Source organism: Vipera berus (assembly GCF_964194415.1).
Source record: "Vipera berus genome assembly, chromosome: 1".
Classification (NCBI taxonomy): domain Eukaryota; kingdom Metazoa; phylum Chordata; class Lepidosauria; order Squamata; family Viperidae; genus Vipera; species Vipera berus.
The window spans coordinates 183,468,456-183,756,813 of NC_138202.1; the positions used below are offsets into that span (position 1 = coordinate 183,468,456).

Sequence of the window (288,358 nt, forward strand, 5' to 3'; positions counted from 1 at the left end):
ATGTGACATCAATCTCATGGAGAGCACAATGGAGGTCTTGCTAAGAAAAAGCCAGCATGAACCAGTTCTAAGGACAGATTACAATAGACAGTGTAAAAATTCTGCAATCTTCAATGATTAATTTTCCTAGTAACTTAAATATAATTTGATTGTAAAGTTCTTTAAAATGAAAAGGCTGTTTTAATTTTATTTTTCATGAAAACACATATTTTGAATGGACTCTTGAACTGGGTTGGAAGCAATATCTTAGTCCCATCCTTAAAAGAATCATTTACAGCAAATTAGCAAAAACAAAAACAACTATATATATAAGCAACAAATGTGCAAGCCATTCAATAAAATAAGTTTGATTTACAATTGTTTACAATATAAATATTCAACATGGTAATTAGATAAGAACTTGACTAATGTAAAGATGCAGCAGTTGATCTTATTTGGGTAACAGGGAAAAAGGCAAATGTGAATAACATTTTCTCATACTTTTCTAGTTACAACAATGTGTAATATGAAGAAAAGCTTGAATCAAAAATATGGCAAGGAATTTTTTGCACTATTGCTTTAATTTGATGAAAATATCACTCTATTTACTTTTAAACTACAATATTGAAATGCACAAGGCTCATGTCATTGAAATGAAGATGAATCAACAGTTCCTCACAACAGAAAAGAGCCTGTGCAACTTGAAGATTATTCAAGTTATGTGCATGTTTTCCTGTTTGTTATTACTGCAGACAGGATGGAAATATGGACTGGTTTACTTTGTTCTCTTAGGAATTGATAGAAGACAGAATTTTCTAATGAGCTAAAGCCTGGCAGGTGGAAGTGTCACAAAGGAGTAGGGAAAAATGCATTTTTTAAAAAAAAAATGTTTCAATTTCTTTTTTATATATATGTTTTCAGTGCATCACACTGGCCTCTCCATGGAAGCATCTATACATATCTGATATAAGCAACATATTCAGAAGCTCAGGAGGGGGAATGGCTCTTCATATTCATGAAGCCTACATATTTCTGTTGCTAATTCCTTCTTTGGTCACTCCAGCTGCTTTCAATCATGAAGACTACCCTGCTGATGAAGGTGATCAGATTTCAAATAATGATAATAATCTGATTTTTGATGACTATCGTGGGAAAGGATGTGTAGATGACAGTGGTTTTGTATACAAACTTGGGGAGCGTTTTTTCCCTGGTCATTCCAACTGTCCATGTGTTTGTACCGAGGATGGGCCTGTTTGTGACCAACCAGAATGCCCCAAAATCCACCCAAAATGTACTAAAGTAGAACACAATGGATGCTGTCCAGAATGCAAAGAAGTGAAGAACTTTTGTGAATACCATGGGAAAAGTTACAAAATCCTAGAGGAGTTTAAGGTAAGTCCAAAAAATACATACTGATAAAATCACTTGGTTGATTTTGCACAGACAGTGTCAAATGCTAAATTAATCAGGTTTTTCATATTTTTTTCCAAACTCATTAGAACATTAATTGTAATTTCTGCCATACTAATTAATGGATATCATACAGGCCAACGAAATATAGAATAGGAAAAGGAAACACAATTACCAAATTTACTTCCTAGGTATCCAGTTGTAGGGTTTCCATTTAAGCCAATGTTTTAATTATATACTTTTCTGTTCAAAATCGTTGGATGAAATAAAGTCCAGAGCTATGAAATAACTCAAAGGAGCATGTCAGTCCAAATATTTCTTCTAAAAAATATGTTAGATTTCTTGTTTCTTGCATCACAGAAATATAATACAGACACCACTTTATTTATTATTATTTATTTTTTTATTTATTAAATTTTTATACCGCCCTTCTCCCAAAGGACTCAGGGCGGTGTACAGGGCAATAAATATCGAAATATAAATACAAAAGTTAAAAAAAGATTAAATAATTATGCCCAATATAATACAATAATTAAAACTATGTTAAAACCGAATCCAAACCCCAAACCCATCAGACCAGGCCAGATTGTTCAAATAGATAGGTTTTTAAATCGCGTCAGAAGGAGCGAATCTCAGGGGCCATCCGGAGCTCAACCGGCAAGCGGTTCCATAGGTCTGGCGCGCCCACAGAGAACGCCCTCCCCCTGGGGGCCACCAATCAAAATTCTCTGATCGGAGACACCCTGAGGAGGCCTACTCTGTGGGAGCACACTGGACGGAGGTGCTGCCATAGGTAATCCGGACCCATGCCATGTAGGGCTTTATAGGTCATTACCAGCACCTTGAATCTCACCCGGAGGGCAACCGGCAGCCAATGCAGCTCGCGGAGCAGAGGTGTAACATGGGAGTATCGGGAGACCCCCAACACCACTCACGCGGCTGCATTCTGCACCAGTTGAAGCCTCTGAGTGGTCCTCAAGGGCAGCCCCATGTAGGGAGCGTTGCAGTAGTCCAAACGAGAGGTCACGAGCGCATGAGTGACTGTACGCAAGGCATCCCGGTCTAGATAGGGCCGCAACTGGCGCACCAGGCGAACCTGGGCGAAGGCTGTTTGACTGACTGAAACTTCATATGAGAAATACAAAGTTTTTTACTGAAGCAACCAAAATGTATAGTGCGCAACAATGGATGTCTGGCCTAGTAATAATACATCTGAAAAATATTTAATTAAAACAAACCAAATGTCTGCAATGTGACATTGCTTCAAAAAAAAAGACAATTGCAATGTTAGACTACATATTGTAACAGAAGTATAGTTTTAAAATTATGAAAGAAAGTTGCCCCATTTTATTTTTATTGACCAGATCCCAGATACTGTATTAAGTCTGAAGAATTCAGGCAGCATGGAACATGCTTAGAAATGGCCAAGGAATATGATCAGGGAACTAGATGTTAAGTCCCATGAAAAGAGATTGAAGGAATTAGAATGTTTAGTCTTGAGAAGACTCAGGGAGGAAATGACAGTATTCTTCAAATATCTGAATGGATGACACACGAGGAAAATGAAACGATTCTCTATCATGCCCAAATAGCAATAAGGGAATTATTTATAGGAAAACAAATTTTCCTTCACTGAAGTATTCAAACAAAATGGATAGTCATCTGTCATGCATGCTTTCATATGGATTCCTGCCCAAAATGATTCTTGTTCAAGCGTTCTTTAAGCATAGTTCTCCAAGACTTCCTTTCCAAAGCTTGAATTATTATTTTTAGAGAAGCTGCCAATACAGCCCTAACATTTCTCACCTTGTTCTCTATCTAAAGACATATTTTAGATTTAATGATACCTGGTGTTTGCTATCATTTATGTATTATTTTAAAGATCATTTGTTATGATCTTTGCTCCTTGCTCCTTTAATAAGGATAATACGTGGGAAACTGCTATTTTAGTCATAAGAGTCATTGCATAAAAATATTTGTGATCAGTAAGCTCGCATATTGTGGGCACAATCCAGCCAAGATTAGTTAAGAGGCTAGAAAGCTTGTAAGAGACTTATAATTCCATGCCCTATCTTATTCCAGATTGCTTTGTTGCCCTGCTGTTCCTTATCAGTGAAATCATTGGGAAGGAGTGATTTTCTCTTCTCCATTTATTAAGCAAGCTTACTCCGTTGCTATAGCTCTTACTAATATGGTTCTGTCATTGAGAAATGTGAATGGTATTTCTAAAGCACAGGGTGTTTTCAAACCATGTACTACTGTTAAAGGAAAAGTCTTCATCATGGTTCAGTCCAAGCCAGAGATAAACAACATGGTGACTGCTTTAGAAAGAAGGTTGCAGTTTATTGAAGAGGAGAGCCAGAGAGAGAGAGAGAGAGAGAGAGAGAGAGAGAGAGAGAGAGAGAGAGAGAGAGAGAGAGAGAGAGAGAGAGAGAGAGAGAGAGAGAGAGAGAGAGAGAGAGAGAGAGAGCGCACATGTAGGGAGTGGGTTTTTATACCCTCTGGAGCCTTTTGTTTGGAGTTGCCCTTTGGCATCTGTGAGTTAATCCTATTATGTCCTGTCTTAGACTTTGGGTGGGGTATGTAGATTTTAGGTGTCTTTGTCTTCTTAATCTTCTAGCTTTAACTTTCCTGGTTTACATCTGCATTTCTATAGAGCTGGTTTCTGCTTGGGGGAGGGAGACTTGGGGCTATTAAGAAAACTGGGCATGCTTTTCTGCCTCTTTAAGATCCTTTGAGGAAATATATTTTCTTGCCCTTTTAATATTTCCTTCTCTGGGACACCGACTTCCCACAAATGCCCCCTTTGTGCCATAATTGTGCGAGTGACACACTTTTACTGGCACAAGATTAAAATTGATCTGGTCAGGGAGACTTGGTAAACAAGCTTTAAACTGTTAAGCCAAAAAAAGGGGGGGAGACACTAATGGAGGCAAGCAGAAAAAGATAGAAAAGAAATTTACACTGTCCAATATTCTGTGCCAATCATTTTCAAATGTTGGATGTCACTTTGAGCTTCCAGTCAGGTTTGCACATTCCTCCCAAAATTCTTCACAGCCATGCTTTGCCTCAGTACATAACCTCTGGCTACCCATTTTCAAGGGTTGTTTCCTGCCTTAGCTCTTAGTGCAGTTCATCCAGGTTAGTGTTGTCCAATTGAGGTAGGCAAGTATGCAAGCCAGGCTATTAAATTTTCTTAAATTGCACATAATGATCCCTAGGACTCCCAATCTGAGTCCACCTGTGCAAGATATTCAGGACTTAGGTTTGGAGATCTCTTTCCTGCTATTTCCTCAGTCAGGGCATATGAATTGCAAATCACCTGAGGGGGCCTGGTTCCCTCCCCCTTGGAATTTGCTGGAAATGGTTCCTACAAAGTTTTAATGACACAGGACAAGAATCAGGCTGGAGCTTTACTGAAGGTAAGTGGAGGGGATATACTCAGTGTGATTATATGAATGGTGTGTGCACGTGTGTGGTGTGTGCAGCTACTAATACAAACAGGCAATACAAACATTCTGGATAAATTTTCCCTCCCACCAGACAAAAGACTGAGCGTATTTCCTTTTGGTGGCTTATTTTAAACAGAATTTCTAACAAAATTTTAAAATTCTTTAAAACAGTCACATTTACCTCACACACAAAGACTTTGACACATATATATACACAAAGACAAGGAAAAGAGAACAGAAAATGGAAACAGAAGTCTTAGTTTTACACATCCTAGTCATTCCCACCATCTCAGTTAACTCAAATTATGGAAGGCAAAAATCGTAAACATACCATGTGGTTGGAGACAGAGAGAGACACAGAGAGAGAGAGAGAATCACTATTTCTTATTTACCCTGTAAGTACCTTTATTTAGCCAAATTGGTTTCCCACCAAAAGCCCTAACAAAGCCCATTCTTCACAAATTTCTCTTGCTCACTTCTTTTTCCACACCATCCAGGATGGGCACTTGCCTCTTGTCCCACACCTCAAGCAAATCTCCTAGGGGAGTCCTAATTGTCACCTTTGAACTGCCGCTTCCCATGTTCCCTCTCAGATGGGCTCACTTTGGCTCAGTCAGGTACAAAAAGGGAAAACAAACTTCTGCCTCACAGTTTTTGGACAAAAAAATGTCTGGGAAGACTTCAGTTCCCTGACAAAGTACAAGAACCTCCTTTCCTGGGAACTACCTGCCACTGGTTTTCAGACCCCTCATGAGTCCAGGAGGACCTGCCACTTTCCTGAAAAGTGGTGAGTACTGGCACCTCTTTTCCTGCCACTAGTTTTCAGACCCCTTGTGGATCTGGAAGGACCTGCTGCCCACTACTTAGTGAGTACTGGCACCTTCTGAACTAGGCTTTGCTTTGCTTACAGGGCCTAACCAGTTAGTTGCCCAAATCCAATTCTCTCATTCACTCATTCCATTCCATTTGCACACAGCCTCTCCCTTTTTCCTGACAAAAGGTCCTGCACTCTGGCCAAATCCCCATGCTTTCCAGGGTATGCCACTTGAACAGATCCTTTCTGCGGTTAGGACAGGCCAGAGGAAGCAAAATCCAACTGTGATTGGGAAAAAGGGTTTCTCACTCTCACACACAGACATAAACACATTTCCTTTGTTTCCCTGGACTTTAAAGTTAAGGTTTAGAGGTACTCATCTTCGCCTTCTTTCCAAAGCAGCCCTTGAGCTCAAACTCAAAACTCCCTTTACTATCCTGGCTGCACATGGGCAGGGCCTGGGAAACCCATCCACAGACACAAGGGGTCTGCTGTCAGCAAGATGGTGCTTACCAGTCTCAGTCTATTGGAGAAGTTAGCTTGGAGTCCCATCTGGGTCACCAAATTGTTGAAGGGAAAGTCTTCATCATGGTTCAGTCCAAGCCAGGGATAAACAACATGGCAACTGCTTTAGAAAGAAGGTTGCAGTTTATTGAAGAGGAGAGCCAGACAGGAAGATGGCTCTGAAGGAGAGAGAGAGAGAGAGAGAGAGAGAGAGAGAGAGAGAGAGAGAGAGAGAGAGAGAGAGAGAGAGAGAGAGAGAGAGAGAGAGAGAGAGAGAGAGAGAGAGAGAGAGAGAGAGAGAGAGAGAGAGAGAGCACATGTAGGGAGTGGGTTTTTATACCCTCTGGAGCCTTTTATTTGGAGTTGTTTCCTGTTCCTGTTTGAGGCTTTGTATTTCCTGTGTCATGTATTCTGACCTGAGTCTGGGTATGCCCTTTGGCATCTGTGAGTTAATCCTATTATGTCCTGTCTTAGACTTTGGGTGGGGTATGTAGATTTTAGGTGTCTTTGTCTTCTTAATCTTCTAGCTTTAACTTTCCTGGTTTACATCTGCATTTCTATAGAGCTGGTTTCTGCTTGGGGGAGGGAGACTTGGGGCTATTAAGAAAACTGGGCATGCTTTTCTGCCTCTTTAAGATCCTTTGAGGAAATATATTTTCTTGCCCTTTTAATATTTCCTTCTCTGGGGGACTGACTTCTCACACTACTCCCATATGAAATCCAGAAAAGACTTCAGGGAGATGAAAATAATAATTTAATAATTAAAAATATTTTGATAAAATAACATTTCAGTAAGCTAAGCATATTTTATTAGAATAAATGAAAATTAGAAAGAATCATATCTTCTCTTTCCCCACCACAAGTCATAATATGAAATAATCAGGAATTCTTATGTGTATAAAAAAAGTATCTGCTTTAGGATATCTCAAATATCTTCTTCAAATTTGCAGTCAGCTCTGAAGGTTTGTTCTAGTGGAAATTGTTCACCCCTTCCCATTATTATTAGAGAATTATTAAACAGAGAATTGTTGTGAACATTGCTGTGAAGATCTTGTCATGAAAGTTTGAATGTGTGAATTCATATATGCTATTTGCAGTAGCTCCATAAAAGCATAGCTGAATGCTGTTGTTTTTATGTGACAATTTGTTCACATGAAATGGTTCTCCATATAGGATAAGTAATCACCTTTTTAAATAAAAAATCCATTTCAGTTTGCAACTTGAGATACTATAGCACAAATTGCCAGAGCTATACAAAGGATCCTTCCAGTAATGATATGTAGGAATGGCCTTGGGAGACAGGGCAACAGAGACACAACTAAAGGAGCAACTGAGAAATTCTTGCAGTGCAAGAGACTCAGAAGAAACCTTCCCCAATTTGGGGGCTGTAAAGTGGGTGGGGGTCGCAGGTATCCTCAGATCTGCAAGATTCTATAATGCAACCTTGTGATAAAGTAGAATTAGCTCTCTGGTCATGTTTTCTGTCTACTTTGTAAGACTGACAATTTCTTGCAAAGAAACTTGCATATGAATTAAGCTAAAATATCAATGGACAAAAATTCATCAAGCTAAGTAATTGGTTGCTGAGTTACGAGACTTACAGCATTTTAAAAAAGTTTTAGCTAAGCCTTTGTTTCAAGATCATTGCCTTTAGTGGAAATTGACATTCTTCATCTGGAAGAAATGAACTGAGTTGTTGATAAGTAAAATTATTTATACACTAAATAACCAAATAACATTTCCAAATAAATCTTTCCACATATGACAGCCTCTGACTTTGCATGCCTATTAAGAATATTTCAGTAAAAATATTCCAATTATGGACAAGAATCTACTTATAAATAGATTACAAAATAAACTAATTCGAAGAAAAGTATCTCATAGTCTTACATTAGCTTATCATTTGCACAAGTTTGAGGGCTGCTTTGTGCTAGCTATTCCTCTGGATTTTCACAGAGATGTCAACCTCTGCACCCTCTGGTAATTTAAGTTGGAGGAGTGGGGGAGGAGAAAGTATATGTCAGGCAGAGGGACATTGCATAATTGGTTCCAGGAGGTGCAATGAGTATCAAAAACAATGAGTACCAAACTCATTTATCCTATAAAGAATAATGTAGTGAGGCACAAGTTCTAGTTTGTGCATTGAGTACCAAACATATGATGAGTACTGGGACAAGATGTTTACAAAAAGCATTGAGTACCAAATTCAATGAATTTCAAAGCAGTTGAATACCAAGGTACCACTGTACTGGAATTCCTTCAGCTAAAACATAGGCAATTTGGCACATTTGAAATTTTGACAGCTTGTTGGGGTTTACTCACAAAAGAGCCTCCAGCATCGATGTGTTTGAAACAGTCAAACAGTAGCAGCATGGAGAGGTAGACTCTCAATATTAGTATCCAATCTCACTCCTGTGTTTCTGGTCCTCAGAAGCATTTATAAATGAAGTTGATGGCACAGTGTCAGAACCCACTTCAGCCCACATCTTAAGAAAGTAGGACTCATGAAGACAAGATTTTCCAAGCAGGAACCTTTACTAAGAAATAGGAGATAGCAGGCATAATAGACAGGATCTGAGGAATTCCCTCACAGATCAATATTTTTAAAGTGTCCCCAAGCAAACCTCACTCCACAGTTCATTCGATCAGTTTCAGATCAGGCAAGCTCCAGGTGGTAAGCCCATCGTGGGAAAGGAGAGATAACAGTCCGTTTGCAGCAGGATCATTTCCACCCTCCTCACACTTCATTTGGAGAAACAAACCAGATTCTGGAGGGTTGCATTTCTCCCTTTCCCACCCCCTTTCCTACTTGCCCATAAGTTGAGAGGGAATGCCTAGTGAGAAAGCAATTGATTATATTGTGATAAATAGCAGGCAGGTGAATAAACAAAGGTTACATTTAAGGGAGGAAGTGAAAGCCATAATGTATGATGCCTGTTCCCTCTCCCCCTTGGGAATGGCAGAATCCAGGGGAAGATGAGATTTGGGTTTGCTCAGAGGAGATAGTTAGAAATGAAATATAAATGGATTCTGACATCCTGCCCCCTTTAAAAATAGAAGAGCTCCATCTGTAGAGGAATCAAAAATATAGATGTAAGCCTGGTTTGTTGGGATATTCTGTATGAAACCTCTTAGCAACTTAGGTGCTCTGATGTGACATTTATGGACCCACTCATTTTCTGAGGAGGAAAGGTGTTTCCAAGCTATTAGGTATTGAATTGCTCTGTGGTACTTTCTAGAATCTAGGATTTCTTTTACCTTGAAGTGTTGTTTTCCTTCAACCATGATGTCAATGCTGCTAACATCGAATGTTATTGCTTGACATGAGATGAAGAAGTAGCTATTTCATATGTTAAACTTGTATATTGCTTTAAGACGTGTATTATTTTAGTTTAAAATTGGTGGGAGGGAAGAGTAGGAATGCACTTTGAAGGCCATTTGTCTCTCTAAAGAAGATAAGACTTTGGCAGTTCTTCTAACGGAAGGGAAGCTGATTCTTTAAATTAATTGGAGAATATGATTAATGACAAATTAGAAAGGTGGAGAATTGTGTTTAATTATATTGTGCAAGGGGGCGGAGATTTCAGATTCCAGCTTCCTTCGAACAAGCATTTGCCTGTGTATTAGGCTAATAAAGGACTTTTAAGGTAAACAATGCCTCAGAGTCACTTGAAAAGCCCATACATCGGACACCTGACATCAAGCTGGAATCCACACTACTTTTTAAACTAATTAGGGAGTCCCGACCTCCCGTTGCTGTCTCCAAGCTTTGGAGGCATGCTGACAAAGAGTTGGGGAAGATCCCATAATGGAAGGAGTAAAATTGCCTGGCACCAGCAGCCACCCCAGTGAGGGAAGGGCCAGCTAAGAAGCCGGCAAGGAAAGAGTTTCAGCAATCCTCCCAGGTTGGGAGCCAGACCTAAATAACCAGGAGAGTGGATTAAGCCCAGCAAAGACTCCAGGAGCCTCGGAGCAGCCAGGCCAGTTGAGATTGAATACTCGGGTGAGTGGAAAATCCTGTCTGCAGATCAGACTGCTTGCCAGATCCAGGAGTCCCCTGCCAAGCCCTCCATATCCATTGAGACAGAATTTAATTTTAATTTAATTTATTAATATTTCTATACCGCCCTTCTCCCGAAGGACTCAGGGCGGTGTACAGGGCAAGAATAAAACACAGAATTACAAAAGTTAAAAAGTAATTAAATACATGCCCATTAAAAACAGTTAATACATAATAAAAACCCCAATAAAATGACAGTAAAAACCCCACCAATCCCCCCTCAGGCCAGGCCGGCTTGTTCGAACAAGTATGTTTTTAGATCGCGGCGAAAGGAGCGAAGATCGGGCGCCGTCCGGAGCTCAACTGGTAACTGGTTCCATGGTTCCGGGGCGCCCACAGAGAAAGATCTCCCCCTGGGGGCCACCAATCTACAGAAGACCCCAGCATGTGGCCTCTGCAGCAATGGGAATTTGGGGAGCCACCACAAGTGGAAGGCCAACAACCTCTGAGCTTGCCCCAGCTAATAGAAGCCTTGCAACAGCTGGGGGTGGTGCAGAAGCCTGAAGATCAGGAGCTGGTGGGAGGACAACAGCAGCAAGGGGGGCCCTGGCAGCCATTAAATCAGCAACCAGAGTGGGGCCAGCAGCCACTGGAGACACAACAACAGCAGTGGGGCCATGGCAGCCAGTGAATCAACAGCCAGGAGGGGGCCAGCAGCAGTAGGACTCCCAGCAACAGTTGATCCAACAGCCAAGGGGGAGACAGCACCAATGGGGGCCCCAGCAGCCGTTGAACCAACAACTAGGGTGGGGCCAGCAGCAATGGGGGCCCCAGCAAGCAATGATGAGCCCACGCTTCAGACCAACCTTCGATGGGGACCCAGAGAAACTGACTTTTTTCCTCAACCAAGTTCGCTCTCACTTGAATCGCTGGGGTCACTCTTACCCGGACCCGGGTGCGATGGTCGATGTGATTGCATCCAACCTAGAGGGAGAAGCATCTGAATGGTTGAACAATTAATATAATGAGCAGGCCCCTGAATTGGAGGACCCCCACCTTTTCCTCCTGGGGCTGAGGGAGAGGTTTGAGGACACATCCATTGCCCTCAAAGCAGAAGAACAAATCCATAAGATAAAGCAAGCTGCCCTAGAGTATGTGCGGGAGTTTCAAAAGATGGCAGGAAGGATAGAGAGATGGCCTAAACAATCAATGATTCATCTTTTTAGAGAAGGTTTAGATGACCACCTCTCTCAGGCATGTATCTATCGAGCTGTACCCAACCAGCTGCATGAATGGTACCAGGCAGCGGTGAAATTAGATGTCCAGCTCGCCCACTATAAAAAGCCTCCCCCACCTGAAACTGCACCAAAACCAGGATCCAGATGGCTACCACCACCCCGAAAACCCCCAACATCTGCTACTGCTGAAAGACCTAGACCACCTACAGGTCTGCCAATCAAGTGCTTTCGATGTGGACAGCAGGGACATCGAGCAGTGAACTGCCCAGTTCCTTACCCGCAACAGCAGAGTAGACCAGATCCAACAACGAGGAAGAAACCCGCACAGCAGCCATTGAGAGAAAAGTCCAACTGGGCCACCCAGGAGCCTGTTACCCAGGTTACATCCCCCACCCAGGAGAACACTGACCCACCGACCAGGCCCACCCCCACTTTACCCAGTTTTGACAGCAACGATGAAGGGGAGAATGACCCAATGGTGAGTCGACCCATCCTACCTTTTTTATTGCCTGCTAAACTCATAATCCCTAAGTCAGGGGCACAAGTAGACCTGAAAGTGCTACTTTATACCGGCTGCTCTCGATGCATCATTAGCCTGTCATGTGCCTTGAGACTGGGCATACGGGCCAAGCCACTCTCCAAACCTGTGAGGTTTGAGCAAGCTGATGGCTCTCTAATGGGAGGGACTTTAGTCACACAATTAACAGAGCCCTTACACCTGGAGATAGGCAAACTGAGAGTTCATTCGCTTCCTAGTAGCTCCAAAGATGTCTGAGACTGTGATCCTAGGACTAGCCTGGCTAGACACATGGAAGCCACTTATCTGGTGGGAAAAAGGAATGAGAACTGTGAGATAGGACCCGAACCCACCATTGATTCAACAGATGTTACAGGGGATTTTAGCCCACCCAATGAGCAAGCGCACATGGCTGCCTTACGGCCTCCTGGCAAGCCACTCATCCCTGGCGAGTACCAGGACCTAACGGAGGTGTTTAGTGAGAAAGAATGCGATACCTTGCCTCCTCACCATCCCATTGATTGTTCCATTGAACTGCTACCAGGGGCTAAACTCCCCCAACCAAAAATGTATGCTATGTCCCCCCTTGAAATGGAGGAGATGCAGCGATATGTGGATACAAACCTAGCGAGGGGATTCATCGAACAGGCCAAGTCTACTGTGGGAGCCCCTGTGTTGTTCAAAGAGAAAAAAGATGGGTCTTTACATCTCTGCATGGACTATAAAGGCCTAAACACTGTGAGTGTGGAAAATAAATACCCTCTCCCCCTCCTGAAAGACTTGCTAACCCATCTAGCGAAGGGGAGCGTCTTCACCAGTTAGACCTGAGAGAAACATATTACCGGGTAAGAATAAAGGAGGGGGATGAGTGGAAGACAGCCTTCAACTGCCCCTTGGGGAGCTACCAGTTCAAAGTCATGCCATTTGGACTGCAGGGGGTCCCATTCGTATTTATGCAATTGATCAATGAGGTCCTACATGAACAGCTATACAAAGGGTTCCTAGTATACCTTGATGACATCTTGATATACAGCACGAATATGACCGACCACATAAAACTGGTCAGAGAAGTGTTAAAGAAACTACTGAATGCCAAACTTTATGTCAAACTGTCGAAATGTGAATTTCACCAAACCCGATTAGATTATCTTGGCTATAGAATCTCCAATGGGGGTATCGAAATGGACCCAGCCAAAGTAAAAACTATAAATGAATGGCAGCCCCCCAAAACCCGCAAACAGCTTCAGAACTTCCTAGGGTTTGCCAACTTCTATTGTCAATTTATTCCCTCTTTTGCTGAGATTGCTCTACCTCTTACAGAACTACTCAGAATGGGCAAGGGAGGGGGAAAACCATGACTTGGACAGCCGCTAGCATGGACTATGAGTTGTCAGAAAGCTTTTGAGAATTTAAAAAGACTATTTGTGGCTGAACCAGTCCTAAAGCACCCTTGCCCAGGGGAGCCCTTCGTAATTCAGGCAGATGCCAGCAATGTGGCATTCGGAGCGGTGTTATTGCAAAAGAATAAAAGTGAGGTCCTATAACCTTGTGCTTACACCTCTAAGAAATTTACTGAAAGTGAGAAGAGATGGACAGTCTGGGAAAAGGAGGCCTTTGCAATTAGTTGGGGGCTATTAAACTGGCAGCACTACTTAGAAGGGAGCAAGGTGCCTTTTGAAGTATGGACAGATCACAAAAATTTAGAGGCACTAGAAACTCCCCCAAAATTGTCCCCAAAACAAGTATGATTGGCACAGTACTTCAACCGTTTCAACTTTACTCTAAAGTACATACCAGGAAGAAAAAACGTCTTAGCTGATGCGCTCTCCCGATTGCCACAATACGAAAGTGAACGCGAAGAGGTTCATGAGGCAATTATCCCCAGTCCACCAATTGTGGCCCAACTCACACCTCACAGGACCCCTAATCCTGATGACCCCGGGGTAAAGAAAATAAAGCGAGAACTGCTCACTGATCAATGGTTTAAAGACAATCAGACATCCCTAACATGCAGGGATGGTCTGGCTTACAAGGGGGGGGGGAATTGTACTTGCCTGAAGCTCTTCGCCTTAAGGCCCTCAACCACAGCCATGATGTCAAACAGGTTGGACATTTTGGATATCTAAAAACTCTACATATCATTCGCCGGCAATTTTGGTGGCCGGGACTAAAACGAGACGTAGAAAACTATGTCAAGAGCTGTATTGTATGTGCCACCATGAAAAGAATCCCAGGAAAGACCCCTGGGTTATTGCAACCGGTGGCCAAACCTTCTCAACCATGGGAAGAAATAGCTATGGACTTTATAGTAGACCTACCCAATAGTAGAGGAAATACTGCCATTTGGACTGTGATAGAACTATTTTCAAAACAGGCTCACTTTATCGCCTGCAAAGGTCTTCCATCAGCTCTATGCCTGACTAAGTTGTTCCTAAAATATATCTATTGACTACATGGCGCCCCTAAGTGAACAATTTTGGACAGAGGGGGTGCAGTTCACAGCGAAATTTTGGAGAAACTTTCTTAAATTAATTGGATCATCTCAAGGCCTATCAACTGCTTTTTACCCGGCTACTAATGGAGCTGTAGAGTCCGCCAACAAAATGGTCGAACAATACCTTAGATGCTACATCTCTTACCAACAAACAAACTGGACCGACCTCCTCCCTTTTGCAGAAGTGGCTTACAATAATTCAGTACATAGCAGCACTGGTTACACTCCTTTCCGTGTAGCCACAGGGAAAGAATTAAACCCCATACCGGAATACCCTCAGTTACCCTCTGCTTCCCAGACTCTTGATCAGTGGGTGAGGGGTTGGGAAGAAGTTTGGAAAAATACAAAGGTGGCCTTAAAAAACCTTTTGAGACCTACAAAAAGCAAGCTGACAAAAAGAGAGCTCCCCAAAGAACATTCCAAGTTGGGGAAAAGGTCTATTTGTTGACCAAATACCTATGCCTGAAACTACCAAACAAGAAATTGGGACCAAAATGCTTGGGGCCTTTCCCCATTGTGAAAATCATCAACCCGGTCACAGTGAAATTGAAACTACCCAGACGTTTGTGGAAAATTCACCCAGTGAATTGTAGCTTGCTGAAACCTTTTCGAACCTCCACTTTAAGACCTCCCCCTAAGAAAGCACCTGGACCCCTCATGGTAGCAGGTCAAACACATTATGAAGTAAAACGTATTCTTGACTCTAGAATCTTTAAGGGAAAATTGCAATACCTAGTACAATGGAAGGGATACCCATTGTCTGAAGCCACTTGGGTGAAATCTACTGATGTGAAACCTGACAGACTTATCAAAAGGTTTTATGAGAAACACCCCAACAAACCAAAAGCCAATTCCTAACTTTTGTTTTGTTTACATTACAGGATCTGTCCTTTTTCTAAGGGGGGGGCGGATGTCAATGCTGCTAACATCGAATGTTATTGCTTGACATGAGATGAAGAAGTAGCTATTTCATATGTTAAACTTGTGTATTGCTTTAAGATTTGTGTATTGTTTTAGTTTAAAATTGGAGGGAGGGAAGAGTAGGAATGCACTTTGAAGGCCATTTGTCTCTCTATAGAAGATAAGACTTTGGCGGTTCTTCTAATGGAAGGGAAGTTGATTCTTTAAATTAATTGGAGAATATGATTAATGACAAAATTAGAAAGGTGGAGAATTGTGTTTAATTATATTGTGCAAGGGGTGGAGATTTCAGATTCCAGCTTCCTTCGAACAAGCATTTGCCTGTGTATTAGGCTAATAAAGGACTTTTAAGGTAAACAATGCCTCAGAGTCACTTGAAAAGCCCATACGTCAGAAACTTGACAGTTACATTTAAGGGAGGAAGTGAAAGCCATAAAACTCCATGCCTGTTCCCTTTCCCCCTTGGGAATGGCAGAATCCAGGGGAAGACGAGATTTGGGTTTACTCAGAGGAGATAGTTAGAAATGAAATATAAATGGATTCTGACACACAGATTGCTTCTTGATTTTGAAGTACGATATAGGCCCATTTAGCTATTTTTCAAACATCTTGAAGGAAAAAAAAGTTTGGTAGGTTGGAGAACCAAATAAATCCTCATAGAAGTATTTGCTACAGCATTAATGGTCATGAGCATATATACTTCAGATATGCCATTAGAATGTTGTGGGTGCTTCATCACTCCAGATTTTTAAGAAAAGACTGGACAATCACTTGTCTGAAATGGTATAGGGTCTCCTGCTTGAGCAGGGGGTTGGACTAGAAGACCTCCAAGGTCCCTTCCAGCTCTATTCTGATTTTCTTTTCTTATTCAGTGAGTTGTTTTATTAATATGATATCCCCCATTCGGGTTCATTTCTCCAACAATAGAGGGGGAAAATGAAACAGGCAATCCATAAAGGGGTGTCGTCTCCAATGCTCTCAGGTATAGTTTCAATTGTTTTTGGAAGATGGCTAAAGTTGGACTAATATAACTTTCAGTGGGAAGCTATTCCAGAGGACCAGGACTTGCCACAGGAAAGCAAGCACCTACCAGGCTCAGTGCCCACCACACCTCCCATAAGTGGGGAACTGGCACTGCTTTTCCAAGCAAGATTAAGCATTTTTGCAAAATTAGTCAGCAGGATGAATAGGGTTGTTTGATCTCAGCTTTTGTTTTAAAACAGGACTCTTTTAACAGCATATTTTTCCCCAGTCCCAAAGTTTGAGTTGTCAATAATGATATTAAAGTTAAACTAATTAGAATGAGTTTGTAATTAGCCACATCATTATTCCATTGGTAATAATAATGGTGGAAATTGTATTCAAATCACTTGTTAGCATTCTTTCTTATTCATACCCACTTGCTGATCAACTCAGAAAGATAAACTCTAGTTCTATATTCTAACCAGAACTGTAGTGGTGAGGCTTATCAGAAAAATGACTTCTGTCATCATATACAGACATCTGGCATAAGGCAAGCATTTCAGTGCTCAGGTTGAGGAATTTTAACTGAACGTTCTGCCATAAAGTTACCCAAATATGAATGTGCAATATTAAACAGGATCTGATGCATGACAACCTACTTGAGATAGAATTTCTCAAGGGATGCAGTTTATTTTCAAATGCAGCTAAGAATGATAGACACATTCTGATTTGTATGCTTACACAAACATACTTGTTTTTTTTCATATTGACTTTGAAAGCAGAAAGAAAAATAACAAGCTCCAGATTTTTCCCCAAATGTAGTTGTAAGCTGCATATATCTTTTTTTGCTAGCTATTTGCATGTAGCAGTCTAAGACACATCCCATGGTACTGGTCACCATATTCCCATTTCATGTGGTTTAGTATCATTCATATAATTTATATCCCCTGCTGAAACATCATTTACTTATTTTACAAATAGTACATAAACAAAACATTTATTATTATTAAATGAAATAGAAAAATAGCTAGTATGAACCACACAAACAGTTTGAGTCAAAATCAAAAATAAATTTACAAAATATGTATCATATGTTTTGATATAGAATGAAAAAAATGCAGATTAGCTTTCAGTATGAAAATGCCTATCCTATCTGTAATCAGTAGTGGGATTCAGCCAGTTCGTACAGGCCAAAGAAATGCATATATATTCCTGTATATGTGATTCTGGTGAGAATTTGGGGCGGGGGACACTATGCACAGCATTATTTTTTTTAATCTCCTGATTTTGTGTTAAGTATAGTTTGACCTTCAGTCACTTTGAGAAACTGCAGACATAAATCAAGTGTCCAGCAAAGAGCATGGGTTGTCCTTTGCTTTCAGTGGAATGTACTGAATTATTAAACCTATCCTGGCTTGTAATATTTATTTTTCCTTGATGGGAAGTAAATCCAAATAGGGCTTATATGGAGAAGGCTCCATATAATTGTGTGCTTCAGAAAAACTGTGTCATTAATATTTTTTTAAGTGAGAGTACTATAGAAGATGGTTGCAAGCATACTCTCTGCCATCCTCATAATAGCTGCTTAGAAAAGATAAATTGTTACTATATATCTTGATGTAATCTATGGTAACTAAATAAGTCCACCCATAGGTAAACCTTTAGTAAGATGAAACTGGAGGATTCCCACTTTGGATTTTCTAATCTATAGGCCTGATCAAACTCTCTCAGCAACTCATATGCAACCATCTTCCAAAACCAGAAATTTCATCAATATGTTTAACAAAGACAAGAATTAAATACAATAAAAACAATCACTGCCTTCTGCAGAATTTCAGGTGTGTTTTATCTGAATAACTTACATCACAGCAATACTTATATACCAAGATCTTTTTCAACACAAACACATTGTCAGGACTCTTAGAAACAATTTCTTCCAACAGGAACTTTTATTAAGAGTAATTGATAGCAGGCATAATAGACAGGATCTGAGATTTCCCATGCAGAGCGATAGATTAAAGTATCCCCAAGCAAGACCCCACCCCATAGTCCGCTCAGCCGGTATGGGATGGCCAATCTCCAGGTGTTAGGTCCATCATAGAAAAAGGGGAGATAACATCGGTCTTTCTCCAGTTCATGCAGCGATGATCGGCAGCTTCTTCACACCTTCCTCTGAGAGCGTAGAAATAAACCAGGCACTATGGTTACATTCCTTATTTCCTCCCTTGTTCTAGCTGACAGTTTACGGAGATAAAGTTCAGAGAGAGAGAGATAATGCAGGAAGCAAATTTTTACATTATAGCAGATAGAGGACACAGAGGCAATAAACGAAAGCAAAAGGTTACATTGTACTGGATAGAGAAAGCAGAGGCAATAAACCCACAGGCACATCTCCCCTCCCCCTTGGGAGTATGGCAGAACCCAGGGAAAGGTAAGATTTGATTTTGGGTCAGAGGGGATAGATAGAAATGAAATAGGAATGGGTTCTGACATCCTGTCCCCCTTAAAAATATAAGAGATCCACCTGTAGAGAAAACAAAACAGGTATAGAGGTTGGTCTGGTTTGGTGGGATATTCTGTATGAAACTTCTTTAGCAGTTTGGGTGCTCTGACGTGACGTTTGTGGACCCAGTCGTTCTGTGAGGAGGGAAGGTGTTTCCATGCTACTAGGTATTGGGTTGCCCCATGATACTTCCTAGCATCTAGGATTTCTTTTATCTTGAAGTGTTGTTCTCCTTCAACCATGATTGGAGGTGGTGGTGGTGGATTTTGGGCCGTAAGGGTGACTGTTGTTCTCATTTCAGTAAGCTGCAGTAAAGAATTGGGTGTGTTTGCCTGAGGTTCTTAGGTAGTTCTAATTCTAGTGTTACTGGGTTTATGATTCTTTGAATTGGAAAAGGTCCTATATATTTTGGACCAAGTTTTTTACAGGGCTGTAGGTATTTTAAGTATTTTGTAGACAAATATACCATTTCTTCTACAATGAATGGTTTAGGTTCAACTCTTTTTTTATCTGCTTGTGCTTTGTGTGCTTGTCTAGCTTCGTCTAAGGTTTTCCTAACCACTGGCCAGGTGTTTTGTAATTGGGATATCCATTCTTTCAGTGATAGGATTTCCAGTTCGTTTGGGGTTATTTCTGGCATAGGGTTGAAACTTTGGCCGGTGGCGTTTGCTGAAAATTAATAAAGCACCTTAAATATTGCTCAAGTACTGAGTTTGAACATTCCATTGATCCATTGGACTGAGGATGATGATTAGATGACAGTCCCTGAGTGGTTCCTAGGAGGGATAAAAATGCTTTCTAAAACTGATGTGAATTGCACTCCCCTATCTGATATGATGCATTGGGGTGCCCCACACAGTCTGTAGATGTGCTGCACAAATAGTTCCGCTAAGATTTTTGTGGCGGGAATCTTTTGGCAAGGGGTAAAGTGCACTTGTTTTGAAAACAGGTCCATAACCACCCAGATGATAGTGTTTCCATTGCTTTCTGGTAACTCCACTATAAAATCCATGGATATTTCTCTCCAGGGGGCTGAGGGATTCTCCACTGGTTGTAGCAGTCCAGGCAATTTCTTTTGCAACCTCTTAGTAGCTGCACAAGTTGCGCAGCTGGGCCTGTAGCTTTCTATGTCCTTTTTCATGGATGGCCACTAAAATTGCCTTTTAATTAAATGTAGTGTTTTTTACAAATCCAAAATGCCCTGCTGATTTTGTACCATGGCACATCTGCATGAAAGTGACCCTCTGGGTGGTTGGTATATATAACTTTTCCCCTACCATGGCAGTCTGTCCTTGATTATGCACACATGTTTATTTTTCTGGAACCCTGGGCCAGAAAAGCTTGGGCCCTGGTTGTTACTGGTGATGCCAGTTGTGGTTTGGGCATGAGTGGTTTAGAACTGGTGCCTCCCGTGCTGTTATATTGGGGCATGTGAGACAGTGTATCTGCCAGGAAGTTCTTCCCCCCTGGCAAGTGTTTGAGTGTAAAACGGAATTGGTGAAAGTGCTGGGACCAGCAGGCTAGCTTAGGGGTGAGCTTTCTGGGTGTTTTTAGTGCTTCCAGGTTTTTGTGGTCTGTCTAGACCTGAAAAGGGATTTTATTCCCTTCAAGGAAATGGCGCCACATAAGTAATGACCATCTCACAGCGTACACTTCCTTTTCCCACACAGCCCAGTGGTGTTCCATCTCAGTGAGATTCCTGGATATGTACATGCATGGTTGCAGTGGCCCTTCATCATTTTCTTGTAATAGTACAGCCCCCACTGCCACATCACCTGTATTACAAAAGGTTTATCCGGGTCCAGGTGCCTCAGTATGGGTTCAGCAGAAAAGAATCTCTTTAACCTTTTGAATGCCGCTTGGCATACCATTGTCCATTTCAGTGGCTGGCTGGGTTTCATTGAGGTTTCCCCCCTCGTTTTTAACAAGTTTTTGAGGGCAAGGCTATTTGGGTGAATGAAGGGATGAACTGGTGGTAAAAGTTTTCAAAACCCAGGAAACTTTGTAATTGCTTCCTTGTACGAGGTGGTGTTCACTCTAGCACTGCCCTGACCTTCTTGGGATCCATTTCAATGCCCTGTGGGGATATGCGATAACCCAGGTACTCTATTTTTTCCTGGTGGAATTCGCATTTTGATAGTTTGGCATATAGGGGACAGCTCGCAGTTTCTTTAAAACCGCTCTGACTAGGTTGACATGCTCCTCTTTGGACTCGGTGAAAATAAGGATGTCATCTAAATAAAACAGGCCCCCTTGAATAGCTGCTCCCTTAGCACCTTGTTGATTAATTGCATAAATACTGGGGGGGGGGGGCTTGTAGTCCAAATGGCAAAACTTTATTTGTAGCATCCCACTGGGCAATTAAATGCAGTTTTCCATTTGTCCCCTTCCTTAATCCTAACACAGTAGTATGCTTCCCTTAGGTCTAGTTTGGTGAAAATTCTTCCTTTTGATAGGTGGGATAACATGTCCTTCATGAGGGGTAGGGGGTACAGGTTACTTTCACTGATCTTTTTCAACACAAACACATTGTCAGGACTCTTGGAAACAATTTATTCCAACAGGAACTTTTATTGAGAGTAGTTGATAGCAGGCATAATAGAGAGGATCTGAGATTTTCCACACAGAGTGGTAGATTAAAGTATCCCCAAGCAAGACCCCACCCCATAGTCCGCCCAGCCAGTATGGGATGGCCAATCCCCAGGTGTTAGGTCCATCATGGGAAAAGGGGAGATAACATTGGTCCATCTCCAGTTCATGCAGCGATGATTGGCAGCTTCTTCACACCTTCCTCTGAGAGCGTAGAAATAAACCAGGCACTATGGTTACATTCCTTATTTCCTCCCTTATTCTAGCTAACAGTTTATGGAGATAAAGTTCAGAGAGAGAGAGATAATGCAGGAAGCAAATTGTTACATTGTAGCAGATAGAGGACACAGAGGCAATAAACGAAAGCAAAATGTTACATTGTACTGGATAGAGGAAGCAGAGGCAACAAACCTGTGGGCATATCCCCCTCCCCCTTGGGAGTATGGCAGAACCCAGGGAAAGGTGAGATTTGATTTTGGGTCAGAGGGGATAGATAGAAATGAAATAGGAATGGGTTCTGACACACATGCATACAGATCTGTATACAGTATATATTGCCTCCATCTTCTATATAAGGAAACTATTTAATGGTTTCATGCATGGTTGCAATACTACACCAAATTTTAAAAAGTTGTCACCCATAATATATGTAGTTCATCTGAAATCTAAATCTAAATTATATAATTTTTAAATCTATTGAATTATATGCTGTAAGACAAAGGGAAAATATGTTCAATAAATCTCAATACTTTGATCCTATATTTCTGCTTTCTTGTGCAGGTCATGTGTTTTCTAGAAATGACACCACAGATATATCATAATAACAGAATCGGAAGGGCTCTTGGAGGTCTTCTAGTTCAACCTGCTGTTCAACCAGGAGGCCCTATACAATTCTGGACATATGACTGTCCAATATCTTCTTGAAAACCTCCAATCATGGAGCATCCACAACTTCTGGAGGCAAATCACTTCACTGATTAGTTGTTCTCACTGTCAGAATTTTTTTCCTTAATTCTCAGTTGGATCTCTCTTTGATATTCTTCCATCTGTTACTTCTTCTCCTTCATTCACGTGCTTGGGAGAAGCCCCTCTTCTGTATAATAGCCTCTCAAATATTGGAAGACTACTGTCATGTCACCCAGTACTTCTTTTTATTAGACTAGACATACCTAGTTCCTGCAACTGTTCATCTTACAATTTAGCTTCCAGTCCCCAAAATCCTCTTTGTTGCTCTTCTCTACACTCTTTCTAGAAGTCTCAACATCTTTTTTTTGTATTGTTGCAACCAGAACTGGACACAGTATTCCAGGTGTGGTCTTACTAGTGCAGTACTAAAGCAGTACTAATACATCATTTATTTATTTATTTATTTATTTATTTATTTATTTATTTATTTAATTAAATTTTTATACCGCCCTATTCCTGAAGGACTCAGGGCAGTTTACAGGGCAACATAAAATATGATATAAAAATAGTATAAATTAAAATAGATTAAATTACATAAGCACAACAATTAAAACAATATTAAAAGCTAAAACCCCTTCAGTCCAGGCCTGATAGATCAAAAAACCAAGTTTTCAGATCCCGGCGAAATGTACGCAGATCGGGGGCGGTCCGAAGTTCCACCGGTAAATCATTCCAAAGGGCAGGCGCGCCCACAGAGAATGCCCTCCCCCTGGGGATCACCCGCCGGCACTCCTTAACCGTCGGCACCCTGAGAAGGCCCTCCCTGTGGGAGCGCACAGGACGATGGGAAGTTGATGCCGGCAGCAGGTGTTCCCTTAGATAATCCGGACCCAAGCCATTCAGAGCTTTATAGGTCATTACCAGCACCTTGAATTTCACCCGGAGGGCAACCGGAAGCCAATGCAGCTCACGGAGAAGAGGTGTTACACGGGAGTATCGGGAAACATCATGTAATCTTGATACTATCCTTCTGTTGATGCAACCTAGGACGGTATTGGTTTTTTGGATTTTTTTGCAGCTGCTGCACACTACTACCTCAATAGGAATCCTAGATCCCTCTCATAGCTATTGCTTTTGAGCCTAGTACTGTCTAGTACTCCCTAGTCTATTCCTGTGCATTTGATTTTTCTTGCTTAAGTATAAGATCCTACTTTTCTCACCATTAAATTGTATATTGTTGGATAGGACTCAGTGTTCAAATCTGTCAAGACCCTTCTGTATCTTGAATCTTCTTGTATCTTCTAAAGTGTTGGCTATTTCTCCAGCTTAACGTCATCTGCAAATATGAGTTCCCCTTCTATTCCCCTCACCTAAATCATTTATGAAGATGTTGAAGAGTACTGGACCTAAGACAGAACCTTGGGGTATCCTACTGAATGGATGTAATTCCATTGAGGAGTACATGTTAACTAAGTTGGTCAGCCAGCTATGAATCCATCTAGTGGTTATGCTGTCTATTTCACGTTGTTCTATCTTACCAAGAAATATGATGTGGCCTATTTTATCAAATACCTTACTGAAATATGTAAGCTATGTTCACAATATTTCCCTGATCCACTAATTTAGTCACCTGACAAATACTTGTTGGCATCTTGTAATAATTTTGTTTGTTTCTAGGTGTTCACAGATCCATTGCTTGATTATCTTCTCCAGGATCTTCCCAGGCTGATTTGTCCATAAGTTCCTGGGTCCTTTTTTTCTCTTTTTGAATATTGGAGTCATATCAGTTCTTTTTCTAGTCCTCTGGTAGTTGCCTGGTGCTCCAGGATCTTTAAAATATGTGGTTCAGTGGTTCCAAGTTCATGTCTGCCAGCTCCTTCAGAAGTCTGGGATCTGATACATTTGGTCCTGGTGATTTGAACTTCTCTAGAATGGATAGATGTTCTCATTTTCTTGCCTATTTTGACTTAAATTACTATTTTGTCTTTTACAGTATTGCTGTTGATTTGTTGTTTTTTTAACGAATTAGTTGTTTCAGTCTCCTAGTGATTTTGTAGGTAAGTGAACTCCATGCTACCCTGTCAAGCACAGCTTCTTTCAGATGTTGGATGTTCATCTTTGTATTAGATTTGAGGTTATCAAGATAGATAGATAGATAGATAGATAGATAGATAGATAGATAGATAGATAGATAGATAGATAGATAGATACTGTAGATAGATAGATAGATAGATACTGTAGATAGATAGATAGATAGATAGATAGATAGATAGATAGATAGATAGATAGATAGACAGACAGATAGATATAATCTTTATGTGTCACTTTTCTATGTATACAGGGGCATACATTAAAATGAAATTCCAATGCCCGCTCTCAAAAGAAGAAAATATATATATTAATCACAGTTCATTTTGAATACATAGCAGAAAAAAAGTCTTGAGAGTTAACAAGGTTGATACTATTTTGTAGAAAGCAATTACAGAATCTAGTTGTTCTACTTCAGATACTGCAAAGCTTCCTCCCAGAAGGTAACAAAAAATGGTCATTGAGAGGATGTCTGACAATATTGCACACCCTGGTCAAGCATCATTTACATGCTATGTCCTAGAAAGAAGAAAGTGAACTTCCAAATAATCTTTTCCACCATCCTCACCACTCTCTGTACAGCCCTCTATCCAAAACAATACTTCCAAACCAAACAGTAATACAATACAACAGGATGCTTTCAATCGTCCCTCTGTAAAAAGTGATAAGGACAGGGGAAAGAAGATGTGCTCTTCTCATACGATGCAAAAAAAATGCAGGTACTACTGTGCCTGTTTCACCAGTGTCTCATTGTTGAATGACAAAGGTAACCTACCCAGAAACTTACCTATCCAGAAACTTAGTAATATTAACCACCTCTATAGTTGAATCATTAATACACAGGTCTATCACTGTGCCTTCCTTTTTTGAAATCGACAATGATCTATTTTGCTTTTCATACAGTTAGAACCAAGCTGTTCTTATTAACAAGTCCACCAAACTCTCTATCTCCTCCCTGTAAGAACTATCATTATCATCCTGAATAAGGTCCACTACTGTTGTATTATCCACATACTTCACAATATGGTTGGTAGCAAATCTTGCACAACAGTCCTGGGTCAACAGGGTGAACAATAGTGGACTTAGAACACAGCCCCGAGAATATCCTGTGTTTAAGAAAATGGTGTTAGAAATATTAATCCCAACTCACACATACTGGGGCCAGCATATTCTCTCTTTTTTGTAATATTTTATTGATTTTCTAATTTTACATTTAAGTATTTAAAAAGCAACATGGTGGCTGGTTTAATCAATAATTCAATAACGTACAGAAATCTTTAGTACAAATCTCAAATTACCACATCAAATATTTCCTCTCATTTTCCTTTAATATCTACTGTCTCATATTTAAACTAATACAGTTATTATTATATCAATTAAGTAAAGATAGCATTGTTACATTTATCAATAAATTTTTAGCTTATACATATCCTAGTTAGTTTAACATTCAATCTTTATAAACAATCAATATCCTGTAGTTAGTTTTTCCCAATTTTTGGTTTCCCATCAATATTTAAATTTAACATTCTATATTTATAATTTCCAAATATTAGGTACAAAAGTTTTCTTTATCACAATTCATAACAAAGTCTAAAATTTAAGATACACATCTTATCTATTTGAGTATATTCTATTTCCCACCATCTTATATCATCTAATTAATAATACAATATAACATTTCTTATTTTCAACTAGTTTCCAAATGTCTTAAATTTAATGACCAAAATTTCCCCTATTTCAACATCAAATATTTCCTCTTTTTCTCTTGATATCTAGTATCTCATATTTAAGCTAATACAGTTCTTATTATCTCAATTAAATAAAAAAACATATTTATTACATTTATCAGCAAATTTTTAGCTTATTATGTATCTTGTTTACTTTTACATTTCAATATCCTATTTATTTGTTTTCCCCAATTTTTAATTTCTCATCAATATTCAAATTTAACTTTTATTATTTATACTTCCAAGTTTTAAATGTCCAAATTTTTCTATCTCAATTCATAACAAAATCTGATATTCAAAGTACACATCTTGTCTATTTAAGTATATTCTATTTTAATTGGTAATATAAAATCCTCGCTAATAAATCAAAACCCCATTTTTCTTCAGCCTTATTCTAGCTTTCTTCCTTTGGCAGCTCACCCTCCATGTCAGTGCTTTTAAGTCATCAAATAGATCTCCCTCTGTTACTATATATATTATTTGAAATAAAAGAGACCACCCAGTCACCATTTTTTTGGAAGGGCTAGCAAATCATCTCTCTATTATTCCAGATCCCCATAGTTGTCCTGATATGTTTATCTTTCCTTCGGTTTGTTCTTCTTCTTGCTCCTCAAGTTTCTTCTGGTTTATTTAGAAAGTCTTTTCCATTTTCAGTGTTGTCAGTCCCTTTTCTGGATTTTCCACTGACTGTATTTGTTTGTCATTTGAATCCTCTATCATGGTATTTAATTGTTCCACTTCGTCTGTTATGTTCTGTGTAGTTTATTCTTTAGTTGTAGTCAAAATTTGGGTTTGTATATCTAGGCTGACATCTTGTTCTTTTTTGTAGCATCTTATTTCATCACAAGCTGAAAGAATAGTTTCATGTATTGCTTTTAACATAAAAAGAATCTGTTCCTGGTCTTCATCCATCTTCTTTTAGTGGTGTGTTAAATTAAGAGCTTTAAAGTCAGAGAATGAAAATAATTTTATGGCTCAGTATAGAACACAGCTGAGCTTCTCACAGCTGATAATTGTCAAGGTTGAAAAAGTCTTATCTGTAGTCTGGGCTTCCAGCCAAGTCTCCTTTAGACAATAACAAGTTGTAATATCAAACTTGGCCACAAGATGTCATTGATGCCATTTAAGGTTTTTTTTAAGTCCAAAATTTTTATAATCCTTTTTCCAATTTTATTTCTTTTTTGTAAATAAAAACCAAGGTCTTCAATAAAGATAAGAAATCTTTTGGTCCTCAAATTTTAGAAGCATATAAATCCAGTTACATTAAGGATATTTTTTCAGTGTTTTAACTCCCCTAGATAGTCAGTCGCCACTGTTCTTAGAGGGTGGGATAGAAGTTTCCTTCCCTCTCTCCTCACAGGGGGAAAAATACTTTGGGCAGCTTTTGCAGGAGAAAAAAAACTTGGGATTAAAGAGAGGTTCAGATCTCACCCAGTCTCATCCACGCTGCTTTGGAGTGCCTGGTAGTAAGTTTGACTTTGGCTGTCTGCAGCCTAGTGACGAGCCATGTTTTTATGGCCAGTCTTTCATCCACCGGTTTGGAGGGCTGCCCTGGATTGAGCAGAAGGACTACCACCTTCCTATAATCAAGTGGGGATCCCCTCCTTGTTGGTCACTCCCACAGGGTGACTTTTGACCCTTTCCAGGGTCCCCCGGCAGTGTGAAACCAAACACAGAAGACAGAGCTTGCCTTCCAGTGGCCATGGCAGCTGCAATGGCAAACCAGAAGTCCGATATTCTTTGCTTGTCCCTTCTTTTTGTTCCATTCCTAGCATCTTTGACTTTTCCAATGAATTTGTATGCATGACATGGCCAAAGTAAATCAGACATAGTCTTACGATTTTAGCTTCTACTGATGTATCTGGTTTTATATGATTTAGCCCCTATCTGTTTCTTATTCTGGCCATCCATGGTATACAAAATAATTTACACCAGCACCACAGTTCAAAGGCTCAATTCTTCTTTGATCAGCCATTCTTATAGTGTCCAACTCTCACATCGTTATAGGGAAGACTATTGCTGTAATTATCATGCTTTTAGTATTTATCTAAATAACTCTGTTTTTCCAGATCTTATTCAGGTAATCTATTCCAATGCGGCCTAATGTTATCCTGTATTTGATTTCAGAAGTGAACTGCCATCATGAACAATATTTGACCCAAGGAAGATAAATTCTCAAACTAATTCAGTTTCCTCCTTATTGATTTTAAACATCTCATGTCCATCTACAGCGGTTGTCATTATCTTTATTTTCCTGATGTTAAGATTCAATCCTACTTTTTCACTTTCATCCTTGATTTTCCAGTTCATTTTTTTCTTCCTTATTTTCAGGTAATAGTGTTATACCATCTGCGGTACCTTTGTTTACTAATGGGATAAAAGAGATCTTTTCCAATACTGAGGCCATTGACTTGCAGTCCATGGCTCTTGACACAGGGCAATGATGATGTTAATTGGTACTGGTCTTAGTAATTCTGCAGGTATTCCATCAATACCTTGGGCTTTCCAGTTAACATTGTTGTGCTGTCTTTAACAGTTCCTTGCTGTGTTGAAAAGCTGGACCACATCATTTTCACTATGGAAACATGACCTTAGTATGCCTCTTCCTATTAGCTTCTTCCAGATATTGACACTACTCCTCCCATTGCCTGTTTTTGTCTTTCTTGGATAAATTATATTCAGGTTTTTATCTTCATCCTTATTAATTTTGGATTTGATCACCCTTCACTGATTAGCTATTTTGATCCTGTCATCAGATAGCCACTTGTTGTTCTTTTTGGTTTATGGCATGATACATATTTCTCAGCAATTTCCATAATGTTACTTGGATCTCTCACTGCTGTTCATTTGGATCTTTCCCTTCTAAATTCAGTGGTTCAAACCTATTCTTAACTTCTGTGGCATAGAAGGTGAGATGTTGTTCATATTGAGTTTTGGGGGATAGTACCTTTTTTCACTCTATAGTACCTTTTTTCACTTTGAGCTTCAGTTTAGCCATTAATAGCTGATGGTTTGAGCTACAATTGGCACCAGGAAGTGTGTTATCAGATGCAACTGAACCTTTCCAGCATTGTTGGCATAAAATGAAATCTTTCTGATTTCGATGTCCATTTGTGCTGTCCTCTGTATAAAAATTGCTTATGTTGAATAAACCATGTGTTCATTATGCTGAGATGATTTTCCTGGCAAAATTACATTTAGGGGATCACCAACTTCATTCTGTTTACCTAGCCCAAACTTGCCTACTATTCTTGCCACTTCTCCTTGACCTAGTTTTGCATTCAAATTGCCCATAATATACAAAACATCCTTTTTGATATTTGTTTGAGAGCACATTGAAGCTCCCTATAAAAAAGTTGAGTTTCACCATCATTTGAGTCTACAGTTGGAGTATTGATTTGTAGTATGGTGATATTGAGTGGCTTGCCTTGAATTTGATAGATATTATGCAATCTCTGTATGCTTTGTGATTCTCAACACATTTAGTCACTTGTTTGCATACACAGAATGCAGTTTATTTTCATCTGACCATATCATTTCCAGAAAAATAAACCATAAACATCTGATTTCAACTGACCACTTCCTGTCCAGTGTAACTCACTGATGCCAAGGATGCCTATGTTATCTCTAATCATTTCTTTTTTTACGATTTCGAGTTTCCCAAGGGACATTCCTCTAACATTCCATGTTCCAATTTAATATAACTTTGTACAACAAACCTCTTTTGTCATGGGCACCATCAATTGTTGGGCTTCCCGAAGGCTTTCCTCTAACAATATCATAAAATCCCTGACTGCTAAATCCCTTGCTCTTCTCCAGTAGCTCACAGGCTACCATCCAGCCTGGACGCTCTGCTGTTGGTATTTATATCTGAGTCATGTTTAGTTATTGCCATAAAGTGTTCTGGTGAGATTTTTTTACAGGGTAGTTCACCAGTGCTTTCCTTAACCCTCCCCATTTATCCAGGCTTGGGATTGGAATATGGATGATAAATCAACCATGGGGCTGGGTTATTGCTTTTTGATAAGTTGGACTACCGTAGTTTCCGGCGTATAAGACGACTTTTTAACCCATGAAAATCTTCTCAAAAGTCAGGGGTCATCTTATACGCCGGGTGCTGAAACTTTAGGGACAGGGCTGGCTGGAAAACCTGGAGCAGATCTCCCATTTAGTCTGCACAGAGAAAGTGGGACCAATTGGAGTAGAAGCTGCAGTCTGTGATTTTTTACAGGCTGGGGTCTGGTCGTCTTTCCTTCTAAGGTTGAAGAGCAGCTGTAGTCTATCCCAACTTGAAAGGCAGGTGGGGAATGCCGCAGCCAGAGCAGCTGCTTAGCTCTAAGAAACTGGGCTAGCTGGCTGGAAAACCTGGAGCAGATCTCCCATTTGGTCTTTTTTTTAAAATCCCATTTATATCCCGCCCTTCTCTGAAGACTCAGGGCGGCTTACAATTTAAAGCACAAATCAATGTGCTTAGCAATAGCCTTTGTTTTATGTATATGCCTGCTTATTAGAGCTTTCACACCCCCCAAGCAGCATTATTACAAAGTAAGCTTATTGCTCCCAACAATCTGGGTCCTCATTTTACCTACCTCGGAAGGATGGAAGGCTGAGTCAACCTTGAGCCTGGTGGGATGTGAACCTGCACTAATTGCAGGCAGCTGGTGTTACTTAAGGCTCTGCGCAGGGAAAGCTTTAGAGTGAATTAGGAAAAGTGAAAAAGTGAATTAGGAAAATAGGGAATGGTTGCTGGAATTGGGTATGTGTAGTTTAATGAGGAGAAGGGTGAGGGGTGACATGATAGCAGTGTTCCAATATCTCAGGGGCTGCCACAAAGCAGAGGGAGCCAAGCTATTCTCCAAAGCACCTGAAAGCAGGACAAGAAGCAATGGATGGAAACTAGTCAAGGAGAGAAGCAACCTAGAACTAAGGAGAAACTTCCTGACAGTTAGAACAATTAACCAGTGGAACAACCTGCCTCCAGAAGTGGTGAATGCTCCAACACTGGAAGTTTTTAGGAAGAGACTGGACAGCCATTTGTCTGAAATGGTATAGGGTTTCCTGCCTTAGCAGGGGTTGGACTAGATGACCTCCAAGGTCCCTTCCAACTTATTATTATTATTATTATTGTTATTGTTGTTATTGTTATTATTATTATTATTATTATTATTAAGTTTAATCCACTTGCACTGTTTTATGTTTACATGTTTGATGACAAACAGCCTTATGTTTATAAGTGACAGTTTTCCTACTAAGTACCTGCATGTCATAAGCATTTGAATTAAAATTACCATATTAAAATCAAATCTGATGTTTTTTAATTTTTATTTGGTGTGCGTTGGAAGAGGGGTAGTCTTATGCGGTGAGTATATCCCAAACCCTATAATTTAACAGGAAATGTAGGGGGTCGTCTTATACGCCCAGTCGTCTTATACGCCGGAAAATATGGTATTTTTTCTTTTTGTGTAAAGATAGATGCAAAGAATGAAATAAGCAGATCCATTTTCTTCCTGCTATCTTTCATCTCCTTGCCATCTTCTCCCATTAGCATATGTATCTTTCCTTGATGTTTTTTGTTTTTGACATGTTGAAACGTTATTATTATTTTTGATGTTTGTTGCATACCTCAGTTCATTCTGAATCTTAGCTTTCCTGACTTTGTCTTTGCAGATTTGAGCTATTTGCTTAGTTAACTATTTGTTTTAGTTATGTTCCCCTCTTTCCATTTTTTATATTTCTTCTTTTTGTCTCTTAGTTTATCAGAGAGCTCCTAGTGTAACCATGCTGTTTTTTGTCTGGAGTCTCTTATTTTTCTTTCTCAGTAGTATTATTTTTAGACTGTTGAATTCCAATTCCCTCTTTGGATGTTTACCTTCTGTTGGAAGTACAGATGAAAACACCATTTGTGTTCTCATTTCTTTGGCTTTCATGCCTACCTGCTCATAGTCTCCTGATGTTGTTTTCAGGATCTTTGTTGTATAATTCACCCCCAAATGAAATAGGAGAAGGTGATATTAATATGTGGATTTAGTTATTTTAGTAAGCTTCTCATCCCATACCTTTGATTTTTGCTCCTGGGAGAAAACATACATCCCTAGAAAGATTGTCTGGTCTAAATTGCTGATTCTGTTCTTCTGAGTAGTGAGTCTCCTATCCCCATCACACCCCTTACTTTTCCTGGGGAAGTCTGGTCTGCTTTTCTTCCTATCACTGGCACACTTGATAATGTTTCTTCTCCAGATGTTTGCATGCTTTCTTCCAAAGGGGAGCTATGAAATTGATTGCTTAGCTCCGGTGGGGCTGGACTGGACCGGGTTGGACTGCATGGACAATGTTCTTGCTTTTTTCTTCTTCTATGAGTGGCATGTTGCCATTGGTCTACCTTAAAGATTCATTTTCTCTGGTAGTTAATTGTTCCTTATTGTGTTCAGTTTGTTTACAGTTTTTTCCCTTAATTTGGAGTTTCTCATTTTGTTGTTTGAGTCTCAGAGTGGCTAGACTTTTCTTTAGACCCTTTGCTTCTTCCTCTATACCCTTAACCTTTTTCTCAAGTCTTTCAATTGGTTTACATTTGGTACAGATATACATTGTATTTTCAATGTATTTTCTGATGAAGACTAAAGAGTCAGAAATGCATCTTAGATGGATCTTTGGTTATTCGGGTTTTTCCCCGCGTAGAACTAAAGGTGTAGGGGCGACGTTTCGACGGAATCCCATCCGTCATCATCAGGCTGGTGGCTTCTGCTTCCTTCTTCTGGGAGAAGCATGTGGCTGTTTGTTCCTCTTTTTTAAACTGCCAGAGGGGGTGTGTTCTGTGGGTGGAGGTGTGCTCTGATTGGGTGGGGGAGTAAGTGTGTTCCGATTGGGTGGGAGTGTGTTTTGAATGGTGGGTGTGTTCTGATTGGGTGGGGGTGTGTTTTGAGTGGATGGGCTGGTCTCAGCTGCCAGCCTTAGACCTGAGCTGGTGAGTTGTGCTGCTTTTGTTCGGCTTTGTGTTTGTGGTGGTGCCATGTTTTTATAGTGGGTGTCAGTTTGCTTATTGTGTGGTTTGGAGGGGTTTAAAGTGGCTGATGTTGCAGCTGTAGTTAGGTTTCTGTTTTGTGGTTGTGCCTCGTTATCATTGTGGGTTCGGATTTGCTTTTTGAATGGTTGTGTGGTGGTGATGTCATGTGGTGTTATCATGACTTTGGGTCTATCATTCTTGGTGGTTGGGACTCGTCTGTCAATCAAGGCGGGTTTCCAAATGGTTGGTAGGCGAGAGGTATCATCTCGTTTGTTTATGCTGTGGGGGCGTTTTTCTATCTCAATGGCTTCTCTGATTATTCTGTTGTTAAAATGTTCAATTTTGGCGATAGTTTTGGTTTTTTTAAAATCAATTTCATGTCCCGTGGCTTCAAAGTGTTGGACCAGGGATGAAGTTTGTTCTCCTTTTCTGAGTGAGATTTTGTGCTCTTCAATGCGTGCACTTATTCTTCTGTTGGTCTGTCCGATGTATGTGGTGGGGCAGGTGGTGCATGGGATTTCGTATACTCCTTGGTTTTCTAAGCCAATTATGTCCTTGGGGTTTCTTAGGATGGTGGATATTTTTCTGTCTGTGTAGAATGCTGTTTTGATGTTGTGTTTTGGAGGACCTTGCTGATTCTGTCTGTGGTCCCTTTTAAGTATGGGAGGAGGGCTTTGCCATTTTCTTGTTCTCTGTCTTGGGTTTTTGTGGGTGTCTCTCTTCGGATTAAGTTGGTAATCGTGTTTCTTTGGAATCCATTGGCTGTTAGTACATAAGCCACCAGCCTGATGATGACGGATGGGATTCCATCGAAACGTCGCCCCTACACCTTTAGTTCTACGCGGGGAAAAACTCGAATAACCAAAGATCCATATATATATATATATACAGTCATGCTCGAAATTGTTGGCACCCCATAAATTTTTCCAGAAAATCAAGTATTTCTCACAGAAAAGTATTGCAGGAACACATGTTTTGCTATACACAGGTTTATTCCCTTTGTGTGTATTGGAACACAACAAAAAAGGGAGAAAAAAAAGCAAATTGGACATAATGTCAAACAAAACTCCAAAAATGGGCCGGACAAAATTATTGGCACCCTTTCAAAATTGTGGGTAAATAAAATTGTTTCAAGCATGTGATGCTCCTTTAAACTCACCTGGGGCAAGTAACAGGTGTGGGCAATATAAAAATCACACCTGAAAGCAGATAAAAAGGAGAGAAGTTCACTTAGGCTTTGCATTGTGTGTCTGTGTGTGGCACACTAAGCATGGACAACAGAAAGAGGAGAAGAGAACTGTCTGAGGACTTGAGAACCAAAATTGTGGACAAATATCAACAATCTCAAGGTTACAAGTCCATCTCCAGAGATCTAGATTTGCCTTTGTCCACAGTGCGCAACATTATCAAGAAGTTTGCAACCCATGGCACTGTAGCGAATCTCCCTGGTCGTGGACAGAAGAGAAAAAATGATGAAAGGTTACAATGCAGGATAGTCCGGATGGTGGATAAGCAGCCCCAAACAAGTTCCAAAGGAATGCAAGCTGTCCTGCAGGCTCAGGGAGCACCAGTGTCAGCACGAACTATCCGTCGACATTTAAATGAAATGAAACGCTATGGCAGGAGACCCAGGAGGACCCCACTGCTGACACAGAGACATAAAAAAGCAAGATTAGAGTTTGCTAAAATGTACTTGAGTAAGCCAAAATCCTTCTGGGAAAACGTCTTGTGGACAGATGAGACCAAGATAGAGCTTTTTGGTAAAGCACATCATTCTACTGTTTACCGAAAATGAAATGAGGCCTACAAAGAAAAGAACACAGTACCTACAGTGAAATATGGTGGAGGTTCAATGATGTTTTGGGGTTGTTTTGCTGCCTCTGGCACTGGGTGCCTTGAATGTGTGCAAGGGATCATGAAATCTGAGGATTACCAAAGGATTTTGGGTCACACTGTAGAGCCCAGTGTCAGAAAGCTGGGTTTGCATCTGAGATCTTGGGTCTTCCAGCAGGACAATGACCCCAAACATACATCAAAAAGCACCCAGAAATGGATGGCAAGAAAGCGCTGGAGAGTTCTGAAGTGGCCAGCAATGAGTCCAGATCTGAATCCCATTGAACACCTGTGGAGAGATCTTAACATTGCTGTTGGGAAAAGGCGCCCTTCCAATAAGAGAGACCTGGAGCAGTTTGCAAAGGAAGAGTGGTCCAAAATTCCGGGTGAGAGGTGTAAGAACCTTATTGATGGTTATAGGAAGCGACTGATTTCAGTTATTTTTTCCAAAGGGTGTGCAACCAAATATTAAGTTAAGGGTGCCAATAATTTTGTCCAGCCCATTTTTGGAGTTTTGTTTGACATTATGTCCAATTTGCTTTTTTTCCTCCCTTTTTTGTTGTGTTCCAATACATACAAACCTGTGTATAGCAAAACATGTGTTCCTGCATATATATATGTGTGTGTGTGTGTGTGTGTGTGTGTGTGTGTGTGTGTGTGTGTGTAAATTACTAACAAAGAATTAAAGGGAAACTGAGATGCATTTCTGACTCCTTAGTCGTCATCAGTCAGCTATACCCTTCTGAGATTCGAACCTGGGCTGATTGCATACAAGGCAGTGTTATTTGCCTCTAAGCCACAAGGTCCCTCTCGCTCTGTTAGCTTTTTTCTGCAAGGGAAGATATGTTTCAAATGTTAACTATTTAGATTACCTTGCTAGGCCCCAAACATGGGGCAAATCTTTATTTCCTGTTTTCAACCTATCTTGAAGGCTATCAAACAGGCAGTAGTCACACCGGACAATTCATATATTTGTGTAAATTACTAACAAAGAATTAAAGGGAAACTGAGATGCATTTCTGACTCCTTAGTCGTCATCAGTCAGCTATACCCTTCTGAGATTCGAACCTGGGCTGATTGCATACAAGGCAGTGTTATTTGCCTCTAAGCCACAAGGTCCCTCTCGCTCTGTTAGCTTTTTTCTGCAAGGGAAGATATGTTTCAAATGTTAACTATTTAGATTACCTTGCTAGGCCCCAAACATGGGGCAAATCTTTATTTCCTGTTTTCAGCCTATCTTGAAGGCTATCAAACAGGCAGTAGTCACACCGGACAATTCATATATTTGTGTAAATTACTAACAAAGAATTAAAGGGAAACTGAGATGCATTTCTGACTCCTTAGTCGTCATCAGTCAGCTATACCCTTCTGAGATTCGAACCTGGGCTGATTGCATACAAGGCAGTGTTATTTGCCTCTAAGCCACAAGGTCCCTCTCGCTCTGTTAGCTTTTTTCTGCAAGGGAAGATATGTTTCAAATGTTAACTATTTAGATTACCTTGCTAGGCCCCAAACATGGGGCAAATCTTTATTTCCTGTTTTCAGCCTATCTTGAAGGCTATCAAACAGGCAGTAGTCACACCGGACAATTCATATATTTGTGTAAATTACTAACAAAGAATTAAAGGGAAACTGAGATGCATTTCTGACTCCTTAGTCGTCATCAGTCAGCTATACCCTTCTGAGATTCTTCCCTTGCAGAAAAAAGCTAACAGAGCGAGAGGGACCTTGTGGCTTAGAGGCAAATAACACTGCCTTGTATGCAATCAGCATCTCAGTTTCCCTTTAATTCTTTGTTAGTAATTTACACAAATATATGAATTGTCCGGTGTGACTACTGCCTGTTTGATAGCCTTCAAGATAGGCTGAAAACAGGAAATAAAGATTTGCCCCATGTTTGGGGCCTAGCAAGGTAATCTAAATAGTTAACATTTGAAACATATATATATATATATATATATATATATATATATATATATATATATATATATATATATATATATATATATATATATATATATATATATATATATATATATATATATATATATATATATATATATATATATATATATATATATATATATATATATATATATATATATATATATATATATATATATATATATATATATATATATATATACATATACATATATATATATACATATATATATATACATATATATATATATATACATATATATAAATATATACATATATATATATATATATATATACATATATATATATATATATACATATATATATATATATATATATATATATATATATATATATATATATATATATATATATATACATATATACATATATATATATATTGTTTTCTGAGGTTTTCGCGGGTGTTTGTATGTGGATCTTTGGTCATTCGGGTTTTTTCCCGCGCAGAGTTGAAGGTGTAGGAGCAACGTTTCGACGGAATCCCATCCGTCATCCTCAGGCTGGTGGCTTCAGCTTCCTTCTTCTTCCTTCTTCCTTCTTCTGGGAGAAGCATGTGGTAGAGAACACACCTAATCCCCCACCCAATCAGAGCACACCTCCACCCACAGAACACACCTCCTCTGGCAGTTTAAAAAAGAGGAACAAACAGCCACTACCACATGCTTCTCCCAGAAGAAGGAAGAAGAAGGAAGAAAAAGCGCGCGGGGAAAAAACCCGAATGACCAAAGATCCATATATATATATCTATATATATCTATATATATCTATATATATCTATATATATCTATATATATATCTATATATATATCTATATATATATCTATATATATTGGTTTAAGGAAGGGTTTTATTTTTATATGATATGATTCTATATTATAGAATGCCTTCTGGTAGAAACCAAAGATAAAACTGCATTGAGTTGGCATATGCACTGGGCTTATTCCCATAATGCTTCTTCTTATTGAGATATAATTTCACTTCTTGGTGCCCAGTTTTCTAGAGCTTTCATTCATTAAATATGTAGGGTTTTGTTTGTTTTGTGCTTTTACACGAGACTAGACTCCTGGCAACTGCCTAGATTAGTCCTGTTGCAGTTTTCTTGGCAAGATTTTTGGAAATGGTTTCCCTTGCTTTTTTCTAGAGCTAATAGAGAGTGGCTGGCCCAAAGTCACTTAGCTGGTTTCTAGCTTGGTGCCTTAAACAGGTTATTCATCGGTTACTACAATACAATCAAATCAATCAAATCTAATTCACATCTCAAATCAGTCTTCAATAAGCAATTTGATCTGAAGAATCACAATCATTCGAGCTGGTAGTATGAATTAGAATTCATCTGTTAGAGGGTTACTATGAAGTCACATCACCTTTTGAGCCACAGATAAAAATACTCTATGCTTAGACTCCATAATTAATTACTATTGGGTTACACATTATTCAGTGCTCAATGAGAAATGAATTTTGATGGCCCTTTCAGTCAACTGGCATGTGCTCTGCAGCCAATGATGGAGAAGGTCTACACAGTCAGTAAAAACAAGACCAGGAGCTGACTATGGTGCTGGAGAAGACTCCTGCAAGTCCCTTGGACTGCAAGGCGATCAAACCGGTCAGTCCTAGAGGAGATCAACCCTAACTGCTCTTTAGAAGGCCAGATCCTGAAGCTAAAACTCAAATACTTTGGCCACCAAATGAGAAGGAAGGACTCACTGGAGAAGAGCCTAATGCTGGGAAAGATTGAGGGCAATAGAAGAAGGGGACAACAGAGAATGAGGTGGCTGGATGGAGTCACTGAAGCGGTAGGCGTGAGCTTAAATGGACTCCAGAAGATGGTAGAGGACAGGAAGGCCTGGAGGAACGTTGTCCATAGGGTCGCGATGGGTCGGACAACAACAAATGTCAAAATAAAGCAAAGTAATTATGTTGGCTGCTATATTATGAAATACAAAGATGTCTACCCAGTTAAAACATTTTTTTAGAAAAATCCTTAATGTTCCTGAGGCAAATCTGCCATACATAATTTCCTGTCAGGACCTACATCAAGCACACATCTTAAGAAAGCAGAACTTTTGGAAACAGTTTCTTCCAAGCAGAAAGTTTTATGAAGAATAGGAGATAGCAGGCATAATAGACAGGATCTGAGGGATTCCCTTACAGATCGATATTTTAAAGTGTCCCTAAGCAAACCCCACACCACTGTTCATCCAGGCAGTTCAGACTGCCAATCCCCGGGTGGTAAGTCCATCATGGGAAAGGGAAGATAACTTCAATCTGGTTCCGTTTGCAGCATGATCATTCCACAGCTCTTCACACCTCCTTTTGAGGATGGAGAAATAAACCAGATCCCAGAGGTTTGTATCTCTTCCCCAACTCCTTTTCCTAGCTTCCCAGTAAGGGAGAAAAAGTATAGGAGGCAATTTGTTACATTATAATGTAATTTGTTATTATAATGGATAGCAGACATGAAGGCGAATAAACAAAAGGTTACATTGTGGTTAATAGAGGAAGTGAAAGCGATAAAACCCAAATGCATATCCCCTCTCCCCCTTGGGAGTATGGCAGAATCCAGGGAAAGGTGGGATTTGGTTTTCGATCAGAGGAGATAGTTAGAAATAAAATATAAATGAATTCTGCCCCCCTTAAAAATAGGAGAGATCCACCTGTAGAGGGAAAAAATAGAGGGTTAGTCTGACTTCTTGGGATATTCTGTATGAAACTTCTTTAGCACTTTTGGTGCTCTGATGTGATGTTTATGGACCCACTCATTTTCTGAGGAGGGAAGGTGTGCAAAAAAAAGAAAAGATTCAAACAATCAATTTCAACTTCTCATGGGGAAAAAAAGATCTCACAAAGTTGGAATTGATTGATTGAACTTTTTAGTCCCACTCAGTCTGCCATCACCACCACAGCCACGCCCACCCAATGGGCCACACCCACCCAATTGGCTACACTCACCTGGCACTCGAGGATACATAAGTGGGTTTTGGGTTGCAGTTTGGGCACTCGGTTTCTAAAAGGTTCGCCATCACTGATATAGGATTTCTTTTATCTCGAAGTGTTGTTCTCCTTTAACCATGATTGGAGGTGGTGGTGGTGATTTTTGGCCATAAGGGTGACTGTTCTCTTTTCAGCAAACTGCAGTGAAAAATTGGGTGTATTTGCCTAAGATTTTTGGGTAGTTCTAATTCTACTGTTACTGCGTTTATGATTCTTTTAATTGGAAAAGGTCCTGTTTATTTTGGTCCAAGTTTTTTACAGGGCTGTAGGGATTTTAGGTATTTTGTAGATAAATATACCATTTTTCCTACACTGAATGGTATGGGTTCGACTTTCTTTTTGTCTGCTTGTGCTTTGTATGCTTGCCTAGCTTCATCTAAGGTTTTCCTAACGATTGGCCAGGTGTTTGTAATTGTGCAATTCATTCTTTCAGCAATGGAATTTCCAGTTCATTTGGGATTAGTTCTGGCATAGGGTTGAAACTTTGACTGGTGGCTATATGAAAGGGAGTGTAGCCTGTGCTTGAGTGGACTGCATTATTGTAAGCAACTTCTGCAAAAGAGAGTAGGTCCATCCAATTTGTCTGCTGGAAATTAATAAAGCATCTTATGTATTGCTCAAGTACTGAGTTAGAACATTTTGATTGGCCGTTACATTGAGGATGATGAGTAGATGACAGTCCCTGAGTGGTTCCTAAAAGGGATAAAAATTCCTTCCAAACTTTTGATGTAAATTGCACTCCCCTATCAGATACAATGCATTGGGGTGCCCCATGCAGTCTATAGGTGTGCTGAACAAATAGTTTCACTAAGGTTTTTGCAGTGGGAATCTTTTGCCAAGGGATAAAGTGCTCTTGTTTTGAAAACAAGTCTGTAACTCCCCAGATCACATTGCTTCCATTGCTTTCTGGTAATTGCACTATAAAATCCATGGATATTTCTTTCCAAGGGGTTGAGGGGTTTGCCACTGGTTGTAACAGTCTGGGTGACTTCCCTTGCAACCGTTGCACATGTTGGACAGCTGGCCACTTAACTTTCTATGTCCTTTTTCATGGATGGCCACCAAAATTGCCTTTTAATTAAATGTAATGTTTTTACAAATCCAAAATGCCCTGCGGATTTTGTATCATGGCATAGTTGCATGAAAATGACCCTTTGGGTAGTTGGTATGTATAACTTCTCTCCCACCCATGGCAGTCCATCCTTGATGGTGTGCATGTGTCTATTCTTTTGGAACCACCCATCTGTTTCCAAAGTTTTTCGGAATTCAATTCTGGTTTGGCTACCCAGCCAGTTGTGTTTCAGTCATGAGTGGTTTAGTTTTTTTTAGTTTTTTAGTTTTTTATTTGATTTGTATACCGCCCTTCTCCCTAGGGACTCAGGGCGGTTCACAGGGCATATATAAATAACGATACAAAAGTTAAAAAGAAATTAAACCAATGCCCAGTTAAAAAACAATAATACAATACTAAGAACACCAATTTAAAAAACCCATAATCCCCCATCAGGCCAGACCAGCTAATTCAAACAAATGGGTCTTCAGGCCGCGACGGAAGGTTCGGAGGTCTGATGTCATCCGGAGCTCCACCGGCAGTTGGTTCCATAATGCCGGAGCGCCCACAGAGAAGGCCCTCCCCCTGGGGGCCACCAGTCGGCATTCTCTGATCGGTGGCACCCTGAGGAGGCCCTCTCTGTGGGCACGTACTGGGCGGAGGGAAGTTGACGCCGGCAGCAGGTGGTCCCTGAGGTAACCCGGACCCATGCCATGTAAGGACTTAAAGATCATAACCAAGACCTTGAACCTCACCCGGAAGACAACTGGTAGCCAATGCAGCTCGCGGAGCAAGGGTGTAACATGGGAGCACCGGGAAACTCCCAAGACAACTCTCGCGGCCGCATTCTGTACCAGTTGGAGCCTCCGAGTGGTCTTCAAGGGAAGCCCCATGTAGAGAGCATTACAGTAGTCCAGGCGAGAGGTCACGAGCGCATGAGTGACCGTACACAGGGCGTCCCGGTCCAGATAGGGCCGCAACTGGCGCACCAGGCGAACCTGGGCGAAAGCCCCCCTAGTCACGGCCACTATATGATCTTCCAGGGTAAGCCGTGAATCTAGGAGGACTCCCAAGTTGCGAGCCCTATCCACGGGGGGTAAGAGCTCACCCCCCATAGAAAGAGATGGAACATTTTGAATGTCCCGGGATGCCGGGATGTACAGCCACTCAGTCTTGTCAGGGTTGAGTTGAAGTCTGTTCCTCCCCATCCAGACCCGAACCGCCTCCAGGCAACGGGACATCACAGCGAGGGCATCACTGGGGTGGTTTGGGGTCGAAAGGAAAAGTTGGGTATCATCAGCATATTGATGATACCCAACTCCAAAACCACGAATGATCTCACCCAGCGGTTTCATGTAGATGTTCAACAGGAGAGGCGAGAGAACCGACCCCTGAGGAACTCCACAAACGAGAGACCCAGGGGCCGATCTCTGCCCCCCTGCCAACACCGACTGCGAGCGTCCCAGGAGATAGGAGGAGAACCACTGAAGAACTGTGCCTCCCACTCCCAATCCCCTGAGACGCCGCAGCAAGATACCATGGTCGATGGTATCGAAAGCCGCCGAGAGGTCTAATAGGACTAGGACAGAGGAATATCCCCTATCCCGAGCCCTCCAGAGATCATTCACCAGAGCGACCAATGCCGTCTCCGTGCTGTACCCGGGCCTGAAACCCGATTGGTAGGGGTCCAAATAATCCGCTTCATCCAGGACCAAAGGGAGCTGATGCGCCACCACACTCTCGACAACCTTCGCAAGAAAGCGAAGGTTGGAGACTGGACGAAAGTTGTTCAATACAGCTGGGTCCAGGGCAGGCTTCTTGAGGAGCGGTCTCACCACCGCCTCCTTCAAGACGGTGGGGAAATAACCCTCACTCAAGGAAGCAGATATAACCGCCTGGAGCCAGCCTCGTGTCCTCTCCCTAGCTGCATAAACCAGCCAGGAAGGGCACGGGTCCAACAAACATGTGGAGGAGCTCAGCCTCCCCATAATCCTGTCCACTTCATCAGGGGTCACAGAATCAAACTCTTCCCAGGTAACATTGACAAGACCGCCCGTGTCCTGATCGCCAGACTCTGCCCAGTTGGAGTCCAAACCGGTCCGAATCCGAGCGATTTTATCCGACAGATGTTGACTAAATTCCTCGGCACGACCCTGCAAGGGATCCTCCCTCACCTCCTAATTAAGAAGTGAGCGAGTCACCCTAAACAGGGCGGCCGGGCGATTATCTGCGGACGCGATGAGGGTGGAGAAGTAATTACACCTCGCCACCCTCATCGCTGCGAGATAAGACCTAATATAGGTTCTTAACCGCAACCGGTCGGGTTCGGATCGGCTAGACCTCCAACAGCTCTCTAGGCCCCGTTTCCGGCGCTTCATCTCCCGGAGCTCCGCGGAGAACCATGGAGCTCGCTGGGATCTGCGCCGGGTCAGGGGCCGCAAGGGTACAACCCGGTCAAGTGCCTCAGTGGCTGCCCTTTCCCAGGCTTCCACTAAGGCATCCGCCGAGCTGTGAGCAATGGAGGCAGGTGGGGACCCCAGCGCCTCTTGGAATCTATCAGGATCCATTAAGCGTCTGGGGCGGTACCATCTAATTGGCTCCGTACCCCCACGGCGGGGGGTGGCAAAATGGAAGACCAGCCGCAGGAGATGATGATCGGTCCATGACAGGGGCATAATAAATGGAGAGCCCCCACCAAGATCATCCAACCACCGTCTAGATAAAAAAATCAGGTCAAGGGTGTGGCCTCCCTCATGAGTTGGTTCAGAAATTACTTGCGTCAGGTCCATGGCCGTCATGGAAGCCATGAACTCCCGAGCTAGCTCAGATGAACCTCCCAGGGATGGTAGATTGAAGTCTCCCAAAACTATAAGTTTGGGAAACTCAACCACCAACCCCGAGAGGATATCGAGCAGCTCGGGCAGGGCTGCCGCTGTGCGACTAGGCGAAATGTACACCAGCAGCAAGCCCAACTGCGCCCCAGAACCAAATCTCACAAAGAGAGACTCACACCCGACTATCTGAGAAACGGTAGCCTCCCGCGGACATAAGGTCTCCCTAATAGTAACCGCCACTCCCCCACCCCTACCATGAGCTCGTGGCCGGTGTAGCACCCGGAAGCCTGGTGGGCAGAGGTCAACCAAAGGGACCCCACCCTCTGGGCCCAACCAAGTCTCCGTGATGCAAGCCAGGTCCGCATGCTCACCCTCAACTAAATCCCTGACGAGGGGAGCTTTGTTAACCACGGACCTGGCATTCAGGTACACCAGCCGGAGCTCAGGAGGCTGCACATCCTCGCTCCCGGGACCTCGAGGAAGAAGCAGAGGGTCGGAGCGCCTCACCGCTTGCAAGTAGTGGAGACGGCCCTCCTGATAGCGATACGGCCCCCTGTCTATCCGCCTGCTGCCATTCCCCGTCGTGGGAATTGGTAATCCCACGACCCGCTCATGAGCCCCAGAGACAACGACACCCCGTTCTCCCCCCGTGCGGTCAGACCCGAGTCTGGCCTGAGCCATGGTTGATTGGCCACCCCCCACAGCCAGACAACCCCTATCTCCCACCCCTCTCCCTAACCCTATAAAAAATTTTGATAAAAAAATAATCAGAGGCCTTCTATTAGATTTGCGTTGACAGCCGCTGCCCCTGCCCAGCCATCTCTCAGGGACCCGAAACTCGGGCCCGTCATCGAGGTAAAAAATGTTTAAGGAGGCGGGTCGCACCCAGGAGAGGGGGGCACCCCTGAGGGCGTATAAGTCCGTGCTGGTATATTGCCGCATGAGTCTAAAAAGTCCAGGAAGTCCAGGATAGGCATCCCTTTAATTGTCCATGGGAGGATCGAACATGAAGACAGATGTCTGAGTCCCCACCCAACTTCACTGCCACTCAGTTGGGTGCCCCCAGAGACAGGCCGCTCCCCGCCCTCTCACGACGGGTTGAGACTCCGTTCCTGGGGGTGGACCAGGTATCCTCTGGGTAGGCAAACCCCATAGAGCTCCCACCTCTATGAGGTTGCAAATGGAAAAGTCCAGCCACTCTCCCACCGTGGCCGATACCCAGGTATGTCGAAAATCCAAGGGGAGAGGGGGGAGGGTAGGCAGGCAGATGATAAAAAATATGTCCAAGGCAAAAAGGATAGGCAGGCTAGAATAAAAGAGATAGTCTAAATCGCCGGCGTCACTGCAGAAGCAGTCCAAAGGCAATGCAGGAGCCCCATGTCGTCCTTGCTCCGGTAAGATGATCCCCAGTCATCTTCTTCGCCACCAAAGCGGTCCGAAGACGCCGTTGCCATAGAAGGCAGCCTGAAGCAAGGATAAGGACCAACCATCGCCGCCAAAATGAATAATAGTCGCCCTCTCCGCCGCCAAGACGGCCCAAGGGCGACACCACCACCGAAGCGGGCCAGGGCGGCCTGAGGCAACATGGGAGTCCCGCCGCCGGCAAAAGGGGTCAAAAGCCCAAAAAAGGTACCAAAGCCAGCAGCCGGCCCCCGCAGACGGGGCAACAGTCCCAGAAACGCCGGTATAGGTAGAAACGGCCCAAAAGCAAGCTGGTGAATTCCCAAAGCGTCCAGAGCATGCCTCCGTCACCGTCGCCGCCAGACTCGGGCCGCCGCCACCGTCGCCACCACCGCCAAGCGCGGCCCAAAAGATCATCGCGCGGGCTACAACCCGCGCCGAGGCCAACGCCCACGCCGTCGCCGCCATCATTGCCGCCACCCGGACGGCCTCATGGGCATACTCCTCGCCGACGGGCGTCCTCCTCGTCAACCCGAGCCAGCCCGAGAACACCAAAGTGGCCCGGACGGCCCGAAAACAGCAGGGAACGCCACGCCAGATACGAGTAGCCCCAGACGATCCGGAAAAGTAAAACGGCGAGAAGAAGCAGCCGGAGGGCAGCAGGGCGAACAGCTGGTAGCCGGCAGCCGGTAGCTCGAAAACAAAAGTCCCGGTAGACCACTGCCGGCTTCGTCAGCTTCCACGTTGCCTCTCTGCCTCTCTGTCACGTTGCCTCTCTGCCTCTCTGCCACTCACCACGACCTCAATCCCCGTCTCAACAAGCCCCGGGGCTTGTGAGGGGCTCCCCAGGGACGCCTATCTGCTGGAGCTCGCGGAGCTCGCGGAGCTCGCGGAGCTCAGCCGAGCACGTCCGCCATCTTGGGCATGCGTGTTGAGTATGTTTAGAATCGATGGCTCACATGCTGTTATATTTGGGCATGCGAGACAGTGCATCTGCCTAAAATTCTTCCCCCCTGGCAAGTGCTTGAGCGTAAAACGGAATTGGTGAAAATGTTGGGACCAGCGGGCTTGCTTGGGAGTGAGCTTCCTGGGTGTTTTTAAGGCTTCAAGGTTTTTGTGGTCTGTCCATACCTGAAAAGGGATTTTATTTCCTTCAAAGAAATGGTGCCATATAAGTAATGACCAGCACACCTTGTATGCCTCTTTTTCCCAAACGGCCCAGCACTGATCCATTTTGGTGAGTTTCTTGGACTGTATGCAATGCCCCTTCATCATTTTCTTGTAATAGTAGCCCCCACTGCCACATCGCTTGCATCTGCCTGTATTATGAAAGGTTTATCCATGTCTGGGTGCCTCAGTACTGGTTTGGCAGGAAAAAGTCTTTTTAACCTCTCAAATGCCGCTTGGCAATCCATTGTCCATTTTAGTGGCTGGCTAGGTTTCACTGAGGATTCACCCTTCATTTTTAGTAAGTTCATGAGGGGCAGGGCTATTTGGGCAAATGAGGGGATGAATTCACGGTAAAGGTTTGCAAAACCCAGGAAACTTTGCAACTGCTTCCTTGTGCAAGGTGGTGCCCATTCTAGTACTGCCCTGACTTTCTCGGGGTCCATTTCTGTGCCCTGTGGGATGTGCGATACTCCAGGTAGTCTATTATTTCCTGGTGGAAATCACATTTCGATAACTTGGCATATAGGTGGGCAGCCCACAATTTTTTAAAGAGCACTTTGACTAGGTTGACATGCTCCTCTTTGGACTCAGTGAAGATAAGGATATCATCTAAATAAACCAGGACCCCCTTAAATACGTGCTCCCTTAGTACTTCATTGATTAATTGCATAAATACAGCAGGGGCCCCTTGTAGTCCAAATGACAAAACTTTGAATTGGTAGCATCCCATTGGACAATTAAATGTGGTCTTCCATTCATCCCCTTCCTTGATCCTAACACGGTAGTATGCTTGTTTGGTAAAAAAAATCCTTCCTTTCGATAGGTGGGATAGCATGTCCTTCATGAGGGGTAGGGGATATAGGTTACTTTCACTGGTTGAATTCAGGGTGCGGTAATTCATGTAGAAACGCAAAGTGCCACTTTGGCTTTGGCAGGTTCAATAAATCCCGTTTCTAGGTTTTTATTTATGAATCTTTCCATCTCCTCCTTCTCTTTAGGGGTCATGGAGTACAGTCTGGGCTTCGGGAGTTTTGCCCCAGGTTTGATTTCTATAGCACAGTCCGTGGGTAGGTGAGGGGGGAGCTCATCCGCCCATTCCTTGCTGAAGATTTCAGCAAGGTCCCGATATTCTTCCGGTATTTCTGGTAACCCTTCTCTTCTCTCATTGATGCTTTCTCCACTTCTAGGGTTGATGGGGGCCTTTGGGGTATTAGGTTTGCACAATCCCCCTCCAGGTTGGTGGCTTGTTAACTTTGCCCACTCACTTTTTTTTCCAACACCCATCGACCACCAAGGTTTGTGGTCATGCATCTCTACCACTTCTTCTCCTGAGGAGTATAACGTTTCAGATCCCGACAGCTGGCGGGATCTCGGTTGGGGGGAAGGCTCCTTTTCCATGGGGTTTTCTTCCTTCCCTGCCTCATCGTCTGACATTGTATTTCTTGCAAAGTCCCCCGGTAAGTTTGACTATTAATGCAGATCTTGTCTAGTGTTAGGACCTATTTCAAGCACACATCTTAAGAAAGCAGAACTCTTGGGAACAGTTTCTTCTAAGCAGGAACTTTTATTAAGAATAGGAGATAGCAGGCATAATAGACAGGATCTGAGGGATTCCCTTACAGATTGATATTTTAAAGTGTCCCTAAGCAAACCCCACCCCACAGTTCATCCAGGCGGTTCAGACTGGCCAATCCCCAGGTGGTAAGGCCATCATGGGAAAGGGAAGATAACATCAATCTGGTTCCATTTGCAGCACGATCATTCCACAGCTCTTCACACTTCCTTTTGAGGATGGAGAAATAAACCAGATCCTGGAGGTTTGTATCTGTTCCCCCCACACACACACTTTTCCTAGCTGCCCAGCAAGGAAGAAGAAGTTCAGAGAGATGCATAATATACGGGGCAATTTGTTACATTATAATGGATAGGGGACATGAAGGTGAACAAACAAAAGGTTACATCGTAGTTAATAGAGGAAGTGAAAGCAATAAAACCCGCATGCATATCTCCTTGGGAGTATGGCAGAATCCAGGGAAAGGTGGGATTTGGTTTTAGATCAGAGGAGATAGTTAGAAATGAAATATAAATGGATTTTGACATTTCCTCTATTTTTTTAAGGAAGACATTACATTACATTACATTACATTACATTACATTACATTACATTACATTACATTACATTACATTACATTACATTACATACAATGGTGTATCTTGCAGACAGGTGTCATCAAGTTTCCATAAAACAAAGTGGGATTTACCTGTGAGGGAAAAGAAAAACATTTGAAGCTCATATCCCTGAGCTTTGGATGCAGCAGTCATCATTTCCCCCCCAAAAGGATTGTGTAACAATGTTTTCTTCCAATAGCTATAACAATCCATTGCAAAAATAACTGGTATTAACTGCCTTGTGGTTGACTCTAAAACCTGTACAAACAAACATATACTGCAAAGTGATTCCAAATCCATGTTAGCAGAAGCCTGTACAAATGTACAAACAAAAGATACAGTGTAAGCTGTCATTTCCCAAAAAAGGAAAGAGAATAGAATTTGAATTCTAACATAAGGAAGACAAGACATTCTTATTCCTTTGCTGTCAACCCATTGTCTTTATTTCTTCTTTCCTTTTTACTTCTTTGTTAATATTCATGAGCAGAAATACCATTATCCCTTCAAAATTTAGACTTAACAACATATGAAGAAATATAGATTTACACTTCAGTGAGTATAGCTTTCTTTAATGTCACGTTTTTAAAATGTGGAATAATGAAATGTGTTTCCTTTACCTAGTGTAGCTTGTATCACACCCACATGGAGAAAAATCTAATATTTTCCATCAGACCATGGTTTAATCTGATGTTTATTTTTTTACATATAATGCTATGGTTTTTGCTTTCGTTTTTTATACCGTATATACTTGAGTATAAGCCGACTCGAATATAAGCCGAGACCCCTAATTTTACCCCCCAAAAGTGGGAAAAGTTGGTGACTCGAGTATAAGCCGAGGCTGGGAAATGCAGCAGCTCACCTTATGCTCCTCTCCAGAGATCTTCCCTCAGCAGCGGCCGGCAAAGTAGCTCGCACGCGAAACAAGCCCAGCAGAGGAGCCGGAGCGGCGAGCAGAGGCGCCCGGCCCAGATCCTGCAAGGCCCGGCCGAGACACGCCCCCAGCAGCGGAGCTGCTCCGGCTCCTCTGCCGAGCTTGTTTTGCATGTGAGCTACTTTGCCTGACGCTGAGAAGACCCGCTTGGGCACTCAGGTTGGTGTCAGTCTCCGCAGGCCCTTCTCGTTTCCAGGAACGTCAAGCGCGCTTGGCTCCCCACCCCCACGGCAGGGCAGGGCAGGGCAGAGACTTGCTCGCCCTTCTGACGGCCCTGAAGAGAAACGAAGGGCTTGCAAACTCCCCGCGAGAAGCTGGGCAAAGCGCGCGGCTGGGCGAGTGTGTGCCTGCGCATGTATTTACGAAAGAAACGCTCCGAGAGTTCTTTCTCCGCCCCCTTGGGGGGAACTCTAGCGACTGCTGTAGCCGCGCTTCTCTTCTCGGCTCCGAAAATAGGGATTTCTACTCTCTCTCTCTCTCTCCCCTCCCCACCCCGCATTCTCCTGCCTCTTCGATTGCGACAATAAAAGGGCGAAGGGTGCGCTGGTTTCTTCCTCCTTCCTCCCCCCCTCCCCTCCCCTCCCCGATTGTCAGGTGAGGCAGCTGGAGGTCTGGCCGGGAGATTGTAGCCGTTTTGAAACGCCGCGTCTTGAAACGCCCGATCAGCTGATTTTCGGGTGGAAGAGCCGCGGCTTGAATCTGTTTGCATCTGCCTGAATTAGACCGAAACGGCCTGAATTTGACCAGAGTTGCTTTGTAATGGCTGGAGGAACTGCAGAGGAGGTCTTGCCGGGAGATTGTGGCCGTTTTGAAACGCCGCGTCTTGAAACGCCCGATCAGCTGATTTTCGGGTGGAAGTGGATTTTTTCAGCCCAAAAAGTGGGCTGAAAAATTCGGCTTATACTCAAGTATATACGGTACTTCTTTCCATTATAGTTCATTTTTTCCCTTTTTTTCCTATATGATAGAGCAATGAATTTATAAAGAATTTATCCCCTTATGATCTTATATTCCTGCAATGTTAAACTGATTGATTTCACAATCATAACAAAAGAAATCAAACACATTGGGATTCTCTAAAGCAGGCATGTCAAACTCGTGACATCACATGACATTACGCGATGTATCATGACTTTTTCCCCATTGCCGGCAATGGGGTGGGTGCAGTTTCGGCGTGATGCATCCATCCTACAGGCCAGCAGTTTGATATGCCTGCTCTAAAGGATACCCCCTTTACAGCATTCAGATTCATGAATGCTAAATTAAACCTACTTTTCAAAAGAAAGAAAGTAATTAGAATTGTGTTCTGGAAGTCATCAAAGTTATGGGGACTTTAAAAACCTAAGTTTTTAAAAAATATATATTTGGATAACTGCAACACAAGTTTCTAAGAAATGTTTTATGCTACTTCCTTGAAAATTTTTAATTAATAAATAATAAACAATACACAGCTTAAAACCTTTGTTCTTTTTTACTGAAAAGTTTGAAATTTCCATTTTTTAAAACCTGTTCTTTGAAAGCCTTTGCACTGATTTTGGTGAAAGCAGCATTCTCTCTGCACTTATAAAAGCATAGTTCCAATGAAAAATAAAAGATTACGGTATATGCCTTTCTGTGTTGTAGGATGAGAGCTTCGAGTCTGCAGTTCATTGTGCCCTTGGAATGATCAGAGTTGGGGAGTTATTTACAGAATTACAGAGCTCCTTGAAGTAGATCCAGTGGAATCAGTATATCATCTTAGACTAACTGTAGGGACATGATCAAAGGGTATGGTGTGAAGAAAGTGTATTCCTCTCTCAGAATGCTAGGTCCAAAACTTTTCCTTCAAATATTTCGTGCAGACCAAAGTACTTCTTCATACAGTACACAATTAGCCAGTGAAATTAATTCCTGAAAGATGTGCTGATGGCCACAAACATAGAAGGATTTGATAAATTCATAGATCTATCTGGGAGTATTAGTTTTGAAACTCAATGTCACCTCTAGCTGGGGGCAGCAGGACATTCCTGCCAGTTGCAGGGGAATGCTGGTAGGAGAGTAATGTAGCTCTCAGATGTTAAAACACACACAATAAAAGCAAGTTTGGTCCCACAGAATGTGAGCTGTTAGGCCTTTAACTAGTCCATGACCACAAAAAGCAGCAGGAACAAAGAATGTGCTATGGAACCTTATGAGAATCTTTAATAAGTGTTAAATCCCCAAACAATTATGTATAAACGGAAGGCCATGTTATAACATTATACAGTATACATACACTGTATTATCCAAATATGTGTGATGAATAAGTAAAATGAAATGTATAACTCAAGATTAGAATATCTTTATTTACTGAACTACCAGAAGGGTTGAAATGGGCTAATTTGAGCTTTGTTCCCAGCCCTCGCCATGTGAATGGTGCCGTTGTGAGCCCAGCAATGAAGTTCACTGTGTTGTAGCAGATTGTGCCGTCCCTGAATGTGTCAACCCAGTCTATGAGCCAGAACAGTGTTGTCCAGTCTGCAAAAATGGTAAGCTTTCAATACATACAAAGAAATATGTCATTCATTTTTTTAAGGTTTTGACAACACTTAGAAACATAGCTTCATTAGGAAAGACTATTGTCTGTAAACTCACAAAGAATATGTGAATGATGGGCAAACTTCTTTATTGGAATATGCACCAAGGTCTGGTACCTATAAATTTTATGGATTTTGGGATTGGAAAACTGGACTAGTAACTGTAATAGAAACAAATCACAATTCATGACACAGACATGCAGTTTCTTAAACTTTAGCTGAGACAGCCTAAACACTATGAGAATATGATTTTTAAATTATTATTTTCCATAGCTAAATAACTATTTTCAGTTAGCAGAATTATAATCTGAAAAGACTAAATGGGTGGTAAGCACTCACAGGTTTATATAATAACTGGATTAATCAAAAAATAATATTTCATGTCATTCCAATAATATATATTCCAAATATTGCAGTGACACCAGTTGACCTCAGCTATAATCAATAATATTCCCAGAAACCTGAAGGAGCACAACTCCTTCCTTTTACTCCTCCTTGACATCTATCAAACATATTGCGAAAATTGCTTTCCCAAGTGTTCTTAATCCTTTAATTACCTTACCATCACAGCAGGATAAAAGTCTGTATATTAGCAGAAGGGGAAACAAAGCCAAACCGTATTCCATAGGGCTGCTTATGAAAACCAGTGATGCGATCACTATTGCAGCTTGAAGCTATACCCTAAATAGGACTTCATTATAAGAATTATATCACATTTTGGCTTTGTTAAATGTCATATCACATAAGCTTAGAGCAAAGCTGCCCTGACACAGGAAGCAGTCTGTTGCTCTACAGAACTTCAGGGATTTGGGGCTTTCCTAGCTATTACAACTCCAGTTGAATAGTCAGGTTACTAAAAATCCTGACCCTAAAGATATTTTAAACACATACTTGTATGCTCTTCAATTATAGGGATTTAAATGATGATGATGTATTAATTAAAGATTTTTAAATTGGAACTGCTGTTTGAATGCATCTCTAGTTTATTGATATTTTTTTTCTATTCCAAACAATCTCCATGACCCAAAGACTTTGCAAAAAAAAAAAAAAAATAGAATCAGTCAAAGACAATATTCCGCTTCCATAAGTACTTTACCTTAAATATTTCTCTTAAAATTATAGACTGTATATAATGTCAGAAACATTATTTTATCAAATTTTGAAACCACCCATCTCCCTCATAGATGGGTTGTATAAATGAAATCACACAAGTGTGACTTTTAAGAGGGAAACAACTGGCTTACATTAATACAAATTAAAATGTAAATAAAGTACTTGGAGGTCTCTATAGGAAAACTGCCTCTTTTTTCTCCAGTGTGTTTATATTATGATATTATATCCTCTGCCTATGTGAATCCATTATTATATGAAGTAATATTTATAATGGATATTACATGAATAAAACATTTTCACTTGGAATCACAATTACACAGAAAATAGCTCCCATAGAGTGAAATAATCTGGACAAAGACCATCTAACCCTTAATTCTATCAGATTCCAAAGAGAAAATTAGATAGTCCTTACTTCCACTTCTCTCAGTCTATTTTCTAGGGATCTCACTTTCTTTAGTGCAGTGCTTCCCAACCTTAGTAACTTCCCAGGTTTGTGGACTTCAACTCTCAGAATTCTCATCAATGACCATATTGGCAGTGGAATTCTGGGATTTGAAGCTTACAAACCTGGGAAGCAGCCCCTGAGAATTCCCACTGATAAGAAACATTGCAAGTCTAGTGAATTGTTTGGAAGGTTTATTTCATACAACCCAGTGCTCTGCAAAGGGTCCTTTGAACTAAAAGTTGAAATAAAAAGTTTTCATGATGCTACTTTGACTTTGTCTCCATGAGAAAGTTTATTGACTCAATGAGAAAAAAAACCATTCCCCTCCAGGGTGAGCTTTTCTTAGACATGGCTGGCAACATAAGAATTAAATATTATTCTGGCAAAAAAATCCTTAAAAGGATACAAGTTCCAACATCACATGTTGCTGTATTCTGGATTAATGTAGCAGAAGAAAACAAAAGAGCATCCACCAAACGCATGAGACTGTGGATAGCTTTCTCTGATGGGGTTACAAGTTTAGGAAAATTCATTTTCAGTAGGTCCTTACCCTTGAGATTTTTTTTATTGAAAAGTTTTAAAATACATTTTATCTTTAACAATCCCCCCTCCCTCCACCCACCCCTACCTAACCCTCCCTATCCCTCCCCCCCATTCCCCCCTCCCCCCCGACTTCCCAGAGCTAAGTACAAGGTATAAAAACAAAGAACAATCAACCTAAATGTTGGAGATGTGGTGGCGAAGATGCAACGTATTTTCATATATGGTGGACCTGCAAAAAGGTTAAGGCTTTTTGGATAAAAATTTGGTGGAATATGCAGAAGATCTTCAAGCAAAGGATAAAGTTTTGTCCGCAATTGTTTTTGTTGGGTATAATTACAGATGCTACTGTTGTGGACACTAAGTTGATGTTGAATTTAATTACAGCAGCAAGACTTTTAATAGGTCAATATTGGAAGAAGGAGGAACTGCCGACTATAGAAGAATGGACTTTAAAGGTTTCTGACCTGGCGGAAATGGCAAAGATCTCGGCTTATTTGAAAGATCATTCGCAAGAACGTTATATTATGGAGTGGAAAAAATGGATTGAATATATCCAGAACAAATATGGGACTAAAAAGTTTCATTTAGCATTTGAATAAGTCTTCCTTTCTATTTTCTTTTCTTTTTATATGTAATATTAGTATTGCTTGTAGTCATTTCATATGAGCTAGAGTGCGATAGAATTAATAGTTTATTGGTGTTAGCATACGGATGTTTATGATTGTTCTTTGTTTTTATACCTTGTACTTAGCTCTGGGAAGTCGGGGGGGGGAGGGGGAAGGGGGGGAGGGGTAGGGAGGGACAGGTAGGGGTGGGGGGAGGGGGGGATTGTCAAAGATAAAATGTATTTTAAAACTTTTCAATTAAAAAAAAACAAAGAACAATCATAAACATCCATATGCTAATAACAATAAACTATTAAGTCTATCGCACTCTAGCTCATATGAAGTAACTACAAACAATACTAATATTACATAAAAAGGGGGAAAAAAGAGGGAAAAAAAACCTTATTCAAATGCTAAGTGAAACTTTTTAGTCCCATATTTGTTCTGGATATAATCAATCCACTTTTTCCACTCCATAATATAACGTTCTTGCGAATGATCTTTCAAATAAGCCGAAATCTTTGCCATTTCCGCCAGGTCAGAAACCTTTAGAGTCCATTCTTCTATAGTCGGCAGTTCCTCCTTCTTCCAATATTGACCTATTAAAAGTCTTGCTGCTGTAATTAAATTCAACATCAATTTAATGTCCACAACAGTAGCATCTGTAATTATGCCCAATAAAAACAATTGCGGACAAAACTTTATCCTTTGCTTGAAGATCTTCTGCATATTCCACCAAATTTTTATCCAAAAGGCCTTAACCTTTTTGCAGGTCCACCATATATGAAAATACGTTGCATCTTCGCCACCACATCTCCAACATTTAGGTTGATAGTTCGGATACATACTTGCAAGCTTTTTAGGATCTAAATGCCACCTATAAAACATTTTATAAAAGTTCTCCCTTAAATTTTGGGCTTGTGTAAATTTTACGTTCCTCACCCAGATCTTTTCCCAAGTGTCCATTGTAATAACTTCTTGAATATTCTGAGCCCATTTTATCATGCAGTCTTTAACAAGTTCTGTTTCTGAATCAATGTCTTACCCTTGAGATTTAGTTGCTGTGAGTAATCAGCAATCCAGATTAATACCCTTATTCAGAGAGAATTTATCATTTTATTTGCAATCTGATTAAAGAAATCTTTAAAACAATATATTAAAAAGCATCATAGTTCCTGGAACTTAGTCATTACTCTGCAAGCTTGCAATGCTCTAGTCCTTTCCAATATTAAAATGGAGTTTGCTATGTCTTAATCTAGAGTTTCAAACATTATGTCATAATACATGTACAAGAAAACAGGCAAGTAGGGTCTTATTTGCAACTCTAAACTAAATTTTCTAATAAATAAAAAATCTTAAGAATAGAGGGCAGGATCTAGACTGGATCCTCTTTCTTGTATTGACATATGGTTCAGCATTATACCAAAGGCTAGTACAAAATCCACTGTGTTTAGAACATGACCATGATAAATACACACTGAAACTATTGAACTAAGGAGAAATTTCCTGACATCAAGAACAATAAACCAATGGAATGGAGCACGCATGCATGCATTTGACTGCTGTTCGGGCAAGTGGGGATGAACGTATGGATTCGCCTGCCACTCCCAAGGCCCAGTAGTGGGCCGTAGCCAGGGGTCTTGGGGACCCCTGGACTAGAGGATTCCTCAACTCTGTTATTCTGTATTCTGAAGTCAGCTTTTGTAGACAGCCCTTTTGTCTTTGGTGGCCAGAAAAGTTCAAATTGCAAGTTAGAATTGCAGTTGTATTTGCATTTAATTCACTGTTCTGTTTGCTAAAGTACCTGAGTTTGAACAGCTGCTCCTTTGTTCCAGAATATTTAATGTAATCTTGTTTTTAAATGAAAAGAAACATTTATTTTCTATTCTCCAAGTTTATAACAGGAATTCCTAAATATTTTGCCATCACAACTCTCTTTAGTGTAATATACAGAAACAGGTACAGAAACCTTCCTTAAAAATCCAGCATCAAAATATACATAAATGAACAATGAAAGCAATACAATGAAACTTTAGGGGGGAAATGTATTTATTGTTAAAATGTAACTAAAAAGTTTTCATACCTCCCCTGGATTCTGCCTGCACGTGCTCAAAGGAGGTGCATCTCACAGACTCCTCACCAGCTTTTGGTCCATAGAGATCAGGATATTCATGGTTTTTCTATTATGCTCTTAGTATTTTGCCAATTCTTTAGTGAATTTTCAAGTTGAAGAATATGATTTAGTCCTAGTCAATTTTTCCTAATTCAAAAAAGGAAAGGAAAGGAAAGGAAAGGAACCTCACTTTCCCATCTGATTTAAATTTATAAAGGGAGCCTGGGATTTTTCTGAATAGCATCCCTGAGTAAACTAACAAACATTTACAACAAAATTGGAAGATAACATATTCAGCAGTGCACAGATGGTATAATTTCCCAAAAGATTCATTACAAAAACTATCAGGAAACAAATCTGACTTTTTAGGAGATAACAGTGAGGAGAATGGACTGGAGCATGTGTTACATGATTCATGAGTAATGCAGTCATCATACTGACAGGATATAGATATCCTTGAAGATCTGTCCCAGATGAACTAAAATGCTATTTAAGATTTATCTGCTCACTTGCATAAGAAACTTTCCTGAATTTTTTATTTTAATTGTTTTAAAGGCTCTGGGACCCTAGTGCAATCCCACCACCTTCTCCCAAACCATCCATCATCTTCCTCCTGCAGGCTGAAATGAGTATAGAAACACACAGGAATCCAGAAACCCATGATAAGCAATTTGCTAATGAAAAACTAAGAAAGCATCACAAAACAATCTCAGCAACTCATGGATAGTAAATGCAAATTCTATTGATCAATGTTCAAATTTCTACAGTAATGTCCTTTCTGCACCCAATCTAGGTAAACATCAAAGACATAATATTTGGAGTAGACAGTAAAGATATCATGTGTTATTAGGTTGCTTCTTTGGACCATGTGAGAACTACTTTTCATGCCTTTCACAAAAGGAGAGTTGGATACCAGCTAGAAGAAATCAAGCATGACCAGATAAGACATGGCTTGTTCAGGAGGAGGCATACTACTCTTCCTTCAAGGTAGAAAGCTATCAAAAATACATTGATTTCAAGGCTAACATCATATCTGGATGTTCTGTCATTTTCATTTCTATTTTAGAAAGTATAAAAATATATTAATTAATTAATAACATCTTATTTAAAGTATATAGATGTTATTACTATCACAGTATAATGTCTCAAAGTTATGATATTTTTTTAATTTAACATAGTTATTTACAACTAAGACTCTTTCAGTCATTTGCTGTACTATGCAGTTTGGTAAATCTGCTTGCAAAAATATTGTAGCCAATTAACTGGCCAATAATTTATTTTGAGTACAGCAGGGTTGATTTTATGACTTCCTTAGTTATAAATTGCCAAGCACAGAAAGCTATACAAATGTCAGGTTATTGTGGAACCTACCATCTTGCTTTGAAGATTCTTAAGAGAGGCACCTTTTCCTAACAGCATGCACCCTTTATTTTTGCCACATGATCAATTCAGCTATCATGTGAAGAGGCCCCATTGCCCAGTCAAACCAGATATTATCTTAAGAAAGGTGGCTATTTTAATTTTTTTTATACAAAACAAACACAAAAGCTAGCATATTCCAAGTTTCATTTCATTTCATTTCTTTCCTAAATCTCCATTCAATCTGTAACTGTTTACTTTCAAGCATGTCAGGGCAACATTATGTACTGACCCTAAAGGCAAATTGCTCATTCTGCTGCACTTGTGGTTATGCACAGCTATGAGCTTAGAGTACATCCATGCAGGGTTTGTGCATCAACTATATGCATCTCAAGTGTAGTAGTGCTGACAAGCAGGGACAATACACAATTAATTAGCATGTGGAGTATTAAGCATTTTAAAGGTCTCAATGGAGTGCCCTCACAGTAGGAATTTCTCCTAGTTTATGTTTATAAATTAGTTGATGCAGTGCAAGGATTCAGACTGGGATTCAAATTGGGAGAGACTTAGTCCTTTGTTCTGGCATAATCCCAGTTCAAATTCCCTTCCCCCAGATTTTAATTTCCTCTGATAGGAAAGCTTCATTGGCATTAATGACAATTTTCTTCATGAGTAAATGATAAAAGTAAAAGCTGGGTGAATCCACATTTAGAAAGAGATGTAGAAGAAAGAAGTTTAAATCAGATTTGGATTATCCCTCCTTCCTAGATGCTTGGTAATAAACATTACCAAACATGCATTGACCAATAGTGCATTTCATTTTTCTTTTAGTTTAGTTTGGCCTTATTTTTACACTTAAGAGTTCTCTGCAATTAAAAAAAATCACTAATATATTAATATATTCAGGCTGAGGAAGAGGGTAATTGAAATGGTGATAGTGACAACTGCCTGAGTTTCCTGATTAAGCAGAGACTGTAAAATAAATGTAAGGCAGCCAACAAGGGAACAGTCAGGGAGATCTAGCATGAGCTGATGGAGTTTGTTGGAAAAGTTCAATAAGAAGGTCATACAGGAAAATCTTCTACATATAAGTAGCTGACCTGAGAGCTTGAAAAGAAAACAAAAGGAAATATGAGCCTATATTGTAGCTACACTTCACAAGGAAAAATGTTTTTGCTAAAGCATGGAGAGTTTAATTAGGGTGACTTTACCCTGTTCTTTAAGAGTGACCGAGTAAAAGTAAGCTAAGGATCTTAGATAAACACTTGTGAACTGCACAATGAGTCAGAAAGAAAGAATATGAGATTATGAAGTTCATGACCTTAATTTTCTATTCACTGATGCTCAAGTTATAGAAAATAAGATGATCTTGAATTCTTATCACAAGAAGGCAAGTATAGTTTATTAGGTACTACGAATATTTGATGTGATCAGTCTCAAGAGCAGTAAAAAAAGGGAATAGCAATTGCACTGTTCAATAAAGTTGAAAATAACATCTGGGTTACAATAAGTGGAAGAAGATATAAAAGCAATATGGGTGGCAGTAAATGTTAAAACACAACCAACCAGGAGGACTGAACAATTAATTCCAAAAGCAACTTGCAGAAGCATGAACTTTGGCATACTTAAATTTGCTTGATAATTATTAGGATATTAATTCTGCTAATCATGGTCTTTCCAGGAAATATCTGGCTAGTCTTGTAGGTAACATTTTCTTTAGGTGGGAAGAGAAAGGGGGAAATGATAAGTTATATTTGACCGGAAGCTAACTAACAGGGAAGACTTAGTCAAATAAATCCCAGAATTTTTTTTTCAGCATTTGGAGAAAGAGATCGCAACAATGTGGAATATTGGAGCTTTTAATTTTAAAGAAGACAAAGTTTCTTTTGTCAAAAATATATTTTGGGTATCAAAAAAGAGATTTTTTTATATAAATTCAGAACAATGATAAGTAGGATTCCATAGCAAGAAAGGTTAATTGGAAAAGCAACTGACATTAAGATGGAATCCCCAAAAATAATTATATTAAATATCAATAATAATAAAAAGCAATACAATGAGAGAAAAATGGGGGCTAGCAGAAGAAGCCATTGTGGTGACAGTTTAGTGAAAAAGCAAAAGCAAAACAGTGCATATCTGATGAAAAGAGAGCCAGGCTCTCAAGGAAGAGCATATACAGTAGCCTAAAGCTGTAAAGGCAGGGGTAAGAAAGCTAAGGCCAGAACTGGACAAGGAAAGTTGCTAAGAACAAGAAAAGCAACTTATTTCTATATGGTAAAATAAAAGACTAGATAGATTGACAGAATCAGAATTTAGCTGTTCAAGGCAGAGCTACCTGCTCCACCAAGACACTTTGAAGAACAAAATGAAGTAATAGAGTTGAAGCCTGTGACAGAAGCATAATCAGGAAATATCTTCAGATCACCCTGAGTGTAAAACTGAAATGAAAGGATCTTAGGATTTTGTAGAAAGTAGTGTAACTGAAATTTCCATTTCTTTAAGAAATGATAAATAACTGGGGGAGAAATAGATAAATGGTGGGAGAAAATAAAAATGTGGAGAACTGTAGACAACCTTTCTGTCATCTGTATCTTGGAAGATTCTAAAACCAGTTATAAACAGATTGAGCAATAAGCACTTAGAGAATAAGGCAGACGTTAGCCTGGATTTCTTAAAATGGCTTGCCCGAACTAACCTCAATCTAACCTAAAGTCTTAATTATGAAAGTGCTATACCTCTTTATTTCAGCAAAACGTCTGTTGCATGGAATAAGATTAGAAAGTTGGGTGTGAAGTATTTGGGATAATAATAAAGTGAATTCATAGCTGGTTCATAAAATTTATTTATTGATGTATTTGTTTTAGCACCACCCAACTCCAGAGCAAGTCTGGGCCACTCACAACATAGAACAGAATACAAATATAATATAAATCATAACAAATAGCATACTTATTATTGATTCCATATTAAAGTTCAGCTGGGTCACCTACTCTTCCCCACTTTTGTTTATGATTTGAATTAAGAGCTGAATGGAATCTAAATCTATGGTATTCTTTATTACTGACAATTTAAAAAGTGGTAAAATGGATATCAGTTACTTGTAACGACTCTGCCATAAAACATTGGAATATTCCATATTAATAAATCAATAGCTAAAGTTCTTGAAGAATGTTTCTTATGATCTTATGATGAGTCTTATTTAATGAAAGATGTTTAATATTTACCAAAGTATAAAGACAATGTTTTAAAGAACTTGGCTAACTTAATTGTGTTGGGGGTATAAATGGGTAAAGAGAAAGTTGAATTTACTATTTTATTGGATTGTTGTATGCTGCCCAGAATCACTTCGCACGAGATGGATGGCCAGATAAATGTTATTAATAAAATAGATAAGTAAAATTTGTAATATGGACTTCTCCCACTATTGTGTGAGGTAGGTTGAATATCCATGAATGTATTAACATTATATGACAGTGATCACTGTAGTTTAAAAATGTGAATGGACTCTTGATTTGCATTCCTGTAAATTGAAATGAGTGATTGTATGAAGAATGATGGATTTGGAGTGGGTGGGGATGGCAAAACCTTCCACATTGGAAGGACACACAACATATAATGATGATTTTCTATTTTTGTGTTCATGTTCTGTTTTCTTTCTTCCTCTGGGATGTCCAGGAACTCTGGAAGGGGCTTCCTCTTGTGCCCTAGTCATGGAAGCTACTTCCTGTAGTCACTGGAAGAACCACAGGTTTAGAATAACAGGAAGTGAAGCAATATGAGATTCTCACTTCCCTCTTTAGAAGAAGGAGGCTGGGCAATACTGCTCTGCAAAGCACCTTTAAAGGGCAGCTTTGTTGGAAGCTTTGGATAGTCCTAGTAAAAAGCCATTTCTCTCTCCTCTCCTCTCCAGCTTTCTTTTAGAAATGGCTGCAGGGCATTTACAGGTAGGTACGTTTACATTCTGGGTTTTCTAAAACAAAGAAAAGGACATTATATTTTATGTTTTTTTAGATAGTTTTAGATGGACATGTGAAGAAACAGTCAGTCCTTCTGGGGAACAAAGCATTTTAACTGCCTGACAAATCTAAGGGCTTTCTTTACAAATCTGGGGTTAATACTCTCACATACCTGCCTCCAACAGCTAATACAAGCTGCAGACATGTTAGTGGTATTATTTGGGAAGAAACTTGACAGAACGATACTTTGGGGGGGGGGTTTAATTTTCATTGTATTTAATGGTATATGTTGGGAGGACTATTGTTTCAACCAACATTTCTTTGTGAGGATGGTTCCTAAAAAGTGGTACATTATGTTTAATCCATGTTGATCTGGAGATGATCTATAAAAGAGGGCCCTTGAAACTGCAGTACAGTGCAATGAACCTTTATAATTGTTTTCAGTATATCTCCCTTCACATCCTTCCTCTTTGAAGAGTCCCTGGACCATGCTCCCTATTGTTTCAGAACAGACACTTCGTTGTTTGGTCAAGACATAGAATAGCCTGCTTTAGCTGTTGGATAGCACAAATCTCAGGATTTATTAAAATAGTTCAGTCTTATTGTTTGATGAAAGTGGATAGGTCCTGAATGGGTCCGGAGATCTTACCAACATATGATGATATTGTTAAACTTTGACTAATCTGAAGCAACAGTCTGGGTGACTGACTTTGTAACTCCACAAATAAATAAATGTCCTTTTTCTCTAACAGAACCAAATCAATTATTTGGTTTAAAAGGGAGTTGAAATTGGCGAAACATTTAAGCCAGCAGCTCCATTCAAGCTCCTCAAGTGAAGTGGATCTTGGACTGAATCAGAGAGAACATGTTGAATCTTGTTCTGTAGTACCTTATGCTCTGCTTTCAAAATGAAAATTGCAGATGATTCACTTTATCCACTTTTATTTGTGCAGAAAGTCAGCTGGATCTGCTCATTTGGACTCCATTTTTGAGGCATGTAACAATGATATATCATCAGCAATTGTTCTATTATTCTGAATTCTTTTTAGGATATAGATCTAATGGACTAAGAACCATTGTGTTGGTAGTTTACTGTCTTTTTCTAGAGTGCCCTAAACAAAATGTGTTTTAACTCCTTGTGTATCAAAGAGAAATTAGCCATGAAACAATGCTTTATCCTCTTTATTGATTTCTGCCATTAACCCACTATACCAGACCTATCTCTGCTGATCTAACATACACATGTCTACCCTTTTTCCATCAATGAAAGAACTCCACAGTATAGACAAGATCTGATGATTATATAAAACAATTGTCATGGAAAATTAATACCTGGATGGAAGTGTATATAAACCTTAATTTTTATCATGGAAGAATCCAGGAAATAACTATGTTTGATAAATACACATTTTCTGTAAGTGCTAATGATTTCAAGTGAATTATAGGTTACATTTTACAGATTAGGAAAATCAGTAGATATCATTTTTAGCAACTCAAAAAGTTATGATTTGATAAGAAATATTCTTGTGAATTTGGATCCTTTTGCAGAACTCTGCTGTAACTAAATGAATACAATTATACATAGAAAAAAGGAAATTTATGGCTGGGACAATCATCCAATATCATGTTTGGTGCAACTATGCATTTAATTAAAAATGCATATAATTAAATATTTCAAAGAGGCATTTTGCAACATGGAAGATTATGTACAATGTATATCTCTTCAAATCAATAAAGCAGTTATAACTTCTTTCAGGAAGGTTCAGCTGCTTTGTAAATTGCCCCAGTGGTCTCCACATGTGGTACTTTACTTTAGTATAGACCTTTTCCTGGGGGGGGACGACACAGACATTCTTTTCTTCTTTCCAATCTTTCAGTTAGATTTGTGAGAAGTAAGAATAGATTAGGTGGATGATGATTTAGGGGCTTGTTATATAGACAGTCATAGAGGATGATGGGCATATGAGAGAGAGATAAAGTGGTGTACCCTACGTAGATTGTAATATTTCCCTGGACATTGTTGGTGATGATTGCAAGCTACAAGTAGTTCTTACTTATGACTACCTCATGTAGCAACTGTTCACAATTCAAATGCTATGAAAAAGTAACTTTGTGACCACTCTTCACATTTATGACCTTCACAAATCTATAAAGGAAAGGAAAGCTGAAGAAAGTTCATAAGCACAGTTGGAGTTTCACTTAGCACCATTTTGTTTAACAACTAAGTTGCTGTTCCTAAGGACTACAACGACTACCTAGAGTTGCTAAACAAAGACTATCATATTGTAATTAAATATGGAAAACAGACATTTCAGAGATTACATACTTCCAGGGAAGAAATGTTAACTGAAGACAGCTCTACAAAAGCAGCCTTAACCATAGTGGAATGAAGAGCAGGTAGACAGTGTCAACTGTCCAGTTGGTGAATCTGTAAAAATAAACTCCTGGGACATTATTTTACCAAGAGTATAAACTTTACTGAATAAATCCACATAGGCATAGAAGAAGGAAAACCAGCTTTGGGCTTTCCACATGAAAGCATGCATAATTCATCCCCCCTTTCCCCACAGGCCACCCACAGTCCATTATGTCTACCAATCACTTCTGTTCATTTTGTTAAGGGAACCAGCTGGCCACGCTACGACATCTGCTCTGGGTGTCCTTGAGGGCCTCAGCAATGTCTCATGGGAACTGAAAATGTTTGGATACCATTCCCCCCACCTTTGCCTTCCAATCCACCCCCCCTTTTTTTCTTTGTCAAACTGCAAGTGAAGCGGAATATAGGTGAAAGGTTTGAGTCACTTTTGACATGCCGACGCTCCGGAAGAAGGGTAGACCTGAAACAACAATAAACATACCTACACGCTATTACTTACAACCTAACTACTGCTATCTGCTTTATTGGGGCTGTTGAGGACACTAGTGTGAAACATTTTAACTAACCTCACTGCCCTAACATCTGGAGCAGCCACCCATTCAGCATCTGCTAACAGGTAGCCTTTCTACAGCACTAGGTACTATAATTTTCCCTTGTGATATCTAGAGTCGAGAATCTTTTTGATCTCATAGTGTTCCTGTCCCTTAACTAGGATGGGAAGAGGAAGTGGTTCTTTGACTGGCCTCAAGCCAAACCCCAAAATGGATTTTTTTAAAAAAATCCCATTTATATCCTGCCCTTCTCCGAAGACTCAGGGCGGCTTACAATCTAAGGCACAAATCAATGTGCTTAGCAATAGCCTTCATCCTATGTATATGCCTGCTTATTAGGGTTTCTCCCCCCCCCCAGCAGCTTTTAAAAGATTGCAATGAAATAGACAAACTCGCCTAAGGTTTTTGGCAATCTCAGCTCTATCATTACCATATTCATGATCTAGAAAGGCCCTATGTATTTAGGTCCCAACTTTTTACAAGGCGGTCTCAGGTTTAGATACTTGGTGGACAAATACACTTTATCCCTTACTCTAAATTCCCTTTGGGGGGCCCTTTTCCAATCTGCTTGCCTTTTTTTGGCTTTCCCTATCTTTATTTAGTGCTTCATGCATGGCAGCCCATGTGGCTTTAAGAGTATCCATCCAGTTGGCTAATGAGGATGGAGCTTCCTGTGGACATTCAGGCATGGGCATGAACTTAGTCCCTGTGGCCACTTTGAAAGAGGTAAAACCTGTGCTGCTGTGTACCAAGTTGCTATATGCCACTTCTGCAGAAAGCAGGAGCTCAGCCCAGTTAGTCTGCTGATAATTTCTATAATAGCAGAGATATTGCTCTACTAATGAGTTGGCTTGTTCAGCATCCCCATTGGTACTCAGATGGTAGGCAAAGCTAAGTCCTTGGGAGGAGCCTATCAATTTTAAAAATTCCCACCAAAATTTTGCAGTGAATTGTACCCCCCTGTCCAAGATAATGCACTTCAGGATCCCTTGTAATCTGTAGATGTATTGCACAACATCTTGGTTAGAGCCTGGGTGAAATGAATCTTTGGACATGCCACAAAGTGTGCTTGCTTTGAGAACAGTCAATGACTGTCCAAATTACTGTGTTCCCAGCACTCTCAGGCAACTCCACAATAAAGTCCATGGATATCTCCTCCCATGGGCTAGCTGGGTTGGCTACCAACTGTAAACCTGTAGACTTCCCAGGTAGATGTTTCATGGAGGCACACACAGGACAGCTAGCCACATAGGCTTCTATGTCCTTTTTCATCTTTGGCCACCAGAACTGTCTCTTTACTAGGTGAAGGGTTTTCACAATCCCAAAATGCCTGGCAGATTTTGCATTGTTGCTCTTCTGCATGACCAAGGTTCTCTGGCTGGCTGGTATGTACACTTTATTCCCTTTCCATGCCAAGCTCTCTTTCATCAACAGGTCATCTTTATCTCTCTGGAACCATTCATCCATCCCCAAGGCATCTTTTAGTGGTTGCATCACCAAGTCTCCAGCTGGCTGCGGGGAGACTGTTCTCTGCTGCCTTGTGAGTGCTGGCACTGCGAGGTACCTGAACGGGATAATGGAGTTAACTACTTCTTCTTGGGTACTCCTGTATTGGGACATGCAAGAGAAGGCATCTGCTAAGCAATTCTTCCCACCTGGCATGTTGCTAAGAGTGAAATTGAAGCAGTTAAAATACTGAACCCATTGGACTTTCTTAGGAGATAGCTTCCTTAGGGCCTTTAATGCCTCCAGGTAAGGAGAGCCCATAGGACCATGAGACGTGTAGGCACAGGGTTGCAGCTCCTCCCTTTTTTCCTCTGGAGTAAGACCACCCACACTGCCACATCGCTTGATCACAAAAGTCTCATCTCGGTTTGGGTGCTTTAAGACCAGCTCAGCAGCAGAGAGCCACTTCAGCTTTTCAAAGACTGCTTGGCATTTGATGGACCAATTTTGTGGCTGACTCAGTTTGGGCTTCAGTCCCCCTCCCACTTTAAGCAAGCTGGTGATAGACAAGGGTATCGGGCAAATGTGGGAATGAACTGCTAGTAAAAGTTGATGAATCCCAGGAAGCTCTGTAACTGCCTCCTGGTTCAAGGGGCCTCTCATTCCAGGATCACTCTCACCTTGCCCAGGTCACATTTAGATAGTTTTACCTATAACAGGGCTTTGTGCAACTTCACAAGTACTGCTCTCACTAGCCCTACATGCTCTTTCATGGTCTTGATATAAATTAGAATGTCACCAGGTATACTACCACCTCTTTATACAGGTGTTCATGCAGGACCTCATTTATTAATTGCATGAATATTGCTGGTGCCCCTTGCAGCCCAAATGGCATCACCCAAAATTGGTAGCAATCCAGAGGGCAGTTGAATACTCACTCAGTAATAGGTTTCTTTCAAGTCCAGTTTAATAAAGATCCTCCCTTGGCTAGGTAGCCCAGCATGTTCCTCATGAGGAACGTATGAGGGATACGTATTCTCCATGCAGATGCAATTTAATCTGCTGTAATCTATGCATAATCTGTCTTCTCTTTGAAAAGTACAGGGGCAGCCATTCTTGATTTCGCTGGCTGGATAAATCCCCTGCCCAAGTTCTTGTCTATAAACCTCTGAAGCTCTTCCATCTCCCTCGGCATCATGGAATACATCTTCAGCTTGGGCAATTTAGCCCCTGGGAAGATTTCAGTAGCACAATCTGTGGGGTTATGGGGTGGGAGTACATCTGATTCCTTTTTGCTGACTGCCTCTCCTAGGTCGTGGTACTCAAAGGGAACATAATGTAACTCCTCACTCCCTTTTAGCATATTAGCTGATTCTGCTTTCACTTTCCTAACTGCAGGCTTATGCCTGGAGTTTGGTGCTTCTGCTGGCTCCCACTGGCTAGCTACTTTCTTCCTCATTTGCCACTTCTTGCTGTCTCAATCCACTGATGGATTCCATTTCTTCAACTAGGATCATGGACTTGGTCATTACAGGAGCCATAGTAAAATGAATACTCTCCATGTGGGTCCCAGACCTGAGGCTCACTGGCTCCATTAGGCAAGCTGTTGGTGCTTCCCTCCTGTATGTTAGCCATCTACCTGGGAGAACCACATGGGCTGCCTTAACTTCTTCAGTCTCAATCCTAATTTCTCAAATGTTTGAAGGCTAATTAGGAACTGAGTACACCCCAAGTCCAACAAGGCCATGAGAGCCCCCCTTACTCCCAAGAAAGGCACCAAAATCTCCACCTGGGTCTTATAAGGATGATGGTGCCACTTACCATTGGGTCGTCTTCACTGTCACTTTCAAAGAAGATCAAGCTGGATTTTCCAAGGGTTGGAGTTCCCTACCCTTTGCTGGATTGGGGAGAGACCTCTATGACCTGTTGAGTTGCCCACGTTTTCTCCTTTGGCTTCAGGGGTGATTTCTTCAGCTTCAATTGGGCCAGATGCCATCCATGGCATGAAGCAATTGGCTACCCGGTAGCCTTCCTTCCCACAGAGGAAGCATGTTCCTGGGCTCCAGCAGGGCTTCTCCCCTTTGGTAGGGGTTGCACCCCCTTTCCTTCCATGGAGCTCTGGGCATCTCTTGGGCATTCAGTGGGGCTGGTTCTCATACACAACATGCTCCTGGTTCTCCATCAGGTCAAACTTCACATTTGTGGCTAACTGGTACCATGCTTGAAGATGCGGCAGGCAGTTGTGATACAGCTCCTTGTTCAGCCCCTTATGAAATTAGTAGACCAGCATATGCTTGGGCCAATCTCTCAGGTGAGCCATCAAGCTAAAAAAAACTTGGATGTACTCTTCCACCAGCCACTTGCCCTGCTGCAGGGAGTGGATACAATTTTCTGCATGCCAGGTTGCTGTGAGGTCTTCGAATCTGCCTCACAATATCTGCATAAAAGCACCCAAGTCTTTTTTTTACAAGACTTTTTATTAAATTTTATAGGGTTAGGAAGAGGATATAACCAGGGTAAGAATCAGGATTTGGGATGGGGTTAGGATTGGGATTGGGGTAAGAACAGGGTTGGGAACAACATTGGGGTTGCCCACCAATAACATTTTCAAGCTTTAGCAAACGAACTATTGTCCAGATACCTATGTTCAATTAACACTAATTAATATACAGTAAATAGCTATAATATATATGCAAAATGATAATCATAAATGGTATCAATTAGTCAATACATATCATTCTCCTTAGTAATATATATTCAAAATAACATATCACATTCATTTCTCGCTAGTTCATTTTCCTAAGCATTGGTAAAATTTATCCCATGTTTTAAAATAAATTGAATCCTCTTTCTCTTTAATCTCTAGGGTTAAGGTGTCCATTTCTGCACACTCTAAAATTTTCTTGATTAAAATCTCCTCAGTTGGTAGGTTTTCATTTTTCTAGTATTGGGCAAATGCTATTCTTGCTGCTGTCAATACATGCAATATTAGATACCCATTCTCCTTCTCATACTTAGCTCCTAATATTCCTAACAGAAACAGTTCTGGTTTAAATTCAACCTGTATTTTAGTCATCTTTTCCAACCATTTCCAGCAATTATTCGAAGTATTTTTAAACATTTTAGCTAATCTTACTGGTGTCATATGCCATCTATAAAACATTTTACACAAATTTTATTTATATGAAACTGCTTTAGTCAATTAAATATTTCTGTCCCATAATTTTTGCCAGTCTTCGAAATCTATAAAATATCCAAAGTTTTTTGCCCATGTTATCACTGTATCTTTTACTTGTTCTTTTTCATCAAGTTTAGCAAAAATCTATAAAGTTTCTTAATCAGGTTTTTGTCTGTTTTTAATAATATTTGATCAAATTCTGTCTGTTCATTATAAAATCCCATTGCCTTTGCATCTTTTCTATATCTTGTTTGAATTTGCAAATATGGCCACCATGCTAAGTCAATACCTTGTCGATGAAAGTCTTGTCTGTCTTTCAATTTTACTTCCTTATCTAGAATATCTTTGTAGGTAATGACTTTGTCATACTTAATTAAATTTGGGTAAGCAAAAGATTCCATTGTTGAAAGCCACTCAGGTAGTTTAATATAGATTTTCTGCTTTATTTTTTCCCATTCTAAAAAGAAGTACATTCTTTATAAAGTGATTTTGGAAGTATCTATGTATTTTACTTTTCTCATACCATAGAAAGGCATGCCAACCAATTTGTAGGTCATGCTCCTCTAGGTACAATAGTCTTTTATTTCTCAGCGTAATCCAATCTTTAAGCCATGGTAAAATGGCTGCTTGATAATATAGTTTCCAGTCCAGGAGTCCAAATCCTCCACTGTTTTTAGCTTCTTGTAACATTTTCACTTTAATTCATGCTTTCTTCCCTTGCCAGATAAAACTCAATATTGTTGCATTTAGGTCATCAAAGAAAACCTTTTTCCAATTTTACAGGGATCATTTGAAATAGGAAGAGTACTTTCAGTAAAATATTAATTTTAACTGTAGCTATTCTTCCTAACAGGGACGCGGTGGCTCAGTGGGTTAGGATGCTGAACTTGTCGATCAGAAGGTCGGCAGTTTGGCGGGTTGAATCCCGAGTGCCGTGTAACAGAGTGAGCACCTGTTACTTGTCCCAGCTTCTGCCAACCTAGCAGTTCGAAAGCACGTAAAAATGCAAGTAGAAAAATAGGGACCACTACGGTGGGAAGGTAACAGCGTTCCGTGCGTCTTTGGCATCTAGTCATGATGGCCACATGACCACGGAAACGTCCTCGGACAAGCGCTGGCTCTTCGGCTTTGAAACGGAGATGAGCACCAGCCCCTAGAGTTGGAAACGACTAGCACGCATATGCGGGGGAACCTTTACCTTTTTTATTCTTCCTAACAGCGACAGTTGAAGATTTTTCCACTTTTCCAAGTCCAGTTTTATTTGTTTCAACTTTCATAGTTATCTTCTTTTAATGTTATACATCTTCCTGTTAGGTGGATTCCTAGATAGTCTTGAAACTCCAGAGCCCCTTTGTCATAGAGAGACACCAGGCATCCTGCTGCACCACCCTCAAGGTTTAATGTAATGGCATTGACCTGGGTACATCACTCCATGGTGCTCCATGTAGTTCCAGATTTCGGTCAGGAAGTAAGCCAAGTTGTTGGGTTGTCCATCGAGCTGGACTGCTAGGGGAGGTGGCAGTCAATTCGCTTCCACTAGGATGTATCTGTTCTGTACCAGCCTGCTACCGGCCCTGCAGAAAAGGCAGGGACAACCCCTTTACAAACGGCAAGAGGCTGGAATTAAGCCTGCCAAATTTATTAAGATAAAACAGAGCAAAACAAGACACCAACCATGAAACAGGAGCTATGAAACAGGAACTAATCAAGCGGTTGCCTTCAGCAAACCAGCCCTCCCACGCATTCCCCTTTTATACAGTTCAGGGCGTGGCTTCTCTCTGCCTCCTTCCGAGGTGCCCCATTGCCTTCCTCTGTTTACTCCTGATTGACTGCCTCCTGCGTCGAGCGTCCTTGAACAGGGCCAGCTGTGGGTCATCTTCATCCACGCTGTCAGGCTCACACAGCTGGGTCTCTGTGGTGACCAGGTGGGAGGGGCCTGGCTGAGGGCTCTCATCAGCAAGATCTTCAACCCCCTCAGCAAGCTCTTCAACACCCCCCTCCTCCTCTGAGTCATCCGACCCAACTGCCGAACCCACAGGCTGACCCTGAATCACAACACTATCCCGCACCGCAGGGCCCTTCCCCCGGGTCTACCGATCCGGATGCGGTCGGGATGGAAATTGTTCATGAAAAGCGGTCACCAAAGAAGGGGCATGAACGGCAGTCGCGTCTTCCCAGGTGAACTCCTCTGGTCCGTAGCCTTTCCATTCAATCAGGTACTGGAAACGACCTTTCAGCCAACGGGAGTCCCTGATGCTGGCGACCTCGTACTCAGGGGTGCTGTCTCCATCACGAGGTCCTGATGGGGGAGGTTCTGCTCGGCGGAGTGGACAGGCTGGTTGCTCGGGGACCAACAGAGACCGATGAAAAACTGGGTGCACGCGCAGGGAACGTGGCAGAGTTAAGCGATAGACGACCGGATTGATGACAGCCTCGATTGGGAACGGTCCTAAATATCGGTGATCTAACTTTCTCACCGGACGTGTTGACGGTAGGTTCCTAGTGGATAACCAGACCCGATCTCCCACCGACAGTGGAGGCGTATCCCACCTTGACCGATCAGCAAACCTTTTGTAATTGGCCTTGGCCTTCTCTAACTGACGTCGTACCAATCGATGGATCGCTGTAACTCTGCCATGAAGTCGTTCGCTGCCGGCTCCGGTGAGTCCACGGGATAAAGGGGGAAAAGCCGGGGGTGATATCCCACATTGGCCAAGAACGGTGTCATCTGTGTGGAGGTGTGCTACGAATTGTTAAATGCAAACTCAGCTATGGCCAGATAGTCCACCCAATTTTTTGCTGCAGATTGACGTAGCAGCGCAGATATTGTTCCAGGATACCGATGACCTTCTTGGTTCCCCTGTCAGTTTGAGGATGATGCGCGGACGAGAGACAAATCTTGATATCCAACGCATGCATCAACTCCTGCCAGAAGCGGGCTGTAAACTGGGCCCCCCTATCAGAGATGACTCTATCAGGGAGGCCGTGCAGCCGAAACACCTGCTGAATGAACATACGACTAGTGGCGCGGGCTGACGGTAAGCCGCGACAGGGGATGAAGTGCGCCATCTTGGTCAGCATGTCCACCACCACATACACTGTTGTAAAACCAGACGATGGGGGTAAATCCATCAAGAGGTCCATGGACACAGCCCCCCAGGGTCTTTTGGGTGTCGGCAAGGGCTGCAGTAATCCAGGCGGGGCCCCTGTCGTTGACTTGGCCTGCCTGCATGGGATGCAGGAAGTGACATAGGACTGGACATCGTGTCGGACTCAGGGCCACCAGAAGGTATGGGAGACCAGGTTCAGGGTCTTGAACAGACCAAAATGCCCCGCCGCCGGGTTATCGTGACACTGGCTGAGGATCAGTCCCCTGAGTGGCCCTCCCGGAACGTATAATACAAGAGTCCATCCGTGACCGTCCAAGGAGAATCTGGCCCCACCTCCTCCTTCCGCTGAGCCACCCACACCTCCTGCTGCTGTGCTTCCCGGATCCGAGCCCGTATATCAACCGGCTCCCGCACCACAGCAAAAGACTCGATGGGGATCACTGTCCTGGGCAGAAGCTTGTCTTCCACTCGGGAATATTCGGGCTTCCTGGACAAAGCATCCGCTCTTTGATTGTGCCTGCTAGGTATGTACCAAACTCGGAAGTCGAACCTTGCAAAGAAAAGAGACCACCGGATCTGGCGTTGGTTCAAATTCTGAGTGGTCTGCAGGCTTTCCAAATTCTTATGGTCTGTCCGGACCTCGATTTGATGCCACGCTCCCTCCAGATGATGCCTCCAGGCCTCCAACGCCACTTTGATGGCCAGCAGCTCCTTCTCCCAGATTGTATAATTGCGCTCCGAAGGGTTCAGTTTACGTGAATGGTACACGCAAGGGAAGAGGGTACCGCTCTCTCTCTCTCTCTCTCTCTCTCTCTCTCTCTCTCTCTCTCTCTCTCTCTCTCTCTCTCTCTCTCTCTCACACACACACACACACACACACACACACACACACATTTATGACCATTACAACATCCCCATGGTCATGTGATCAAAATTCAGACAATTGGCAACTGACTCATATTTATGACAGTTGCAGTGTCTCTGGATCATACGATCACATTTTGTGACCTGACAAGCAAAGTCAATGAGGAAGCCAGATTCACTTAACAACCATGTGACTAACTTAATGCTTGTGTGATTCACTTAACAACTCTGGCAAGAAAGGTCATAAATGGGGCAAAACCCATTTAACAAATGTCTCAGCAGCAGAAATTTTGGGCTCAATTGTCAAGGACTACCTGTAAAAACAATTTTATAACTTATCACTTTCTCTTAAAATATGAGAAATGATCTCTTCCTCCCCTATCTCACATTTTATCTATCACTAAATCCTTAAAACCTTGTCACTTCCCTCCTTAGGGTTACCAAAAATAACTCATCTATTTTAATATTATCAAATAAACCAATTTTATGTTCCTTCCTTTTATTTTTAACAATCCTGATCTTAGGTCACTTCAAATAATGTTCTAGAACATTATTTCTTTTCATGTTTTCTTTGTTCCTTCTCACAAAATTCTTAAAAGCTTTAACAATTGAATTTGTAAATTCAATATAAGTAAATTACCCAGATCACTCTCTTGGTTTGTGTTTGTATACTCCTTTTAATTTTTAAGACATCAGTCAGTTTCTTTCCTATGTCCAGTGTAGCATGTTTTTCCATATCATTCTTATAGCCTTTCATTTTTAAATCCACTTTCAGATCAGTCTCAGTCTTGTTCGATAAACTTGTTTCTATTTTATTTGTAATCTTTAGTACCTTCTAGTTCCCTCTAATGCCCAACTTTCAAAGTCCCATCCTATCATGTTTTTTCTAAAAGAATTAAAAGCAAAAGCCCACCCACCTCAATGTTTTAAGTCCTTAAACTTGTGTTTAAAACTTGTTTTTTTTAAGGACTGAAGAAACTCCCCCAGTGTTTTCAGACTTGTCAATGCAAAGGCTCTTAATAGCTGAAAAGCAGTTAACAATTTTTGAAACTGATTAGAAAAAGTATCAAACTTAGTGTCCTTCTGAAGGTGCTGAACATGGTTGAGCAAGATGGCTATTCTCTTATCTCCCAGAGTTCTAAAACCACCCAAACACCTATCTCCTTTCAAATAACAACTGTGTGGAGCACTTATGGTTTATCTCAAGTCCTCTCCTTGTATGGGGAAGAATTACAAAGAGCCTGTCTGTCAAGACTGACTTGAACCTTTCACCTATATTTCACCATATGCTTCAATCACAGCTTGACAAACAAAAGGGTGGATTAGAAGGCAAAGGTGGGGGGAATGGTTGTTGCCTACCCTGTCTCCTACTCTCCTGCAGTCAATAGTGCCAACTACACCCAGGTCAGTGGGAGCCCCCCCACCAAGGGAAAGTGGCTCCCACCGATTGCTGCACAGCACATGCAGCCCCAGTGGCAGCCAGTATCCCCACTCAGACACCCCTGGCAGCAGTGGGGTTGCTACCTGGATACTGTTGTGATTCAGGGTCAGCCTGTGGGTTCGGCAGTTGGGTCAGATGACTCAGAGGAGGAGGGGGGTGTTGAAGAGCTTGCTGAGGGGGTTGAAGATCTTGCTGATGAGAGCCCTCAGCCAGGCCCCTCCCACCTGGTCACCATGGAGAGCCAGCTGTGTGAGCTTGACAGCATGGATGAAGATGACCCACAGCTGGCCCTGTTCAAGGACGCTCGACGCAGGAGGCAGTCAATCAGGAGTAAACAGAGGAAGGCAATGGGGCACCTCAGAAGGAGGCAGAGAGAAGCCACGCCCTGAACTGTATAAAAGGGGAATGCGTGGGAGGGCTGGTTTGCTGAAGGCAACCGCTTGATTAGTTCCTGTTTCATAGTTCCTGTTTCATGGTTGGTTTCTCCTTATTTCTAGGTTGAATCTTTCCTTGGTCAGTTTCCACCCATTGTTCCTTGGCTGGCCTTCAGTACTTTGAAAAATAGGTTGATCCCCTCCTCTCTGTGTCAGCTCCTCAAACATTGGAACCCTGCTATCATGTCTCCCCTGGTCATTCTTTTCACTAGACTAGCCATACCCAGTTCCTGTAACCGTTCTTCATATGTTTTAGCCCCCAGTCCCGTAATCATCTTTGCTCTTCTCTGCACTTTTTCTAGAGTCTCAACATCTTTTTTATAGTGTAGGGAGACCAAAAGTGGTTGCAGTATTCTAGGTGTGGTCTTACTAAGGCTTTATAGAGTGGTATTAGTACCTCACGTGATCTTGATTGAATCCCTCTGTTAATGCAATTTAGGATTGCATTGGCTTTTTTGGGCTGCCGCCTCACACTTTTGACTCATATATGATTGATTGTCTACTAAGACACCAAGATCCCTCTAACAGTTAATGTTATTAAGCCTGGTTTCACCCAATCTATATGTGTACTTTTGGTTTTTCTTATGTAAGTGTTAGACTTTACTTTTGTATGGCAGTGAAAGTTGGACCATAAAAAAGGCTGAGCGCCAAAGAATTGAGGCCTTTGAACTATGGTGCTCGAGAAGACTCCTACGAGTCCCTTGGACAGCAAGGTGATCAAACCGGTCAGTCCTAGAGGAGATCAACCCTGACTGCTCTTTAGAAGGCCAGATCCTGAAGCTAAAACTCAAATACTTTGGCCACCTAATGAGGAGGAAGGACTCACTGGAGAAGAGCCTAATGCTGGGAAAGATTGAGGGCAAGAGAAGAAGGGGACGACAGAGAATGAGGTGGCTGGATTGAGTCACTGAAGCAGTAGGCGTGAGCTTAAATGGACTCCAGAAGATGGTAGAGGACAGGAAAGCCTGGAGGAACGTTGTCCATAGGGTCGCAATGGGTTGGACACGACTTCGCAACTAACAACAACAACAAAGTCCATCTAACCCTGGTACTTTACCTATTTTCAATTTATTAATAACTTGCAGTATCTCCTCCTCTTTTATATGTGATTCCATTATTTCTTTATCATATTCTCAAATTTTACAGTTTAAATTCTTTTCTATATATGCCTGACTTTCCTTCACATTTATTTCTTTCCCCTTATATAACTTTTCAAAAAAACTTCTGAAATATCAACAATTTTTCTCTCATCATGTTACATATTTCTCCCTTTTTGTTCTTTATTACTCCAGTCAGGCTTTTCACCTTTTTAACTTGTGTGGCTCTAGCCAACATTCTATTTTTTATTACTATTTTCATAAAATTCCCTATTAAAAATTAGATTTCTTTGAACTTGTTCTAACTCAATATTTTGCAAATCTTTTCTTTTAGCTGATAATTCTAACATAATCCTATTCTCTCTACTTTCTATATATTCACTCTCTAGTTCTTTAATTTCCACCTCCAACCTTTTTATATGTTTCTCTTTTTGTTTTTTATATTATAAGAATATTTTATCCCTAAAGCTCTTACCACTGCTTTCATTGCATCCCATATTACACCTATATTACTACCTCCTTCTTCATTTATAGTCCATATATCTTTTAATTCTCTTTCCATTTTCTCTAAAATCTCTTTATTTTTAAAAATCCTTGAATCCATTCTCCATCTACTTGCCTGTTTATAATCACAATCTATTTCCATTTCCATAGTTACCATTGCATGATCTGATGTTTTAATTATTTTTATCTGTGCTTTCATTATTTTAGATAATATTTCCGATGTTACAAATATATAATCTATTCTTGTAAAAATTTTATATCTACTAGAAAAATATGTATAACTCTTTTGATTGCCATATAATTCTCTCCAAACACCTTTAAAACTATTTCTATTAATAAATTTTCTTAAATTTGTATTATTATTATACTTTATTTCCACTTTTGATGGATTAATCAATTCCTGTATCCATAACCATATTATATGTTAGATGCTTTGTGCCAGCCATGACAGTTCCCCAAAAAGGTCATCAGATGGGAGCAAAGAGGCTTCTTTGCTCCCACTGGTGGGTCAGGGGTCCCCGGCCCCTGCAGCCCCATTGGCGAGAGAGTTTTATGGTTAAGGAGGGGCTGAGACCCCCCATAAATACCTCTGCTCAAGGGGCTGCTCTTTCTCTAGCCTATGCTATGCTTGCTTGCTCTCTCTTTGTTCTCTCTTCTGCTAGCTTACAATCCAGGCATGGAGGCCTCCATGCCAGGAAACTCTTTCTATTTACTTTATTGTTAAATAAAGCTTTGAATGATTGCATCCCTGCGTGATGCCTTTTACTTGGAAGCACCTTAACGATCCATTGACCTCGTGAGACCATTTCACAAGTTGGTAGCAGAGGATGGTTTAAGGCAACGCTTCCAAGCCACGCAAGATGTCTAAAGGTTCCAGCAAGAACCCATTTAAAATGGATGGCAGGAGGTCTCCGATTGTGACAAGGAGTCTTCAATCAAAGACGGCAGCCCTGCCTCCAGCCCCTGACGCAAGCTCCGCTCCAGGTGAGAGCACAGATGACCTCTATTCCCCCAGAGGACCCAGCAGAGCGCCAGGGACCCCTTCGCATGCCTCCCTACAGCTGCAAGCCACAGAGGGAAGGATGGAAGGCTTGCAGTCCACCCAAGACTGCCCAGACGCAACGGAAACAGCCCGGGCCCAAGACAGGTGGCGCCTGGACCAAATGACTGACCAGGAACGCAAGGAGCTGCTTCTAAAGTTCCTTGCAACACAAAGGACGCCACAAGCCTCTCCAAGGGGGATGCCAGCGCAGGAGGCCTCTGGACACCGGGTGAGTCCTTCCCCAATGCCCACGAGGCCCCCTAACATGGCACCGGCCACCCTGAGTGACCCCGGGACCCCAGAGCTTTTGGCGCAAAATTTCCCGCCAAACTGTGACCTACAGCTTCCTGGGGCAACTGGAAACAAGATGGCGGCCCCCAGGACACCCACATGGTCTGATAAAGATAGGCCAAGCCTGGAGGCCCAGCAATCGGGAGCATCCAGCCAAAGCGGCATGGAAACCCCCTGGTCCTCCCCACCAGAAAGCCTCAAGGCCTATGATGGCAGTGAAGCCTGCCTAGCCGAGCCTACTGCAGCAGAGATTGGAGCAACTATCCGGACCCTGGTTGCAGCTCTGGAGGCTAAAACAACTGCAGCCTCAACATCGGGGGTAGCCAGCCTCCCTCGCCAACCCCAGGGGGCTCCCGGAAGAGTTCCAAGGCCTCCAACCCTCTCCCCGGGGCCTAACTGCCAGGAGGCGTCCAGACTGGAGCCTCCCAACTATGTCCTGCAACCCCAGAGGACCCCCAGTGAACCCCCAGGGTCCCCAGCCTACCAGCGATGGGCTTCTCAGGGCAATCCAGACAATCCAAGCAATCCATGTGCCATCCAGCCTCCATCCTGCGATCTTCGCCCCCGGTGAGTATTCCAGTGCCGGGGGGGCTTCAGGAGGAATCTTCGGAGCTTTTGCGGCCCCCCCAAATTCCGGCCTACAGACCCAGGGCTGGGCCTAGTACAGAAGCAGGAAGCGCTCCCTCTGCCTCATGGGCCCCCAACTCCAAGCATGCTCAGTCAGAGCCATCCAAAAATCAGAGAAAAATACCACCACCTACCAGCAGAGGGATCCCTCTTCCATTCACATCAATGGAAAGTTCACAGATCTATAACAATGCATATAGAGCTATGAAAGATTCCCCTCTATCTGCCCCTGCTTTCTCAAATAATTTTGAAAAACTGCAACTTGGGGGGGGGGGAATTTCAGCAGATGGAATAAAGAAGTGCAGGTATATCTATTAGAGCAAGGGACTCTAGAGATGGTTCTGGACCCCCCACCTCTTCCCTGGGGACCCCAAGAAGAGTGGTATCATAGGAAAGCATATACCACTCTACTGAGTTCACTGGATACTAACTTGTACTCCAGCATTCCAGATGGACTCACAGCTGGTGAACTTTGGTGGTTATTATACAATTTATTCAACAGCGACACCATTGGTTCGATCACCAGACTCACAACTGAGTTTTACACCACCAGACTGAAGTTTGGGGCTAGCATGCCTGAACACCTGGGAAAATTGAAGACGCTCAGGGCAGAACTGATGTCCAGAGACTACCATGTAACTGATGCGAACATGGTCGCTGTCATTCTGGCTTCCCTGGACAGAAGTTGGAGCAGCTTCATTGTTTCACTGGAGGGGACAACGGAGGAAGCCATGACTCTGTCCTACCTCACAGGGAGACTCATTGAGGAAGATAAGAGATGAAGAGATGCAGGAGAATACGCCAAAGTTACCACCCAGCGAGCCAGCAGGAGGCACCACAGCTCAGAGCAGGTTAATGCTCTACTTAAGTGTTTTATCTGTGGCTCTGAGGGGCACCTCAAGAAGGACTGCCCCCATCAACAACAAGGCCCCAAACGTGGTCCCAATCAAGTAAGGGGCAAGGGGCAAAGAAGGGGGATTGTTAGATGTTTTGTGCCAGCCATGGCAGTTCCCCAAAAAGGTCATCAGATGGGAGCAAAGAGGCTTCTTTGCTCCCACTGGTGGGTCAGGGGTCCCTGGCCCCTGCAGCCCCATTGGCGAGAGAGTTTTATGGTAAGGGAGGGGCTGAGATCCCCCATAAATACCTCTGCTCAAGGGGCTGCTCTTTGTCTAGTCTGGCCTTGCTATGCTTGCTTGTTCTCTGTTCTCTCTTCTGCTAGCTTACAATCCAGGCATGGAGGCCTCCATGCCAGGAAACTCTTTCTATTTACTTTATTGTTAAATAAAGCTTCATATGATTGCATCTCTGCGTTATGCCTTTCACTTGGAAGCACCTTAACGATCCATCGACCTCGTGAGACCATCTCACAAGTGGGAGACTCATTGAGGAAGATAAGAGACGAAGAGATGCAGGAGAATACGCCAAAGTTACCACCCAGCGAGCCAGCAGGAGGCACCACAGCTCAGAGCAGGTTAATGCTCTACTTAAGTGTTTTATCTGTGGCTCTGAGGGGCACCTCAAGAAGGACTGCCCCCATCAACAACAAGGCCCCAAACGTGGTCCCAATCAAGTAAGGGGCAAGGGGCAAAGAAGGGGGATTGTTAGATGTTTTGTGCCAGCCATGGCAGTTCCCCAAAAAGGTCATCAGATGGGAGCAAAGAGGCTTCTTTGCTCCCACTGGTGGGTCAGGGGTCCCTGGCCCCAATCAAGGAAGGGGCAAGGGGCAAGGAAGGGGGCGTGGTGGGGGCAAAGGTAGTGCCAAGGGCAATTTTGTGTGTCCTTGTGCTCTCACCCCCACCACAAAAGCTGATAGCCCCACTGACTTATGGTTACTAGACTCTGGAGCTTCATCTCACATTACCAATATGAAACAAGGGTTTAAAAGGTTAAAGAAAATTAACTCATCTGTCAAGGTGGCCAATGGTGATAAGGCTTTGGTTGTTGGGGAGGGCACTGTTTCTGTACCCGGGCTGGGAAAAGTTGAAGGGGTATTGCATGCTCCCTCCATTGCCAACAACCTATTAAGCATTATCAAATTATGTGACGATGACAAGGTGGAAGTTTTATTTCGCAAAGGGGGAGGTCATGTCACCCGGAACCAGAGGGTCATTGGAAGTATTGCCATCATAAATGGTTTGCCATACTTCTCCCCTGAGAACCCAGCCACCTCAGAAGGGGCCCCAGAGCCAGCACCAAGGCTGTTTAAGGAGCGCAAGGCCGAAGCGGTTGCACCCAAGCCACCTCAGCCAGCCCCACGGCTTTCCAAGGGCAGTGTGGACAAGAAAGCCGAACCTCAGCAAACACCTACAGCACTGCTCAAGGCAACCAGAGCCAAGAGGGTGTCAGTGGGGAAGCCGCTCCACGATAAGTGTGCCCATCTCTTACACCGAAGATTAGGTCATGCGAGCTTCCCTGTGGTTAAAAAGATGGGAGAGTTTGCTGAGGGTGTCCAGCTCAAGGATTGTGAGGTGTTCCTGGACTGTGCTATCTGTAAGAGGGCAAAGAAGAAAGCTGCCCCCATCCCTAAGGTGTCACTGCGTAAGACCCAATACCCGTACCAACTAGTACATGTTGATTTGGTTGGGCCTTTCACACCATCCCTAGGGAAAAGTCAGTATTTTCTCACTGCCGTTGATGATTTTTCACGGTACGGCCACGTGTATACCCTCACAGAAAAATCCGAAGCCTTTGACGCTATAAAATCACTGTACAACTTTGTAGAGACCCAGTATAAGACCAAGATCACACAACTGCAGAGCGACCACGGGGCTGAGTTCATGTCCCGAAAATTCCAAGACTGGGTAAGGTGTAAGGGCATCCGCCATTTTCTTAGTGCGCCATTCACCACTGCTCAAAATGGCATAGCAGAGAAAAGAAATGGAATCCTGCAAACTATGGTGCGTAGTCTGATTGCGGACGCTGGGGTTGCAGAATCATACTGGGCAGAGGCGGTGAAATACGCCAATTACACCTTAAACCGCACCTGGAGCAGTGTTGTGAACCAGACCCCATATTTCCTGGTCCACGGTAGGAAACCAAGTCTGGGACACTTGTGTGTGTTTGGCTCCTACGCTTGGGTGCACATCCCCAAGCAGCTGCGAAAGAAGGGGAGATCTGTCTCCCAGAGACTGAGGCTCTTGGGCTACGCTCCTGGCTCCAAGACCTACCATTTCCTGGGGGAAGGGGGCAGGATTGTGACTTCCCAATCTGCCTCCTTCGAAGAGGACTCCAATTGGACCCAGATTCACTCCAATGATCTGAGCCCATATATCAACCGACCCAGCAAGGACACACCGACCACGACATCACCTGAGACGACCACATACCCTGCCACCGACGAGAGTGAGGAACAAGACGAAGATGTCATCCTACCTGGATCAGATGGGGAGGATGAGCCGTCCAGTCCCCCAGTGACGCCTCAGAGACCCGCGGAAGAAAAAGGCGGTGAGTGGCAGAAGGTAAGGAGGTCAAAGCGGTCCAACAAAGGGATCCCGCCAAAGAGAATCGACATTGGGCACATCACGTCTGTCAACAGCGTTGTGGTCACCCCAAAATCCTTCTCAGACATCCAGGAGCTGCCCATCGAAGAACAGGAGAAATGGCAGCTCGCGATGGAGAAGGAGATGCAGAGCCTAGGAAAACTCAAGGTCTTCACCCTCCCAGCAACCACCAAAGGAGAGGAAAGTCATTGGCACAAGGTGGGTTTACAAGGCCAAACCACTTGCCAATGGCCTCTACCTGTATAAGGCCCGTTTGGTAGCTCAGGGGTTCGCTCAGCGCTACATGGAGGACTACGGGGAGACCTACTCTCCAACTGTCCAGGCAGAGAGCGTCAAGGCTGCCCTCGTAACTGCAGCCGCTCTGGGGGAGGAAGTCTTTCAATTCGACATCCAGACGGCTTACCTCCACACCAACGTGGACCGGCAGATCTACATGAGGGCCCCTCCTGGCTACCAGCAGGAAGGGGAAAATACATGGTTGCTCCACAAAGGGTTATATGGCCTCAAGCAGTCGGGGAAACTATGGTATGACTGCCTTAGAAAAAGTTTAGAACGAGTTGGTTTCACTGCATCCCATGCAGATGAATGTGTTTTCACACGCAACTCCAAGGGTACCACAGAACGGGTGTTAGTTTATGTGGACGACCTACTATATGTAGGGCCTGACAAGGAAGGGTGTGATGAATTTGCCAAGGCCCTGGAGGAAAGGTTTACCCTGAAGTCTTTGGGGCGGGTTGACAAGTACTTGGGTGTGCACATCTTGGCCACTAAGGGGGGGTTCGCCCTATCTCAGAAAGAAAAGATAGAGGAGTTATTGGCCAAATGCAAAATGGCAGAATCTAACCCAATGCGTAGCCCGATACAAAGTGACTATTACAATCACACTCACAAGGACGGTCCTGAGTTCACAGATAATACGCTTTACAGATCTGTGATCGGCTCCTTGCTATATATCAGCAATTGGAATGGCCTGACATAGCTTTAGCTATAAATCTACTTTAGCTGTGAATCCAGGCACGTGGAACACCCAAAGGAATTCCACTGGACTGCTGTTAAAAGGGTACTTAGGTACCTCAGGGGCACGACCGATGCTCTCCTTGTGCTGGAACCAGAGAAGGGGAAGATGGCCCAGCTCTCCGCTTACTCAGACGCAGACTGGGCTGGCGACACCAAGAGTAGACGGAGCACCTCTGGTTTCCTCATATTGCTAAATGGCTGTCCTATCCATTGGCATGTTAGGCAGCAAAAATTTGTTTCTTGCTCCACGGCCGAGGCTGAATATGCCAGCCTGTCAGACACAGCCAATGATTTGATTTGGTTCAATGCTCTGATAACGAGCATCTGGGCATCTCCCCCTCTGCCCATCCAAATTCAAGAGGATAATACGGCCGCGATTGCAATCTCGGGGGCATATGCAGTGGGCTCTAGGTCCCGCCACATAGACATACGCTATAAAAATGTCAGGCAGCTTGCCAAAGAGGGGTTTATACATGTTGAGCATTGTAACACAACTGACCAGATAGCTGATCTGTTCACCAAACCTGTTCCCATTGACCGGCACAACCTTCTGTGTAAGCGTTTGTGTTTGGTCTTCTGAATGTTTTTATGCATGTCTATGATACCTGTTCGCCCCTCACATACATTCACTGGTCCCTGTCATTGGCTGGCAAGAAGGGGAATTGTTAGATGTTTTGTGCCAGCCATGGCAGTTCCCCAAAAAGGTCATCAGATGGGAGCAAAGAGGCTTCTTTGCTCCCACTGGTGGGTCAGGGGTCCCCGGCCCCTGCAGCCCCATTGGCGAGAGAGTTTTATGGTTAGGGAGGGGCTGAGACCCCCCATAAATACCTCTGCTCAAGGGGCTGCTCTTTGTCTAGCCTATGCTATGCTTGCTTGCTCTCTCTTTGTTCTCTCTTCTGCTAGCTTACAATCCAGGCATGGAGGCCTCCATGCCAGGAAACTCTTTCTATTTACTTTATCGTTAAATAAAGCTTTGAATGATTGCATCCCTGCGTGATGCCTTTACTTGGAAGCACCTTAACGATCCATCGACTTCATGAGACCATTTCACATTATAACTACCTGCCATTATCACATAACCTTTTTTATTTCTTTATATACTCTATTACAAAACTCTTTGATTTGTATTAGTTGCATACAAATTTGCTAAAGTGACCTCTTGTCCATAAATCAAGCCTTGAATTATAAGAAATATTCCCATATCATCCCTTTTTATGGCTTTTATCTTAAATTCACATCTTTTAGCTACCATGATTGCTACCCCTCTTGCTTTTGATGTATCAAATGCCTTTTCATATACATCAGCCCAATATAACCTGAGTTCATTCACCCCTTCTTTCTTTTGATGTGTTTCTTGTAAAAAATACAATATCTATTTTCTCTTTGTTAATTGATTTTTCAATTCCTGCTCATTTATATTTTTCCCCAAAACCATGTACATTCCATGTAGCTACCTTCAATGATTTCCCCATCTATTCCTTATATTACATATTCCCTTTGGTCTCCATATGTGCTCTAACATAAAACTTACAAAACTAAAACTACAAAGTAAGCATATTGTTCCAAAACATAAATAACCTCTTACCCACCCATATACATACTGTATATATTGTCCCCCTTACCTTCTTCAGGAGATCTTCCTCCTCTCCATCACTTCGGGCCACTTCGGGCCTCCAGGGGTGGGGGGAGAAGAGGAGCCATCCCTGCATGGACATTGGTCACCCACTCCACCTCCCTTGACCATCTTTACCCTTAATTTCTACACCCAAACATATATTACAAAATTACAAATACTTATATACTATCTGTACAACAAAATTGTAACTCCTGTTGCTTCATCCAGCTTCCCTTTCTCCTGTAGATCTTCTTTATTGATTTCGTATTCCTTTAATTTCTCCATCACCTCCTCCTTTGTTTCAACTCTTTAAAACCTTCCACCAGAAGAAAATCTCAAAAAAACCAGATATCCCCAGCTGTAGTTAATGTTATTTTTCTTCAATATTTGACAAACCTGATGCATCTCTCTCCTCCATTGTAAAGTCTCATTACATAAATCTGGAAAAATTTGTATCTGATGCCCCCCAAACATTATAGATGACATGTTTTGCAATTTGCGCATCAATTGCTCTTTTTTTGTGTATGACCAGAGTTGCACCACAATATCTCTCTGCAATTTTCTTCCCAACCTTTTTGGGCTGACTCTATGTATTGCATCAATATCATATCTTGTAAAGGGGACATCTGGGAGGATCGAAGTAGCCCAATCCAGTATTGCTTGACTCAATTTTGCTTCATTTTCTTCACTTTTCTCCGGATATCCACATGTATGTAAATTTGATCAGCGCTGACAATCACATATCTCAATCAAATCCTTTTTTACCTGATGCATCATAGTTGTCTGCAGTGCTTTTTTTGTAAAAGAAAAAGGTGCTGGAACTCACACATGTCATACAACCCACATTGCCTACCCTACAAGGTTCCATCCAAAAAAGGTGCCGGAACTCTGTTCTGAGCGTTCTATGAGAAGGAAATGGCAACCCACTCCAGTATCTTTGCCATGAAAACCCTATGGACAGTACCAAAAGGCGAAACGATATGACGCTGGAAGATGAGCCCCTCAGGTCGGAAGGCGTCCAATATGCTACTGGGGAAGAGCAGAGGGCTAGTATTAGTAGCGCCAGAAAGAATGAAGCGACTGGGCCAAAGCCGAAAGGACGCTCAGCTGTGGATGTGTCTGGTGGTGAAAGGAAAGTCCGATGCTGTAAAGACTTTTTCTCCATAGGAACCTGGAATGTAAGATCCATGAATCAAGGCAAGCTGGACGTGGTCAAACAAGAGATGACAAGACTGAACATCGACATCTTAAGAATCAGCGAACTAAAATGGACAGGAATGGGTGAATTTAATTCAGATGACCATCATGTATACTACTGTGGGCAAGAATCCCTCAGAAGAAATGGAGTAGCCTTCATAGTCAATAAAAGAGTAGGAAAAGCAATACTGGGGTACAATCCTCAAAATGACAGAATGATCTCAGTTCGAATCCAAGGCAAACCATTCAATATCACAGTAGTCCAAGTCTATGCCCCAACCACCAGTGCTGAAGAGGATGAAATTGACCGGTTCTATGAAGCCCTACAGCACCTTATAGAACTAACACCCAAAAATGATGTCCTTATCATCATGGGGGATTGGAATGCTAAAGTAGGAAGCCAAAAGATAACTGGAATAACAGGCAAGTTTGGCCTTGGAGTACAAAATGAATCAGGGCACAGGCTGATAGAATTTTGTCAAGAGAATACGATGGTCATAGCAAACACTCTTTTCCAGCAACCCAAGAGACGGCTCCACACATGGACATCACGAGACGGTCAACACAGAAATCAGATTGACTATATGCTCTGCAGCCAAAGATGGAGAAGCTCTATACAGTCAGTAAAAACAAGACCAGGAGCTGACTGTGGCTCAGACCATGAGCTTCTCCTTGCAAAGTTTAAGCTTAAACTGAAGAAAGTAGGGAAAAGCGCAAGGCCACTCAGGTATGAATTAAATCATATCCCTGTTGAATATACAGTAGAGGTGACAAATAGATTTAAGGAATTAGATCTGATAGACAGAGTGCCTGAAGAACTATGGACAGAGGTTCGCGACATTGTACAACAGGTAGCAACCAAAACCATCCCAAAGAAAAAGAAATGCAAGAAAGCAAAATGGCTGTCTGAGGAAGCTTTGCAAATAGCTGAGGAAAGGAGGGAAGCAAAAGGCATAGATATGCCCAATTGAATGCAGAATTCCAGAGAATAGCTAGAAGAGATAAGAATGCCTTCTTAAATGAACAGTGCAAAGAAATAGAAGAAAACAATAGAATAGGGAGGACCAGAGATCTTTTCAAGAAAATTGGAGAGATGAAGGGAACGTTTAATGCAAAAATGGGCATGATAAAGGACCAAAATGGCAGGGACCTAACAGAGGCAGAAGAGATTAAGAAGAGGTGGCAAAATTACACAGAACTATACAAGAATGAGCTTAATGTCCCTGATAATCACAATGAGGTGGTCACTGACCTCGAGCCAGACATCCTAGAATGTGAAGTGAAGTGGGCCTTAGAAAAGCTGAGCAACAACAAAGCTAGTGGAGGTGACAGTATTCCAGCTGAGCTATTCAAAATCTTAAAAGACAGTGCAGTAAAAGTGCTACACTCAATTTGCCAGCAAATTTGGAAAACTCAACAGTGGCCACAGGATTGGAAAAGATCAGTTTACATTCCAATTCCAAAGAAAGGCAGTGCCAAAGAATGTTCAAACTATCGCACCATTGCACTCATTTCTCATGCTAGTAAAGTCATGCTTAAAATCCTACAAGCTAGACTTCAGCAGTATGTTGATCGAGAACTACCAGAAGTACAAGCAGGATTTTGAAGACGCAGAGGAACTAGAGATCAAATTGCCAACATACGCTGGATCATGGAGAAAGCTAGGGAGTTCCAGAAAAACATCTACTTCTGCTTCATTGACTATGCTAAAGCCTTTGATTGTGTGGATCATAACAAACTGTGGCAAGTTCTTAAAGAGATGGGAGTACCAGAACATCTTATTTGTCTCTTGAGAAACCTATATGTGGGTCAAGAAGCAACAGTGAGAACTGGACATGGAACCACTGATTGGTTCAAAATTGGGAAAGGAGTCCGGCAAGGCTGTATACTGACGCCCTACTTATATGCAGAGCACATCATGAGAAAGGCAGGGCTAGATGAATCAAAAGTTGGAATTAAGATTGCCGGAAGAAATATCAACAACCTAAGATACGCAGATGATACCACTCTAATGGCAGAAAGTGAAGAAGAACTAAAGAGCCTATTGTTGCGGGTGAAGAAGGAGAGTGCAAAAGTTGGGTTGAAACTTAACATTAAGAAAACCAAGATCATGGCATCTGGCCCTCTCAATTCCTGGCAAATAGATGGGGAAGAAATGGAGGTAGTGACAGATTTTATTTTCCTGGGCTCCAAGATCACTGCAGATGGGGACTGTAGCCAAGAAATTAAAAGACGCTTGCTCCTGGGGAGGAAAGCCATGGCAAATCTAGACAGCACAGTCAAGGCTATGGTCTTCCCAGTTGCAATGTATGGCAGTGAAAGTTGGACCATAAGAAAGGCTGAGCGCCAAAGAATTGAGGCCTTTGAACTATGGTGCTGGAGAAGACTCCTGCGAGTCCCTTAGACTGCAAGGCGATCAAACCGGTCAGTCCTAGAGGAGATTAATCCTGACTGCTCTTTAGAAGGCCAGATCCTGAAGCTAAAACTCAAATACTTTGGCCACCTAATGAGAAGGAAGGACTCACTGGAGAAGATTTAATTTAATTTAATTTAATTTAATTTAATAATATTTCTATACCGCCCTTCTCCCGAAGGACTCAGGGCGGTGAACAGGGCAAGAATAAAAATACAGAAGTACAAAAGTTAAAAAATGATTAAATAAATGCCCACTAAAAACAATTAATACATAATAAACCCCCAATAAAGTGACAATAAAAACCCCACCAATCCCCCATCAGGCCAGGCCGGCTTGTTCGAAGAAGTATGTTTTTAGATCGCGGCGAAAGGAGCGAAGATCGGGCACCGTCCGGAGCTCGACCGGTAGTTGATTCCATAGCTCTGGGGCGCCCACAGAGAAGGATCTCCCCCTGGGGGCCACCAATCGACATTCTCTGACCGGTGGCACCCTGAGGAGGCCCTCTCTGTGGGAACGCACAGGGCGGAGGGAAGTTGTGTTAGGTGTTCCCTAAGGTACTCCGGACCCCTGCCATGTAGGGCTTTGAACACCATTACTAGTACCTTGAATCTCACCCGGAAGACAACTGGCAACCAATGCAGCTCACGGAGCAGAGGTGTAACATGGGAGTATCGGGAGACTCCCAACACAACTCTCGCGGCTGCATTCTGTACCAGTTGGAGCCTCCGGGTGGTCCTCAAGGGCAGCCCCATGTAGAGAGCGTTGCAGTAGTCTAGACGAGAGGTCACGAGCGTGTGAGTGACCGTGCATAAATCATCCCGGCTTAAATAGGGCCGCAACTGGCGCACCAGGCGAACCTGGGCGAAAGCCCCCCTAGTCACAGCCCCTATGTGATCTTCCAAGGTGAGCCGTGAATCTAGGAGGACTCCCAAGTTGCGAGCCCTATCTATGGGGGGTAGTAGTTCACCCCCCATAGAGAGAGATGGAATATCCGAATAGACCCGGGATGAAGGTATGCAAAGCCACTCAGTCTTGTCGGGGTTGAGCTGAAGTCTGTTCCTCCCCATCCAGACCTGAACCGCCTCCAGGCAATGGGACATCACGTTGAGGGCATCACTGGGGTGGTTTGGGGTCGAAAGAAAAAGCTGGGTATCATCAGCGTACTGATGATACCCAACTCCAAAACCACGAATGATCTCACCCAGCGGTTTCATATAGATGTTGAACAGGAGAGGTGAGAGGACCGACCCCTGAGGAACTCCACAAATGAGAGACCTCGCGGTCGACCTCTGCCCTCCTGTCAACACCGACTGCGAACGTCCCTGGAGATAGGAGGAGAACCACTGCAAAACCGTGCCTCCCACTCCCAATCCCCTGAGACGCCGCAGCAAGATACCATGGTCGATGGTATCGAAAGCCGCTGAGAGGTCTAATAGGACTAGGACAGAGGAATATCCCCTGTCCTGAGCCCTCCAGAGATCATTCACCAGCGCGACCAATGCCGTCTCCGTGCTGTACCCGGGCCTGAAACCCGATTGGTACGGGTCTAGATAATCCGCTTCATCCAGGACCAGAGGGAGCTGATGCGCCACCACACTCTCAACAACCTTCGCAAGAAAGCGAAGGTTGGAGACCGGACGAAAGTTATTTAGTACAGCCGGGTCCAAGGCAAGCTTCTTGAGGAGAGGCCTCACCACCGCCTCTTTCAAGATGGCGGGGAAGCTACCCTCACTCAGAGAAGCCGATATAACTGCCTGGAACCAGCTGCGTGTCCTCTCCCGGGCTGCATAAACCAGCCAGGAAGGGCATGGGTCCAATAAACATGTGGTGGAGCTCAGCCTCCCCATGATCCTGTCCACTTCCTCCGGAGTCACAGAATCAAACTCCTCCCAGGTAATATCGACAAGACCGCCCGTGTCCTGATCGTCAGACTCTGCTCAGTCAGAGTCCAGACCGGTCCGAATCCGAGCGATTTTGTCCGACAGATGTTGGTTAAACTCCTCGGCACAACCCTGCAAGGGTTCCTCCCTCACCTCTTGATTAAGGAGGGAGCGAGTCACCCTAAACAGGGCGGCCAGGCGATTATCTGCGGACGCGATAAGGGTAGCAAAGTGATTAGACCTCACCACCCTTATCGCAGCGAGATAAGACCTAATATAGGCTCTTAGTCGCAATCGGTCGGATTCGGATCGGCTGGATCTCCAACCGCTCTCTAGGCCCCGTGTCCGACGCTTCATCTCCCGGAGCTCCGCGGAAAACCATGGAGCTCGATGGGATCTGCACCGGGTCAGGGGCCGCAAGGGTACAACTCGGTCAAGAGCCTCAGTGGCTGCCCTTTCCCAGGCTTCCACTAAGGCATCTGTCGAGCTGTGAGCGAAGGAGGCAGGTGGGGACCCCAGCGCTGCCTGGAACCTCTCGGGATCCATTAAGCGTCTGGGGCGGTACCATCTAATTGGTTCCACGCACTCACGGTGGGGAGTGGCAAAATGGAAGACCAGCCGCAGGAGATGATGATCGGTCCATGACAGGGGCATAACAATTGGGGAGCCCCCACCAAGATCATCTAACCACCGTCCAGATAAGAAAACTAGGTCAAGGGTGTGGCCTCCCTCATGAGTCGGTCCCGAAATTACTTGCATCAGGTCCATGGCCGTCATGGAAGCCATGAACTCCCGAGCTAACTCAGATGATCCTCCCAGAGATGGTAGATTGAAGTCCCCCAAAACTATAAGTTTCGGGAACTCAATCACCAGCCCAGAGAGGATATCGAGAAGCTCAGGCAGGGCTGCTGCTGCGTGACTAGGCGAAAGGTACACCAGCAGCAAGCCCAACTGTGCACCAGGGCCGCATCTCAGGAAGAGAGACTCACACCCGACTATCTGGGGAACGGTGGCCTCCCGCGGACACAAGGTCTCCCTCATAACAACAGCCACTCCCCCACCCCTACCCTGAGCCCGAGGCCGATGTAGCACCCGGAAACCTGGTGGGCAAAGATCAACCAGAGGAATACCGCCCTCTGGGCCCAACCAAGTCTCCTTGATGCAAGCCAGGTCCGCCTGCTCACCCTCGACCAAGTCACGGACGAGAGGAGCTTTTTTAGCAACAGACCTGGCATTCAAGTACACCAGCCGGAGCTCAGGGGGCTGCAGATCCTCGCTCCCGGGACCTCGGGGCGGAAACAGAGGGTCGGAGTGCCTCACCGCTTGCAAGCAGCGGAGAGGCCTTCCCTGAGATCGATACGGCCCTCTGTTCCTACACCTGCTGCCATTCCCTAATGTCGTGGGAATAGGTAGTCCCACGACCTGCCCTGGAGCCCCGGAGGCCACCGCCCCCGCTTCTCCCCCCACGATCAATCCTGGACCTGGCCTGAACAGCGGTTGTTGGACTGCCCCCCATGTCCAAACGACCAAAATAAATTCCCTCCCCCCTCCCTAACCGAACAAAAAATTTTACTAAGAAACTAACCAGGGGTCTCTTATTAAATTTATATCGGAGGCCCCTACCCCTGCCCGGCCGTCTCTCAGGGTCCCAGCAATCGGGCCCTTCATCGAGATTATAGTTGGCTAAAAAGGCGGGTCGCACCCAGGAGGGGGGTCACCCCTGAGGGCGAACAAGTCCGTGCTAGTATAGCGAATATAAGGCATGTCCAGATAGGTCCAGCAAGGCAATCCCATAGTCAGTCAAGAGGATCTAAAACGGAAGGTCAGCAATATCCAGTCCACCAGCTCCTCTGCCACTTGAGCTGGGTACCTTCTTGGTAACTGCCGAAACAGATCGGGTACCGCCCTCTCACAGCGGGCCCAGGCCAATCCGGCAGCGGAACAGGATACAAACCCGGGGGAAGCATACCTCCCTAGATCTCTCACCTCTAGGGAGGCAGCAGATGGTATAACTGAGCCACCCTCACACAGTGACTCAACTCCGGGACCTTCTGAGTCCAGTGGGGTCGTGGGGGAGAGAGGGGTTTCAGCAGCAATTGCCAGGCATAAGAAACCTGGAGATAACAAATGTTCCGGTTGCAGAGGTTCTTCTCCAAAGCGAGGAAGGTTGGATAATAAACGGGACCAAAACCAGCTGGCATTAGTTAGGCAGCATTAGAAGAGCCTAATGCTGGGAAAGATCGAGGGCAATAGAAGAAGGGGACGACAGAGAATGAGGTGGCTGGATGGAGTCACTGAAGCAGTAGGCGTGAGCTTAAATGGACTCCAGAAGATGGTAGAGGACAGGAAGGCCTGGAGGAATGTTGTCCATAGGGTCACGATGGGTCGGACACAACTTCGCAGCTAACAACAACAACAATGAGAAAAAAGCCCTGGTTGTCTGACTTTTTAACACCTTATCATGTTCTCCCATCTGAGTCTTCACTTCTGTAATATTTCGTGTCATATCCTGACTTTGTTTCACCAGATCTGTCATTCTTACATCTATATTATCCATTTTATCTTTTATTTGCTTCAATTCCTCCTTTATATTTGTCTTCATTTCTTTTATATTTATCTTGATTTCTCTCAATTCTTGTAAGAGATTATCAAGTTTATCTGGTTGAGTCAGGCAATTTTTTCCTCACATTCATTTCTAAGGCTTTTTCCACTTGAATCAGATGTAAATCTGAAGATCTAAGGCCTGCTTTGGGTCTTTGCCAAACACTTTCTGCACTTTGGCTGTGTTTTGACATCCAGCCACCAAAAAGAGCTCTTAATATTCTATTCTATTCTATTCTATTCTATTCTATTCTATTCTATTCTATTCTATTCTATTCTATTCTATTCTATTCTATTCTATTCTATTCTATTCTATTCTATTCTATTCTATTCTATTCTATTCTATTCTATTCCAAAAATAAGAAAATCCAGGTGCCTTGGGAAAAAACCATTACCTGGATGACTGAGAACTCCATAGACTCTATTTGTGGCCTTGTTGGAGTCAGTCCCATCCTCCCTCCCTTTTTCCACAATAGATCTACTTCACTACCATTTTTAATATTTAAAGTTTTAAAAGGGTTATATTTAAACTTTCTTCCTAGAATACCATTAAATACTGTAATTATCTTTTATGAGATTGATCTATCTCCAACAGGAGAGCTAAACCCTCTAGCTACACACTTCTACTGTATAGGACACTTATGGAGCACTATTGAAGTTATTTCATGTTGTATTTTGCACCTCTTCGTTGCTAGAAAGATAACATAGGTCATGGGATCTCTATAACTTACATACCAAGATGAGAGGGAAGATGTCAGATGAAAACAGGTGAGGCTAGCAGAAGTTAAACAGCAGGGGCTGGGTCAAAGTGTGGAGAAGTTTGATATATACAGCCTTTCTCCTTTCAGGTGCGGCCATTCTGCCATAAAGAATACCATATGACTTACCTCTAAAACGATATGTAATGGGGTCACCTTCATACCTGCTTCTGAGTTTCAAGAGGTATCATACCAGTGCTTTTTATGCAAGATAATCATTCTGAAATATGCCTTTGGGTTGATTTAGCTAAGCAGTTTTTGTGTTCCTATGCTTGGTTTGGAAATCTGCTTTGCAATATTATGCTAAATGTCAGAGATTTACCATTTTTAGAATGATATATCATTATTGTTTAAAGTCACTTTTTGAAATGTGCATCTCTTATGCTAAACAAAGCCATTGTTTAGCATAAGAGATGCACATTTCAAAAAGTGACTTTAAACAATAATGATATAATTGTTCATGGTTACTTTTCCATTCTTGAATAGATTATATCCATACCTTTCTGCAATATTTCAATCGCAAAGGTTGATGGAAAACAGTTTTTTAATTATATATTGCTCCCAGCTTTCTACTTGCAACTCACAATTGGGTGATGGGAAGCTGTTGGAAAGACCTCAGTAAGCAACAGATTTAAAATTAGTGTTGTGAGATAATAATATTAAAGTATTTCTGCTATTATTTTCTTAAAATACTGTGCACTGCCTATATTTTTATACTTTTTCATATTGTTCTGAAGTTATCAATACAAATACAAATAATGGTAGCAAAGTAACAGAAATAGAAGAAAGTCCTTTTCTTCCAGTAACCACATCAAAAACTGCATAAGAGTCAGATCATATTAATACTCCAAAAAAATTTACAGTGTTCTATTCACAGGCTTTAATCTATTACTATACTCAGTACTAAGGATATTTTCCTGCTTTCCCTTAGTGCTTACTCTGGGATTTGCTTTATTGTTCTGAATTCTTGATGGAGGTGTCTGACTAGCAGAGTGATTCCTTAGATAACAAAATCATGTTTAATCTCTGCTGGTTTTTGGAACTGCTATGGCATCTGATGTGCAACTCTTTAAATGTGCAAAATACTAGCAATCTGCCATATGCTTTAAAAACAATTAAGCCACATACTTTTTGCTTCCAATTTGCTTTCACACATATTTTTCCAAGATGCCACAGCAATCTGGTGTTTTACTCTGAAAAAGAATGGCTGTTTATCATAATTGTTCTCAGCTGTGGAACTTATCCCAATGTTAATTTAGCAACTGCAGAGCATCTCCTCCCCAGCGGTCCTTGGTGGAACTGGGCTCTTAACTGTGTTAACCAAAAGAGGTGCCAGCATCAGGAAGCATTGTCTTCACTCGCTCTATTCGTTTGCATTTTTATACTGGCTGGCATATCGGCATTTGACTGTTCAAAAAAGAGCAGGATAAGCAAGCTTAAATTACAGTCTAGGATGAAGCATGATTAGTGTCATGCAAGCAGAGAGTAAAATTACGGTTGCCAAATCATTCCAATGATGTTGTATTTGAAATAAAAAGCACAACAATTTTGATTTCATATAGTTAGTGATTTGCTCCAAATATCTTCCTGAGGTTAGATGTTACTGCAGCACAGAATTAAATATTTTAATTGCAAGAGTATTTTTGCTTACTCTAGCACATTCCATTTTATACTGAGGAAAGGGTTGGACAAAAGTGTGTAGAAATTTACATAGCAGTAGTTTGTGAGTGTGTGTACAAATCAATCCATTAAAGAAGGAATCCTCTCCCTTAAAGGTTATGGATCACAATTTACCACCCAGATCTAGCGTGGGTTGTTTGATGGATGTTGCTTGAATTCTCAGTCCACAGCTTAGAAAGGATTGGGTCTAAAAGCATAAATTATAAGAGAATCACCTTATGGAGAGATGGGTGGCATAAACATTTAATTAATAAATAATTTAAATAACAGATTAATGCATGATCCTCCAGTCACTTCATATCCTTTCCAGATGTAATGCCAATGCAATTCATTAATTAACTAAATAATAACTAAAATGCTGTAAGGTCCCTGTCAGGACCCACTTCAATCCCACATCTTAAGAAAGCAGAACTCTTGGAAGTGAATTCTTCCAACAGGAACTTTTATTAAGAGTAGTTGATAGCAGGCATAATAGACAGGATCTGAGATTTCCCATGCAGAACAATACGTTAAGGTATCCCCAAGCAAGACCCCACACTATAGTCCATCTGGCCAGTGTGGGATGACCAATCCCCAGGTGTTAGGTCCATCGTGGAAAAGGGGAGATAACATCGGTCCATCTCCAGATCACACAGTGATGGTTGACGGCTCTTCACACCTTCCTCTGGGATCGTAGAAATAAGCCAGGCACGGAGGTTACATTCCTTATTCCTTCCCTTGTTCTTACTGACAGTGATAAGTTCAGAGAGAGATATAATGCAGGGGAGCAAGATGTTGCACTGTAGCGAATAAAGGAAGCAAAGGCAATAAACCCAATGGGCACATCCCCTTGGGAGTACGGCAGAACCCAGGGAAAGGTAATATTTGCTTTTGGGTTAGAGAGAATAGATAGAAATGAAATAGGAATGTGTTCTGACAGTCCCAGTCCCTTACTTAAACTTGGGATACCATATCAATCTAATCAGATAACCCAAGTGGAGACTTCTTGATCAAACAGCACTTTATTTGATCAAATTATGCATCTGGGTGGCCAACAATCTGGAACATTGGCAGTTACCTCCAGAAGTGCCACACCTTAGAAGGTTGGTAGCATTGCTTTATAAACTTTGTTAGCCAATGAAAATCAGACAACAGAGCCATTACATCATAACAAAGACATCAATCATTCCTGTACACCCCCTTATTCCCTCCTTCAGTATATCCCATCCATGTACATGTTTCCCACACTTCCATGAAATTTCTCTGGTGCAAAAGCTGATTACAAAAAGCAAGAAAGCAACAGTTAGACTAAACAATTTCCCTTTGTTCCAGAACCCTTCAATGCCAAGAAGGATCATTCTCTTCTATGATAATCCCATGTAGTGAGCCTAAATAGGACACTGGCCCTCCTTTCCCCCCCTCACTCCCCATTGCTCCCCAGCTACAGGTTTCTTGAGGTCCTGCATGTGAAATCCCCCTTCATGGATTACTGCCTTGTCGTGGCGAAGGGGCTTGCGTAATTCAATGAAGCTATGAGCTATGCCGTGCAGGGCCACCCAAGACGGACAGGTCATAGCAGAGAGTTCTGACAAAACGTGATCCGCTGGAGAAGGAAATGGCAACCCACTCCAGTATCTTTGCCATGAAAACCCTATGGACAGTACCAAAAGGCAAAACGATATGACGCTGGAAGATGAGCCCCTCAGGTCGGAAGGCGTCCAATATGCTACTGGGGAAGAGCAGAGGGCTAGTACTAGTAGCGCCAGAAAGAATGAAGCGACTGGGCCAAAGCCGAAAGGACGCTCAGCTGTGGATATGTCTGGTTGTGAAAGGAAAGTCCTATGCTGTAAAGATTTTTTCTCCATAGGAACCTGGAATGTAAGATCCATGAATCAAGGCAAGCTGGACATGGTCAAACAAGAGATGACAAGACTGAACATCGACATCTTAGGTATCAGCTAACTAAAATGGACAGGAATGGGTGAATTTAATTCAGATGACCATCATGTATACTACTGCGGGCAAGAATCCCTCAGAAGAAATGGAGTAGCCTTCATAGTCAATAAAAGAGTAGGAAAAGCAATACTGGGATACAATCCTCAAAATGACAGAATGATCTCAGTTCAAATCCAAGGCAAACCATTCAATATCACAGTAGTCCAGGTCTATGCCCCAACCACCGGTGCTGAAGAGGATGAAATTGACCGGTTCTATGAAGCCCTACAGCACCTTATAGAACTAACACCAAAAAATGATGTCCTTATCATCATGGGGGATTGGAATGCTAAAGTAGGAAGCCAAAAGATAACCGGAATAACAGGCAAGTTTGGCCTTGGAGTACAAAATGAAGCAGGGCACAGGCTGATAGAATTTTGTCAAGAGAATACGATGGTCATAGCAAACACTCTTTTCCAACAACCCAAGAGACGGCTCTACACATGGACATCACCAGACGGTCAACACAAATCAGATTGACTATATACTCTGCAGCCAAAGATGGAGAAGCTCTATACAGTCAGTAAAAGCAAGACCAGGAGCTGACTGTGGCTCAGACCATGAGCTTCTTGTTGCAAAGTTTAGGCTTAAACTGAAGAAAGTAGGGAAAAGCACCAGGCCAGTCAGGTATGAATTAAATCACATCCCCGTTGAATATACAGTAGAGGTGACAAATAGAATTAAGGAATTAGATCTGATAGACAGGGTGCCTGAAGAACTATGGACAGAGGTTCGCAACATTGTACAAGAGATAGCAACCAAAACCATCCCAAAGAAAAAGAAATGCAAGAAAGGAAAATGGCTGTCTGAGGAAGCTTTGCAAATAGCTGAGGAAAGGAGGGAAGCAAAAGGCAAGGGAGAAAAAGAAAGATACGCCCAATTGAATGCAGAATCCCAGAGAATAGCTAGAAGAGATAAGAATGCCTTCTTAAATGAACAGTGCAAAGAAATAGAAGAAAACAATAGAATAGGGAGGACCAGAGATCTTTTCAAGAAAATTGGAGAGATGAAGGGAACGTTTCATGCAAAAATGGGCATGATAAGGACCAAAATGGCAGGGACCTAATAGAGGCAGAAGAGATTAAGAAGAGATGGCAAAATTACACAGAAGAACTATACAAGAATGAGCTTAACGTCCCTGATAATCACAATGAGGTGGTCACTGACCTCGAGCCAGACATCCTAGAATGTGAAGTGAAGTGGGCCTTAGAAAAGCTGAGCAACAACAAAGCTAGTGGAGGTGACAGTATTCCAGCTGAGCTATTCAAAATCTTAAAAGACGATGCAGTAAAAGTGCTACACTCAATTTGCCAGCAAATTTGGAAAACTCAACAGTGGCCACAGGATTGGAAAAGATCAGTTTACATTCCAATTCCAAAGAAAGGCAGTGCCAAAGAATGTTCAAACTATCGCACCATTGCACTCATTTCTCATGCTAGTAAAGTTATGCTTAAAATCCTACAAGCTAGACTCCAGCAGTATGTGGATCGAGAACTACCAGAAGTACAGGCAGGATTTCGAAGAGGCAGAGGAACTAGAGATCAAATTGCCAACATATGCTGGATCATGGAGAAAGCTAGAGAGTTCCAGAAAAACATCTACATTGACTATGCTAAAGCCTTTGATTGTGTGGATCATAACAAACTGTGGCAAGTTCTTAAAGAGATGGGAGTACCAGAACATCTTATTTGTCTCTTGAGAAACCTATATGCGGGCCAAGAAGCAACAGTGAGAACTGGACACGGAACCACTGATTGGTTCAAAATTGGGAAAGGTGTCCGGCAAGGCTGTATTTATCTTATATGCAGAGCACATCATGAGAAAGGCAGGGCTAGAGGAGTCAAAAGTTGGAACTAAGATTGCTGGAAGAAATATCAACAACCTAAGATATGCAGATGATACCACTCTAATGGCAGAAAGTGAAGAGGAACTGAAGAGTCTCTTGTTGCGAGTGAAGAAGGAGAGTGCAAAAGTTGGGTTGAAACTAAACATTAAGAAAACCAAGATCATGGCATCCGGCCCTCTCAATTCCTGGCAAATAGATGGGGAAGAAATGGAGGTAGTGACAGATTTTATTTTCCTGGGCTCCAAGATCACTGCAGATGGGCACTGTAGTCAAGAAATTAAAAGACGCGGACTTCCGGTGGCGGCGCGGGGACTTCCGGTGGCGGCGCGGCGCCGGAGACAGCCGTTTCAGGCTGCCCGCTGCTCAGCTGTGTTGTTTTCACCCGAAACAGCGCCGATCAGCTGTTTGGGTGAATTTGAAGCCCCCTCCCCGGGAGAAGAGGAGGGGAGAGGCCCCAGGTAGGGGTTGAGTTCTCCGGGGCCGCCTGAGCTTAAAGCTTGGGCGGCTGAAGGATTGAACTCCCCCGTAGCCTGGGTTGCTCCCAGCTGTTCAGCGTCTCTGCTCCGGAATTCTTGGAGCAGAGCCAGGCGTTTGCGACCACCCCTGCCAGAAGGAAAGACCCTGGAATAAAAGGAGCAGGCAGAGCGGTACAGGAGGATAAGGTGAAGAGGACTTTTATTTTTACTCTCTAGCTTAATGGACTTTTTAAACTTAAAGTGAAAGTGCGCAATAAGTAAAAGTGAAAAGATGGCGGCTAAACCTCCCTCAAAAACTCTTCGGAGTGCTGGAACTTCCCCGGTGCAACAGACATCGTTGCAAGCCTTGCTTCCTCCTGCTGCATTGACATCGAAGGATTTACAAGATGCTCTTGAAAAGCATGCCCAGCTAATTTTAGAAACACTGGGTGATAAATTGGCAAAGGTGGAGGAGAAACTGGAGAAACTAGAGGAGAGGATAGAAGAGAGGATGGAAGAGAAATTCAGTGCGATGAGGGTAGACATTTTGTCTACAGTGGAAAGTGTGGCTGAATGTGTGCAAGGTTTGGATGCAAAAGTGGAAGATTTGACTCAAAAGAATGCTATATTAGAAGTAAAGGTATTGGAGAATGAAAATTTAAGAGATAAAATGGACAGAGAATTGAGTCTTGTTCAGTTTCATCAGATGCAGTATGCTGTTAGAATCAGAGGCTTAAAAGAAAATATTAAAGAAGACCTAAAGCAGCTGATTTCTGAAGCTCTGGAAGCAGTATTGGGTCAGCCAGCATCTGAAATAAAGGCAAGTATGGATAAAGTTTTTCGTGTAAATTCATGGATTGCTAGACAGAGAAAGCTACCTAGAGATGTGGTGGTTTATTTTGCAAAGAGAGAAACTAGAGATGAAGTTATTCAAGCCGCCTATGATACCAAAGTAGTGGTTGCTGACCAAGAAGTTTTGGTTTTAAAGGAAATTCCTCCAAAGATTTTAAGGAGAAGAAAGGACTTTGCATTTCTTGTGCAGGAACTTAAGCAACGTGATATAAGGTTCAGATGGGAGATCCCAGTTGGATTGGTGGCGATGCATGAAGGTAAAAGATACCGTCTGGTTACGGTGACACAGGCGCGTGATTTCTACAATAATGTTTTAAAAGCAACCCCACTATCACTTCTGGAAGCGGCAAAGGGATCTGGAGAAGGAAAACTTCAAGAGGCCGAAGATGGACAGACAGAGGAGAATGGTGCTGGAGGGGATCAAACTATAACTTCGTTGGCTGATGTTGGAGAGTTGAGGGTGACGCGTGCTGCTTTAAAAAGAGCAAAACAAATAAAAGAACAAGACCAGCAGAAGTTTATGGAATTTTCAAAGCGTACTTACAGCGAGGCAGTGGGAGGAGCACGGCCCAAAGGCGACGGAGGGGCTATTAAAGATGTGCTCCAACAGCTTCGGGATGACAAGCATGGCGACTAAATTTCTAACCTGGAACGTTAATGGACTAAACTCGCCTCAGAAGAGAAAGAAAGTTTTTCAATATTTAAAACAATTTAAGATTGATGTTATATGCTTGCAAGAAACGCATATTAGGGCTATGGACCAAAAGTTTTTATTGAACTCAAGGTTGGGTACGCAATTTGTCGCCTCTGCAATGAATAAGAAAAACGGAGTGGTTGTCTATGTTAAAAGTGCTTTAACAGCGGACTTAATTGAAGCAGATAAGCATGGAAGATACGTAATGATAGATTTGTTGCTAGAAGGCAAAAAAACGCTTTTAGTTGGACTGTATGCTCCTAATCAACAACAACAACAAGCTGACTTTTTTAGCTTACTTCATACAAAGCTTACTCAGTTGGATTACAAATCGTTTATTTTTATGGGGGATTGGAATGGTGTTTTGGATGTACAGTTGGATAAGGCTGGTTTTTTTAAGCGTGTTCCGTGTCATGCCAGATTGCCTAAATCTTTTTTTGAAATGAAGGATGATTTGGAATTGCGAGACATTTGGCGTGACACACACCCGCATGAAAAGGATTATACCTTTTTTTCTGATAGACATCAATCTTTCTCCAGGATTGACTTTATTTTGTTGACTAACAATTTTTTTTCTAGGATTAAGAAGGTAAAGATCTGTGCAAGAGCTATTTCTGACCATAGTCCAGTATGGTTAGAGATCAATAAGGACAATAGAGATAGGCGCTCGTGGCGCGTAAATGAGAACTTGTTTAGAAATCAGAAAAATGTGGAAGAGTGTAAACAGCGGATGAAGGACTTTTTTGAAATTAATATGAATAAGGATACTTCTATGGACATGGTTTGGGATGCTAGCAAGGCCTATATGAGAGGGGTGTTGATATATATGAATAATAAACACAGACGTACTTTGGAAGCCAGAAGGAAAGAATTGGAGAATGAAATTAAGGAAAAAGAGAATGCCTTGATTTTGAATCCATTGGATGTGAAGACTAAGGAGGTTATTAAGCTATTAAGAGGACAATTTGATAAACTAATGGCTGACCAGGTGGCAACCAATTTGCGGTTTGCCAGGCATAATACTTTTTGCAATGCTAATAAGCCAGGTAGATGGCTAGCTTATAGACTAAGGAAAAAGCAGAGGGCTTCTAATATAGACAAAATTGAACATAAGGGAAAGGTAGTGTTTCAACAGGATCTTATTAAGGAAGCCTTTGTGGATTTTTATTCTAAATTATATGCTAAGGAGAAGATTAATGAAAAAGACATTGATGAATATTTGGAGAATGCTAGCATTCCGGTTCTTACGCAAGTACAAAAAGAGGAGATTAATCAATTGATCACAGAGGAAGAAATACTTATAGCAATTAAGGAGCTGAAGGTGGATAAAGCGCCAGGTACAGATGGTCTGACTGCGGCCTACTACAAAAATTTGCAATTAGAGTTGATAAAACCGTTAAAGGAATTGTTCCAGATAATCCAGAGAGGGGGAAAGGTGCCTCCGTCTTGGAGAACTGCTTTTATTTCTTTGATTCCGAAGGAAGACCAAGATGTTACTCAAGTAAAAAACTACAGACCGATATCACTATTAAATACAGATTACAAGATATTTGCTAAGGTGTTGGCTAATAGATTGATGAGGGTTCTGCAACAGGTGATTCATGGGGATCAAACTGGGTTTATTAGTGGTAGGCAAATGAAAAATAATGTGAGGCATATAGTTGATGTGTTGGAATTTTTGGAAAGGAACAACCAGATCCCTGCGGCGCTAATTTTTTTAGATGCTGAAAAAGCCTTTGATCAATTGAATTGGCAATTTTTGATGAAAGTTTTAGATAAAATGAATTTTGGGGATAAATTTCTGCAACCAATTAGGGCACTATATCAAAAACAAACAGCCCGAATAATAGTTAATAATAGCTTGTCAGAAGCATGTAATATTGAGAAGGGTACAAGGCAAGGATGCCCGTTATCGCCTTTGTTATTTGTGTTAACATTGGAGATATTATTGGTAAAAATACGGAACTCGGAAAGAATTAAGGGTATACAAATTAGAGATCAGGATTATAGATTGAGAGCGTTCGCAGACGATCTGGTTGTTACAGTGACCCAGCCGGAGAGCTCTGTTGTGGACCTGATGGAGATAATAATGCAATATGGGAAGGTTTCTGGATTTAAAGTTAACGTACAAAAAACTAAAATTTTGGCTAAAAACATGACAGCATCGCAAAAGGCCCTTTTAGAAGGGTTAACTGGATTTGAGATTGTTAAAAGGGTCAAATATTTGGGGGTGCTTCTGTCGCCCTCTAATACAAAATTATATAAAAATAACTATGAAAAATTATGGGGAAAAATCCAAAAAGAAATGGAGAGTTGGGAAAAACTGCAATTGTCTTTGTTGGGGCGAATCGCAGCAGTGAAAATGAATGTCCTGCCTAAATTTTTATTTTTATTTCAAATGATACCGGTTCTTAAGAAAGATTCTAATCTGGAGGAATGGCAGAGAGGTATCAATAAATTTGTTTGGGCAGGGAAAAGGCCACGAGTTAAACTTAAGATTATGCAGGATACTCGTGAAAGAGGTGGTCTTAAAATGCCTAATCTTAAATTATATTATGAAGCTGCTGCGTTAGCAGGTATAAGTGATTGGACTAATTTGACACAAGAGAGATTATTAAATCTTGAGGGCCATGATTTGCTGTTTGGCTGGCATGCATATTTGTTGTATGATAAGAAGGTAGATAATGTGTTCAGAGTGCATATTTTAAGACAGGCATTGCTGAGAGTTTGGAAGAAGTATAGACATAAGTTAGACTGTAAGATACCATTGTGGGCAATTCCAAAACACGCAATAGAAAATATAAATGTTGGTTTTAAACATGATGTGACTACGTATAAAGAGATTTTAAGCTTGGAAAGAAATGTCTGGTGTCTGAAACCATATAGTCTCTTGCGAGATGAGAAGATTGTTCAAACTTGGTTTCATTATATTCAGCTACGGGCCAGGTGGAAAGAAGACCAGAAAATTGGTTTTACAATGACTGATGAAAATCTGATAAAGCAAATTAGAAATCAGGGACCAGCACATATTAAACGGATATATCTTGCATTGATAGAGATTGACTCAGAAACAGAACTTGTTAAGGATTGTATGATAAAATGGGCCCAAAATATCCAAGAAGTTATTACAATGGACACGTGGGAAAAGATTTGGGTGAGGAACGTAAAATTTACACAAGCTCAAAATTTAAGAGAGAACGTTTATAAAATGTTTTATAGATGGCATCTAGATCCTAAAAAGCTTGCAAGTATGTATCCGAATTATCAGCCAAAATGCTGGAGGTGTGGTGATGAAGATGCAACATATTTTCACATATGGTGGACTTGCAAAAAGGTTAAGGCCTTTTGGATAAAAATTTGGTGGAATATGCAGAAGATTTTCAAGCAAAGGATAAAGTTTTGTCCGCAACTTTTTTTGTTGGGAATAATTATAGATGCTACGGTTGTGGACACTAAGTTGATGTTGAATTTAATTACGGCAGCAAGACTCTTGATAGGTCAGTACTGGAAGAAAGAGGAACTGCCGACTATAGAAGAGTGGACTTTAAAGGTTTCCGACCTGGCTGAGATGGCAAAGATTTTGGCTTATTTGAAAGATCACTCGCAAGAACGTTACATTATGGAATGGAGAAAATGGATTGAGTATATCCAGAACAAATATAGGACTAAAAAGTTTCATGTAGCATTTGAATAAGTCTTCCTTTTCTTTTTCTTTTTTTTCTTTTCTTTTTTTTCTCTATATATATTTAATATTAATAGTGTTTGTATTATCCTATATGAGCCAGAGAGTGATAGATTTTAGAGTTCATGGTTGTTAGCATATGGATGTTTATGATTGTCTTTTTTTGTTTTTATACCTTGTACTTAGCTCTAGGAAGTCGGGGGGGGGGAGGGGGAGAGGGGTAGGGAGGGAGGGAGAGGGGAGGGGGAGGGGGGACTGTTAAAGATAAAATGTATGTTAAAACTTTTCAATTAAAAAAAAGAAATTAAAAGACGCTTGCTCCTGGGGAGGAAAGCCATGGCAAATCTAGACAGCACACTAAAAAGCAGAGACATCACCCTGTCAACAAAAGTGCGTATAGTCAAGGCTATGGTCTTCCCAGTTGCAATGTATGGCAGTGAAAGTTGGACCATAAGAAAGGCTGAGCGCCAAAGAATTGAGGCCTTTGAACTCTGGTGCTGGAGAAGACTCCTGCGAGTCCCTTGGACTGCAAGGCGATCAAACCGGTCAGTCCTAGAGGAGATCAACCCTGACTGCTCTTTAGAAGGCCAGATCCTGAAGCTAAAACTCAAATACTTTGGCCACCTAATGAGGAGGAAGGACTCACTGGAGAAGAGCCTAATGCTGGGAAAGATTGAGGGCAATAGAAGAAGGGGACGACAGAGAATGAGGTGGCTGGATGGAGTCACTGAAGCAGTAGGCGTGAGCTTAAATGGACTCCAGAAGATGGTAGAGGACAGGAAAGTCTGGAGGAACATTGTCCATAGGGTCACGATGGGTCAGACACGACTTCGCAACTAACAACAACAACAATGTGAAATCAGTTTTGTTGAAGCAAAGTGGGCTCAGGACCCCAGAAGAGATCCTTTCCTTTCCTTAGCTATTTGTACAACTCCTCAAAGTTAAGTCATCTGAAACTTTGAACACCATTGCAGTGAAAGACTGCTGGAGAAAAAAAAGAGGATGCATTTTAAATGTATTACCCAAAGATGTAATAATCCTTCTTCATATACTGAGTGTCAACAATCCAACTAGCAAACCCAACAAAAGAATTCCTAAAGGAAATTGAGTCTCATAAGGTAAAATTTTATTGGATATACCATCTCAGAACTGAAGAAGCAAAAACAGCTCTGAGATTTCCTGTGCGAAAGCTTGCTTAGTAAAACAAAAGATTCTAATCGCCTCCACCCACCGGGTGTCCACATTGTTCAACAGTAATACTTCTTTTTGTTATGGGAACAGTTCACTTCTCCACCGAATACCTGTGGTAGTGACCTTGACGTGCTGCAGGCTCTCATGGTCTGTGAATGGCTTCTTGGCATTCCATTTTCTCCCTTCGCTTTCTACCCCTCCCCCATTTTCTATGGCAAGTTGATTTGGGATAGAAACTAGCAGGCATCATAATGATTCAGTCTTGACACTGAGATGACTAGACAGTTTAGTTTAGTGTATACATCAAAATACTATAAGAATAAATAAATGTGCTGCTATTAAATGTCATCCAGCTTTTGAACTTTTATTTCTTCAGGCATTAAATATTTTAGTACTGTTTGCATCTGTCTGTATTATGTGGTGATACTTTACTGATTATTCTACTACTTTAGATCTTATTCTCAGATTTATATTTCTGCAGTTTATTCTTTTAATAAAACAATGGAGAATACAAAGTATGAGCAAACATCAAGTAAAGCTTGTTATTAATTTTCATTCATTTGTATATTTATTGTCTATTGGTAGTTTCCCAAGTGTCCCAACTGAACATTGCAGAAACAAAACAAAACTCTGGAATTTAATGTTTGATAGGTCTTCTCTGAAATGGAGATGCTTTGAGTAATGTCAAAGACTTCCTGTTCCCTACTGTGCTCTTGTGTTGTGAGCAAAATGATTCTTTTTTTTCAGAAGCTCAAGGCAGCATTCATAGCATTTTCTCCTGAGAAAATGATTGGCTCAAAAGTCACCCAGGGATCTTCTATATTGATAGAAGATATAGATATCTTCAGATGTCCCTTTTGCATAGACAAAAGGAGCTGCATGGGGCTCTTTCAGCCTTCTCCTGCGGCTCCCAGTCATCCTCCGTCATTTGCAGAGACAGAGACAGAGACAGAGAGAGGCACTTGTGCTTCCTCCCTCTCCCTCTCTTTCTCTCTCTCCCCCCCCTCTCTCTCACACACAAACTGAGTGGGGAAAGAGGACTGGCAGACCAAGGGCAGGAGAGAGCCAGCCCAATAAGAATGTGTGTCAGCTTGTCAGAAAACAGTGTCAAGCCAGCTTGCCAGGTGAGCAGAAGATCGGAAAGAGGGAGAGAGAGAGGGGGGAGCGAGAGAAAGAGAGGGAGAGGGAGGGAGAGAGGGAGGGAAGAGAGAGAGAGAAAAAAACACTCATGCACAGCAGCCTCTATTTCTTTTTAATTAAACTCTTCAATCAAGCTCCCCCCCTTGAGCGCGAGTTTTGTGGCTCCCAGTATTTTCTTTTCTCTGGGAAACAGGTCCAAGTGGCTCTTTGAGTGTTTAAGGTTGCCGACCCCTGGCATAGACCATGCCCTTCTGTCTCTGAGAAAGCAGAAACCTTAGAACAGGTCAGAATTTTTTTTCTGTAAAGGGCCAAATTGGAAACATTTCAGGCTTAACGGGCTAAACAATTTAAATCAATCATATTTTGTAGGTAACATCTATATCTTTTTATTAACAAAATTTCCTTTCTCTACTTCCCTGGTGCCATGGTGCAGCAGTTCACATTTTCTACATTAAAACTAATGGTTATTTAGATTTTTAGAGTTCTGTTTTGATAGACAATTTAATTTCTCTGTAGTTGCAATGAGCAACAAGAATGAAGTTGTTGCTCCTGCTGTTGCTGGTGAACTTGCTTCTGGATGGTTTAGGAAGGTGTATGTGGAATTTTGGAGGCTTCCCCCAAGACCAGGATATTATTTTCCTAATTACCCATTTCCAGAATATTAGGACAGAGCCCAAGCTTGGGTCTAGTTGAGACAGACTTTACTCATAGAATGGGTTGTTTCAATGATGATATCTCCATGAAGCACTAGCTACAATTTATTAATTCAAGAGGTGCCACTACAATTGCATGCTGGGGTGGGGAGGGAAGTGGGAAGTGTAGCAGTGCAAAAGAGAAAACAAGCTCATTCCATCACAGGCTTTGCATAAATGGTAAAATCATATGATCATAAAATCAGAAGAGAGATGAAGAAAAGGCAGGAAAGCTATACTCTCACCAAGTGCTAACAGAAGCTTTCACAATATTTTGGCAAATGAAAGCAAAGCATGACCAAGATACCTTTCTTGAATTAGGTAATGGGTTACAATCTCATCTCAAGGTACTGGAATTACTCTTGTCTGAAGAGGTGACCAGAAAGATTTCAGGGTGAGTCTTAAAAAGAAGATATCTCTTGCTTTCCTTTATGGAAACCACAAGTCTTCACATGCTGTGGAGACCTGGAACTAGTACCCTGACTGTTGTGGGGATAGGTTGGATTCTTTGGCCAAGGTTGCCTATACAGAATCCCTCTGGAGTTATTCTGAGTTGACTGATCAGAGGGACAGGGATAAAATGGGATCTGACCTCAACTCAGTAATTAGGCAATGGACACTTTCTCAAATATCACATGGAAACACATTCCCCCAACTATATATGGTGATCAACATTTAGGAGAAATCTTCTTTCTTTCTAAGGATGAAACCATATGGCCTGAAGGTTGCAGATTCTATCCCAAGATCCTATTTAGAGCTCCACAAAGCAGCTGGACTTTAGCAGTGTTCTCCTGTCAACCCTTCAAGTTAAGGATGACCATGGTAGTGGGAAACCATTCAGTTTTCAACATCACCCAACCCCACCAAAAGGCCCGAAACCTCAGCCCCATCTTTACCTGTGATAGCACCACATCTGCAGATCATAAGAGTCCTAGAAACCTATCCTCTGCTTACTGCTCAATCCCAATTTAGCACCCAATTTATTGCAAATTACTGCATCATTCAGTTTCTAATCAATTGCTATTCTGATTTTTGAATGTCATCAACAAACCACATATCCCCAATCTATACCTACCAGGATGCATGTCAGGACTCACTCCAATCCACATTTTAGGAAAGAAGAACTCTTGGAGACAGGATTGTCCAAACAGGAACTTTTACTAAAACATGATTGACAGTGGATAATCTAGACAGGATCTGGAAACTGTGTCACAGATTGATAATTTTAAAGTGTCCCCGAGTAAAAACCCCTCCCTCAGTCCATTTGGTCAGTCCCGGATCAATTAAGTTTCGTGTGTCAAAACCTTTCATGGGAAAACGAATCTTCCATGCATTTACAACATTTGCTCTTCCCCTTCAAATTCCAATCAGAGATACAAACCAGAATCTCCCCCCCACACACACACACTCTTTCTTTGATCTTCTCAGTTCAAAGTTTCTTTCCCTGGTCTTTGATGATGGCCTCCAGGCAGGCTGAATAAACAACCTTGCATCTAATGGATAGAGATGGCCAATTAACATCTTCTCTTCCCCTCCTTGGGAATGGCAGAATCCAGTAAGGGGTGAGATTTAGGTTTGCACAGATAGTTGTTTAGGAATGAAATATAAATGGATTCTGACAATCTGCCCTCCTTAAAAAAAGATAGGTCCACCTGTAGAGGAAATAAAATATAAATGTTAGCCCGGTTTTTTAGGATATTCAGTATGAAACTTCTTAAACAATTTTGGTGCTCTAATGTGGTGTTTATTGACCCACTCATTTTCTGAGGAGGGGAGGTGTTTCCAGGCTACTAGATATTGAATTGCTCCATGGTGTTTCCTGGAATCTAGGATTTCCTTCAACTCAAAGTGTTGTTCTCCTTCCACCATGATGGGAGGTGGTGGTGGGAGTTTTGTTTGTAGGGGTGACTGTTGTTCTCTTTTTTGTAAACTGCAGTGAAAAATTGGGTGTATCTGCCTAAGGTTTTTGGGTAGTCCTAATTCAACTGTTACTGGGTTTATGATTCTTTTAATTGGAAAAGGTCCAATATATTTTGGTCCGAGTTTTATACAGGGTTGTAGTGATTTAAGGTATTTTGTGCATAAATATACCATCTCTCCCACCCTGAATGGTTTGGAATTGACTCTTTTTTTGTCCACCTGTGTCTTGTATGGTTGTCTAGCTTTGTCTAAAGCTTTCCTAATGATTGGCCAGGTGTTTTGTAATTCTGCAATCCATTCCTTAAGTGCTGGGATTACTGGTTCATTTGGGGTAGTTCCGGCATGGGGTTGAAACTTTGACCAGTAGCTATTTGAAAAGGAGTGTAACCTGTGCTGGAGTTAACTGCATCATTATATGCCACTTCTGCAAAAGGCAGTAGGTCCATCCAGTTTGTTTGCTGGAAATTAATAAAGCATCTTAAATATTGCTAAGTACTGAGTTAGATTTTTCACATTGACCATTCGATTGAGGATGTTGACTAGATGTCAGTCCTTTGTGGTTCCTAAAAGGGATAAAAATTCTTTCCAAAATGCTGACGTAAATTGCACCCCCCTATCAGATATGATGCATTGTTGTGCCCCATGCAATCTGTAAATATGCTGTACAAAAAGTTTTGCTAAGGCTTTTGTGGTGGTGATCTTTTGGCAAGGGATGAAATGCACTTGTTTGGAAAACAAGTCCGTGACTGTCCAGACTACAGTGTTCCTGTTGCTTTCTGATAATTCCACTATAAAATCCATGGCTATTTCTTTCCATGGGGCTGAGGGGTTCGCCACCGGTTGTAACAGTCCTGGCGATTTCCCTTGCAGCCTCTTAACTGTCGCACAAATTTGGCAGCTGCCCACGTAGCTTTCTATGTCCTTTTTCATGGATGGCCACCAAAATTGCCTTTTAGTTAAGTGTAAGGTTTTTACAAACCCGAAATGTCCTGCTGATTTTGTATCATGTCACAGCTGCATGAAATTGATCCTCTGGGTGGCTGGTATGTATAAATTCTCACCCACCCAGGTAGTCCATCTTTAATTGTGCACACATGTCTATTTTTCTGGAACCATTCATCACTTTCCAAAGACTTTCCGAATTCTATTCCAGTTTGGCTATCCACCTTCAGCTTCATTTTAGCTTGGGAACTGGTGGTGACTGGTGCTGCCAGTTGTTGTTCAGGCATAAGTGGTTTAGAGTCAGTGACTCTTGTGCTGTTATATTGGGGCATGCGAGATAATGCAACCGCCAGGAAATACTTCCCCCCCAGTTTGAGAGTGAAATTGAATTGGTGAAAATGTTGGGACCAGCAGGCTTGCTTAGGAGTGAGTTTCCTGGGCACTTTTAGTGCTTTCAAATTTTTGTGGTCTGTCCAGACCTGGGAGGGGATTTTATTTCTTTCAAGGAACTGGCGCCATGTAAGTAATGACCACCTCACAGAATACTCCTCCTTTTCCCACACGGGCTAACGTTGCTCTGTCTCCATGAGTTTCCTGGATGTATATGCACATGGTTGCAATGCCCCCTTGTCATTTTCCTGTAGTATTATGGCTCCCACCACCACATCGCTAGCATCTGCCTGTATTACAAAAGGTTTATCGGGATCTGGGTGTCTCAGGACAGGTTCAGCAGAAAAAAGTCTCTTTAGCCTCTCAAATGCTGTTTGACATTTCATTGTCCACTTCAGAGGCTGGCTGGGTTTCACTAGGGACCCCCCCATTTTCAACAAGTTTGTGAGTGACAGGGCTATTTGGGCAAACGAAGGGATGAATTGGCGGTAGAAGTTTGCAAACCCCAGGAAACTTTGCAATTGCTTCTCTGTGTGTGGGGGTGCCCATTCTAATACTGCCCTGACTTTCTCAGGGTCCATTTCAATGTCCTCTGGGGATATGCGATACCCCAGGTAGTCTATTCTTTCCTGGTGGAATTCACATTTTGATAGTTTAGCATATAGGTGGGCGGCCCGCAACTTTTCCAGAACTGCTCTGACTAGGTTAACATGTTCCTCTTTGGTTTCAGTGAAGATAAGGATGTCATCTAGGTAAATCAGGACCCCCTTATATAGGTGCTCTTTTAGCACTTCACTAATTAATTGCATAAAAACTGTGGGGGCCCCTTGCAGTCCAAATGGCAGGACTTTGAACTAGCAGCAACCCATTGGGCAATTGAACACAGTCTTCCATTCATCTCCTTCCTTAATCCTAATGCGGTAGTATGCTTCTCTCAGGTCTAGTTTGGTAAAAATCCTTCCTTTCGATAGGTGGGATAGCATATCCTTCATTAGGGGTAGGGGATACAGATTACATTCACTAATTGTGTTCAAACTGTGTTAATCCATGCACAAACGAAGAGAGCCATCTTTCTTCTCCCTGAACAGGACCAGGGAGGCCACTTCCGGTTTGGCAGGCTCAATAAATCCCCTTTCTAAGTTTTTTTTTATTGAAAAGTTTTACAATACATTTTTTAAATAGAAAAAACTCCCTCCCCCCTCCCCTCCCCCAACCCTCCCCTACCCTCCCTCTCCCCCTCCCCGACTTCCCAGAGCTGAATACAGGGTATAAACTCACAAACTTAAGCTAAAATATGCTAACAACAAAAATAAAACATTAAATTCTATCGCACTTTAACTTTCCATAGTCATAACTATATTACTAACAAATAACAAATAACTAATAATACATCATATAAAACCACTACTTATTCAAATGGTAAATGAAACTTTTTAGTCTCATATTTATTCTGAATATATTCAATCCATCTTCCCCATTCCACAATATATCTCTGTTGCGATTGTTCTTTCAAATATGCTGAAATCTTTGCCATTTCCGCCAAATTAGAAACTTTCAAAGTCCACTCTTCTATAGTCAGCAGTTCCTCCTTCTTCCAATATTGCGCTACTAAAAGTCTTTCTGCCGTAATTAAATTCAACATCAATTTAGTATCTATAACAGTAAAGTCTGTAATAATACCCAACAAAAACAACTGCGGAGAAAACCTTATTTTTTCTTAAATATCTTTTGCATATTCCACCAAATTTTAATCCAAAAAGCTTTGACTTTTTTACAAGTCCACCATATGTGAAAATACGTTGCATCCTCACAACCACACCTCCAACATTTGGGCTGGCAGTTTGGATACATACTTGCTAGTTTTTTAGGGTCTAAGTGCCACCTATAAAACATTTTATAAAAATTTTCTCTTAAATTTTGGGCCTGTGTAAATTTTATGTTTCTAACCCAGATCTTTTCCCAAGTATCCATTGTTATAACCTCCTGAAAATTCTGGGCCCACTTTATCATACAATCTTTAACAAGTTCCGTTTCTGAATCAATTTCTATCAATGCATTATATATCCTTCTTATATGTGCTTGACCTTGATCTCTAATTTGTTTTACCAAATTTCCATCAGTTATCGAAAAGCCAACTTTCTGATCTTCTTTCCATCTTGCTTGTAACTGCCCATACTGAAACCAGGTTTGCACAATCTTTTCTTCTTTTAAAATATTATATGGCTTTAATTGCCATACATTCCTTTCTATCCTTAAAATTTCTTTATATGTGCTCTCATCATGTTTAAATCCAACATTTATATTTTCTATTGCATGTTTAGGTATTACCCAAATTGGTATCTTATAATTTAACTTATGTCTATATTTTTTCCATACTCGCAACAGAGCATACCTTAATATTTGTATCTTAAACACATTATCCACCTTCTTATCATACAATAAATATGCATGCCAACCAAATAACAAATCATAACCCTCAAGATTTAATAATCTCCCTTAAACCAATCACTTATTGATGATAAAGCAGCAGCCTCATAATATAATTTAAAATTGGGCATTTTAAGACCACCTCTTTCACGTGTATCTTGCATTATCTTAAATTTGATTCGTGGCTTTTTCCCTGCCCAAACAAATTTATTAATACCTTTCTGCCATTCCTCCAAATTTAAATCCTTTTTAAGTATAGGTATCATTTGAAACAAAAATAAAAATTTTGGCAAGACATTCATTTTTACTGCTGCAATTCTTCCCAATAAGGATAGTTGTAATTTTTTCCAACCATCTAACTCTTTTTGTGTTTTTGACCATAACAATTCATAATTATTCTTATATAACTTCACATTTGAAGCTGAAAGGTAAACCCCCAAATATTTAGTCTTTTTAACTATTTCAAATCCCGTTAACTCTTCTAAAACAACCTTTTGTTCTATAGTCATATTTTTAGACAATATTTTAGTTTTTTGTATATTTATCTTAAATCCAGAAACTTTCCCATATGACGTTATTATCTCCATCAACTCTACAACTGAGTAAGTCGGTTGACTTACTGTAATAACCAGGTCATCCGCAAACGCTCTCAGTCTATAATCCTGATCTCTTATTTTAATTCCCTTAATTTTATTTGAGTCTCGTATTTTAATCAATAATATTTCCAGTGTTAAAACAGCAAAGGTGACAACGGACACCCGTGTCTTGTACCCTTTTCAATATTACATGTTTCTGTCAAACTACTATTAACTATTATTCGAGCTGTTTGCTTCTGATATATTGCTCTAATAGGTTGTAAAAAATTTTCCCCAAATTCCATTTTCTCCAATGCTTTAACTAAAAATTGCCAATCCAATTGATCAAAGGCTTTTTCAGCATCCAAAAAGATCAGCGCTGCAGAGACCTGGTTATTTCTATCCAAAAATTCCAATAAATCTACAATATGTCTCACATTATTCTTCATTTGTCTACCACTTATGAATCCAGTTTGATCACTATGAATCACTTGCTGCATTACCTTCATTAATCTATTTGCTAAAATTTTTGCAAATATCTTATAATCAGTATTTAAAAGCGATATTGGTCTATAATTTTTGGCTTGGGTAGCATCTTGATCTTCCTTCGGAATCAACGAAATAAAAGCTGTTTTCCATGATGGAGGCACTTCTCTTCCCAATTGAATTGTCCTAAACAATTCTCTTAAAGGTTCCACCATTTCTGACTGTAAATTTTTATACTAGACAGCAGTCAAACTGTCTGTTCCTGGTGCTTTACCCACCTTTAATTGCTTAATTGCTAAAATAATTTCTTCATCATTTATCAATTGATTCATCCCTTCCCTTTGTTCTTGTGTAAGAACAGGAATATTAAGTTCCTGCAGATATCTATCTATATCTATATCTTGAATCTTATCTCTAACATACAACTTAGAATAAAAATCAACAAAAGCTTTTTTAATAAGATTCTGCTGATGCACCACTTTACCTTTGTACTCTATTCTATCTATATTACGTGCCCTTTGTTTCTTCCTTAACAAGTAGGCTAACTACCTACCCGGCTTATTGGCATTACAAAAGGTGTTATGTTTAGCATACCGTAAATTAGTTGCCACTTGATCTGCCATCAACATGTCAAACTGGCCTCTTAGTAAAGTAATTACCTCTTTGATCTTCCCATCAGATGGATTCAAGATTAAAGCCTTTTCTTTTCTCTTAATTTCCTCCTCTACTTCTTTTCACCTAAATTCCAATTTATGCCTGTATTTATTATTCAAATATATTAACACTCCTCTCATATAAGCTTTACTTGCATCCCAAACCATCTCAATAGAAGTACCCTTATACATATTCATTTAAAAAAATTCTTTCATCTGTTTTTTACACTCTTCCACATTTTCTTGATATCTAAACAAATTTTCATTTAGTCGCCAAGACCGTCTGTCTCCATTGTCTTTTTCTATTTCCAACCATATTGGATTATGATCTGATATAGTTCTTGGACATATCTTAATCTTCTTAATCCTAGAAAAAAATCATTAGTAGTTAATACAAAATCAATCCTGGATAGGGATTGATGCCTATCAGAGAAAAAAGTAAAGTCTTTTTCTTGCAAGTTTCTTTCTCTCCAAACATCTCTCAATTCCAAGTCATCCTTCATCTCAAAAAATGATTTAGGCAATCTAGCATGACTTGGTGTACTTCGAAAAAACCTCTTTTGTCCAATTGTACGTCCAAAACGCCATTCCAGTCTCCCATAAAAATACAAGATTTGTAATCCCACTGAATAATCTTGCTATGTAATAGTTTATAAAATTCTCCTTGCTGTTGATTAGGAGCATATAATCCAACCAAAAGTATTTTCTTGCCTTCTATTAATAGTTCAATTATAACATATCTTCCTTGTTTATCTGTTTCAATTAAACTAGCTGTTAAAGTATTCTTGACATAAATAACAACTCCATTTTTCTTGTCAGGAGCAGAGGCAATAAACTGTGTACCCAGCCTAGAGTTTATCAAATACTTTTGATCAACTGCTCGAATATGCATTTCCTGTAAGCAAATAACATCATTTTTAAATTGTTTTAGATAGTGAAATACTTTCTTTCTCTTCTGCGGGGAATTTAATCCATTAACATTCCAAGTTAGAAGCTTTGTCGCCATCTTTTGTGACCTGAAGCTTTTGGAGCCTCTTCCAGAATCACCTGCACTCTCTTCAGTTTCGCTCCTCCCACTGCTTCACTATAAGTAGGTTTTTGAGATGTAATTACGGCTTTCTGTTGTTCTTGCTCTTGTCTCATTCGTCTAGTTGCAGCCCGTGTCACTCTTTGATCTCTAACCTCTTCCATTGGTACTGAAATCTGATCCACCCCTGTAGTTTGCTCGGAATCTCTATCCTTCAGCTGAATAACCCCTTCAGCTCCTTGTATACTCCCCCTTCATGGCTGACGCTCTCCTTCATCATTCCTCATTTTAAGTTCCGAAGATGGTGGGGAGCCTGCCTTCAAAATATTAGCATAGAAATCTCGTGCCTGCAAAACTGTGTTAAGACGATATCTTGTGCCTGCATGCATCACCACCATGCCTACTGGAATCTCCCATCTAAACTGAATATCCCGTTTCCTTAATTCTTCTGCCAAAAAAGCAAATTCTTTTCTTTTCCTTAAAATTCTTGGAGGAATCTCTTTCAGAATTAAAACTTCTTGCTCTGCAACTGTAAATTTATTATTATAGAAGGCTTGAATAACCTCATTTCTAATTGCTCTCTTCGTAAAATAAACCACCACATTTCTAGGTAGCTTTCTTTGTCTTGCAATCCAAGAGTTAACACGAAATATTTTATCTATATCCACCATAATATCTTCTGCTGAATGCCCCAAAACCTGTTCAAGAGCTTGTGACAATATTTCTTTCAAATTTTCCTTAGAATCTTCTTTCAAACCTCTGATTCTCACAGCAAACTCCATTTCGCGATACTGTATCATTATCACATCATCATCAATCTTTTCCATCACAGTTTCAGCATCCAGCATTTTAGCATCTAGTCTCATGTTATTTTGACTAAGTTCTTCCACTCGGTCATCCAGACGTTCAATACACACTGCTAATCCTTGAAATGCAGCCAAAATGTCTGCTCTTATCTCAGTATTCTTCTCCTCAATAAGTTCAGCTATTTCTTGGGATTGTATTTTTAAAGCATCCTGCAAATCTTTTATTGTTAAAGCTGGTGCAGGTGCGGATGCCGCAGGAGGAGGCATCAAAGCCTGTAATGAAGACTGCTGAACTGGCAAAGCACCAGCACTTCTAGGAACTTTAGTTGGTTTGGAAGCCATTTTAACACCGCTTAATTCTATTGCGCACTTTCACTTTCCGCACCGCTTGCAACTTTTTCCACAAAATACTCTGAGTTAAAGTTCAAATACTTGCTACTACAGCATTCTCCTGCACAGCTCTGCCTGCATCCAAGTAATCCACAATTCACTATTGATGGCAGGGATGGTTGCAGCGTCCTGCTCTGCTCCAAAGCCTTGGAGCAGAGGCATCCCGGAGTCCGGAACAAACTCAGGCTTCGGGGGGGCTCACACCCTTCAACCACCAGAGTTTAAACTCTGGTGATCTAGGACAGCTCTACCCCTGCCTAAGCGCTCACCCCCTCCTCTTCTCCCGAGGAGCGGGTTCCAAGCCACCAAACAGCTGATCATCACTGTTTTTGGCGGCTCTATGGAAAACAGCGGGGCTGACAGCTGAAACGGCTGCCATCAACGGAGCCTTGCCACCCGGACGCCCCCCCTTTCTAAGTTTTATTTATAAATCTTTCCATGTCCACCATTTCTTTTGGGCTCATGTCATACATCCTGGGCTTTGGAAGTTTTGCCCCAGGTTTGAATTCTATAGCACAGTTTGTGGGCCGGTGGGGTGGGAGCTCATCTGCCCATACCTCACTGAAAACTTCAGCAAGGTCCCTGTATTCTTCCAGTATTCCTGGTAACCCCTTCTCTTCCCCCACTGCTGCTGTCTCCACACTTCGGTTTGGGGGGTGCTTTGGGGTTTTAAGTTCCTATGCTCCCCCACTGGGAAGTTGAGTTCTGCTATCCTCCAATTTATCCCAGGGTTCCATTTCTTCAGCCATTCCAGTCCTAAAATCATTGGGCATTCCATGCTTGGAGCCACTACAAATGTTGTGTCTTCCTCATGAGTCCCCAGGGACAGATGAAGTGGCTAGGGTAGCTGGGACCCCCCCTACTATGGACCCATCTAACTGGCCAAAGGAGATTGGTTGTTTTAGTCTCCTCACTGGAATGCCCAAATTCCCCACCATCTACTAGGGCTTTTATTTTGATGGCTTCGGGCATGGAGGAAGCTAATATAGTCACTGTCTGAGGTGTCCTCTGCCCCTGTGGTGTAGGCCAGAATCCCCTCCCAGTCCTTGGCAGGGGTTGGAGACTCTGCAGCCTCTGTCCCCCTCATGGAAGGTTCTTTTGGGTTGCCTTGGGACTTCCCTGGTCTCCTGGATGGTGATGCCTCTGATTTGCACTGAGGGGCTTTTGAGTGGCATTCTGTGGTGGACGGTGGTTCTTAGCCGTGGACGGTGGTTTCACTGCTTCGTGTGTTTGCTCGGGCAGCAGGCGGCCCCAAGGTTTTCCCCAGCAGTGCCTCTTTAGTAGGTCTATCTCCACCTACACTGCCAGGACATACCAGTCATCGAGGTGGTGTGGGTCTCCTCAGGGCAGGCAAGTGTCATACAGGTCGTAGTTTAGCCCGTCTTTGAAATGGCTAAGGAGGATGTCTTCCGGCCAGTTCAGCTTGCTGGCAATGGCTCAGAATTCTTGGGTATATTCAGCCACCAGCCATCTGCCCTGCCTCACCATTTTGATTCTCTCCTGGGCCTTACGATCAGCCAAAGGGTCCTCAAACCACCTCCTCAAGGATGACATGAATCGGTTGAAGTTGTTGAGTTCTGGGGCATTGGAGTCATGCAGGTTCATCACCCAGTCTGCAGCCGGTCTGTCCAGGGCAGCTACCCATATAGCTGAGGACTTGGGGTAGGAAAAACCCCAAGCGTGGTGGCTCTCCCCTGAATTTCGCTTCCAGGGGCGGTAGTCTTTGAATGGATCGTTGTCTGTGCAGTGGGCGGTGTTGCCCCTCATCCTGATCCCCGTCTGTGGTTCGGTGTGTGGGGGGTGCTGCTGAGGTGGCAGCCCCTGATCCAGCGGACAGCCCTGGTGTTGCAGGTTCCAGATCCCCCCCCCACTGTCTCTCCAATTGCGGCCCCAGGCGCTGCTGCGGCTGCAATATTCAGGTTTCTTCTCTCTTGGTGAGCTAAGGGTTTTCTTCATCAGGTCAATATCTTTCTCTAGGATCCACTCCTCTTCACTGACGTGCATCTCTTGCCTCCATTCAGTTTGGTGGCTGCCCTGCCTCAGGGTCACTTTTCTCAACGCCTTTTCCCACTCGCTTTTCCTTCCAACGCCCATCGACCACCGCGGTTTGCGGTCATGCATCTCCACCGCCTCTTCCCTGGAGGAATATGACACCTCAGCTTCTGACCATTGGTGGAGTTTTGTTCAGGGGGAAAGTTCCCTTTCCATGGGGATTTCCTTCTCCCTTTCCTCATCGTTAGACACTGTATTTTTTGCAAAGTCCCCCAGTAAGGTTTTTCCTTGCAGGTTGACTCTTACTTCAGATCGTGTCTAATGTCAGGACGCACCCCAATCCACATTTTAGGAAAGAATAACTCTTGGAGACAGGATTGTCCGAACAGGAACTTTTACTAAAACATGATTGACAGTGGATAATCTAGACAGGATCTGTAAACTGTGTCGCAGATTGATACTTTTAAAATGTCCCTGAGTAAAAACCCCTCCCCTCAGTCCATTTGGTCAGTCCCGGATCAATTAAGTTTCATGTGTCAAAACCCTTCGTGGGAAAAGAGAACTTCCATGCATTTACAACATTTGCTTCCTCCCCTTCAAATTCCAATCGGAGATACAAAGCAGAATCTCCCCCCCACACACACACACACTCTTTCTTTGTTCTTCTCAGTTCAAAGTTTCATTCCCTGGTCTTTGATGATGGCCCCCAGCCAGGCTGAATAAACAACCTTGTATCTAATGGATAGGGATGGCCAATTAACATCTTCTCTTCCCCTCCTTGGGAATGGCAGAATCCAGTAAGGAGGTGAGAGTTAGGTTTGCACAGAGAATTTCATATTTTGTCTTCACTAAAATGTATGCAGCCTTGAACTCTTATATAGCCAGGCAGCATTTGTTAAGAAAACAAAATGAGCAGTAGAATTTCTTGTAGGTATCTTTGTAGAATTGTATAGAGTAGATACTTCCTTGTGTTTTTAACATATTTAGCTTTTTTTTAATAAGGTGATTTTGTATTTTTTTTAATCCCATTTATATCCCGCCCTTCTCCGAAGACTCAGGGTGGCTTACAATCTAAGCACAAATCAATGTGCTTAGCAAAAGCCTTCATTCTATGTATATGCCTGCTTATTAGGGCTTTCGCCCCCCCCCCCCCGCAAGCGGCATTATGACAAAGTCAGCTTATTGCCCCCAACAATCTGGGTCCTCATTTGACTAGAGTTGCTACATTTTATTCTAGATTTTATTAAGTACAGCAAGAAAACTCAAAGATGTTAGGAAATCACATGAAGAATTCTGAATAAATTAACAGTATATTAATGAAGCAGATATTTTTCTGCATCAAAGGTTTAGGACTGAACAGCTTTCACCTGGACACACATATTACAACTTAAACTTTATTATATTTTTTAATGAACCTGGCCAGCAATCAGGACAGAGTCCATTCAAATGGCATAGGACAGGTAATTAACCTGGCTTCTCCCAAAGCAAATCCAGATAGTTCTCACCTAGTTCTCATCAGAAAAATAAGACCAAGGCCTATGTTATTAGTTACCCAGAGCACCTTGGTAATTGGAGAGCCATATAAATTGAATAAAATAAAATGAATACAAACATTTTTTTGAAGTAGCAAACCTACAATTGAGCTGCTCCATTTTGGACAGGAGTTGCATATACAGAACCTGTATATCATAGTGAAGAGTCTGTCCTTAGCATTCTAGTTTGCAGAACACAGAGAAATTTGTGTACAGAGATGTTCAGCTTTACAATCACCTGGAGTGCACTGTGATTGAGGACAGAAAAAAATATAGCAACTTACTGAGAAATAGGTAGGATCTTGGACCATTAATGAGATCTGTTGTCAGTGAGAAATGAAATCTAGGCAGTGGCACATCACAATTTTGGACTGCTGTTGTTCCTCTGGCCTCTGCTGCTTGCTTTTTACAGATATGATTATTAGCTAGGATACAAAGTCTAAGCTGAATTTCATCATCTTGGCTGCAAAATCAAGCAGAACACAGAAAATAGTTTGTGACAAAGAGTCTACTTACACACATACAAAAATGTCATGCATGCAAAATTAATCACTTTTCTGGTTAGCACTGCAAGGACAAAACTCAAATACTGACAATTTTTAAAATGATCTTAAAGTCAGATGTGTAAGCTCCCTCATAATGCATTCATTTTGCAGGACAGAAATAAACAATGTGCAGCAATCCAAGGTTTGTTGAATGTCAACTCTATTAAATTTAGGGGGTGTTGCTGATATTGAGGGATCACAGCAACTGTAATCCAATACAGGTTGGAGAACCCCACAATCACCATCCAGTATGAGAGGGTTATACGGGCGGTGGCTGAGAGTTTCTACCTAAAAATGAATAGAATTGATATACAATATAAAATGAGTTTTATTTAGAAAGAAGCCAAACATGCATTTTATTCTAGTGGATTGTAGTATTTGAGCATTGTATTCCTGCCATTTATTTTATCCCACAAAATTTAGTAAGAGTTATCAAGAATTCAGCAGTCACTGTCTGCTCAGCCTTACCTTGTTGTTGTTGTTGTTGTTGTTAGCTGTTGTTGTTAGTTGAAGTCGTGTCCAACCCATCGCGACCCTATGGACAATGTTCCTCCAGGGCTTCCTGTCCTCTACCAACTTCTGGAGTCCATTTAAACTCATGCCTACTGCTTCAGTGACTCCATCCAGCCACCTCATTTTCTGTCGTCCCCTTCTTCTATTGCCCTCAATTTTTCCCAGCATTGGGCTCTTCTCCAGTGAGTCCTTCATTCTCATTAGGTGGCCAAAGTATTTGAGTTTCAACTTCAGGATCTGGCCTTCTAAAGAGCAGTCAGGGTTGATCTCCTCTAGGACTGGCTGGTTTGATCGCCTTGCAGTCCAAGGGACTTGCAGGAGTCTTCTCCAGCACCATAGTTCAAAGGCCTCAATTCTTTGGTGCTCAGCCTTTTTTATGGTCCAACTTTCACTGCCATACATTGCAACTGGGAAAACCGTAGCCTTGACTATACAGACTTTTGTTGACAGGGTGATGTCTCTGCTTTTTAGTGTGCTGTCTAGATTTGCCTTGGCTTTCCTCCCCAGAAGCAAGCGTCTTTTAATTTCTTGGCTGCAGTGATCTTGGAGCCTCAATTCTTTGGTGCTCAGCCTTTTTTATGGTCCAACTTTCACTGCCATACATTGCAACTGGGAAAACCATAGCCTTGACTATACAGACTTTTGTTGACAGGGTGATGTCTCTGCTTTTTAGTGTGCTGTCTAGATTTGCCTTGGCTTTCCTCCCCAGAAGCAAGCGTCTTTTAATTTCTTGGCTGCAGTGATCTTGGAGCCCAGGAAAATAAAATTTGTCACTACCTCCATTTCTTCCCCATCTATTTGCCAGGAATTGAGAGGGCCGGATGCCATGATCTTGGTTTTCTTAATGTTAAGTTTCAACCCAACTTTTGCACTCTCCTTCTTCACCCGCAACAAGAGGCTCTTTAGTTCTTCTTCACTTTCTGCCATTAAAGTGGTATCATCTGCATATCTTAGGTTGTTGATATTTCTCCCGGCAATCTTAATTCCAACTTTTGATTCATTTAGCCCTGCCTTTCTCATGATGTGCTCTGCATATAACTTAAATAGGCAGGGCAACAGTATACAGCCTTGCCAGACTCCTTTCCCAATTTTGAAACAATCAGTAGTTTCGTGTCCAGTTCTCACTGTTGCTTCTTGACCCGCATATAGGTTTCTCAAGAGACAAATAAGATGGTCTGGTACTCCCATCTCTTTAAGAACTTGCCACAGTTTGTTGTGATCCACACAATCAAAGACTTTAGCATAGTCAATGAAGCAGAAGTAGATGTTTTTCTGGAACTCCCTAGCTTTCTCCATGATCCAGCGTATGTTGGCAATTTGATCTCTAGTTCCTCTGCCTCTTCGAAATCCTACCTGTACTTCTGGTAGTTCTCGATCCACATACTGCTGGAGTCTACCTTGTAGGATTTTAAGCATAACTTTACTAGCATGTGAAATGAGTGCAATGGTGTGATAGTTTGAACATTCTTTGGCACTGCCTTTCTTTGGAATTGGAATGTAAATTTATTATTTGGATTTATATACCACCCCTCTCCCGAAGGACTCGGGGCGGCGTACAGGGCAATTAAAACACTATATACAACACATAATATACAAAAATTAAAATAAATTAAACAAAGTAGCCCTAAAGAATAAAACACGTTCTAAAATTAAAATTTAAAATTTAAAATCTAAAACCCCAGTCCCTCAGTCCAGGCCAGCAAGTTCAAATAGCCAAGTCTTCAGGTCGCAGCAAAAAGAGCGAAGGTCGGGAGCCATCCGGAGCTCAACAGGAAGCTGGTTCCAGAGGGAAGGCGCGCCCACAGAGAATGCTCTCCCCCTGGGGGCCGCCAGTCGACATTCCGTGACTGACAGCACCCTGAGGAGGCCCTCTCTGTGGGAGCGCACAGGATGATGGGAAGTTAACGCCGGCAAAAGGTACTCCCATAAATAATCTGGGCCCATGCCATTTAGGGCTTTATAGGTCATCACCAGCACCTTGAATCTCACCCAGAAGACAACTGGAAGCCAATGCAGCTCGCGGAGCAGAGGTGTTACATGGGAGTATCGGGAGACCCCCATCACAACTCACGCAGCCGCATTCTGCACCAGATGGAGCCTCCGAGTGGTATTCAAGGGCAGCCCCATGTAGAGAGCATTGCAGTAGTCTATCCGAGATGTCACGAGCGCATGAGTGACTGTGCGTAGGGCATCTCAGTCCAAATAGAGCCGCAACTGGTGCACCAGGTGAACCTGGGCAAAAGCCCCCCGGTCACAGCTCCTATATGATCTTCTAAACTGAGCTGTGAGTCAAGGAGGACACCCAAGTTGTGAGCCCTACCTATGGGGGTAACACATCACCCCCTATAGATAAAGATGGAATAGAGTGGACAACCTGAGATGCCGGTATGCACAGCCACTCGGTCGTGTCGGGATTTAGTCGAAGCCTGTTCCTCCCCATCTAGACCCTCACCGCCTCCAGGCAATGGGACATCACGGTGAGGGCATCACCGGGTTAATCTGGGGTGGAAATAAAAAGCTGGGTATTATCAGCATACTGATGATACCCCATCCCAAAACTACGAATGATCTCACCCAGCGGCTTCATATAGATGTTGAACAGAAGGGGCGAGAGGACCGACCCCTGAGGGACTCCACAAACGAGAGGCCTCGAGGCCGACCTCTGCTCCCCTGCCAACACCGACTACGAATGACCCAGGAGGTAGGAGGAGAACCACTGTAAAACAGTGCCACCCACTCCCTACTGAGGCACCGCAGTAGGATACCATGGTCGATGGTATCAAAAGCTGCTGAGAGGTCTAATAGGACTAGGACAGAGGAGCAACCTCTGTCCCGAGCCCACCATAGATCGTTCACCAGTGCGACCAATGCCATCTCTGTGCTGTACCCAGGCCTAAAGCCTGATTGGTAGGGGTCCAGATAATCCATTTCCTCCAGGAACAGAGGAAGCTGATGTGCCACCACACTCTCAACAACCTTCGCTAAAAAGCGAAGGTTGGAGACCGGATGATAGTTGTTCAAAATGGCCAGGTCCAGGGCAGGCTTCTTGAGGAGGGGCCTCACCACTGCCTCCTTCAAGGCAGCAGGGAAGCTACCCGCTCTCAGAGAAGCAGTTATTACCGCCTGGAGCCAGCCTCGTGTCCCCTCCCGAGCTGCATAAACCAGCCAGGAGGGGCACGGGTCCAATAAACACGTGGTGGAACTCAGCCTCCCCATGATCCTGTCCACTTTTTCTGGAGTCACAGGATCAAATTCTTCCCAAGTAATGTTCCCAAGACCGCTCGATTCCCCATCGTCAGACTCTGCCCAGTCAGAGTCCAGACCGGCCTGAATCTGAGCAATTTTATCTGCCAGATATTGACTAAACTCCTCGGCACGACCCTGCAGGGGCTCCTCCTTCACCTCCTGATTCAGGAGGGAGTGAGTCACCCCAAACAGGGCAGCCGGGCGATTATCTGCGGACACGATGAGGGCAGCGAAGTAATTAGACTTCGCTGCCTCCATCGCTGCGAGTTAAGACCTCATGAAGGTTCTTAACTGCAATTGATCAGACTCAGACCGGCTGGACCTCCAACAGCTCTCTAGGCTCCATCTCCGACACTTGATCTCCCGGAGCTCCACGGAGAACCATGGTGCCCACCAGGATCTGTGCTGGGTCAGGGGCTGCATGGGAACAACGCGGTTGAGTGCCTCCATGGCCGCCCTTTCCCAGGCTTCCACTAAGGCATCGACCGGGCTGTGAGCGAAGATGGCAGGCACAGATTCAACTGCCTCCTGGAACCATTCAGGGTCCATTAGGTGCCTGGGATGGAACCACCTGGTCGGTTCCGTAACCCCACGACGGGGGGGTGAAACGGAAGGCCAGCCACAGGAGGTGATAATTGGTCCATGACAGGGGTGTAATAGCTGGAGATCCCCCTCCCAGTTCATCAAGCCACTGTCCAGATAGAAAAATAAGATCGAAGTGTGACCCCCCCCATGAGTCGGGCCCTGAATTACTTGGGTCAGGTCCATGGCCGTCATGGAGGCCATAAACTCCCAAGCCAACCCCGACGAACCTCCTAGGGATGGCAGGTTAAAGTCCCCCAGAACCATAAGTCTGGGGAGCTCAACCGCCAACCCAGAGAGGGTGTCAAGGAGCTTGGGCAGGGCTGCTGCTACACAGGTAGGCGAAAGATACGCCAGCAACAAACCCAACTGAGCCCCAGGGCCAAATCTTAGGAGGAGCGACTCACACCCGAATATCTGAGTAACAGTAGCCTCCCGCGGACACAAGGTCTCCCTTACAACCACCGCAACAACCCTACCACTTCCCTGAGCCCAAGGCTGGTGAAGCACACAGAAACCTGGTGGGCAAAGTTCAGTCAGAGGGACACCTCCCTCTGGACCCAACCAGGTCTCAGTAATGCAAGCCAGATCTGCACACTCCTCCTCAACCAACTCTCAGATAAGGGGAGCCTTATTAACTACTGATCTGGCATTCAAGTACACCAGCCTGAGCTCAGGGCCCTGCTCATCCCCGCTCCTGGGAATACGGGGTAAATCCGGGGGGTCGGAGTGCGCCACCTCTTGAAGATAGCAGGGGCGCGCTCCCGAATATTGATGCGGCCCCTCGTGCAACCACCTGTTGCCATTCCCAATCGTCGTGGGGATCCGCAAATTGATCTTTTCCAATCCTGTGGCCACTGTTGAGTTTTCCAAATTTGCTGGCAAATTGAGTGTAGCACTTTTATTGCATCGTCTTTTGAGATTTTGAATAGCTCAGCTGGAATACTGTCACCACCACTAGCTTTGTTGTTGCTCAGCTTTTCTAAGGCCCACTTCACTTCACATTCTAGGATGTCTGGCTTGAGGTCAGTGACCACCTCAACGTGGTTATCAGGGACGTTAAGGTCATTCTTGTATAGTTCTTCTGTGTAATTTTTCCACCTCTTCTTAATCTCTTCTGCCTCTGTTAGGTCCCTGCCATTTTGGTCCTTAATCATGCCCATTTTTGCATGAAACGTTCCCTCTTTCCAATTTTCTTGAAGAGATCTCTAGTTCTCCCTATTCTATTGTTTTCTTCTATTTCTTTGCACTGTTCATTTAACAAGGCATTCTTATCTCTTCTAGCTATTCTCTGGAGTTTTGCATTCAATTGGGCGTATCTTTCTTTTTCCCCCTTGCCTTTTGCTTCCCTCCTTTCCTCAGCTATTTGCAAAGCTTCCTCAGACAGCCATTTTGCTTTCTTGCATTTCTTTTTCTTTGGGATTGTTTTAGTTGCTACCTCTTGTACAATGTTGCAAACCTCTGTCCATAGTTCTTCAGGCACTCTGTCTATCAGATCTAATTCCTTAAATCTATTTGTCACCTCTACTGTATATTCAACAGGGATATGATTTAATTCATACCTGAGTGGCCTAGTGCTTTTCGCTACTTTCTTCAGTTTAAGCCTAAACTTTGCAATGAGAAGCTCATGGTCTGAGCCACAGTCAGCTCCTGGTCTTGTTTTTACTGACTGTATAGAGCTTTTCCATCTTTGGCTGCAGAGCACATAGTCAATCTGGTTTCTGTGTTGACTGTCTGGTGATGTCCATGTGTAGAGCCGTCTCTTGGGTTGTTGGAAAAGAGTGTTTGCTATGGCCATCGTATTCTCTTGACAAAATTCTATCAGCCTGTGCCCTGCTTCATTTTGTACTCCAAGACCAAACTTTCCTGTTATTCTGGTTATCTTTTGGCTTCTTACTTTAGCATTCCAATCCCCCATGATGATAAGGACATCATTTTTTGGTGTTAGTTCTATAAGGTGCTGTAGGGCTTTGTAGAACCAGTCAATTTCATCCTCTTCAGCACTGGTGGTTGGGGCATAGACATGGACTATTGTGATATTGAATGGTTTGCCTTGGATTCGAACTGAGATCATTCTTTGATTTTGGGGATTGTATCCCAGTATTGTTTTTCCTACTCTTTTATTGACTATGAAGGCTACTCCATTTCTTCTGAGGGATTCTTGCCCACAGTAGTATACATGATGGTCATATGAATTAAATTCTCCCATTCCTGTCCATTTTAGTTCGCTGATTCTTAAGATGTCGATGTTCAGTCTTGTCATCTCTTGTTTGACCACGTCCAGCTTGCCTTGATTCATGGATCTTACATTCCAGGTTCCTGTGGAGAAAAAGTCTTTACAGCATCAGACTTTCCTTACACCACCAGATACATCCACAGCTGAGCGTCCTTTTGGCTTTGGCCCTGTTGCTTCATTCTTTCTGGTGCTACTAGTACTAGCCCTCTGCTCTTCCCCAGTAGCATATTGGACGCCTTCCGACCTGAGGGGCTCATCTTCCAGCGTCATATCGTTTTGCCTTTTGGTACTGTCCATAGGGTTTTCATGGCAAAGATACTGGAGTGGTTTGCCATTTCCTTCTCCAGTGGATCACGTTTTGTCAGAACTCTCTGCTATGACCTGTCCATTTTGGGTGGTCCTGCACAGCATAGCTCATAGCTTCATTGAATTATGCAAGCCCCTTCGCCACGACAAGGCAGTAATCCATGAAGGGGCCTATATCTATATCTGTATCTGTATCTGTATCTGTATCTGTATCTGTATCTGTATCTGTATCTGTATCTATCTATATCTATATCTGAGTATTGCTCATGCCTTAAATGAGTAGATACACACTGTAATACAAGGAAAGCCAAGGATAAAGAACGGGTCCACCTATACCAAATATGCAGGTGCAACAGCTACCTGGCTAACTTCATTTGGCGATACAATAAGCACCAGGAGCCCCGCAGGATGCAAAAAAGACTGACAGCCACAACCTGGACAACGATACCATACGTTAATGGGGTGTCAGAAGTAACAGCATGAATATTACCAATATTCAGCCAAATCAGACTCTCTGTGCTAAGGTGATGTGCCCCAAGGAGCCACTACCTGAGGAAGAAAAGTCATCGGTGGTTTACAGAGTAAAAGGCAAAGACTGCCAGTGTAATTATATCAGAGAGACTGCCAAATGGCTCAAGACTAGAGTCCATGAGCACATGTTTGCTGTCATACTCACAGATATGGACACATATGGTCAACAACAACCACTCTTTTGACTTTACAGGACTGGAGGCCATTGCCCAGGACACCTCTAAGGGAGTCCGTTTACTTAAGGAAGCCTGGTGGTCAGATACACATTCAATTAATTGCCATATAGAGCTGTTACCAGCTTACCAAGCATTAAAGGCACATGAACAACAACGAAAAGTATTGCCCACAGTCAAAAAAATGGGGACAAAAAGATCAAAGCTGTTTACTCATGAATGAAAAGAGGGAAATGCCGATACAACCTACTTGGGAGCCGGAAGAAAGGCAATGGGTTGATGAAGACGGTACGACTCATGCGATGGAGACAATGTCAGACACACAGCAGTTTACCGAGGTTGGGGGACAGGAGAAAGTGAGGAGTGATCCAGCAGCAACTCCCAATGATCAGACGTGGATGGGGTGAGGAGAGAGAGAGCTGTGTGTGTGTGTGTGTGTGTGTGTGTGTGTAGATATGTAGATATAGATACAGAGATAGATAGAGAGATAGATAGAGATATATAGATATATAGAGATAGAGATAGCTATAGATAGCTATAGATAGATAGATATAGATGATAGCTAGCTAGCTAGCTAGCTAGAGATACAGAGATAGAGATAAATTTAGATAGATAGCTATTGATAGATATAGATAGATAGATATAGATGATAGCAAGATAGATAGATAGATAGATAGATAGATAGATAGATAGATAGATAGATAGATAGATAGATAGATAGATAGATAGAGATAGAGATAGATAGATAGATAGATAGATAGATAGATAGATAGATAGATAGATAGATAGATAGATAGATAGATAGATAGATAGATAGATAGATAGATAGATAGATAGATAGATAGAGATAGAGATAGAGATAGAGATAGAGATAGAGATAGAGATAGAGATAGAGATAGAGATAGAGATAGAGATAGAGACAGATATAGAGACAGATATAGAGACAGATATAGAGACAGATATAGAGAGATAGAGATAGACAGTGCTTTTTTTGTAAAGGAAAAAGGTGCCGGAACTCACACATGTGATACAACCTGCCTTGCCTAACCTACAAGGTTCCATCCAAAAAAGGTGCCGGAACTCCATTCTGAGCGTTCTATGAGAAAAAAAGCCCTAGAGATAGAGATCAAAGAGAAAGAATACAGATAATCAACTCAACCTCAACTATTCATTTAGTGACCTTCAAAGTTACAACAGCACCAAAAATACAAGCTATTCTCACACTTATAACCATTGCAGCATGGTCATATGATCAAAATTCAGGCATTTGGCAACTGGTATGTATTAATGAGGGTTGCAGTGTCCTGGGATTATGTGATCATCATCTGCAATCTTCCCAGCCAGTTTCTGGCAAGCAAAGTCAGTGGGGGAAGCTGGATACCTTCACTACAGTGATTTGTTTAACAACTGTGGTAAAAAAAAGATTGTAAAATCAGGCACAACATACTTGAGCAGTACAGAGCTCCATTCTTAACTGCAACAAAGTGAATTCTCTTGAAATCTTTGTTTACCTGCAAAGACCACCACAGCCAAATACTAGTTGGAAGCATCTCCAGCTTTTTATTTTTGAAATCCCAAGCTGGTGATTTAGGAATCTATGGCAAAAAAATATTTATTTGTAAACATTTATTACTGGTATTCCTTAAACATTGCATTTCTTATGAGTTTACCTTTCTCTTCCCTTCAGTTATTCATGAGAAAAAATTAAAGCCATCATCATGTCTAAATCTGCAGGAATTTTGCTTCCATGCTAATGAAAGTCATGCTAAAAACAATGATCCACATCATGTTTCTTTACATACAGAAAGTGTCTCTCTGAAATGGCATAGGGTCTCCTGTTTGATCAGGGAGTTGTGAGAGGGAGAGGGAGGGAGGGAGGGAGGGAGGAAGGGAGGAAAGAAAGAAAGAAAGAAAGAAAGAAAGAAAGAAAGAAAGAAAGAAAGAGAAAGAAAGAGAAAGAAAGAAAGAAAGAAAGAAAGAAAGAAAGAAAGAAAGAAAGAAAGAAAGAAAGAAAGAAAGAAAGAGAAAAAAAGAGAGAGAATAACAGAATAATAAAGTTGGAAGGGATCTTAGAGAGCTTCTAGTCAACCTCCCTGCTCAAGCAAAAGACCCCATAGTACTTCAGACAAATGACTATCCAATCTCTTCTTTAAAAACTCCTGTGATAGAGCACCAACAACTTCTGAAGGCAAGCCATTCCATTGGTTAATTGTTCTCACTGTCAGGAAATTTCTCCTTAATTCTATATTTATTTTCTCCTTGATTAGTTTACATCCATTTCTTCTTGTCTATCAGAACCCACTTCAGCCCACATCTTAGGAAAGAAGGACTCTTGGAGACAAGGTTTTCCAGGTAGGAACTTTTACTAAGAAATAGGAGATGGCAGATATAATAGACAGGATCTGAAGAATCCCCTCACAGATCAATATTTTTAAAGTGTCCCCAAGCAAACTCCACCCCTCAGTTCATTCGGTCAGATCCGCATCAGCCAAGCTCTAGGTGGCAAGCCCCTCATGGGACAAAAAGGATCATTCCCACCCCCTCACATTTCATCCAGAGAAACAATCCAGATTCCAGAGGCTTTCCTTCCTCACTTTCCACCCCCTTTCCTAGCTGTCGCAAGAGGGGAATGCCTGGTAATTGGTTATATTGTGATGGATAGCAGGCAGGCGGAATACACAAAAATTACAATTAAGGAAGAAAGTGAAAGTAATAAAATCCCATTCTTGTTCCCTCTTCTCCTTGGGAATGGCAGAATCCAGGGAGGTGAGATTTGGGTTTTGCACAGAAGAGATTGTTAGAAATGAAATATAAATGAATTCTGACATTGTCCTCCTTTCTGGTGCTTCAGAGAATAGGTTGACCCCCTCTTCTTTGTGGCAGCCCTACAAATAGTGGAACACTGCTATCATGTCACCCCTAGTCCATCTTTTCACTACTTTAGCTTCCAATCCCCTAATCATTTTTGTTGCTCTTCTCTGCACGCTTTCCAGAGTCTCAACATCTTTTTTATGTTGTGGTGACCAAAACCGGATGCAGTATTCCAAGCGTGGTCTTACCAAGCCATTATAAAGTGGTATCTTTTTGTTTCTGGAGAAGGACTCTTCACATCATATGTGACAACCCTTCAAGACTGCTATCATGTCTCCCTTTAGCCTTTTCTTCTTTAGGCTAGAGTTTCCTTTAATCATAGGATTTAGCTTCCAAGCCTCTTATCATCCTTATCATTCTTCTCGGATGACCTTACAATTCCTAAACATCCTTCTTGAGACCAATAAAATCATTTCCATGATCTTGACAAGATACCTCTGTTGATGTAGCCCCAAACTGCATTGGTTCTTTTGGCAGCTGCCATTTGATATTTTCTCTGGAAAATTCAGCATCTCAGTTTGTAGAAAGCTCTGAGTTTTACTTCCTGGGAGGTAGACTAAGAGATCACTCCTGATGTCTTTCCCATGAAGGAGATATTTCTGATTTGTTTATAACCATTACAATTTTAAATCCTAAATAAACCCCCAACCATCGGGTGATTGTCACAACAGCTTCTTAGATTCATGGCAGTCATAGTTATGCCTCTTACATTGAATAAAATCTATTTCTGACTGTGTCTCAAGCAGTATTCAATGGCTCAGATTTTTCTGACATATTAGTACATGAATTCATAAAAATATCATTCAAAATCCAGGTTTCAAAGTGCCAAATATTTTTGTCAGAAAAACGCCAAAGGTTTTGTTGCTTTCTAATTATAAAATTCAGTTCAATCATTGTCTGTTACTATGACAAACAACTAATACAAAGGATGCATTTTCAAAGCTTTTAAATAACCCTTTTCATCATCTTACTGATTCATGTGCTTTTGTCCCTTCTAGATTAATTATTAAGTAAAGGTTAAAGTAAGGCTCCCCTTCCTGACAAATAGATGGAGAAGAAATGGAGGTAGTGATAGATTTTATTTTCCTGGGCTCCAAGATCACTGCAGCCAAGAAATTAAAAGATGTTTGCTCCTGGGGAGGAAAGCCATGGCAAATCTAGACAGCACACTAAAAAGCAGAGACATCACCCTGTCAACAAAATTGCGTATAGTCAAGGCTATGGTCTTCCCAGTTGCAATGTATGGCAGTGAAAGTTGGACCATAAGAAAGGCTGAGCGCCAAAGAATTGAGGCCTTTGAACTGTGGTGCTGGAGAAGACCTCTGCGAGTCCCTTGGACTGCAAGGTGATCAAACCGGTCAGTCCTAGAGGAGATCAATCCTGACTGCTCTTTAGAAGGCCAGATCCTGAAGTTGAAACTCAAATACTTTGGCCACCAAATGAGAAGGAAGATATAGATAGAAAAATAGGGACCACTACGGTGGGAAGGTAACAGCGTTCCGTGTGCCTTTGGCATCTAGTCATGCCGGCCACATGACCACGGAGACGTCCTCGGACAAGCGCTGGCTCTTCGGCTTTGAAACGGAGATGAGCACCGCCCCCTAGAGTCGGAAACGACTAGCACGCATGTGCGGGGGGAACCTTTACCTTTTTATAGATATAGATATAGATATAGATATAGATATAGATATAGATATAGATATAGATATAGATATAGATATAGATATAGATATAGATATAGATATAGATATAGATATAGATATAGATATAGATATAGATATAGATATAGATATAGATATAGATATAGATATAGATATAGATATAGATATATAGAGAGGTAGAGATAGAGTTATATATACAGATAGATAGATAGATAGATAGATAGATAGATAGATAGATAGATAGATAGATAGATTTCTAACTGTAAGCCATCTAGAGATCTGTGGAGACAGTGTCTTGAAATAGAAATAATTAAATACTCACCTAAGATTATAATGATAGTTATCTGCCAGTATATGACATATGTATTGAGAATCAGATCAATTTAGTGCAGACATGGCAAGCTCGTGATGTCACGTGACGTCGCACAATGTATCAGGACGGTTTTGCCATTGCTGGTGGCCCAGCTTCTGTATGACGCATCCGGCCCATGGGCCGGGAGTTTGACACCCCTGATTTAGTGGCTCAGGTGCTAGCCTAGAAGCTAGGAAATGGTGAGTTCTAGTTCCATCTTAGACATGACTGGGTGACTCTGAGCCTTAGCGTTAGCCTCTTAGCTCAACCCACTTCACAGGGTTAAGGAAGAAGAAGGAATATTAGGTATGTTCTCTGCCTATAAAGAAATAAAGGCATTATAAAATTCTAATAAATAATAAATTGTAATATGGATTAGTAGACATTATCTTAACATTACAGAAATATAATTCAAAGCAGAATCAAACATGGGAATTCCATGTTGTGAATTAGAATTCTGCCAACAGAGTCAACATTCTACCATCAGAATAAATGGGCAAGTAGAAAAGTACTACCTATGTTCCCTTTACCTGCAATCATTGGTGAGAAATTTGTGAAATAGTTCCTTATTTAAGCAATGTCTAAGTGTGTAGGGTAAGATGTCTGGTGGCTCAACTTTGGCATGTCCAGAAAGTGGACCACATGCTGAATTCATGCATGGGCTGAATACAGCTACTGAAATATGTAAACCATGGTTTAATTGGCATAGCATATATAGAGCCATTTGTTTTCCACACTGTGCCTAAATAAACTATGGGTTATCATTATCCTCATTTGGATGAGTTGGGTTTTTTCAAAGCCAATCTGCCTCAGATTCCTTATTTAGGAATAAAATTAAGGGAGAACATTATCAGAAAACAGGCAAGATAAATATGCAGTATAGTAGTTAATTCATTTATTAGTCTTGCAACCCCATCAATAAAAAATAAAAATACAGTACATAGTCTAATTCTGAAAAAGATAGGAAAAGAGTGATAATGTCAGAACCCACTTCAGCCCACATCTTAAGAAAGAAGGACTCTTGGAGACAAGGTTGTCCAAGTAGGAACTTTTACTAAGAAATAGGAGATAGCAGGCATAATAGACAGGATATGAGGAATCCCCTCACAGATCGATATTTTTAAAGTCTCCCCAAGCAAACCCCACCCCACAGTTCATTTGGTCAGTTCCGATAAGCCAAGCCCCAGGTGGTAAGCACCTCATGGGAAAAGAGAGAGAAAGTCCATTCATAGCAGGATTATTTCCACCCACTCACATTCCATCTGGAGAAACAAACCAGATTCCAGAGGCTTTCATTCCTCCCTTTCCTAGCTGCCTGCAAGATAACAGGGAATGCCTAGTGAGAGAGTAATTGATTATATTGTGATGGATAGTAGGCAGGCAGAATAAACAAAAGGTTACATTTAAGGAAGGTTACATTTAAGTGACAGCAATACAACCCCCTGCTTGTTCCCTCTTCTCCTTTGGAATGGCAGAATCCAGGGGAGTGTGAGATTTGGGTTTTTTTAAATTCCATTTATATCCCGCCCTTCTCCGAAGACTCAGGGCGGCTTACAAGCTTAGCAGTAGCTTTCATTCTATGTATATGCCTGCTTATTAGGGCTTTCACACACCCCCCCCAAGCGGCATTATTACAAAGTCAGCTTAATTGCCCCCAACAATCTGGGTCCTCATTTTACCTACCTCGGAAGGATGGAAGGCTGAGTCAACCTTGAGCCTGGTAGGATGCGAACCTGCACTAATTGCAGGCAGCTGGTGTTATTTAAGGAGGCATTAGCCCACTGCTCCACCAGTGCACAGAAGATATAGTTAGAAATGAAATATAAATGGATTTTGACAGATAAAATACATGTGTGGTAATACAAGGAGTCAATAATCAGATAAATGAATCTCCTTTACAAGGTACTACAATTTATTCAGTGTATCAGATTTTTAGGACCACAGTCCTAGTAGTTCTGCATATAATACATACACTTAAGTCCAAGAAGAAATATGACAAACTGTAGTTTGGATCCCAAACTATTCTTTCCAATAGGGATGATAAGTATTAAAGCATAATGGGGGCATACAATTGACAGTCGAATAAAATGTAAGAAATATTTTCATTGGCTGGGATACCACATATGCAGGTTCTCTCATAATATGGGAAATGGTGGAAATGCCCATATTTTATCATGGAGTCCAATAATTCAAATCTTGCTTTAGAATAAGCTGTTCTTAAAATTTGTGTCTGACTCAGTGACATGCATTTTTCAAATTGAAAACTAGTTTTATTTTTAGCCAACTATTGTAGGGATCTATTTTTAGCCCATAATCCCATATTAGTTTTAACATTAATAACTTGGATTTTTTTGTTTAAAAATTTCCCTTGCCTGGGAGGCTATTGAGAATAGATGCTGGAGGGACTTCCAGTAGTGCTGCCGTGCCGAATGGCGGCGTTTTGAAGCCGCCCGATCCTGGAAAGCGTCAAAGCGCTCGGAGGCAGTGAAAATCAGCTGTCCCGTGGCGCTGGAGCTTCTCCCTCGGGAGAAGAGGGAGAGACGAGCTTGCCTGGGTAGAGGTAGAGCTCCCCTGCGATTCTCTCAAGTAGGGTGAGCCCCCTCGGAGCCCAGGCTCTCTCCGCTCTCAGGACGTTTTCGCTCCAAAAGGAGTGGAACCAGACGCGACAACTGCACCTGCTGCTTAGATGGGACTGTGAGTATTTTGTTTCTTTGAGAAGCAGGCAGAGCAAAGCAGGAAGATCTGAATTTTCAAGTTGGATTTTAACTTTAACTCAGATTCATTATCTTCTTCAAGTTTTAAGTTTGAAATGGAGTAAAAATGGCGCTGGAATGTTTCTTTCCTGTGTGAAGTGACTGCATTGGAAAACTTATATTTTGCTACATAGCAAGAGATACAATTTGCAACTGACTTTACCCAGTACCGGATTTTGTTTATTTGGAAGCTTGTTCCCTTTTTTCTTATTGAAGGTTAAGGAACTTTGGGAGAACTTTTATTTTTTCCTTCCTTTCCCTTCCCCCCCTTTTTTTCTGAACTTTGATTCTGCTGGGTGAAAGAGGAAATCTAAACCTAAGAGATGGCTGCGAGATGTGGGGGAGGGCCTCCAATTTCTAAGAATGTTATTTCTTCACCTTTACCAAAAGCTGTAGGGCAGACTTCGATGAAACCTACAGTACAACCACCCTGCCCCCCACCTCCTGCATTTACACTGACAGACATTCAGCGAGTTGTGATGCAGTCAACACAAGTTTTGCAGCAAGAAATAAAGGAAACAAGGAAAGAATTTGTTAACCAAAACAACCAGATGAGGGAAGATATAGTGCTTGCACTCCAGGGTTTGGCTGCACATATAGAACGCCTGGATGTTCGTGTGGACTCAGTTATGGAGTATGTGGAGAATTTGGAAAATAAAATCATTGATGCTGAACAGAAGATTGATAGAGCAGAAGCTAAGATTGACAGAACAGAGGACGAAGTTATTATATCACAATATAAGAACATGGAGTTTGCATTGTGTATTAGAGGCCTTAAAGAGAATCCTAAAGAAGATTTGGAATGGGAAGTATCACAAGCAGTGGCTCCTGTTTTGAAATGTGAACCTGAAGAACTACTTAAAGAAATGGATAAGACATTTAGGGTTAACTCCTGGATTGCTAGGCAAAAAAATTGCCTACAGATGTAGTGATTTATTTTTCCAGGAGATCAACCAGAAATTCTATTATCCAGGCCTTTTATCGGGAAAGATTTCAAATTGCAGGTCAAGACATTATGATTTTAAAGGAGATACCTCCAAAAATTCTTAGAAAAAGGAAAGATTTTGCCTTTCTTTCCGATGAGCTTAAGAAGCGACAAATCCAGTTCAGATGGGAAATACCTAATGGAATTGTGGTAAATTACGCAGGGACCAGATACAGATTGGATACAATTTTAAAAGCAAAAGATTTCTACACTAAGGTCCTGAAAGCAGGCTCACCACCGTCTCCTCGAATCAAAAGAACAGAAGCAAGACAAGAAGATAAACAATTGAGTGAAGGGGCAATGTCATTGCCTCTTGAGGAGATACGGCAGGCGGAGGTTATGGAGCAGAGTTTGGCATTAAAGGAAGACCCAAAAGAACAGAGGATGACAAGGGCTGCATATAAGCGTATGGAAAAAGAGCAAAAACAGAAGTCTGTATCTGGTCCAACTACGCAAGACGCGGCTGTCTCAGAGCCTGTGGGAGGAGCACGTCCGAAGAGAGCAACAGCTGATCTTCAGGTTATGTTCCAAAGGCTCATGGTCACCAGAGATGGTGAAGTTCCTGACATGGAATGTTAATGGCTTAAATTCACCACAGAAAAGAAAGAAAGTATTTTTTTATCTGAAACAACATAAAAATGACATTGTTTGCTTACAAGAGACACATATTGCATTAAAAGACCAAAAGTATCTGATTAATTCCCGATTGGAACACATTTTGCATCTTTTGCTCCGGACAAGAAGGCTGGAGTGGTCATTTATTTAAGAAAAGATTTTTCGGCAAGATTGATTGAATCGGATAAACAAGGGAGATATGTTAGTATTGAATTAATATTACAAGGAAAGAAAGTTCTTCTTATTGGATTATATGCTCCAAATCAACAACAGCAAAAATTCTTCAAATTTTTACATCAGAGACTAATCGAATTGGATTATAAATCTGTTATCATGATGGGGGGCTGGAATGGAGTTTTGGTCCCATCTGAAGACAAGAAGGGATCCTCCAAAAACTTTTTTAATTTGAAATTGCCTAAAGCTTTTTTTGATTTGAAGGAGGATCTGGAATTAAGAGATATATGGCGGGAAAGGAATATGAGAGACAGAGATTTTACCTTTTTTTCGGATAGACATAAATCTTTCTCTAGGATTGACTTTATTTTGATTACTACTGATCTTTCTTCTTCGGTTAAGAACGTTAAGATTTTCCCTAGGACAATGTCTGATCATAGTCCTGTTTCGTTGGAGTTTTTTTTGCTGAAGATGGTAGTAGAAGATCCTGGAGGCTGAATGAGAATTTATTTACAAATGACTTGTTCTTGCAGAAATGTAGAGAACACATGAAAGAATTTTTTGTTACAAATATGCATAAAGGTACATCGATGGAAATGGTTTGGGATGCTAGTAAAGCTTATATGAGAGGGGTTTTGATTTATATGAACAACGCTTACAGGCGTAAGCAAATGCAAAAACGTTTAGATCTTGAGGAAGAGATTAAATCTAAGGAGAAAAGGCTTATTTTGAATCCATTGGATAATAATTTAAGGATTTCAATACATTTACTGAAAGAACAATTTAACATGCTACTGGCTGATCAAGTAGCAACTAATTTGCGCTATGCTAAACATAATACTTTTTGTAACGCTAATAAGCCTGGTAGATGGTTGGCTTACCAATTAAGGAAGAAACAGAAATCACGTACTATAGATAAAATAGAATATAAAGGAAAAGAAGTCTACCAACAAAATTTGATTAAGAGGAGTTTTTTAGATTTTTATTCGAAATTATATTCTAAAGAAAATATACAAGCTTTAGATATAGACAAGTATTTATAGGGAGCTCATTTTCCGAGACTCTCAAAAGAACAACAACTTGAGATGAATTGCCCAATTACATCAGAAGAAATTTCTTTAGCTATTAACAACAACTTTATTGATTAGCCCTTGGGCCATATCAAAGTACAAAGTTCCAGCAACAAACCGTCACCAAAACTAGATAAAAGCAATCCGAAATGGAATTTGATAAAATACAATTTAAAATGGAATTAAAATACAATTTAAGTTAAAATAGTAATAAAATGCAAATTTAAGATATAGATAAAATATGGAAACATTATATTTCGGAGTCGCCCTTACAATCTACCCCAATCAGTCCCACATATGCAGATCTTATCTGGATCATTTTGTTCAAATACTGTGCTATGTTGGATGTTATTTTCAAGTTCTGGCCGGACATAAGGTAAGTTATTTTGATATGGGGATCCCAATGGGTCATTCGTTTGGTATATAGACCAAGATACCTGTCTCTCACCCTCTTATACAAACAACAGTCAAATAGGATCTGAGCCAGGTCCTCTACCTCTGCCGCTCCGCAAATGCAGAGACGCTCATTGTACGGTATAGCATGAAATCTCCCATATCTGACCATTGTATCAAGCTGTTCGAATCTCGCTCTCGTAAATATCTCCCTAAGATGTTTTGGGAGTTGTAACTTCAAATAACTGTCCACTTGAAAAGTACATTTGTATTTACTCAGCCATTTCAAGTTACCCACCTTACTAAGGATAGCTATATCAGTTTGTGCTTCTATATCCTTAATTCTTTGGGCAACTCTTTTTTTAGATTGTTCTCCTGTTACGCAAGAAACAGGAAGGCCACAGCTTCTTACAAAATTTGTTAGTTTGGTGATCCAGGAGATTTGTGATTGCAGTTTTATTTGCTCTAGTAGGCATAATTTGGGGAGTCTATCAGTCTCCATTTCATTAACTTTGCACCAGTAGTTATAAGCTCTAATTTTAGATAATGCCTGAATTGTATGAATTCCCAATTCAGCTCTAACTGCTGCAGCAGATGTTCTTGGATCTACACCCAAAATGCATCTCAGATGCTGGGACTGTGTTCGTTCTAAAGCTGTGGTTGAATAAAGACCCCAAATTTCTGCTCCATACAAGAGCATTGTCGTAACCTTAGCCTTATAAACTTTGAGTAGTGGAGCTAGGGACCCTGGGTAACTATGGTTCTTTAGTTTGAGCAATAAATTCAAACGGGCTTTTGCTCTAAATGTACTTCGTTGATGATGGCAGGCCCAAGATCCAGTCTTCGAAAAAGTTACTCCCAAATATACAAAGGTATTAACCTGTTCAATTGGTTCACCGTCTAATTGCCACTTATGTCTCTGATGGTTTCTTCCAAACACCATTATTTTCGATTTGGATTTGCTAATAATTAGGGAGTTATCCTGGCAATAAGAGCTGAATCTTCTTAATAGCCTACGTAATCCTACTTGTGAGTATGATAATAAAATCATATCATCAGCATAAAGCAAGCTGTTACAGTAAGTATTTAGGATCATCGGCATGTGTACCATGGTATCCTTCATTAACCCTGGCAAATCATTGATGTATAAATTAAATAATAATGGGGCCAGTATACACCCTTGCCTTATCCCTTTATTTGTGTGAATCCTGTTAGTCAGGGCCCCATTAACCCCATACCGCACCCTCAAACAGGTACTTGTGTAAAGGGCTTTAATCAAAGCCAGAAGTCTGGGTTCTATTTTAAGAGATGTCAATTTACTCCATAGTACGTCTCTATTTACCATATCAAATGCTGCTGTAAGATCTATAAAAGCAGCAAACAGGGGTCTCCTCTTATAGGCATATTTGGCAATTAGATGGTTCAAAACAAAGCAGTTATCAATAGTAGATCTGTTCTGTCTAAAACCTGCTTGTTCTTCTGTGAGGATGTTGTTTTCCTCTACCCAGATTTCAATTCTGTTCAAAAGGTACCTAGCATATATTTTTGCTACAATGTCAATCAGGCTGATGGGCCTATAATTACTAGGATCCTTTTTATTCCCTTTTTTATATATAGGGACAACTATTGCCATCTTCCACCCGTCTGGTATATGGCAGGTGTTATTTATGTGTGTAAAAAGACCTGCTAATACAGGGCCCCACCAGTTGGGAAATTTCTTAAATAATTCTGCTGGTAAAAAATCCTTGCCTGGGGCTTTATTGCTCTTTAAGCTTTTAATGATGGACTGTATCTCCTTTTCTGAGACTGGTGGCCAAGGGGGGAGAGTTCTAGGATTTACCAAATCACTGTTTAAAAATAATTTCTTTACCGGTTCGGTGGGGGCAAACAAGCACTGATAATAATTCTCCCAGTCCGCAGCAGAGATTGGTATGTCAAATGCAAATCTCCGTTCCTTCAGAATACCTGCTACTGAGTGCCAAAATAATACTGAATTATGACTTCTGGCAGCCAACTCAAGTTCTGACCAGATTGAAATGGCAAAACGTTTTTTCTTTAATGTTATAGTCTTTTTATATTTGTTCTGTACCAGCCTGCTACCGGCCTTGCAGAAAGGCAACCCCTGTACAAACGGCAGAGGCTGGAAAACGACTGCCAAATTTATTAAACAAACAAACAAAACATGAAACAAGATACCGGAACTTGATCCTCTATCGGAGCGGTTGCTTTCAGCAAACCAGTCCTCCCCCAAACACTCCCTTTATAAGAGTTCAGGGCGTGGCCTCTCTTTGCCTCCTTCCGAGAAGTCCCACAGCCTTTCTCTGCTTGCTCCTACTTGACTGCCTCCTGCGTCGGGCGTCCTTGAACAGGGCCAGCTGTGGGTCATCTTCATCCGCACTGTCGGGCTCGCGCAGCTGAGTCTCCACCAAGTAAGAGGGGCCTGGCTGGGGGCTCTGCGAAGCCTCCAAGCCATCATCAGCAAGTTCGTCTTCAACACCCCCCTCCTCCCCCTCGTCTGAGTCATCCGAGTCATCCGACCCAGCTGCCGAACCCACAGGCTGACCCTGAATCACAACAATATTCCCTTCTTGTGTGCAGCATCTTAGCTTGTATATGGGCAGTAGGATTCCTCTGGGCAAGCCTCATGGCTGCCTTCAATTTCTTTTTCTGTCGCTGGCAATCAGGATCAAACCAGCGAGGTCTACCCACTTGGGCTCTTTTTGTAGTAGGTTTAGCTGTTAGGTGTTTCTTCAGTATGTTACACAGATTGGAGAATGCATTGAAGGCTGACATCCAGTCAGTAGTAGATGACTGTATTGTTCTAGCCCACTTAGTAGCATTCTCTGTTTTAAGGCATTCTAATATTGCCTTAGTATCAACTTTGGCCCAAATTAACCTTTTATTTTGGGTCACCTCTACCTTTTTGGTGAGCCATCTGTCAGCCATGTTATATGGTCTTAAATCTGAGCGGCCTCGCAATGTCACACTTACAGGCTGATGGTTGCTATTGTCACTAAGGTGTACTGTGACCTCTGAGAAGAGGTCAGCCTTATCTCTAGACACACAAAAGAGATCCAGTACACTACTTGAATTGGCTGAGTGGTATGTATAAGGGTATGTATAATTCTTGTCCTTACCTCCCAAAATTTGGAGATTACCCTTAAAAATTAAGGAGACTAGGAGCAGGCCAGCGGCATTACTTTTACAGTCTCTTGAGAGCCACTGAGGATGGTTATCAAAGAACTCCCCTGGGATTCCCTTCTTCTGGGCAAGCTCATACAGAGAGGGACCCAGTCTAGCGTTCAGATCTCCTAATAATACCACTATGGACTGAGGGTACAGTATAGATATATCTTCTAAGATAACTTCCAAGCCCATCCAATATTCAAAATTATAGTGCTGGGATGTGCTTGGAGGAATGTACACATTTACCAATATTAACTCAAACTGGTCATATTCAAATTTGACAGCTAGAAAGTACGGATACTTATCTTCGTTATATAATTTCTCTCCCTGCCATTGCAACTCTTCCTTTATAAGAATGCATAGCCCACCAGAGGGTCTCCCTTTGTTCTTTGTTTTTAGGGCTGGGGAGGCCCATCCCTGAAAGCCTGGCAATTGTACTGGTTCATCCACTTCGGTTAGCCAGGTTTCTTGAAAGGCTATTACGTCAAATCTAGAAAGAAAGCTCATTAGTCCACTATCAACCATCCTTTTCCAGCCAGCTATGTTCCAGGTCATCAACTGTATGGGGTTCTCAGAAGCAACGTGGTCTGACTTGGTTGATTGGCTAGATGGTGGAAATGCCAGATGTCAACTTGACAATGGAGCTGGGTCAATATCATCTAAGCTTCCCATATAAACACAGTTGTTGTGAGGTTCGATATATCTCCTTGTGGGTTGCAGAACTTGTTGTTGCTCCTCTATATCTCGATTGCCAGTGTGCCTCTGCTCTTGCTCCAAGAATGATTTTTTTTTTCCAAAGAGCAGGTACTCTGGCTTAAGCCTATAAATGTAGATTTATGTCCATTTTTGGAGGGGCATGGCTGAGGGTTCATCTTGTGGAGAGATGTTGTGGGAACTTCTAAATCAGGTGAGGATGGAAGATGGATTGTGTCCTTAGTGTTTGTCAGCTTAGGGGGCACTGTGTGATGAAGCCCTTTGTCTTTCAGTTGTTTCTCAGAGGCTGGGTCAGTCAGTGCAGTTACTCCACTCTCAGCCTGTGTGACAACACCTTTTTTACTGTTGAGGTAAAGGCAGATTGTTGATTAAATATCTTGTCACAAGGTTGCATGTTTAGTGGAGCCAAATTAAATAGAGGCTTTGCTGTAGATTGGGTCAGTGCCTCTTTTAGGTCGTCCAATCTTTGAATGATGTTAACTTGCTCAGGTTCTGGCAATGCACTGAATAGGTCAATCAACATTTCCTCTGGCACATCCTCAGCAGTTCCTGCAGCTGTGGGTAACACAGTTCGTATATTGCTTCTTTGCTTTCTCAGGGTCAGTTCAGTTGCAGCAGCCTCAGGCTTAGTAGTGTGAGGGCTGTTGCAGCCTAGATTTAAAGCGACAGTTCCCTCTTGGTGACGCTGTTTCAGGAGTGGGCACACTTTTTCTGAGCAAAAGACCATTATTGGAAATATAGAGAAAAAGCTCAGAAAGGGCTTCATTCTGAAGAGCATGGAGGGAATTGTGGGCTGCTTGAATGATAGGAGAATTCTCATACATTGTGTTCTTGCTGGCAGCCACTCTACATGTAGTAGATCTATCAGAGTGAATTCACAGCGGAGCAGCTGGCTCAGGGACAGCCTAATAGCTTTTCTATTGCTCCAACGACTTCTATTTACTCTCTTGTCATAAATTTGCAAAGTAACCTGGTTAGTTTGCAGACTGTAGTTATATTGGTCATCTCTTAGACCTTTGCCTGATAGAGTGTTTTCTCTGTAGGTGTTCAAATTTTTGGGAGGAGAACAAGGTCCTTCTCTACTTTCACCTTCTGAGTTAGCCATCCCATGTCTGTCCATGGTTATCCTCCCAAGTCCTTCCACAGTATTTGGGTGGCTCCTAACAAACTCTGCAAAAGACTCTTTCAGACAATCAACCTTATCCATGACGATTGACAAGAGATTATATATTGAGTTTACAGTTTGAGCTGTAAGCAAACATTGTCTAGAGAGGAAGTCTGTCACATTTTCCCCCTTCAAATTTGCTACATCTCCCTCCTGTGTAAAAGAGGCTGTTGCCAGATTCCAAGGAGGGGAGCCATTCTCCAAGAGGGAGGAGGACAACTCCACACGCTGTCTGCTCTCCAGTTCAGTTTGTAAGTCCCCTTCCAATGAGTCACATAAATTAAATTTATCTGATAAGGTGCCTGCGAATGAGTTACTTACTGGAGCAGACTGTCTGTTTGCAATATAATCCTCCATTTTCTGCTGCTTCAAAGGCTTGGATATACTTTCTGCTGCAGAGTGCTGTCTCTTCCTTCTTTTCCCCATTCAGGTTTGTTAAAACAGGTTTAAAAATAAGTTTAAAACTATGGTTTAAAAGGTTGAAATGGGTTAAAAATGGGTTTAAAAAGTTTAAAAGAGGTAGGTTAAAATACAATATTAAAAGAGGTTAAAAAGTTAAAATAAAAATAAAGTAAAATAAAATAAAACCTTTACTTTTGGAGGAGCTCTTTACAGCCTTTGCTGCCTCTCCACCATCTTGGCTCCGCCCCTGGTTCTTTGTAGGTTTTATTCCTCTATGGTTTTGTACTATCTTTAGCTATTAAACAGTTGAAATTGGGCAAGGCTCCGGGAACAGATGGATTAACAGCAATTTACTATAAAATGTTGTTGGTCGAAATGATTGAACCCTTAAAGATTTTGTTTAATGAAATTCAGACTGGAGGTGTAGTTCCTCAATCATGGAGGACAGCTTTTGTATCATTGATTCCAAAGGAGGATCAAGACCTTACTCAACCTAAAAATTATAGACCTATATCGCTTTTGAATACAGATTATAAGATTTTTGCTAAAGTATTGGCTAATAGATTAATGCAAGTTTTGAAACAAATGATTCATAGTGATCAATCGTGATTTATATCTGGGAGGTATATGAAATATAATGTAAGACAAATTGTAAACTTGCTTGAATATTTGGATAAGAACAACCAAGTCTCCGCAGCATTGATATTTTTGGATGCAGAGAAAGCCTTTGACCAATTGAATTGGCAATTTTTATTGAGAGTTGCTGAGGAGATGAATTTTGGAGAAGGTTTTTTACATGCTATTAAAGCTATATATCAACAACAAACTGCACAAATTATAGTTAGTGGGGGGCTAACAGAGACCTTTATAGTTGAAAAAGGTACAAGACAGGGATGCCCCCTATCACCATTATTGTTTGTTTTAACATTAGAGATTTTATTAATTAAAATTCGAGAGTCCTCTATGATAAAGGGAATTAAAATAAAACAGAATGATTATAGATTGAGAGCTTTTGCTGATGACTTGGTTGTGGCAGTATCTCAACCGTTACAGTCGGTTATAGATTTGATGGAAATTATAACTCAGTATGGTAAGGTTTCTGGGTTCAAGGTGAATAGTAATAAGGTTAAGATATTATCTAAGAATTTATCTATGAGTGAAAGGGATATGTTATCTAAATTAACAGGTTTTGAAATAGTGAAAAAGGTTAAATATTTAGGAGTATATATTGCAGCTTCAAATTTAAAATTGTATAAGAATAATTATGAAACACTATGGTTGAAGGTACAAAGGGATTTAAATAATTGGAAAAAATTACAATTATCTTTATTGGGAAGAATTGCAGTTGTTAAAATGAATGTTCTGCCAAAGTTTCTCTTTTTGTTTCAAATGATACCTATATTGAAAAAGGATGCCAACCTTGATCAATGGCAGAAGGGTATTAATAAATTTATTTGGGCGGGGAAAAAACCAAGAGTTAAATTTAAGATTTTACAAGATGCTAGGGAAAGAGGGGGACTTAAGGCGCCGAATTTGAAATTGTATTATGATGCGGTTGCCTTGACGTGGGTTAGTGATTGGCTTAATTTAACTAATAAGAGAATACTTCATCTTGAGGGTTGGGATTTGGTATATGGATGGCATGCATATTTGCTTTACGATAAGAAGGTGGATAGGGCTTTTAAATCCCATATTCTTAGAAGTGCTTTATTGCGTGTCTGGAAAAAGTATTATTATAAGTTAAATTATAAAATACCGATTTGGGGAATTCCTGGACACGCGATAGAGGGCGTATCTATGGGAGTGAGTTTGGATATGGTTTCTTATAAGGAATTACTTAGATTGCAAGGGAATGATTGGCAACTTAAATCATTAGATGAGTTAAGACAAGAAAACATAAGTTACTCTTGGTTTCAATATACCCAATTGAAAGCTAGGTGGAAGTTAGATCAAAAGGTTGGCATCACAATTACAGATCAAAATTTAGTAAAACAAATTAGAGACTTAAATTGTGCACATATAAAGAGGATATATAATTCTTTAATTGATTTGGATTCGGAAACGGAATTAGTTAAAGATTGTATGATAAAGTGGGCACAAAATATTCAGGAACCAATTTCGCTGGACACTTAGGAGATAATTTGGGTCAGAAATGTTAAATTTACTCAGGCTGCTATCCCAAGGGGGTGTCTGTCAGGGTCCATTAAATGGATTCTCCGCCAGTATGTGAAAACCTTAATTATTAAATGGCCATTTAAGGAATGGATAGCTACAGTTGCAAGAAAAATAATAATAATAATAAACCTTTATTGTCAAAGTACAACATGTGTACATTGAGATTAGCTGAGCCTCCCCCCATGCTCTCTCCCCCCAACACACAGTGACAACAAACCCTCCATCCTACCACACCATGTGAACCAACTACACCACACACTGGCCTCCCAAGTGAATTCTGCATAGGTTCACAGAGATTATATCCCATTTAAAAGCCTAACAGCCCACGGATAAAAGCTATTTTTCAGCCTGTTGGTATGGTAGGAGAGTAAAGAGATACCGTCCAGGGTGTGAGTCATCCCTGAGAATCTTCCTCACTCTTCCAAGGCAACGAGCCCTGGCGATGTCATCCAGTGGTGTCAGTGGACAGCCCACAATGTTTTGTGCTGTGCTCACTACCCTCTGTAATACTTTCCTGTCCGCGGCTGTCAGACCAGCATACCAAACCACAATACCATACGAGAGGATGCTCTCTATCGTAGACCGGTAAAAGAGGGTCATTAGCCATTGTTCTACCCTGTTCTTCCGCAAGACCCTAAGAAAGTGAAGCCTCTGTTGGGCCTTTTTAGCCAGCTGGGTTGTGTTAACTTTCCAGGTCAGATCTTCACAGAGGTAGACTCCCAGAAATTTAAAGGAGGAAACTCTCTCCACACAGTCCTCTCCGATGTAAAGTGGGGCAGGTTCCTCCTTTTTTCTCCAGAAGTCTAACACCATCTCTTTCATCTTGCCAATGTTTAGGTGCAAGTTGTTGTTACTACACCATATGGATAGTTTTTGTACCTCTGCCCTATGCTGTCTCATCCCCACCTGTAATAAGACCCACCACAGTTGTATCATCTGCGAACTTGATTATCACAGTGGATGGGTCAGATGATACACAATCATAAGTGTATAAAGAGTACAGGTAGGGGCTAAGCACACAGCCCTGTGGCATGCCGGTGCAAAGCTTCGGGGGGTGGACAAAGCAGACCCGACCCTCACTGTTTTTAACCGATCCCTAAGAAAGTATGTGAACCCTTTGGGATTACGTGAAGTTTTGCATGAATTGGCCATAAAATGCGCTCTAAATGTCTTGTAAGTCACAACAATAGAAAAACACAGTCTGCTTAAAATAATACTACAAAAACATTAGCTGTTGTCATGTTTTAATTGAACATAAGATGGAAACATTCACAGTGCAGGGTGGAAAAAGTATGTGAACCTTTGGACTTAACTGGTTGACCCTCCTTTGGCAGCAATAACCTCAACCAAACGTTTCCTGTAGTTGCAGATCAGACCTGCACAATGATCTGGAGTAATTTTGGACCACTCCTCTGCACAAAACTGTTTCAGTGTAGCAATATTCTTGGGATGTCTGGTGTGAATCGCTCTCTTAAGGTCATGCCACAGCATTTCAATCGGGTTGAAGTCAGGACTCTGACTGGGCCACTCCAGAAAACGTATTCTGTTCTGTTGAAGCCATTGTTTTGTTGAATTACTTGTATGCTTTGGGTCATTGTCCTGTTGCATCACCCATCCTCTGCGGAGCTTCAGTTGGTGGACAGATGGTCGTACTTTTTCCTGCAAAATGTCCTGATAAACTCTGGAATTCATTTTCCCATCAATGACAACAATCTGTCCAGGCCCTGAGGCAGCAAAGCAGCCCCAAACCATGATGCTCCCTCTGCCATGTTTTACAGTGGGGATGAGGTTTTGATGTTGGTGTGCTGTGCCTTTTTTTCTCCACACATAGTGTTGTGTGTTTTTCCCAAACAACTCAATTTTGGTTTCATCTGTCCACAGTATATTTTGCCAGTAGTGCTGTGGAACATCCAGGTGCTCTTTTGTAAACTTCAAACATGCTGCAATATTTTTTTTGGACAGCAATGTCTTCCTCTGTGTTGTCCTCCCATGTACTCCATTCTTGTTTAATGTTTTCCTTATTGTAGATGTGTCAACAAAAATGTTAGCATGTGCCAGAGATTTCTGTAGGTCTTTAGCTGACACTCTAGGATTGTTCTTTACCTCATTAAGCATTATGTGCTGTGGTCTTGCAGTCATTTACAGGACGACCACGCCTAGGGAGAGTAGCAACAGTGCTAAACTTTCTCCATTTGTAGACAGTCTGTCTTACCGTGGACACATGAACATCAAGGCTTTTGAAGATACTTTTGTAACCCTTTCTAGCTTCATGCAAGTCAACAATTCTTGATCGTAGGTCTTCTGAGAGCTCTTTTCTGCGAGGCATGGTTCACATCAGACAGTGCTTCTTGAGACCAGTAAACCCAAAACAGGGTTTACTGTTTTTAAAGGGCAGGACAGCTGTCAGCAACACATCCAATATCATCACACTGGTTGGAGTCAAGGTTGGCTCACTCCTGGCTCCAATTAGCTCTTGGAGAAGTCATTAGGCTAGGGCACAGGTCTGCAACCCGCGGCTCCGGAGCCGCATGCGACTCTTTCAGCCATCTCCTGCGGCTCCCAGTCCTCTGCCATGTGCAGTCCCCCCCAAAAAAGTGGGACTAAAAAAGTTCAACCAATCAATTCAAATATGCAGGGTAGGTGCATATCTCGCCTTGGCTCCACTCTTCAGTCAAACCCTGTTCTGCGCATGCGTGCATGTACGCACATGTGCACACATTTTTTGCGGCTCTCAGTTTTTCCTTTTCTGAGGGAACTGGTTCCGAGTGGCTCTTTCACTGTTTCAGGTTGCTGACCCCTGGGCTAGGGCATAGGTGAGCAACCCGTGGCTCCAGAGCCGCATGCGGCTCTTTAAGCTGTCTCCTGTGGCTCCCAGTCACCTCTCCATGAAAGGTGAAAGTATGAAAGATAAATACCTTCATATACCCTCAAACATTCTGAGTCTGTCAATTCATTCTTGTGAAAGAAAACAAACAATCAGACAAACAAGCAAGCAGACAAGAATGTTACAAACTCCATTTTGCATCTAAGTATTTCAAAAATTCTCTTTAGAAGGCCAGATCCTGAAGCTAAAACTCAAATACTTTGGCCACCTAATGAGAAGGAAGGACTCACTGGAGAAGAGCCTAATGCTGGGAAAGATTGAGGGCAATAGAAGAAGGGGACAACAGAGAATGAGGTGGCTGGATGGAGTCACTGAAGCAGTAGGTGTGAACTTAAATGGACTCCAGAAGATGGTAGAGGACAGGAAGGCCTGGAGGAATGTTGTCCATAGGGTCACGATGGGTTGGACATGACTTTGCAACTAACAACAACAACAATTTCAAAAATTACGCATAAACTACTTACATTAGTAGCTTCCATTCTGAAAAGGTTCAACAGCATTCGTGCTGTGTAGCTTGTGGAAGGTTTTTGGCTCATGTCATCCTTGGCTCCTTGGTGCACTGTGGGAATTGTGAAATCCTCAAATGGTTGGTCATCCTCCCATTCTGAAGGAAAAGAAAAACCCCAACATTCAGAATTGCTGCAGAAATGTTTATAAGAATCTAAATGTATGAAAGTATGAAAGACAAATACCTTCATATATCTTCAAACATTCTGAGTCTGTCAATTCATTCTAGTGAAAGAAAACAAATAATCAGACAAACAAGCAAGCAGACAAGAATGCTACAAACTCCATTTTGCATCTAAGTGTTTCAAAAATTAGGCATAAAACTACTTACATTAGTAACTTCCATTCTGAAAAGGTTCTTCTTAGCAGATCAAATGGCTCTGGAGGTATGGATATGACAGAAACCAACAAATGTGACTGTCCCAGTAAGGGCCATGCTTTTATACAGGCTGTTGATGTCACAAATTAATCCCATCAGAGTTAGTGAGTTCTTCTCACCTTTTGCAAAACTGCCCCCCTGCCTCATCAGGAAAACCTGATTGGATAATATCACATGAGCTTTGATTAAATTGTATCTCTATGTTTAAAACCTAACAAGGTTAAACAGAGGGCCAGCAAAAGAAAAAAACATAATACATCTTTCATGTGATTTGTAAAATACATTTTATTATAAATTTCATAGCATTAACAGTTTCTTGTAATCAATTTCTGTTATATTCTGACATATGAACCTCTTCAGAGACAATGGCAATTTGGCTTCAATCTTTGACATTAATGACAGTGGTTTACTGTTCTTCTCAATACGATGTATGAATCTCTTGAGTTCACCAAGGGAATCCTGGTTGAAATATAAGTTATTCACTTTGTCAGAAATACTGATGATGACCCAGAGAACATGAGGCATAGAAAGTCTAAAGCATAAGCTGTTAATAAGCTCTGTTTCACTGGTACCATCCACATGGTCTTCCTCTGATTGTAGACACCCCATTAAACAATGGTGTAATATTTTAATGATACACACTTTCAGAATCTGAGGCATGCTGACATTTTGAGATTCCACCATTTCTAAAACAAGAAATAAGGTAGAATTAGTCTAGCTGTTTCAACTAATCAAAATACTGTTTTCTTAATTTTTATATTTACTTACCATTTGATGTTTTGCAGAACCTGCAACAACAAGGCTTTATAAGTTTGCTGTCTTCAATGAAGCCATATAGCTCAGGTCCTTTTCTTATTCTACGCCCACGCTTGGGAGGTTTGGGGGTCAAATTTACATCAAACAAATCTCCATCAGTATTTGCCATCTTCAAAAGACTGCTGGAATTAAATCACTAGCTATTCAGACCTGCCTGTACAATCTCTCCCACGCATGCTATGACACGTCCTTGAGCCTAGCGCCTGCCCAGAAACACGGGGTATGACATGCCCGGGCATGTCCCGAACAAGGCCTAACCCCCTTTTTTACTAGCAGACACAAACACGCATGCCCCAGATTCACAGCCCTGACATGCCTGAACAAGTCTACTTGCCACCTGGCTGGTTGCCTCTTGTGAGCATTTTTAATTCCTGTTAATATTCCTTGTCTTTTTGCTGTAGGGGGGGCAGAATAAATTTTATTAAATACCTTTTAGGAAAAAAAGGGGGTTAAATGCAAGCCCTGGCTGCCTTTTAGGGGGCTCCTTTTTTCCCAGCTTTTGAAGTGCTGATTTTTAAAACTCCACAAAAATTAAAAGAATCATTAGGCTAGAATGATTAGAAATAAAAAGCATTTTTTATTTCACAGCTCCCCAAATAGGGCTTGTTTCCCAAAAACACAGGCCTCTGTTAATTATTTACTTTATTTAGCTTATTTTGTTTGTTTTGAATGTCCATAGAATTAGTCTAGGGTTAAGCTAATCATGTTCCCAGAGGCTTGACTGCCTTGACTTATTGATGGGGGCTAGGTTCAACATGCCTTATCTGAAAATAGGGCTGCTAGGATTACTCTTGCTTATCTTGATGGGCTTAGGCCAACACATCACTTCCGCTCACCTTATCTGAAACTAGGGCAGTTACTTCCGCATAGGGCCATGATCTGCTGACGTAATCATCACCACGTGGGTTTGTTTACTTTGATGACGTTACTGATCAAAAGTGCTGATAATTTTCATTAAAAAAGGTATACACTATTACTATTTATATAGCACAGTCCAGGAAGGCTAGACTATTTTCCTTAACATCTTCACATGTGAATTTGATGTATCTGTCCACTGAGTTGATATGTTTGGTAAATGCTTCCAATTCCTGTGTTTTGATCTTGACCCAAGTATCGTCCACATACCTATACCAGTGAGTGGGTGGAATTCCTGTGAAGGAGTTTAGGCTTTGGTTTCTACCTCTTCCATGCAGACATTGGCCACAATGGGGATGCAGATGAGCCCATGGCACAGCTGTGTTTTTGTCTGTAGAAACCTTCACTGTATTGAAAATAGGTAGTGGTCAGGCAGAGGTCCAACATGGCACATATGTAGTTTTTGCTGCAGTTGGTTCTGTCACCTAGGGTGCTGTCCTGTAGCAGACGTTTTTCACTACTGTGACAGCTTCAGTTATTGGAATGCAAGTGAAGAGGGAAGTCACATCATAGCAAACCATGGTCTCATCCGCATCCAGATTTATTTTCGAAACCTTGCTGGCAAAGTAATGTGAATTATTGATGTGATGAGTAGTGTTACCAACTAGAGGAGCTAGTATGTAGTTAGATATTTTGCAATGTTGTAGGTGACCGAGTTGATGCTCTTGGATGAGAAGCGAAACATCTTCAAAGAAAAACAAGAAAGTCCAGTTGCCTCATGAAAAAGCATCTTTGGGATAACTATGACCTGGATGACTGAGAATCTCCATAAACATTTAGAATTACAGTGGTTTTAGAGTGATTTGAGTTTATCAGTGTCTTTTTTAGATTTGCCCAAATATTAGGAGAAAAATGAGGAGATGTATATAGTGAAAGATAAATCTTTTTTTTATTAAAGAGTTTTACAAAAACAAAGTTTTACAATATATCCCCAAATCCCCCCACCCCAAACCCGCCCACTTCCCCCCCCACTTCCCAGAGCTAAATACAGGATTATAGTTATAATAGTCATATTCTAAATAAAAATTATGCATAATATACAATTAACCAAATTCATAATGTGCTTTAACTTCCCTTTAACATAACTACAAACAAAGTACCAATAACAATATCCCACTAAAATCTACTCATAAGCTAAATGGAACTTTTTAGTCCCATATTTGTTCTGAATATAATCTATCCATCTCCTCCAAACTGAAATATATCTTTCCTGTGAATGATCTTTCAAATAAGCAGAAATCTTAGACATTTCTGCAAGATTCGAAACATTAAACACCCATTCTTCTATAGTACGCAAACTATCCTTCTTCCAATATTGTCCCACCAGTAACCGTGCTGCTGTTATCATATTCAACATCAAATTAGTTTCTTTAACATCACAATCTACAACAATACCCAATAAAAACGATTGCGGAGAAAACTTTATCTTTCTCTTAAAAATCTTTTGAATGTTCCACCAAATTTTGATCCAAAAAGCTTTTATATTTCTACAAGTCCACCACATGTGAAAATAGGTAGCTTCTAAACTACCACATCTCCAACATTTAGACTGTAAATTAGGATACATGTTAGACAACTTCTTGGGATCCAGATGCCATCTATAAAACATTTTATAAAAATTTTCTCTTAAGTTTTGAGCCTGAGTAAATTTAACATTTCTGACCCAAATTATCTCCTAAGTGTCCAGCGAAATTGGTTCCTGAATATTTTGTGCCCACTTTATCATACAGTCTTCAACCAATTCCGTTTCTGAATCCAATTCAATTAAAGCATTATATATCCTCTTTATATGTGCACAATTTAAATCTCTAATTTGTTTTACTAAATTTTGATCTATAATTGTGATGCCAACCTTTTGATCTGACTTCCACCTAGCTTTCAATTGGGTATATTGAAACCAAGAGTAACTTATGTTTTCTTGTCTTAACTCATCTAATGATTTAAGTTGCCAATCATTCCCTTGCAATCTAAGTAATTCCTTATAAGAAACCATATCCATACTCACTCCCATAGATACGCCCTCTATCGCGTGTCCAGGAATTCCCCAAATCAGTATTTTATAATTTAACTTATAATAATACTTTTTCCAGACACGCAATAAGGCACTTCTAAGAATATGGGATTTAAAAGCCCTGTCCACCTTCTTATCGTAAAGCAAATATGCATGCCATCCATATACCAAATCCCATCCCTCAAGATGAAGTATTCTCTTATTAGTTAAATTAAGCCAATCACTAACCCACGTCAAGGCAACCGCATCATAATACAATTTCAAATTCGGCGCCTTAAGTCCCCCTCTTTCCCTAGCATCTTGTAAAATCTTAAATTTAACTCTTGGTTTTTTCCCCGCCCAAATAAATTTATTAATACCCTTCTGCCATTGATCAAGGTTGGCATCCTTTTTCAATATAGGTATCATTTGAAACAAAAAGAGAAACTTTGGCAGAACATTCATTTTAACAACTGCAATTCTTCCCAGTAATGATAATTGTAATTTTTTCCAATTATTTAAATCCCTTTGTACCTTCAACCATAGTGTTTCATAATTATTCTTATACAATTTTACATTTGAGGCTGCAATATATACTCCTAAATATTTAACCTTTTTCACTATTTCAAAACCTGTTAATTTAGATAACATATCCCTTTCACTCATAGATAAGTTCTTGGATAATATATTAGTCTTATTACTATTCACCTTGAACCCAGAAACCTTACCATACTGAGTTATAATTTCCATCAAATCTATAACCGACTGTAACGGTTGAGATACTGTCACAACCAAGTCATCAGCAAAAGCTCTCAATCTATAATCATTCTGTTTTATTTTAATTCCCTTTATCATAGAGGACTCTCAGATTTTAATTAATAAAATCTCTAATGTTAAAACAAACAATAATGGTGATAGGGGGCATCCCTGTCTTGTACCTTTTTCAATTTTAAAGGTCTCTGTTAGTCCCCCATTAACTATAATTTGTGCAGTTTGTTGTTGATATATAACTTTAATAGCATGTAAAAAACCTTCTCCAAAATTCATCTCCTCAACAACTCTCAATAAAAATTGCCAATTCAATTGGTCAAAGGCTTTCTCTGCATCCAAAAATATCAATGCTGCGGAGACTTGGTTGTTCTTATCCAAATATTCAAGCAAATTTACAATTTGTCTTATGTTATATTTCATATACCTCCCAGATATAAATCCCGATTGGTCACTATGAATCATTTGTTTCAAAACTTTCATTAATCTATTAGCCAATACTTTAGCAAAAATCTTATAATCTGTATTCAAAAGCGATATAGGTCTATAATTTTTAGGTTGAGTAAGGTCTTGATCCTCCTTTGGAATCAATGATACAAAAGCTGTCCTCCATGATTGAGGAACTACACCTCCAGTCTGAATTTCATTAAACAAAATCTTTAAGGGTTCAATCATTTCAGGCAACAACTTTTTATAGTAAATTGCTGTTAATCCATCTGTTCCCGGAGCCTTGCCCAATTTCAACTGTTTAATAGCTAAAGAAATTTCTTCTGATGTAATTGGGCAATTCATCTCAAGTTGTTGTTCTTTTGAGAGTCTCGAAAAATGAGCTCCCTGTAAATACTTGTCTATATCTAAAGCTTGTATATTTTCTTTAGAATATAATTTCGAATAAAAATCTAAAAAACTCCTCTTAATCAAATTTTGTTGGTAGACTTCTTTTCCTTTGTATTCTATTTTATCTATAGTACGTGATTTCTGTTTCTTCCGTAATTGATAAGCCAACCATCTACCAGGCTTATTAGCGTTACAAAAAGTATTATGTTTAGCATAGCGCAAATTAATTGCTACTTGATCAGCCAGTAGCATATTAAATTGTTCTTTCAATAAATGTATTGAGATCCTTAAATTATTATCCAATGGATTCAAAATAAGCTTTTTCTCCTTAGCTTTAATCTCTTCCTCAATATCTAAACGTTTTTGCATTTGCTTACGCCTGTAAGCGTTGTTCATATAAATCAAAACCCCTCTCATATAAGCTTTACTAGTGAAATGATCCCTCCTGGTTTACTAGTTATTGGAATGCAAGTGAAGAGGGAAGTCACATCATAGCAAACCATGGTCTCATCCGCATCCAGATTTATTTTTGAAACCTTGCTGGCAAAGTCATGTGAATTATTGATGTGATGAGTAGTGTTACCAACTAGAGGGGCTAGTATGTAGTTAGATATTTTGCAATGTTGTAGGTGACCGAGTTGATGCTCTTGGATGAGAAGCGAAACATCTTCAAAGAAAAACAAGAAAGTCCAGTTGCCTCATGAAAAAGCATCTTTGGGATAACTATGACCTGGATGACTGAGAATCTCCATAAACATTTAGAATTACAGTGGTTTTAGAGTGATTTGAGTTTATCAGTGTCTTTTTTAGATTTGCCCAAATACTAGGAGAAAAATGAGGAGACGTATATAGTGAAAGATAAATCTTGATTAAAATCATTTCAGAGAATTTATAAGAAAATTTGACAGCTAAATGGGAAAGTTTGAGGACCAATTCCTGTCCTTGCCAGCCCTTGGCAAGAGTCCTCCTGATGCCTCCCTTCAGTCTTAAATTTCTTTGTAGGGACAGTACAGGAACTGAAGCCTGGTAATTGAATCTTCTCTCCATTTTTAGTCAACCAAGTCTCTTGGAGTGCTATAAAGTCAAAATTGGAGAGAATCTCCATCAGGTCCCTATCTGTTCTATTCTTCCAGCCAACCATGTTCCAAGTCAGCAGCTGGTTGGAACCTTTGCACTTAAAGTTAATGGTAATGGGTGGAAGGAATTGGAATTTTGGATTGAAGCCCAGGAGTTTTTAGTCATTCCACTGAAGTGATATTCTCCAAAATTCTTTCAGTGTCAAAAAAAGATATTGGTTTGACACTTCACCTTCACTACAGCCTTGCTGTTGCATAAGCTCCAGAGAATTTTGAGTGGTGTGTGTGTGTGTGACAATTTGGATGAGGTACTTTGCTGGTTGGCATTGAGCTAAGGCTGGCCTTCTCATAAGTCAGTTCAGCTCCAAGACTGTCCTCAATTTGTAATTCAGCAGGATTTGGGCTTGTCTGGGAGAAGAACAATAAAATCACTTTCATTTCTGTAACTTGAACAAGCCGCCCTGGTCTGATGGGTTTGGGGTTTTAACATTGATTTTAACTAATTTATTGCATTGGGCACAATTATTTAATGTTTTTTTAACTTTTGTATCTTGTATTTTTGATATTTATTTCCCTGTACACCGCCCTGAGTCCTTCGGGAGAAGGGCGGTATAAAAATCAAATAAATCTAAATTAAAAAAACCACCAACTTGTATTTTCTATGTGGATTGATGTTTTATCAAGCAGTAAAGGAGTAAGGTGGAGACTATTCCTGCTCCCTCTTCTTCCGTTTTCCCATGACAGAGATGATAAAAATTCAGTCTCCAGTAAAAACAATAAAATTGCCAGTCTCCAGCAGGAGAGTAAAGGAGATGAAAGTATAGAGTAAAATGGGATAAAATAAAAGAGCTTGTTAAAAAAAATAAAACAAGAAAGGCTTTAGAAGGAGCTCCTTACAACAGATGCTACCTTATATGCCATTTTTCCTTCTCCTTATGTGCAATAAATATATTTGGGGTTTCCTCTGCAAACATAAAAATAGACAGGGAAAACAATATTCAAAGAATTACATGAGGCTAAAAGCTCACCAGAGCTCATCAATATTCTGGACATTAAGGTACTTAGGGGCAGCATCTATTAGGTACTGAGAATACCAAAACAGAGGTTGAAAAAAGGATTACCATTTGAATCATCTATAGGTATGAAACAGCTTTGAAAATATTTCAAAATGTCATATGTTGATTTTTCTGTTTTTCCCATTTTTATTAAGATATTGGTCTTTGTACATGGAATGAAATTATTTTTTCTCTTTATGTTACATTATGAATACAGTATTTACTGAGAGTATTTCTACTCTCAGTAAAAGCACACAAAGTTCATGGACAATAACATTATATGTAAAGCAGTTTTAAACCTGGGTTTCAGTCTGTCTGATGGCTGCAGTGGAATTAAAAGTGTTAATTTTGGATGGACTATGCTCAATGTAATCAAGCCCATGTTCTCCATACTGCTTAACCATTCAATCTACTTATGTATATACATTTACAGGTCCAAACTGCTTTGCAGGAACCACCATCATTCCGGCTGGCATCGAAGTCAAAGTGGATGAGTGTAACATCTGTCACTGCCATCACGGGGACTGGTGGAAGCCTGCCCAGTGCTCCAAACGTGAATGCCAAGGAAAGCTGACTGCATAGGGCAAAGCTCCCAGCAATGATGTTTGCACACCCATTGTGATAGTTTCCCGAGCTGAATCTGCCACCTGCAGTTGGGTCACCAGCAAAATCTTTTAGGGTTAAATAAGACAATTTTACCTGTGAGCTTGTTCTCTTCCTCTCTTTTACTCTCTGAAAAAAATCTATGTAGATGTTTGACATTATAGCAAACAACACAGGTTGGTAAACTAGCTTAGGAGAGGAATGTTCTACAGAGCTTCTTCTGGTGATGGTTTATATTTTCTCCACCACGTGGGGATAATTGAAAAGAAAAATGTATGCTGTAATTTTGATAGAAAACAAGCTAAAGCCAACCAGTGTAAGCAGTCAATATTCACAAAAGAGATTATACAACCTAAGAAAATCAACTCTCAAGATCATCACTCAGCAACATATACCAGTGTCACTCTATTGCATTATCATTTTTCCCACCTCTTCAGTTCTAGCCAAGGAAGAAAGAAACTGCATCTTCCTGGAGATTTGACTTTTACTTATCCATCAGGCTAACATGGTTATTCAGGTTAATTTTGTGACAATTACTGCCCTCTTTGCTCTCTCTCCATCTTGGAATAATGTCAGTGTCAATGTTTGCAGCACTCGGCATGAATGTAGAAATCAACTGGTCTTAAGGGATAATATGTACATCTCGACTGGAAGAAATCATCTCACATGGAGCTGCAATTCATGACTATCCAAGTGTTAATCATCAGCACAAATATATCTTAAAACATTTAATGCTGAATAACATTCCAATACATTGAATGGGGTGGAGGTATCACACAACAGATTTATTTGACCAGGATATCTGGAAATCAAGATACACTGTAATCCCCCCCTTTTTTGGCTCAAGAGCCCAAAGAAAATTAACTCTGCAAGTTTCCTTGAATTAAATTTGTTTTTCATTTTTATTTTCAGTGTTCATTTCGAACTCCGAAGATGTCCTCCTTGCTTGAGTTTACAAGTGCATATATTTGAGGCTAAATTAACAGGGTCAAGAGTTTGTCCATTCCTCCATTTCTTCTTAGGTAAAATATTTCATGAAAGAAACATCATGTTCCAAATCCATTTTAAATTTTGCAATTTCTTTGAAGAGTTTGAGACCATTTCCTATACAATAGTATCCCTTTAGACATTAATATAGATAACAAACTGTTCCATGGAGAAAAAAGTGTGTTAAATGGAAAGCGACTGAAACCCCAAAGTCCTAGAAATATGTATTGTGTATTATGTAATGAAATTTTGCACCTACCATCAACCATTTTACTGGGTAGGCAAAATGAGTCACAACCCTTGTTTCTGAAACCTAGAAAACATGTTAACAAGGATGTTAACCATGGAACAGCAATATGTTTTTGTATATTGTTTCACCAGAAATGCAAACATTTACTTACACCTAAGATACCAAACTCCTAACATAACATAACACCCCAGTCTCTTTGGCCTCCTCCTTTTAAATCGAGGTTCCATCCATATATGACTTAAAATAAGTGAAATATTGCTTACTTTTGTGTTAAGAGGTTATTTTGCAAACATAAAGTGCAGATAATCATATATTATTAGTAGAATCGGGCAATAAAGCAAGAAAATATACCTATGAACAAAAGTATAAAATGTGAAATTAGTAGCTACTTAATTATAGGAAGCAGTGGCTCAGTGGGTTAGGACGCTGAGCTTGTCGATCAGAAGGTTGGCAGTTTGGCAGGTCGAATCCCGAGTGCTGCGTAACAGAGTGAACGCCTGTTACTCATCCCAGCTTCTGCCAACCTAGCAGTTTGAAAGCATGTAAAAATGCAAATAGAAAAATAGGGACCACTACGGTGGGAAGGTAACAGCGTTCCGTGCGCCTTTGGCATCTAGTCATGCCGGCCACATGACCATGGAGACATCCTTGGACAAGCGCTGGCTCTTCGGCTTTCAAACGGAGATGAGCACCGGCCCCTAGAGTCGGAAATGACTAGCACGCATGTGCGGGGGAACCTTTACCTTTTTAAATTATGGGACCAGTAATAGGTGAAAATTCAGCTTGTGGCAATGACAATTTTAAATTGAGATCTCCTTTGGTTTTGATTTATTCTCATCCTTATAGTTACCATTTGTTTTTAGTAATGTGCAAAGTCCAGTTGTGGTTCCCTCACCTTTTATATAATTTGACCATAAGACTGTAAGAAATAAAAGTAAACACCAAATGCCATGTAAGTTTTGGGTAGCACGTTACCTTAAGCATTGTGGATTCTCATCCATAAGCTTTTTTCTGTTTTAGTGCTCTTCATATAGAAGCACTGAGATAGAGCAGTGTCCTATGATATGAACAAGGTGATGTGGCTTCTTCTCAAACTAATAGAAGGCCCCAAAGCAACAATACTTTGATGCAAGAGGGATCTGCGCCTGCTCTGTTCATCTAACATCATACCAGGCAACTCTTCTTTAATAAACTAATTTGAACAATGGTTAGCAGCTGTGTTCAAGAATTTATGAATGCAGATTAGTAATTTCAGGTATCATTTTTCAGAGATATCCTCACTTTCCCATTTCATGAGAGATTCATTTTCTGTTTTTGCTTCCTCTTAAATACAAATAATCTAAAGCAGATCTGGGGTTTTGAAAACCATGAAAAAGCTAAGTAGAACTAGAAAGTATTGCAGCCTATCTTTTATTGACAAACTCCAGAATCTTTCGGAGAAAAGAGAAAAAAATGATTTGCTAATAATTTGCTAAGATCCATCAAAAGACAAGCATACTGGAAGTAGTTCAGAGAATTTATTGGGGCTAAGAAGTCTGAATTCATGCAAAGTAAACTTTATACAAAAGGACATGCTGGAAGCTATCACCTGCAGATAAGAGCTTTGTTAACAAAAAGTCTTTGTCTGGGACGTAATTACCATGAGCTGCTTTATGGGGCACTTTATAATACCATAATTTCTTACAAATAGATTTAAAGTTGCAACCTTATAATTTGGAAACACATTTGCTTTTTATTTATTTGCCTTTCTTCATGGGAAGAATCATGTCAAAAGCTTTTTGTAGAGCTTCATGGAGTCTTCAGCCAGAGTTACAATATCTGTTTTGGAGCTTTTCTAGAACCCCAATTTAAGAGACATTATACTCTTTTGTAAGGAGACATTTAAAGAGTCCTCACTTATGCAGGGGGCACTATTTTACAATAATGTAAATGTAGTCATTAAGGCATCAGGCTAGAAAGCAGGAGACTATACATTCTAGTCCCACCATAGGCACAAAGTCAGCAGGGTGATTTGGGCCAGTCAGTTTCTTTCAGCCCTAAGAGGCAATGGCAAAACACTTTTGAAAAATCTTGTCTAGTCTCTGAGAATTGGACACCACTGAACAAAAGGAAAAAAATCCAAATGATTCTTGCTTCACAAGATTTGGGATCTATCTATTTGTATCAGTCAGAAATTATTAAGGAACTTAAATTAATTAGCACTGTCTTTGGCCTTTCTCTTCAGTCTATGCTTTCCTGGCCTTCATTCAGTTTGGCCCTCCTAATATTGATAAATTAACTCTGCTTTTGCCCTCAGCTCTCTCTCTGGGTGGAATGGAGGTCATGCAGTTTTGACCCATTTCTCTTATTGGAGGAAAAAACAGCTTTTGGCTTTGGATGGCTCATCAGCTGCACCTCTTTCCCAAATTCTTCTATTTTTCCTCCAAGAAGCATTCCCCCCCCCTTCACATCTGAAGCCCTGCATAGGCCTGGGTTGTTGTTTTTTTCCTGTTACTCTGCAAACTAATCTGAACAATTTAAAAAACTACCAGTCTTATTTTTAAAAAAAGGTCCTGTGGTAAGTGCACCAGGTCTGAATGCTAGTGTAAACAGCACTGATTAAATGCTTTATGAAGTAAACAAAAAAATCCCATGTCAACAGCATGTCAGTCAGATTGACTTCTATCCTTTTTATTGTATTTTTTATATTGCAAGTTTTGCTTAACATGGGGAAAGCCTTTTACCATTCTAATCCCATCTGTATGGATTTCTCTAGAGAAGTTGTGCTGATTACTTATTTATTTATTTTGTATGTATGTATGTATGTATGTATGTATGTATGGATGGATGGATGGATGGATTGAATTTTAAGGTGATCATTCATTGCATTTGGAAAACATGGATAATCTTACTTGCTTTTATGTCCTATACCATTTTTGTGGCACATAAAAGCCAAAGATGCTAATATTTCCCCTACATTTAGAGTTAAGGGTTAGGGTTATTCTCTTTTTTCTATATTCCCTGGAACAGATTGGCAGGTGTAGTGAGCTAGTAAGAAAGCTCTTTATTACTTCTCATTTCCAGTTCTTTTACACTACAAATAAAGACTAGACTGTGTTGTTCAAACTGCTATGAATAATAACTATGTCATATGTCTGTACATAAATGTCTTGCTTGATTGAAAAAATTACTCATGACTAACTCTCAAGCATAGAGAGAATAGTTTCAACTAATCAAAAAAGTATGTTGCAATTTACAATGTTGTTTAAGTATAACTGATCATTCTGATGTAATTTATGTTTTTCTTCCACATTATGCTTCCCTGGCATGGAAATGAAGGTGGCCTCAAGTGTTCTCCCATTCAGTTACTGACCAGACACACTATCCGCTTAGTCCCAGCACAGACACTCTAGCATGAGCCTTCAGATCATATCCTGGATGAGCAGGCATGAGGGAAATTCAGCAATTATCCTGTTAGAATGGATGGAGAAGCTGATTGTCATTTTGCACTGCTTCTTCTAGCTACAGTCCTTTGGATATTCTGGACTACAAATTCCTATTCTCCTGAACCATTGGTCACTGATTGGAGCTTGCTAGAATCCTAGAAGGATTGAATAAATATTGCTTACCACAAGCTCTAAAGCTCAAAAAGTTCCCCAAGCATGTGCATCTGAAAAATTGTACTTACCATTATATAGAGGTTGATCCTGTGCAGAAAGAGGCTCCAGAAATTTGTACATACATATACATGACATAGCATAGGGCCAAATCATTATGTTGATATAATTTGATCTACCAGTTTTAAATAAAGCTGTGGTGTATCTACTTGCTTGGAGATCACATTAAATACTTCAACTGCTAATGAAATAGAGGGAACTGTGTTCTTCATAAAGAGAATACCTGTCAGATTTTTTACACTTTTAAACAATAGTGTGCCTGAAAACTAGTGAAAACAAAACACGCTACTGTAAAAAAGGACTCTAGAAAACAATATTTGAAAAAATATATTATTAAAAATATTTTGTTAAATATAAAATATTATCCAGCAAATGTCTCCTGTGTTCTTCTTTGCACTACACCTGTAGGCTTCTCTTTTTAATTTCACATATGTTCTGTGGGGAAACCCCCCACTTAGGTAAAGACCAAAACATTTGGAGATAGCAGCAATACAATTAGTATGCACAACTAAAGTGATCCCTGGACCTTCATCAAAAGAAGGTAAAGAGCCATAAGACACCCAAAGTTACAGATTATACCCCCTCTAGCAAAGATATAAGGGGTTTAAAAGATCAGCATAAGTTATATAACAACATTTGTTGTAGGAAAGTAGGATCTGATGAACAACATGGAAAGCAGAATTAAATGGCAAACTGTCCACAGTGGAGAAAACATTTCTTTGGCCAGACAGAAAATTCACCTGCCATAACTTTGCTATGTTTAGTAGTATTCACAGTACGCTTTCTGAAAATGTCAGAAATAATTTCACTGGATGGTGGGGGACTCCAGGGGAAATACTGTAGGTCAGTGTTGGCGAACCTATGGCACATGTGCCAGAGGCGGCACTCAGAGCCCTCTCTGTGGGCATGCATGCCATGTCCCGGAGATGGTGAGGGACTGGCCCCTGCTGTCCTGGCCCCACCCACCCAGTCTGCCATGACTGCCGTGGCCATACCCACCTGGCACCCGGTGATAAATAAGTGGGTTTGGGGTTGCAGTTTGGGCACTGGGTCTCTAAAAGTTTTGCCATCACTGCTGTAGGTAATCAGTCACTGTACATCTTCTACAAACCCCAGTGTATTATACTGGAAGTATTCTTTGTGTGGACAGAAATGGCCAAATATTTATTCCCAGACTTTATTAGAGTAATCATACTCTATGCTTTATGTCAGACTGCTTATGAGTATAAAACCTGCTACAGGTGGGACCATGAAGCAGGATTATATAAGTGATACCAGTGCCTGATTTCTGCAAAGATTTTATGGCTGTTAAGTTTTCATTTTAATTAGAAAATGGTAAGCTGAAATGTTGCAAGACATTTCTAGAACAGTATTTATTTACAAAACATGCCTCTATGTGCCCCCCCACCCCAGCAAGATTTTTGAAAATAAAAATAGGTGGTTGCAGTGAAGTGCTTTCCTGGTAAATGTGACCAACCATCTGTTCATAAAAACAAACATGAGAATGAGCTGGAGTGGCAGGGCATAGTAAGGGGCAGAAGGCAAGTTTCTGGAATTGGTTGTAGACCTCTTAACTCCTTGATGGCCATTCTGTGAAAGTAGTTGTGGTATGCTCTCAAAATTCTAACTATACCATCTTTCGTTATTCAGGTGAGTGAAGGGCTCCATCCAAAATATTTCATTATTTGAAATATATTCCAGCTGGTCCTTTTTATTTAAGCTAGAATGAATGATTTTGGATTCCTCCACACATTATTTTTGCAGAAGAGAATCCTACTCTATGAACCACAAATCACATATTACTCATAGTCATCACTTCCATCTAGTTGGAAGGGAGACTTTTGAAATGAGACTTTTGAATCAGTTTTCCATTCAGCTAAATTTCTAGACAGTCTTTCAAAATCTCATAAACTTGGTCCCAAAGCTATGGGGAGTAGATCAGGATGGGGTGCTGGCTGGCTGAGGAGGGGAGATCATGGCTGCTCAGATGGCCACCACCGCTGCTAGCAGCTTGGGTACCCCAGCTCCATCCGAACTGAAGAAAGTGGAGGCACAGCAGTAGAATTGCTCTCAAACAGTACAGCCCAGGTCTGCTGCTTGGTTGCATGCGCCAGCCTAATTGAGGGCAATCCCGCTGCTGCACCTCCACTTTCTTCAGCTGGGATGGAGCCGGGGCTGCTGGTGGCAGTGGAGGCCACCTGAGCAGCCATGATCCCCCTTCCCCAGTCAGCCAGCCTCATCTGGCCAGCTGCCCAGCATAAGGCCTCACTGGTCTCCTCCTCCTCCTCCTCCTCCTCCTCAAGCAACAGTGGACTCCACAGGATAATGGGGTCTCATTCCTCACCAGCATGGTTAGTTCTGGCAGGCTGGATGCGGGTGCAAGGGGCCTGGCCCACAATGCCTCCCTGCTCAATTCAAGGCTATATTGTTAAGGCTGGTGCATGTGAGTGAGCAGTGCACCCATACCTTACTGTTTGAGAGCAATCCTGCTGCTGTGCCTCTGCTTCTTGAGCTTGGACAGAGCCAGGGATTTAACCTGCTGGTGGTGATGGCAAAGGCCACCCCCAGCCATCCAGCACCTGCACCCTTCTGGCAGGTCAGCACAAGGCCTCCCCACTCTTATCATCATCATCTTCCCTGCTTAAATGGTGGCAGGTTCTGCAGGACAATGGGGTCTCATTCCTCCCCTGGCCCAGTGAGTTCTGGTGGGCTGGATGTGCCTCCCTGCTCAGTTGAAGCCTTCATGTCAATGCTGCAAACATTGACATGTTTTTGTACTGACAATATAAGAGACAGCCTTTTGTTTAAACTGCTTTGCTTTGAATCTTGAAAGGAGGGAAATGTAACGAGTATATTGAGAAGATAAGAAAGCCTGCATACATAATGGGAAGTGAAACTTCATATGTAAAACTAATTAGATAATGTGATTTATGACGTGTAGATAAGGGCAGGGATTGTGTGTGTTACAATGGGTTTGCGGGGAGAAGATTTCAGATTCTGGCATCCCTTCATGAGTGCCGATGTTTTGTTTCATTATTAAGAATTTTTAGATAAATAATGCCTGCATTTTGTTTGAACTGTCTCATTTATCGGAACCATAACACTTCATTCCTGCCCTCAAACTAAGACTGGTACATGCAAGTGAGCAGCATACCCACGCCACGGATGGTATTGGTTCCTGTGCCAGCTGACTCCATTTCCACGCTTTGCCCCATAGGCATACAAATGAAGCAAACACTTTTCCCCCAGAGAATGGAAGCTTATGGGGGCCATGATCTTTTTTGCAGAGAATGGGTGTTTGCAGTTGCATGAGATCACAGACCCCAGAAACTTCCATTGTTGGCACAAAAAGCATTTCCAAACTGACTCTCCTCTCCCTCAAAGAGAAAGAAACTGCGGCAGAGAGGAGACAGGTCTTTGCAAGGTAAGTGAGTCTGGCATGGCAGAAAGGGAGGGGGAATTATGAGGGGCCTGTTCCATCATTAGGCCCCCCGTGCCCTTCCCCACCCTGAGATACCTCATGTGCACTTAATGAGCAGCGCTAAGAGCAGCATATTCAATTAGCGAATGTGTGGGCAAAAGGAGGGAATGATTGCATCCAAGGTATGATATTCACTCCTATGAGTCCTCGAGTTACAAATGGAATGGCCAGGCTCCATTACATTCATAAACTTGAGGACTACCTGCATGTTTGGGATATGGAAATGAAAGCCTTTTCAGGGTCCTGGGAAAATAATGAAGGTGTACTTTTGTTTTGCCTTATTTTAAACAGGGAAGGAAAAATAGGAAGCTCAAGGAACAAAAAGCAACATTAATGAAAATCATACCTTGCAAAAATGATTTTTCCCAGGGGACAAAACAGCCACAGGCTTTAGATTCATATTTGTCTGTAGGACCTTTCTTCAGTCTAATCAACATATGTATTTATTTTTCTCCCTCTTCACAACTAAAATTACAAATTTAATTTGCATTCTTTGGAATTGTCTCAAAATGAATGCTTCCAAAGTTATCCAGTCAAATTACAATCTCTTTTATTAATGTTCTCATCACTTTTTGATTAATTATAGTACTGGGTTAATCAGAACCATTAATTTCTTTTCTCATTTAGACCTTTCAAAGATGCGGTTGCTGATGGAATTTAATTTTTTTTAACCTACAATCAATAGCAGTTAAGAACTCTTTTAAAATCTCGTTGAAAGGATTGTCTTTGGCTGTCCCCCTGATCTCAAGAGACCAGTCGAGGATCACAAACATCTCTGGAGTTGGCATTTTCTTTATTGATAAGAATTAAATTAAAAGTCATGCCCCAAAAGAGAAGCGCACCTCACAGAGTGTTGTGTCTGTAAATAGTTGCAAACAAGGGGAATAGCAGATTGCAATATAGCTGGGTTTAGAGCGGGAGATTCCGGTGCAATCATTGGTTACAACAAACAAGAAGCGGGAAAATAGACTCTGCTGATTGGTTACAGTTCAAACAGTTCTACTATAAAAGCTTGCAACATTTGACAGTTGACAGTTGACTTATGTGTATTCAATAAACTCGTTCATTGCAAAACCACTCTGAGTCCTCGTCTATCAGAACCAAACAATTGGCGACGAAGGTGGGATAGACAGAAGACCAGAGAATCGGCGGAATTGCTGCGCAAAGGCGGCAAATTCGAAAGCGTGTCACAGTCAACCGAGCGGCCGCGGCGGAATAAGAAAAATTCTCCGAATGGCGCAAATAGGGTCATTGAAAGAATTCGACCCAAACTTTCCAGAGGATTGGGAAGAATACATCGGACAAGTCGAAGGGTTCCTGCTAGTGAATGGAATCACAGACGACCGGAAAAAGGCGGCAGCATTATTGACAATTTGTGGCACACCGGTTTACCGAATCGCTGTCGGACTGTGTCAACCGCAGCCGGTCTCAAGCGTGCCATATGCTGACCTCCTAGCCAAACTAAAGGTCCACTTCACACCCAGGAGATCCGAACTCTTCTGGCGGCGCATTTTTGAGAAAAGGAACCAGAGACCGGGAGAATCCATACAAAAATTCGTTGCTGCCGTCAGGGAAGCCGCAGTACGTTGTAAATACGACAATTTAGAAATTAGAATTCGGGACTGAGTTGTACTGGGCTTGAGAGACGAGCAGCTGCAAAACAGAATAATCGCCAAACCCACCGGCGATTTGCAAGAAGTGCTGGACGAACTTTTAACATACGAGTCCACCGGGTATCGCGACCCCCCCCGCAGTAGCATGGCCGTGTCTGCCGAGATCAACCAAGAAGGCTATGTGGACTGCGGGGAGGTGGACCAGCAGTGGGAAGAAGATATTGCTGAAGTCTCCAGACGATTCGGAAAAATGGCGCCAAACTCATCCCGAAGTGAGGGGCCTGAACCGAACCGCCGTCACCAAACCGCAACGCCGCAACGACCAACGATAGGGGCCCAACGACCTTGGAGAGATGCCACAACGAGACCGCGCGACAATGACAACCGGTGCGGCAGCTGCGGAGGCAACCATCCCCGCGCCTCTTGCCGTTTCCGTACCGCAAAAGGCAGAGCGTGTGGGAAGACCGGCCACATCCAGGCCATCTGTAGAAACCGTGCTCGCGACAACCGCATTCACGAAGTCGATGTGTGGGCCGAAGGTAAGGTAACCCCTTACTTTAGTGGCAAAGAGACCCCTAGACCCAGGGTTGAAATTTCAAATCTAGGGGAGGTGGCGCGTGTCAATCGCAGTAGGAAAGGGAAAAATAGCAATTTTCCAGATGGAAAATTAAAAATCATAGTCCACCTGCAAGGGGTTCCTTGCAGAATGGAAATAGACTCAGGGGCTTCAGTGTCAATAATATCCAGTGAAACCCTTGAAAGGATTGAACAAATAAGTGGAAGGAAACTTCCACTTAGTTCAACAAACATTCAATTAACCGATTTCCAAAAAACCCCAATAAAAATAAAAGGAAAGATTAGCCTTAGCGTTAAATTTAAGGGGTTTCAGGGGGTTTTAGATTTAATAGTCACTGAGGGACAAAGGACTAGTTTAATTGGCCTTAACTGGTTCCCAGCCCTGGGCATTTGGATTGGGGGAATAAATTCAGTAATTAAAAATAAGACCCTCGAATCAGTCTGCAATGATTTTGCAGACGTATTCGATGGATCTCTTGGTAAATACAAAGGTCCCCCAATTAAATTTAATCTAGACCCCTCAGTAAAACCTATCAGGCTTAAGGCCCGAAGGGTACCTTTCGCCCTGAAGGAAAAAATCGAGGCCGAGCTCGACCGGCTTGTAGGCCAGGGCGTCCTGGAACCTGTTGAGGGTGGTTTGTGGGAAACGCCGATTGTCACACCCCTCAAACCCAATGGGGATGTGAGAATCTGCGCTGACTACAAGGCCACCCTGAACATTGGAATGAAAAAACATGCTTACCCGGTTCCGACGGTGAAGCAGGTCCTCGCCACGATCCAGGACGGCGCCATGTTTGCCAAGCTAGACTTGGCGCATGCGTACTTACAATTGACTGTTTCTGAAGAGGCTGCAGAAGCACAGACGATTGTTACCCACAAGGGGGCGTTCCGAGTCCACAGACTGCAATTTGGTATTGCAGCAGCTCCAGGCATCTTTCAAGAAGTGATGGAGAGGACCTTAAAGGGCATACCTGGTGTATGCCCTTACTTTGATGATGTCTTGATAGCTGGAAAAAATGAGGAAATGTTAGTGGAGCGGCTTCAACAGGTATTGGAAAGATTTAGGAGGGCTGGTTTGAAACTAAAAAAGGAAAAATGTTGCATTGGGGTTAAGTCCACTGATTTCTTGGGGTTCAGGATAGACAAAAATGGAATACATCCTACCCCTGACAAAATTAAAGCAATTAAATGGGCTCCTGAACCAAAGAACAAGGCTGAATTACAAGCCTTCCTTGGCTTAGTGAACTTTTACCATACATTTGTGCCACACAAGGCTGCCATTGCAGAACCCCTCCATAGACTCTTAGATAAAAAGACTCCTTGGCAGTGGCTGAATAAACATAGAGTTAGTTTCCAAACTTTAAAGGACATTCTTTCCAGCCAATCAACAGTAACCCATTTTATCGAAAATAAACCAATTTATCTAGCGTGTGATGCTTCACCTTATGGGGTGGGGGCTGTTATCAGCCACTTAGACAACCAAGGTATACAAAGACCAATCGCTTATTATTCCCGGACGCTAACCAAAGCTGAGCGGAATTATGCTCAGATAGACAGAGAAGCCTTAGCAATCGTGGCAGGAGTAAAAAAGTTCCATGACTACCTTTATGGTAGGAACTTTACCATACTGACTGACCACAAACCCCTATTGGGACTGTTTACCATGGATAAACAGACTCCCCAAATCATGTCACCCAGAATGCTGAGGTGGTCCATTTTCCTCTCGGCATATTCATTTTCTCTCCAATACAGACCGGGCAAGGACATGGGACATGCTGACGCCCTTAGCAGACTGCCATTAAACATTACTGAGGAAGACCCTGCCCCGGTGGGACAAATAATGTCCCTACAGGACATTCCTGACTGGCCTTTAACTGTTAAAGATATAGCTGTGGCAACAAATAATGACCAAACTTTAAAGAGAATAATGGCCTGGGTCCTGAGCGGGTGGCCTAATGCCAACCCTGATGCCAAGTACATTCCCTATTTTAGAAGGAAAGGTGAACTGTCAGTTCATTTGGGATGCTTACTGTGGGGAAACCGTGTGGTCATTCCCGAAATCCACAGACCAGCTATTCTATTAGAGTTACATGAAGGGCACCCAGGAATAGTTCGTATGAAGGCGTTGGCTAGGAGCCACTTGTGGTGGCCAGGACTGGACAATGACATTGGGGAATGTGTTGCCAATTGCCATTTGTGCCAACGTTCTAGGCCAGAACAACAACACACTCGTACGCATAAGTGGGAGTTAGCTAGGAATCCTTGGTCCAGGATTCATATTGACTTCGCTGGACCTTTCCAAGGGTTAACATTCCTGGTAGTAGTGGACAGCTTCTCTAGATGGCTAGAGGTAGTACCAGTCAGTTCATTAACTTCAGGTAGAACAATACAGGTATTAAGGGGCCTCTTTGCCACTCATGGGTTACCGGATGTAATTGTGTCTGATAATGGGCCCCAATTCACCTCTGTTGAATTCCAGGATTTCCTCAAGGCCAACTCGATTAAACACAAGACATCAGCACCCTTCCACCCATCCACCAACGGCTTGGCTGAACGAAATGTGAGGACCACGAAAGACGCCTTAAAAAGAATCATTCGGGGCGACTGGCATCAAAGACTGGCCGAATTTTTGCTGACCCAACATACGACCCCATGTACAGCTACCAGCAAAAGTCCAGCTGAAATGAGGTGGGGAAGGAGACTAACCACCAAATTGGACAGATTACACCCTGACAGACTTCTACCAAGTGCTGAACTGGACATTCCAAATAGAACATTTAAAGTGGGGGATTTAATCTGGGCCAGGAACTATGCACAAGGGGACAAATGGATCCCGGGGGTGGTTACTGAAATATTGGGGCCCCTGTCTTACACTATTGAGGGGGAAGGGAATTGGATCAGCAAAAGACACATAGATCAGCTGAGGAAGAGAACTAGTGGGTGTGTGCCAGTAGATGGGGATCAAAGTATATTTGGGGGGAACTTTACATCCAGGTTCAGTGATAACAACACGCCAGATAGTGGGGTAGCAGAAACGCAAAATAACTCATCCCCTGGTAACCAACAACAACAATTTAGTCAAATTGACTGGGAAATACCCCTGCGGAGTAGGCCAGCGATAGCTGATCTTCAAACGCAAACAAATCCACAAAACAGCAACAGGGAAGCGTCAGAGTCAGGTAGCCAAGAGTCCAGGTCCAACAGAGGCAATCAGCCAAGCAGACAATCAGGAAGAAGTGACCCTAGCAGCCAGAGAAATAGATACCCTTCAAGAGTCCATAGGCCACCAAAATATTTAAAGGATTTTGTACAATAATAACAACAACTGGGGGGTAAGGGGTGTTGTGTCTGTAAATAGTTGCAAACAAGGGGAATAGCAGATTGCAATATAGCTGGGTTTAGAGCGGGAGATTCCGGTGCAATCATTGGTTACAACAAACAAGAAGCGGGAAAATAGACTCTGCTGATTGGTTACAGTTCAAACAGTTCCACTATAAAAGCTTGCAACATTTGACAGTTGACAGTTGACTTATGTGTATTCAATAAACTCGTTCATTGCAAAACCACTCTGAGTCCTCGTCTATCAGAACCAAACACAGAGGGTAAACAATATGGTTGAAATCTACATGGAGAATCTTTGTAGCAAGAAAACAGTTTTTCTCCAAATTGTATTTTGGAAACTAAACTGAATCAGATCAAATAGTTTCTGGAATGAGCTGTCTGTTTCCAGAGCCCCAGTTCCCATCCTTGAAGCATCTCAGGAAGCCTCTGGACATCCTTAATTTCCATCTGTTAGAAGACAAAGCAATACCTTGAAGGTCTTCTAGTCCAACCCCCTGCTCAAGCAGCAGACCCCATAACATTTCAAACAAATGGCTGTCCAGCCTCTTCTTAAAAGCTTCCAGTGATGGTGTATCAACAGCTTCTGAAGGCAAGCCATTCCATTGGTTGATTATTCTCCATTCTGGTGCTTTAGAAAATAAGTTGACCTCCACTTCTTTGTGGCAGCATCTCAAATATTGGAACACTGCTATCATGTCCCCCTAGTCCTTCTTTTCTCTAGAAAAATCTTGCAACCATTCTTCATCTGTTTTTGTCTCCAGGCCTTTAGTCATCTTAGTTTCTCTTCTTTGCACTTTTTCCCAAAGTTTCAACATCTTTTTGTAATGTGGTGATCAAAATTGGATGCAGTATTCCAGGGGGACGCGGTGGCTCAGTGGGTTAGGACGCTGAGCTTGTCAATCAGAAGGTCGGCAGTTTGGCGGGTCGAATCCCGAGTGCCGCGTAACAGAGTGAGCGCCTGTTACTCGTGCCAGCTTCTGCCAACCTAGCAGTTTGAAAGCACGTAAAAATGCAAGTAGAAAAATAGGGACCACTCCGGTGGGAAGGTAACAGCGTTCCGTGCGCCTTTGGTGTCTAGTCATGCCGGCCACATGACCACGGAGATGCCCTTGGACAAGCGCTGGCTCTTCGGCTTTGAAACGGAGATGAGCACCAGCCCCTAGAGTCGGAAACGACTAGCACGCATGTGCGGGGGAACCTTTACCTTTACCTTTTTATTCCAGGGGTGGCCTTACTAAGGTTTTATAAAGCGGTACTAATACTTCACCCTGATTTTGATTCTATGCCTCTGTTTATAAAACCAAGGATTGTATTAGCTTTTTTGGTGGCTGCTGCACACTGCTGGTTTATAAAACCAAGGATTGTATTAGCTTTTTTGGTGGCTGCTGCACACTGCTGGCTTATGTTTAAGTGATTGTCCGCTAGGACTCCAAGGCCCTTCTTGCAGTTACTGATTTTGAGCCAGGTTCTGCCTAATCTAGTTTTAACAACTTTTTTATATTATGGTGCCCAAAACTGAATGCAGTATTCCAAGTGTGATCTTACCAAGGTCTTACAAAGCAGTAATAACACTTCATGTCAGGTCCCCCAAACCCTCAGTGTTTTCCCCTGCATATATATTCTACTTTTGTGGCCTGCTGTTCTGATGGGAGGAGGGGGAGCTTACTTTTGCTTTAGATAAATTTTGCTTTCTACTTTTCCTCTCCTGTCTCTATCCCCTTGAAATAGGAATGTGTCTCCCTTATCAGGAAGATGGTTACACAGAAACAAAACTGGAGAAGACCTTGAGATGCCTGCCAACTGTGCCAGTCACTCACACATCGTACCACCTGTGGATTGGCTGGATTTCAAATGGATATTATGACTTTGGTGGGAGGAGGAATATTGCTTGCTTAACTATACCATTTGTGTGGGATTTTCCCCAGATCTCGCCTTGACTTCCCTACTGTCACTGACACCTAATAAAAGTATCCTTTTGAGATAATGCCTCTTTCAAGAGTTCTGCTTTCTTGGGTGGTTAGCTGAGGTGGGTCCTTACATAAGGTGAGATCTGCATAGTACTCAACCTGGAGAAGCTGCTGCCCTACTGTGGGAGTCGCAACTGATTCCTACATGGAGGAGTTCCAGGCAGAGAAATGGTCTGAAGATCTCCTCTGTATGAAAGGTGATGAAAGCCTCTCCAGGGACCTGGAAGAAGCCGGACCTCCGCAGGTGTTTCGAAGACTGACTGGCCAATAGGAAAGCCCTGGAGCAAATAAAGACAGTGAAGCAAGGAAGAAGAAAGACTATACTGAGATGTTCAGAGGGTTGGCCAGTCATCTATTGAAGTTACTTAGCTCAAGGACCACATGGAGACAGCAGGCTGAAGTTAACTGTTTATTGAGGTACCAGACAATCATCTGCTCCGCTTTTGCACTTTTATAGCCAGCGGCCGGCAGGCTGGACCAATCAGCGGTTCGTCCTTCTCCCGCCGGAACTGTTGCTCCAATCGGCGGCGTCGGTTCTTTGACAGTCTGGAATCCTCGTGGCAGCTGCGCTTGCGTAGTCAGTGGCCGTGCTGACAGCTGAGAGCTGTCAGCTGTCACGCCTGCGCAATTGCCGGCGGCAGTTTTGACAGCTGTCAAAATGGTTACATGAATATATAACTTTTAACTGTTTAACTTAACATTAATACATTACATCTATGCTGGCCAGAGGTCATGCTGATCAGCTGTTTCCAGGATGGACTCAACAAAGATCTGTATAATGCGTGCATGGCTGGTGGAGCCCGGGGGCAGCTGTACGAATGGTGCCTGCTAGCTGAGGAAGTGGAGATTGATCAATGCAAGCACCTACACCACCCGGTGAGACCAAGCTTCAAGCTGCAGGCAGAGAAGGGAGGGGAGACTGCACAAGGTTCACCTGCCCCACCTTGCAGCACCGCCTGCTTCAAATATGGTAACGAGGGACTGAGCCATGGATTGCCACAGCAAGACACCTACCAAGAGAGGGGATTGTCTACCAGCCAGGAGACGCCCGAGAACCTCACTGCATCCCAGTGAGAATGCAATGCGATCCAAGGAAGTCATAGAGCTCCCCTAAGATTGCAACCAAGAGGGTCGAGATGCGACTCCATGCTATAATGACCCAGGAGCAGTGGAAGATGACTATGAGGATGACCCATTGGTGAGTGGGCCAATTGACCCCATAACAGTGCCCCTAGAACTCTTCATACCTGGCACTGGGAGGACAGTGAAATTAACAGCTTTGCTGGACTCAGGGTATACCTGGTGCATGATTAGCCCAGAACTAGTGGGGAAAATGGGGATACCCCTCAGGAGATTAAAGACTCCAATTACTTTTTGCCAACTGGACGGTTTGGTTGCAGGGGTGGTGCCTGCCAGCTTTGCCACTAGGCCCTTATACATCAACCTGGGAGGCCACACAAAGGCTTTAACATTTACTGTGGCCCCAGGAATGGAATAGCCACTAGTTTTAGGACTGGCATGGCTAAAGAAATGGAACCTCATGATCAACTGGAGGGAAGGGCAACTAGATTCCCACAAGGGGAAGCCCCACCCGTTGCTAAAGAAAATGGTGGGAGATGTGGATTACATTATGATTTTGCCTCCACCCTCAGTAAGTCAGACTTGCAAAGCCTCCCAGTGGAATACCAAGATTTGGCTGAAGTGTTCAGTGAACAGAGAGCAGACAAACTCCCTCCTCACCAGCCCACAGATTATGCAATTGAAATCATTCCAGTGATAAAACCACCAAAATAAAAAAAATGTACTCTATAACTCCTAGGGAGATGAATGAACTGTAAAAATTTATCAAAAAGAACTTAGAGCAGGGATTTATCAAGCCAGCTAGACCCCAGGCAGCAGGCCCTGTGTTATTCAGAGAGAAGATGGCTCTCTTTGTCTCTGTGTAGATTATAGAAGTCTGAATGCTGTGTGAGTGGAAAACATATATTCATTACCTTTAATGAAAGACATGTTAGTGCACCTATCACAAGTAAAGATTTTTTCAAAGTTGGTCTTGAGAGAAGCTTATAAGAATAAAGAAAGGAAATAAGTGGAAAACTGCCTTCAATTGCCCACTGGATTGCTTCCAATTTAAAGTTTTCCCATTTGGGTTACAGGGGCACCTGCAGTATTCATGCAGCTGATCAACAAAGTCCTACGTGATCATCTTATAAGGAGGTCCTAGTTTACCTGGATGATAACCTTATTTACACCAAAACAAAAGATGAACAAATTAAGCTAGTCAGAGTGGTACTGAAAAACTGCGCTCTGCAAAGCTATATGCCAAATTATCAAAATGTGAATTTCACAAAGACCGTATTGATTACATGGGTTATTGCATATCAAATAAGGGAATAGAGCTGGAACCAGAGAAAGTGAGAGGAGTCTTGGATTGGGCTCCCCCCCAAACCAGGAAACAACTCCAAAATTTCTTAAATTTTGCAAATTTCTACAGACAATTCATCTCATCCTTTTCAAAGATTGTCCTCCCAATTACAAACCTGTTAAAAACCAGAAGGAGAGATAAGGGAAAGCCCAGTCAACCATTAAAATGGACAGGAGAATGTCAAACAGGTGTTGAAAAACTTAAGAGACTTTTTTCTATGGAGTCAGCTTTGAAACATCCAGACCCAGAACAACCATTTATAATTCAAGCTGATGCCAGCGATGTGGCTGTGGGAGCAGTTTTGCTACAAATAAATAAAGAAGGACAACCCTGTGCTTACACCTCGAGGAAATTGTCAGAGACTGAACAGAGGTGGGCAGCTTGGGAGAAAGAGGCCTATGCTGTACCATGGGCTTTACTAACTTGGAGACATTTCCTTGAAGGAAATAAAATACCATTTCAAGTATGGACTGATCATATGAATCTTGAAGCCATGAAAACACCCAGAAAACTCTCCCCTAAACAGACAAGGTGGTTCCCAACATTTCCATCATTTTAATTTTACAATTCATTACCTCCCTGGAGGGAAGAATTTTCTAGCTGATGCATTGTGCAGGTTACCACAATATAACAGTAAGAAAGCATAAGTGTCCAAACTGTTTCTGCATCCTCATCAAATAGCAGCCCCTGTCACCACCAGGGCCCAATCTAAACCAGTGGGTCCTGTTGGAAAGACTTTATTACAGGATTTTAAAACTGCCTTAGAAACAGATGAATGGTTTTGTAACCATAATAACCTGTGTGTGTTAAAAGATGGATTAGCATGGATTGGAGATAAACTTTATGTCCCAGCAGCCTTGAGACTTAAAGTGATGCAAGCAGAACATGATTCGAAAACTGCTGGACACTTTGGGTTTGTAAAATCTTTACATCTTATTAAGAGACAATTTTGGTGGCCTACACTGAAAAAGGACATAGAAATCTATGTGGCCAGCTGCCCCACATGCGAAGCAGCCAAAAGGTGACAAGGGAAATCCCCAGGACTGTTGTGGCCAGTAGCAAGTCCATCAGCACCCTGGAGAGTGATCTCTATGGATTTCATTGTAGAACTGCCTGAAAGTGCTGGAAACATTGTGATTTGGGTCATAACAGATTTGTTCTCCAGACAAGTTCATTTCATTCCATGCCCCAAGATTCCAACTGCAAAGACTTTAGTTAAACTTTTTGTGCAAAACATATATTGATTTCATGGGGCTCCACAACATATAATTTCAGACTGAGGGGTTCAATTCACTTCTAAGTTCTGGAAGGCTTTTCTGGACTTGATGATTTCTAGTCAAGGGTTATCATCTTCCCATCATCCTCAAAGGACTGGGGGGACAGAGAGACTTAACTCAGTTCTAGAACAATACCTGAGATGTTTTATTAATTACCAACAGGACAATTGGTCTGATCTGCTACTGTTTGCTGAGGTTGCCTATAATAATGCTGTACACTCCAGTACTGGTTTCACTCCATTTGAAGTAGCAATTGGTCAAACCTTTGTGGCCATGGCTGAATTCCCCACCAAAAAAATCTGAGATCCCCTCCTTGTAAGAGTGGATTAAACAATTGCAAAACACTTGGCCAGTGGTCAGGAAGTCCCTGGATGAAGCCAGGGAGGACTATAAAGCTCAGGCTGATAAATGGAGGGTAGAGCAAAAACCATATAAAGTTGGAGACCGAGTGTTCCTTTCTACGAAGTATTTGCAATCTTTTCAAAATTCAAAGAAATTGGATCCTAAATTTATAGGACCCTTCCCAGTTAAATGTATCATCAATCCTGTGACCATTGAATTAGACTTGCCAAAGAATCTACAGGAAATCCACCCTGTTTTCCACTGCAGTTTGCTCACACCAGAGGTTACCTCCAATCTTAGGCTTCCTGCACTCCCGGTGCCTACACCTATCATGGTTGAGGGAGAATAACATTTTGAAATCAAAGATATTTTAGGATAAAACACATAACATCTATTTCAACTATAATGTTTTTTTTTTAAAAAAAAACTATAATGCTTCAAAACCCAATACAAGAAAAATGGCGAGATCCTGCAACTAGGAATTTTTTTATAATCCCATACTACTTAAACCATTAAAGGTTTGTTTTATTCTGTATATAAGTCATGCACAAATATTGTCTTTTTCATTTGAGCCTCAGGGATTTCATGCAACTAGACATTCAACAGAAATTCTTCCCTAATCATTTGATATAGGTATCTTCCCCAAATTCAGCTCTATAGTAATTTTACAGACAGAAAGTCCTCCTCCCCCACTCTAGTCCATCAAAATACAGAAAACTAAACAAACTCTTTATAATTTACATGATTGGATCTAGTGGTTAAGGCAGCAGGATGGAAACCAGGAGACTGTATATTCCAATCCCATTTTAGGCATGAAAATTGGCTCACTCTCTCAGCCCAACCTACCTTACAGGGTTGTTGTCATGGGGAAAATTGCAGAAAGGAGTATTAGGTATGTTTGCCACCTTGTTACTGGAGAACAATATAGTATGAAAAGGATTACTTGCATTAAAAAAAACCCTTGCTTTTAAACCTGAATCAAAACTGCCAAACCATTTTTCAAAAAAATCACTATTGAACGCATGCATGTTTTCCTAACAGCATAGTATATCACTAGAGAATTCAGCACATTTTTCTGACTGCTTAAATACAGAAAGATATTTAAAACACATTCCAATATATAATAAGGGATGCCTTCATGCTTATGATTTTCTTTATGGAGAAATTGTGCAAAGGTATGGAAGTTAATTCATATAGTATATTGAAATATATGAGTTTGCATACAGTGCATTCAGAAAGTATTTAGACCCCCTTCACTTTTGTCAAATTTATTATGCTACAACCTGATTCTATAGTTGTTGAAATTCATTTTTTCTCATTAATCTATACTTAGTACCCCCATAATGACAAAGTGAAAAGACAATTTTAGAAATGTCTATAATTTTATTTAAAAAACCTAAAATATTACATCGCAATAAGTATTCAGACCCTTCGCTCTTTACTTTCTTAAAGCAACTTTGGCAGCAATTACAGCCACAAGTCCTTTTGGGTATGGCACAACAAGCTTTGCATACCTGGATTGGGGGATTTTCTGCCATTCTTCCTTGCAAATCCTATCAAGCTCAGCCAGGTTGGATGGTGATCATCGGTGGACAGTCATTTTTAGGTCCCTCCAAAGATGTCCAATAGGGCTCAAGTCAGGGCCCTCTGGCTGGGCCACTCTAGGACATTCACAGAGTTGTCCCTAAGCTACTTCTGTGTTGTGTTGACTGTGTGCTTAGGATAGTTGTCAGGTTGGAAAGTGAACATTCAGCCCAGTCTGAGGTCCTGGGCACTGTGGAATAGTTTTTATTGAGGATATCCCTGTACTTTGCTCCATTCAGTTTTCCCTCAACCCTGGCCAGTCACCCAGTCCCTGCTGCTGAAAAACACCCCTACAGCATGATGCTGCCACCACCATGCTTCACTGTTGGGATGATATTGGCCAGGTGGTGAGTGGTGCCTGGTTTCTTCCAGACATAATATTTAGAACACTTAGGTGACTTCCGCCAGAACCATGGTGAGCTGCCGGCAGCATTCTTTTTAACTTTTTTATATAAAAGTTTTATTAATTTTTTAAAATTACAGTCTTTAGTGCTTAGTAAACAACATGTTGTTTGGGTTCGAATATTTAACATTAACTTTTTTCAATATAAATCTGTTCAATACTACACAATCTAGTATTTTTTCCCTGATCCTCCTTTCTTCTCCATGTTTTTTCCATTTTCCCTTCATTATGCCATTACAATTTTTGATACTATTAATGTATACAAAGTTAGATATAAGCATCTTCATCATATTTTACTAATATCATACAAATAAAAATAATATCAATTCATAAATCAATGTCAATTCATTAACCTATATCCTGTTTTTCATGCTCTTGTTAAATTTTGATTTCCCATCAGTATTTGAAATATCTTTATCAGTTATGATTTTATCAACATTAATGACATTTATAGAGCTAAAAGTTTTATTCAAATCAATCCTCTTCTTATCTTCATATTTCCCCTATCAAAAAAGAGAAAACAATGCTATCTTAATTTTAAATCATATCTTTTATTATAAAAGTCTAACTACATCTAAAAATCTTCCGTTCTTTTACCCTTGTTCAAAAACGTATTTAAACATATAATGCCCCCTGTAAAAGGTCAAATTTTCTGTTTTTTAAATCTGACTCTTGCTTTCTTTCCTTGCCAAGTCACTTTCCAAGCCAGGGCGATTAGATCACCCAGGAATCTTTTTTCTATTTTTGTAAAAAGTGTTTGGCAAGAGGAAAACAATTTAGGTAGGGTATTTTTTTTTGGGGGGGGGGGGAATTCTGCCCATTTATATTCCTTAAACAACTCCCAGTTCCTTTCTCCCTCCATTTCTCTTTTCATTTCCTGTCTCTCAAGTTGTGTCATTTCCCTTAACAGCTCTATATTCCCTTTTTAAAAATATTTTTTCTTTACCATCAGATATATTTGGGAGAATATGTGTATGTAGTGTGGTGGATTCAAATATGTGAACAACCAGTTCTCTGTGTGAATGCCACTTCCAGAAGTCCATTCTGGGCCTGGCCAATGGTTCTGCCAAACTGGTGCGAATTGGCTGAATCCCACCACTGCTCTGCTTGCTTGGAGGCACTTCCTAGAAGGGGCAAAAATCCCATTCAAAGTATGGACTGACCACAAGAATCTGGATGCTCTGAAAACCCCAGACAGCTTATCCTCTCAAAAGGGCTTTTCAACCTTTCCATTGATTGTACCACTTTTAGAATATGGCAATATTCAAGTACCACCAGTTGCCTAGCAAGGTATCAAAAACTTGATGACCAAAACAAAAAGAGGAAAAAAGTGATAAAGTACAGGTAGTCCTCACTCCCCTTTATATCCTCTCTTTTCTCACCCCCTTTTATATCCTCTCTTCTCTCCCACCTTTATATCTTCTCTTCTCTCCCCCTCAGCAGGACCCAGGCAATGCCTTGCGCAGTTCCAGCTGAATCTCTGCCTGAAGACTGCCTGAGGCTGCCTGCCACCCCCAGTAAGCTGGAGCTGCGCGCACTGATCCTGGGCTCTCCGCAGAACCCAGGCAGGCAATGCCTTGCGCAGCTCCAGCTGAATCTCTGCCTGAAGACTGAATGAGGCTGCCTGCCACTCCCAATCAGCTGGAGCTGCGCGTGCCAATCCTGGGCTCTCAGCAGGTGCCAGGCAATGTGTTGTGCAGTTCCAGCTGAATCTCCATCTGAAGACTGCATGAGGCTGCCTGCTAACCCCAAGGCCACCACCAATCATCTGGAGCTGCACACTTTGATCCTGGGCTCTCAGTAGGACCCAGGCAACACCTTGTGCAGTTCCAGCTGACTTTCCCATAAGCCTGTGCGGCACTGCTGACGCTTCACCTCACCCACTTGTACACTTTTTTTTACACTTTTATTTACAGTGCTGTTCAAGCCATTGTATGCATACCATCTGCCAGGTGCCAATGTACCACTAGTGGTATGCATACCACTGGTTGAAAAGCCCTGCCCTAAACAATTCATTGGGCTCAATACTTTAATTGGTTCAATTTTAATCTGTGCTATATTCTGGGGGGGGGGGATTTTTATGACAGACGCTCTGTCCAGATTGCTCCAATACAATAGTGTTGAGGCTGAGGTGGTTTGACCGATCATTCCCTGAAAGCAGCTAGCAGCTCCAGTAACCACTAGGACTCAAGCAAAGAGGGAACATGAAATTCCAAATGAACTGTGTGAGAAACTTAAAGAAGCACTTAAGCTTGACAAATGGCTGGCTACCCATAAGAACGATTGCACCATGTGCGATGGATTGGCTTGGGTTGGAAACAAATTATATGTTCCCTCAATCTTGAGGAACACTGTTTTAAATGTGCTCATGACTCTAAGTTGGCAGGACATTTGGATTTGTAAAAACTGCATTTGATTAAGAGGCAGTTTTGGTGGCCCTCTTTGAAAAAAGACATCGAAAGATATGTGGCCAGTTGTCTAGTTTGTACAGTAGCAAAGAGACTATTGGGGAAGCCTACAGGATTTTGTAGCCAGTCCCCAGGTACCTATGGAATTTATTGTAGAATTGCCTGAAAGTGGGGGGAATACTGTTATTTGGGTTGTTACTAATTGTTGTGATTCAGCGTCAGCCTGTGCTCCCAGCAGCTGAGTCTGATGAATCTGAGGAGGAGGAGGGGTTTGGACAGCCTTTGGTGTCAGAGGGAGGTTCTGATGCTCTGTAGGACTCTCAGCCTGGCCCCTCTAGTCATGTTCCTCATGAGGCCCAGCTGTGTGAGCACGAGGTGTCGGATTAGGTGAGTCACAGCTGAATCTGTTCAGAGACACTAGAAGCAGAAGGCAATCCAGCAGAGCAGAGCAGAGAAAATCAATGAGGCAACTCAGTGAGAGGAGGAGAAGGCAGTGAGAAGCCATGCCTTGGGACTGATAATAAAAGGGGAAGGTGTGGGTGGGGCTGGTTGCTGAAGGCAACTGTTTGAAGACATTCTGAGAGAGTCCTGGTCTGTTCTTGTTACTTCTGTTTAACTCTTGTATGATATTTTGATTCATTTATTCTATTGCTTTTTTGTTTGAACTGTAAATAAATTTGGGTTGGGTTTTTCCAGCCTATTGATTGTAAAAAGAAAAAAGGGGTTGTCCCTGATACACAAACAGGGCCGGTCGTAAGCTGGAACAGAACACTAATCTTTTTTTGAAGCAAATACACTTTGTCCCTTGCCCCAAGATTCCCTCTGCAAAAATGCTAGCTAAACTTTTTGTACATCACATGTATAGGCTGCATGGGGCTCCTGAGTGCATTATTTCAGATAGAGTGCAGTTTACATCACACTTTTGGTGAGAATTTTTGAAACTGTTGGGAACTGCCCAGGGTTTAAGCTCCTTCCATCATCTCCAAACTAAAAGGGCATGTGAGAGAGCCAACTCCATCCTGGAACAGTACCTCAGGTGTTAAGTTAATTACCAATAGGACAATTGTGATTACCTTTTGCCTTTGCAGAAGTAGCAAATAACAATTCTGTGCATAGTAGCACAGGGTTCACCCCGCTTTAAGGTGGCCTCTGGTCAGGACTTTGTAGTTATGCCAGAGCTGCCTCAAGAGAAGCCTCAAATTGTCTCATTAGCAGAATTGATAATGCAACTGCAGTTGGCCAGTAGCCCATAAGGCACTGGAGGAGGCACATCAGGCACATAAGAAACAAGCTGATAAGAAATGGGTGAAGCCAAAAGATTTTAAAGTGGGTGATAGAATTTACCTCTCTACGAAGTACTTACAGTCCTCCAACAGTTGAAGGAACTGAGTCTTAAATATGTGGGCCAATTCCCCATTGTTAAAGTGATTAACCCAATCACTGTATAACTGGAGTTGCCTAAGAATCTTAAACATATTGACCTTGTGTTTCACTGCAGTTTATTGAAACCCTGAAAATGTGTCACCTCTTCACTCTGCACTGTAATAACAGAGAATAATCTCTGCACTCCTCCTATGCCCATTTTAATTGAAGGAGAGCAGCACTTTGAAATTAAAGTAATTCTGGATTCAAGGAAACATAGACAGAGGTTCCAATACCTAGTGGTGTAGAAACATTTTTCACCCTGCACAGTCCAAATGGGTGGATGCTAAGCATGTCTGAGCTCCTAAACTCTTCCAAATCTTTCACAGAAAATACCCCGACAAGCCATGAACAAATCAACGTTCTTCTGTAGTTTTGCATTGTTTTGTTCTGCCTGTGTGCTTTTTGTTTTTCTTGTCAGGACATAAACCTTTGTGACAGGAGGGGGGTGGCAGAAGATGGATGTCAGCCTCCATCTTTGCTTGCTTACTATCAGCTGCCATGGACAGAGGGAGGGAGACTTTGCAACAGCCAGCGTGGATTTTGCTTATCTCTCCAAGGTAATTTCTTCAGGCTTGGGTATGCAGCAGCCAGAGATGATGCACCTGAATCAAAGACTTTGCCAAAACATCTTCTGACTTCAGAATTAACTCTGGTTGCCTAGTTACAAGGGGGGTGGACTCTAAGGTTTGTTTCAATTTGAATGCTTTGCATGGTTTTGCCTCAGATCTTCCCAGAATTAAGCTGCAGTCACTTTTTCCTAGTAAAAGTACATGTTCTCTAAATCTATGGAGTGAAGGGTTTTTCTTTTCTAGGATTTTAATAGAGGCAGCCCCAACAATCCTTTTCAAGAATTAACATGATAGGGACTTCTAAAATTTTGCAAATAATATTTTAAAAGTTGATAGTTTACCTAAATCTTTTTCTCATCATAATCCAGTTCTCCTGGTACTTAGAAAAGTGTTTGAGTTATAGATGGAGACTAAAAGAATCTATTCTATAAAAAGGAGATGATTGTAAAGGATTGTAAAAACAAACTAAATGAATATTTTCATAATCTAGGTAAAGAGATAAATTTAATCTGTCTGGGATGCTAGTAAAGCAGTTATGAGGGGTTATTTTATAAAACATAATCAACTAGAAAAGAAAAAATATCCCAGGAAAAGATACAGGAGATATTAGACAAAATCAGACAGAAAGAAATTCTAAAATTTTACACCAAATTAAATTGTTACATCAACAACTGTCCAGGTTAACAGTTCAACAAATAAAAACAAACTTGAACTATGTAAGGCAGACACTTTGAGTTGACAAAAAAACAACAACCAGGAAGATGGGTGGCATACAAATTAAGAAAGGGAAAATAGAATGATTGAGAAAATGTGTGAAGGTAACAATGTAATAACAGAGAATAATCTTATTAAAAAGTTATTTCATAATTTTTACCCCAATTTTTATAAAGAGCAGGAGTTGAATATGTCTAAAATAGATGAATACCTATTAAGACAATGTTTACCTAAACTTTCACAAACCCAGACAATTTATGAATGATGCAGTATCTACTTTTGAAATATCAGAAGCTATTAAAAAAATGAAATCAGATAAAGCAATAGAATACAATAGAATAGAGCTGGAAGGGATCTTGGAGGTCTTCTAGTCCACTCCCCTGCTCAAGCAGAAGATCCTATAGCATCTCAGACAGGTGATTGTCTATGTTATGTATTGGTGTAAAATACTTGGAAACCGTTATTGTTAGTTAACTACTGTGTCTGCTTAAACTCATAGACTGCTTGTCTCCAGAGTTGTTACTTGTGTTTTGAGCAGGAAAGACTGCTTTAATCCCATTGGCCGCCGCCTAGCAGTGGTCCGTATAAATAGCTTAGTGGCAGTTTGTGCTGCTTCTATGTTAACTTAATAAACGTGTTGCTGTTTTCACCAAACGCCTCGTCAATGTCTCACCGATCCTGAACTATAACAGTGGTGACGAGGGTAGGATGTACTGCTAAGGAAGAGAGAGCCAGAAGTCATTAGAGAGAAGACCAGGCATCAGCGCCCTGGTAGGAACCACATTCCCCCCTCTGCCACGCTGGAGGCACCCACATCCTAAGGATCCGTCCCTAGGATCAACATAGAAGCCCTTAGCAGCACAAGGCATTGAGAGGTCAGTGATAACTTACCATGGCGAAGGTCGGCAAGCTGTCAGAGTTCGATGTGTCACATCTCAAGAGGTGGAGCTCGTATGTTTCATGAGTCGAGAACTATCTGTGGGCTAACCAAGTTAGCGAAGATAGCTTGAAGGCCGCAATGCTACTGTGCATGTGTGGCCAGGCCATGTTCAATATAGCCGAAAACCTAGTCACTCCAGCTACACTAGAGTTGGTCGCCTACTCCGAGCTCAAGAAAAAGCTCAAGGAACATTTTGAGCCGAAGCTCTCTGTCATTGCATGGAGACATGCGTTCGGGCAAAGGGAGCAGCAACCAGGAGAGTCTGCTGCCAAATTTATAGCCGCACTATGACAGGCGTCCCAGCTCTGCAATTTCACAGACCTTGAAGAGAGACTGAGAGAGTTTGGTATACGGGTTGAGGAACAGGGACCTTCAGCAGAAGCTGTTTGTGAAGGAAACCTTGATGTTCCAAGATGCCCTGAAAGAGGTAATGGCCGAAGAAGCTGCCGGGGGAGCTGTCAAAGCCTTACAGCCCTCCAAGAACACTCCCAGCCCAGAAACTGTCCACCATGAGGACGCCGAAAGTGTCGATGGTGACATGGACACTGAGATTGACTGGCTGCAGAAGCTGCCAGAAAGAGGGCAGCGGCCATCTGAGAAGGCAGTTCCCTTCACTTGATGTGCGGGCTGTGGAGGCAGACACAGGAGTGCAGGTTCCATACAGCAATGTGCTGGGCACGTGGCATGTGCTGGGCATGTGGCAAACAAGGCCACATCACCACCGCCCCAGGAAAAGTACAGGGGCCCCAGGGCAGAACAGAGTTGGCTATTGCTCCAGTAGAAGGAGCGTTTTTAGAACAGGTGCTCATCACCCCCTTAAAGAAAAGCTTAGACTTAAAGTCAAGCTTCAAAGAATTCCCTGCCACACAGAACTGGACACAGGGTCAGCCCTGTCCATAATTTCTCAAAGGACTTTTAACAACATTTGCAACTGCACTGGCAAAAGAGTTAAACTCAAGCTATAGAATCTGCTGTTACCGGACTTCCAAAATTCCCATGTAGCGGTTAAAGAAGCTACGTTCAAGGTTCAATTCAAAGAGTTTGAGGGTCCCCTTGATGTTGTGGTAGTCGAAGGCCACCGCACAAGCCTCATTGGCTTGGATTGGTTTGATGCCCTGGGCATCCATGTGACTGGCATTAACAGAACGCAAGCAGTGGACCTGTCGGCAGTTTGCCATAATTTGCTGTTTTCAGCTCTAGCTTAGGCGAGTACAAGGGACCTTCAATTGCCCTCCACCTTGATCCAACCATAACCCCAATCAGGATCAAGCCTCGCAGAATGCCTTTTGCCCTCAAACCAAAAATAGATGCAGAGCTGGACAAGTTAGTGCAACAAGGCATGTTTCAACCAGTAGATAGCAGCGTGTTGGGAGACTCCCATAGTTACACCACTGAAAGCCAGCGATAAGGTGCGCATATGTGCGGATTACAAGTGCACTATAAATAGGGCACTTCAACAACATGCATATCTGGTGCCTGTAATCAGCCATATTCTGGCATCTCTACAGGGAGGTCGCATATTCGCCAAATTAGATTTGGCCCAAGCTTACCAGCAACTGCCCATGGATGATGCCATAGTGGAAGCTCAGACCATAGTCACATACAGGGGAGCTTTCAGGGTAAGACACCTACAATTTGGGGTCAGTGTAGCCCCAGGGCTTTTCCAGAGTGTGATGGAGCGCATGCTAAAAATGTGTGTGTGCCCTTATTTCAATGATGACCTCATAGCTGGGGAGTCAGTAGAAATCTTGGCAGAATGGCTCAAAGCTGTCCTTCAGTGTTTCCGCGAAACGGGGCTGAAACTGAAGAGGGGAAAATGCAAAATTGGGGTAGATTCAATCAAGTTCCTCGGTTTCCACATAGAATGCCACAGGCATTCATCCGGCTGAATCCAAGCTTAAAGCAATTTAGTAGGCTCCCAGTCCTAAGTCAAAGGGGGAGCTTCAGGCTTTCTTAGGGCTGCTCAACTTTTATCATGCCTTTCTTCCACACAAGGCCGCAGTGGCAGAGCCCTTACACAGGCTCTTGGACAAAAAAGCACAGTGGCAGTGGACGAGTGTCCACGAGAAAAGTTTCTTGACAGTCAAATCACTGCTGTCATCACCCTCAGTACTGACACATTTTAAGGAACAGTTACTTATCAGCATTGCATGTGATGCATCCCCGTACGGAATAGAGGCCGTGTTGAGCCATTTAATGGTTGACGGGAGGCAAGCTCCCATAGTTTATTATTCAAGGACTCTTGTCTTTGGCAAAACACAACTATGCCCAAATAGATAAGGAGGCACTGGCCATAGTGGCCAGTATCAAAAAATTTCATGACTACTTGTATGGCCACCCTTTCATGGTCTTCACGGACCATAAGCCACTTCTGGGTTTGTTCACCACAGACAAACAAACACCTCAGATCGTTTCCCCACAGATGCTGAGGTGGTCCATCTTTCTTTCAGCCTATAGTTACAAGCTAATTCACAAACCGGGCAGGGAAATGGGCCATGCAGATGGCCACAGCAGGCTGCCCCTGCCTCACTTAGAGCCAGACCCCACTCCAGCTGCATGCATCCTGGCTATCCAGGATTTGCTGGAGTCTCCCCTTCATGCTGGGGATGTGGCTGCTGAGACAGCCTCCGACAATACACTAAGTCATGTTTTGAACTGGATGTACAGACATCAGTCCGGGGCCAAACTTCCAGAGGTTTATAGGAGGAAAGATGAGCTGTCAGCTCACAAAGGCTGCATTCTTTGGGGTAGTAGGGTTATAGTTCCCAACTCTTTGAGGACTAGGGTCTTAGAATCTCTGCACGAGGGACATCCTGGAATAGTCAGGATGAAGGCACTCGTGAGAAGCTACCTGTGGTGGCCAGGGTTGGATAAAGACATTGAGGACTAAGTTCACAGTTGCTACATTTGCCAGCAATCCAGGCCCAAAATGCCTCAAGCCCCGTGATCAAGAATCCACATTGATTTTGCGGGACCATTTCAGGGACAACTGTTCCTCATTGTGGTGAACAGTCACTCTAAGTGGTTAGAGGTCGCACCTGTCACAACTATGACTACTGCCAGGGACCATCCAGGAACTGCGCAGGATCGTTGCCATGCACAGGTTACCGGACATGCTAGTTTCAGACAATGAGGCTCAATTTACCGCTTCAGAATTCCAGTCCTTTCTGAGGGCTAACATGATTAGGCACGCCACTTCAGTCCCCTTTCACCCGACCTATAATTGAAAGGACTCTACTGATTGTGAGGATTGATTATATTACAAGCTCTTTACTGATTGTAAGGATTTTTTATATTGAGTGCTTTCTTTCCCTCTTTCTCACACACAAATGAAGCTCAGATTTAAATAAAAGTCTTGCATGGTAATGTTTCAGAATGTGATTTATTTGTGATACAAAAAACATTAAAGAAGAACGAATCTTTCAACAGAAGCACAGAATTCGTGATTATACATCTAAGTAATCTCTTTAAATAAATTCAGTGACAATGTTAATTTCACCATGTAGAAAATGAGAAAAAAAAATAATTAATATGAGCTGAGGCTCATATTAAGATCACAGTAACCAGAATGGTACTGATCAAGCTTTCTGAGATTTTGTAAGATTTCAATACAGAATGATAATTTCAATATATCCAATAATAATTAATATAGTTTACAGAACACAAATAAAAAGGAGAACTCCCCTAACATCAACATGCAATAGATTTTGGGAATCTGAATCTCCAATTATTATTATTATTTTTAAAAATATACATTTTAAGATTTAAGATTTAAGATCTCCAATTATTATTATTATTTTAAAAAATATACATTTTAAGATTTGAGGAGTAACTCAATTTTATAAAACCTTCCTCTCCAGAAGTGTATCTATTTGTTTCAGTACATAATTTCAGTATCCTTTAATAAAATTTCAGTAAATTTTAAATCTCAACATTTATGTTATCACAATGCTAGGAAAAACATTTTTAACAGGCAACAGTTGAAATGACATCACACAGTCAATAAGCCAGCTGGAGGGCACTTCCCAAACCTTTCCTTGATGAACTTTTTGTGGTTTGTAGTTAGAAGAGGCGTCATAGATTATATATTGTGTACAGAAACTCTGGTCAGAAGTAATCTCAGCATGATAGGCTACTGTATTGATTGTCTGAGTCACATCATTATCTGATTTAGGCTTCCTTAGGAGAATCTGTCCCCCTCCAGCTTTCACCAGTTCTTTGAGGTCATCTTTCTTGTGCTCTTTAAATATTCCCAGGAAATAGAAGTAGCAGCCATCAAAAAGTTTAGGCAACTGAAATAAAGAATAGATTGTTCTCATCTATGCAGCTGACAACTCTGAGATAAAGCCACAATTTCTTATTTAATAAACCTCTACAATCAATTATGTTCTCATGCCCCAGTCTAAGTATTAGTTTAACTAGCTTCTGTTGATCTATGAGCTATAATTTTTGTATGGCATGTAAAATACCAAATCAACCAGTAACAAATTAAGGACTAGAAGCTGCTGGGGAAAAATGGGTGAAGATAGAAACAAGAACCCAGAATTGGAAAAAATGGGACAAAACAGAACAACAAACAAGGAGCCAAGAGGAATAGTTCCAAAGGAGGAAATCAGACATGTAGCCTATTTTTAGGGATTAAAAAAAGAGGAAACAGTCCTTTGGATGAAAGAAATGGAATGTGAGGAAAAAAGAAACAAAAAGATTGTAAAAAAAAATTCACATCAGTTATATTGTAGAAATAGATCAAATAGACAAAAAATATGTGGAGCTTTGCAACAGAAAAAGTTGGCAGAAACAGGTAAAGAGATGAAAGGGGCTAAACTTCATATATGGATTAAAAATAATCTGAACTTAGTGTGCATGTGTTTAAACTTAATGAACAAATGATTGCAAAATATTACTAATGTGGGAGGAGAAACAAGCTGAAGATTCAGTAGGACATGTTAACTATAATTTACATGTTTGCACAACAACATACACAAACAGGACAAGGCTACCAAACAGTTTTGCTAACCTAAATTACTGATTCGTTAAAACTTATCAAAGATGAATCTATTCTACTTCAGGTAATAGCTGTAAACACTTTTCCAAAACTTACCAAAAAACCAAATATTTTGAAACATTTATTGACAATAAAAATCCGTTTACAGTTCAAAATTACATTTCTAATTAAATTTAGCTATCATTTCTCAAAACCAAATGCTGAAACAAAGCACTATTTTTCTCTTGTCTGGAAAAACAAAGATAAAATGACAAAATTCCAAGCTATCACAACAATATAACTGAAACACTGAAAAAAAAGTCCTCACAAGCTGTTCTGTGTTCAGGCGGCCTTGTCGAGGACCACCATCTATTTCATATTTCTCTTCTTGTTCAAAAGTGCCACTCCTCAAGCTGGCTTCTACCCCTAAAAGTAGGAAAATGAAGTTTAAAAAAAGAAAATGTAGTTATTTTCTGCAAATCCAGAAGTTGGTTTGGGAAGGGGGAATTGAAGGATTAGGAAAAAAATCATGAAAACAATAGATGGACAGAAGATGACTGGCTAGAACATGTGCCAGGCTAAGAGAAAGGCTCAATACTAGATGAGACTTGAGAAATCAAAGTAGTCAATCCATCAGAATAGATCTGGAAGGGAGCTTGGTGGTCTTCTAGTCCAACATTTTTAAAAAACCTCCAGTGATGAAGCACCCACAACGTCTGAAGGCAAGCTGTTCCACTGGTTAATTGTCTTCACTGTTAGGAAGTTTCTCCTTAATTCCAGGTTGCTTCTTTCCTTGATTAGTTTCCATCCATTGTTGCCTTCTGGTGCTTTGGAAAATAAGTTGACTCCTTCCTCTTTGTGGCAGCCTCTCAAATGCTAGAATACTGCTATCATGTCACCCCTAATCCTTCTGTTTTTTTAGACTGGCCATACCCAGTTCCTGCAACCATTCTTCATATGTTTTTGTCACCAGGCCCTTAATCATCTTAGTTGTTCATTTTCACTTTTTCCAAAGTCTCAACATCTTTTCTGTAATGTGGTGACCAAAACTGGATGCAGTATTCAGATGTGGCCTTATTAAGGCTTTATAAAGCGGCAGTAATACTTCATGTGATTTTAATTCTATACCTCTGTTTATATAACTAAGGATTATATTAGCTTTTTTGACTGCAGCCACACACTGCTGGCTCATGTTTAAGTGATTGTCCATTCGGACTCCAAGGTCCCTCTGACAGTGACTGTTTTTGAGCCAGGTTTTGCCTAATCTGTAGTTGTACCTTTGGTTTTTCCTGCCTAAATGTAAAACCTTGCTTTTCTCCACATTAAATTTCACGTTGTTGGATAGAGCCCATTGTTCAAGTCTGTCAAGAACTTTTTGCATCCTGAGCTTGTCTTCTGGGCTGTTGGCTATTCCTGCCAGCTTACTGTCATCTGTAAATTTGATGAGTTCCCCTTCTATTCCTTCATCTAAGTCATATTTATGAAGATATTGAAGAGTACTAAGCCTAAGACAGAACCTAGTGGTACCTCACTGCTTACTTCCCTCTATGTGGATGTAGTACCATTAAGGACTACTTGTTGAGTATGGTTTGTCAGCCAGCTACAAATCCATCTGGTGGTGATGTTGTCTGTTCCACATTTTTCTAGCTTAACAAGCAGTAGATTGTGGTCTACTTTGTTGAATGCCTTGCTGAAGTCTAAGTATATTATGTGCACAGCATTTCACTGATCTACTAGTTTAGTCACTTTATCAAAGAATGAAATAAGATTGTTTTGTATAACTTTATTTGTTTCTAGATGTTCACAGATTTGTTTTTTGATTATCTTTTCCAGTATCTTCCCAGGTATTGATGATGTTAGGCTGATTGGGCTGTAGTTTCTTTAGTCTATTTTTCTTTCCTTCTTTGAAGATGGGAACCACATCAGCTCTTTCCAATCCTCTAGTAGTTCCCCAGTGCTCCAGGATTTCTTTTAAAGATATAGTATAATGGTTCTGAGGTAACCTCTGCCAGCACTTTCAAAACTCTGGGAGGTAACCATCAGGTCCCAGTGATTTATATTCATCAATGTCTGACAGGTGTTCTCTTACCATTTTATTGCTTATTTTAATTTTTATTTCTAGTCTGTCTTTTACAGTTATGTTTTTGGTTGGGCTATAGTTTCTTTTTGCGTGAAAATTGATGCAAACAATGAATTAAGCAGCTCTGCCTTCTCTCTACAGCCTGTTACTTCCTTGCCATCTTCTCTCTTTAGTGGGCTGAATTTTTCCTTGACTCTTTTATTGTTATTTATATGTTGAAAGAAACTTTTTTCCATTATCTTTGACTTCTGTTGCAAGCCTTTGTTCATTCTGAGCCTTTGCTTTTCTGACTTCATCTTGGGTAGATTCGGACTATCTGCTGATATTCTGGCTTAGTTATGTGTCCCTCTTTCCGTACTTATCCTTTTTGTCTTTCAATACAAATTTAAATAAAAATACAAATATAAATTTGCCTTTTAGTCATCAGGGCTATTTTTCATAAATCTAAAAAGAACATATTACTGTACAAATAGAATGCAATTGGCAGAAGATGCTATAATGAAAGGAATACTATGTGCGATATATATGGCAAAAGTACCAAACAACGTGATCCTAATTTCAACTTTTGAAGTGTGTTCCTGGAGCAGCCTTTACCTATTCCTGGGTGAAGAGCCAGGTCTTCACAGCTCTTCTAAACAACAGCAGAGTGGGGTTATAATAATTCTCTAAGATAAATTTGTATTATCCAAATGTGAATAGGTATTTACTCTTTCAAATTGCTCACCCATTTAATTTTCATAATACTGTTAATCTACCATGGGAAATCAGCATATTATGATTCTTGTTTATTGCTATCTTGTAAGCAATTACAATAAGTACACATATGTTTTATACTGCTCTCAAAACAAAACTGCTCAGTACATATTACACTGCCTTGAACTTGGAATAACTGTTGTAAGCTTGCAAATATTCAAAACATTTTGCATAATTTTAGGATTATTGCTTCTGAGAAATGTTGAAATGCTACTACATTCCTTTTATCTTTGTACCATCATCTCAAACATATGTTTTTCTTAAATACCCCCCCAAATTTAATTACTTACACATAAATGTCAAAATCCAACATCCAGATAAAAGTGCCAGCATGCACTTCATAGTAGTTCGCACAGGATATGCAGGAATAACAACATGTGTCACTAAAATGAGAGTTTGTTAAAATGTATAAACTGCAGGAGGAATTCTTCCTTGTGTAAACAAACCATAACTGATTTGATCCTTCACATTCAAAGAATAATTCAATTTTAGTCACTAGCCTACAACACAGGCAGAATAGTTCCCACAAAAGGAAAAGAAGCATTACATTCTTCAAAAAGCTTCTTACACCCCATAGATTCAAGTATTCCCTGAATGGGAGAGAATGGATTTAGGAAGACAGGGAAATGAGAAACTGCCAGATATCAGCATCTATCACTATTATGTTAAAGTTTTCAACCTCTGAGAAATAGTTACCAGAACAAAAATCCTTATGATAAAAAATTATCTACTGCGATAATTAAGTTCGCAGATGATACCACAGTAGTGGGTCTTATTACAGGTGGAGATGAGACAGCATACAGTGGGGAGGTACAAAAACTATCCTTATGGTGTTTCAACAATAACTTGCACCTGAACATTGGCAAGATGAAAGAGATGTTGCTAGACTTCTGGAGGAAGAAAGAGGAACCTGCCCCACTTTACATCGGGGGGGGGGCTGTGTGGAGAGAGCTTCCTCCTTTAAATTTCTGGGAGTCTACCTCTGTGAAAATCTTACCTGGAAAGTTAATACAACCCAGGTGGCCAGAAAGGCCCAACAGAGACTCCTCTTCCTCAGGGTCTTGCGAAAGAACAGGGTAGAACAATGGCTAATGACCCTCTTTTACAGGTCTACTATAGAGAGCGTCCTCTCATACTGTATTGTGGTTTGGTATGCTGGTCTGACAGCCACGGATAGGAAAGTATTACAGAGGGTGGTGAGCACAGCACAAGACATTGTGGGCTGTCCTCTGACACCACTGGATGACATCGCCAGGGCTTGCTACCTTGGAAGAGTGAGGAAAATTCTCAGGGATGACTCACACCCTGGAGGGTACCTCTTTACTCTCCTACCATCGGGTAGGATATATAGGAGTATAGCCAGCCGTACCAATAAGCTGAAGAGCAGCTTTTATCCATGGGCTGTTAGGCTCTTGAACGGGAAATAATTTTATAAATTTTATGTATGATTGACTTGCAAGGCTGCTGTTTTGTGCAATTAGCTCACATGGTGTAATAAGATGGAGGTCTTGTTGTCACTGTGAGTTGTCGGGGGGGGAACATGAAGGGAGGTTCAGCCAATCTCAATGTATACATGGTTGTACTTTGACGATAAAGGTTCATTCATTCAAAAAGTAATGATATATGGTTTTTTAGGTATCCTTCTTACCATTATCTTATAGTTACCATTATGATCATAATCTACTCTGTAATTTAATAGGTAAAATTCTGTGGTCAAAAAGTTCCAAAATATTAGAAATTAGTGTGCTTAAATTATAGGAAAGTAGAATTAAATTGGACATTAGGCAAAAATTCTGAACATGAAGAGCTTTTCAGTATAAAAGAACTGCCTCTGGAGATTTGCTAGAGTTGTTTACACAAAAACTGAATGGTCTTCTATTCGAGATGCTATAATAGTAGATTCCTATATTGGAATACATACCCCTCAAGTTTGTGATAATAAAAGAAACTAAAATAATAAATATACTAGTAACAAATGGCACAGGAAATTTAAATCTATCCTTCCACTTAAGAGGAGGCACTTGAGATCAAATTAAAAACAATGTTTATGGAAATCCTGAGGGGGAAATCCTGGAGCTGAAAACACATTAGCATTTTCCTCTATTTCTTGCTTCATACATTGCTCCATTTGACAATTTTAACAATTGTTAAATATGGAAGGTTTAACCAAGTTCCTTATGACAAACGTACATGTATTGGTGGAACTCCAGATACAAAGGACATAGCTCATACATTATTTGAATGCCAATTGTATAAAAAAGATAGAGATCAATATCTTAGGTCACATTTTAAACAAATGGACTATTGAGATCTATGTTACTACAACATATTTCATGTGCATCCAGAACCCAAATATGTGGCCCTTTATTTGAACAAAACAGTACAGTACCGCATTCCCCAAATTATGGAAGGTGACACAGAAATACAATTTGTATTTCCTTTTAATTTTGCCTTTTACTGTATCTTGTTACCCTTGTCTTATCATATAATTCTGTATTTTGTATAGCCTTATCGCCAAACAATAAAGTATTATTATATTAAATAAAGCTGACAACTTACCAGAACTGTTAAATTCTGTACATATTCTAACCTTCAAAACTGTGGCCAATTTGCTTAACAGCAGCTGTTGACCTGGATCAAGACCACTCCCAAGGAGAACAACAGGCCCTTTTTTACAGTAATTTAGGTTTATGCACTAAAGACAAAAGAGAAAACTATTAAATTCCCAACAGCCTATATTTCTTCCTTCTAAAAAAATAACAAACCAAAATTTACTCAACATTTCTATTACATAATAAAGAACTATTTCAAAATTAGTATAGGTTTTAAATAATTTGTGGACATAGATGAAATGTATTTGACTTTGTCAGCTAAAGAGCTGACAGTCTGGGTTCGAGACCCAACCTCCACACAATGGGGTGAACTCCCATTACTTGCCCCAGTACTAATAAAGGAGAATAGAAAGAAGGAGATCAACCTATTTTCCAAAGCACCTGACAGCCAGACAAGGAATAAGGAGAAATTTTCTGACAGTGAGAACAATATTTTTTAGCTCAGAGTTAATATGAGGGGTCCTTGGTACTCTCCGAGCTTGCTTGTCTTTTTGCAGACATTTCATTACCCAAACTAGGTAACATCATCATTATTTTATTTATTTATTTTTTATTTTTATTTTTATTATTTTTTTCCGGCTCCAAAGATGGCGGACGTGCTGGGGAGAGCTCCGTGAGCCCCAACGGTAAGGCGTCCCCCAGGAGCCCCTCAGGGATGTCTCTGAACCCCTGTGGTGGGGTCAGAGGGTTAGGCAATTGAGTCAGGCAATGTGCCGTCCGCTGCCTCCCCGGACCGGCCGCAGGGGCGCCATCGCATCTCCGGCCCGCTCCCTGAGCCGTTTGCGGCCGTTGTAATCAGTGCCGTCGTCTCCTCTCTGCCTCAACCGCCTCGATCTATTCTTGGGCAGCGGCGGCGTGTCTGAGCGGATTTTCATCAGAGGAGACGCCGCGGATCAGCTGAGCAGAGGAAACAGCAGCGGCGATAACGGCGACAACGGCGACATCTCCGAGCCTCCCACGGACCGTTTTTTCCGGGAGCCTTCAATGGCGGCGGCGACAGCGGTGGCATGAAATCTCCAGCCAGCGCCCAGGCCGTTCGCGGCCGTTTAAAACCCATTCCGTCTTCTTGCTGCTCGGAGCCTCCCGGGTCCACTCTTGTCAGCGACGGCCCTCTGAGCCGGAGGAGACGCCCGCGGATCAGCTGGGCAGAGAAGATGGCGGCGGCAGCCACCGCAGCGACGTACCCGGGCCGCCCCTGGGCCGCGGCGAGGACCGTTTTCGAGGCACTTTCAACGGCGGCGGCGACGGCGGCGGCAGGGCATCTCCAGGCAGCTCCCGGGCCGTTCGCGGCCGTTCACAATCCTATACCGACGCCTCCTCGCTGCTCTGAGCCTCCTCGGACCACTCCTGGCGGCGACGGCGTCTCTGAGCTGCTTGTATCGAAGGAGACGCCCATGGTTCATCTGACCAGAGGAGACGGCGACGACAGCTATGGCGGCGTAGTACTTGGGCCACGCTCGGGCCGTTTTTCAGGCCGCTTCGGCGGCATCGGTGATGACGTCTGGGGCCTTGCTCGGCCAGCTTTGGTGAACAGTGATGCCGTTTCCCAACCCCTCACCCCCTTTTTGAAGACCTGGGACTCCCGTACCTCTGGGAGGCCGCGCTCTGGATGGTCCCCAACCAGTAGGGGCCTATGGAGCTGCGGCCGGGAACAACGCCCAGAGTATCAGTACGGCGAGGGAACTGTAGGGGCGACTGAACCACCGAATCCGACGCCAGATGAGAATCTCACCACCTTGCCTTCTGCCTGCACTTAACCTTCGTTGCCTGCCCTCTCCCCATAGGACATGATGGGCCTGGGTGCAAGCCACGGTGGCAGAGTGGCTTGGCCTTATACCTGCAGCCCCATAGAGGTGGGAGCTCTATGGGGTATGCTTCACCCAGAGTGCGTTCTGGACTATCCCCGGAAACAGAGTCACAACCCATCGTGAGAGGATGGGGAGTGGCCTGCTTCTGGGGCTCACCCGGCTAAGTGGCAGTGGCTGGGTGACGGTCCAGATACCCACCTACCCTGACTCAACCCTCCTGCTAATCACCATCTATGGGACTGCCTTCCCAGAATCCTTCTTGACTCTATGCACCTTTGCTACTCCAGCACGGACCTGCACGCCCTCAGGGGTTCCCCCCTCTCCTGGGTGCGACCCGCCTTCGCTACCACCTCCAATCTCGATGAAGGGCCCGACTATTGGGCCTCTGAGAGATGGCCGGGCAGGGTCAGGGGCCTCCAGCATAAATCCAACAAGAGACCCCTGGTCAACTTCTTAGTAAAAATTTTTGTGGGGTTAGGGAGGGGAGTGGAAGTGGGCTGTGGTTGTTCGACGAAGGGGGGCCGTCCAACAACCATTGCGCAGGCCAGGCCTACGATCGTTCGCGAAGGGGAGAAGCGGGGTTCGGTCGCCGACGAAGCCCGGAGGCGAGCCGACGGACTACCAATTCCCAGGATGGTGGGGAACGGCAGAAGGTGCACAAGCAGAGGGCCGTATCGACACCGGGAGGGTCATCTCCGCTTTTTACAAGCGGTGAGACGCTCCGACCCTCTGTCTCTTCCCCGAGGACCCGGGAGCAAAGATGTGCAGCCTCCTGAGCTCAGGCTGGTCTACTTGAATGCCAGGTCCGTTGCTAATAAGGCTCCCCTTGTTCGAGATCTAGTTGAGGGTGAGCACGCGGACCTGGCTTGCATCACGGAGACTTGGCTGGGCCCAGAGGGCGGTGTTCCTCTGGTTGACATTTGCCCGCCTGGTTTCCGGGTGCTACACCAGCCCCGGCCTCATGGTAGGGGCGGAGGAGTGGCAGTAATTATCAGGGAGACCCTAAGCCCGCGGGAGACCACCGTTCCTCAGATAGTTGGGTGTGAGTCTCTCTTTTTGAGATATGGTCCTGGGGCGCAGTTGGGCCTGCTGCTGACGTACCTTCCTCCTAATTGTGCAGCGGCAGCCCTGCCTAAGCTACTCGATGTCCTCTCGGGGTTGGTGGTTGAATTCCCCAAACTCATAGTTTTGGGCGACTTCAATCTACCGTCCCTTGGAGGATCGTCTGAGCTAGCTCGGGAGTTCATGGCTTCCATGACGGCCATGGACCTGACGCAAGTAATTTCAGGACCGACTCATGAGGGAGGCCACACCCCTGACTTGGTTTTCTTATCTGGACGGTGGTGGGATGATCTTGGTGGGGGCTCTCCAACCGTTATGCCCCTGTCATGGACCGATCATCACCTCCTATGGCTGGACTTCCGCTTTGCCACCCCCCCGCCGTGGGTGTGCGGAGCCAACCAGATGGTACCGCCCCAGGCGCCTAATGGACCCTGACAGGTTCCAGGCAGCGCTTGGGAACCCACCTGCACTCCCTGCTCACAACTCGGCGGATGCCTTAGTGGAAGCCTGGGAAAGGGCAGCCACGGAGGCACTTGACCGAGTTGTACCCTTGCGGCCCTTGACCCGGCGCAGATCCCAGCGAGCCCCATGGTTCACCGTGGAGCTCCGGGAGATGAAGCATCGGAGACGGGGCCTAGAGAGCCGTTGGAGGTCCAGTCGATCCGAATCCAACCGGTTGCGACTAAGAATCCACACTAGGTCTTATCTCGCAGTGATAAGGGCGGCGAGAGCCAATTACTTCTCCGCCCTCATCGCGTCCGCAGATAATCGCCTGGCTGCCCTGTTTAGAGTGACCCGCTGCCTTCTGAATCAAGAGGTGAGGGAGGAGCCCTTACAGGGTCGAGCTGAGGAATTTGGTCAATATCTGTTGGATAAAATCGCTCGGATTCGAACCGGCCTGGACTCCAACTGGGCAGAGTCTGACGAACAGGACACGGGCAGTCTTGTCGACGTTATCTGGGAGGAGTTTGATCCTGTGACTCCAAAGGAAGTGGACAGGATTATGAGGAGGTTGAGCTCCTCCACATGCTTATTGGACCCGTGCCCTTCCTGGCTGGCTTATGCAGCTCGGGAGGGGACACGAGGCTGGTTCCAGGCGGTCATATCTGCTTCTCTGAGTGAGGGTCGCTTCCCCGCCTCCTTGAAGGAGGCGGTGGTGAGACCTCTCCTCAATAAGCCCACCTTGGACCCAGCTACATTGAATAACTTTCGTCCGGTCTCCAACCTTCGCTTTCTTGTGAAGGTTGTTGAGAGTGTGGTGGCGCATCAGCTTCCTCAGGTCCTGGATGAAGCGGATTATCTAGACCCGTGCCAATCGGGTTTCAGGCCGGGCTACAGCACGGAGACGGCATTGGTCGCTCTGATGAATGATCTCTGGAGGGCCCGGGACAGGGGACATTCCTCTGTCCTAGTCTTATTAGACCTCTCGGCGGCTTTCGATACCATCGACCATGGTATCTTGCTGCGGCGCCTCAGGGGACTGGGAGTGGGAGGCACGGTTCTTCGGTGGTTCTCCTCCTTTCTCCTGAGACGCTCGCAGTCGGTGTTGGCAGGGGGACAGAGGTCGACTCCGAGGCCTCTCGTTTGTGGAGTTCCTCAGGGGTCGGTCCTCTCGCCTCTCCTGTTCAACATCTACATGAAACCGCTGGGCGAGATCATTCGTGGTTTTGGAGTAGGATACCATCAGTATGCTGATGACACCCAGCTTTTCATCTCGACTCCAAACCACATCAGTGATGCCCTCGATGTCCCGTTGCCTGGAAGCGGTCCGGGAATGGATGGGGAGGAACAGGCTTCAACTCAACCCGGACAAGACTGAATGGCTGTACATACCGGCATGCCAGTATACTCAGAGTATTCCATCCCTTAATATTGGGGGTGAGTTATTGCCCCCCGTTGATAGGGCCCGCAACCTGGGTGTCCTCCTAGATTCACAGCTCTCCTTAGAAGATCACATAGGAGCTGTGACCACGACCCTATCTGGATCTGGATGCCTTGCATACAGTCACCCATGCACTTGTGACCTCTTGCCTTGACTACTGCAACGCTCTTTACATGGGGCTGCCCTTGAGAGCCACTCGGAAGCTTCAGCTGGTACAGAGTGCAACTGCACGAACACTTTTGGGGGCTTCCCAGTACTCCCATATTACACCTCTCCTCCGTGAGCTGCACTGGCTTCCAGTTGCCTTCTGAGTGAAATTCAAGGTGCTAGTGATGACATACAAAGCCCTACATGGCATGGGTCCGGATTACCTACGGGAGCACCTACTGCCAGCGTCAACACCCCTCCGTCCTGTGCGCTCCCACAGAGAGGGCCTCCTCAGGGTGCCGGATGGTGGCCCCCAGGGGGAGAGCATTCTCAGTGGGTGCGCCAACCCTCTGGAACTGCTTGCCTGCCGAAATCCGGATGGCCCCCGACCTTCGCACCTTCCGGCGTGACTTAAAAACCTACCTATTCCAGCAAGCCGGCCTGGCCTGATAGATTTTGGGGCTTCATTTGTTTTACTATTGTTTTACTGTATACTTACCTTGCTCTGTACACCGCCCCGAGTCCTTCGGGAGAAGGGCGGTATATAAAAACAAATAAATAAATAAATAAATAAATAAATAAATAAATAAATATTTATTATTGGGACTTATATGCCGCCCTATCTCCCGAAGGACTCAGGGCGGCTAACAACAATAAAATACAATAATACAAAAGTTAAAAAGAAATTAAATTAATAGCCCCAGTAGAATAAATTAAAATTAAAATTAAGTTAAAAATTAAAAACATAATTAAAATCCCTCAGTCCAGGTCAGCCTGATGGAAACGGAGTGTTTTGAGGCCGTGGCGAAAGGACCGGAGATCATTGCTAGGTGGGCAGGAACTTGCCCCAGTTCCTGCCCACCTAGTAGTTCAAAAGCATGCAAATGCCAGTAGATTAATAGGTACCACTTTGGTGGGAAGGTAACAGTGTTCCGTGTGCCCTTGGCATACAGCCATGCTGGCCACATGACCATGGAAATTGTCTTTGGACAATGCTAGCTCCCTCAGCCAAGAAACAGAGATGAGCACTGTGCCCTAGTGTCGCACATGACTGACAGGGAAACCTTTATCTTTTATTAGGGCCAGAAGCACTTTCTGATTATCAAAGCCATTTATGTGTATATGTATATGTGTATATCAGGGGTGTCAAACTCAATTTCATTGACGGCCGCATCAGCATTGCAGTTGCCCTCAGGAGGCCGGGTGGGTATGGCCTGGGTGGGCGTGGTCTACTGGGTGGGCGTGGCTAGAGTGCGTATGGCCTACTGGGTGGGCATGGCCAGCTCTACATCGTTTGCATCAAGGGTGCCTATGGGGGCCTGGGCAGGAGTGGGACAGATCTGAGGGTCTCTGGCAGAAGGAGGGTCTCTGGGCCAGGGCCAAGGCAGTGGGGGCCGTTCCCTCACTGTTTCCATGATGGCTTCATGGGCCACATGATACCACTTCGCGGGCCAGATCTGGCCCCCGGGCCTTGTGTTTGACATGTCTGTTATATATGATATGATATATGATATGATACATGCATATACACACACACACACACACACACACACAATTTCTTTATTAAGGATTTTAAATAATAAAATACAAATTGAGATTAGAGAGAAAAAATAGAAAAAAGAAAAGCGCAAAGAAAAAAGAAAGTATTAAAAGAGCAATATTTAAAGAAATGAATTCCAGTCTTCATCATAAGTATAACAAATGCAGCATTTCTCCACTTTCCACAAAGGTTACATACATGGATCACCTCTTCCCATAATCATCCCTTGCCCATTCATAAATTCATGAACAATATTTCAATTCAGATGTCCGCAAAAAGTTTGTAAAATATTCTCAGAATCAACTTTGTATTGTTTCCTTAAGATTCTGTATATTAGTCCTTAATTCATTCAGAAGCTGTTGCAGGATTTGATCTCCCTTCAATTTTTCTTTCTTTCTTTTATCTCAAAGGTTTCTTCAAATTTTTATCAACCCTCATTTGTAAATCCAGTAATAAAGTCATCTAGGCTCTTGCGTTATCATTTATGTTTCCATTATGTCTGCCATCTCTGTCTTATAATTCAGAATTTATTTTTTTACTATATCTGCATCAGGTACTATTTGTTTATCCCTTTTATCCTGTCAGTCTTCCAAAATATTCTTTTTCATATCTTTCACTTCTTTAAAATCTTTTGCAAATAATAAATCCATTAAAGCAAAATTGTTGCTGACATTGTAGTTTCCCGATCCCTTAAAAATGTGGGAGGTTTCCGGCTACGTTGCTGAAGAATACACCCAGGGAAGAGACTCTCCTCCCCCAGGTCCGATTTTCACTTGCCGGTGGGTCTGTTTGGACTGAAAGCCACCCCGAAGAGGTGGCCACCAAGGGGTGAAGCTTTGGGGACCACAGGCTGGCGGTAGCCGGCTCATTGGAGCCAAAGGAGCCCCTTGAATCGGCAGAAGAAAGGCAGACCGCATTCATGTGATCCACCATTACCAGCTCAGAGCCGGCCAGGCACCGAAGCCCAGCTGAAAAAACCGAAGTCTCTTTGCGAGCCTGCCTAGCCCACATCAGCCTTGCTCTCCACAGCGTGCTGCAGTTGATCCGAGGCATGGAGAGCACCGCTGATGGGTGAGCACATAACAGATGCACACATAGTCTCCACTGTTTTCAGTGGTGCTTCTGATCAGCTGCAGAACACCATGGAGAGCCTGGCTGATACAGGCAAGGCAAGAGTGCACACAGACTCCATTTTTTTTCCTTCGACAGCGATGGGGTTAGGGCTGCTGCAGCTGATCAGAAGTGCCGCCAAAAACAGCAGAGTCTGTGTGCTGCAGGAGGCAGTAGTCAACTCCATGCAGAAAGAAAGGAGCTCCTCTCCCAAGCTGGAGGACAAATTTGGCTGCCCCTGACTCAGAGGATCCCCTTCCAACGTGCGCTTAATTCAGCCCCCTGAGAGAAGCCGGGCCTCCCCTTCCCCAGTTGCCCATGCCAAAGTGCCCCTTAGCTAAGGGGAGAAGGGAAGGCGGAGGGGAGCAGCCATTCTTGTGAAGGCACCACAAACATGCACGAAGAGAACTCAGCACTTTGTTGAGTTTCCCCCCGTTGCCATACTAAAACCTGGAGAGTGCCGAAACTCACTTGCAAGTCCAGGGCGCTGGAGTTTCCCACTGTAGCCGTGCCAAGCCGTGCCACCAGGCTTCCCAGAGGCCAGCAGAAGGGAGATCATGGCAAGAGCGATCTTTTTCCCCATTCTCTCCCTGGCCCTTGAGTTCATCTCGACACCTCTTTCTATGCACTGCTTCTGGCTTCTCACCTCTTCCCACCCAGCTCTTGCAGCTGCTCCCTGACTCCCGTTGCAGAGAAAGAAAGCGAAAGCGCTGGCACATGTGGGGAGGGGAGCAGCCCAGCCCTGCCTCCCTCTGGGGCGATAGCGCGTGTGCCCACAGGAATGGCTCTGCGTGCCACCTGTAGCACGCGTGCCATAGGTTTGCCACCATGGAACTAAGCTAACTATTCAAAGTTGTGTTTCCAACTGTTAGTAGTTAGATTGCTACTTTTGCTCTTAGAAAAATACTTCTTAGTTGTAACCCTAGCTTTATCTTGCTTTAACTTTCTTATGCCTAATACTATTTTTATTATTTCATTTTATAATCTAATTGTATTTTTTGCTACATTATTTTGTTATGATCTGCTTGTTGCAGGGACTTAGTTTAATCTTTTTTAAATTGGTCTTAATTTTTGTATTAATGTTTTAAAAATTATACCCTGTAAACCGCCCTGAGTCCTTCGGGAAAGGGCGGTATATAAATTCAATAAAATTAAATTAAATTAAATTAATTTAATAGCATGGGAGACCCAAAATTAATTAGTTCCACCAGGCAGTGGTTCTCTATGATTTAATGATTACATAAGATCACATAAAAGAAAAGTTGAGAACCTCAGTTTTATAACTTTGTCTTAAATTGTAATTTATTTCTTATGACTTAGGTGCTTTGATAAAATACAGTAGTGAGAAGTATTACAAATACAGGTGAAACTCGAAAAATTAGAATATCGTGCAAAAGTTCATTTATTTCAATAATGCAACTTAAAAGGGGAAACTAATATATGAGATAGACTCATTACATGCAAAGCAAGATAGTTCAAGCCATGATTTGTCATATTTGTGATGATTATGGCGTACAGCTCATGAAAAGTCCAAATCCACAATCTCAGAAAATTAGAATATTACATGTAATCAATAAAACAAGGAGTGTACATAGAACAATATCGGACCTCTGAAAAGTATAAGCATGCATATGTACTCAGTACTTGGTTTGGGCCCCTTTTGCAACAATTACTGCCTCAATGCGGCGTGGCATGGAAGCTATCAGCCTGTGGAACTGCTGAGGTGTTATGGAAGACCAGGATGCTTCAATAGCGAACTTCAGCTCTTCTGCATTGTTTGGTCTCATGTATCTCATCTTTCCCTTGGCAATGCCCCATAGATTCTCTATGGGGTTCAGGTCAGGTGAGTTTGCTGGCCAATCAAGCACAGTAATCCCACGGTCATTGAACCAGGTTTTGGTGCTTTTGGCAGTGTGGGCAGGTGCCAGGTCCTGCCGGAAAATGAAGTCAGCATCCCCATAAAGCTCATCTGCGGAAGGAAGCATGAAGTGCTCCAAAATCTCCTGGTAGATGGCTGCGTTGACCCTGGACTTAATGAAGCACAGTGGACCAACACCAGCAGATGACATGGCTCCCCAAATCAACACAGACTGTGGAAACTTCACACTGGACTTCAAACATCTTGCAGTGTGTGCCTCTCCATTCTTCCTCCAGACTCTGGGTCCTTGGTTTCCAAATGAGATGCAAATGTTGCTCTCATCAGAAAAGAGGACTTTGGACCACTGAGCAACAGACCAGGTCTGTTTTTCTTTAGCCCAGGTAAGACGCTTCTGACGTTGTTTGTTGTTCAGGAGCGGCTTGACAAGAGGAATACGACATTTGAAGCCCATGTCCAGGATCCGTCTGTGTGTGGTGGCTCTTGATGCCTTGACTTCAGCCTCAGTCCACTCCTTGTGAAAGTCCCCAACACTTTTGAATGGCCTTTTCCTGACAATCCTCTCCAAGCTGCGGTCATCCCTGCTGCTTGTGCACCTTTTTCTTCCACACTTTTCCCTTCCACATAACTTTCTATTAATGTGCTTTGATACAGCACTTTGGGAACATCCAAATTCTTTTGCAATTACCTTTTGAGGCTTTCCCTCCTTATGGAGGGTGTCAATGATGGTTTTCTGCACAACTGTCAGGTCAGCAGTCTTCCCCATGATTGTGATTCCTACTGAAGCAGACTGAGAGACCATTTAAACGCTCAGGAACCCTTTGCAGGTGTTATGGCTTAATTAGCTGATTAGAGTGGGACACTTTGAGCCTAGAATATTGCACCTTTTCACAATATTCTAATTTACTGAGATTGTGGATTTGGACTTTTCATGAGCTGTAATCCATAATCATCACAAGTATGACAAATCACGGCTTGAACTATCTTGCTTTGCATGTAATGAGTCTATGTCATATATTAGTTTCCCCTTTTAAGTTGCATTACTGAAATAAATGAACTTTTGCACGATATTCTAATTTTTCGAGTTTCACCTGTAATATTGTTGAGATTTATACATTGCCCTCACTTAACAAGGCTAGCTTTATATCATTCTGAACTATAGTTAAACGAAGAAAAAATACGTACTTCTGCATACTGAATAATTGAAGAATCATTCTTTCCTGGTTGCATTAGAAGCAATTTCATCTCTTCTGTTTCAGCATAATCCACAGGTTTATGACCAAATATATTACTAATAAAAGAAGGAAAAGTAAATTTTAAGTAAACAAGAGATAAGATTAGATTACCGTATATACTTGAGTATAAGCCGACTCTAATATAAGCCGAGACCCCTAATTTTACCCCCCAAAATTGGAAAAAGTTAGTGACTCGAGTATAAGCCGAGGCTGGGAAATGCAGCAGCTCACCTTATGCTCCTCTCCAGAGATCTTCCCTCAGCAGCGGCCGGCAAAGTAGCTCGCACGCGAAACAAGCCTGGCAGAGGAGCCGGAGCGGCGAGCAGAGGCGCCCGGCCCAGATCCTGCAAGGCCCGGCCGAGATGCGCCCCCAGCAGCGGAGCTGCTCCGGCTCCTCTGCCGGGCTTGTTTTGCATGTGAGCTACTTTGCCTGACGCTGAGAAGACCCGCTTGGGCACTCGGGTTGGTGTCAGTCTCCGCAGGCCCTTCTCGTTTCCAGGAACGTCAAGCGCGCTTGGCTCCCCACCCCCACGGCAGGGCAGGGCAGGGCAGAGACTTGCTCGCCCTTCTGACGGCCCTGAAGAGAAACGAAGGGCTTGCAAACTCCCCGCGAGAAGCTGGGCGAAGCGCGCGGCTGGGCGAGTGTGTGCCTGCGCGCGTATTTACGAAAGAAACGCTCCGAGAGTTCTTCTTTCTCCGCCCCCTTGGGGGGAACTCTAGCGACTGCTGTAGCCGCGCTTCTCTTCTCGGCTCCGAAAATAGGGATTTCTACTCTCTCTCTCTCTCTCTCTCTCTCCCCCCTCCCCACCCCGCATTCTCCTGCCTCTTCGATTGCGACAATAAAAGGGCGAAGGGTGCGCTGGTTTCTTCCTCCTTCCTCCCCCCCTCCCCTCCCCTCCCCGATTGTCAGGTGTGGCTTCGACTTTAGTTTTTGCCTATGGTGCTAGGGAGTTGCCAGTGGTGGGATCGTTTTCGGAGTTGCGTGCTTGGCCCAGAGGTGCAAACAAAATGTTTGGAAAAAGGGGGGTGAGGTGGGGTGGGGTGGGGTGGAGGAAGCAGTTTGCGAAGCAGCCGAAATGGGGGTATATAGAGGATGGGAGGTTCCCACCGAGAGAGCCAGCAGAGTTGTTGTCGAAGCGCGTCACACGCCTTTCCAACCACCAGAGAAGGGAGGAATAAGAAAGAAACACACACACACACACACACACACACACCAGGAAATCGAGGAAGCTTGCGTAAGATCTGAAGGAGACACAATCGTGGGAAAGGCACCGAGCGTGCCGTGGGAAAAAAAAGAAAGGGTGGACTTGGGCTCGGCTGGTTTCGCAACGGGAAATGGGAAATCCCCGCAAAAGATGCCGGGGTCGACAGCGTTTTTTCTACCCGGAACAAGCAAACGCTGCCCCAAAACTGGGGCGTTTCAAGCCATGGCTCCTCCGGCAACAGTCGCTTAAGCTGCAGTTCATCCGGTTCCCCCAGCCTTTCCAAATATTCCAGGCTGGAGCATTCACTCCCTCCGCAGTTCCTCCAGCCATTACGAGCCGTTTCTGGTTAAGTTCAAACAAATACAAGCAGATTCAAGCCGTGGCTCTTTCCGCCCCGAAAATCAGCTGATCGGGCGTTTCAAGCCGCGGCGTTTCAAAACGGCCACAATCTCCCGGCAAGACCTCCTCTGCAGTTCCTCCAGCCATTACAAAGCAACTCTGGTCAAATTCAGGCCGTTTCGGTCTAATTCAGGCAGATACAAACAGATTCAAGCCGCGGCTCTTCCACCCAAAAATCAGCTGATCGGGCGTTTCAAGACGCGGTGTTTCAAAACGGCTACAATCTCCCGGCCAGACCTCCAGCTGCCTCTCGCCGATATGGAGGGCACCAACGCCCCCCAAAACAGGGACGACAAAGCAGTCTAGTCATCCAGCCCTAACGTGGAGGCATTATGCACTCCAAGGGCACCCCCAAGACCACCAAACCACACCAAACTCACGGAGCTCACGGAGCTCAGCTCGACACGTCCGCCATCTTAGTTGAGCCTGTTAACAGACTTCATCAGTTCCAAAATCAAGATCACACCGGCAAGCTTTGTCAGTTGTCACTCGCAGCAGTACAAATACACTAGTACGGAAAGCTGCCGTTCACTTTCGGGGGGAGGAAAGAAAAACACAACAACACCGCACGATTTAAAAGATTGGAGTTTTGCAGCCTTTTTTCTCGGGCCCGTCCGCCACCTTTAACTTAAGGCTGCGCTCTCGATTTCCTGGTGTGTGTGTGTGTGTGTGTGTGTCAGACCCACGGGAATGGCTGGTAGGGAAGCGGCATTCCGGCATTCCACCCCCCTTCCTGTGTGTTGAGCCCACGGGGCTTGACACACAGAGAAACGCAAATGCCGGACTGCCGCCACCTTTACTAGCCATTCCTGCAGGTCTGACACACACACACACGAGGGGGAGAAACAACGCTGAACTGCCGCCACCTCTGCCAGCCCTGCAAGCCTCTGCTGCCCCGGCGTTGGTGGTCGAGCTCTTCGGAGCCGGCAGAGAATCTCCCGCAGGAGGAGGTCGCGGCTTTCTCTCTTGCTTCGGACTGCAAGGATTTAAACTCCAGGAACAAATCCCAATGGAAGTTTTTTTAAAAAAAATACTCCTCCGGGTCGGACAGGGGACCCAGGCTGAGGTCTAGGGGTAGGGGGGGGGGCTCGCAGACATAGATGGGCTCAAGTGGAAGCCAAGCAGCCCTCCCGAATCTGGGCTTCTGGACGGAGCAGCCGGTGGTGCGTTTCAAAAAGCAGAAAAGTTGGATTTTGAACATTTCAAGTCACCGGGCCGTAAGGTAGACCGGAGGTGTGTGTGTGTGTGTGGGGGGGGGTGGTTTTGCTGCTGCTGCTACATCTGGGCAGGACCGAGGGGCGGGGAGCCCCGATTGCGTGCTCTGATGAAATCCCCTCGCCGGCGGTCATAGGGAGACGGCGGCTCATTGCAATATTCAGCAGCGGTAGCCACGGAAGGCTCCGTCTTTCGTCCGCTCGCTCCTCTCCGCCTCCTCCTCCTCCTCCTCCTCCTCCCCCCACCCACCCACCCCAGCTGCTCCATGGCAGAGCTGCCCTGACTCCCCTGCTGCACCGCGCCGCCTGCCCAACGGCCCCGCCCGCCAAGCCGCTCCGGCCCGGAATGATCTGAACCCTCCGACGGACACGCAGCCGAGTCCAGCGCAATCGCCGATCACAGGTGAGCGGCTCCTCGGCACGCTTCCTTTCCCCCCCCCGCCCGCCCCCCCCAAAGAGCCTGGAGCGTCCGCTTGGATGGGGGAAAGGACCGGGAGGGGGGAGGAAACGGCAGGTCGGTCATAAAAGCAGCGGGTGCAGATGCGCTGCTGAAATGTTCAAAATCCAACTTTTCTGCTTTTTGAAACGCACCACCGGCTGCTCCGTCCAGAAGCCCAGATTCGGGAGGGCTGCTTGGCTTCCACTTGAGCCCATCTATGTTCGCGAGCCCCCCCCCACTACCCCTAGACCTCAGCCTGGGTCCCCTGTCCGACCCGGAGGAGTATTTTTTTAAAAAAAACTTCCATCGGGATTTGTTCCTGGAGTTTAAATCCTTGCAGTCCGAAGCAAGAGAGAAAGCCGCGACCTCCTCCTGCGGGAGATTCTCTGCCGGCTCCGAAGAGCTCGACCACCAACGCCGGGGCGGCAGAGGCTTGCAGGGCTGGCAGAGGTGGCGGCAGTCCAGCGTTGTTTCTCCCCCTCGTGCGTGTGTGTGTGTGTGTGTGTGTGTGTGTGTGTGTCAGACCCGCAGGAATGGCTAGTAAAGGTGGCGGCAGTCCGGCATTTGCGTTTCTCTGTGTGTCAAGCCCCGTGGGCTCGACACACAGGAAGGGGGGGAATGCCGGAATGCCGCTTCCCTACCAGCCATTCCCGTGGGTCTGACACACACACGCACGCACGAGGGGGAGAAACAACGCTGGACTGCCGCCAGCTCTGCAAGGCTCTGCCGCTCCCTTCTCTCAGCAGCCTGTTCCGAACGAAGGGACAGTTCTTTTTTTTTTTTGTTCACTGGAGTATAAGCCGAAGTGGAGTTTTTCAGCCCAAAAAGTGGGCTGAAAAATTCGGCTTATACTCAAGTATATACGGTATATCTGATTATAACTACATTGTAAGATTTTCATATTCTTCATATATTTACAAGAAAAATTGCATAAAAAACAATTAAACCACTAACATTTATGACAGATGGATAAAGAACAGCAAAGAAATATAAAAAGGAGGCAACACACTGAAATTATTCATTTTAACTAAGCAGGTCCTTTTAGTGATCTTATATTATGCACTGACAAGAATTTTCAACACGCTGTACAGATAGCCTTCGACTAACAACCATTTGTTTAGTGACCATTCAAAATTACAACGGCAATAAAAAAGTCACTTAAGACCATTTTTCATACTAACAGTCACTGTGGCATCCCCAAGATCACATGATCAAAATTCAGACGCTTGGCAACTGGCATATGTCCCAGGGTCACTTATTGTGACATTCTGAGAAACAATGGGAAACCCAGTGTCACTTAACAACCATGTTACTAACTTAATAACTGCAGAGATTCACTTAACAACTGTGGCAAGAAAAGTCGTAAGTTAGCTTACTGTCTTGCTTAGCAAGAGATTTGGAGTTCAGTTGTGGTTGTAAGTTGAGGTCTACCAGTAATGCCAAAATCAGTGGAGCTGATTAGTTAAGGATGTTACCATGAATTAAGGTCTTTCTTCCCTCTTATCATGGCCATGCCTGCTTTTTTTCTGAACATATTTTTGCAGCTTATTTGCAGGAAAACATGTAACTCCAAATAAACTACCACATAGATTGTGATATACAGATGTCCCTTCATCTGTTATTGTTTACTCTCAGGCATAAATAGTTTTCTGTGAAATTGATGGCTCTACAATATTCCCTCAACTTTGGCTGGCATTTCATTTAACTGGTCTGCTACCCCCAGTGATCATTTTAAAGAAACTTTCTTGAAGAGTTTCAGTCTTCCAAATCAAAAGATTCTAAAATTTGATAGGGCTACTCAAATTGGACTACAACCAAGCAAAACAAATTTTGTGACAAAGGGTAGAGGACATCAAGAAGCAAGCGGACTTAGGTTTAGCTCCGCTATTTCTGGCTCCAGACTCCATTAGATATGTTGTTACACCTGCTTGTTATCTTAGTTAGTTGGAGTCACTAAACCACCGGACAGCATTTTCGCTCACAAGGTGCCATGCGCTTCCATCGGCTGCCCTGTATGGCAAGTATAAAAAGCCACCATTGTTTGAAAGACTCTGCTCCTGTGGCTCAGGAGAGGTGAAGGCCATTGGACATATACACTTTCGATGTTCCTTCTATAGAGCTATTCGGAAAAACCATATCCTACCCATAATTGATAGGTACCCTGGTTGTTTGGAAAGTATTTGTCTACAGTGGCTGCTTAAGGACGAGCAGGCAATGATCATGGTGCAGGTGGCTAGATTCTGTGCAAGCCTGGGGATTCACCAGAAACATAAATATTTTAGATCTTTTTAATAATCTTTTATGATTAATTTTATTACGTGTTTTTATTCAATATTAGACCATACTCAATGTATTTTTATTGTCAGGTCAGTATGACTCAATCTCTCTGAAGGTAGATAGGTTTTGTTATACTGTCTGTAAAACTAGGCAGACTTTGGACACTCACTGATTACATCATTAATTGTAACATATTGCTATGCCTTCTTGTGTTCGGGTATGTTTAGTTCTGTTTTATTTGAATGTTTAATTTTATGTGTTGGCCTATGGCTGTAATAATAGACTGATTGATTGATTGATAGGGCTATGGGGAATATTTGGTACTTGAATTGTTTTGTTGTTGTTAGTTGCGAAGTCGTGTCCGACCCATCGCGACCCTATGGACAACGTTCCTCCAGGCCTTCCTGTCCTCCACCATCCTCCGGAGTCCATTCAAGCTCACACCCACTGCTTCAGTGACTCCATCCAGCCACCTCATTCTCTGTCGTCCCCTTCTTCTATTGCCCTCAATCTTTCCCAGCATTAGGCTCTTCTCCAGTGAGTCCTTCCTTCTCATTAGATGGCCAAAGTATTTGAGTTTTAGCTTCAGGATCTGGCCTTCTAAAGAGCAGTCAGGATTGATCTCCTCTAGGACTGACCGGTTTGATCGCCTTGCAGTCCAAGGGACTCGCAGGAGTCTTCTCCAGCACCAGAGTTCAAAGGCTTCAATTCTTTGGCGTTCAGCCTTTCTTATGGTCCAGCTTTCACTGCCATACATTGCAACTGGGAAGACCATAGCCTTGACTATACGCACTTTTGTTGACAGGGTGATGTCTCTGCTTTTTAGTGTGCTGTCTAGATTTGCCATGGCTTTCCTCCCCAGGAGCAAGCGTCTTTTAATTTCTTGGCTACAGTCCCCATCTGCAGTGATCTTGGAGCCCAGGAAAATAAAATCTGTCACTACCTCCATTTCTTCCCCATCTATTTGCCAGGAATTGAGAGGGCCAGATGCCATGATCTTGGTTTTCTTAATGTTAAGTTTCAACCCAAGTTTTGCACTCTCCTTCTTCACTCGCAACAAGAGGCTCTTTAGTTCCTCTTCACTTTCTGCCATTAGAGTGGTGTCATCTGCATATCTTAGGTTGTTGATGTTTCTTCCGGCAATCTTAATTCCAACTTTTGATTCATCTAGCCCTGCCTTTCTCATGATGTGCTCTGCATATAAATTAAATAGGCAAGGCGACAGTATACAGCCTTGCCGGACTCCTTTCCCAATTTTGAACCAATCAGTGGTTCCGTGTCCAGTTCTCACTGTTGCTTCTTGGCCCGCATATAGGTTTCTCAAGAGACAAATAAGATGGTCTGGTATGCCCATCTCTTTAAGGACTTGCCACAGTTTGTTATGATCCACACAATCAAAGGCTTTAGCATAGTCAATGAAGCAGAAGTAGATGTTTTTCTGGAACTCTCTAGCTTTCTCCATGATCCAGCGTATGTTAGCAATTTGATCTCTAGTTCCTCTGCCTCTTCGAAATCCTGCCTGTACTTCTGGTAGTTCTCGATCCACATACTGCTGGAGTCTAGCTTGTAGAATTTTAAGCATAACTTTACTAGCATGAGAAATGAGTGCAATGGTGCGATAGTTTGAACATTCTTTGGCACTGCCTTTCTTTGGAATTGGAATGTAAACTGATCTTTTCCAATCCTGTGGCCACTGTTGAGTTTTCCAAATTTGCTGGCAAATTGAGTGTAGCACTTTTACTGCATCGTCTTTTAAGATTTTGAATAGCTCAGCTGGAATACTGTCACCTCCACTAGCTTTGTTGTTGCTCAGCTTTTCTAAGGCCCACTTCACTTCACATTCTAAGATGTCTGGCTCGAGGTCAGTGACCACCTCATTGTGATTGTCAGGGATGTTAAGCTCATTCCTGTATAGTTCTTCTGTGTAATTTTGCCACCTCTTCTTAATCTCTTCTGCCTCTGTTAGGTCCCTGCCATTTTGGTCCTTTATCATGCCCATTTTTGCATTAAACGTTCCTTTCATCTCTCCAATTTTCTTGAAAAGATCTCTGGTCCTCCCTATTCTATTGTTTTCTTCTATTTCTTTGCATTGTTCATTTAAGAAGGCATTCTTATCTCTTCTAGCTATTCTTTGGAATTCTGCATTTAATTGGGCATATCTTTCTTTTTCTCCCTTGCCTTTCGCTTCCCTCCTTTCCTCAGCTATTTGCAAAGCTTCCTCAGACAGCCATTTTGCTTTCTTGCATTTCTTTTTCTTTGGGATGGTTTTGGTTGCTACCTGTTGTACAATGTTGCGAACCTCTGTCCATAGTTCTTCAGGCACTCTGTCTATCAGATCTAATTCCTTAAATCTATTTGTCACCTCTACTGTATATTGAACAGGGATATGATTTAATTCATACCTGACTGGCCTAGCACTTTTCCCTACTTTCTTTAATTTAAGCCTAAACTTTGCAACAAGAAGCTCATGGTCTGAGCCACAGTCAGCTCCTGGTCTTGTTTTTACTGACTGTATAGAGCTTCTCCATCTTTGGCTGCAGAGCATATAGTCAATCTGATTTCTGTGTTGACCGTCTGGTGATGTCCATGTGTAAAGCCGTCTCTTGGGTTGTTGGTAAAGAGTGTTTGCTATGACCATCGTATTCTCTTGACAAAATTCTATCAGCCTGTGCCCTGCTTCATTTTGTACTCCAAGGCCAAACTTGCCTGTTATTCCAGTTATCTTTTGGCTTCCTACTTTAGCATTCCAATCCCCCATGACGATAAGGACATCATTTTTGGGAGTTAGTTCTATAAGGTGCTGTAGGGCTTCATAGAACCGGTCAATTTCATCCTCTTCAGTACCGGTGGTTGGGGCATAGACTTGGACTACTGTGATATTGAATGGTTTGCCTTGGATTCGAATTGAGATCATTCTGTCATTTTGAGGATTGTATCCCAGTATTGCTTTTCCTATTTTTTTATTGACTATGAAGGCTACTCCATTTCTTCTGAGGGATTCTTGCCCGCAGTAGTATACATGATGGTCATCTGAATTAAATTCACCCATTCCTGTCCATTTTAGTTCGCTGATACCTAAGATGTCGATGTTTAGTCTTGTCATCTCTTGTTTGATCACGTCCAGCTTTCCTTGATTCATGGATCTTACATTCCAGGTTCCTATGGAGAAAAAATCTTTACAGCATCGGACTTTCCTTTCACCACCAGACACATCCACAGCTGAGCGTCCTTTCGGCTTTGGCCCAGTCGCTTCATTGTTTCTGGCGCTACTAGTACTAGCCCTCTGCTCTTCCCCAGTAGCATATTGGACCCCTTCCGACCTGAGGGGCTCATCTTCCAGCGTCATATCGTTTTGCCTTTTGGTACTGTCCATAGGGTTTTCATGGCAAAGATACTGGAGTGGTTTGCCATTTCCTTCTCCAGTGGATCACGTTTTGTCAGAACTCTCTGCTATGACCTTTCCGTCTTGGGTGGCCCTGAACGGCATAGCTCATAGCTTCATTGAATTACGCAAGCCCCTTCGCCACGACAAGGCAGTAATCCATGAAGGGGACTTGAATTGTACCAAGTAATAAAAAGTAACTTGAGTGACTATTCTCTCCATTTAGCGATATCATTGGCAAGGTCTTCAGTTTTCCAAAAAACAATCCCCATGTCCCTCAAAGTTTAAATTAACCTAAAATAAATTAATTATTTACTTATAATGTTTCTATCAAACTCAGTGTTGTCCCTTCATTTTGCGGCTCACATTTGCTTGGTAAATTGAAAATAATAAAGTTAAATATTTTTTAATACAGATATAAGATGGAAGAAATCTAGCTCATATAAGTGAAAAAGAAAGCAGCCAGCCAATAAAACCCATTACAAAGGACAATGGCAACTCCACTTTTTCAAATCTTTCTAGCAGAGGCTGAAAAGCTATTTCTTGAGAATGCTTTAATTTTGATTCCTGCACTGAGCAAGGGTTGGATTCAATGACCCTTCCAATTGTATGATTTTATGGCAATTTGTTGAAAGGAGTTTTGAACAGGTCTCCATAAAAAGGCATTTTTTCTCAGGAGTAGAGACAGCATTGTCAATTGCATGCTCATTAACTGAATCAGTTATATTGTAAACAGCTTCTCTGTCAAATGATGCTGATATTTCAAATTTATAAACAAAAAAGGAAACATTCTAAAAGTTTCAGGCTAGTCAGATTACATTATACTGCATTCAAGTTGTACAGTAAGCAGTAAATGTCTTCTTTGTAAGATGAAAGAATGGAAGGAAGTAAATGCACAGTATGGAAAGAAGTAAATGAAAAAGAGCACAAGCGGAGGGTATCTTCCCCTCAGCCTTAAAAGAGGCGGTGGTGAGGCCCCTTCTCAAGACCCGGCCTGGACCCGGCCTCCTTGAATAACTATCGTCCTGTCTCCAACCTTCGCTTTGTAGCGAAGGTTGTTGAGAGTGTTGTGGCGCATCAGCTTCTGCAATTCCTGGATGAAGTAGACTAACTGGACCCGTACCAGTCCGGTTTCAGACCCGGTTACAGCACGGAAACAACATTGGTTGCACTGGTAGATGATCTCTGGCGGGCCCGGGACAGGGGTTGCTCCTCTGTCCTGGTCCTACTTGACCTCTCAGTGGCTTTTGATACCATCGACCATGGTATCCTGCTGCGACGGCTCGAGGGGTTGGGAGTGGGAGGCACTGTGTTACTGTGGTTCTCCTACCTCTTGGGCCATTCGCAGTTCGTAGTGGCAGGGGGGCAGGGATCTCCCCCAAGGCCCCTTTCTTGTGGGGTACCTCAGGGGTCGGTTCTCTCCCCCCTCCTTTTTAACATCTATATGAAACCACTGGGTGAGATCATCCATGGCTTTGGGGTGAGGTATAACCAATATGCCAATGATACCCAGTTGTTTATCTCCACCCCGAGCCAACCCAGTGATGCCCTTGACGTGATGTCCCGGTGCCTGGAGGTGGTGCGGGTCTGGATGGGAAGGAACAGGCTCAGGCTGAACCCCTCCAAGACCGAGTGGCTGTGGATACCGGCATCTCGTATTGTCCAACATGTTCCATCTCTTTTGATGGGGGGAGCTATTGCCCTCCTCAGAAAGGGCCCGCAACTTGGGTGTCCTCCTGGATTCACGGCTTAATTTGGAGGATCATCTAACTGCTGTGACCAGGGGGGCCTTTGCACAGGTTCGCCTGGTGCGCCAGTTGCGCCCCTTTTTGGACCGAGATGCCCTATGCACGGTCACCCATGCCCTTGTCACTTCTCGCCTGGATTACTGCAATGCTCTCTACATGGGGCTGTCCTTGAGGTGTACCTGGAGGCTTCAACTGGTGCAAAATGTGGGCGCGTGGGTGCTTATGGGAGTATCTCGATACTCCCATGTTACACCACTCCTGCGTGAGCTGGATTGGCTTCCGGTTGCCCTCCGGGTGTGATTCAAGGTGCTGGTAATTACCTTTAACCACCTACATGGCTTAGGCCCGGGGTACTTTTGAGACCACCTGCTGCCAATGTCAACCTCCCATCACCCGGTTCGCTCCCACAGAGTCGGCCTCCTCAGAGTTCCGTTGGCCAGGCAATGCCGGCTGGCGACCCCCAGGGGGAGAGCCTTCTCTGTGGGCGTGCCGACCCTCTGGAATGAACTGCCTCCGGAGCTGCGGACGGCCCCTGACCTTCAATCCTTCCGTCATGACCTGAAGACATGGTTGTTCCAACAAACGGGCCTGGACTGTTCATGGTTTTTAAATTTGGTTTTTCTTGGTTTAAATTGTCCTTTATTTCTTTATTTCTTGTTTAATTCTTTTTTAATCTTTGTATTCTATGTTTTTTAATTTTTTATTGTTGTGAGCCGCCCTGAGTCCTTAGGGAGAAGGGCGGCATATAAATTTAATAAATAATAATAATAAAAAGTTATCAATTTTACCTTGCAGCAATTAGCTGTGAAAACAAAAATATGTAAATTAAAACATGCTGCTTTGGTGGATTTATAATTTGTATTTCACTTTCTGAATAGGTAAAGACTGTGGACAACATTATTAAACATATATGAGCTTAAATTATTGATTGTGATGTAGAAACTATATCACTATAATTATTTGCAGATGAAACTGGAGCTTTTCCTTCCTATTGGTAGAAATTAAAATTGATATATGAGTTTCAACAGGGATGCACTTGTGCCTACTTTCTTTCCAGCTTAAATATTAACAATGTATGTTGGAATGTTTACACGTCTCTTTGTTCATCAGCAAAAGACTATCAGAATGCCTCAGTTCTCATCCAATCTGCTTATTTATTTGGCTGCCCAACTACCAAAGGTACTCAGGATGTTTAAAAATAGCATATAATTGTAACCCATAATGGAATAAACAGCTAGAAGTGCCTACAAACATCTTACCAAAACAGATACATCTGCATTGATCTTAGAGCTCTTTTAAAATATTGGCCTTAGAGAAGAGCCAGCAGGGTCAGGTCAACTGTTCCACAAATCAGGCATCAAAATTGAGAAGGCACACTTCTAACAACACTGCTTCACCAATTGGATCTGAGTATACCCACCCTGGACATACAGACATAATGGACATATGGCCTTCATTTCCCAGAATTACCCAGCCAGCATGTAGGTTGCGAAGAATCCAGAATTGGCCCATGCATCAGGAGGGTACCCAGATTTGGGAAATCTGTTTGAGAATACAACCTTGTTCCAATCAAATTTGTATGATATACAGATATAAAGAACAAGGAAATCACAGGTCCTGATACTTGAACAAATTCTCAGTAATAATATCACAAAGACAAAGGCCTATTATCTATTAAGACAAGAAACAATAAGCAAACTTTGCATGATTCTGATCGCAGAATAACATTGCTTTGCTCTGTCTTATGGTATTTAGAAACAATTGAGGGAATGGGCACCAGTTTGACACACAAACTGGCACCTGTCATAGTTCTTCTCACTCCCTTCACAGTGTCTGTCCATTCTCCCGAGTTTAGATTGAATGAATTAAGTCCACATTGGCCTTGCAACAAATGGGGGTGATGCAGCCGCCAGGAGGTCAGCAACCACCTGGAGTACAGCAGCAGAAGTGGGGCTGGCCGCCACCATCAAATATGCAGCAAATGCTGAGGGGCCCGCAACTGATGGGGATCTACAGCAGGGGGGCCTACAGCAACTGGGGATGCCACAACCCCCTGCAAGCCAGCAGCAGTGGGGATGGCAGCAGCCCCTGCCCATGCAGCAACCACTACAGCAACTGGGGGTGCCATTACAGCCGCCACTGAGACCGATGGGAGTCATACAGCAATGGGGGATGCCACAGCCGCCGGCAATGCAGCAACAGCCATGGGGGTGGCAGCATGCAGCAACCGTTGAGAGACTTGCAGCCACTGGGGATGCGGCAGCTGCTATGGGTAGGCCAGCAACAGCTGTGGGTGCAAAATCCACAGTGGGGAACCCACCAACCATTGATGGCACTACCTCTTAGAGCAACCTTCCGTGGGGACCCAGAGAAGCTGATCTTTTTCTTCAATCAGGTGCGCTCTCACTTGAACTGCTGTGCCTATTTTTATCAGAACCCAGCTGCTATGGTCAGCATGGTTGCGTCCAGTTTAGAAGGGGAAGCATCCGAGTGGCTGAACAACTTATATAACGAGCAAGCATCTTAGTTAGAGGATCCCCATCTCTTCCTCCTATGACTGAGAGCAAAGTTTGAGGACCTATCCATTGCCCTCAAAGCGGAGGAACAAGTCCACAAGATAAAGCAAGCCGGCAGGCCTGCACTGGAATACGTACGAGAGTTTCGCAAGGTAGCCGGTCAGATAGAGAGGTGGCCTGAGCAATCCCTAGTGGGACTAGACAACCACCTCTCCCAGGCCAGTATCTATCGAGCAGTACCTGATTGGCTGCAAGAATGGTACCAGGCAGCAGTAAGACTAGACATTCAGCTTGCCCGCTATAAGAAGCCACCCCCACCTGAAGCCAAGTCGAGGCAAGAGCAGCCCAAACAGCAGCCACCCCCCCAAAAAACCTCCAACAACTGCAGCTACTGAAACACCCAGGCCACCTGCAGGCCCACCAATCAAGTGTTTCTGATGTGGACAACAGGGAGATCGAGCAGCAAATTGCCAAGTCCCTTACCCTCAGCAGCAGAGTAGACCGGAACCACCAGTGAGAAAGAAACCAGCTCAGCATCCAACGAAAGAGAAATCCAACTGGATCGCACAGGAATCTGTTGCCCAAGTCACATCCCCCACGCAGGAGAATACCGAGACCCAACCCAGACCTGCCACCGCTCTACCCTCCTATGACAGCGACGACGGAGAGAACAACCGATGGTGAGTCGACATGTCCCACCTTTCTCACTACCTGCCAAACTCATAATCCCTAAGATGGGGGAACAGGTAGATTTAAAAAGTGCTAGTCAACTCTGGATGCTCCCGGTGCGTTATTAGCTTGTCACTTTTCCTAAAAATGGGCATACGAGCAAGGCTGCTCTCCAAACCCGTGAGGTTTGAGGAAGCCGGTGGCTCCCTAATGGGAGGAACTTTAGTCACGCAATTGACTGAACCCCTATGCTTAGAAATAGGTGAGCATTGGGAGTTCATTTGTTTCCAGGTGGCTCCGAAAATGACTGAGGTCCTAGGATTAGCCTGGTTGGACAAATGGAAGCTGTTTATCTGGTGGGAGAAGGGAATGAGGACTGTAAGGTTATCTATAGGACCTAAGCCCCCCCTCTTAATTCAACGGATGTTACAGGAGACTTTAGCCCACCCAATGAGCTAGAGCACATAGCTGCCTTATCTCAACCAGGCGAGCCACTCATCCCCACTGAATACCAGGACATAGCAGAGGCATTTAGTGAGAAAGAATGCAACGCCCTGCCTCCCCACCGATGCAATGATTGCTCCATCAAACTGTTACCGGAGGCCAAACTCCTGTGACCAAGAATATATGCTATGTCTCCCCTTGAAATGGAGATGCTGTGATATGTGGACAAAAACCTAACGAAGGAATTCATCAAATGGGCCAAGTCTGCTGTGGGAGCCCCGGTGTTGTTTAAAGAAAAAAAAAGATGGGTCACTTGGTCTCTGCATGGATTATAAGGGTCTGAGTGTGGAAAATAAATACCCCCTCCCCCTCTTGAAGGACTTACTAACCCACCTGGCATAGGGAAGTATCTTCACAAAGTTAGACCTGAGAGAGGCATATTACCGGGTGAGGATAAAGGAGAGAGATGAGTGCAAGACTGCTTTTAACTGTCCCATGGGGAGCTATCAATTTAAAGTCATGTCGTTTGGACTACAGGGGCCCCCAGCTGTCTTCATGCAGCTGATTAATCAGGTCCTACATGACCATTTATACAAAGCGGTTCTGATCTATCTTGAGGACATCCTGATATACAGCACGAATATAATTGACTACATAAAACTAGTGAGAGAATGTTAAAGAAGCTGTTGAATGCCAAACTTTTTATGTCAAACTATCAAAGTGTGAGTTTCACCAAACCCAATTAGATTATCTTGGCTACAGAATTTTCAGCGAGGGCATTGAAATGGACCCGACCAAAGTGAAAGCCATAATTGAATGGCAGCCCCCAAAGACTCGCACACACTCCAGAGCTTTCTAGGTTTTGCCAACTTCTATCGTCAATTCATCCCCTCCTTTGCCGAAATTGCCCTACCCCTTATGGAATTACTAAAAAGAGGCAGAGGGGCCAACCACTAGCATGACTATGAGCTGTCAGACCACTTTTGAGAACTTAAAAAGACTATTTGCTGTTGAACCAGTCTTAAAGCATCCCTGCCCAGGGCAGCCCTTTTGTAATTCAAGCCAATGCCAGCGATGTGGCCGTTGGAGCTGTACTACTGCAAAAGAACTAAAGTGGGACCCTACAATCCTGTGCTTACACCTCAAAAAAATTCACTGAGTGCGAGAAGAGGTGGGCTGTGTGGAAAAAAGAAGCTTTCGCAATCCGCTGGGCTCTACTAAACTGGAGACATCTAGAAGGGAGCAAGGTGCCTTTCAAGGTATGGACAGATCACAAAAATCTAGAAGCACTGAAAATTCCCTGCAAATTGTCCCCAAAACAAGTGCAATGGGCGCAGTATTTTAACCATTTTAACTTCATCCTAAAGTACATACCGGGAGGAAAAAACTTCTTAGCTAATGCTCTACCCAGACTGCCCCAGTACATAAGCCAGCGTGAAGAGGTTAATGAGGCAATTATCTCCAATCCAAACTGCTTCTCAACTCACACTGCGCAGAGTCCCAACTTCAAGAGCCCCTAATCCTTATGACCCTGGGGCAAAGAAAATAAAACAAAAGCTCCTCACCAACCAATGGTTCAAGGACAATCAAAGCTCCCTAACATGCAGGGATGGTTTGGCTTACAAGGGGGGAGAGCTATACTTCCAGAGACCCTCCAGCTTAACGCTCTCTGACATGGCCATGATGTAAAATAGGCTGGGCACTTTGGGTATTTAAAAACTCTACTCCTCATCCGCCAGCAATTCTGGTGGCCGGGATTGAAACGGGACGTGGAAAACTATGTCCAGAGTTGTGCTGTATGTGCCACTATGAAAAGAATTCTGGGGAAACCCCCTGGGTTACTGCAGATGGTGGCAGACCCTTCTCAACCATGGGAAGAAATTGCTATGGATTTTATAGTAGATCTACCTGAAAGTAGGAGAAATATGGTCATCTGGACTGTGATAGATCTGTTTTCAAAGCAGGCTCACTTTGTTGCCTGCAAAGGACTCCTGTATGCCCAACGACTGACCAAGATGTTCCTAAAACACATCTACACACTGCACGGTGCACCAAAAACAAATAATCTCTGACAGTAGGGGTGTAGTTTACAGCTAGGTTTTGGAGGAGTTTTCTCAAACTAATTGGCTCATCTCAAGGACTGTCATCAGCCTTTCACCCATCTAATAATGGAATGGCTGAATCAGCTAACTCAATGGTGGAGCAATATCTCCGATGCTATGCCGATTACGAACAGACGAACTGGACTGACCTCCTCCCTTTCGCAGAGGTGGCTTACAATAACTCTGTTCACAGCAGCACAGGCTTCACGCCTTTTAAAGTGGCTGCAGGAAAAGAATTCAGCCCAATATCCAAATATCCCCAAGGACCCTCCGCTTCCCAGTCTCTTGATCAATGGAAGAGGCAGTGGGAGGAGGTCTGGAAAACCATGAAAACTGCTTTGAAAAAGGCTTCCAAGACATACAAAAAACAGGCAGATAGGAAAAGGGCTCCTCAAAGGACATTTCAAGTTGGGGGAAAAGTTTATCTGTCAACTAAATATTTACGGCTTAAATTACCTAGTAAAACATTAGGACCAAAGTACTTAGGACCCTTCCCTATTGTAAAGATTATTAACCTGGTCACAGTAGAATTAAAACTTCCCAGGCTTTTAGGGAATGTTCACCTGGTTTTCCATTGTAGCCTCTTGAAATCTTTTTGAGATTCCACCTTAAGACCCACCCCCCCAAGTAGGCACCAGGACCTCTCATAGTGGCGGGCAGACTCACAATGAAGTAAAATGTATTCTTTTTTTTACAAATTTTATTAATTTTCTAATATTACATTCACGTATTTGAAAAGTAACGTGGTGACTGAGTAATAGTAATTCAATTACATACAGATATCATTAGTACAGATTTCAGATTGCTACCATAAACATTTCCTTTTTCCCTTCATATATATTGTCTATCTGTAAATTAAAAGACAAGTTTTATCTTATCAATCACATAGAAAATAACTTTCTTACATATATCCAGTTTTTAGTTTACACATATTCTAGTTGTTTTAACAATCTTTTAGACAATCAATGACCTAATAGATTTTTCAATTTTAAATTCCACTAACATTTAAATTTAACATTTGATATTTATCATTCCCAAGATCTTTAATGTACTCCAAATTCATCTATCATCATTCCTCACAAAATCTAATATTCAAAATACACATCCCGTCTGCTTAACTTCTCACTTTCTATGTCAACAAATTAATAATACAATATGATATCCTTCCTTTTTGCTAGTTTTCAGTTTTTTTAAGTAATAATCAAAATTTCTTTTTATTTCAGTATTTAATACTTCCTCTTTCACTTTGTATCTGCTATCTCTTGCTTAAACCAATATTTTTTGTTTTTAATGTTCCATTTAGACCTATGTATTACTTTCAACAATAATTTTAGCTTATCTACATTATTCACCTTTACATGACCTTTATGCACAAATCAATATTCAAATTAGCTATTAGTATTTATACTGCTAAATTTTAATGATCAATTTTTTTCTCTATCAGTTCATAACAATGTCTTGTGTTCAACATGCACATCTTATCTACAGTATTTAAGTACATTCTGTTTTAGATTTCAATAAGATGGTCGAAACTCCATTCTTCTTGAGTCTTATTCTGGCTTTTTTCCTTTGCCAAATCATTTTCCATGTCCTTGTTTTTGGGTCATCAAACCAGTCTCCTTGATATTGGCAAAACCATCCAGTCACCATATTTTTGAGAGGACTTGTAGATCTAGTGGGTTGTCTCTTTATTCTTCCATTATCTACGTGGTTGTTCTGAATTGTTTACCTTCTCATCCAACTGTTCTTTTTTATAATCCTCTAGTTCCTTCTGAGTTGTATAAGAAACCTTTTCCGTTTTCCAAGTTGTTGATGTCTTTTCTGGATTTTCAAATGTCAATATTTGTTGAATAGTAGATTCTTCTGTCATAGCATTTGAATGTTTCATTTTTTTATTGTCTTTTGTATAGATGGTTCTTTAGTTGTAGTCAGTGTGGGCTTTCATATCTGGGCTGTCTTCTTGTTCCTTCCCACAGCCTCTTAGTATTTCATTAGTTGTGGTAAGAGTTTGAATTAATATTTTCAGCGTAGAGAGAATTTGTTGATCTTCATCCATGAGGAGATTTTGTTCCTGGTCTTCTTCCTTATTAGTAGGTTAGACTAAAGGCTTTACACTTAGAAAATCCAAAAGGGAGAAAAAGTTTTTTTCTTTCTAGGTAGGGAACACAGAGCCTTTCACAACTGTTGCTTCAAAATTCTCAAGGTTATGTATCTTATCTATTTCCCTGGGCAGTCAGCCAGGCCCCTTTTAAAGTTTCCCTTTGAGTCCCAAAGTTATTTTAATCTTTTCAGTTTTTCTTTTTTCTTTTATAAGAAAAACCCAGATTTCCAACAGAAGTAGACAATGAAAAATAAAAAGTAAAAGATTTTTAATGTTTAAAACGCCCCTGGGTGTTTAGTCGCTGCTCTTTCTGGAGGGAGGGCTAATGTCCCCCTTCCCTCACCGCAGGGGGAAGAATGCTTAGCAGCTTAAGGAGGTACAGAAAATAATTAGGGTGTAAGAGAGGTAGATCTCTCCCAGTCTCTTCCGCACTGCTTTAAGAGTTGCCTGGTGGAAAATGTGACTTCGGCTGTTCCCAGCCTAGGGACGAGCCATAATCCTTTCGTCCGCCGGTTTTGAGGGATCGCCAGGTCTAAAAGGAGAGTTGCAGCTCTCCCGCGAGCACCCCTCCTTGCTGGTCACCTCTTCGGGGTGACTTTCGGCCCTTTTCAGGGGCCCCCAGTGATGCGAAACTGGATGGGAGAGAGAGAGTAAGTCTCCCAGCCATCCATAGTGGCTGCATGGCAAACCGAAAGCCATAAAGTGTATTCTTGACTCAAGAATTTTTAAAGGGAAATTGCAGTATTTAGTGCAACGGAAAGGATATCTGTTGTCTGAGGCCACCTGGGCAAAATCTAGTGGTGTAAAAGCTGACAGAGTCATTAATAGATTCTGTAAGAAATACCCTAACAAACCAAGAGGCAACCCTTAACCTGTGCTTTTGTTTGCAATACAGGATTTGTCTTTGTAAGGGGGGGCGGATGTCAATGCTGCTAACATCGGGTGTTAATGCTTTGACAAGAGATGGAAATGCAGTCATTTTTCTCTTTCACTTTTAGAGCTAGGTGATGCTGGGAGGGGGGATGTGGATCAGAGTCCAGTTAGTCATAACAACAGAAAACTAAGCTGTGGGAATTCAAGGTTACTGATCCCAGAATTGATAACGATTTCGTGGGCTGGAGAGCTGTGGAGAGAGCCCGCGTTTCAAGCTAATTGGGGAATGTGATTTATGACTGTTAGTTGGAAGAGGGAATTGTGCTTTGCTACTTTATGCCAAGGGGAGGTGAAATCAGTTTATGGCTTCAACTATTAGTGCCGATTGTCAATGCTGCAAAGATTGACATATTTTTGCACTGACAATATAAGAGACAGCATGTTATTTTAATTGCTTCACTTGGGAGGGAGGAATTACCCGGAGGTTGTGATAAGTTTGCAAGGCCGCATACAGAATGGGAAGTGAAACCTCATATGTAAAACTAATTGGATAATGTGATTTATGATGTGTAGATAAGGGTGGGGATTGTGTGTGTGTTATGATGGGTTTGGGGGGGGAGAGGATTTCAGATTCTGGCATCCTTCCACGAGTGCTGATGTTTCGTTTCATTACTAAGACTTTTTAGATAAATAATATGCCTGCAATTTGTTTGATTTGTCTCATTCATTGGAATGATGACATCATGCCAGAATCTTCTTTCTTTCAAAGGGGGGTCCTGAACCCCTGCCGCTGTCTCCGGTAAGAGAGATAAGCTGGCAAAGATTCAGGAAAGAATCCTCAAGATGGAGAGGGAAGGCCTGATTGTTGGCGAAAATTCTGAAGAGGAAATAATAAATAGTTCTCCGTGGGAAGATGAATTTGGGCCAATCTCCAAACCTCAGCAGATAACTGAGCTTATCTCATCAAGCTGGAACCACTCCAGTAGAGAATATGGAGGTCAGACTGTGCGGCAAGAGGCCCCAGAAGCAGAATGGGGAGGAGATGTCAGATCATCAACCATTGAGAATCTGGGTGAGTGGAAGATCTTGTCTGCAGATCAGACTGCCTGCCAGACCCAGGAGTCCCCTGCCAAGTCCTCCAGACCCATAGAGACAGGGGACCCCAGCCTGGGGCCTCTGCAGCAATGAGAGGTTGGGAAGCCCCCACAAGTGAAAGGCCAACAACCTCTGAGCTTGCCCCAGCTAACAGAAGCCTTGTAACAGCTGGGGGTGGTACAGAAGCCTGGAGATCAGGAGCTGGTGGGAGGACAACAGCAAGGGTGGCAGCAGAAGGACCCAAATGTGCAACCCCTGAACGTACAGCAGGACCAGTGGGGCCAGCAGCAGTGGGGGCCCTGGCAGGCATTAAATCAGCAACCAGAGTGGGGCCAGCAGCGACTGGAGACACAACAACAGCAGTGGGGGCCCCTGCAACCATTAAACCAACATCCAGGATGGGGCCAGCAGCAATGGGGACACCAGCAACCAATGATGAACCCACCATTCAGAGCAACCTTCGATGGGGACCCAGAAAAACTGATTTTCTTCCTCAACCATGTACGTTCCCATATGAATAGCTGGGCCCATCTCTACCCGGACCCAGGTGCTATGGTCGATGTGATTACATCCAGCCTAGAGGGAGAAGTATGTTGTGATTCAGGGTCAGCCTGTGGGTTCGGCAGTTGGGTCGGACGACTCAGAGGAGGAGGAGGGGGGTGTTGAAGACCTTGCTGAGGGGGTTGAAGATCTTGCTGATGAGAGCCCTCAGCCAGGCCCCTCCCACTTGGTCACCACAGAGACCCAGCTGTGTGAGCCTGACAGCGTGGATGAAGATGACCCACAGCTGGCCCTGTTCAAGGACGCCCGACGCAGGAGGCAGTCAATTAGGAGTAAACAGAGGAAGGCAATGGGGCTTCTCGTAAGGAGGCAGAGAGAACCCACGCCCTGAACTCTATATAAGGGGAATGTGTGGGGAGGGCTGGTTTGCTGAAGGCAACCGCTTGGATAGTTCGTGTTTCTTAAAGCTCCTGTTTCTTGGTTCGTGTCTTGTTTGTTTTTGTAGCGATAAATTTGGCAGGCGTAATTCCAGCCTCTTGCCGTTTGTAAAGGGGTTGTCCCTGCCTTTTCTGCAGGGCCGGTAGCAGGCTGGTACAGAACAGTTTGCCTTCAGCCTCCCACCCCTTACTAATATTATGGAGAAGCTACGTGCTGAGAATGCCCAGATCACCCAGCAACTCACTTTGCTGGCAGCTCAGGTGGCTCAACTGCAAGCTCAGGTTCATGCTGCACCCCCACCATCACCCCCACCCAGGAGAAAATGCCAAGTTGCAATGCCGGATAAATTTACTGGCAATCCAGAACTGTTTCCTGCTTTCCTGGGACAATGCCAGCTCTTTATCAGCGTGAGAGCAGCTGATTTCCCCACTGACCGGGATAAGGTGGGGTTTGTGTTAAGCCTTCTTTCGCGTGATGCAGCTCGTTGGGGCACGCCTCTGCTGGCTCAACCTAGCCCATTGTTGGACAACTTTGTGGGGTTTTGTAATCATATGCGTCTGATGTATGAGGACCCTATTAAGACGCAGACTGCTACTCGACGCCTGAAAGCTCTGAGGCAGAGTCAACGCCCCCTACAGGGCTATATCAGCGATTTTCAGATGCTTAGCCAGGATTCCGCCTGGAATGAGGCTGCACTTGTGGATGCCTTCCAGGATGGATTGTCGGAGGAGATGTTGGATGAGCTGGCCCGTGTGGATATTCCCTCAGACCTGAATGGGCTGATCCATCTCTGCCTGCGGATCGACGCTCAGTTGCAGCAGCGAAGGAGTCGCCGTGCCACCCCACAGACCCCTGCAGCCCCTGTTGTGCGTGAGCCCCCAGTTCAAAGGGAGGAGCCAATGGAGCTGGATGCCGCCAGGTCTCGTCTATCGGTGACTGAAATGAACAGACGATGATTGGGGGGGATGTGTTTTTACTGCGGGGACCCTGGGCATTTGGCTGCTTTTTGCCCAAAGAAGCGACAGCGGGCATCAGTGACAGAGTCTGCCCCGAGAAAGTCCCCTACTTTTCTGTCGGGAAACGCCCCGAGCCCGATCTAGACGGTGTGATAGATCGGGCGTCCCACAACAACACTGAGCGACGTCTTTCCGATGCTGCCTGTGGACCTCCACGGCATCTGATTTTGGAGGCACGTCGGGCGAATTGCGGCTTTGCTGCGATTATAGGAAACTAAACGCCATCACGGTGCGCAATCGTTACCAGCTGCCCCTCATCCCCGAACTCTTGGACCGACTCCGGGAGGCTAAGATCTTCACGAAACTGGACCTGCGTGCAGCTTACAACCTCGTCAGGGTTTGGCTGGGTGATGAGTGGAAGACGGCATTTGGTACTCGCTATGGACATTTTGAGTACACGGTGATGCCGTTTGGTCTGACCAACGCCCCTGCTGTGTTTCAGCATTTCATGAATGACATTTTCCGCGATTTGTTAGATCAGTTTGTCGTGATCTACTTGGATGATATCCTGATCTACTCCCCGTCGCGTGAGGTGCACCATCAGCATCTCCATCAGGTCCTGCAGCGACTCCGAGAACATCGGCTGTTTGCCAAGTTGGAGAAGTGCCAGTTCTACCGGGTGACCATCGATTTCCTGGGTCACCGCATTTCTCCTGAGGGCATCGCCATGGAGCTGAGTAAGGTTGAGTCTTTGCAGAGTTGGCAACCCCCGCGTCGCGTGAAGGATGTTCAGCGACTTCTTGGGTTCGCCAACTATTACCGAACTTTCATCCCTGGGTTTGCTGCCTTGACAGCCCCCCTCACCCGGCTCCTGCAGAAGAAGACTCGGTTCCAGTGGAACGCTCCAGAACAACAGGCTTTCCAGACTTTGAAGGAAGCCTTCATGAAGGAGCCCATCTTGAAGCATCCTGACCCGCAACGGCCGTTTGTTGTGGAGGCGGACGCCTCCAACATTGGCATTGGGGCAGTGTTACTCCAGGCAACAACGCCCAGCGGTACCCTCTTCCCTTGCACGAAAACTGAATCCTTCGGAGCGCAATTATACAATCTGGGAGAAGGAGCTGCTGGCCATCAAAGTGGCGTTCGAGGCCTGGAGGCATCATCTGGAGGGAGCGCGCCATCAAATCGAGGTCCGAACGGACCATAAGAATTTGGAAAGCCTGCAGACCACTTGGAATTTGAACCAACGCCAGATCCGGTGGCCTCTTTTCTTTGCGAGGTTTGACTTCCGGGTTCGGTACATACCTAGCGGGCACAATCAAAGAGCGGATGCTCTGTCCAGGAAGCCCGAATATTCCCAAGTGGAAGACAAGCTTGTGCCCAGGACAGTGATCCCCGTCGAATCTTTTGCTGCGGTGCGGGAGCCGGTTGATATACGGGCTCGGATCCGGGAGGCACAGCAGCAGGAGGTGTGGGTGGCTCAGCGGAAGGAGGAGGTGGGGCCAGATTCTCCTTGGATGGTCACGGATGGACTCTTGTATTATCGTGACCGGCTCTACGTTCCGGGAGGGCCTCAGGGGACTCATCCTCAGCCAGTGTCACGATAACCCGGCGGTGGGGCATTTTGGCCTGTTCAAGACCCTGAACCTGGTCTCCCGTACCTTCTGGTGGCCCCGAGTCCGACACGACGTCCAGTCCTATGTTACCTCTTGCATCCCATGCAGGCAGGCCAAGTCAGCAACAGGGGCCCCGCCTGGATTACTGCAGCCTTTGCCGACACCCAAAAGACCCTGGGGGGCTGTGTCCATGGACTTTCTGACGGATTTACCCCCATCCTCTTCTTTTACGACAGTGTATGTGGTGGTGGACATGCTGACCAAGATGGCGCACTTCATCCCCTGTCGCGGCTTACCGTCAGCCCGCGCCACTAGTCGTATGTTCATTCAGCAGGTGTTTCAGCTGCACGGCCTCCCTGATAGAGACGTCTCTGATGGGGGGCCCAGTTTACAGCCCGCTTCTGGCAGGAGTTGATGCATGCGTTGGATATCAAGATTTGCCTCTCGTCCACGCATCATCCTCAAACTGACGGGGGAACCGAGAAGGTCATTGGTATCCTGGAACAATATCTGCGCTGCTACGTCAATCTGCAGCAAAACAATTGGGTGGACTATCTGGCCATAGCTGAGTTTGCATTTAACAATTCGCAGCACACCTCCACACAGATGACACCGTTCTTGGCCAATGTGGGATATCACCCCCAGTTTTTCCCCCTTTCTCCCGTGGACTCACCGGAGCCGGCAGCGAACGACTTCATGGAAGAGTTGCAGGCGATCCATCGATTGGTGCGACGTCAGTTAGAGAAGGCCAAGGCCGATTACAAAAGGTTTGCTGATCGGTCAAGACGGGATACGCCTCCACTATCGATGGGAGATCGGGTCTGGTTGTCCACCAGGAACCTACCGTCAACACGGCCGGTAAGAAAGTTAGATCACCGATATTTAGGACCGTTACCAGTCGAGGCTGTCATCAATCCGGTCGCCTATCGCTTAACTCTGCCACGTTCCCTGCGCGTGTACCCAGTCTTTCATCGGTCTCTGTTGGTCCCCGAGCAACCGGCCTGTCCACTCCGCTGAGCGGAACCTCCCCCATCAGGACCGCGTGATGGAGGCAGCACCCCTGAGTACGAGGTCGCCAGCATCAGGGATTCCCGTTGGCTGAAAGGTCGTTTTCAGTACCTAATTGAATGGAAAGGTTACGGACCAGAGGACTTCACCTGGGAAGATGCGACCGGCGTTCATGCCCCTGCGTTGTTGACCGCTTTTCATGAACAATTTCCATCCCGGCCGCATCCGGATCGGCAGACCCGGGGGAAGGGCCCTGCGGTGCGGGATAGTGTTGTGATTCAGGGTCAGCCTGTGGGTTCGGCAGTTGGGTCGGACGACTCAGAGGAGGAGGTGGGGGGTGTTGAAGACCTTGCTGAGGGGGTTGAAGATCTTGCTGATGAGAGCCCTCACCCAGGCCCCTCCCACTTGGTCACCACGGAGACCCAGCTGTGTGAGCCTGACAGCGTGGATGAAGATGACCCACAGCTGGCCCTGTTCAAGGACGCCCGACGCAGGAGGCAGTCAATTAGGAGTAAACAGAGGAAGGCAATGGGGCTTCTCGTAAGGAGGCAGAGAGAAGCCACGCCCTGAACTCTATATAAGGGGAATGTGTGGGGAGGGCTGGTTTGCTGAAGGCAACCACTTGGATAGTTCGTGTTTCTTAAAGCTCCTGTTTCTTGGTTCGTGTCTTGTTTGTTTTTGTAGCTATAAATTTGGCAGGCGTAATTCCAGCCTCTTGCCGTTTGTAAAGGGGTTGTCCCTGCCTTTTCTGCAGGGCCGGTAGCAGGCTGGTACAGAACAAAGTATCCGAATGGTTGAACAATTCATATAACAAGCAAGCTCCTGACTTGGAGGACCCCCTCCTTTTCCTCCTAGGGCTGAGGGAAAGATTTGAGGACCCATCCATCGCCCTTAAAGCGGAAGAACAAATTCACAAGATAAAACAAGCAGGCCGGCCTGGCTTGGAGTACGTGCGGGAGTTTCGAAAGCTGGCCGGTCAGTGTTCTGTACCAGCTTACTACCGGCCCTGCAGAAAAGGCAGGGACAACCCCTTTACAAACGGCAAGAGACTGGAACTAAGCCTGCCAAATTTATTAACATAAAACAGAGCAAAACAAGACACGAACCACGAAACAGGAGCTATTGAAACGGTTGCCTTCAGCAAACCAGCCCTCCCACACTTTCCCCTTTTAAACAGTTCAGGGCGTGGCTTCTCTCTGCCTCCTTCCGAGGTGCCCCATTGCCTTCCTCTGTTTACTCCTGATTGACTGCCTCCTGCATCGGGCATCCTTGAACAGGGCCAGCTGTGGGTCATCTTCATCCACGCTGTCAGGCTCACACAGCTGGGTCTGCGTCGTAACCAGATGGGAGGGGCCTGGCTGAGGGCTCTGCAGAGCCTCAAGGCCATCATCAGCAAGCTCTCCAACACCCTCAGCAAGCTCTTCAACACCCCCCTCCTCCTCCTCTGAATCGTCCGACCCAACTGCCGAACCCACAGGCTGACCCTGAATCACAACAGTCAGATAGAGAGATGGCCTGAGCAATCCATAATTCATCTTTTTAGAGAAGGGTTAGATGACTACCTTTCTCTAGCATGTATCTACCGAGCTGTGCCTGACCAACTGCATGAATGATACCAGGCAGTGGTGAAATTAGATGTTCAGCTCGCCCGTTATAAGAAGACTCTCCTACCTGAACCCGAGCCAAGCTCAGAACAACCTGAATGGCACTCACCATCACGAAGATCTCCAACTACTGTGAGGGCTGAGACACCCAAGCCACCTGTAGACCCGACAACTGTTTCCGATGCGGACAGCAGGGACATCGAGCAGCAAACTGGCCAGTCCCCTTCCCCCAACAGCAGAACAGACCAGGACCAGCAGTGAGAAAGAAACCTGCACAGCGGCTAAAGCGAGAGAAATCCAACCAGATGACACAAGAACCTGTTGTCCAGGTCACATCCCCCACACGAGAGGACGCCAGAACTCAGACTGGATCCACCCCAGTTCTATCCTCTTTCGACAGCGGCGACGAAGGGGAGAATGACCCGATGGTGAGTCGACGCATCCCACCCTTTTTATTGCCTGCTAAACTCATAATCCCTAAATCAGGGACACAAGTAGACCTTAAAGTGCTAGTCGATACTGGCTGCTCCCGATGCATCATTAGCCTGTCATGTGCCTTGAGACTGGGCATACGGGCCAAGCCGCTCTCCAAACCTGTGAGGTTCAAGCAAGCCGTTGGCTCCCCAATGGGAGGGGCTTTAGTCACGCAATTAACGGAGCCCTTACGCCTGGAAATAGGCGAGCACTAGGAGTTTATTCGCTTCCTGGTAGCTCCAAAGATGTCTGAGACTGTGATCCTAGGACTAGCTTGGCTAGACAAATGGAAGCCATTTATCTGGTGAGAAAAATGAATGAAAACTGTGAGATTGCCCATAGGGCCCAATCCCCCCATTGATTCAACAGATGTTACAAGACTTTAGTCCACCCAATGAGCAAGCGCACATGGCTGCCTTACGGCCACCTGGCGAGCCGCTTATCCCCAGTGAGTACCAGGATCTAGCAGAGGTGTTTACTGAGAAAGAATGCAATACCTTGCTTGCTCACTGTCCCAATGATTGTTGCATCAAACTGTTACCAGGAGCCAAACTCCCCCGACCAAGAATGTACGCTATTTTCCCCACTTGAAATGGAGGAGATGCAGCTGTATGTGGAGGGAATTCATCGAACGGGCCAAGTCTACTGTGGGAGCCCCTGTGTTGTTCAAAGAGAAAAAAGATGGGTCTCTTCGTCTCTGCGTTGACTATAAAGGCCTGATCGCGGCAAGTGTGGAAAATAAATACCCTCTCTCCCTCCTGAAAGACTTACTAACCAACCTGGCGAAGGGGAGCGACTTCACCAAGTTAGACCTGAGAGAAGCATATTGCCGGGTGAGAATAAAGGAGGAGAATTTAAACAGACTATTTGCGGCTGAACTGGTTCTAAAGCACCCCTGCCCAGGGGAGCCCTTTGTAATTCAAGCAGATGCCAGCGATGTGGCAGTCGGAGCTGTGTTACTACAAAAGAATAAGAGTGGAGTCCTACAACCTTGTGCCTACACCTCTAAGAAATTCACGGAAAGCAAGAGGAGATGGACAATCTGGGAGAAGGAGGCCTTCATAATTAGGTGGGGGCTATTAAATTGGCGACACTATTTAGAAGGAGCAAGGTGCCTTTTGAAGTATGGACAGATCACAAAAATTTAGAGGCACTAAAAACTCCCCGCAAATTGTCCCCAAAGCAACTGCGATGGGCACAGTACTTTAACTGTTTTAACTTTACTTTAAAGTACATACCGGGAAGAAAAAACTTCCTAGCTGATGCGCTATCCCGACTGCCACAGTACAAAAGTGAACGCGAAGAGGTCTACAAGGCAATTATCCCCAGTTCACAACCCACGCTTCGCAGAACCCCTAATCCTGATGACCTGGGAGTGAAGAAGATAAAACGAGAGCTCCTTACCGATCAATGGTTCAAAGATAATCAAGCCTCCCTAACATGCAGGGATGGTTTGGCATACATGGGTGGAAAATTGTATCTCCCTGAAACCCTCCGTTTCAATGCTCTCAGACACAGCCATGATGCAAAACAGGCTGGACACTTCGGATATTTAAAAACTCTACACCTCATCTGCTGGCAGTTTTGGTGGCTGGGGCTAAAATGAGATGTGGAAAACTATGTCAAGTGTTGTATGGTATGTGTCACCATGAAAAGAATTCCAGGGAAAATCGCAGTTGGTAGCAGACCCTTCCCAACTATGGGAAGAAATAGCTATGGACTTTATTGTAGACCTACCCAACAGTAGAGGGAATACTGTCATCTGGACTGTGATAAATCTGTTTTCGAAGCAGGCTCACTTTATCGCCTGTAAAGGACTCCCATCTGCACAACGATTGACTAAATTGTTCCTGAAACTTATCTACCAACTGCATGGTGCCCCTAAGCAAATAATTTCAGATAGAGGAGTACAGTTCACAGCGAAATTTTGGAGGAATTTCCTTAAATTAATTGGATCATCTCAAGGCTTATCATCTGCTTTTCATCCAGCTACCAATGGGGCTGCAGAATCCGCTAACAAAATGGTGGAGCAATACTTCAGATGCTATGTTTCCTACCAACAGACAAACTCGACTGACCTCCTCCCCTTCGCCGAGGTGGCCTACAATAATTCTGTTCACATAAGAGGTTTGGAGAAACACAAAAATGGCGCTAAAAAGACTTCTGAGACTTATAAAAAAACAAGCTGATAAAAAGCGGACTCCCCAAAGAACATTCCAAGTGGGGAAGAAGTTTTAACTGTTAACTAAATATTTACGTCTCAAATTACCCAGCAAGAAATTGGGACCAAAATTCTTGGGGCCTTTCCCCATTGTGAAAATCATCAACCTGGTCACAGTAAAATTGAAACTCCCCAGACATTTGGGAAAAATTCACCTGGTGTTCCATTGTAACTTACTGAAACCTTTTCGAGCCTCCACTTTAAGACCTTCCCCTAAGAAAGCACCTGGACCCCTCATAGTAGCAGGTCAGACCCATTATGAAGTGAAACATATTCTTGACTCTAGAATCTTTAAGGGAAAATTGCAGTACCTAGTACAATGGAAGAGATACCCATTGTCTGAAGCCATTTGGGTGAAATCTAGCGATGTGAAAGCTGACAGACTTATCAAAAGGTTTTATGAGAAACACCCCAACAAACCAAAAGCCAGCTCCTAACTTGTGTTTGTTTACATTACAGGATCTGTTCTTTTGTAAGGGGGGGGGCGGATGTCAATGCTGCAATCATTGACATGTTTTTGCACTGACAATATAAGAGACAGCCTGTTATTTTAATTGCTTCATTTGGGAGGGAGGAATCACCCGGAAGTTATGATAAGACTGCAAGCCCACGTAAAGAATGGGAAGTGAAGCCTCATATGTAAAACTAATTGGATAATGTGATTTATGACATGTAGATAAGGGCAGGGATTGTGTGTGTGTTATGATGGGTTTGGGGGGGGAGGAGATTTCAGATTCTGGCATCCCTCCATGAGTGCCGATGTTTCATTTCATTACTAAGACTTTTTAGATAAATAATATGCCTACAATTTGTTTGATTTGTCTCATTCATTGGAACTATGAAACTGATATTATGCTTCACGAATAAAAGATTCATTAAGGTAAACAATGCCTCAAAGTTCTTTGAAGAGTTTCATCTATTGGAACCATGACACTTTAAGGGCAAAGTGGTAGTTAGATATTTGTGATGAGGGAGGGAGAAAAACAGGCAAGAAACACAGCTGGGAAGATGTCACCCTCCGCATGGAATGAAGAAAGGCACCATCCCCTGAAGGAGACCATCAAATGGCCTTTGCCCACTTCACACACCTAGCTTTGTGGGCTCCAGGGGAGGGGACACCACGAGCAGTTCGAGAGTCCACATTACCTTTGTGACACTGCTCAGCCTGCCCAATTTCGGCAGGCAGCAGTGCGCTCTCCTCACCACGCGGAGAGGTTGGGCCGGGAAAGGAGAAGCTAGTGAGAAGCCGAACCCATGTGCTTCCTAGGGTGTGCCACAGGAGGGCAAGCTGGTGTCCTGGGTGAAAGGGAAGCTCTCAGAATGCAGTCAGCCTGAAAGGCAAAATGGTCACCTAGGACCAGGCCAAGTCTGCTCGCTGCCTCCTGTGTGCATGCCCGAAACTGGGTAGGCTGAGGCCGGGGCAGCATCGCACAAGTTATGTGGACTCTCACTCCATTCACGGAGTCCCCTCCTTTGGAGCCCTCAAAGCTGAGTGTGTGAAGTGAGCGAGGGCCAATTGCTGGTCACCTCTAGCCGATACTGCCTTTCTTTATTTCACGTGGAGAATGACCCCTCCCCAGCTGAGTTTCTTCCCTGTTTTACACTGCCACTTGTATGTGCACCCAGCATGAATGGCTGCCACATAGTTGTAGATCAGCTACTGGCTGGCTTGTTTTATATCCTCTCCTCTCTTCCCCTCTCCTCCTTTTCTCTTCAGTGCCGGTCCAGCTGACTCCTCTTCCCAAAGCTGCGTCTTTTTTTCTCTCCCTCTCTCACCAAATCTGCCTTCTTGTCAGAACCCTCAATTATTAATCATGCATATTCTCGGGGTTTAGATTATTCGGGTTCTGCCATTCTCCTGTGAGGGAGGGGTGGCCAGGGGTTTATAACACACATAGACTGCTTCCTCTATCTGCTTTGATGTATCATTTATGGGGTGTGAAAGGAATGCCTCGGGCCATCTGCCTTATCTCAGGGCGCAGGGAGGAACTGGAGAAGACCTAACAACCTTGAGAGAGGCACCTTATCGGTTGCTTTTTCACAGTCCAGTGTCACCTGTGGATTGGCCTGTTTGAACTGACCGGATGGACAGTTGGGGTGGGGTTGTTGTTTCATCGGTTTAACCTATTGATTTGGGCAAGAAGCCCTCAGATCCTGCCTAGCTTTCCTGCTTTCTGTACCTGCCAATAAAATTCCTTTTGAAATGATGCCAGTTTCAAGAATTCTGCTTTCTCGGTAGGGAAACCGAGGCAGGTCCTTACTTTAGGCAGGATCTGCAAAGTGGTCAACCCGGAGGACCAATGCTACTGTGGGGACAGTGCAAAATAATGTGAAATCATGGGGGTGAGAAGAGAGAAACTGAGTGCTTGGAGTGGGCCTCACTGAAGGCTTGCCCGAGCGGCAGCGACTCAGACTCCGCCAGCTCGTCCGATGAGGCAGACACTCACAAGAAAACAAGATGGTCGATCGGAGTGGGGAAGGACGACTGGGACACAAAAGCCAGAAAATTAACCCTTAGGCATGGCAGCCATCAACCTGGTTGGAAGTGCGAGATGGAGAAGGCGTTAAATGTCAGCGAAGATGAGAGAGGCCAGCGTGCTCCAACCGCTTCCTCAAGCAAGTCATCGGCATGTTGGTGGAGGTGTTCAAAAACTTCCAAGAGTCCAATCCCTGCTGTGGTTCGATAGCCATGGGTCGGGATGAAGAACAAGAAGTCCAGGAGAGCAAATTCGCAAACCCATGCCCTTCTACAAGCGCCTCAGAAGTTTCTAGAGTGACAGCCGAGGTCACCACCCCACCCTGTGCCACCCCAGCTGGAGGAGACAGACACCGAGCCAGGAGATGGACTCACTCACTTGACTTGAAGATCCCAGACCTGGGGGTAAAGTACGATGGTTTGCCCCAGCAGTTGGGCTTCTTCCTTGCCCACATCCTGAGCTACATGAATGAATACGGATGGGAGATCCCCAGGGACCGTGGGTGTGTCAGGATTGTAACCCTGGCCCTGGAAGGTGAATGGTGCCCCTGTCTTGATTCCAACAGATGAAACTCTTCAAAGAACTTCGAGGCATTATTTACCTTAAAGAATCTTTATTCAAGTTGCATAGCATAAACACGTATATAGTCGAAGCCAAAATCTGGATTCCCCTCCCCTTAGCACATGGTATCAAACACAATTCCCTCCTCTAATTAACAGTCATAAATCACATTCTCCAATTAGTTTGAAATGCAGGCTTTCCCTCCTTTACTCCAACCCGCCATTTCTTATCATCTCTTATTTCAAAAGTCCTGAGTTCACACACTATTACAATATTATTATGTCTAACTAACTCCCATCACATTCCTCCTCCTCCCCCAGTATCATATAATTCTAAGAGTAAATCATAAGAAAAAAAGGCTGCATCTGCATGTTGTCAAAGCAAGAACATCCAATGTTAGCAACGTTGACAGTCCCTACATAACATTGACACTCCTGAGCTCTGGAATTTTAACCTGTTCATGGCAGCCCTGAGATGGAGGTTTGAGGACTCGCTAGCTGATCAAACAGCATAAACACCATAAATCAAGCAGGCAACAAGTAGCCGAGTACACCAAGGAGTTTAGAGACTTAATGGGCCGCCTCAACTGTCTTGAGGAAATCTTGATTGGCCTGTTCAAGGACGGGTTGAACGATGAGCTCTATCAGGCTTGCATCGCCCAGGGGGATCCAGCACGCCTCCACAGCTGGTACATAATGGCGGAAGAGGTCAAAATTAACCTAACATGCAGCCAACGGCAATTGCGCTGGACCTGGAGACGTTTCTCTTCAGAAGGGAAAAAAAGAGATGGCAAAGACCCTGGACGCGAACCCACATTTAACCATCTGCTTCAGATGTGGCAAAGAAGGCCATCAAGCAGCTGAGTGCCATTCAAAAGTGCCAATCCTGAGGGAACACCGCATTGTGGGGGGAATACCTGGAAAGCCAGTACCGCAAACCTGGGAGACCGCCATGAGAGGCACCAAAGTCATAGAGGTCCATCCCTCCAAACCACAGGGAGGGGAACTCCAGCTTTGCTGGAGAAACCGCCAGAAACCTCTGACAGTGATTCGGATGACGAAGCCCTGGTAAGTGGACCCATCACCCCTCACCAGACCCATAGAACTGTTCAGCCCAGAGATGGAAGAGAACATGGTCCTAAAAGCGTTAATAGACTCGGGTTGCACCCTCTGCCTAATTAGCCCAACCCTAGTGGGGAATTTGGGGATTCTGTTGAGGAGCATACCTAAAGAATACTGAGATTTGGTTGAGGAAAGGTCAGTGAGGAAAGGTCCGATGAACTACCCTCTCACCAGCCCACTGACTGTGCCATCGAAATCCTGCCAGGAGCTAAACTACTCAAATCCAAGCTCTATTTGTTGACTCCTAGAGAGCTTGAGGAGCTGCAGAAGTTCATCGAGAAGAATTTAGCATGGGGTTTATTCAGCCGGCACAGCCAAAGACGCGTTATACCGAGAAAAGAAAAACAGGCCTCTATACCTGTGTGTGGGTTATAGGTCTCTAAACGCTCTTTGCAAGAACAATGTTTACCCCTTGCCATTAATGAAGGACATGCTGGTTCACCTTTCCAAGAGGAAAATATTCTCCAAACTGGATTTAAGAGAGGCCTACTACCAAGTTAAGATAAAGGAAGCACCCTTGGGGTGCTTCCAGTTCCGAGTCCTGCCTTTCAAGTTACAAGGGGCGCCCACAGTATTCATGCAGCTGATAAATGAGGTTCTCCAGGAGCACTTGTACAAATTAGACAGCTGAGCTGGTGCTAAAACACCCATACCGAACTGCCCTGGGTAGGAGAAAAGTTATACATGCCAAAAACCCAGAAAGTAAAGATCATGCAACTCTGCCACAACTCGAAAATGACGGGGCATTTTGGGTTCATGAAAACTCTCCATTTGACCAAAAGGCAATTCTGGTGGCCATCTATAAAAAAGGAGATTGAAAGCTATGTGGCAAGCTGCCCCGTCTGCACAGCAGCAAAGTGAAGACAGGGGAAAACGTCAGGATTATTACAAACAGTGGCCAGCCCTTCAGCACCCTGGAGACAAATCTCTATGGATTTTATAGTAGAATTGCCAGAAAGTGCAGGGAACACTGTCATTTGGGTTGTGATGGACCTATTCTTCAAACAGGTCCACGTCATACCCTGCCAGAAGATTCCCAATGCTAAAGCGTTAGCCAGATTATTTGTACTACATATATATCGGCTACATGGGGCCCCACAATGCATTATATCAGACAGGGGGGTCCAGTTCACCTCAGAGTTATGGAGAGCTTTTTTGTACCTACTTGGTAAGTCAAGGACTGTTATCTAGTTATCATCTGCAAACAAATGGTGGGACAGAACATTCAAACTCAGTATTGGAACAATACCTGAGATGCTTCATAAATTACCAACAAGACAACTGGACTGAGATGTTGCCTTTCACAAAAGTAGCTTACAACAATGCAGTGCATTCAAGTACTGGCTACACATCATTCCAAGTGGCAACAAGACAAAATTTCAACTCGATGCCTGAATTACCTGTTAAAGAGCCCACCATCCCCTCTTTAAAAGAGTGGATTAAACAGCTGCAAAACACCTGGCCTGTGGTTCAAAAAGCTTTAGATCAGGGGTCGGCAACCTTAAACACTCAAAGAGCCACTTGGACACCTTTCCAGAGGGAAAAAAACCACTGGGAGCCGCAAAATGCGCATGATTGAAAAGTTTAATTAAAAAGAAACAGAGGCTGCTGTGCATGAGTTTTTTTTTTCTCTCTCTCTCCCCCCTCTCCAATCTGCTCACCTGGCAAGCTGGCTTCTTCTCGGGCAAGCTGACACACATTCTTATTGGGCTGGGTCTCCTGCCCTTCTTTCTGCTGCTTCCTGCTTTCTGTGGAGACGCAGCAAAGGCAGGAGCCCCACCCAATAAGCTTGTCAGCTTCTTGGAGAACAGTGTGAGTTACACAGAGAGAGAGAGAGAGAAAGAAAGAGAGAGAGAGAGAAGGGAAGAGTGCCTCTCTCTTCTCTGTCTCTCTGCAAACTGGGAGCCGCAGGAGAAGGCTGAAAGAGCCGCATGTGGCTCCAGAGCTGCAGGTTGCCGACCCGTGCTTTAGATGAAGCGAGGGAAGCTTATAAAGTTCAGGCAGATAAGAAACAAATGGAACCTAAATTATTCAAAATAGGGGAAAAAGTATATCTCTCAGCCAAATTTCTAAAATCTCTGCAGCCACTGAAAAAGCTAGGACCAAAATTCGTAGGACCCTTCCCCAGAAAACGCATAGTTAAACCAGTAACAGTGGAATTGGAACTCCCAAAATCACTGGTCCACCCTGTATTTCACTGCAGCCTGCTAAAATGGGAAGCTCCCCCTTAAGTCCAGCAAAAGCTCCCCCTACCATAACCCGTTATGGTGGAAGGAGAACAACATTTTGAAATTAAAGAGACATTAGACTTCAGAAAACATCATGGGTCTACCCAATACTTGGTGGCATGGAATGACCTCCCACCATCACAAAATGAGCGGGTACATAAAAAACATGTCAGAGCTCCCCGACTGCTAAAAAATGTTCCATGCCTGTTATCCGGATAAGCCTGACTAACATTGTTGTTTCAACTCTCTCCCTGTTATTTTCTCTATCTCTAGGTGAATCTCTCATTTTTCAAGGGGGGGGGCGGTGGCATGTCAGAACCCTCAATTATTAATCATGCATATTCTCAGGGTTTAGGTTACTCGGGTTCTGCCATTCTTCTACGGGGAAAGAGGGTGGCCACGGGTTAATAATGCATGTAGACCATTTCCTCTATCTGTTTTGATGTATCTTTTATAGGGGGTGAAAGGAATGCCCTGGGCCCATCTGCCATCTGCAAGAAGCCGAACCCATGTGTTTCCCAGGGTGTGCCACAGAAGGGCAAACTGGCATCCAGGGTGAAAGGACAAGCTGGCTTTCTTGCTTTCTGTACCTGCCAATAAAAGTTCCTTTTGAAATGATGCCAGTTTCAAGAGTTCTGCTTTCTTGGTAGAGAAATGGAGGCAGGTCCTTACACTTCTTTTATATCCTCTCCTTCTCCATCCTCCTCCTCTTTTCTCTTCCAGGTGTGCCAGAAGTGCCTATCCTGGGGCCCTTGTCTTGCCCAAGCAACCGTGCAGCTCCTGATGGCAAGTCCTGTGCTGAACTGCCTTAGCTCATTCCCTCCCCCAGCTATACTTGTCTAGGCTAGGCAGGGTCGCGTACCACCTGCCAGGTGTCCTGATCTAGGCAGCCCTTTGGTTATTGCTTCAAGGGCTCCTATTTCTATTTGTACAACCATTGATTTCTTCCTCCATGATTACTCACCTTTAATTTGCAGATCATAGTATTTTGTTATTTTTTCTAGCTGTTTCTTTCAATTTGTGCATCACCTGGTATTGCAATATCAATGAACCAGACTTTTTTCTTTTCCACAATCGTGATATCAGGTGTATTTTCAGCAAGATGACACTCTGTTTGGATCTAAAAGTTCCACAAGATTTTGAGCTGTTCATTTTCAAAAACTTTGTCAACATGATGTTCCCAGCAATTTTTGCTGTATTCGAACCCAAACTTCTGGTAATTTTGGCAATTCAATCATGACATTGTAGATAATCGGTCTGTGAAATTTTGGTGCAACCACTGATAAGATGATCCACTGTTTCATCTTTCTCATTGCATAAGCAATATTTACTGTTGTTACTGACATGTTGAATTTTTGCTTTCGTGGATTTAGTTGGCAAGGCTTATTCTTGAGCAGCCAAAATGAAGCCTTTTTCAGCACTCCTGATCTCAGTCAGCTCCATGTTAGCTTTGTATCTGCCTTTCCTTCAATGTCCTTCAGATATTGACTGTGCATAGGCTTCTTCTTTCAATTAGAAACTCAATGCTCAATATTTCCTTTTAATATTCTGCTTTCAATCTCATTGTTTTCAAAAGATTTCCCTTGTTTGCCTTTAGCAAAAGTTCTTTTGCTTTCTTTATGTAATCATTTAAGCCGCGTTTTTCCTCTTCCACAATTTCTTTCATCTGTAAGAATCCTCTGCTACCCTGAGATCTAGGCAAGTACAATTGATCAATATCACTTTTTGGGTGCAGAGCATGGTGCACTGTCATTAGTCTTTCAATCCACGTTATCAAGATCTAGATGAGTCCAATCAATTTTTCCAGCTGAGTATTTTATTACAGGCCTTATTAACTGCCTTTATGATATTTCCTCCACTCAGCTTTGATCAAGATTTTCTGGACTTGCTTTATGTATTTTGTTGAAGTCCCTTCCTTGACTTGGCTTTGCATTAGGTCAGAAGCTTCCAAAATTCCTACATACTTGTACTCTTCTTCTGGTATTACTGCTTTCATCAGCTCTTTATTACCAAGTTCTAATCTGTTATTTTCTACCATTTTTCATGCCTTAACAGCAATTGTTGCATATTTGTCAATGCCAAATTGCATTCCAATGTCTCTGCTAAACTCCTCGGTGCTTTTCACAAGTAAGCTCAATTCAGCTTTGTTTTTTCAAACAACTTTGAATCATCCATATAGAGTAAATGGGAATTTTTCAAGCTTTTTTTAGCCAATTCATAGCCAGTTTGTCTTGTTCAAAATGTTTGTCAGTGGCACCATCAATAGTACAAATAATAGAGGCAACAATGGAAAATTCCTTGTTTGATTTCAACTTCACCAAGCTCTTCTCCATAGGCCATCAGCTTAGTTTGCCATAGCTTCATGGAAAAGTCTTTAGGAATTTCTGAATGTTGCTGCTAATTCCAAAAATCTCTAAGCAATTCTCAATCCAGCTGTGTGGAACAGAATCAAATGCTTTCTTATAATCAATCCAGGCTATAACCAAATTTTTAGACTTTTCTTTGAATTCTTCAAAATTGGTTATTGTTATCATTATCGTTATTATTATTAGTGTATGGTGTTATTACATTAGCCGGAGACTACAATTCTATTGCATAGTTGCATTTGGCTGCCAATTTACCAGTTCTCTTGTGAGACACGCCCATGCCCTTCCCAAGGTGTGCCACAGGAAGGCAAGCTGGCTTTGCACCAAAAAGAATGATGAGCAGCAGCTCATCTTCTTGCAGCATCATCCAAGGCCCATTTCCCTTTCCCAAAGCGGCCTCACAAGCGGGCATCGCAATCAGGAAGATTCAGAGATGGCAGGAATCTGCCTGCACAGAGCACCAACTCATCCCCCCACCCAAGTGGCACCTATTTATCTACTTGCATAGATCCTGCTTTCGAACTGCTAGGTGAACAGAAGTTGAGGCAAGTGGGAACTTCCGCGCATGGCCACACGAGAGCGGACCTCCACTCCCCACGACTAATTTCACCCTGCCAGGGGGACCCTAGATGGATCAAAAGTCGGCCCATAGAGGTGACCATGAAGGATGGGTGCCCCGTTAATCATGAAGCGAAGGCAATCGCTTCGTTTGATCCAGGGAAAGCCCTACGAACCCGACATGAGAAAACCTAGCTGCATGACAGTGTCTAGCCCAAGCTACTGCAGCCAAAGTCCAAAAACACTACCAAGAACAATGGTGAACAGCATGCTTGCAGCTGGTAAGAGTATTTGATCTTCTCTCCCTTATTTTACAACTAGTCCTTGGGAAAGATCCCCAAAGCAAACAACCTCCGAAAGCGAGGGGCAGGGGACTACATTCCCGTTCCCTCATACACAGAAGCGGCGAATTAATCTTTAAGGAGGAAAGAACCTTATTGAAATTCAAAATACTACAATCTGATCAAACTTAGAAATTAAAGCAAACTGCTAAGTTTATATTCTAAAGGATTTTGATTGAACTACATAAAAAAAAGAAAAATGGTTTCCGGTCTGCGCGCGCAGTGCCAGCGGACGTGTGGAAAGAATGCTCTCCCCGCCGTCCGATCTATTTTCCTTGGAGGACCCTGAAAAGGGTCAAAAGTTGCCCTGGAGGGGGACCACCATGAGGAGGCCCTCCTTGTGATCGTGGAAGGGCGGCAGCCCTCCATTTGATCTGGAGCAGCTCCTCTGGCCCGAAGAAGAGATCGGCCATATTAATGGCCGATCACTAAGCCGCTCCCTGCTGAAAGCCAAAATCACCATCAAGCACAACGAAGCAATCTGGAGGATTTGGGTGAGACCTTACCTTTCTTACTTCCCTAATTACTTTCCTGTGGGACTCTTCTGAAAATCTTCCCCCCTCTCTTGAAAGATCGGCGACTGCTTACTTGGGGAACTAAAACCTTAAAGCCTCAAAAGAAACCAAATAACTAAACTAAATAATTAAACAACCCTATCTGTACCTCTGGAATTTTTGGGCTACTAAAACGTTCTTATCTTTGTGGGGACCTTCTACCTTATTTATTGCTAAAAATGGACTAATTGGATAAAAGCCTCATATTAGTCTGGAAAAAGATTCTACATGCTATTGAGGACATCTTGTGGCGAAGCCTAGTATAGCAAGTAAACCTTTTTTTTTAATTGTGAGATCTGGCTGTAACAGATGTGTCCTTCACATTATCTCTAAAGATAAGAATTGGGAACACCTGGCACCAAAAACAACCTTTAGGAATAGTGGAGGTGGACATTCACTGATTTTTATTAAAATAGCCTCCACTAAAGACCTATCTGTAAACATCAAAGAAATGAAGGATATATCCCACCACTTGACTATAAACTTATACTTGTTACAATTTTGGCAATGACTGTACAAATGAAAGCCAGACTTAAAGACAAATCTGACAGCATAAACCCACTAAATGAGACTCTGACTCCAATCAATGAACTAACAGAAGAGGAGGAAATCAACAACAAAATAGGGGACTTTAAAAAATAAGAAGTACAATTTACTGAGAGCCTTAATGTCCAAACTTCGATTTCAACCATAAAATCTACAATTTAACAAACAACAGAAGCTGAAGAAAGCAATACTAAGATGGAGGATGCCAAAGGCCTTCATATACAGTACTTCAAGAATCTAACCAAACAAACAAAAACTACAACACCGGTCATGACCTCTTACCTAACCCAGATGGGACTGAAAGAAGACGACGACCAGACTGAATTAATGATGACTATACTATGCCAAATATAGAGACCTGATTTATTAGAATGACAATTTAATGACTATAAAGGGGTCACTCTCTTTGAAAAATTGACAACTGGATGGTCTCCCTGGATTCAAACAACGTGTGTAGGAAGAAAGGGAGACACATTTGAGAAGTTAAAGGCAATAATATGGAAGCCTGTCTGGCACAAAAAGAAACCTAGAGTTAGGTTTAAAAATGGTTTTTTTAAAAAAATGTTGGGATTTGTAATAATAAAGCTTAAAGTTTATTTTAATGGGCTAAGGGAAGCTGTTAAAAGATATAAACTGATTTTATAATTAGGACCTAGATTTTTAAGGAAATGAAAATTAGCTACTAGAGCATAACTTTGAACTATATTATAGAACTTGGAATGACACAACAAAAGATACCTTGTTAATCATTGATAATTACAAAGATGATAAATAGAATACGTTTTTGAAATATAACAAGAATGCACTTAAATGAACAATGTATGTATTTCAGATATGATAACTATTATATATGTGGATTACCTGAAAATTAAGTTTCTTAGAAAATATAGGTTAATTTGGAGCACTGTACTGAAATTAGATAAAACTTAAAAACAGGACGTGGATAAGTATCTGTGAAAATGTATTGATAACTGTTCTAATTGATTCTGTCACAACTAGAAATGTATTAATTTGATTTTGATATTATGATTAAGGAAATTGGAGAGGGAATTTTTGTTATCTATTCTGACCTATGTACAAACATTTTTGTTATTGGGCTTTTGATTATCCAATCACCACATTGTTTCATAAATATGTTGGATGTAAAATTAGAAAATTAATTAAACTTGTTTTAAATAAAAAAGAAAAAATGAAAAATAACTTTTTGTCTGAAAGAGCTGGAAAATAAATATTTGCTGCCATCTAGTGGACAATAGCACCTTATAGAACTAACACCAAAAAATGATGTCCTTATCATCATGGGGGATTGGAATGCTAAAGTAGGAAGCCAAAAGATAACCGGAATAACAGGCAAGTTTGGCCTTGGAGTACAAAATGAAGCAGGGCACAGGCTGATAGAATTTTGTCAAGAGAATACGATGGTCATAGCAAACACTCTTTTCCAACAACCCAAGAGACGGCTCTACACATGGACATCACCAGACGGTCAACACAGAAATCAGATTGACTATATGCTCTGCAGCCAAAGATGGAGAAGCTCTATACAGTCAGTAAAAACAAGACCAGGAGCTGACTGTGGCTCAGACCATGAGCTTCTCCTTGCAAAGTTCAGGCTTAAACTGAAGAAAGTAGGGAAAAGCACTAGGCCACTCAGGTATGAACTAAATCATATCCCTGTTGAATATACAGTAGAGGTGACAAATAGATTTAAGGAATTAGATCTGATAGACAGAGTGCCTGAAGAACTATGGACAGAGGTTCGCAACATTGTACAAGAGGTAGCAACCAAAACCATCCCAAAGAAAAAGAAATGCAAGAAAGCAAAATGGCTGTCTGAGGAAGCTTTGCAAATAGCTGAGGAAAGGAGGGAAGCAAAAGGCAAGGGAGAAAAAGAAAGATACGCCCAATTGAATGCAGAATTCCAGAGAATAGCTAGAAGAGATAAGAATGCCTTCTTAAATGAACAGTGCAAAGAAATAGAAGAAAACAATAGAATAGGGAGGACCAGAGATCTTTTCAAGAAAATTGGAGAGATGAAGGGAACGTTCAATGCAAAAATGGGCATGATAAAGGACCAAAATGGCAGGGACCTAACAGAGGCAGAAGAGATTAAGAAGAGATGGCAAAATTACACAGAAGAACTATACAAGAATGAGCTTAACGTCCCTGATAATCACAATGAGGTGGTCACTGACCTCGAGCCAGACATCCTAGAATGTGAAGTGAAGTGGGCCTTAGAAAAGCTGAGCAACAACAAAGCTAGTGGAGGTGACAGTATTCCAGCTGAGCTATTCAAAATCTTAAAAGACGATGCAGTAAAAGTGCTACACTCAATTTGCCAGCAAATTTGGAAAACTCAACAGTGGCCACAGGATTGGAAAAGATCAGTTTACATTCCAATTCCAAAGAAAGGCAGTGCCAAAGAATGTTCAAACTATCGCACCATTGCACTCATTTCTCATGCTAGTAAAGTTATGCTTAAAATCCTACAAGCTAGACTCCAGCAGTATGTGGATCGAGAACTACCAGAAGTACAGGCAGGATTTCGAAGAGGCAGAGGAACTAGAGATCAAATAGCCAACATACGCTGGATCATGGAGAAAGCTAGAGAGTTCCAGAAAAACATCTACTTCTGCTTCATTGACTATGCTAAAGCCTTTGATTGTGTGGATCACAACAAACTGTGGCAAGTTCTTAAAGAGATGGGAGTACCAGAACATCTTATTTGTCTCTTGAGAAACCTATATGCGGGCCAAGAAGCAACAGTGAGAACTGGACACGGAACCACTGATTGGTTCCAAATTGGGAAAGGTGTCCGGCAAGGCTGTATACTGTCGCCTTGCCTATTTAACTTATATGCAGAGCACATCATGAGAAAGGCAGGGCTAGAGGAGTCAAAAGTTGGAATTAAGATTGCTGGAAGAAATATCAACAACCTAAGATATGCAGATGATACCACTCTAATGGCAGAAAGTGAAGAGGAACTGAAGAGTCTCTTGTTGCGAGTGAAGAAGGAGAGTGCAAAAGTTGGGTTGAAACTAAACATTAAGAAAACTAAGATCATGGCATCCGGCCCTCTCAATTCCTGGCAAATAGATGGGGAAGAAATGGAGGTAGTGACAGATTTTATTTTCCTGGGCTCCAAGATCACTGCAGATGGGGACTGTAGTCAAGAAATTAAAAGACGCTTGCTCCTCGGGAGGAAAGCCATGGCAAATCTAGACAGCACACTAAAAAGCAGAGACATCACCCTGTCAACAAAAGTGCGTATAGTCAAGGCTATGGTCTTCCCAGTTGCAATGTATGGCAGTGAAAGTTGGACCATAAGAAAGGCTGAGCGCCAAAGAATTGAGGCCTTTGAACTGTGGTGCTGGAGAAGACTCCTGCGAGTCCCTTGGACTGCAAGGCGATCAAACCGGTCAGTCCTAGAAGAGATCAACCCTGACTGCTCTTTAGAAAGCCAGATCCTGAAGCTAAAACTCAAATACTTTGGCCACCTAATGAGGAGGAAGGACTCGCTGGAGAAGAGCCTAATGCTGGGAAAGATTGAGGGCAATAGAAGAAGGGGACGACAGAGAATGAGGTGGCTGGATGGAGTCACTGAAGCAGTAGGCGTGAGCCTAAATGGACTCCAGAAGATGGTAGAGGACAGGAAAGCCTGGAGGAACATTGTCCATAGGGTCGCGATGGGTCGGACACGACTTCGCAACTAACAACAACAACAACAACAAGTGGACAATGAGAATATAGCACATTAAAGACAAAGCCCAGAAACAGAAAAAAAATCTGTTCCCATGAACTCTAATAATCTTTAAGAAGATAGTTGCTAAGGAACAGAGAAGAGATTATATACTGGGCTGGCTATAAGATTGGAAAATGTTTGAAGAAAAAGAAACACTTTGATTGTAGTTTAAATTTATGAACAGTTTAAAAACTTTGATCTATGACAAATTATTGAGAAGGGAAGTTACAGGAAGGATTTAAGCTGGCTAAATATATTGAATTGACAATTGACTCCTGAAAAAAAAAAGAACTGTTATAAAATATTGATTTTACTGAAACCTTGACAACTGAAAATTACAGCGGATTACAAAAATTATATATAAAAACAAGAACTATACAAAATTGGACTGTATGGATTTTGAGTTTTGGTTAGCTTGACAAGGCTAATTAGAGACTATGGCATTTATGACAGTCAACTCGAAAGGGAGAGACAACATGGATATGACATACTCATCAAAAATGATAGAAAACCACACTTAATATCTACTCCTGAAAGATTTAGCCTAAAAGATCAAAGACCTTTAGAAACACTTCAAGACAAGACAAATACTTTCCAAGATGAAATTTATTCAATGCTACAACATATACAAACTACAACAGACCTAAACCAAGAGGAGATTAAATGTAACTTTGATAATGTAAGTGAATATACTTCTAACTTAAATCTACAATCAGAAAACATCCAAAGAATGATGGTAAAGAATGAACAAACAATCCAGACAACAGAATGTGAACTAGAAAACAATGACTTAACTAGTGAAGTTACAAATGAAGGAAATTATAACTTAATACAAACAAGAAAAAACTTACAAGACTTGGATACAACAATAAATATGGAAAACATACCTTATGCATTAGAACATCAAAATAAACCTGAGAAGAAGACTTAACAAAATGGATACTGCCAGGAGAATCATTGTTTGGGAGACAAAAAGCATACATCCTATCTACTATGTATCCTCTCCTAACAATAACTACAAAAATACAAGAACTGGACAAGTTGAAAATATTAATTTGGAAAACAATTTGGCAAAGGAAGAAGATTAGAGACGGGATGAAGAGACTGGATTCGCCTTACAAGATGAAATATTATATGAGTAAACACTTGTTTGAATATGGCTAAATAAACAAATAACTTTGGCCATAAAGGGACTTTAGAATAAGTGGGATAAGAGATATAAGTAATATGGTATTTTTTTTATAAGATACAAAATGTAAAAATATTAGGATGTTGTAAGTGAAGGAAAAGTTTGAATTTTAAAGACAAATTGAGTTTGAAAAGATTTAGGATTAAGGAATGATTGAAATATTGAGGGGAAATTAGGCTTAACAAGAACTCTGGAAAAAAGGATATACAGTGATTTAACTAATGTTTACAAACAGAAGTGAAATATAAATTGACTAGTAAGATGTTATGATAAATAAGTAGTATAGTATCTCTATAATATATGAAATATGGAAATACTGGGATGATATATTTAAATGGAAAATTTGGATATTTAGATGTTCAATACTGGGAAAATATGATTGACAAGAATTATTTGAATATTATGGAGAAATTGAGTTAAACAAAATTTATGAAAATAAGATATATGGTGAATCAATGACTCCTATAAAAATAACACAAGCTGATAAGAAAAAAATGCTATATATGGACGCTACTATTGTTGGTATAAATATAGAAGAAAATGTTTTTATTTAATCATTTATATATGGAAAATATCAAATATTAGAAATTAGATATGTTTAATGTTGTAGGAGAATACTAATAGGTGAAGAGAAGATCAAGGCATTATATTATTAATTGATATACTAATTATGGAAATATAAAAATTAATTATTATTGTCTATTAACTATTATTAATTTTATATTGTTTTTAAAAAAATATGAACCAAGAGAACACGCTGTACACCAGGCACTAAGGTTGTTATTGTAAAAAAACAATAAACTTTTTACAAAAAAAAAAAGAAGTTGAGGCAAGTGACGAGCTCACAATTCAAACTGTTGAAGCAGGGACCATCTCTAGCATCATTAAGCCACTGAGCCACCGCCCCTCTTTGTATGTGAGGTGAACATTTGTTAGAACATCATCCTTGTTCTACGGACAGTCTTTATATAGTTCCATTAAAGTCCTGATAATTGATAGGGTCAATATATAGCAGACAGGTACTTTATGTTGTTCCCAGGCATGTTTGTGTCTTGTTGGATTTTGATGTGAGGCTCATGAATATTTAATTTTATAGAAAAACTGTATCCTAAAACTAGAAGCCAAAATGTTCTGTTGGAAACTGCTGGTGGTATCTTTTTTAAAAAATATATTTTACTGATTTTTTAAAAACAACCTAGTGCTTAGTAAATTGCATGTTGTCTGGGTTCACATTTCACAACAATCACTAATAGTCAACTTCTATCATATCGTATTCTACATAAGAGCTTTCCTTGATTTTCTCTTCTTCCCATATTGTTTTCTTTTGCAAATATTAGGTTAATACAATTCATAGTATTTTAATAACAAAGAGGTTAAATATTAACATTTTCCTAACATTTATCCAATTAGTAATAGCATAAATATAGAACTTCTTTTCTAGTTAGTCCTCTTGGTTGCATTATATGTCCAGTTTTCAACATTCTCATTTAGACTTTTTCCCCACAAAATTGAAATCATTTTTATCTGTTAAAATTTTCTCAAAGTTGATTTACGGTTAAATATCTAATCTGTTTCCCTCACAATAATCCTCCCAACAATTACATTTCTCATATCATAAAAAAATGCAACACTACTCAGAATAAGAAAGAAGAAAAAGAAGAAAAAGACAAACATATGTCTCAAACTAAAATTCATTTATATCCCCCATTTTTTATTTTTAACTCTATTCCATTCAATGTTTACTAATTGCCAGAATCCATTTATATTTAATTTCTAACTATCTCCTCTGAGCTAAAATCAAATCTCACCGTCTCCTGGATTCTGCCATATTCCCAAGGGAGAAAGGGAACAGGCATGGGGCTTTATTGCTTTCACTTCCTCCATTAAATGTAAACTTTTGTTCATTCACCTGTCTGCTATCCATTACAATGTAACCAATTGCTTTCTATAGTATAGAACCCTAGTATCTATACTAGGCATTCTCTCTGAATTTACCCGGAAACTAAAAAAGGGGTTGGGGGGAAGAAATACAACCCTCCAGGATCTGGTTTATTTCTCCGAAGAGGTGTGAAAAGTGTTGGAAATGATAATGCTGCAAACGGAACCGGACTGATGTTATTTTTCTTTTCCCACGATAGACTTGCCATCTGGAGATTGGCTGATCTGGAACTGGCTGAATGAACTGTGGGGTGAGTTTGCTTGGGGGCATTTTAAAAATATCGATCTGTAAAGGAATCCCTCAGATCCTGTCTATTATGCCTGCTATCTCCTATTTCTTAGTAAAAGTTCCTGCTTGGAAAAAACTGTCTCCAAGAGTTCTGCTTTCTTAAGATGTGGGTGAAGTAGGTCCTGACACTAATTAAGTAATCCATGTTATATTTTAACCATATTCAATCAAATACTTTAATCTTTAAAAATTGCATCTGATAAGACAGTTACATTTCACATATCATAAAAATATACATCTTTTAACTCTATTCCATTCAATATTTACTGGTTAGGCAGACCATATTATATTTTAAACATATTCAAATAAATGCTTACTCTTTAAAAATTGCTTCCGATAGGTCCAATCTTCTAATCCCTTGAATCTGATTTTAGTCATTTTCTTTCACCAAACAGCTTTTCTGATCCATCTATTCCACTCAGTTAAAGTCTTGCCATTTTCTTGTGGATGTTGTTAAGGATTGGAGAGACAAATCAGGTAAGATGTTAATTTCTTTTATCTTTTTTTGTCTCTCAAGTTGTAGATTTTTTGGTATCTCTGTAATCCATTTTGTCAGGCTTTTCTTCTTATCTTCGGCTTTATTTTGTAATTCTGGGGTGTGGACTATCTCTTCCAGATCCAGTGCTTCAGTCACATCTTGAGAGTTTTCCTCCATCTGTGTTAAATCACAATACCTTCCATTGGTAGATTCTTTCATTTTCTGAAAATTCTTATGTTGTGAGGTTAATGTAAAGATTTATGTCCATTTATGTCATCAAAGTTGTTTTTAATTTCATTGTGGTTTAAAGCTATTATTGTCTGAATTATTGTAACATAGCGAGCATTTTCTCCTGAAAAGTATTTGGTTTTTCTTGACAAGTTCTTTTTGCAAGCTCTTGAGATTCCATGATAGTTAGAATTCAATTTTTTTTCTTTCTCTGAAAACAGCTTTAAAGTCATAGTCAATAGGTGTTTATCATCCAAATTATAATATTTGCTTATTGTGGCTGGCCCAGAATGTTTTGTTTAACTCTTTTTAAAGATAAGAGAAGTAGGTTATCTCATTCTGGGCATCCGGAAAACATTTATGTTCTCTTCTACCACTAGAGGTCAGCAACAGTATGTTTTTGTCCTGCTTAATAGTTTAATTCGCAGCTTTCTTCCGTGGGAGAGAGGGGCAAAGCTCCCCCTGCTTTTCACTTTCGGAGACTTTTTGCTTCATGAGGTATCTTTTCCAAAAATTCAGGATATAAAATAAGAGAGAGAAGATCAAATTTCTCACCCAGTTTCAGCACGCTATTCACCGATGTTCTGGTGAGTACTTGTGGACTTCGGATGCATGTGGCTTGGGCTGATTACCAAGATAGGGCCAGCCTTTCTCCTGTTGGGTTAGAAGGAATTTCCCAATCGAATGGGACAACTGCTGTCATTCCTGAATCACTGGGGCACCCCCCCCTTCTCTTCTCTGCCTCTTCAGGGCAGCTTTAGACCCATTTAGGGTCCCCTGGCAGGGCGAAAAGAGGAAGTGGAGCTTTTGCAATCCCGTGACCAAGCGCCAACGGGCAAAAGTGGAAGTCCTGGAATCTTAAATATATACATAGTAACTACTACTTATAAGATTTTTCTTGGCTTCTCTCTCCATAAATAATAAGAATGGAAATATATTAAATTCAAGTGTTTATTTAATGTCTAAGTGTGGGCCAGATGCTTGGGTTGCATCTCAGAAACTCAAGGTGTTAATTTATTTGCTGGTGTTGCTATCTGAAATTAAGGCCACATTCTTTTTGTAACAAAAATTTAAAAGCAAAAGTTTAAAATCAACTTTTGGGACTTTTATGGGTTATGGATTAAAGAACCGAAACACCTAACAATGTAACATCAATGAATGCAGGTTGCAGGCTTTAAATATGTTAAATTTGCTTTAATGGATTTAAAATTAAAACAAAGTCATCAAAATATCTTATTCTGAATTTACTGGACATCCTAAAGAATCGAAGAGGACTGACATTAGATTCTTTGATTTGTTTATTTATTTATATATGACATTTAGGAAAACCACATTTGTTGTTTTGTCATCTTTGTTGGTGATAGAAAAAATGTGAACAATCACATGACTTATATGATTTGCAAATCATCCGCATCCTTTTAGAAGAACATTTTTACATGGACAAAAATATTTATGAAAATTTTATTTAGTGTTCGGAAGGGCAGGAATTCAGCCCTGCCAAGGGGCCAACTCTTAGTGCAAAGGCCATTTCTACTCTCTCTGGATCTCTGGATCCACAAACAGGTAACCTCAAAGATTTCATTCTTGTCGTCTGATATCAAGCTCCCAGGGGATAGAAGTGATGCCATTGTCTATGTGCTTGAATCAATTTTCCTTCATTTTCTTCACTTTTCTCCGGATATCCACGTATACGTAAATTTGATCTGCGCTGACGATCACATATCTCAATCAAATCCTTTTTCACCTGATGCATCATACTTGTCTGACTTTTTAACACCTTACCATGTTCTCCCATCTGGGTCTTCACTTCTGTAATATTTCATGTCATATCCTGACTTTGTTTCACCAGATCTGTTATTCTTACCTCCATTTTGTCCATTTTATCTTTTATTTGCTTCAAATCTTCCTCTATATTTGTCTTTCTTTTATATTTATCTTCATTTCTCTTATCTCTTGTAAGAGAATATCAAGTTTATCTGGTTGACTCAGTGACTTCTCAGGCGATTTTTCCCTCACATCGATTTCTAAGGCTTTTTCCACTCGAATCAGACATAAATCTGAAGGTAAGGCCTGCTTTGGGTCTTTGCCAAACACTTTCTGCACTTTGGCTGCGTTTTGACATCCAACCACCAAAAAGAGCTCTTAACCTTCTAAGAATTTTTACAGTCTATAGTCCATACACGTCACTTCCTCCCTTTGTCTTGTCGTTATCAACTTATCTCTGTGAAAGCGACATGATGGAAATAAAAAAATCCAAAGGCAGCAACTACCTTTATGACACACGCCATATCAAGGCTGTCTTAAAGGTGTTTAATATTTTCACTTTCTCCAGATCTCAACACTTCAACTGGAAGGAGGGAGTAACAGGCCTTCACACCATACACTTATAAATCAGCTATTATCTTTTCAGTTGTACTCCTTTACACTCTCTCCAAATTCTTTCTCCTATCAGTCTTTAATCATAGGGCCTCTCCTCTCCCCATCAGCCTTCAAAAGCCTCTGAAATCTCTTAGTCAAACATCCTTTCAAAGCTTCTCTGGGAGAATGTCTAAAACCGAATCAAATACAATCCAAACTTCAGGAGGAAAGCAAGGAAAGTAACTCACATTTCATAATCTCTTAAATTTTCTTAGTCCTTAATTGGGTGTTATATTTCTTAATTAATTCTCTGTGATGGTCCGGAGGAGGCAGAAATTCAGCGTCCATCGTCCATTCAAGCTAGCTCCACCTCCCCCACACCCCCGGCATTGTGTATGTGGATGTATGAGCTATGATTCTCCAAAAGCATGCAGACAGAAGGTATCTGAGCAAAGCAAAGGAAAGCAACATTATCTCATCTTTAGAAATGTTTTCAATAGCTTTCAGCTAGTGGGATTGAAACTTTTTGAAGTCAGATTCATTCTTTGCTAAAAAAATAAAGAAGCTAGTTAATTATATTATGCATGCTAAGCTTGTAAGCCGCCCTGAGTCTTCGGAGAAGGGTGGGATATAAATGGAATTAAAATAAATAAATAAATAAAATGTAGGAAAATATGGAAAAGAGCCAATTTCAATGAAATATGTTATGAACAAGTGAAATTGCAAATTCCAAGAGCTAATATTTCATGTCACTTGATCAACTCTGAAGCAAGATAGGCAAGAAATTCAAGGGAGCAAACACACAAAAAGGCTATAAAATATAAATTAATTTATGCAGAAGATTAACTGTAAAAAATCAGCTAGATCAAGCGGAGCAATTAATAGGTCCACAAATTCATGTAATAGTTTCTGCTTGTAGTTTCACAGGTTTCGCTAGACAAAGAAAAGTTTTTGAAAATAGGAATTTGCGGATTCCAAGGGAGACACATTTTTATTATCTTCAAACTGGACCTCTTGAATCAGCCCAGTAATCACATTCTCTCATTTAATTAATTGTTAAAACTCATTTTTCCAATAAAATATATTTTGACTGAAAGGATAGATTCAATTAAGGCAAGCCTGTTTAAATCTTATAGGATTAGTCTGCAACTTTTCAGGTAGTAAAAACTATTGTGAAATTTAATACAGTACGAGTGCCCATTTCTTAAACTTAAATAACTTTTTTTAAAAAATGAAAATCCACATTTTTATGTGAGTGTATTTTTAGGGGGGGAATATTGAGTGCAAAAGAATCTTTATTCATTTGTTCAAAAACAGATGACAAGTTCATGTAGTTACTCACACCACATCTCGAGAAGCTCCATGCAAAAGCAGCAGCTTCACAATTTCTATATGTCCATTCTTGGCAGCATCGTGAAGTGGCATATCATTCTGATACCCAGTCACATTCAGCAGTGCCCCATGTCTTATCAGTAATTCAGCGATCTGCTTATGTCCATGATTACAGGCTTCATGCTAAATGTTGAATTTGGAAAAAGAAAATATAGAAGAGAGAGAATAAGAATTGGCTCAACTAAAAACTGAATTTGATAAATCAGGAAAATGATGCCACTAAATTACAGATTTTTGTTTGTTACTATCACGACCAACTCCCAGATAGCTTGCAGGTATAATTAATCATTCTAGGAATCTTTGCTATGAGCAAAGGAAAAAAGCTTATATTTGAACTTCATCTGGCAGAAAAAAATGAACACATTTTAACAAAATAACTATCCGTAATGTATTTTACCACTTTCCAGATTCTGCTTAGACTTTTAAAATCCATTTCACTTGCTAATGAAAATGCAATAGAAATTCATCTGAAGAAAGAAACTAGCTTTATTCACACAGAACAATGTAGGAACAAATAACTGGAAAAGCAAGGGAAAGAGGATCTCAAAACTATTTGAGTTTATTAAAACAAATGAAGTTTTTCATTTTTCAGGGCAAACTGAGAGAAAAGGTTCATCTAAATCAGGGGTGTCAAACTTGATTTCATTGAGGGCCACATCAGCATTGTGGTTGCTCTCAGGGGGCCAGGTGGGTATGGACTGGGTAGGCGTGGCCAGAGTGCGTATGGCTTACTGGGTGGGCATGGCCAGCTCTACATCGTTCGCATCAAGGGTGCCTATGGGGGCCTGGGCAGGAGTGGGACAGATCTGAGGATCTCTCGCAGAAGGAGGGTCTCTGGGCCAGGGCCAAGGCAGTGGGGGCCGTTCCCTCACTGTTTCCAGGATGGCTTCGTGGGCTGCATGAAACCACTTCGCGGGCCGGATCTGGCCCCCGGGCCTTGTGTTTGACATGTCTGATCTAAATCATCCCCTATATCACTTAGTCTTAACAAGAGTGAAATAAAGAACAAAGGAAGAATGAAAGAAATGAATCGTTTAAATTACCAGTGGTGTCCAACCAGCATAGTCTTTAATGTTGGGATCAGCTCCTTTTTTCAACAAGCATTCAACAGCAGAAAGATTACCCTAGAAAAAGGAAACGAGCACATAAAGCATTAAAGTTGATTAAACTTTAATAATCAATTTAAGTTTATTGAAGATCTATAAACCCAAAATAAAAAGTAGGAAGATCAGTAATGGAAGAAGGAATCAAATATCCAACAGAATAAAGTAAAACATGAGAAAGTTTTTTAGAAATACAAATTTCTAAAAATCACTCTTTATATTAAATCATGATAAATATATATTTTAGTTAAAGTAATTGATATTCTGATTTCTGAGTTCTTTGGTTTATTTCCCTCATCTGGAGAACTTGTCAGAACCCACTCCAATCTACATCTTAGGAAAGAAAAACTCTTGCAGACAAGTTGGTCCAAGCAGGAACTTTCACTAAAACATAGATGACAGTGGATAGGATAGACAGGATCTGAAAACTGTCTCACAGATCGATACTTTTAAAGTGTCCCCGAGTAAAAACCCCTCCCCTCAGTCCATTTGGTCAGTCCCGGATCAGTCATGTTTCAGGTGTCAAACACCTCATGGGAAAAGAGAAACACCAGTACATTTGCAATATTATTACTTCCTCCCCTTCACATTCCATTCGGAGATACAAACCAGATTCTCCACCCCCATCCCCTTTCTTTGTCCTTTGTAGTTCAGAGGGTTTCTTCCCTGGTCTTTTGTAATGGCCTCCAGGCAGGCTGAATAAACAAACATTGCATCTAAGGGATAGAGATGGGCAATTAACAACCCTGTCTTCTCTTTCCCTCATGAGATTTGGATTTTGCAGAGAGAGGGAGTTAGAAATGAGATAAAAATGGATTCTGACAGAACTATGTAATTGTTACAACCCTTTCTTACTCCTCTTTTAAAATTAAATTTCCCTCTCCATTATGAAAAATTCTTGAAATATTCTATGAATTAAAAAAATGAGGCAAGTCTAGGATAATTATGACAAAAATATGATTACCCAAATTAACTGTAATCATGCTAACATACCTTTGGAAGAACTAACACATACAACTGGTGTTGATTTTTAGCCACAGGTCTGCCTCCACTTGGAATTCACAGTCCACCTTGTAACACGTGTCAGTTACCTATCCTCTCTCAATACAAGTCTGGCAGTCATTAATGCAGACATGCACTCTTGCTAAACATTCATTCATTCATTCATTATGCCTATTTCTGTCCTGACCCCCTCATTAAGATGAGAAACATTTATGAAATGGGTGAAATTGACATTTATTTAATTTTTATTTATTTATTTATTTCAATTTATATACCGCCCTTTTCCCGAAGGACTCAGGGCGGTTTACAGGGCAAAATTAAAACAATACAATATAAAAATTAAAATAAAATTAAATCAATAGCCCCACAATTTAAAATTAGAATTTAAAAACCTTAAAACCCCTCAGTCCAAGCCAGCTAACTCAAAAAGCCAGGTTTTTAGGTCCCAGCGAAACGAATGAAGGTCGGGGGCGATCCGGAGTTCCACCAGCAATTGATTCCATAGGGCAGGCGCGCCCACAGAGAACACCCTCCCCTGGGGATCGCCTGCCAGCATTCCCTGACCAGCGGGACCCTGAGGAGGCCCTCCCTGTGGGAGCGCACAGGACGATGGGAAGTTGATGTTGGCAGCAGGTGCTCCCTGAGATAATCCGGATATACACTTCACAAAGTAAAATATCTGGGTATTATTAAGTTTAATGTGAATGACGATTATATGTTATTTCAAAATAGCTGTGTGAAAGTATGGAATAAAATGAAGGACAGGTTAAGCTACGTTTATCATTGTTGGGAAGAATCCCTATGGTAAAAATGAATGTACAGGTAATCCTCGACTTACAACCACAATTAAGCCCAACATTTTTTTTGCTAAGTGAGACATTTGTTAAATGAATTTTGCCCAATTTTGCAACTTTTCTTGCTATAAATAAGTGAATCCCTGCATTTGTTAAATTATTAACATTTTTAAAGTGAATCTGACTTTCCCATTGACTTTGTTTGACAGAAGATTGCAAAGGTGATCACATGACCCCAGGACACTGCAGCTGTCATAAATATGAGTCAGTTACCAAGTGTCTGAATTTTGATCATGTGACTATGGGGATGCTGCAACAGTTGTAAGTGTGAAAAATGGTCATAAGTCACTTTTTTCAGTGCTGTTGTAATATTGAACCGTCACTAAATGAACTGTTGTAAGTTACCCAGCCTTCTTTGTGTACATTATCAAGAAGCATGAAACTAAAAAGTAATGTGCTTTTAAGATATTTACTATGAGCGTCAAAGTTATAAAATAGGAAAGACCATCCTGTAATTCCCATTTAGATTGATCTGAAATACACCAACATATTTAATTTTAAATGCTTTTAACAGTCTTTCTAAAACAATCCAAAAGCAGAACTCATTTAATTTTCATTAAGTTTGGTAAATTAAGCCCTACATAGTAATAAAAATATAGATTTATCTGATAATTAATGAAGTCCCAGAAAAATTAAATGTAATTTCCATTTACTCTCCCATGAGACTGTTTCTATTACACTGACAAGTTTAATTGGATAAAAAATTCAGAAAATAGTTGCAGCTATTTAATAGTACAATCCAAATGGAACAATCCATGGCTGGGTGGGGAATAGGACAAAACAGAAAACCTTTCTTTCTAGCTAATTCCTGACCTTTCAAGACAGTTTCTTTCTCTAAAGGTTTTTTTCTTTCTTTTTATTAAGTCTGTGTCTACTTGCTTTCTTTAGACTTTAGTTTGTACACTCACTATGTTTACTACGGTGGGATATATAGGTTGATAGTAATCATCACCACTAACATCCCTCATAAAAGAGTTTATTGTACTTTAAAAGTATTCTTTGGCATTTTTTTTCTTTTCCATTTTCACAAGCAAAAGGTTATTTTTTTTAAAAAAATAAGAAATTAACTAGGAATCACACAGGTAAAAGCTGACCATAAATAAAATCTTACTTAACTTTATTGTGGTCATTAACCAGCAGAAGAGAATTGGTATTCAAATATTCAAAATATCCAAAACTAAATTGACAATATTAGTACATAAAGACAAAAAATATTGGTTAAAAGATAATCTTAAATTAAAATAGGCTAAAAAGCTTGCGAAGACATATACAACAAAAAATAAAATAAAATAAGCAATCTGGATAATATAAAGTTGTAATAGCTATATAAAATGGTCTTTTGAAAGGGTCTTAAAATCTGGCTCTGCCAGCTGGCTTGGAGCCTTAATTGGGGTGCTCTGTGCTGGAGGTGGTTGACAGGGTAAGAAAGAAAATTCCATTCCCATTGTTGTCTTTTTAGCTTTTAGCCTATTTAATCCTTACTAATTTTAACTGTTTTATATTTATCTTTTTACATATTTAAGCAGCCCTGAGTTGCTACAACAATGAGATTGGTAACATATAAATTTAATAAATAAAATACAAATACTATACAAATATGCATAGCCATTTTCTTTTCCATTTTCAAAGGAAAATGTTATTTTTTAAAATTAGGGAATTAACAAGAAGTCTTCTTCTCTACTTCCTCTTTTACTGCTTTGGGTGTCGAGGGAGATGCAAAGTTCTGGTTCTTGCTCTTATGACGGCCTCAACAACTGTTAATTGATGTTATTGTAATGTGTCGAAACAAGGGGTCACACATGATAAAATCTGACAATAAATAAAATCAACTGTAATTTCATCAGTGGTATGCTAGCAGAAATTCTTGATCACTCTACCAGCAGGGAAAGGCTAACAAGGGAATCCAGAAAAGACTAAAGAGGGAAGAATGAATTCCTATTATAGTTAAACTTCCTTCAGTCAAGATAGTTAGATTAAGGGCAGCTGTAATTAATTTCCCACAAATATCCAGTGGGAACTAAAGAAACAGAAATCCTAATTTCCCTCTTACAAGTACCCCCATCTGAATGGCAGGATTCAGCAGCCTATCAATTTAGCTGACCTCATTTTGGCTGATTAAGATTAAGGGCTATGCAAATCTTTCACAACTGCTGAAGTAACCATGTCTATTTCCAGATGCTGCTCCCATCTAGTCTATATGAATGTGCATACACAGCCCCTTTAATTCACTTACTTAGGCTAGTATAAGTGTCTTGGAATTTTTGACTTGGTTTGGCAATATCCACATGTCTGAGAAAAGGATTTATAGGAGGTACAACCACAGCTTTATTTGGTGCCACCCTTATCCTTCTTTGGAAAGAACTAGGAGAAAGGAATTTCATCTCATTATGCAACTGATCCCAAGAAAACACCTTGCAATTTGAAGGAATTGGTTCCTTGAATTTCATTTCTAAAAATCAGTGTGCCTGGCTGAGGAATTCTGGGACTTGAAGTCCACAAGTCACAAAAGGGCCAAGATTGAAGACTCCTGGGCTAGCCACTCTGAGTCTCATCCATAAAAGTGAGGAATACCTCAGAAAGGCAGAAAACTTTTCAAACTAAATGCAGCAAGGAAAAAACAACTACAAGGAAAAATGAAGCCCTATAGCAGGGGCCGGCAACCTGAAAAAGCAAAAGAGCCACTGGGAACCGGTTCCATCACACATAAAAAAAAGTGGGAGCCGTGCGCGTGCATCCACGCACGCGCATGCGCAAAAACAAAACAGAGCTACCGCCTGCAAATGGGCCGCGGCAGCTTTCTAAACCAGCAGCAGCAGGTCTCCAAACGGGTTATCGGGCGGAGGTGCGCGCGCAGCTCTCCAAACCTTTGGAGAGCTGCGCGCACCTCCGCCCGATAACCCGTTTGGAGACCTGCTGTCGCTGGTTTAGAAAGCTGCTGCGGCCCATTTGCAGAGCTACCGCCTAGAAGGTAAAGTTTGATAATCTTGAAAATGCTACATTTTTATCTTTTCAAACTGAGACAGCTGATATGCAATTTGGAATTCTCCTGGACTTGTAATTCCCATTGGAACAAGAAATAGAAGCCAAGGGAGAGCCAAAGGACATCATTTTCATTGGCAATATTTTGGTGTCATGTACTCCCTGAGAACAGACTAGTGCCTAATCTTTTGCCTTCAGGAATTGATAAAAAGTATTATTTTCTGTAGGGAATGACAAGTAAACATTTCAATTGGGGTTGCTTCTACACACAAATCCTTACAATGCACAGAAGCAAGTAATAAGCATCTTTCTTCTAATGACTGAAATAGCCTTACATGCATTCCCAATGTTGAAAAGCATTTCTTTTCATGACTATAATATCCACAGAACAGCAAAAGAAACTACGTACAATATACTATAACACAGTATCTCTGGAAAATTGAGGATGTAGACTCTGTTATATGAATTTAATGATTTAGAAATATCTCTTGCTGTTGTGTAATGGTAAAATAGAAAAATTGTTATTTTACTGAGAAAAAATATTCCAGAGAAGAGGTTAGCTTACCTCAATAGAAGCAGTATGGAGTAGAGACTCCCCTTTATGGTTTCTCTTGGCTGATACGTTTTGGGGAAATTTCTTGAGGAAAACCTGCCTTTCAGCACAATTTCTGGAGACTTTTGGAAGTTCTGGGTCACTGGCACAAGCAAAGTCTTCTAGGTTCTGTAGGGGTGATGTGATTCCAGGCAATTGTAGAGATGGGGAAGAAACTGCATAGTCCCTAAAAGGAAAGGCTGCCACAGAATTCCCGGAAAACTGCTCTGAGGCCTTTTTCAGCAATCGTGACTTCCGGTGGATAGCCCCCTCTTTTGTTTTGTGACACTTAGGCAAAGATATGTGAGAGCGAGCAGACTGCCTGTCACACTTTGACTGAGTTGTTTCCTTTGCCAAGGAAAGCCACTCTTCAGAAGTCAGATTTCCCCCAACATTAGGCACAAGAAAAAAATTGCAATTGTTACTCTTCTCTTTAGGTTTCACAGGTCTACCATTGCTTGTTGAGAGTTCACCTGCATTCTCTTCAAGCCCTTTCCTGTTGATCAGCCTCAGTTCTGAGGTATTTTTTGAGCCATAACTGGGGATTGGATCTTTGCTTTCACTTAGGCCTACTTTATAGCTTTCACTGGAGTTTCCCTGTTGGCCCCTGAAGGTGTCCCCCAGCTGGTTGAAGTCTGTTAAATTCTTTTTTCTTAGTTCTTTCCTATATTCCTGCTCAGGTGTATTTTCCTCTCTGAAAGGCTTCTCATGAGGTGAAGAAACAAAGTCATAGATGGAGGTTAAGTTACAAGACCCACTGTCCTTGACTGATTTCTTCAGCTGCTCTGATTTCTTTGGGCTTGTCTTCAGGATGAATTTCATCCTCCTACTGTGAGGACTGAAACTCATTTTGATTTGTTTCTTTTTAGCTGCTGCTTCTCCAACTTTCTGTCCCAAAGTAAACGCATTATCTTCAGGATCTGACAAGGAAACAGGAGAAAAAAAATTCAGTTCTATGTATACTATAAGAATATTAACTCTTATTAGTGGGATTATTTGTATCTGCACTGTTTCAGTGAACTGTCAGGGCCCTACCAGAACATTGCCATTCAAAAGGGAGGGGGAGCATGGGCTATTATGGACTGAGGATGTTTCTGCATCATTTCTATTTTCACTTTGATGTATCTGCATGGGAATTAGGGAGGGGGGAAAACTCTCAGGGGCATCTGTTTTAACTCCTGCTGGCTAGCAAGGACAAGGTACCAGGGAACGGATGGTTATCATCTTTTTGGCTCAAAGTTCTCACAATATCTTCATCCCAGCTGATTGGCTCCTGATGGACTTGGGGGCATTGGGATGGGGGTGGAGAGATAGAACTTTTAGCTTAAGGCTTTTGCATGGGAACTTCAGATTCCGCCTTACTTCTCTGCAATCGCTTTCTCTCAGTAAAAGATCCTTTTGAAATGATGTGTTTCAAGAGTTGTGCTTTCATGAATGAGTAGCTGAGGCAGGACATTACATTAGGTGGAATCTGCAAAGTGGTCAACCCGGAGAGGTGTTCGCCCTACCGTGGGGACCATGCAACAGATGTCTAACCAAGGCAGCAATCAGGAGAAATCGAGTGCTGGGGGGAAGATGATGCTGAAGCTCACCCCAGCACAACCTCTGCTGAAGGGACAGAGGGAGCTGCCAGCCTGGAGGACTCCTCAGAACCAAGGAGGTCCATTGGTGTGAGGAAGAAGACTGGGAGAGGAGGACAAAAGGAGTCATCCTCACCTGAGGCAGCCATCAGCCCAAATGGAGAGGAGTTAGAGGCACTGGATGACGATGATGGCCTCACTTGATTAAATGATGCCCTTCATGATGGAAGTGTTCCAAGACCTAAAGGCGCGAGTCTCTAACCAGAGCAATGAGGGACGACAACCAATGAGACCGGACTGTGAATGGGGGAGAACTCTCTCCCCGGAGCACTGTGACTGACACAGAACCTCAGATGCAGTGGCAGCCACCAGTGCTGGGACTCCAATGCCTTGGGACTCTGTAAGAGCAAACACTCCAAGAGCTGGAGATGAGGGGGGTCACCAACGTGAACATAAAGCACACCCCCTTGGAGTGAAATTCAACAGAGACCCCCAGCAACTCAGATTTTTCCTGGCCCATGTCCTCACTTACATGCAAGAGTATGGCTGCGAGACCCCCACCAAGGGGGGCAGAGTCAGCCTGGCACTGGAGGACACTGCCACCAGATAGATGGTGAGCCTCCACAATGCAAATGTCCTAGAGCTGCAAAACCTCAACCGCTTCATGACAGCCCTAAGACCATGCTTCAAAGTCCCCTTGGCCAACAGCAAAGCTCAAGATCACATTATGACAATGAGGCAAGGATGTTGCCCGGTAGCTGAGTACACTGAAGAATTTCGGGATCTGGCTTGTCAACTCAGCTGGCCAGAAGACATCCTTGTGAGCTGTTTCAAGGATGGCCTAAAGAACGACCTATACAATCCCTGTATTGTGAGTGCCCCCCCACATGCCTCCAAGACTGGTGTGTGCTAATTGAGGAGGCCAAAATTGACCAAGCCCGTAATAGGTAAAGCTCCAGCAAAGTTTGGAAAAGGTCACCCCCCCCCCAGAGAGGAAGAGGGAAACAAGCAGACCTCAACCCCAGCCGGTATGTTCCACTGCTTACTTCAAGTATGGGAAAGAAGGCCACTGAGTGGCTGAATGCAGGGCAAAGACCCCAGCCAAGAAGGGAGAGCATGCACCAGGCGGGTAAACCACCAAATCCCAGTCTCGCATTAGGAAGACAGCCCTGAAAAACACCCAGGTCATGGAGTTTGACCCCTCACCCAAATGGAGGGAGGGAACTCCGACCCCACCAGAGTAAGAGCAAGGGTTCTCGGACACAGACTACAATGTAAGTGGGCCAATCACACCAGTGACCATGCCTATAGAATTACACCACATTGATACTGAGCAGGATGCTTCTTTAAAAGCCCTGCTAGACTCGGGATATACCAGATGCCTGGTTAGCCCAGCCTTAGCGGAGAAGTTAGGAATCTGCTTGAGAAGGCTAAAAAACCCCATCACCTTCTGCCAATTAGATGGATCAGTTGCAGGAGCATCCTGGCCACTTTTGCCACTGTGCTCCCGGGAATGAAAATGGGAGCCCACTCAGAGACTGGGAATGGAGAGGCTAGTCATCCTGGGGTTAGCATAGCTGAAGAAATGGAACCCATGGGTGGATTAGAGGAGAGAACTCCTAAAATTCTCAGGAAGGAGTAGACACCCACAGTGCACCAAGCACTGCACCAGTCACCTGAGGAGCCCCCATCAAGAAGCAGTGGCAGCTGCGAGGGGAGAACAAACACCAGACATACTAAAAGAATTTCAAGACCTGAGAGATGTATTTAGTGAGTGTGGATCAGATAAACTTCCTCATCAACCCACCAACTATGTTATCAAGATCATCCCAGAGGCCAAGTTGCTGAAACCCAAACTTTACTTGATCACCCCTAGGGACCTAGATGAGCTGTGTACTTCCATCAATAAAAATCTAGCCCAGGGTTCATCCAACTGGCCCAACCTAGGGTGGTGGCTCCTGTCCTATTCCGAGAAAAGAAGGATGGCTTTCTTCATCTGTGTAGATTATACAGGTTTGAATGCAGTGTGCGTGGACAATGTGTAGGCCCTTACCCTTATGAAGAACATACTAGCCCACCTAGCCAAGAGGAATTTTTTTCTTCAAAATTAGACTTGTGGGAGGCTTATTACCGTGTCAGAATCAAGATAGTGGATGAATGGAAAACCGCTTTCAACTACCCGCTAAGCTGCCTCCAGTTTAAAGTGCTCCCCTTTGGACTGGAAAGAGCATCCTCAGTGTACCTTGATGACATCCTTATTTAAACAGAAATGAAAGCGGAGCATATAAAGCTGGTCACAGCCATATGAAAAAACTCTGTACAGCCTAATTGTATGGAGTTTCACAAAGAAAAGATAGATTACCTAGGCTATCATATCTCTCATGAGGGTTGAGATGGATCCCAAGAAGATGCGGGCAGTGCTGGAGTGGGCACCTACCCGAACCAGGAAACAATTGCAAAGTTTTTTGAGGTTTGCCAACTTTAACTGACAGTTCATCCCCTTGTTCACTCAGATAGGCCTTCCCACCATCAAACTGCTAAAAACAAAAGGGGAGGACAAACCAAAATGCAGCCAACCCTTGAAACGGACTATGGAATGCCAGGCAGCATTCAAAAAGCTTTTCTCTGCCGAGCCAATGCTAAAAGACCCAGACCCTGAGAAACTTTTGTCATCTGGGCCGACATGGCGATATTGTGGTGGGGGCTGTGCTATTGCAAGAAAATGAGGGAGGGGGAATTACAACCATGCACGTACACATCAAATTTGCAGATGACACTAAGTTGGCAGGAATAGCCAACACTCGAGAACATAGGCTTAAGATACAGAAGGATCTTGACAGACTTGAACATTGGGCGCTATCTAATAAAATGAAATTCAATGGTGAAAAAAGTAAGGTTCTACATTTAAGCAAGAAAAACCAAATGCACAGGTATAGTATAGGTGGCACCTTATTCAACAGTAGCAACTGTGAGAGAGATCTCAGAGTCCTAGTGGACAATCACTTAAATATGAGCCAGCAGTGTGCTGCAGCTACCAAAAAAGCCAACACATTGCTAGGCTGCATTAACAGAGGAACAGAATCAAGATCACATGAAGTGTTAATACCACTTTACAATGCCTTGGTAAGGCCACACTTGGAATACTGCATCCAGTTTTGGTCACCACGATGTAAACTCTACACCTTCTCAAAAGACAGTTCCGGTGGCCCTCACTTAAAAAGGACACTGAAAGTTATATTTCCAGCTGCCCTATATGTGCAACCGCAAAGCGGAGGCAGGCAAAAACATCAGGTTTACTCCAAACAATAGCTGAGCCATCACCACCCTGGAGAGATTTTATTATGGAACTCCCCAAAGGTTCAGGAAACACTGTGATCTGAGTCGTGACTGACTTATTCTGCAAGTAGGTCCATTTCATTCCCTTGCCAAAAAATTCCAACTGCCAAAGAATGTTCCTGCACCACATTTATTGCTAACATGGAGCACCACAACACATTATCTCGTATAGAGGGGTCCAGTTCACATCAAAGTTCTGGAAAGCTTTTCAGGACCTCCTAGGAACTGACCAAGGACTCAGTTCTAGTCATCATCCGCAGACAAATGGCAGGACAGAATGAACAAACTCAGTATTGGAACAATATTTGGTGGTCTTTTTATGCAACACCCAGTCTCTAGACTCGGGAGCAGCCGATGACCTTGGTTCCCACAAGACAAAAGATTATTTTGACTAACAAAGCACTTGGGCAACCCCCCTCCCTCTGTTCTATGTGGCAACCTAGAATGAGAAGGAAAATGGCTGCAGCCATGCTCATTTGTAGAGTTGACAGTTTAGGTATAATATCTGACCAAAACGTCTGCAAAGAATCTACATAGTTCCACATATATAGAGAGCTAGTTTCCATGCAAAGTTATATCACAATTCAATACTATAAAGATGAGTATTATGGTTACTCATAGTACAATACATCCTGTTCTTCCTCCTCTTACTGAGATTACTTTCAGATTTGCAGATAACATGTTGTCATTATGTTAAAGTAAGGTTTGCCTCAAAATAAAGGTCAAAGGAGGGTAGAGTTGTTGTTCAGTGGTAGAAACATTCTTTAAAAAACAGAAAATAAGTTCAGTCAGAGTCTATCCAAGCAGGCCTAAGGAAAATATCTTGATACACCTGTACAGCCATGGCCATCTTGTTAGTTGTTGTTGTTAACTGCGAAGTCGTATCCGACGCATCGCAACCCTATGGACAACGTTCTTCCAGACCATTGGCTAAAATGGGTTTGCTTAACAACTCTTACAAAAAAGGTATAAAAGATGAGCATGGTCATGTAGTGATCTTCTTAACCAGCATGACTTATGATCATAATTTTAGGGTCCATTACAGTGATAATTCAAGGGTTACCTATATATTTAAAAAACGTCTACACAATGTTATTCAAGTACCATATTCATCTTTGACTAAAGAAGCTAGGCCACAATTTTTTCTCCTTGCTAAGGGGAAAAAGATTGTTGTTTTTTAGAAGGACAAACGTTGTGCTAATGGATTCATATTTATTTCCTGAAGTAACAAATTACAATATAGTTATTAAGCTGCTGCACAACGGGAATGGAAAGAATCTTTAAAGACTGAGGTCAAAAACTTTCTATTAATTATACACATTTAGTTCAATAAAGCACTACATCCAGAAAATATGGTTTGATCTGTCTCAAGAGAATCTATTGGAGTTAGCTGTTCAGAGGCAGCCAAGAATATTGGATTAAGCTTTTTTGGAATATATGCTTAAAACCAAAGTTCAAGGTCCAGGACAATAAGGGTAATTAATAGAAAATGAGTGGCTCTACTTTTTTTCAAACATGATTTCATCAAGTTTTTGCTACTGCCCCACATTTTGTTCTTCCAAGCATCTTATCATGCAACACTGTGTTCTTTGTCCTTTCCAGATATATTCTTCACTTTACAGCTCCTGTAAAGTGGCATGAGCTGGATGATTAAAAACAGTCAGAGAAAACAATACAGCTAATCGTAATGGAGTCTCCCCATTGTGGGCGAATGTCGAGGGGTGTGTGTTTAAGTGAACTGCCTTATTTATTATGTCATCTTTGCTCTCTCCAATGTATTCATTAAATGAATGTTAAGTGGAATATGGGGTGCCTCAGGAGTGGGGGAAACCCTAATGCAGATACAAGCCCACTGTCCCTAGACTCCCAATGCCTTCCCCACCCGAGAAACCCATATTCTGCTTCCCACCCTTCTCCACTGTCGCTTGGGTCTCGTCCCCACCCTCACCATCGATTAATTAATTAATTAAGAGTCCATTTTAAATGTACATGGCAAAAAGAGTATTGAAAGATGTTTTTGTTCTTTCAAGCTACGTAATTCCAGGTTTCAAAAAGTATTATTTCATTTACCTAAGAAGTCCTTGTCCTGCAGAGTTTGCAGCTTGCTATAGAGTTTGATGATGATGTCTAGTTTTCTGTTTATTTTCACATCCTGTTTCATGGTTGGCACCTGACATATTGGGCAAGCTGTGCCAATACAGTTGCCTACACAACTTCTGAAAAATATAAACATGATTTCATATAAGAAAAACTACACCTGAATAACAAACTACAATTTCTAACACATGGTTAAAGAAGTCTTTATCTTAGAAATTAAAATATACAAGACAATTGTTTACAATACACTTAAAATGCTGAAGTCTTCACTCATAGCCTGTATGTGTAATTTAGAACAAAATGCACAAGTAAGAAGAAATTACAGAGAGACAATGGCATTAACGTTTGCATGCTCCCTCTTCCTGGATTATATGATTTACTTTTCTAATGTCACCAGGATTAACTAAGGCTATCCATAACAAAAATTTCAAAAACTCTAGCTTCATACTTGGTTATGTTTATATGAATCAGTTAATGATAATTACAATCCCTGAATCAAATAGGAAACTCACTGTAGTCTAAACAAATCAGTCAAGGTTCTCTGAAGTTCTATTTCTGATACTTCATATTGTTATAAACAATGTCAACTCAGCTGCTAACAGGTTGCAATATATTAGGAAACTCTGGGTTCATTTCACATTACTCAGTATTTAACAATGGTTATAATGTATCAAACATATACTGTACATCATCTCAATAATTTGTCTATGGAGATTCTCAGTCATCCAGGTCATGGTTATCTCAAAGATGCTTTTTCAAGAGGCAACTGGACTTTGTTTTTGTCATGGTTCCGACAAATGCAGTACTTCAAAGAATTTCAAGGCATTCTTTACCTTAAAGAAACTTTTATTATACTTGCACAGCTTTGGCACATACATACTGAAGCCAAAATCTGAATTCTCCCCCCCCCCCGAATTATTAAACACAATTCCCTCCCTTAATTAAACATCATAAATCACACTTTCCAATTAGTTTAGAATGCAAACTTTCCCTTCTGTTTAACAACCTGCCAAATTCTTATCTTCTGTTATTACAAACATCCTTGAGATACATTCTCCCTACTCCCCCAGCATCCATTAGCTCTAAAAGTAATATATGAGTTAAAGGAAGGCTACATCTCCCTATGTTGTCAAGCAAGAACATCTGATGTTAGCAGCACTGACATCCACCCCCCCTTACAAAAAGGATAGACCCTGTACCGTAATTAAAAGCCCATGTTAGGGACTATCTTTCAGTTTGTTCAGGTGTTTCTCATAAAACCTTTTGATGAGTCAGTCGGCTTTCACATCACTAGATTTCACCCAAGTCGCTTCAGACAACAAATATCCCTTCCATTGTACTAGGTACTGAAATTATTGTAAGCAACCTCTGCGAAACCCAGGAGGTCTGTCTAGTTTTTTTGTTGGTGTGAAACATAACATCTGAGATATTGCTCCACCATATCGTTAGCAGATTCCGCAGCCCCATTGGTAGCTGGATGGAAAGCAGATGATAGGCCTTGAGATAAACCAATTAATTTAAGAAAACTCCTCCAAAACTTCGCTATGAACTGCACCCCCCATCTGAAATTATTTGCTTAGGGGCACCATGCAGCCGGTAGATATGTTTCAGAAACAATTTAGTGAGTCATTGGGCTGATAGGAGTCCTTTGCAAGCAATGAAATGAGCCTGCTTCGAGAACAGGTCTATCATAGTCCAGATGACAGTATTTCCTCTACTTTCAGGTATGTCTACAATAAAGTCCATAGCTATTTCTTCCCATGGTTGAGAAGGGTCTGCCACCAGCTGCAGTAACCCAGGGGTTTTCCCTGGAATTCTTTTCATGGAGGCACATACGGCCCAACTCCTGACATAGTTTCCACATGCCGTTTTAGCCCCAGCCACCAAAATTGCCAGCAGATGAGATGTAGTGTTTTTAGATATCCAAAGCATCCAGCCTGTTTTATGCCATGGCTGTTTGAGAGCATTAAGACAGAGGGCTTCAGGCAAATACAGTTTCCTCCCCTTGTAAGCCAAATCATCCCTGCATGTTAGGGAGGCTTGATTGTCTTTTAACCATTGATCAGTGAGGAGCTTTTCTTTTTATTTTTGCCCCAGGGTCATCAGGGTTAGGGGCCCTGCGAGGTGTGAGTTGAGCAGCAGTTTGTGGACTGGGGATGATTGCCTCATTAACCTCTTCGCGTTTGCTTTTGTACTGGGGTAATCTCGACAACGCATCAACTAGGAAGTTTTTTCCTCCCGGTTGTTGAAACGGTTAAAGTACTGTGCCCACCGCACTTGCTTTGGGGACAATTTGCGGGGAGTTTTCAGTGCCTCTAGATTTTTGTGATCTGTCCATACTTCAAAAGGCACCTTGCTCTCTTCTAGTATCGTCAGTTTAATAGTCCCCACCTAATTGCGAAGGCCTCCTTCTCCCAGACTGCTCATCTCCTCTTGCTTTCAGTAAATTTCTTAGAGGTATAGGCACAGGGTTGCAGGACTCCACTTTTGTTCTTTTGCAGTAATACAGCTCTAACTGCCACGTTGCTGGCGTCAGCTTGAATTACAAAGGGCTCCCCTGGGCAGGGGTGCTTTAGAACCGGTTCAGCAGCAAATAGTCTTTTTAAATTCTCAAAAGCTGTTTGGCAGCTCATAGTCCATGCTAGTGGTTGGCCTGGTCGTGGTTTCCCTCCTCCTTTACCTGTTTTTACTATTTCTGTAAGGGGCAGGACAATCTCGGCAAAGGAGGGAATGAATTGACAGCAGAAGTTGGCAAAACCTAGGGTGCTCTGGAGCTGTTTGCGAGTCTTTGGGGGTTGCCATTCAATTATAGCTTTCACTTTGGTTGGGTGCATTTCAATGACCTCATTGGAAATTCTATAGCCAAGATAATCTAATCAGGTTTGGTAAAATTCACATTTTGACAATCTGACATAAAGTTTGGCATTCAATGGTTTCTTTAACACTTCTCTCACCAGCCTTTTATGGTCAGTCATATTTGTACTGTATATCAGGATGTCATCAAGATAGACCAGAACCCCTTTGTATAAATGATCATGTAGGACCTCATTAATCAACTGCATAAATATGGCTAGGGCCTCCTACAGTCCAAATGGCATGACTTTGAACTGGTAGCTTCCCAAGGGACAGTTGAAGGCAGTTTTCCACTCATCCCTCCTCCTTTATTCTCACCTGGCAATATGCTTCTCTCAGGTCTAACTTGGTGAAGTCGCTCCCCTTTGCCAGGTGGGTTAGTAAGTCCTTCAGGAGGGGGAGGGAGTATTTATTTTCCATACTCACTGCGTTCAGACCTTTATAAGCAACACTAAATGAAGAGACCCATCTTTCTTTTCTTTAAACAACACAGGGGCTCCCACAGCAGACTTGGCCCATTCAATGAATGCCCTTGCTAGGTTTGTATCCACGTACCACTGCATCTCCTCCATTTCAATGGAGGACATAGCGTACATTCTTGGTCGTGTAAGTTCAATGAAGCAATCAGTGGGTCAGTGAGGAGGCAAGGTATCGCATTCTTTGCTATACTCCAGGGCAGGCCGGCTGGCTTGCTTTATCTTATGGATTTGTTCTTGTTCTGTACCAGCCTACTACCGGCCCTTCAGAAAAGGCAGGGATAACCCCTTTACAAAACGGCAAGAGGCTGGAACTAAGCCTGCCAAATTTATTGACATAAAACAGAGCAAATAGAGCAAACAGAGCAAACAGAAACACGAACCATGAAACAGGAGCTATTCAAACGGTTGCCTTCAGCAAACCAGCCATCCCACACATTCCCCTTTTAAACAGTTCAAGGCGTGGCTTCTCTCTGCCTCCTTCCGAGGTGCCCCATTGCCTTCCTCTGTTTACTCCTGATTGACTGCCTCCTGCGTCGGGCGTCCTTGAACAGGGCCAGCTGTGAGTCATCTTCATCCACGCTGTCAGGATCACACAGCTGGGTCTGCGTCGTAACCAGATGGGAGGGGCCTGGCTGAGGGCTCTGTGGAGCCTCAGGGCTATCCTCTGGAGGCTCTCAAACACCCCCTCCTCCTCCTCTGAATCGTCCAACCCAACTGCCGAACCCACAGGCTGACCCTGAATCACAACAGTTCTTTTGCTTTGAGAGCAATGGATGGGTCCCCTGTAAACCGCCCTGAGTCCCTCGGGAAAAAGGCGGTATATAAATCAAAATAAAATAAATAAATAAATAAATAAATAAATAAATAAATAAATAAATAAATAAATCATTCCCACAGTCCTAGGAGGAAGAGATGGGGGTCCTCCAATTCAGGGGCTTGCTCACTGTATAAATTATTCAGCCATTCAGATGCCTCTCCCTGTAGGCCGGACACAATCATGTCAACCCTAGCGGCTGGGTCTGGGTAGAGGTAGGAACAGCAGTTCAAATGAGAACGCACTTGGTTGAGAAAAAAAATCAGTTTCTCTGAGTCCCCATGAAAGGTTGCTCTGAAAGGTGGATCAAACACTGGCTGCTGGGCTCCCCACTGTGATAGTTCTTCCTGCCCAGTTGCTTCTGGTCCCATCCTGAGTGCTGCTGCATGCCCAGGGGTTGCACATTCAGGGGCTGTGGCCACGCCACCTGCTGGTGTAGTCCCCTCAATGTTTGCTGGATGGGTGGGGATTGCTGCTGGTTCTCCCTCATTTGTGGGCCCCTCAACGGTTGCTGTATGTTCGAGGGCAGTGACCAATCTCCTTGCTGTGGTCATCCTCCCACCACTGCTGATCCCCTGGCTTCTGCACCACCCCAAGCTGTTGCAAGGCCTCTTATTAGCTGTGGCAAGCTCAGAGGTTGCTGACTGTCTACCTGCGGGGGCTGCCAAACTCCCCATTGCTGCAGAGACCTCATACTAGGGTTCTCTCTCTCTGTAGGGCTGGAGGCACTGGCAGTGGAAGACAGGGTCTGGAAGGCTGTGTGATCTGCAATGGAGGGGCTGTAGGCTCCTCTCAGTAGGAGTTGATTTCTGCTTCTCATCTCTAGCTTTTCAAATCTTTCCAATGACTCACACGAACCTTCAGTGGCAGACGATCTGGTAGCTCTCCACCGGTCTGCTTTTGAAACTTCTGAGGGTGGCCAGGCAGTCTCGAGGCGTCTGGAGTCTCCACTGGGATGGGCCTGCTCTGAGGGCCAAATAGGCTCTCCTAGCTGGGAGACCTGCCAAAGTTTTTCTTCCCCCGGCTTGTTATCTGTCGCTTCCCCCCCTGGGATAGCAGCAACTGCTGGGTTGCTAACTTCAAGCAGTTTCTCTTTTCCCATGATGAAATGTTCTCTTGAATCTCTGCCAGCTTCCCTCAAGTCTGGAGAGAGCGGCTGCGGTTCAATACCCCTAAATAGTTTGAAAAGTTTAAGATTTTGGCTTAATGTCATGGTTCCGACAAATGCAGTACTTCAAAGAACTTCAAGGCATTGTTTACCTTACAGAATCTTTTATTATACTTGCACAGCTTCGGCACGTACATACTGAAGCCAAAATTCCCTGAACACATCATATCAAACACAATTCCCTCCTTTAATTAAACATCATAAATCACATTCTTCAATTAGTTTAGAATGCAAACTTTTCCTCCTGTTTAACAACCTGCCAAATTCTTATCTCCTCTTATTACAGTTTTGAGATACATTCTCCCTACTCCCCCCAGCGTCCACTAATTCTAGCTATAAAAATAATATGAGTTAAAGGAAGGCTACATCTCCCTATATTGTCAAGCAAGAACATCTGATGTTAGCAGCATTGACAGTTTTTTCTTTTAAGACGTTTCGCTTCTTATCCAAAAAGCTTCTTCAGTTCTGACTGGATGGTGAGGAATGGAGTGATTTATATTCCTTGCAGACAGCTAGTCATTTGCATTCTTTTAGAGTCACTTAGACCACCTGGAGATTTATCTGTGTCCTCAAGGTCACCTAAGTGGTGCAAATGGGTGTGGAGCTTTCTTGGAACTGCTGAAAGGACTGAGTTGTAGACTAAAGATAGATGATGTTGTTCAATTTTGACACAGGGCTTCTTTGACCCCTTTTTCAAACCACCGGTCCATTGTCCAAAACGTGGACTTTGCTGTATTCAAAAGAATGGCCTCTGTCTTTTAAATGCAGATGAACTACTGAATCTTCTTCTGATGGGTTTGTTCTCCTGTGTTGTATCATGTTTCTGAAGTGGTTGTTTCCCCAATGTACAGATCTGCACATGTCTCACTGCATTGTACTGCAGATACCACATTGCTTAGTTTGTGTCAGGTTGTGTATTCCTGAGATGGACAAGCTTCTGCCTTAGTGTATTCTTGGGTTTAAAGTGTGCATGTATGTTGTGTTGGCTGAAGATCCTCTTGAGCTTTTCAAATATTCCTGCAACATATGGAATGACAACTTTGCTGTTTATTGTTCTCTTCTGTTATGGAGGAGCTCTTGCTGGGTCTTTTTGGGGGGGATTTGATGAAGGACCACTTGAGATAGCCACACTTTCTGAGGGCTTCCTTTATGTGGTTTAGTTCTCTTTCTTTCCCATTTTTGCTGGTATGCAGACATTCAGCCCTCTTTCCCATTTTGTGTTCCACTTGGTGAGAATGAAAAGGTAAATATTGATCTGTGTGTGGGAGTTTTCTGTAAATTTCAATATTAAGACTTCTGTCTTCCTTAATGTGTATTGCACAGTCCAGGAAGGCTGGACTATTTTCCTTAACATCTTCCCACTTGAATCTGATGTATATGTCCAGAGTTGATATGTTTGGTGAATGCTTCCAATTCCTATGTGTTGATCTTGACCCAAGTATCGTCTACATACCTATACCAGCAAGTGGGTGGAATTCATGTGAAGTAGTTTAGGGCTTAGGTGATAGAATCAAACTCAGCCCAGACCACATATGTCATGCTGGACCCCTGCCAGACCACTACCTAGACAAAAACATGGATGCACCATGGGTTCATCTGTGTCCTCCATTGTGGCCAATCTCTACATCGAAGAGATAGAAACTAAAGCCCTGAACTCCTTCACAGGAATTCCATCCACTCACTGGTACAGGTATGTGGACGATACTTGGGTCAATATCAAAACAAAGAAATTGGAAGCGTTCACCAAACCTATAAACTCTGTGGACAGATATATCAAATTCATGCGGGAAGATGTTAAGGAAAATAGTCTAGCCTTCCTGGACTATGTTTTTTGTTAGAAACATGGGTTCTGTAACTATGGTAACCAACTGAATCAGTGGTCATGATCCATCCAAGAATTAAGCACATTTTAAACTTAACCAGAATCAAGATAAAATAAACTACCAGATATCAATGAGGTGATGAAATGCTTAATTTTCAATAAAAAAACATCTTAAGAGTTTTATAATTAGATTAAAGAAGTTTGAGGAATAAAATCTGCAAATTAGATTCTCATTTTATGTAATGAGCTCTGGTTAACTCTTAGAATGAAAACAAATAGGACTTTTTATGCTTCTGTGCTGTAGGATAAAAGAAGGATAAGTCTAAAGACAGTGTCATGGTTCCGATAAGAGACACAGTTTCAAACAAAATGCAAGCATTGTTTATCTAAAAAGTCTTAATAATGAGACGAAACATCAGCACTCATGGAGGGATGCCAGAATCTGAAATCTCCTCCCCCCCAAACCCATCATAACACACAAACAATCCCCACCCTTATCTACACATTATAAATCACATTATCCAATTAGTTTTACATATGAGGTTTCACTTCCCATTCTGTACGCGGGCTTTCTAATCTTCTCACAACATCTGGGTAGATTTCCTCCCCCCCCAAATGAAGCAATTAAAGTAACAGGCTGTCTCTTATATTGTCAGTGCAAAAACATGTCAATGTTTGCAGCACTGACAGACAATAAGCAACTCTATGCTGAGGGAAAAGCCACATCTGCATTAAAACAATTGTTCCACTATTATGCTAGAGAATATCCTTAGCTATGGCTTTTCAAAATTATTCCCAATAGTTAGAATCATAATGGTGAAAAAAGCAATTTTATGTATTTTTCAGTGCCACACTCCAAATTTAAGGATCTTAGACAGATGGCTTTTAAGTTCTACTTGAACATAACCAATATGTAGGATATGCCCACCTCCTACTCTGCTTAATTAGTTTCACTGTCATACAGTTCATACCATTAGAAAGTTTTTTTCTACGTTAATTAGAATCTGACTTTCTACAATATAAATCCTTTATTCCAGTTCCTCCACTATGGAAAGAAAATGTATCTTGGCCTTATGTGGTATCTTTCAGATATTTAAAGAATTTATCCTTTTCAGGTTTTTTTTTTGAAACCTAAACAATGTCTCTTCCTAGGACTTCATCTTGACTCTCCTGATCACCTCAACAAGCTTCTCTGAGCTTGTTCCAGTTCATCTGAATTTTACCTACTATGGTGCCCAGAACCAGATACATTACCATGGTGAGATCTGACTCAAGCAACATTTCTTTCCTGTAATTTGGACTATTTTGTTGTTGAAGTGCATTTTTGTAACCACAATAGATTGCTGGCTTTTTCAACTTACTATTGGTATTGGTATAAATCAGACCATAAATAACTGAATAATAAATCAAGTACTATCATTACTAAACCAGGTATCCCTATACTACTGTATACGTTTTATGTTTGCTTAAGTGAATATACTTCCATTTATTTTTTAAATTTTCTTTTTGCTTTAATCCCATTTTTCTATCATATTCAAAACATATTTTTGAATTTTATCTTTTTTTAAAAGAAAATTTTATTGGTTTTTTAGTTTTACATTTAAATATTTGAAAAGCAACATGGCGGCTGAGTTGGTCAATAATTCAATAACATACAAATATCTTTAATACAGATCTCAAACTATTGCATTAAATGTTTCCTATTTTCCCCTTGGTATTTACTGTCTCATATTTAAATTAATACAATTCTTATTATATCTATTAAATAAAAAAATAACTTTCTTACATTTATCAATAATTTTTAGTTTTTACATATCCTAGTTGTTTTAACATTCAATCTTTTTAGACAATCAATGTCCTGGTTAATTTTTCCCAAATTTTTAGTTTCCCATTAATATTTATATTTAACATTTGATATTTATAATTTCCAAGTTTTGTATAACCCCAATTCCCTTTATCACAATTCATCACAAGATCTAATGTTCAGGATACATGTCTTATAAATTTGAATTCTCACCATCTTACATCAACTAACTAGTAATACAATATAATATTCTTATTTTCTGGTAATTTCCAGATATCTTAAGTTTAGTAACCAAAATTCCTCCTATTTCAACATTTAATACTTCCTGTCTTTTTCTCTTAATATCTACTATATCATATTTAAGCCAATAGTTATTATTACCACTAAATAAAAACATATTTATTACATTCACCGATAGATTTTTAGCTTATATATATCTTAATTACTTTTACATTTACCTTTATAAGTAAATCAATGTTCAAATTTAACTATTAATATTTATACTTCTAAGTTATAAATGACCAAAGTTTTATCTCATCTCATAACAATATCTAGTATTCAAAATACACATCTTATCTATTTGAGTATATTCTATTTTAATTCTCACGAGTAAGTCAAAACCCCAATTTTCTTCAGTCTTATTCTGGCTTTCTTTCTGTGCCAAATCATCTTCCATGTCTGTGCTTTTGAGTCATCAAACAAATCTCCCTGTCTTGTTATGTAGATGTTTGAAGTAGAAAAGACCATCCGGTCACCATTTTTTTGAGAGGACTAACAAATACTCCCTCTATTTTTTCATCTCAATGTAGTTGTCCAGAACTATTTATCTTCTCTTCAATCAGTTCTTCTTCTTGATCCTCAGGTCCCTTCTGATTTATGTAGAAAGTCCATATTTTTTTATGTAGAAAGTCCATTATTTTTCCATATTGTCAGTCCCTTTTTTGGGTTTTCCACTGACTGTATTTGTTGATCAGTTGAATCTTCTGTCATAATCTTTAATTGTTCCACCTTTTCTGTTATATTCTGTGTAGTTGATTTTTAGTTGTAATCAAAGTTTGAGTTCGTATATCTGGGCTGACATCTTGTTCTTTTCTGTAACCTCTTATTTCATCAGTAGCTGTAAGAATAGTTTGATGAATTGCTTTCAACATAGACAGAATCTTTTCCTGATCTTCATCCATATTCTTTTAGTAATGTATTACGTTAAAAGTTTTACAATCAGAGAATGCAAAGAAAGATTTTGTCACTGAATAAGGAACACTGCTGGGCTTCTCATAGCTGATGTCTGAAGGTTACATAAGTCTTATCCATTGTCTGGGCTGCTGGCCAAGTTCTTTTCAGCAACACTAAATTGTAGTATCAGGTTTAGCCACATGATGTCGGCCCTACCATTTACAGTTTTCTTTTAAATCTGGAGTTTTTATAATCTTTTCAGTTTTGCTTCTTTTTTATAAGTAAAAACCCCAATCTTCAGTAAGCATAGAAAATCTTTTAGTCCACAAACTTTAAAAAATAGAACTCCAATTAGGATCAAATTATTCTTTCAATGTTTTAAACTCCTCTGGATAGTCAGTCGCTGTTTCTAGAGGGAGGGATAAAATCTCCCTTCCCTCTCCACAGGGGGGAAAGTATCAAAGCACATTAATAGAAAGTTATGTGGAAGGGAAAAGTGTGGAAGAAAAAGGTGCACAAGCAGCAGGGATGACCGCAGCTTGGAGAGGATTGTCAGGAAAAGGCCATTCAAAAGTGTTGGGGACTTTCACAAGGGGTGGACTAAGGCTGAAGTCAGGGCATCAAGAGCCACCACACACAGACGGATCCTGGACATGGGCTTCAAATGTCGTATTCCTCTTGTCAAGCCGCTCCTGAACAACAAACAACGTCAGAAGCGTCTTACCTGGGCTAAAGAAAAACAGACCTGGACTGTTGCTCAGTGGTTCAAAGTCCTCTTTTCTGATGAGAGCAACTTTTGCATCTCATTTGGAAACCAAGGACCCAGAGTCTGGAGGAAGAATGGAGAGGCACACACTGCAAGATGTCCAGTGTGAAGTTTCCATAGTCTGTGTTGATTTGGGGAGCCATGTCATCTGCTGGTGTTGGTCCACTGTGCTTCATTAAGTCCAGGGTCAACGCAGCCGTCTACCAGGAGATTTTGGAGCAATTCATGCTTCCTTCCGCAGATGAGCTTTATGGGGATGCTGACTTCATTTTCCAGCAGGACTTGACACCTGCCCACACTGCCAAAAGCACCAAAACCTGGTTCAATGACCGTGGGATTACTGTGCTTGATTGGCCAGTAAACTCGCCTGACCTGAACCCCATAGAGAATCTACGGGGCATTGCCAAGAGAAAGATGAGAGACATGAGACCGAACAATGCAGAAGAGCTGAAGGCCGCTATTGAAGCATCCTGGTCTTCCATAACATCTTAGCAGTGCCACAGGCTGATAGCTTCCATGCCACACCACATTGAGGCAGTAATTGCTGGAAAAGGGGCCCAAACCAAGTACTGAGTACATATGCATGCTTATACTTTTCAGAGGTCCGATATTGTTCTATGTACACTCCTTGTTTTATTGATTACATGTAATATTCTAATTTTCTGAGATTGTGGATTTGGACTTTTCATGAGCTGTACGCCATAATCATCACAAATATGACAAATCATGGCTTGAACTATCTTGCTTTGCATGTAATGAGTCTATCTCATATATTAGTTTCCCCTTTTAAGTTGCATTATTGAAATAAATGAACTTTTGCACGATATTCTAATTTTTCGAGTTTCACCTGTATTAGCTAATCGCCCAAATTTGTATAACCTACAGATCTGATAAGCATTCCTTCCAACTCTCCAAGTCATTCAAAAGCTATTGAGTTGCAGCCTTGCAAGTAGATTACCCAGAATTGAAATTTGAGGCACCCTAACTCTTGATTCATATTTCCAATCTGATGAGTAACTATTTATGAGCACTCTTCCAGTATTAGAATTAGAATAACAGAGTTGGAAGGGACCTTGTAGATCATCTAGTCCAACTTCCTGCCAAGCAGGAGACTCTACACCAATGGTGGCAAACCTATGGCACACATGACAGAGGTGGCACTCAGAGCCCTCTCTGTGGGCACACACACCGTTGCCCCAGCCCTACCTCCCTCCGCAACCCCCTCTTCACTGGCAGCCCCCCCAGAGTACAGTCATCCCTGAGCATGGCCCGTGTGGACTAGCGCAGCCAAGGACATGGCAGCTGGGCAGTGGGAAAAAGACTCCGCCCTCGCTTTAAAAAAAATATTTTAAAAGGAAAAAGAGAAAAAAATAAAAATTACAAAAATTACATGAAAAGGTTTACAAAATAATTTAAGATAAAACTAAAATAAAGTACAACTGTTTCAACCCAATTGGTAATACATTTCAGTCTAATTTAATGCAGGAAATCCAATCCAAATGAATTTTTTATATGTAGTAGAACCAGCATCACATGCAATATGAAGTACCATTCCTAAAGATATGCAAAAAATAATCCAAAAACTGTTACAGGTTTTGTATATATAGTTTTCAGAGACCACAACTGAGACTGGCAACTCTGTTGCTAAGCAAACTGATTATTAAGTGAGAAATCCAGTAACAGGGACTGTGGTTTCCAGCTTGAAACTGACAAGACTAATCAGTTTCACTCCTTCAGCTTTTTTTTGCTTCCTAACCATTCCACACTGAGATAATAGCAAGAAGGGAATCTATGTTTGTATTTACTCATTGGACAGGAAGGGATTACAAGAGAGTAAGCAGGCATAATAGGGAACCCACACGGAAAGCAATGTGGCAAAACACAGATCAGGCATAAGAGATTGCCTGTAGAAATTGCTTGATTTCTCCCCCCCACAACCAGGCCCCTTTCACAAAGCAGAGACGAGAGAGGAAAAGATTACAAGACAGTAAACAGGGACACAATGAGTAATATATAATACATTATGTTTGCATAATGTACTTCTAGCTTCCAATCCAGAGTGTGCTAAGGACTGCCAGCACCACTATATTCTTTTTTATGTGTATTCCCCATTGTGTGCCTACTTATTCTCTTATAATTCCTTTCTCTCCAATCCTCTGGTCTGCAAGGAGGAAAAAAACAACAGGTCAGGCATAGGATAACATGTACTGACTGTAATGGCAATCACATGACTGAGCTATGCTGCAAAGGTTGTAAATGCAGCATTAGTTATATTTTTTTCCAGCATGGTCATAACTTTGAAGGTATGCTGAATGAGTAGGTAAGCAAGGGCTACTTGTAATTTGTATATATAGGCTCTGAGTGCTTCTAGAATATTATACTGATAGGATGATTTGTGTCCCTATGTAGAGTGGAGGGTATTTAAATCATAATAAATATGTCAAACCTAACAGAGGCTTAAATAATTTAATCTTTATTTCATCTACAATGATATAAAGAAAAAACACTACAGCAAATAAGTGCTTTGCTGAGAAAGACAGGTATAATTACATTGGAAGATATAATCGTACTAGCAACCACAAATAGAAAGCAACACAGGATATTTACTTCAGACTAAAAACATTATCAAAATAGGCAACTTTGGGGAAAGCTTTATAAGAGTTCATTATTTATTTTTCACATTTTTGAACTGCTCCTCTCCCTCAGAGTAATGACATGACTCACAGACAGAAGACATGTTCACAACTTCCTAGGTTCACAGGTTTCTTCAGAATGTTAGTGCTGTCAAGGAGAGAATAAATGGAATTGAGTTATTTCTGTACTAAATATTAGAATAGACACATTTTCAATGCATCCCAAGATAGATAATATCAAGATAAACAAGCTATGTAAACACTATTTTTTTCATCATAAAGAAACTGTGTATTAAGAAAAAAAATGTGTTCATCTTTTCTACTCAGATAACATCACTCTAGGTAGCTGCCTCTTGGGACAAGCTTTACATGTGAAGGATTCCACCTCCAATACAGAAAAACATGGCTGGCAATGTAGTGTCAAGAATGGGTTGCAAATTCCATGGGTGTACTTCTAGAATTTGGAGGACAGTTTGAGCTTCCCTCTAAAGCAAAGGCAAGTAGGTTTACAATAATTAAAGCTTTGTTCGGTTGTGTCAAGGCAAAGGAATAGCCACCGAAGAAATTAATTTTTTCCTTTTTTTCTATAGTTTGTAATATTTTATTAGATTATAGAATAAAATACAAAAATACAAAAGCAAATAATAGGACACAGTGGGGAGGAAAAAGGGAGGAAAAGTGAGGGGGAGAAGGGATTA

General features: G+C 42.2%; 2 protein-coding genes across 2 annotated transcripts in view; one reads left to right on the forward strand and one right to left on the reverse strand.

Annotated features, from left to right (window-relative positions):
• The first annotated feature begins 965 nt into the window (after positions 1 to 965).
• On the forward strand, positions 966 to 160,097 carry VWC2L (von Willebrand factor C domain containing 2 like). The gene is made up of 3 exons (XM_081312816.1): positions 966 to 1,371; positions 51,828 to 51,957; positions 159,740 to 160,097. The coding sequence occupies exons 1-3, from the start codon at positions 979 to 981 to the stop codon at positions 159,886 to 159,888; spliced, it is 672 nt and encodes a 223-aa protein (XP_081168942.1). The 5' UTR covers positions 966 to 978; the 3' UTR covers positions 159,889 to 160,097.
• A 31,144-nt stretch (positions 160,098 to 191,241) lies between these two features.
• BARD1 (BRCA1 associated RING domain 1) overlaps positions 191,242 to 288,358 on the reverse strand; it is a 99,649-nt gene continuing 2,532 nt past the window's right edge. Inside the window, exons 2-11 of the mRNA XM_081330604.1 lie at positions 287,752 to 287,808; positions 274,122 to 274,267; positions 267,109 to 268,055; positions 261,649 to 261,729; positions 260,556 to 260,728; positions 208,908 to 209,013; positions 198,245 to 198,380; positions 195,976 to 196,068; positions 193,181 to 193,278; positions 191,242 to 192,160 (exon numbers count right to left, since the gene is read on the reverse strand). Coding sequence (XP_081186730.1) covers positions 191,804 to 192,160; positions 193,181 to 193,278; positions 195,976 to 196,068; positions 198,245 to 198,380; positions 208,908 to 209,013; positions 260,556 to 260,728; positions 261,649 to 261,729; positions 267,109 to 268,055; positions 274,122 to 274,267; positions 287,752 to 287,808 — 2,194 coding nt within the window. The 3' untranslated portion in view covers positions 191,242 to 191,803. The remainder of the gene's footprint in view (positions 192,161 to 193,180; positions 193,279 to 195,975; positions 196,069 to 198,244; positions 198,381 to 208,907; positions 209,014 to 260,555; positions 260,729 to 261,648; positions 261,730 to 267,108; positions 268,056 to 274,121; positions 274,268 to 287,751; positions 287,809 to 288,358) is intronic.

Bases quoted from the DNA above. Each gene is read 5' to 3' on its own strand.
- VWC2L (XM_081312816.1), top strand. From the start codon at position 979: ATGGCTCTTCATATTCATGAAGCCTACATATTTCTGTTGCTAATTCCT. The intron at 1,372-51,827 runs GTAAGTCCAAAA...CTTTGTTCCCAG, and splicing joins AAATCCTAGAGGAGTTTAAG to CCCTCGCCATGTGAATGGTG. The intron at 51,958-159,739 runs GTAAGCTTTCAA...ATACATTTACAG, and splicing joins TTGTCCAGTCTGCAAAAATG to GTCCAAACTGCTTTGCAGGA.